At 39.3% G+C, this 288358-nt stretch overlaps 1 protein-coding gene across 2 annotated transcripts; it reads right to left on the minus strand.

Moving 5' to 3' along the window:
- Positions 1-36621: 36621 nt before the first annotated feature.
- Positions 36622-236542, minus strand: FSHR (follicle stimulating hormone receptor). 2 transcript variants are annotated; one of them, XM_003262368.2, is made up of 10 exons: positions 236293-236542; positions 143295-143366; positions 91756-91830; positions 89090-89164; positions 65754-65825; positions 64172-64249; positions 57604-57672; positions 57418-57492; positions 43192-43377; positions 36622-38436 (listed from the first exon to the last, which is right to left on the minus strand). In XM_003262368.2, exons 1-10 carry the CDS (start codon positions 236442-236444, stop codon positions 37203-37205), a joined length of 2088 nt encoding a protein of 695 aa, XP_003262416.1. In that variant the 5' UTR covers positions 236445-236542; the 3' UTR covers positions 36622-37202. The 2 variants fall into 2 exon arrangements, with proteins under 2 accessions (XP_003262416.1, XP_003262417.1); XM_003262369.2 differs by lacking the exon at positions 64172-64249.
- Between the last annotated feature and the right edge of the window lie 51816 nt (positions 236543-288358).

A 288358-nucleotide genomic window follows, 5' to 3' on the forward strand; every position in this document is an offset into this window, starting at 1 on the left:
ATCTAGCCTGATAAGAACAATGAAGAGATGAAGAGACAGATGAAAGTAATCTCTGGTATGTGATTTTTGAGAGGCTCTTGAAAACCCCCCGGTCAAAAATGTGTCCTATGTGGGCTTTTCTTCCTGCCTGACTTTGCAAGGACAGTAATGAATTCCTTTGAGCCTTCTCCTGCAGTCCTTTTTCAAAATGCAGATTTTCACAGGTGAGGCAATGCACCAAGGACATGTTTTTAACCAGCAGTGAGCTGATTATAAGCCTGTCTTCTCATCTGATTCACACAACTGTTTTTTGAGCAAGATTTCTCTGAGAATTTTTTGGCTCTTCCCTCAACGGTGACAGCCACATTTTGTGACTGATATTGGATTAGCCTGTCAATCCAGTGGATTAAGCTATAATGCCAAGTTTGTCAACAAAGATGGGGTTGAATAGTTGTACCTCTCTCTCCTTGTCGGGTTTGAGGTTTCATCTCCCTTCTGCTCAGGTGATTAGTCAAAGCCTGAGACTTTGATTAGTTTCAAAGGGAGGGGTAGAGTGGGGTTAATTATGTCTAAAAAAGATCAGAACCCAATCTTCTTACCTTTTTTAATGGTCTCAGCTGTTTCTCTCATTAGCAGTTGATATTCATGAGTATCTTTGTTGTAATATTTAGAAAAGGGAGAGAGTAAATAGGGGTCCTTTCTTTGGCCTTGAACATTGATCCAACTCAGCCTTTAATTAGAGCTATGCACAGGCATAGAGCATTCTTATGCAGCTGGGACTAAAATGGTACCCTGATTTCCATTCTGCATTTGTTTTCTGTGAATACCTTCCTAGAACTTTTTGGGAGAGACTAGGGGTAATTAGCTGGGCAAGATGAGGTCATTCTCTGGTTCCTGACCAAAATATTGTTATATGTAATAATAGCAGCTGATACTCTCATCTTACCTTCTAAAGTAACCTCACTGAGAAATAAAGACCAAGGGCAGGAAATACTCTGTAGAAAGCGGGGAAAGCCCACCAGCGGAGAGAGAAAGGAGTCCTGGAACATGGGACGGTGAACTAGGAGAACCTCTGGGGCAGGTGATTGTGTGTGAGGATGTGGGTGGTAGGGTTGATGGCAGCAGAGGATGAACTTTTTAAATCAGTGAATCATCTTGTGAAAATATATGGCTGATAGTATATAACTATCTTGTTTACAACTCTACAGTGCCTCCCCTTTGCTTGCTCTGAGGATGAAGTCCAAACTTTTTAGCAAGAAGCCTCAGGCTGTGTGCAATGGCTCATGCCTGTAGTCCCAACACTTTTGGGACGCCAAGGTGGGCGGATCATCTGAGGTCAGGAGTTAAAGGATAAGCTTGGACTACATGGTGAAACCCCATCTGTACTTAAAAAAAAAATTAGCTGGGCATGGTGGCATGTGCCTGTAATCCCAGCTACCTAGGAGGCTGAGGAAGGAGAATCTCTTGAACCCGGGAGGAGGAGACTGCAGTGAGCTGAGATTGCACCACTGCATTCTAGCCTGGGCAATAGAGGAAGACCCCATCTCAAAACAAAACAAAACAAAACAAAAAAAACAACCTCTGCCTGATGTGGACCCTGTCTCATGCTGTGTCACACCTCACACTGTTCCAGACACACTGACCATTAATTCTTAGGCTAAGCAAATCCTGTATTGATTAAGGGCCTCAGCATCGTTTGTGCTGTTCCCACTCAGAAATCGATTCCCCTGCAAACAGCTACTTTTCTAGTACATCCCTGTTTAATGTCCCACTTCAGAAAAGTGTAGTAGGTGTCTTCTGTTTAACCCACATAACTCAGGTGTGCAACAGATAGGCACTACTGTATATTCTGTTTCTCAGCTATCTTACTTTTAAGCCTTGTTTTGTCTAATGGTTGGGAAAACCTCCACAATCTTGCTAATCCATTAAATCCAATCATTTCCAGGATTTTCGCTGTAATTCCAGAATTAAATTTAGTCATTTGGGATGCTTTTTCTCACCTTTGGGTCTCCATGGGAATACGTCTAATTCGTGGGGTGCTTGCAAATTGTCAAGGCATTTGGGAGGATATCAAGTCGTTGGTCTCTAGCCACATAGTGTTTATTTCTGTGACTGCTTTTAGGTTTATCTCTAGTCATGGTGTGTGTCCTTCTGGCTTCTATCAAGGTGTGCCATCTTGTCTGACCGTGGAGGGGTGATCATTGTCAAGAGAGACTTAAGAACGTTCTCATATCCTCTGTAGCAGGGCAGTCCACCACCCAGTCTCTGTTAACATGCTCCTTTTCCTGGTCATAAGACTTCCACAAAATGTGCTGACTTTCCCTCTTATAGCTAACCCCTGGGACCATGTAAATATGTACGTTCATTCTTCAATTATTCTCCGTTTGAAGCATTATCATGGAACAATCTGATACTCTGATTCCTTCAACGTTTTCTGATTGATCCTCAAGTATAGGCTTTGAGAACTCAGAAGGCTCTTATTTCTCCAGAAACCCAGCTCTTGCCAATGAAAGTTTTGGTTTCCAAGTCAGTTTGCTCTTATAGCGGATTTAAAAGTGTATTTTGGAATTCAAAATCTGTGAATGGACTATTTCTTTGTCTTTGTATTCTTATAAAAATTCTGTTCCTCTTTTAGAGTATAGAATTCCTCTACTGTATAGGGGAGAGTCACTCTAAGAAATTGTGGGATATGGGGAGAAATACTTTGTTGAGGAAATTAATCCATCATGGAAGCCTGTTTCAATGTCAGGACTGGATCAGGCTTCACTGTCTTAGTCTGAAATTATGTACTGAAGTGACTTGGGTCTCTGTCTGTGTAACATTTGTGCGTCCCAACAAACTCTGAGCTTCATGAGAGATCTAAGACTGTGTCTGTCTTGCTTACCACCAAAGCCTGAGCTCTAGGTACCGGACTTGGCAGAGAACAGGTGTTCCAAAAATTCCCAGTAAATAGTTGAATAATCTGGGGAGAGAGAAGAGATCAGCGTGGTAGCAGGAGGGTTCTGGTACTCAGGGGCAGAGTTGGGAGCTGAATGAACAGAAGTGGGAAATGGCTGCAAGCTAGTTTCTCTTGATGAGTGTGGTGGTGCTTGTAGTACAGTGAGGGCTTAAATACTGCTGTAGAGCCCATTGGTTCAGAATCTTTGTGCCCTACTTAGATTTCAAATAGGCACTGGAGGTCAACTGGGAACAAATTCTGGGATAGTAACCATGTTCATGTAATAAAGGACAATAGTGGAAAACACCTCATCGGCATGTAGGTAGCACTATTTGCGTCCAAACGTGGAAGCCTCCTTAGAGGATCCTCCCCACCCCATCCCTCCCCTTAAACATGGACCTAGTGCAGTTGTGGCTCACTACAGAGGGGCTGTAGGTTGCCATGGTGAGGAGAGGGCTTTGTAAATTTCTGTGCTCTTCTGTGTAGCCCTGAGGTCAGAGGTTCCCTGCAGAACAAGCAGGCTTGCTTGAAGAAAACAAATACGTTAAAAATGAATGGGCAATTCACTTTCTCCTTATATCAGGTTGTCAGGAAATTTGTGAGTGTTGTGTGTGTTTTCATAATTTGAAAAGCATATCTGACTTTTTCTTGTCAGAATTGATTATTTTGGGATTTAAAAGGCAATACACTCCATCAGGGAACAAAACTGTGGAAACTCCTGACGTGAAAGCAGATGGTGCAATTTCTTACTCATTCGGTTCTCAGGGAATCCTGGCACATTGCTGGTACTCCAGACAGAGGGATAATGTCATTAGAGTCACTGTGTCAACTTATTTTTCCCAGAGAAGGACACAGAGGAAAATGTAAGCACGGCTCAGCTAAATCTCTGCGTGACTGAAGCTCCAGAGGTAGGTGGCATGACATTGGCCTTGGAGCTTGACATCAGAGAGAGATGTTTTAGAAAATGGATTCAGAGACCAGGAGGGGATCTTCAAGCCCAGGGATCCAGCCTTCTTATTTTACAGTGAGGAAACTGAGGCCCATGAAGTGAATTGACTTGATCAAGATGGCACAGTTACTTGATTAGTGGGAGTGCTGTGATATTTTAATTAAACCACGGCTTCTCAAACACATATTTTCATACAAATTGCATGGAAATCATATGAAAAATGCAGATTCTAATTCAGGACATTAGAGCCATGGCCTAGAATCTGCATTTTTAACATTCTCCCAGGTGATATTGATGTTTCTCTTCCCTGGGCAACACTATGATTTTTAAAAAATTACGTTACAGGGACCTAATCGCAAGCCATTCCTGAGCACCTCCTTCAGAAAGGATTGTGTTAAGAAATGGGAAGAAGGCTCAGGAGCCCAAGACTACTGACCTGGTGTGGATTCTCACCACAGCATGCCCACTAAAGAGAGGATGTCCTGTAAAATCAGAGAAGCCAGTTTGGCTTATAAGGCTCTGACTGTTCGACTCAATTTCTTCTCTTTCATTGTTGACTTTGTCACTGTTTTCCTGCTTCTCCCATGGAATACAATCTGAGAAAGATAGGATATGTGTTAATTGTATAAAAGACTTTGCAATAACCACCCCCTCCCCTGCCCCACCAAAAGAAACAGAATAACAGAGATTACTGGGTATTCTGTGGGATTCTAGGTATTGTCTAGCATACCCATCTGGATTATCTGATGCTATAGTGGTCTATTCCTCTCATTGTTTATGAGCTGTTTTTAAATCTCTTTAAGTTGTATAATAGAACCTAAGCATCATGCCAGTGATTCTTGTCCCATGAAATGCAATGCATTATTGCCATGTGGATATTGACCACATCTATTTTAAAATTTATTTTATCATTTCTGATTGGCTATATATTCTTTGAATTATTTGCATTGAGTGTAACATTTTACTGTTCTGTCATCAATAGGTTATATAAAATATTTGACACAGGTTCCTTTTATGTTTTATATTTGTGCAAGGGTTACACTTTTAGCCTTAAAAAATTGTCCTTTAAAATGAACTTTGATTATTTGGCTGAATCCCTTCTCCAAAAGAGGTAAAATTGAATTTGCTCTTTAATGTGAAAATTTAGGGTCTTAATTTTCTACACTTATGTAACACTTAAAGTCACACCAGCTTGTGGAGTCTCAAAGGATCTTAAGTTACTGATGAGACAGCTGAATCTCAGAAAAATGAAGAGATTTACCCAGGGACACATGGCTGGGATGGGGTAGAGAAAGGAGTCTCCTTTTTTCTCATATTACCCTTTAGTTATTGTGTATTTGAATGACCCAAGTCTTTATTTACCATTGTCCCAATCGGTGAGTTGACCAAAGGCAGGAGGAGCATAGACATGTGGGAAAGGGCCCAAAGAACTGGTGCTCTTTGCTTGTTTTATGGACCCTTCTGGAGAAGAGATCAAGGAAAATGTGGAACCCTTGTGCCTTGCTGTGGATAGATTTGTATCTGTAGTTGTTTACCTGAGGCCTGTGGCCTGCAAAGACACAGAGAGTGGCCATGAAAAATCTCTCTACAGCTAAATGGCTCAGCGCTATTGCAGGTGACCATGATGACAGTGACAGCAATCATAAAAATTCTTGGAATGAGCCTATGCTCTGGAGTCAGATTGACTTGAGTTTAAATTGTGCTTACAAATTGTATACCCTTGGCAGAGTTGCTTAACCTCCTCAGAACTTTGTGCTACCCCATTTTACAGATTAAAAAATAATCTCATAGAATTATTGTGAAAAATTTTTGACAACATGAAAAGCATAATGTAGTTCCTTGTCAGTATTCATCGAATGTTCTTTTCTCTTTTTTATCTTCACTTTTGCCAAGAAATATATTCATTTACATTCAACTCTCTTTACCCAGAAGAAAGTTAACTGCTCAATGGCGTTTATTGAACACTTGTTATGAATCCAGCCTGTGGCAGGGACTACGGGGTATACAGAAATGTAAACGTTCCTTCCCCTGCTTTCAATGAACAAACAGTCTAATTAAGGAAGGGTAGTAACTGACCTGGAACAAATAAAGACATCATTGCATTGAGAATTTGGAGACAAGAGGCATCAGTGAAGGTTGGAAAAGGTGGTTGTGGACACAGCATGGACAAAGGGGAGGTGGTGGGAGGGAGCATGATGTGGGGAAGGAATTGGCTTAGTCCTCAGAGAGGGTATTGGTGGGGAGCAGCGGGAGCCTAGGTGAGGAAAGCAGGCCTGTGCAGGTTTGGAGAGAACCTTGGATGCCAAGCTGAGTAGCTAGGCCTTGCTACAATAGATGGCAGCTACCCCTGGCGGGTTCTGAGCAGAGGAATAAGTAACATGCTTTGCAAGCCCAGATGTTGCCCTCTGCAGTTTCTTTTATGGGACTCTATTTGTTGTTGTTGAGCTCCCTGAATTTCTCCTGGAGGTCAGAGATGTCACTTGCTGCTCTGACACTGATTCAAAGGTTGATTCTAAGGAGTGCTGAGGAGGCTGATGTTTGTGGGAAGAGATGACAATTTAAATGCCCCATAGAGGCAGCTCCCCCAGATTCCTCTACATCAGTTTTTTTTCTCTGAGTGTCTACACTTCTGGTTACTTTGAACAGGAATATGTTATCTGTAATTTTTCATTATAAGTCTGATTAATGATCTTTTTTTTTTTTTGCTTTGCAGCCTCAATTTAATGAAAAAATACAATCTTGACTGCTAAAAAATTGAGCTTTGATACTTTAGTCCATATTTTCATTACCATTGTCATTTCCAGACAAGCCTCTTGATAATAGAATTTCATATGAGCACTTTATGAAGATTTAGACAAACGTCCATTCAAAACCAAGGCAATTTCAATGACTTAGGGAGCAGATGCTGTGGGCCTTGGGGGGAAAAAGGATAAGGGCGACCTCCTTTTTTTTTTTTTGAGACAGAGTCTTGCTCTGTCACCCAGGCTGGAGGGCAGTGGCACATTCTTGGCTCACTGCAACCTCTGCCTCCTGGGTTCAAGCAGTTCTCCTGCCTCAGCCTCCCGAGTAGCTGTGATTACAGGCACCCACCACCATGCCCGGCTAATTTTTGTATTTTTATAGAGATGAGATTTCACTATGTTGGCCAGGCTGGTCTCGAACTCCTGACCTCAGGTGATCCGCCTGCCTCAGCCTCCCAAAGTGTTGGGATTACAGGTGTGAGCCACCGTGCCCGGCCCTATGACTTCCTTTTTATGGAGAGTTAGTGTCAGTGCCGAGGGTTAGTGTCAGTGAAGGTATAGCAGGCGGATCATCATGACCATGCACACATATTTATCAGTGATTGAAGTGAGAGAGACACTGAGCCCTGGAGCAAGGGGAGATAGAAAACATATACATGAGCCACTTGGGAGGGGAGATGAGGGGCCATTTATGGAGATGAGATGCAGAATGCAACTGATAAATGATACTGATGGGAGCAAAGCCAGTGTAGCTGCCAGCCCCTAGAATGAACAAGATGATAATGAAAAATAAAAATAACAGATATCCTTGCCGAGTGTTTTACACCTACTATTTCATTTTTATCCTCACAACTCTGAAAGGTCAATATTATTAATCTGATTTTATAGAAAATGACAGATCTGCATTAAAACCCTGGTCTTTGTGAGGCTGACAGCTGACCTCTTCATGGCATTGCACTACCTCCCTAGAGAGACATCTTCTAAGTAGAAGGGATCTTGGCTTGAGATTAAACTCTTACTCTAGGGTGCGGATGAGTCCTAAGGAAAGGTGGGTTGTGCTTGCTAATAATCTATTTGCATGGGAGACTGGAGAGTGTCTGGAAATGAACACCTTCTCAGTGAAAGAGAGAGAGCTAAGTCCTATTAGCCAGATCAGAGTCTCCAGCTGAAGTGGGGGACTGATTTTGAGTGTAGAGACAGACCTCAGGCCATCTCTGGTTCAGTCTCCGTGGAATGATACCTGGATATTAGGAATCGCAGGACGATTGGACATGATGATACCAAGATGTTAGGGCTAAAAAATAAAGACTGGGTTAAATGAATCATCAAGGCCCCCATAAAGTGATGAGAGAAATAAGATTCTGTGACAGAGGTGGGAAGAGTTTTTTGAAAGGTTTGGATTAGAGAGGAGCTCTGTGAACTGCCCATGAAAGGAAAGTGGATGGGGAGGGAAAGGGAATTTCATGAACCGTGTCCCCATTCAGTGTTTCATAAACGCAAGCAAAATTATTTTGAAAATATGTTTTGGTTTCCTAGGCTATATCTCTTTAACTGTGACTTCTCTCTGAGGTGTCTGCTAGGTTGGTCATGGTTTTGTAGCTTTTATGCCAACAAACTTGGTATTAGCCACGATAACTCATGTCCCCAGGGCACTTTTGTATAAGTAGGCATTTTTAACCAGGAAAATGGGCCTGGTTCTTAGTTCAAAGTGTTATTAAATGTGAAGTATCAGCAAAATCGAGAAAACAGAACGCTGTTATTTTTCCTTTTAGTTTTCTATTTTTTTATTTACCATTTTAATCTCTCTCTCTTTTTATTTTTCTGAGGTAGGATCTTGCACTGTCACACAGGCTGGAGTGCAGCGGCATGATCATGGCTCACTATAGCCTCGAACTCTTGGGGCCAAGTGATCCTTCCACCTGAGCCTCCTGAGTAGCTGCGACCACAGGCCTGTGCCACCATGCCCAGCTATTTTTAATTTTTTTGTGTTGATATGGGGTCTCCGTCTGTTGCCCAGTCTGATCTCAAACTCCTGGGCTAAAGTGATTCTCCTGTCTCAGCTTCTCAAAGTGCTGGGTTTATAGGCATGAGCCACTATGCTGGCTTTCCTCTCATTTCTCACAGTGATGTTAGTTCATGTTGCAGTGCAGCAGCAAATTACAAAAGTTTGCTATTGCTTGAATTTCATCGAATTATAATTTTACTGGCCATACCTTACCTGCCATGGATGCAAGAAAAAAATTTGTCTTTTTCTTGGACTCACGAAGAGGTGACCAGGGCCAGTTTCATGTCCCACCACCAATGTTCCATCCCTGTAGAAAATATAACCTTGATCCAAATAGAAAAAGTTCTAAGAGATTCTTGGATGAGTGACCCAATATTCATTAAGTCCCTTCTCTATTTGAATACCAGTCTCTGTGCCTCCCTTCTTGCCTGAATATTGGGGACCACATGTTAGTCCTTTGATAACTGTACATCAAAAGAGAGAAGAGACCTTCACAGTCATCAGAAGCATCAGAAGGTGGGACCTATCTCTGTCTTTTAGGTATGCCATTTCCCTTGTAACAAATATCCTTTTGCTATAATAAGATACACCATTTGGGTAATTCAATATCCCTAGACTCAGTTTATCTATAAAATGAACGGGCTGAACTAGATGACTTCCAAACTATATTTTAAAGCTTTAATGTTCTAAGAGTCCATGGTTTCAGGCATAAACAGTAGGCAATGAAGGTCTCCCCCCTCATCTTCCATTATGCCACAGCCTATTGTAATTTTGGCACTGGTTTTGAATCTTCTGTTTCACAGAGAGTCCAACTTGATTCTTGATTCAGAGAGAACTGGATTCCCTAGAGAACTGGAGTGAACAGTTCTCTCTCCTTGAATATTTTTGCTAATTCAGATTTCTCTGTAAGGACACCCAGCTATCCAAATCTCTCCTGGGTCCTAATGGTAATATGAGAGCTCACATAGGCAGAACAGGTCAAAATTAGTAGAATTTAGTTGAATAATGACAACTGGTGGGACCAGCCATTGATGTTGGTTGACACTGGTCACTTTCTCAGTGATTGTGGCAGTAACTTGGGAACTCCACAGAACCAAGATCATAGAACATACGGGCACTAGGAACCTGGGATGGGAGAGGTGATGCCACAGAATGTTCAGCGGGAAAGCAAACAAAGGTGCTAAAGGTAAGAGTCTCTGGCTTCCTGTCTTGTGACCCAGGACAAACCTGGGTAGCTCAAGCGTCCTATCTCAGTCTCTTTAGGTCAGCTCTACCCACATGAAACCAGGGACAAGACCAGCTGTGAGTCACCTTGAGCAGTCTGACATAACTTCTCTTTTTCTAAGCCCTATGGTGGTCACTGAAAAATATCACCCAGGCATTGAGAAGTGTAAATGTTATTTGAAAACTAGCACTTATTTTCTGGTGATAAAAGAATTGTCTTTCTTTCATTATTGTTCCATCAACTCCAACTCACAGAGGGGCTCAAAGAGCACTCAGATAATTGCCTGCTGTAGTAATAAAGAGGTTATAGTCTCTTTCGTTGTGATGGCAACCGAACGTTTTAGGAATTTCAGCTCCCCTCTGGCTTCTCCACTTCTGATGTGTTTTGGGGGAGGGATTCTGGATCTGACTCTCGTTGTCTATTTTCTACAATTAAATTCCCCTGTAACTTTGTTCCAAATAATTTAGATGAAGGGTCAAAATCATGTGCTAACTGGTCGATAGCATGCAAGTTTCTCTCTGGTTTTGCCTGGAGGCACTTTTAAACCACTTTCTGGGAGAATCAGGGTGTTAGCTGTCGTACTTGGTTCTGGCTTTTCGAAATACTTGCCTCTCCCCAGTCTTTCTTTTCCTGTTTTTTTTTTCTCCATACTGGCAGGACCTATCCTTGATTCAGCTCACCACACTTCACACTGGCCCGTCTACCCTTCCAGCACACACACCGCACCATCACTGGGCCCTGGGGCCTCAGCATGGGTTCCTTTTGCTGTAGAAAACAGGTGGTCAGAGGAGGCGGTCACTCTTTGTCCCATTAGGTTCCCTTCCAAGTTCTGCCAGAGACCACATAGGGGATACTTGTTGAGACTGTCTATTGATAGTTAGGTATTGATAATTACACCTGGACTACAAGAACAAACCAGGACCATCCCAGGCAAACAGGGATGTATGGCCCCCACACCAATGGACTAGGCATTCTTTGGCCCTAGGCCTTTAAATATGCCATTCTGGCTATCTGGAATGATATTCCCATATCTTATCCTGGTTAGTTCCCGTTCCCTCATTCTTCAGGTTTTGCTCTAGATGATATTTCTTCAGGAAGACTTCCCTGATCCTCCCTTGGGCTGATAAGAGATCCTGCTCCCAAAATTTCCCCTTTCTCCCTCCTCGCCAAAAATAATTAGAATCAATAAGACTTAATATTTGCTAGCACAACAGGGTGACAGTAGTCAATAATAATTTGATTGTACATTTACGAATAACTGAAAGAGTATAATTGTATTGTTTGTAACACAAAGGATAAATGCTTGAGGGGATGGATACTCCAGTTTCCATGATGTGATTAATACACATTGCATACCTGTATCAAAACATCTCAGGAACCTTGTAAATACATACACCTACTATGTACCCACAAAAATCAAAATTAGAAATTAAAAAATCAACAAAATTTCCCCTCCCCTATCACACCATCACACTATCACACACGTGCACATGTTCTTTCTCTCATGAGTATGCACACAGGGCTCTGGGGCTGGGCACTATTTACCTTCTGTCTGCGGCACAGCAGCTAGCTTGTTGATTGCAGTTTAGTAAATATTTATTGAATGCTACACTGATTTCCCTCCTTCCTTCCCTCCGTCTCTCCTTCCTCTCTTCTGGTGCCTTGAGTCTTTAGTGTCCTCTACAATATTTGCCGGTATTTAGTTTTGTTTTGGCTTACTTCTGGTTCCGCTGTTCCTCAGTTTTCCTCCTCATCGTTTTTCCTTCCGCCAAGCTCATCCTTTTCTCTTCCCTGCTTTCACTGTGTCCTGTGCTATGTAGCTTAAATTCTCTTTTCACTGTTTTCCCATCTTAAAATAGTGCCTAAGCTGAGTGGCTGGCTCCTTTTGTGAAAGTGCACTCCAAGAATACAAGTGTCTAGGTTATATGACTTTGGAATAAGAAAAATAGGATCCCAGAATTGGCTAGCCTATAAGATCTCTGCTTCTATTTTGAGTCAGTGATGAATTCCCTTTAGCAGGTGTGCTTGTTTGTAAGTCTTTACCTCTGCTCTCTCCCTTTACAGTTTGGTCCTTTTCATGACTGTAGGTTTGAAGCAGGATGGCTGCTGGGATGACTTCTATTCCTAATGATAAATTTCATGTGAATCTTCAAGCGTTCCAGATTTGAGAAGAGGGTAACATTGTTCGTTGTTGGTCCTCTTGGGCACTGAAAATCTGAGATGTATGGAAAAATATCCTGCTTGGCATAGATATTCCTCAAAAAGATGAGGCTTATTTGGAAGGAGGCTATTCTGTAGAAATCGAGCTTTCTTGCCTGTGCTGCCCCTTTGGATTCCACTTTCTTCCTTAGTAGAACTCCCTTTTTGAGTAGTTTTGCTCTTTGTATTTGTTTTCTTTTCTTGCCTTTATTCAGAGCCACAAATGAATCTGATATCTATGCTCACTTCTGGCTTATCTGAGCTTTTTGCCACCTTGTATGTACCATGCATGGCTAAAAAGCCTGTATCCCCAAAACAGAAGGCTAGACATTGGTATGCTGCAGCCAGCTGGCACTGGCTCATGAGCACCAATCCTGTGTATCTCTCAACTCAGCATTTGGTGACATCACATCAGTGGTTTGAAATCTGTCATAGTGGGAGTATTTACACCATGGAAATCAGCAAACTTGGCAAACACTACAAATCAAGGGGAGTGTGTGTATGCATGTGCCTACCTTGTTATTAAACATTTACCAGTACACCACTCACTGGCTAAAGCATCAAAACTCTAGCTCTGTGCTGTCCAATATGGTAGTCACTAGCTGTATGTGGATATTTATGTTTAAATTAATTAAAATGGAATAAAATTTAAAATTCAGTTTCTCAGTCTCTGTAGCCACATTCAAAATGCTTAATATTATAATCACATGTGGCCAAGTGGCTACTGTATAGGTACAGATATGGAATGTTTCCATTATGACAAAGTATTGGACCCCCAGACTAGGTGTTTTGTCTACGTTCGACGTTTGGTATCGTGGTCCAGTCTGAGGTATTAGGATTAGAATTGGGTATGTGTTGTCTCCACAATTCACATATGCCAAAGACAGTTTATACTACAATCTATAGATTAGGGGGTCAGCAATTTTTTTCTGTAAAGGCACACAAGTATATTTTTGGCTACATGGGCCATATGGCCTTTATTGAATGGTCTGTAACTATTCAACTTTGGTATCATGGTACAAAAGCACCTACAGATGATACATAAAAACGTAAGCCTATCTGTGTTTCAAAAAAACTTTGTTTACAAAAACAGGTAGTAGACCAGATTTGGCCTATGGGCCATAATTTGCTAATCCCTGACCTATGCAGATATCTGGTTTTTCAATGGAACTTAGAAATATATTTGAAAAATCCAATTTGGGTGCATTTTAAATTGACCAAATTCATTCTATTTTAGAAACTAAGTATGCAAAATTTCCAATGGATACAAAAGTAAAGACAATAATATAGGGAATGCACATGTACCCAGTCACGCAGTTTGGACAATTATCAATACAAGGCAAATCTTACTTTGGCTACCCACCCTGTTACACTTTTTTATGTATGAGAACATTGTATATTCAAATATAATAAAAATTCAAAGATCATTTGATAAAGTAGGAGCCCTTTTAATCTACACAAATCAAACTTTGCATATTTTCAAAAGCAAGCTTATCTTATGCTATTTGATTATAATCAGTGACTCCTGGGAACCAGGCGTTCTGAACTCATGGTCTAAAAGCATCTCTGCCTCCCAAGACAGGAGGCTTTCTCCACCTTGGTAGTGTGAGGCAGAGTTGCACGTCATGGGTTTGCTTGCAGTATTAAAAATGAAATGGGCAGTGTGGAGCATGCAGCAAAATGCTTCCGCTTCTTTGTATTATCTCAGCCCCTGGGCTATTCTTTAAGCCCAGTCCTCCTCTAGGGAGCAACACAGGCATATTACAACACTGTTGTGAGCTTGGCAGCTGTTCAAATGCAGAAGCCTCCTCCTCTCCTTTCCCTTGCATACCCTCCCCTACTTTTGCTATGAAGAGGTCTCAAGGATGGGCTTTCTTTCAGTAGAGAGAATCATAGAATCACAGCAAGTGAGAATGGAAAAGCACGTTCATGAGCATGTAGTTCAACTCTCACAATTTACATGTGCTTCAGAAGGGGCTCAGAGAAGTGAATGATTTCCCCGAGGCCACACAGCCAGGTTGCAGCAGAGCAAGGTCTAGGATTGAGTCTCCTGATTCCTAGTTCAGCATTGGGAAGGAAAAGAATGTGGAAGAGGGAGTCTTGTACCACATCACCAGCTACTTCTTTACTCTGAGTTCCACTCGCTTGGGCCCTGCTAACCTATCTTGTTTTCAGCTGACTGTTAACTACCTAATCCCTGGCTGACGCATGTCACCAACTCAAATTGCAGCTGATGGTGTTACATGTCTCAAAGAAGATTTTGTTATAATAGCCGAGGCTTGGGCATAAGATAGATGCACTGATGCTAAGGAGGAAGTGAGGCCTTTTAGTTTGTCCTTCCTATTTGCAGTATCTTTCTCTCCTACTGGCTCAAATGAAGATCTTTGAATGAGAAAACCTACCTCTTCTCCATCACATACACACACAGATATCACCCCCACTGATAGTTTAGGAAGCTTCTTGTAACTCTAGGATAAGCTCTGTTTCCCAGTGAATGATCCACCCCCTCCCCGAATAGCTAGAGTCAGATTTAACTGACTCATGTCACGTTTAAACTTCAACCCAAGTGGCTTTTTCCTTCTCTGGACTTCCATTTCATTAGAGAATGGATCATTGACTGAATCAGCAAATTTGAGTGATTCCCAGTGTCCTATGCTGTTAAAACGTTAAGCTGATGATGACACTCCTCTGCTTAATGCTCCAAAAGCTTTCCATTTTCACTGGAATAAAAGGCAAATTCCTTCCCTTGGCCTCAAGGCCCTGCGTGCTGGGCCCTGCCCACCTCTCCATTTTCCCCTTAGGCCCGCTCCCCTTTGCAATGCATCTTCTCAGGAACTGAAAGCTGTTTCTCATCTCAGACTTTGCACACGCTCTTCCTCTGCCTAGAATACCACTCCCTGGCTTTTCAATGGACTAATGTCACGTCCTGAGAGAAGCCTACACCATATCCAAAATTAGCTTCATTAGGCTACACGACACATGCTCTTTTTGTGCCACTTATCACATATACTTGTTTGTGTTTTTGCTGATTTAACATTTTTCTCCCTACATAGACTTCTGCTCCATGAGGAGAAGGGCCACATGTTATTACTAAATACCTAAGCCTACCGTTATGCCTGGCCGATCAATATTAGATATATTTTTCTAATTGTCTCATCTCTGCCCCTTGCAATTTTTAATTTTTCCCAATCAGTTTGCAAACTCTTTGTGTTTAGGGACCAAGATTTCTACTTCTTATCTTTTTACCACAGTGCCTAGTACAGGGCTTATTCAATAATTGTGCCTACAGCTTGAAGAGAAATAGAGAAATACACATCCCCCTGCCCCCAACAAAAAAAGTAGACATTTCCTGACAGTTAGGTACAGAGATATGTGGGGCAAGTAAATTCATTCTCAGTAGAAATGAGTTCATAAGACCTATCTAATGTACTCCCAAAGCCAAGATTTGGTAATAACGTAGTCCCCAAATACCTGAAAGTTGTGTTTAAAAATGCAGGTAAGGCTGCAACTGAAAAAACAAAACCAAACCCCAATGAGCTCAGTGAGAAGATGTTCCTCTAATTTTGTAGTTATTCTTTTTTTTTGAGACGGAGTCTTGCTCTGTCACCCAGGCTGGACTGCAGTGGCGCAATCTCAGCTCACTGCAAGCTCCACCTCCCAGGTTCACGCCATTCTCCTGCCTCAGCCTCTCCGAGTAGCTGGGACTACAGGCACCCGCCACTACGCCCGGCTAATTTTTTGTATTTTTAGTAGAGACGGGGTTTGACCGTGGTCTCGATCTCCTGACCTCGTGATCCGCCTGTCTCGGCCTCCCAAAGTGCTGGGATTACGAGCGTGAGCCACCGCGCCTGGCATTTTGTAGTTATTCTATGTAGAATGTCATATAATTTTTTTTGAAAAACTTTATTTTTAGATCCATTTTAGATTCACAGCAAAATTAGGCAGAAAGCATAGGGCAGTATCGTATACCCTCTGCCCCACATACCCACAGCCTCCCCACTGCACCCACAGCTTCCCCCACCAGAGTGGCACATGTGTCACAATCGGTGGAGCTGCATCGACACATCATTATCACCCAAGCCCATAGTTTACATTAGGGTTCGCTCTTGACATTGTACATTTTATGGGTCTGGACAAATGGACGTGTCCACAATTATGGTATCATGCGGAGTAGTTTCGCCGTCCCTAGAATCCTCTTTGCTCTTCCCTTCATATCTCCTTCATCCCTAACCCCTGGCAACTGTTGATCTTTTTACTGTCTCCATAGATTTGCCTTTTCCAGAATGTCATATCGTTGAAATCATGTGATATGTAGCCTTTTAAGAAAAGTGTCTTTTGCTTAGTAATATGTATTTAAGTATCTTCTGTTGATACGATTTTTTAAAGCTATAAGATTATCTAACCCGGCATTTCTTAAATGTGTGTTTCATTGGAAGGTCACTGAGCCTCTAGGAGAAAAAGTGATTCATGGCCAATTAGGTTGGAAAACCTGACTACCCTTTCCTCCTTTGGGAGGGCCAAGTTCACGTTGGCATTATTAGCATCATTTAACCCACCATTTGCCTCAGAGACTGTTCCAGAAAGAACTATTGATCACTTGCTACAGGACATGGTCCACGAAGCCCTTATCTAAACCAGTGCCTTATTTTTTATCCCCTTTTCCGTTTTGATTCCTGCCCAGACAGTGGCTCCCTTACATTATCTTTGACTCTCCTGGTGGAAATAGTACCAGAAAGTACTTCATAAAGCAGTATTTTAGCAGTTCCACATGTTCTGTGCCAAATTTATCTGTCCAAATGTTGCTGTGGTAACAACACAAACAGCCAAATACTAGATAACACAAACTGGCAGGGAGAACAAAAATTCCTTTTAATAAATTCATGGTTGCCTTAGACAAACCAAGCACATTCACGATATGTTAATTTAAGGTTGTGGAGGAATTGTGAAATGGTTAAAGACAGACTCACAAGTCTGAAAGTTTACCACTGACTGATGCTACTGGAATAGATTCATGCATATGTCTATTCATATTGCATGGTTGTTGGTCATTTGAGTACGTGTCAAACAGGCTAACGCCGGAAACTGGCCAATATCTGCGGATTTTGTGCAAGTCTGATACCGTATTGATATTTCTGCTCAAGTCTGGTAGCTGGTCCATTCCTCCTCTGTCGTCTGAAGTAGGAACTCTTATCATGTCACCTATTAGCAGTTGCCCATGGGCTTGGCGTTAGATGGACAATGTTCTGCTGTTCCAAGCTCTGAGTACATCCTCTTCCTTCTGTCTGCAACATTCTTTCTCTTGACTGAAAAACATTCATCCTTCAAGGCCCAACCTAGGTGTCTCTTGCCGGTGAAGATTTGTGGGACTCCAACCTACCGTCTTCCACAGAACCTTCTGTGTAGAACCTTGTCTGATTTGTAATTACAGCTTTCATCTTTCTCACTGTTTCACAATTTCTTGTCATGCTAGAATGCAAATTTCTTAAGGATAATTACAACATCATATTTCTCTACCCCAGAAATCAGCCCCATCCCTGGTGCATAGTAGACATTTTATAAACATTTGTTCAGTGAATGAATGAAAGAATGGATAAATCAATCACTCAAGTATATAAGTCCTTAAAATCAGCAATTAATGTTGGGACTATGAAAAAACACAAGTCTTGTTGATTGCTTTTTAGGCTCAATAAGCATCAATTTGATGAGCTAATCTTTTCAAGTATAATACGCACAATTTAGATTTTTAGGTTTCCAACGAAATGATCAGAACAGGCACACACTACTAATTCTCCTCCTAGTAACAAAAGCTGGTTGTTTCACGGTCTTAGCTACAGCAAGGCATAAGTACACTTTTTTTTTTTTGCCTGATTAACTCCATTTTCCCTCAAATGTTTAGGAGTTTTTTAATGTATAAAAATGACTTTATAAAGTTAAGCAAGAGTTGAGGTTTAGGGAAACAATATAGGCATTTGCTCCTCCTCTTTTTTACCATTAGCTATGTAAAATGTCTCTCAAATTTTCTGGGTTTCATTACAGTTCACTTTAGTGCAGAATACGGCATGAGATGGTAATAGAGCATCTTGTTCTGTTGAATAAAAGAGATGAGGGTGAGAATGTTGAAGTTTTTCTTTATGCCTTTCTTTGCTCCTCCTTTGTTTTTTCTTTCCCTACAATAACACATAAGGCCCATCAGAGGAAGGCTGTTGTCTTGTTTCGTTCCTGCTATATTCCCAGTACCTAGTCAGTGTCTGGTATATGGTCATTTCTTCAAAAATACGCTTAGAACAAATATGTGCTGACAGATGTGGTCAGAGTAGGAGAGAATAAGAACATGAATCAGAGTAGTGACCCTGGAGAGAGATGGAAAACTGGGATGATGAGCAATCAGTGCAGATGTAGTGCTGACTGTCCTGGGAACTGATTAGATAGAGGGCATTGGGAAAACGAAAGAGTTAAAGTAACAGCGAAGTGTGGAGCCTGAAGGATTGAAATGATGAGCAAGGAGAAGTGAAGCTGGGAGCAAAACTGTGATCTCTGATTTGGGTATGTTGAGTATGTTGAAGTTCCAGTGGGAGATAGCCACAAGACAATTAAAAATGTGAAAGTAGACCGGGCACAGTGGCTCATGCCTGTAATCCCAGCACTTTGGGAGGCCGAGGCGGGCGGATCATGAGGTCAAGAGATCGAGACCATCCTGGCCAACATGGTGAAACCTTGTCTACTAAAAATACAAAAATTAGCTGGGCGTAGTGTTGCGCCTGTAGTCCCAGCTACTTGGGAGACAGAGGCAGGAGAATCGCTTGAACCCGAGAGGCAGAGGTTGCAGTGAGCCTAGATCCCACCATTGTACTCCAGCCTGGTGACAGAGCGAGACTCCGTCTCAAAAAAAAAAAAAAAAAAAAAAAAAAGTGAAACTAGAGCTTAGAGTAGAAGTCAGGAATGGATATACAGATACTATAGTCAAAATCATAAATGTGATAGATTGTGAAAATAAAGACAAAAAAGAGAGAGGGAGCCCCGGGTTATATCCTTGGGGGATGCATACATTGTTGGGAGGCATGGGGAGACTAAAAGCTAGAAGCATTATCAGAGGTGTGCAGGTCAAAGAATTAAAAATGGGAGAGGGTTTTAGGATGAGTACTTTGTCAACGGTGTTAAGGGCAACAGAGAAGCTCATGGTGTTTGTGTTAAAAATGATTATAGAATTTTGTGTTTAAAATACGTACATTTGTTTACTATGATGGTAGCAGGCTCCATAAAATAATGAGTAGTGGGCAGAATCTAGATTGCTAAAGGACTATTCAATGCTTATCTAAGATACTTCATATTATTTTTTGTAGCTTATAATAGATGTTCAAGAAATACTTGTTGTTTGAGAGTGAAATCAACATTCACATTCTTTTTAGAAGCAGCTATTTTTGTTTGGGGAGTACTTTCTGATACTGCCTCTGGAACAACTTTAACGAAAGTAGAGTCCAGCACTTACCTGAAGTTGTGATTATCTACGACCATCTGCAGTGTGGTTCATCTCTAGTTTTCACTTGGAGCTTCACTGGATGTTAAGCTCCAGGCTACTAAGAGCAATCAGCTGGGCAGGTAGAAAATTATGTATATGTGACTCTAAGTATATTTATATTGACTTAGTAGATGCCTAAATCTCAAAAGAATTTTAAAATTATGTCATGTTTTATGTAATGGAAAATTAACAATTTTGTTTGTAAATTATTTCTGGAAGTTTGCTGAAAATAACATAAGCAGTGGCTTAGCCCATAGGATTGGGGTTAGATGTGGGGAGGGGGCGGTGCAGAGAAGAATCTGATTTACTGTGTAGCCTGCAGTTACTAGATTTCACCACTAGATGGTGATCTTGTATTAGCCTGGCAAGCTGCCCACTAACAAAGGGTGGCATAAAGTCGACTACAGGTGGTTGAGACCTTAATTACATTGACATAGGTAAGCTTTTTTGATGTTGTGAAATGGTTGATATTTGAAGTAATAAAAATTAGAGAATGTTAGTGTCCTTCTGACTATACAGACTGTGATGAACTGAGAACACTTGGGTATCTGGTTAGAACCCTACAGTGGGGGAAATGGGGAGAATACTGTCTTAGAAAGAACAAAATCTGCGTTCTAGTTCACCTGTTGCTGCTTGTAGCATATTTGGGAAGTCATTTTCCTTCCAAGGGCTTCAGCTATGGGAGATGATGATATCTACCTTGTCAGGGGCTGTGCCAGTTTTCCCCAAGACCTTTTCCTGTTCTTTTAGTGGTGAGGAAAAAGAGGTGGAGGTTTAGTGTGTCTACAGTAGGAGAAGAAAGAAGACACTAAGGAATCTTGGTTGGTCTTGGTCTACTTTTTTTTCTAATTTTAACTTTCTTCCTTGGTCAGGTGGATGGAGTCTTAGTAAAAGATCTTTCTCTCACTGGGAGAACCGGGAGCGAGAGTCTTTGCTACAGACTGAGAGTAGAGAAAGGAATAGAGGAAAAAGCTGAAAGGGGAAATGTTCTATAAAGGCATTGTGGGGTGTGTGTGTATCTGCATGTGTGTCTAGAGCCACAGAAAGGTGGAGAAGTAGAAGATGTTCATTGTTGGGAATTCCATTGTTATTATTGATTAGTTGAGCCCCCTTAGTTGTCACTGAAGCCTCATAGAAAGCCATGATGATGGTCTTGTGTCCCAATTTTACAGTTGAGGGACATAAGGAGGGCTTGTGATACATCTTTATTCAATGTTAAGGCCTTATTTTCAATCTGAGAGTCAATATAATTAATAATGGCAGTGGGTTTTATTTCATGCTTAATCAAAGGGCCTTGTATGAGAGACATCTTAGCCATGTATGCAGAAATAAATTATTTGGCTTATAAATTGATACTATTTTACTAGGAGAAAATAATGTCTTTAGTGGGGTAAATTTCTTGGAGGCTCAAGTTACAACTGTTTTTCTCAGTTTTTCACAGGATGCTATTCAAATGATAAATTGCCTTTGGCACAGAAAAGGAATTTGATTCTGGCCTCTCTGATCCAGAAATTCCATAATGGAGCCACAGAAAGTGTCTTGCTCAATTTCAGAGTAATTAGTGATTACCCGGAATTACTTGAAGGAACTGGATTGTATCCTTTCTGATGGGAGAACCCGTGAAAGACTTTATCCTAACCATTGTCTATATCTTCTTATTAGAATAGAATAAAATCAAAATAGATGAAGATTTGATCTTTCCTGGAAGGAAAGGAACAGATAAAGAGAGATGGGAGTTTGAAAGCATATGCTGAGAGAAAAAAATGAATTAAATTAGGGCAGGAACTGTACCCTATAGAGGATATGGTTTTGTGACCGTCTATTCACTCCCCTCATGAGTTTCTGCTTTTGAGAAATTTTTGTTGTTTTGTTTGTTTTGAGATAGGGTCTCACTTTGTTGCTCAGGCTAGAAATAGACTACAGTGGCATGATCATAGCTCACTGTAACCTTGAACTCCTGAGCTCAGGTGATACTCCTCCTCTCTCAGTTTCCCAAGTAGCTAGGAATACAGGCATGTACCACCACAACCAGCTAATTAAACATTTTTTTTTAAAAAAGATGGCGTCTTCCTGGGTTGCCCAGGCTGGTCTTGAATTCCTGGCCTCAAGCAATCCTCTCGCCTCGGCCTCCCAAAGTGCTGGGATTATAGGCATGAACCACTGTGCCCGCCCTGAGAAATGGCTAAAAGTAGTCAAATATTCTCTCTAAAGTACACCTGGTGAACTTTGATCAAACTCAATTGATTCTGAAACTCTCTCTTTGGTTTGATGATGGTCAGGAAAGCTGTGTAGCCTGAGTTCAGCTAGAACATACTTAGCTCTGTACTTAGCCAAGATAAACTTTTTCAAATAAATTGTAAGATAGAGGGTATTAATGACAAAGTTTTTATTATGTAGCCTTACTATTTTTGGAGTCCCATGTGGCTCAAGTCTTTGCATATTGTTGGTTTTCTTTTCTGAACCCAACAATGGAGAACAGCAGCAGGGAAAACATGGGCAGATCTCAACCATTTTCATTAGCTAACATGAAAATGTGAGAACTCTTAGGAAGATGAATGTGTTTGGCTGCCAGGCTGGGAAAAACGACAGCCTGGAGAGGAGGAAAGCCAGAGACATCCGGGTGGCAGAAAGCTTTCTAGTGTTTCCTTTCTTTTCCCCACCGGTTGCCTAGATCTGTGGGCAGGAAAGCAACAGAATCAGGCAGAAGTGGCAGGGTAACATCAGGGCAGCTCTGGAGTCAAAATGTGAAGCTAGTAGTGACAACACCTGGATGCCTCCTGAGCATTCTTGCCTTCTCCTTCCAGCCAGTGGAGTAGGAAATTACACAGGCTTTCTGTTCTTAAGAACACGCCTGGTGAGGAGAGGCCAGAGAGTGTGTGGTGGAGTGGTGGTGGGGTTTGGGGAATGGCTGAATTCATATTGCAACCTTTGAGACTTTCTACCTTGAAGACCATCCTCCTCCAACTCACATAGAGAAAAGGGCAAGGCCTAAGTGTTTACCCCTCTCCCACATAGACATTATTTGCAAAAGCAGTCGATAGTCTAAAGAAATAAAAGATGAGCTTACGAGAAAAAATGGTAAGATGTGAGTAGTAAGAGTTCCGTGAAAGTAATTTAACAAAATAAATAAGCTAAACCAGAGGAAACAGAATGGCCAATAATTTAAAAAAAAGGTGTAATAATTATCCTTAGAAACATAAAGGAGACTTTTGAAACAAACAGGGAGAAGAAAATATGAAGAACAAATTGGAGATAGTGAGGGTCTAAACATAATGCTGAAATTACTCAATAGATGGGCCACATATCAGAATGCATACAGCAAAATAATATGTCAGTAGACTGAAACATTGAGACTGGGAACTTCCTCAGAAGACATTGGAAAAGGATAAAGAGATAGAAAGAATGAAAGTCAACAAATATGGAGGACTGAAGTTGAAGTGTAAATATCCTTCCAAGAGCATCATGTAGGAAGAAAAATAGACCTCAAATGGAAAGGACACAGAGTGCTGAATAGGAGAGGTGACCTCCTCTCATAGAGATGTTCTACAGTAACATTAAGGAATATTAAAAATAGAACATTCTAAAAGGCTTCAAGATAAAAAGCATATTACCCAAAAGGAACATGAAAATTAGATTACAATCATAGTTTTCAATAACTACGTTAGATGTGGGAAAGCAATGAGCTAATATCTTCAAAGTGTTGAAGAAGAAAAGAAGACAGTAAAACTAAAATTTCATGATGGGCAAAATTATTACTATAATGTGAAATTTAAATACAGATAATTGCTATCATTTTGAAAGAACTCTTGGAGTTAAGTGAACTTAGTGAATTTTGGATGAAGCAGTTAAATCCAATTAAATCCAAAAGGATGCAATGACTCCAGGATGAAAGGTGAATAAATAATGAACAAACACAGAATGCACGTTATTTTGAGTACACAAATATTTATTTTTGAAAATTTACCATGTAATTAGCCCACAAAGGATTTATCATTGAATCCAAAAAGTCAGCCTCAGACCAGTTTTTCAACTCTAAGGAAACAGTTCAACCATCAGAAATAATTAAAAGCAACTTATATATTTATTGACATTTCTTAAAGAATGGTGCAATGGTCATTCTTATATGTGTCTTCTTGTGCGTAAGACTAAGTCTTCCTTGGGGCATATTCCCAGAAGTGAATATTCTAAGTCTTCCTTGGGGCATATTTGGCCGGAGTGCAGCGGTGCGATCTCAGCTCACTGCAACCTTGTAACCTCCACCTCTTGGGTTCAAGCGATTCTCCTGCCTCAGCCTCCCGAGTAGCTGGGATTACAGGCACACACCACCACATCCAGGTAATTTTTGTATTTTTAGTAGAGATGGGGTTTCACCATGTTGGCCAGGATGGTCTTGATCTCTTGACCTCGTGATCTGCCCGCCTTGGCCTCCCAAAGTGCTGGGATTACAGGCATGAGCCACTGTGCCCAGCGGATGTGTACATTTTTACTGTAGCCAAATTGATCTCTAAAGTTGTATAAACCCCTACCCATGGACTAAAGTTTGGAATTTCATTGAATTGTATTGAATTTATACATTCATTTGGGAATGAACTGATACATTTGTAATATTGAAAATTCACATTGATGAACATAATTTATCTCCTCATTTACTTAGGCCTTATCTCAATAAGTTTTACGTTTTCTTGTGAAAGTCTTGTCCTTATTGTATGTACTCTTGTGTACCTTATAGTTATTGCTATTTGTGAGGATTTTTTCCCTTTTTCTACTATATTTTCTAATTGTTACTGAAGGAACACAGTTAGATTTCTTTTGTGGATTTAAAATAAGTTGAGATATAATTTACATACAACAAAATGCATATACATTAAGTGTTCGTTTGACCGGTTTGATAATTATTTACGTCATACAAAACATAGACTATTTCCATTATTATAGACAGTTCTCCTTTTCAGTCAACCCTCTATCCCTGAGATGACTGCTTTGGGACTTATATCATTGTGCATCAGTTTTTCCTGTTCTTGAACTTTATATATATGGAAAAATACAGTATTTACTCTTTGGCTCTGCCTTCATTCACTTAATATAGTGTTTCTGAGATTGATTCATCATTATGTGCTGTATATCAGTAATTTATTCATTTTTTATGGCTGAGCAGTATTTCATGGTACAAATATACCACAATTTATTTATCTATTCACCTTTTGATGGACATTTGGGTGCTTCGCCAGGTTTTGGTTTTTATGAGTAAGGGTGCTGTATACCTATCTTTTTGTTATGTATATTCAAAATTTCTCTTGTGTAAGTAACTAGAAGAGGAGCTGCTGGGTCCTAAAGTAGATGTGTTTGCCCTCCCTTATTTGTTGGGTTATCTTTCTATTGTTTATTTGCAGGAGTTCTTTATGTATTCTGGATATGAGTCCTGGGTTACAGGTGTCTTGAGTGTTTTTTCTCAGGCTTTGCCCCTGCCTTTTCATTTTCTTAATGTGTCTTTTGATGAACGGAAATGTTTAAACTTGATCAAGCCCAATTTATCAATTTTTTATATATTAATGCTTTTTGAGTCTTGGCTACGAAATCTTGGCTTGCTATAAACTTGTAAAGACAGTTTTACAGAAAAGTTTTATAGTTTTAGCTTTCAGAAGCTAAAAGATCTATTTCTATCTTTATTGTGTTTTCATTCAGTCATTGCCATTTCATTTTTAGCATATATTCCTAACTAAAATATTTTTTCTACATCTAAAGTTATTATATCTCTTTCCTTATCCAAAGCATCATAAGGCCTTATATCCTTATCTCTTATAGTCCCCATTTCCCTATGGCTTTACTTCTCTTCGCAGGCCTTGGGTGGACAACTCTTGTAGTCATTGCCTTCTGGAAAACCATCTCTGTCCTTGCATTTGAACAATGTTGGCGGAAAGGGGTCACAGTTGCACCCTCTGGGGTTACAGCTGCATTTTGCTAGGCTGATTTCTGTTGATAATCATGCCTTGCTGCTGGGTCCTCTGTGACTGACTGTTAGACAGGGGCTCACACTGGGCTCTGGCACAGGAAGAGTGTGAGTCATGTGACGTGGCTGGGTTGCTGTTTAATGCTCCTTCATTTCCTTTTGGTTGTTTCCTCTCCTTAAGCACCCATGTCCCCAAAGCTTTAATGCTGCCCATCTGGCTGCCCAATAAGCACTGATTCCACACGGGTTCACTCTGGCTCCCCACTGCCCTGACTCTTCCACCTGCATCACACAAGCCCTGTGTGTACCCATTCCCTAAGGGTAAGGTGATGTGGTGGGAGGCACTCAGCTAATTAAATCCCATTAGTTAGATACTGTTCCCAGCAACATTTGTATTCCAGCGGGACCCATATTCATGATGTTTGGGCAGTTTCTGACATTCTTTCACCTACTCCAACTCACACATTCTTTCCAAAACAGGGTGAAGGGTAGAGTTCAAACTTCAAGCTAGTTCAAACTAGGTCTTTGGACATGTTTCATGCTCTTTCCACCATCAAGCATCTGACTGATAGGATGGGGATTTCAGGTGTTGTAAGGTACTGATATGAAGGTGATATGAAGGAGAGTTTTTTTTTTTTTTTTTTTTTTTTTTTTTTTTTTTTTTTTTTTTTTTAAATGGAGTCTTGCTGTCGTTGCCCAGGCTGGAGTGCGATGGTATGATCTCAACTCACTACAAACTCTGCCTCCTGGGTTCCAGCAATTCCCCTGCCTCAGCCTCCTGAGTAGCTGAGATTATAGGCACCCACCACCATGCCTGGCTAATTTTTGTATTTTTAGTAGAGATAGGGTTTCATCATGTTGGCCAGGGCTGGTCTCGAACTCCTGACCTTAGGTGATCCACCCGGTTCAGCCTCCCAAAGTGCTGGGATTACAGGCATGAGCCACCGTGCCCGGGCCATGGAGGAGATTCTGAATCAGTGTGAGGAAGCAGGTAAGGGAAAGAAGAGAACGGGGCTGGGGCGGGAGAGAGGGGGGTGATGAGGGGCGGGTGGTGGTGAGTAGTGAGCTTCAACCTCCTTGGAATCTCAAGTAGAGGACACTGCTGAACAGACATCTAACCCGTAGATCACAGTGACCTAACTAATTCATCCACAGTTGGCAAAGTGCACTTTAATTGTAAATTTCCTTCCTCTTTGGTCATTAAGTGATATAAGCACAGACCTCCTTTTCATTCTGTTGAGGCTGAGAAACATTATAAGGATTCTGCAGCATCTTGGGGAAATAATCTGAGAGTCGTAGGCAATGGTAAGCTTTGCAAATATTTACTAGACTTGGAGTAAGTGGTAGAATACATGAAACCAGAATTGGTTGCCATATATACTGCAGAGACACACTGGAGGGTAGAAGGGGTTGTGGAAAGTCTGGTGTTTTGCAACTAGACAGATCCTTGACCATCCTGTCTCAGGTAGCATCCACTCCTTCCCAGATTCTTCTGATGACGTCCCTCCTTCATTTACTTATATTAATAGCACTGCCCCAATCTGTTATATTGCTTCTTTCTTGTTATTTATTATCTGTCTTCTCCACCAGAATGCAAGCTCCATTTGGGCAGTGGCCACCTTGTTTGTTGTGTACCTGTCTGTATCCATGAAGTCTGACATAATGCCTGGCATATATTATGAGCTCAATAACTATTGAGTGAATGAAATAATGAGAAAATCCTGTTTGATCACTTGCCAGCCATATAATGCTAGTCAATTTTTTCCACTTCAGTTTCTGCATCTGTGAAATTGGATAACACAAATACTCACGTTGTAGCATTGTTGGAATAATTACCTGAAATCATGATGTAAATTCATAGCATAATATTGAAAGTGTTAGGGCTCAGAACGTGATACCCCACAGTATGGTGTTTTGGTATGATGAGTGCTTTGAACTGAAGGAAATTGAAAGAGCTTCAGAAACAAAGTCTTTCTGGCCTTCTCCCACCATTCTTTCTCCTGCTCTCCTTTCTTCCCCAAGGCAGACCAGAGAAACTAGAATTCCTCTTCCCCAAGGTGGGTCATAGAAACTAGAACTCCTCTTCCCTAAAGACAGTCATAAAACCTAGACATATTACTCTAACCTTCCCCTGCCTTTCTGTGTAGGGGCTGGCCATAAAGAAATTATCTGACCTAACTTGTCTGGTACATGATCATGAGACCCTCATTCCAGAACGAGTCCTGCCCTAAACCCAGGAGAAAGTGCTGCCACACAGAGAGGCAAAGAAGAATGTGAACAGACAGATCTTGCGGGGTTTCCTCCCTCTGCCTGCTACCATTAGACCATACCCTTTTTGTCCAATCAAATTTGACACAGCTGTCCATTCTTCACTGAATCTGAGCATTCAAATGGGCAATTTTCCTTGATATCTGGGTCTTCATTTCTGAAAGCTCCTGTGATGTGTACAACTTTGATCAAATAAATTCGTATGTTTTCTCCTATTAATCTTTCTCTGCCAACCCTAGGCGGGTTGAGGAAACTTTCTCTTTGACAGGCACATCATAAGAGCTGAACTAATATTAGCTCCTTTATTTCCTAAGATGAACCTCTGTCTGAGTGCATGCCAGTCAGTAGAAGAAATCAGGTGGGCTATTCCCATTTTGCCTCCAATGAATATATTGCTTTGAAGAAGGTAAATGAATGTGTAAAACTCCAGGCAAGGCATCTTTCTCTCTCACTGGGCACAGTGCCCTGCCTGGTAAAACTGAATTTGGTAAAACCCTCTGTGCTCTCATAGTAACTTGTTCAAATGACCACACAGATGGAATTATGTTTACTTGTCTATTTCCAGAGTTGGTCTGTGTGGGGGAAGGAAGATATTTTACTACTTTTGTAATCCTGCTGCCTAGCACGGTGCCTGCTTCCTAGTGCCTAGTCAATGGACATTCAATGAAAAGCGATATTTGAGCTGAGTTTTATAGATAAAGAAGGCGTATCCAGCAGACAAATGCAGGGAGGGCCTAGGCAGGGCGCATGGCATGAGCAAAGTCATGGCAGCCTAAAAGGCAAGGCATGCTCCAGGAGGAAAGTTGAGGAGGTTGGTAGAATAGCAAGGGAGGAGGGAGTCGGCTTCTGAAGGTGAAGACTTCCAAGGTGAGGGGGTGATTTCTGGATATTTCAGGATTGGGATTGTTGCTACAAGTTACCCAGGTCTATTGAAGTGTAAAGTACTGGGAATGGGTAAGTCAAAGCATCGTGAGGCTGAGGTCCAGACTGGGTGATCCATGAGGTTGCTGAAGTCATCAGGAAGGTGCAGAAGTAGGGAAGGAGATGGCAACTGAGTTAAGTGCCAAGGGCTCTAATAAATATGGAATGATCTGAATGGCAGAGCCATGGCCAAAGTGCATGTGTCCCAAGTGAAGGTGACAACACTGGCCTGCAAGCTGTGCTTTGAATGGTTTTCTCAGCAGTTGGGGAGGGAGAACACTGACTCACCTCTACTTCTTCACGAAGACCACCACTCACATCTGCAGGACTCAAGCAAGGGTGCAAGTGGAAGTCCTGCCCTGCAGAGCTCCTTTTCTCTGTGTACCCTGGTTGCACTGAGCATGCATTATGCCACTCCAGGCTGCACCTCTGAGTTCCATTTACACACTGCAAACAGCCATCCTTAGGCCTGTGGTGTGCACACTGTGGGCGTAATCCACCCTCAGGTGGAGAGGGTCAAGGCAGACCTTGAGTATTCAGGTAGGAGATTTTGGGGCCTTAAGTATCAGAGCATGTTCAGTGCAAATTTGTGTGCTCATGTCCCGTTGGCCTCATGGGCTCCCAGATTCCTTGCCTGTGGGTGAGGCATGGCCAGAGGAGGACAAGAAAGAGCAGGGTCCTCTAAAGCATGGTGTCCAGGAAGGGGACCCCATATCTGCCCTCAACTTGCTTCATTACAAACCGGCACCTAAATGTGAAATGCCTGATTGCAGCAGAGGAAATAGCGACGGCCAGGCAATGGTCTTATTCTCTCCCAGCAAATGGTCTCCTTTAGGGATGAACAAAGACACGCTTAAATTAAAGGTTATTCTCCTCTGGAGGAAACATCTTAGAGCTGTCAAATTCCTTCTTAACTACACTGGCTCACAGTCAAGTTTGCCCATGAGTTAGGGCTCTCCTGAGCCACAGTACATTTCATTGACTTTTATTTTTCTCTCTTCCTGGTTTCTGCTGAGCTCAACTGCATGCCAGTCAGGGGATGCCCTGTGCTTGGAATCAAGAGGAGAAAAGGTATTACAGGGAATTAGAAAAAGCTCTGCTCACTGGAGCACTGGGCTTTGCTTTGTGACTCTATTTTCCTTGTTCATCTGACTAAATTCACATCATCAAGGCTTCGGTATGGACGGTGAGCATCAGCTGTGTGAGAATACAGTCCCTGGTCAGCTGCTGGCCTAGTCTTGCTGCCAGAAGTGTCTGAACTAGGTTGCTGCCCTTATTCATGTTAAGGCTGGTATTTCCACTACCTCTACTTCTATGTAACCCTGGGAAGTGAACACATTCAGTTGTGACAGTCGTTAAAGAGACAGTCCAGACTGGAACCAAGGGATTTGAATTCTGCACTTATTCTGCCATTGTTTAGCTGCACAGCCTAGATAGGTCGCTTAACCTTTGAATGGTAATTTCTTCGTTTACAGCAAGGAAACCCTATCCTCCTTTCTACCTCACAGGAATGTTTTGAGGATCTAATGAGCCAATGCAAGCCAATGTCTTCTGGAATGTGTAAAAAAACCCACTGAAATATAGGAGATTATTATCACCGTGGTGTGAACCATTTATCATATTCTTTAGAAAGTGACAGCCCCACAGGAGAGCAGCTTTGCTGTGGGGTGGGTGGAGAGATGATGGCAGGAGAGAATTAGAGTGAGGGCTGGGAAACCAGGAGAGAGTGGAAAAGGGGGAGGATGAGGTGCAGCAAGCTGTTAAAAGAAATGAAAAGTGACTGAAATTCAAAATTTCCTAGTGTTAAATACTAGGCTGGGCAATCTACATACACAAGCTCAATTAATACTTATTACAACTTTCAGGTGTCTTTTTTTTTTTTATTCTTAATGACCCTGCTTCTACCCTTTTAGAAATAGAGAAATTAAAATGATCTAGCTTCCTGTACTTTTTTTGTCTTCATTTCTTGCTACTTTCCCTCACCCCTTTTTCTCTGCTCCAGCCACACTGATCTTGTTTTTCTGGAGCAAACCAAGTTTACCGTCCCTGGGCTTTTGCACTTGCTGTTCCCTTTGCCTGGAACACTCTTCCCTCAATATCCACATGTCTGACTTTCCATTCCCTCCAGGTCTACTCAAATCACGTTCTCAGGGAGGCCCCCAATGTTGCACATCTTATCCCTCTTCCCTGATTTATTTTTTGTCACCAGCACTTGTCACTGTCTAGCACCAATGCATTTTACTTAGTTTGTATGTCATTGGTCACCTCTACTAGAATATAGAGTCCCCAAGGACAGAAATTTTTTATTTACTACTTTATATCCAGTGACTGGAATAGTGCTTGGTTTAAAGTAGGCACTCAATAAATATTTATTGAATGAGGAAATGTGTAAGTGGAAAATAGAATTGTGTGGGCTTGTTCAGAGTTAGTTTTTGATTTCTCTAGGTGGCTCCCAGTGATATAATTTACCCCAACACCAAATATTTTTATAGTTCCAAATACTGACCCTTATGTCTTTGGTTAGACTCCATCTCACAAATAAGTTTCTTTAATGTTGATCTAAAGCTATTCACTGAAATACACAGACAACTGCTTTACCTATTCCAGACTTCCTAGGAAGGAGGGCTTGGCACAAACAGCCTGATTGATCCGTAGTCAATGCTCCAACCGTGCAAGGTGGATGGAGGGCTTCCTGGGTCATTTCCTAAAGAAGCCTTGGCTTGTGGCACTGGGAAGCCTAGGCTGGCTGCAGCGCACGCTGCACGGGGGAATAGATGGAGATGAGAATTTTTATATTATATATTACCTTGGACAAGTCATTTCTCCTCTTTATTCCCCTGATTTCCCATCTTTGAATGAGGGCCTTGGATAAATAAGTCACTGGTTTCCTTCAGTCCTGAAATTCCATGACTGTGCATTAGAGAGTTAAGCCAGACTGTCCTAGGTAGTGGATGGTGCTGGGCACAGTTTTCACTCTTACTAGGCTCATCCTCCAACCCAACTTGCAAGGACAGATAAGAATAATTCTTCCAACTCCTGAGCCGCCATGCCTTCTAACTTGTTCAGGTGCAGGAGGCAGGTAGTTATTTGGGTGTCCAACTCTCACTAGGTGCCCTGGATATCCTTCACCTTCACACTCTGCAGGCTGCCTCATTTCCAGAATAGGAACACAAAGCTGTTTGGTAGCTCCATTCTTTGGAGATGGGAATCTTGTGGTACAGGTTTTGCTGCCTGTGAAACAATAACTTTTAAATATTCACTGGCCAAACTACATCTTTGAGCAACTCATTAATACCTGGCAGTTTAGATAATCCTTGCTAATGATAAATGGGGGGGTGGGGGGAAATTGCCTGAAAGTTCTCTAAGTGCAGAGCTGAAAATGTCCTTTGCATCTTATTATGTGGAGAACATAACTACACATAAGATAATTGTTTATATTCTTCTTTTGTGTGTGTTTAAAGAACGTCCCAGGATTCAAGGAATCCCATGATATAAAATAACAAAAGAAAAGGAAGCAAGAACACAACGAATCGATTGCTCTTACAAACTTTGGGGTTTAGTATATTTTTGAAGCTTATCTATTCCAGAACAAAATGATCAGGGGCTGTGACTAATGCTATTGGGAAGAATAGAATATGATGAAGACCTTGTGTTGTGAAAAGGATCCAGCTGTCTTTACATTTTTCTGATGTCTGACATGGGGAGGCTTTAAATATCTTCAGAAATAGTTTTCCATTACTCACTTTTTGAACTAGATCTGGGGACCCCAGACCATCGTATGTGGAGCCCTGGGAAACCTAGACCATCATGGTATGTCCACTGGGCTTTTCTACTGGGATCTAAAACTGAGCTCATTCAGTGTTTTTGAATTGAACTCTTTGCAACAAGTTGAAGAGGTTTTCTTAAGACAAAGATAAACAAGTACCTGTACAAAGAGACGTGGTCAGGGCCTGGCTTTCTTTTACATTGCCCCTTTCCTTGATATTTGTCTTGCCATTCTCTCTTTTCCTCACGTGTCCTCCTTCCTATCCTAGTGCATTTCTTTTATTTGTTACTTCTTTTTTCTCTTGTCTCTTTTCTTTCTTTTTTTCCTTTTCCATTCCTGTTCCCAAACAGGATTTCACGGACAATGTATGACTCTAGTGGTTGCCTTTAGATCTAGGTAGTCTCTAGGGTTTGTTTCAGGGAGGGATGGAACAGACTACATGGAGAGGAGGAGCTGCACTGCAGGTTATAATGGAGGGAGGGTGACAGAGGAATGAAGACAGGAATGTGAGGTGCAAAGGTGCCATATGTATCCTGACCTTGAATCCCACTGGCTTCATCCCATGAGAGAGGATTTGGGTTGACTCAGGTTGGAGGATGAGGTTGCCTGCCCGTTCATTCCCCCTCTTCTAATACCTGCTTCCACCTTCCTGACTGACAGAACTTGCCTTACACTATAGAGGCTGAATGTGGCAGAGGCTTATTTTGTGACCTGTCTTGCAACCAGGGCAGCAATCTTAGATAATGAATAGAAAGGAAGGCTTTCTTATGGCCTTTAATGAGACATTTTATTCCCTTTGAAAAGAGAGATGCACAGAAGAAAAGATATCTCTTCTTTGTTTCTGGATTTGGTCATGTCTGCTTGGGGCATCTGGAACTGCTATAGCAACCTACCATCATGAGGGAAGATGTGGCTGAAGACTCCAAAGATGGCAGAGCGAAAAGATGGAAAGGTCCTGGGTCTTTGAGATCATTGAGCTGCCAATCCAAGCCTAGAACATTTTCTATAACTGGCCTTACTGTTTAAGGCTTTTTTAAAGTAAGAGTTCTGCTTCTTGCCACTGAAAGCACTTTGATGAGGGCCAGCAAACACCACCTTATAGTTGAGCTTTATTTTGTGTGGACGTTTATTTAGTCTCTTTCATGGATTCTGTTATATTTCAAACAAACAACACATCCTATATATTTGTCTTCTTTCTTCAATGTCCCTTAGTATGCTGTAGCTGCAAGTTTATTCTCTGCTTGTGCCTTTACAAACTTTCCTAATGAAATACTTTATGAACCTGAAGGTTGTGGCCATCAGTTTCAATGATCTTTTTCTGATTTTTCTAATGCCATGTGATACTGACCTAAATAAGGCGTAGTGCTGCCTGTGGTAAGAGTTGCAGTATCTTGGTGATGCAAGTGCAGGGGGTTTTCCTCTTATCCTCTTCCTCCCTCCATTTACCTTTTCAGAAACAAGGTATGAAGGGTTCCCCATGATTAGCACATGGAGCCTTGCAGTGAAATAGTACTCTCCAGTGCCCCCCATTCCATCCCCTTCACCAAAACTAGTGCATCTGTATGTGACAAGATAAAAATTTTTGTTCAACTTGTGTACCTAGTTCATCTCTTCACTCTGTCCCATTCACTCTGGATTTACCCACTTAGTCACCTTGCTCCAAATCCACCAAAGAGGATCCTACCTTGTCAGATTTTCTTGGGATTTAGTCAAAGGAGTATATGGAGGAAAGTTGGGGGAGAAGGGAAGACAAAATTAGAGCCTTTCCAGGATGGGGCTGAAGAAATTTATGATGAGTGAAAATCTGAGGAAATAGACATGGGAGCAGGTCCAGTGTGTGGTCGGGGATAGGAGGCAAAGATTTCATTTTGCGCCAGGATGGCCAAAGCCAATATCCATCATGAGAGATCAGTATTTGTTACTGATATTTTCAGTATTACCCATGGAGATATGGGTACTTTAAGGAATCTCTGGGAGCTATTGTCCTTTTCATGGTTTTTGAGATTTGCAATACAAACTTAAAAAACAGACAAAACAAACTTGTATTAATCTGAAACTTCGTGCATGGGCGTGTGTGTGTGTGTGTGTGTGTGTGTGTGTTTTCCCTCTGGGTCACCACTGTGGGACTGAACTGCCACTCCAGGACGTACAACTTTAGGGGTGTTACCTGTATAATCACCTTTAGGGGGAAGAGTGATTTCAATAGTTTTTATTATAATACAGGAAGTGTAGGATGTTTTTCTTTCCCTTCAGATTTGTCTAAAGGGTTTAGAAGCACTGAATTTAGCTACACATAAATATGTTTGCTTATTTGAGAAAAGTCTCATCTCTTACCAGAAAGTATTATAGCGATGGAAAAAATGTCTTCTGAGTGTCTCTTGCTGTATATGTGTCTCTGAGCACATTCTTGCCTCTCAGAGCCATGATTTCTTAAACTGATGTGTCATCAGCAGCTATGTTGTGGAATAATTAATACTCTATCGTATTTTTAATTTAGCTGCAACTTGCTTTTGAGTCCAAATTCAGAAATACATTGCCTCTGGTCAAAAATAAGGAAGATGAATGACTGCAGATGGAGCTAGGACAGCCCAGCAGTGCAGCAAATGAGTGCATGGGGGCTGGGGAGAAAATGCTAGCTGAAAGCCCTGTATTTTTGTATAGTTCTAGATCAGTGCCCTCCAACTGAAACATACTGCAAACCATAAATGCAAGCCACATAAGTAATTTAAAATTTTCTTGTAGCTACATTAAAAAATGTAAAATAAGTGAAACTAATTTTTAAAATGTATTTGTCCTGATACCTCCGAAACAATATTGTCCTAGTATGTAATCAATGAAATAATTATTGAGCTATTTTACAATTTTTTATATGAAGTATTTGGAATCCCATGTGTATTTTACACTTACAGCGCATCTAAATTCAGGCTAGCCATGGTCCAAGTGCCCAACAGCCACATGTGGCTAGCAGCCACTGTGCTAGACAGTAAAGCTCTAGACTATTTACAAGGACAATTATTTTATTTTGCAGTTGATGCTCACAGCATATCAAAATATTGCCAGGTCAGATGGGAAGAGACGATTGCTTTTTCTTCTGGCTCTCTAAGGACTTCCTCATTAATGCTTTTGGGATCAACTTTTAAAATGTTTGCCAAAGAGTAAGAGGAGGAAGGACTGGCTTCTGACATTGAAAGAGCAGACTCAGAGCTTTGTGTGCTAGCCAAGGCACAGAGCTTGGTGGAATTTATAGTTGATATTTATGACCAAAATTATCCAGATGGGGTCATTTATAAAATAGATGTGGGTAGTATGGTTATTTATCGAGAGCAATATGCTATAATGGAATGAGTTCTAGACTGAGGGTCAGGAGAGGGCACTAGACCAGGCACAGGTCTGGGAGGAGAGAAGTGAACTAATGTTTACCATGCCAGTTACAGCACTAGGCTCTTCACAACCATTTTCTTACCTACTTCTTACAATAAGCTCAAAAGTTAGCTATATAACCATCTCTAGTTTACAGAAATGGCAGCTGAGCCTAGTGAGGTCAGGTCCTGGCTTATTGTGGAGTCCTAATAAAATCTCAGTGCTGTCTGATTCCAAACTGCTGTGTTCTTAACATTACAATCCATATGCATGTCATATAATAGGTGTTAGGGTTCAAGCAGAGAAGCAGAACCAGTGATATATTTGCATGCATGTAAATATATATAGGTGGTAAATATTTGTTACAGGCTTACACAGTTGTGGGGAGCTGGTTAACCTGTCTTTGTAAGGATGTCTCCACAGCTGATGCCAGAACTAGAAGTCCTCAGGGTGGGCAATCATAAAGGGAAGATCACAGCATGCTGGAAGCAGCAGCACAGGTAGAACTCCACAAGCACACCCTGAGCCCTGATTGTATTCTTGTTGCCTCTGACCTTGGTGATGAAAGTGCCCTATAGAAGTTGGACCCTTTATCATGGAGCTTAACAAATATACCTGGCCCAGGACGAGTCTGAGAACCTGAAGGAGGATCCAGGGAAGGCTGGAGCAATTGGAGACCCAGCTGCTGCTTCACAGCAGTGAGCTGAGTCAGCATCAGCAACAAAGTGTGCTGAGCTACAGAATGGCTGCCATTTTCCTCTGCCCTCCTATTTTCCTAGAGTCTTCACTATGGCCCACTCTAACTGGAAACACATGAGGAAGGGAATTCTGGGAAATGTATCTCAGCCTATGCACATTGACGCATCACAAAGGCTTCACATGGGTGTTCAATTAATATTTGTTGAATGAATGAATGAATGAATGAGTGAATACCATGGTGCTTCTCTTGGAAATTCTCTGGGAGTTGGAATACCTAATCCTGGCTCTGCCTCTTACAAACCAAACACTTTTGAACAAGTCACTTAACTCTTTGAGTCTTGGTGTCCTCATTTGTAAAACTCCAAGAATAATCCCTGTCCTGCTTATTTAACAGGGATCACTTGAGATATCTGAACAAAAGCACTTTGAACATAATGTTCAAAAATAACATATATAAGGATAAAATATGTAATATAGTATTGCATTCTTTAATTATTGTTGTTACTAATAATTCAGCTTCCCAATGTATCACATGGAATTAATAGTTCCTGACCAATTTACCTTAAAGGTCTGCCAGGAATATTAAATTAGATGAAATATGTAGAAGCACTGTCAGCTATTTGTGACATACCCTTCAAAGGCAAGACTGAATTATCATTCAACACTCAGACACATTTTCACATTGTGTTTTACTTTTGGGCTGAATGACTTAGAGGGACAAGTATGTAAGTGGAACCATTAGTGACTCTGGGAGCTGAAGAGCAGTGGCCATTCCTTGGATGGGAGTTGTGGGCAGTGGATGAGGTTTCTGTCCTATAAATTTGGGCTTGCATTTCGTAGCAGCCACACTTGCTCAGCAGAATGAAGAAATCTCTGCGAAAATTTTTGGTAAAGATGGCATAGAGGAAGGGGTTGGCACAGGAGTTGATGGGGTAAAACAGAACCAGCAGAATCTTTGCTTTGGACACAGTGATGAGGGGCACCTTGAGGGAGGCAGAAATGGCAAAGAAAGAAATGGGTGCCATGCAGAGGAAGTCAGTGAAGATGAGCATGGCCATGCGCTTGGCGATCCTGGTGTCACTAGAGGAGGACACGATGTTGGGGTTCCGCACTGTGAGGTAGATGTGGGTATAGCAGCCACAGATGACCACAAAGGCCAGGACATTGAGCACAAGGAGGGACATGACATACAGCTGTGACAAAGGGCTGTCAATATCCATTGGCAGGCAGATGCTCACCTTCATGTAGCTGCTGATGCCAAAGATGGGAAAGAGAGCAGCTGCAAAAGCAAAAATCCAGCCCATCACCATGACACTGGCAGCATGGCGGAGCTGCACCTTGCAGTCCAGCTGCATGGCATGGGTGATGGTATGCCATCTTTCCAAGGTGATAGCTGTCAGAGTGTAGACCGACAGCTCACTGGCAAAGACAGTGAAAAAGCCAGCAGCATCACAGCCTGCCCCAGTTTGCCAGTCAATGGCATAGTTGTGATATTGGTTCTTGGTGTGGATATCAACTGATGCAATGAGCAGCAGGTAGATTCCAATGCAGAGATCAGCAAAGGCCAGGTTGCACATAAGGAACCTGGGGACAGTGAGTTTATATTGGCTGGTAGTTAGGATCACCAGCACTATGATGTTCCCAGTGATGGCCAGGATGCTGATAAACCATATCAGGACTCTGAGGATGTTGTACCCCATGATATCTTCACATGGGTTGAATGCATCTGGCTTAGGGGAGCAGGTCACGTCAACCACTTCATTGCATAAGTCATAGTCAAACTCAGTGTACGTCATGTCAAATCCTCTGCTGTAGCTGGATTCATTGTCTTCTGCCAGAGAGGCTCTCTGACCCCTAGCCTGAGTCATATAATCAACTTCTTGCCTTAAAATAGATTTGTTGCAAATTGGATGAAGCTCAGAGCTAGAAAAATAGAAAAAGAAATAGAATCAACATCTCAGATCCAGAATAGCAAATACATCACTGTCTTTGTGCAGGGTAGAAATGATGGGTTTCTTCCTGAGATTTTTTTTTTTTTTCTTCTCACATCATACCTGCCCTTGAGGCTAAGCTCAAGGGTTAATGCTGCTTACTGTAAATGAATATAACAACTTGTATATATATTACTAGAGTTGGATGGCTCTCTGGGGAAACCATCTTGCCACAACCTGAATGTGGGGAGGAAGGCGCCTGAGACTAAGCCTTGCTGTTAAGTGAAAATAATTTAAAGAACTAGTATCAACTCTACCCTTTTCCTTCTCCCATCTTGATCCAGCTATCTCTTAATACACCTGAGTAGGACATATTCCTATTCGTCTACACTCAAATCGCTGGGAGATCCAGACTGTTCTCTGACTCAAATGAGAACTTATTTGCTTCTCTTGTCTACATAAATTAGGGGATCAAAATCTGTAGTTAGTTCCCAGCCAGCCCCTATTCCCTGGCTCTTTGGTACTCAGGCTATTAGGAGGCCAGCTAATTTGCCTGAAATGTTACCAGGGTCTTTCCTGTTCTTTATTATCTCACTTTCTGGGGGCCACAATAGGCCTCAGGCATGTGTTTGTCTGCAAGGTAAGCCTGGCTCTCTCATATTGAACAGTTTCCTAGTGAGTGCCCCAAAGAACAATGCAAGTTGCAAAAGGACCTAATCTATTCTAAGAATGGAACTCATCCTCTGGGCAGCCTAGCTCTCCTTGGGCTCACTTTAATGTCTTGGTTTTGCCTTTAAACCCAAATGTACAAGGGGCCTTGTCAACAGGATAGAGGTACTTACAGAGGGATTTGAATGAAATCCAGGTGATAAATATTCAATCCATGGGTATACCCATAAATATTCTACCCCAGAGTAGTCTATCAATACTCTGGATGTAGAGACATGGAAGGTAATACTTCTGTTTGGAAGTAAAGGCTTATGGAATGGGAATAAGCCTTACGTTGGGACCTTTTTGGATGCAAAAAAAAAAAAAAAATCACACATACACATGCGTACCTTTCCCTCCTTCCCCAAGGGGCAAGTTCACAGCAATATTAAGTTGACTGTATTTTTTTTAAACCTTGACATAACCTCAGATATAAGTGGCGAAGTAAGTATCAAAACCCTCATAAGAAGCAAAGAGGTGGCTGGGGGAGTGGAGGAGGTGAAGACTCCATTTGATGCTAAAGGATGAGTCTTGCCAGGTGTTCCAACCTATTATACAGGGACTGAACCTTGCCCCATCAACCTGGATGAGAAGGGGCTGTTAGGAAGTGTGCCGTCCTCTCTTCTCTCACCCCTGGGAAGTGAATTGAATTGCCAGGAAGTCATTTTCCCTTGGCCTAAGGGATTCTTTTTGTTTGTTTGTTTTTTTAAGGCTAAATGATTAACATACACAGAATTGAAAGTGAAGGGAAACGGAGCCCAGAAAATGTTTTGGTTTAGTCAGTGGTCTTCCAAGAAAGGTGAGGCAAGCTCCATAATGGGTATAGAGGGGAGAAGAGGGGTATCCTGTGGTCCTTAGTCTAACTCTAGACTCTTAAACCCTGTTATTGAATTAGCTGCAGCCTGATTCCAGGAAGAGAAAGTAAGTAACCTGGTACTTGCTGGCTGCAGTTTGGTTCATTGGACTGAGATCTGACTTAACTCTCCAGAAACAGCCTTCACTTCCTGCGGCTTATGGTCGCTGTCTGTGAAGATTCTTATTGTTGACACTGCTGTCCATATATTTTAAATATTGTGCTTCTCTTTTTCTGAAACAGAAGTGACCCACTGACATGAAGTGAGGAGAAAAGTAAATAACTTACGTCTCTGAGATAAGAACAGAAACAAAAGTGGAAACCAAGGGACATCAAATCTTGCCTCCGCAGTACTTTGGAAAATCCTGACTATCATAAGGAGTTGAGAACTCAGTTTAGGGTCAGTTTAAAAAGTGGCACTCTTGGACTCTGATCAGTCAGTGAACAGATGCTTGGGGGTGGCATAGCAATGTCGCAGAGCCTAAGCTCTGGAGGCAGGCAGACCAGATTTGGATCTGTTTGGTCAGTGTAGGTCAAGTTATTTAGTATCTCTGAGCCTTAGTTTCTGTCTCTGTGAGAAAGGAATAATAATGATATTACCATTGTGGGAATTAAATGAGATAAAGATACAGAATATTACAGTGCTTGGCAGTGAATACTCAGCAAATGTCAGCAGTACAAAGACAAATGATGGTGATTACTTATGGAATTCTTGTTGAGGTCTAGGCCCTGTGTGGGTACTTAGAAGCATATGCCACAGCATGTCAATTTAATATTGAATTGTGAAGAAATGACCTTCACAACATTGAGTTGTGAAGAAACACAATTTTTATTGTATTTAACAATAAAAATTGAAGAATAAAATGAGAGCAAAGTAATGCAAAATGAATACAGAATTATAACAAGGAAATATCTGGTTCAATGACAAATGAAGAGTGTAGTTGATATGAACTTTTGGGAAGAGCCCAGGAAAAGTCCAGGAACAGTCCAGGAGGACCACTAGCCAAAGTTTGAGTCACAGGGCACTCATGTTTACACTCTGGGCATAATTTCCAAATGAGGATCAGGAGAATAATTTCACCATACAAGTTAAAACTTGAATCCCACTACCAAACCACACCTACTATGATATACAATGAAATGACACTATTGAAGGAATAAATCTGAAATTATCTTCTGAATAACATAATTATTTTGTGGTGTTTGTGTGTGTGAATTTGATAAACATGAAAATCAAATACCCATTGCTAAAAATAAAAAATGAAAACCACCTATCGCAATTTTTGTTACTCCATTTTGGCACGTTGTGGAAGAACCATGTTCCTCTCCCTTGCTGTACCCCAACAGGCCTGGATGGTAAATTACAGCAGCAACCTAGAGGGATGACAGCCGAGCGATCTAGAGAGATCAGAGAAGACCTCATGTCCTGTGACAATATAAGGCAGATGTGGAGATTCTGGTTGGAAGAGCCTTGAGGCTATGTCTAGAGGAGTCTGAGTAACACGATGAGACAACAAATTCTTGGGGTGTGTTGGAACTGGGCTAAATAGCACACTGCAAGCTTCTCTCACAGTGATCTTAACATTTTCTTCTTTTTTTTTAAAGTCAGGGTCTCACTCTGCTGCCTAGGCTGAAGTACAGTGGCATGATTATAGCTCACTGAAGCCTCCAACTCCTGGGCTCAAGTAATCCTCCCACTTTAGCCTCCCGAGTAGCTGGGACTACAGGCATGCACCACCACATATGGCTAATTTTGTTCATTTTTTTTGTAGAAATGAGGTCCCACCATGTACCCAGGCTGGTCTCAAACTCCTGGGCTCAAGGAGTTATTCTTCCTTGGCCTCCCAAAGTGCTGGGATTATGGGTGTGAGCCACCTTGCCTAGCCAATCTTAATGTTCTTTATTTTTCCTTCGGGGTATTCAGTTCCAGGGACTTGGTGCAAAATTGGTATCTTTCTCACTCTGGATAGAATAATTCTTATCTGGAATATAAAAGAGGCAAGCCACTGCTTCAGCCCAGCACCTTAAGAATTCTGGTTGTCAGGAAGAAATTTCCTAGCTCTTGAGCTAATCTATGAAGAGTGCCCATTCTGGATAATATCTCAATGATGCATGCGGATTCTGAAAAACAGCTATTTTTCTACAAATCCTCCAAAAGAGTCTGAGTAGAAACTTCCAGCTACTTTGAAAACATTTTAGGGTGTGCACTGTTTTGTTGCTCTTTTTGTTTTGCTTTTGAGCAATGAATATGTCCACATGGACTGGTCAATATATGTTAAAGGTTGAATAATAGAGGAGACTGTGTTAAACAGTGAAATAATATCATAGGAAAGCTGTATTAGTTCTAGGCTAGTATATAAGAGTAATGAAAAGACATCATTTGATGAGTGCAACTACATGGTGTGGCTTATGTAGGCGAGCTCAGAGGAGAGTGAGAGCTTTGAGAACTCTGATACTCAGTAAGTTCTTACCTCCAATGGATCATTTAAATGTCTGGAACATATGTACAATCTCCAAGGGACTTTCTGTTTACTCTCTCCAGATCCTGTCTATGATTACCTCACTTTTTTAATCAGTTAGCTACTAGGACTTGTCTCTGTTTAGATCACCCTCTTTAAGTCTGGGCTTCCTTGAACCCGGCTTTCTTTGAAAGCCAAAGTAACGAGATGTCTTAATCTTTATCCTCCCTGTGAGGTAGTAAGATCCCAAGGTAGATTAGAGAGGCTTAGAGTGATTGGGATGTGCTGCAGATATGTACATCAGTCTCTGGCATGACATTTATGCATCTCCCCGCCAAAGATGACATGGATGGGGCATTTATCAGGTGCAGAGTTTGGGACTTGAAGGATTAAATCTATAATGGTACAAAGGAAAGAGGAAACAGATATTATGCACCAACTCTGAGGCACTATGCTTAGTATTTTTCATGTTTTCTCATTTAGTACTTGGTATATGTTCTGCCCCTCTCCTGTGAGCCCACTCCTGTGAGCCCACTTTTGAAGAAATGAAAGAATTCAACTATTCCTCACTCTCCACAAACTGAATTTTTGACCCAGAATGTGCCAAAGGGCTTGAGACAGGGAACTCTCTGCAAGTAGATTATCTTCATGTCACAGATAGGTGGAAATTGTGGACTAAGTTCTACACTGGGGAAATGCCTGAGCAGGGCTCAAAGGATGGACTCACATTTGCCGTCTCCAGTTTGCAAAGGCACAGCAATGGCTGGGATAGGTGAGGCTGGCTTCCATGAGGGCGACAAGCTTTTCCAGACTAGGAAGCTTTTTGAAGTTGTAAGTCGACCTGGCCCTCAGCTTCTTAAGATTTTCTAAGCCATAGCTAGGCAGGGAATGGATCCTTGTTCTTGAAATATCTCTATAAAGAGAAAAGGTAAATATAACAGGATTACTATGGACCTAAAACTTTTTGCTCTTGGTTAGCAGGCGAAATAGCAGACACACTAGTGATATTCTTACATGGATCAGGAGAGAGACTCCGGTTCCTCCAACACACCTTGGCCAGATCAATATTTGGCTAATAGGACATTTGGTTCTGTAGGAGTCCTGGTCCTTCTGTTCCTGGTGGGAGGAGTTAGATAACAGGCCACTCTGATTCCTGGATATACTTACATCCTGGCTAATTTGGGGCATAAGTGTTGCTGGTGAGTAGAATTAGCCACCTTCCCTTCTACAGTCTATTTGTACCTGCTAATTTGCATGGGACTAAGGGATTGAAACCATTTGTCTGTACCATAAAACTAGCTATAAAAATATTTCTGATGAGCTGGAGTAGAATCTGTGGCCAAATTTCAGAAAAAGGGACAAGAAGGAAATATACTACAAGAGGAAGAAGAGTCTGGCAGGCGGTAGGGGCAGTGTTAGCACAAAGTCCAAGTGGCAGTATAGAGCGGTGGTTATGAACTTGGCATCTACAGCAGACCTGCCTGCCTATGTACCTTGCCCCTCTCCCTATTAGATTTATGACCTTGGTCAAGTATGTCACTTCTCCATGTTTCAGTTTTCAGCTGTAAAATGGGAAGACAAAAATCCTATCTACCTCAGAGGGTTGTTGTTAAAATTAGATGAGTTAAAGTACAGAAAAAACTTCCTGACCAACACACAACACTTAGTGTCTGGCAACTATTCTTAGTAAACATAACACAGAGTGTGAGAGAGAGACAGTTGTTCTTGTTGGGTAGGAAAGTCTCTGCCTGTCCATTAGACCTCAGCACAAATGACCAGTTTAAGCAGGTCCCTGCCCCTGATGGGCTGCAAGTTCCATCCTTTCTGGCAGCAGCACCAGTGATGTGGGTGCTTTTCTGGCAGTACCACTGGTAGTTGCAACCTTCAAAACCAAGACCGGCTGGTGAGAACAAGGAGATTTAAATGGCACCAGCTTGGACCTGTTGGGGCCAACAGCTTGGCCATGGGTGGTACTTCTGATGGGGGTGGTAGCAAGTGATGACCAGGATGAGTTCATTTCAGCATCCTTGGGGACCCTTGGATATACTTGAGGAAGAAGAGTCTTTTAATGTTGGCATTCCCTGTAAATCAAAGCAGTAGGCACTCAGAGTAATGAAACTTGGGGGTGTGAATATATATTTGCTACCCCATATGTTCTCACAATCTGGTGAAAATTACATTTTCAAAGTCTTGCTTTCATTGTATAATTATCCTGCTCAAAAATTTATAATGGCTTCCTATTGTCCAGTGAAACCCACCCCTAAGTACTGCCTTGTCACTTCCATTTCCCAAGCAAATTTATACTAGTTATTCATGCTTTTATTTCCTCATCTCACAATTCAATTGAATTTCTCTTTGGCCTCTGGGGAAATAATACTCATTAAGGCCATGTTTTAGTTCTGATCTCCTTGAGTTTGTAATTACATTTCCCAGGTAGAATGCTCCTTCTTTCTGAGATACTTTCTTTCTTTGCATCATATTCTGCTCGACATATTTTCCTCTGACATCTCCGTTGACTTCTTTCTGATGCTTTTGTTTTACTTCTCTTTTATCTGTTCTTTAAATATTAGCATTTCTCTATACCTATACCCCTTCTGACTATACCCAATCTTTTCAGGTGATCTCATTCATTCCCTTAGTTTCAGATACCAGGCATGTGCTGATGGCTTCTAAAATGTGTATCCCCATTCAGATCCTACTCCTGAACTCCAGGCCCAGATAATCAGTTGTTCTTTGAACTCCACCATTTTGATGACTTGCATCAAAACTGAAGTTACCATCTTTCTTGTAAATATGTTCCTCCTTGTTTTTTCCATCTCAGCGAATGACTCTTCCAATTTCCTATGTTTTTCATAATGGAAACCTGGGTGCCATCCTTGACTCCCTCATGGGACATCAGTGTCTTGTTCTCTCAAGCCTAACTTTTAAATGTGTTTCAAATCAGCCTACTTCCATCCTCTCCTGTGACTTTGGTCTAAGTCACCACAATCTCTGCCTAGACAAATGCAAAGGTCTTATAACTGTCCTCATGACCATCTGTTGCAATCTTAGTACTGCAGATGTAAAAAATGCCTATGAGATTGTGACTTCCTGCTTAAGACCCTTTAATGACTCCCCATTGCTCTTACGATGAAGGACAAGTCACTGTATACAGTGTGTTGATCATTTGTCTGTTTTCTCTCACATTCATGTCATGCCCTTCTCTACGCTCTTCTCTGTGTTGCAGGAGGGATGATCCCTGCAGTTCTATTTCCCAGGTACCACCTTATCAATCAGCTTTCAATTGGGTTTAGCAAATGGCACTGGTGGGATATTGGAGAATAGGTAAAAGAGCATATCTCATCCCTCCTCTGTCTCAGGCAGCAGCTGAGTCTTCTCTGTGACTCCAGCTCTCGTTGAACAGATCCTTGGAGGATCCAGCTTCTACCAGTTGCCCCAGTTCCTGGACATCAGTAAGATGACTTCCTCATTTGTTCCTCAAGTCCTAGGGTTAGTAGTGGTTACTGTTGCCAGTCTCTGGACTACTGATCCCCTGTTTGATATTCAGGAAGATTTACATTTTCAGAACAATTACCTTTGTTACGTGTGTGTGCATTTGTGTGTGTGTGTATTTTATACATAGTCCCCTCCTTGTTAGCTGTCAGTTAGATCAAATCTCCTATATACTTACTTATTTTCTTTTGCTTCTTTGTTCTGTCACTACTGAGAAAATTATATTAAAATCTCCAACTATGATTTTGGATTTGTATACTTCTAGTTTTGTCAATTTTTGCCTTATATACGTTTGATAACTTTTTAAGGCTCATACAAATTTATAAATTTTATGCCTTCCTGGTAACTTTCTGTATCTCTAGTAATACTTGTCTCCTAGCTCGCTGGAAGTTTCTTCTTATTTGCTGGTTCCTCCATGACCTCCAACTTTAGGAGAGCCAATGAACTCAGTGCCTAGACTTCTTTTCTCAATCTTCACTTACTCTGCAGTTGAGCTTATCCTGTCTTATGACATAAACACAATTTATATGCTGATGGTGCTGAAATTTGTATTTCTAGGTTGCTTCTTTTTCTTGAAATCCAGACTCATATTCATTTGCCTCCTTATAATCTCCACTTAGTTGTCTAATATGCAGGTCAGACTTTGGATAATAAAAATGGCCTTCCTGATCTTTTCTGAAAATCTATTCCACCTTTCCAGTTGTTCATGCAAAAACGTTGATGCCTACCTGGACTCCTCTCTTTCTCTCATACCCCATATCAAAACTCTCAGAAAAACTTCTTGACTTTATATACCACATACATCTGGAATCTAATTACTTCTCACAACACTCATTGCTATCACCACAAGGTAAACGTTCTGGTGGTCCAGGGCATCTTGTCTAGCTCCCTCCCTATTATGCTTCTTCAGATTTGGGGTCCCTGGAGATCAGAGTCTGGTCCATGAACCCTTGTCTCTGTGATGAATCTTTGATCTCTGCTGCTGTCTCTGCCTTCTGTCCATTTATACTTCCCATTGTTTTAGAGATTTCCAACTTTTTTCTTTGCTACAGGAGATCTTTCTGGTTTCTCTCTTTTGGCAACCCCTCTTCTAGCCAGTTCTGTTAGTGACACTTGCCCTGTTTTCTGTGACCAAGTTCTTATCTGTCATTTGGGTTCCTCTTTTTTTCTCAAATGTGGAAAGAACAAAGGCTGAGACCCAACTCCCTGTTTTGTCTATAACAATTCAGGACTCCCTCCAAGAAATGAGATAAAAAACACATTTTAGAAGTCCTTTAGGAACAATTTAGACCAAGGCCATCATTGCCTCTCATGAACATTTTTCACATTTTTCAAAACGAGCAATACAAAGCAGGTTATTTTTCTTAATTATGTCTCCCCCTTGAGTTTACAGTATAAAAATTGGATTAATTGAAGATTCTAAAGAGAAACAAATTTTTATACTCCATGGAATATCATCCCATTATCTCATATACTCTGTGGTAGATTAAAGATGACTGCAAATTCTTTTACACTCTTTCCCATCGAGGGTCTATTTGTTCTCCCCTTGAATCTGGGCAGAACTGTGATGTCTTCAGATAAAAGAATATGATAGAAATGTTGCTATTCATCATGGATCTAGCCTTTAAGAGCACTGACATCTTCTACATTGGTCTTAACAGAGTCTTCAGCTGCCATGAAAGATCTCTGAATACCTTAAGGCTGCCATATTGGTAAAAGCCTAAACCATGCAGAGAGGTCCTGGAGAATGAGACGCTGTATGGACAGAGTTAGAGAAGACACCACACACACACAAACACACATGCACATGCACACGCACACACACACCCAATAAGCACAGATGTGTGAGGCACATAAGTGATGGGGACAACTTGGAAGTGGACCCCCCCCGCCCCACTGTCAGCCGCCTGAGCTGACATTGCATGGATCAGGGCCAGCCATCCAAATGTCTGACACAAAACTGTGAGCAAAATGGAACGGTTGTTTTAAGCCATTATATTTTCATGAGGCAATAGAGAACCAAAACAAACTCCACTGAGGTCTCCATAATGTTTAACAGTTGAAGAAGTATTTTTTCCTTGAAAACCAATAAGAGTGCGATAGCATTATAGTCTGTATACTTTCTGCCTCTCTTACCACTGACTGTCTTTTGCTTTATGTACTAGCTATTTGTATTTTATCTCTCCTTGAAGGTAGAAGGCTCTAGCATTCTCAGCAGTGCCTTTCATGTAGTGAGTACCCAGAAACTTATTGCTTTGTTTGAAGATACACTGGGGAGTGACATTGGAGAAGGATTAGGAAAGGAAATAGATAGATCACCCCAGCCAACTGTGATGTTCTCCGACTTCCAGAAGTTGCAGAATCTTGCACCTTGTTTTATGCCTTCTATTGTTTCCTGTGGTTGTCTTTTCATGTATGTTTGTTTGTCTCCAAAGCCAGATTTCAAGTGCCCTGAGAGCAGGCATTATTAAGAGGCTTTTGTGTTCTGTATCACTTCTGGCATAGATTTGGGTTCATGAAATCTATTCAGTAAGTAGTTGTCTGATAAGCAGACATGACTCAGCATTGTAATAAAAATGAGAGGCTGGACAAAATTTTACAAAAGAGCTAATTCTAAGGGGAGATGAATGAAAGGCAGACCGAGAAATCCAGAAATCTAGACTTAAAGTGAGCTCAGGAAAATGGTGCTTCTGCAGCAGGTAAGTATATGTAGTTGAGAATATCAAAGTTACCAAGAAAGGGAGCAACCTTGTGCAATGTCAACAAGGAGACAGACATGCCTTGGGGAGTAAGCAGAATGATACACTGGGTAGATTGACTTGAATGCAATCCAGTGTTTAGGTGTTAGATTGGGAAGCCTCCTTGGTAAACTTCATTGCCTTTCCGTTGCTCAGTGTTCTGGAACTAGCTTGTGATTTTGGATTCCTTCTTATCACAGCTACAAGACACATGTGCTGCTGCCATTTGCACATGGTGGCTTTGATGCCGTGAGACGAAGGCATCTTGTCAGTGTCCTGGGATTGAGATCTTTCATTGGTGGATGTTGAAGGAGGGAGCTCTTGGTAGGAAAGAGGCAAAGTCACTTAAAGTTCAGTAAAGCAAATTTTTAAGCAAAAGTGGTTCCTGGATGACAGGGAAATAAAAGTCTTTGTGGAGGTGTTTACTTAAAGCTTACTGTCTGAAGTGATCAAACATGGAACCTGTCAAGACTTCCAAATTTTGAACTGACAGAAAATTCAACATATCTCTAGTATCTCCGTGGATTAAGAAAATTCCATAGAAATTTATATTAGCAGGGACAGAGATGAGATAAGTAGATCTTGTTCAGATCTTGGCTAGAGACTTAACTCTAGTATATTCCCTTTTTTGCTCTGTTCTCCTAAAACATACACACACACTCATACACACACAGATCTGTCTATTTGTTGGCTACAGTTCTTCTGCATGGCCTAAAAATCGGATGTTTGATTTTAATTCCTTTATGAAAACACTCTCCATTTTTATGATGCAAATATACATGGGCATGGGCGGGGGGGAGTAACAAAAAAAGATATCAGTTATTCACATCTTCATGGGAGTACATTATTGTGACCACGATAGCTAATTTTAGGTGTCAACTTCAGTGGATTAAAGAATATTCAGATAGTTGGTAAAGCACTATTTCTGGGTGTCTGAGGGTATGTCCAGAAGAGATTGGCATGTGAATCCATGGACTGAGTAAGGAAGATATGCCCTCACCCAGAAGCTGGGTCCCCTTTCTTCCCCTACTTTTAGACATCAGAACTCCAGGTTCTCAGGCTTTTGGACTCAGGGATTTGTACCAGTTTCTCTCCCCAACCCCCTTGGATTCTCAAGACTTTGACTTCAGACTCAGAGTTATACGGTCAATTTCCCTGGTTCTCAGGCCTCTTCCCAATCTAACACCTAAACACTGGATGGCATTCAAGTCAATCCACCCAATGTATCATTCTGCTTACTCCCCAACGCACGTCTGTCTCCTTGTTGTCACGGGCACGTCAGGCCTCTTGCTTGGACTGAGAATTAGATGGCCTCCCCGATTCTGAAGCTTTCAAGTTTGGACCAAGCCATGCTATAGCTTCCCTGGTTCTCCAGCTTGCAGATAGCCTATCATGGACTCCTCAGCCTCCATAGCCATGTGAGCCAATGTCTCTAAGAAATCCCGTCTTCTTTTATTTCCTTGAGCAGTGGTTCATAGTTCTCCTTGAGGAGGTCCTTCACATCCCTTGTAAGTTGTATTCCTAGGTATTTTTATTCTCTCTGTAGCAATTGTGAATGGGAGTTTGCTCATGATTTGGACCTCTGTTTGTCTATTATTGGTGTATAGGAATGCTTGTGATTTTTGCACATTGATTTTGTATCCTGAGACTTTGCTGAAGTTGCCTATCAGCTTAAAGAGATTTTGGGCTGAGACGATGGGGTTTTCGAAATATACAATCATGTCATCTACAAACAGACAATTTGACTTCCTCTCTTCCTATTTGAATACCTTTTATTTCTTTCTCTTGCCTGATTGTCCTGGCCAGAACTTCCAACACTATGTTGAATAGGAGTGGTGAGAGAGGGCATCTTTGTCTTGTGCCAGTTTTCAAAGGAAATGCTTCCAGTTTTTGCCCATTAAGTATGATATTGGCTTGGGTTTGTCATAAATAGCTCTTATTATTTTGGGATATGGTCCATCAATACCTATATTATTGAGAGTTTTTAGCATAAAGTGGTGTTGAATTTTGTTGAAGGCCTTTTGTGCGTCTTATTGAGATAATCGTGTGGTTTTTGTCATTGGTTCTGTTTATGTGATGGATTTGTTTATTGATTTGTGTATTTTGAACCAGCCTTGCATCCCAGGGATGAAGCCAACTTGATCGTGGTGGATAAGCTTGCATCCCAGGGATAAGCCGACTTGATGTGCTGCTGGATTTAGTTTGCCAGTATTTTATTGAGGATTTTCGCATTGATGTTCATCAGGGATATTGGCCTGAAATTTTTTTTTTTGTCTCTGCCAGATTTTGGTATCAGGATGATGCTGCCTCACAAAATGAGTTAGAGAGGAGTCCCTCTTTTTCTGTTGTTTGGAATAGTTTCAGAAGGAATGGTACCAGCTCCTTTTTGTACCTCTAGTAGAATTTGGCTGTGGATCTGTCTGATCCTGGGCTTTTTTTGGTTGGTAGGCTGTTAGTTACTGCCTCAATTTCAGAACTTGTTATTGGTCTATTCAAGGATTCAACTTCTTCCTGGATTAGTCCTGGGATAGTGTATGTGTCCAGGAATTTATCCATTTCTTTTATATTTTCTAGTTTATTTGCATAGAGGTGTTTATAGTATTCTCTGATGGTAGTTTGTATTTCTGTGGGATCGGTGATGATATCTCCTTTATCATTTTTTATTGTGTTTATTTGATTCTTCTCTCTTTTATTCTTCATTAGTCTGGCTAGCAGTCTATCTATTTTGTTATTGTCTCCAAAAACCAGCTCCTGGATTCACTGATGTTTTTGAGGGGTTTTTTGTGTCTCTATCTCCTTCAGTTATACCTAATGTAGATGATGGGTTGATGGGTGCAGCAAACCACCATGGCACGTGTATACCTATGTAACAAACCTGCATGTTCTGCACATGTATCCCAGAACTTAAAATATAATAATAATAATAATAATAATAATAATAATAATAATAATAAAATCCCCTCTCCTCTCTCTGTCTCTCTCGTTTCTGTCTTTGAAGAACCTTGACTAATACAATGACTATTTGCTAAAGATAGGCTTAGAGAGAGAGGCCCAGAACATAAATCATGGCACAGTGAGGGAGGGGTATTTAGAATAGTTATTCTGGGCAATCATACTTCGAGGAGTAAAGGGAACCATGGGATGGGATTAGGTCTCTGAGCCTTGATAGTCATGCAGAAGAGTTTAGGATTTATATGAGTAGAAGAATGGTTTATTCAAAGCTGGATTTTTGTAAGATTAGTCTTGAGAACCTTGATACCAGCATATGGTGGGTGTTCAATAAGTAGTTGGTAAACTAATAGAAGGGGAAAGGATTGAGGGTAGGAAGGGGACAAAGTGGCTTTTGCAGAAATTCAGGCCTAGGATGACAGAGGTCGTCTCCTCCCACACTATCGCTTCACGTGTTAAAAGTCATTGTGTGACATGATGACAAGGATTTATTAGGCATCTGCTGTATATTACTATAGCCATTTGTGAAAATTTCTGCAGTGCTTATTGTACTGGGAAGTAACATTCATCCCTTGGCCAGATGCATTACCGTAGGTACGCTTTTTGTTTTTACATATATTTCTTACCCCTTGCCAGACACACAGTAGGTGTTTAATCAACATCCACTAAATGTATGTCATGTAAGACTTGATGCCCTCAATGAGTACTTGAGAATGTTTACTTTATTCTTGCCCTTGTGCCTGGAACTGATGGGCTGGACAAGCGGGGAGGGGTAGTTGTGGGCTGGTGTTTTTAAACTTTATATTTCAGGCTGGTCTGTTCTAATGATTTTGGTCTTTCTTTTAAAAATATCACTTTTAACACTGCAACACATGCTATATTCAGGCAGTGAGTAGTTTTGAGAATTTAAATCCTGAGAAGACCAATGGAGACCCCATGGGATTATGACTTGCACAGAAGAGATTTAGTAATTTAAAATTGTTTCAACGTCGTTAGGATTCTTCATTTTGAGATACAGAAGGTAGCAAGAGAGACTGCATGGGTAGGGAGGTATTAAGAGGCTGAGGCAGGAGAGGCAGGAGTTAAAAAGCACTCTGTGCCCCATTTAATAAAGTGTGTTATAGCCAGTGCCACAAATTGGATTTGAACAAAACAATTTCTATTTTTCCCAGCAAAGATGTTATTACAGGTCAATCATTTCCATAAGTGAGAGCACATTTCTGGTGTATACTACACTGACAGATGGCTAGAAGACCTCTCTTTCATGATCCCAGGCTGGATAAAAAGGCAATTTACTATCTATAGGACTGTGGGTACACTGGTAATGGAAGAGAATCATTCTTATACAAATAACTCAGCATTTGAATCTGAACTATCAAATGAATCTGAGCTATAGCCAAATCAATTTGATAAACCATCAGAATATGATTGTACTGGCTCCAGCCTGCAAAGGCAATGCATTAAATTTTCCCCACAGGAAACTGTTTCGCAAAGAAACTGCAATTGCTCGATTGCTTAAAAAAAAACAACCTTGAGTGAGTTCAGAATATCAGGTAAAAACTCAGATGGCTGCTGATGTTCAAGGTCAAGACTCATAAGGGGGAAATGAGGATGCTGAGCTGCTCCTCTGAAACTCGATGAAACTTGTTTGTATGCCCCTGGCTTTCTCTGCATCTATCTTTCTTTGCGTGGAACAGTGCACCCTTGCACCCTCAGGTGTTCAGAGGCTCCCTATTTTTCCCTCAACTAGAAATTTTGCCTTCAGGAAAGGAGCTATCATCAGTTTGAGTGTGTGCCCCTTAATTTTCTTAGAATTCCTTGCATATATCCACTGGAGAAAAAGGACTGAGCCAGTGAGGGAGGAAGATTCACCACATTTGGCTTGTGGAGGAGATATTTTGGAGACTGAGCAAGGCTTCCCAATTCCCAACATTGGTCCTAGGGCAGTAATTCTCAGAGAGCACTCTGGACAAGCAGCATCAGTTTCACTAGGAAGATGTTAGAGATACAAGTTATCAGGCCTCAACCCTGACCTACTGAATCAAAAATTCTAAAGGTAGGGGCTGGGTGTTATGACTCACGCCTGTAATTCCAGTGCTTTGGGAGTCCAAGGCAGGAGAATCACTTGAGGCCAGGAGTTGGAGATCAGCCTTGGCAACATAGTGAGACCCTGTCTCTGCAACAACAACAAAAATGGCCAGGTGTGGTGGTGCACGCTTGTAGTCCCAGCTACTCAGAAGGCTGAGGCAGGAGGATCGCTGGAGCTCGGGAGTTTAAGGCTGCTGTCAGCTGTGATGGCACCACTGCACTCCAGCATGGGTGATTAAAAAAAAAACACAAAAATACCACCCCAAAACCTACTCAACTCTGAACATGCTGCTCTAGGACAGCTGAGAACCACTGACAGCTGAGGTGGCTCACAGCTGAGTCTACTCTGGGAATTGCCCTCAGCTGACTTACTCCTCCCCAGGTGTTTGGCTCCTCCCCAGGGACAGCCTGCACCCAGTGATTCTTGATATGGAGGACTTGCCCCTTACCTTAATTCAGTACAACTTTGAAGGACCATCTTAACTCCAGATCTCCCCATGGGATCAGCTGAGCCTTTTGGTGCAAATGCATTACCCTGATTCTGCTTCCATCAAGGGTTCCCTGTACATTCTGAGAGCACCCTCCGGTAAAACTCCTGCATGCAGATATATCACAGTCTTTTTGTGTGTGTGTAGGAGCGGGGACAGCAATGTGACCCAAGGCACAGTCAAGATCAGCATGATTTGCGCCTACTGTGGTCTGAATAGCCTATGCATACTCCTACTCTTACCTCTTAACTCATCACCTGAGGTGGGCTGGTCTACTGCACACCTACACAAGCACCTCTCAGGCCAGGGTTTAGATGGTTTAGTGTATCTGGTTGCAGAAGTGGGATGTGGAATAGGCTATTGTCTTCTTGCATCTCAAGTCAGCAAGGGGAGAGGCTTGAAGAACATCTATGGACTAATCTGAAAGCCCCAGAAAGGGTGGCTTGATGTTAAGGTGAACAATTCTTTTGGCCCCAGGGGGAGAAGAGGAAATTAGCAATTATAGGCCGGGCTTCCAGCCAGGATCCTGCACTGAGATGAAAATATGTGGGAATGCATTATCACTCTCTACCTTTTTAAGTCATGGAGAGTGCTTCCTAATTCCATGGATTTTCCATAAATTTTATTCCCTTAATTCTAGACAGATGTGTTCCTGTGGTAAGAAGGATAAACTTGAGGACCTTGCAGAATTGCTTCCGATGCTTTCACAGAGGCTCTCTTCCTGCCTGCATTCACAGTGGGGCTAGATGGGGGATTCAAGTTTTGTGTTCTCTGTTAAACATTCTTATGAGATACATTGTGCATTATCTTGGCCTGGAATCCGCTTGTGCAACCTCAGGAGATGTTCTGTGCCACATTTATCTAACATAGACTGGTGTTCTTAGGCTGGGAGGCTGGTGTTAATAGTTATTTTCCTCTCTATTTTAGCTCACAGCCAGTTTCAGGGGGCCTCACCGAATAACTTTTAGCTGTTCAATTAAACGTATTTATGGCAACATGGTATGGTGGGAATACATGGAATGTGAGGCAGAAGACCTAGTTTCTGGTCCAGACTCTGCCCCTTCTAGTTGCAGTGTGATCTTTAACAGATCACTCTCCTCTGGGTTCTGATCTCTTCAGCTGGATAATGAAGGAGTTGGGGGATCTCGTCCAACATCATTATACTCAGGAGCAGATAGTAGGTTAAGATGCTATAGATTCAATATTGTATCTGGTACAGGTCACATATATAAACACACCCATCACTGACATATTCTGTCATGAACAGATAGAGATGCCCTCTTAGGAACATTCAAAACTTTCAGAGCTTTTTGCTAAGTGAAACTGACATTCTGCTGTTGTGGGGATCAAAGACATCAAAAGTACTTGTCAAAATTCATTTGTCTCCCAAGTACTCTAAGAACAGGGAACATGAACTAAGCAGTACAAATTTTGAGTACTTTGTATTCTTGAGTACATGGACTGTATGCCCAACACTCTCCATTTGTTAGCCCTGAGTCCTTCCTTGTACTTCATAGATAGATCATGACTTGATATATTAAGTTGTATATTTAATGTATTGACTGACTCCTCTCTATTTCCACCCCCCAATGAGAATATAAGCTTTCTGTGAGGAAGAACTTTCCTTTGTTCCCTGCATGGCACAAGACTGATGCTTAAAAATTTATCTGATGAGTGAAAAAATATTTATGTATGTGTGTTTTATGCTTCAAATAATATTAGGAAATAGGTATTTTTTTGGCCATTTTTTAGGTGAGGAAACCGAGGCTTAGAGAGGTAAAAGAATTGGTCTAAACCAAGGCAGTCTGCTCTGTATCTCTGCTTTAATCACACTGATACTCCACTTGTATAGGTTGCCTATCTGAAGCCAGGCATTCTCGAATAATCTTTGAACATGGTCAGGATGATAAATCTACCCTAAAGTGTATATTTCTTCTTCAAAGCAGCAGAATCTCATATATGGATCACAACACACCCTTTATCATTAATAATAAATATTTATAATTCTGACTCTCCATACCAGGTCTAATTCTAGAGGTACACAGGTTCCAGCCTGAAGGAGAATATTAGCTATTTGGTGTAGACAAAAGTGATGCAGATAGATGGTTAGTCGGTAGGTGGGTAGATAACCACACATGGTAGCCTATGCTAACTGCCAAATAAGAGGTTCAGGTAGGTGACTTCTAAACGCCTGACTTGACTTAAGGCAGGCTACATAAGGATCATTTAGTAAAACTGTAGATTTATTAACATGCTTATCTATTGCTCTGCTCACCATTCCTTCTTGTACCTCATTCTCTCCTTTTGGGTTCCTTTCTTTATCTTGAAGTACTTTCTTCAGTAAGTGTAGTAGGTCTTGCTTAGAGCCCAGGAACACATTTTTAAAAAGCCTTTTTGTGACTGTGATGCAGATTGTCCCCCCACCAAAGAAGCCTTAAAGGCCATGAGAGCCACGGGAAGAAGTCACTGATGGTGAGGTTGTCAGAGAGATTTGAGGAGGTAGAACTTTGGAATGATCCTTGATGGAAGGGGCAGTGTAAGTAAGAAGAGAAGATGGGAAAGTCACTTTTGGAGGGAAAGATGGAATTAAGGAAATGACAAGAGGAGAGGTGCTGATGCAGGGCTATGAGGCATGGAATGCATCCCAAGGGATTTGGAAAGAGGATCCAAAAATAATGTGTATATAGGTCTCATTGGATTGAAGGAACCTCCTGAGTGTTGAGGATGATGGAGAATTGTGCTTTCCTTTCCAGGGAAGAGACACATAGTCGAGTGGTTGTGGGTCTGTACCATGAGTTAGATCAGTTTAAATCCCTGCTGTAACTCTTGTGTAACCTTGAGTGAGTGAATTAACCTCTCCAGGGAAGCCAGTTTTTCCTTCTGTAAAATGGGAATAATAGCTCCTACCACAGGGGGTGATTATAAGGATTAAACAAGAAAATGCATCTTAACTTCTTAGAACACCATCTGACACTCTGTACATGCTCATTACATGTTATTATTAGTGTTGCTTTTTAATGGAGAGTTAGACTGTGGATAAGCCTTAAATTGTCTCTATAAATCTTTGCAGATGACATGAATAAAAATTGAACTTGATGGCCAGCCCTGCCTTGGAAGCTTCTCCGCTAGCTGCAGAGAGTTGACTTCTAACTTACACAAACTGAGCTCTTACATACAGAAATGGGGAAAGCTACTCACAGAATGACTGGTCCAGAGGCTCCGTGGAAAACATCATTAGGCAATTCTTCTAAATTTTTATTATCGCTTAGATTCCTGGGGATGGGGTTGAGGAAAGAAGAAGGAAAACACAAAGCCACATAAATATTGCTGTTGTAAGAGCCATTTCCCTTTAAATGGCCTGGAAGAATAGTCAGGGCTACTTACAGCTCATCTAGTTGGGTTCCATTGAATGCACGGTTGTGTATTTCTTGAATCCCATTCTTATTCAGCCATCTGAAATAAAAGGCCTATTAAAAAACCAATAATGTCAGATGCAAACAATACAGTGGTTTCATAATTAGAGGCACTGAGCAAGGGCAGACAGCACAGATTAGTGTCATAAAGAAAATGCCACCTTTAAAGCTTGGGGACATGGGTGGGAGGAAGACTGATTTATTGCTGTATAATCTTTTGTAACTTTTGAAGTTTGTATTATGTGCATGTATTACCTATTCAAAGGAATAAATGAAATTTAAGTTTGAAAAGGCACACTTAGGCAGAGCAGCCTGGATTCTATAGCTATAAGGTCTTTACACACATCATTTGTGTGTAGAGAAGCAATGGGGGGAGCGACAGATCTTTCTCATCCTGAAGGACAGGAATCGTACAATTATTGAACAAGTGTTTATAAGACAGAGAAAGAACATTTTGTGTCACCTTTCTCTAAGGCCTTAAGCCTTTCACCCACGATCACCCACAGCAGCAGGCCTGGCTGTCATCAAAAGTGGTCTAATTAAGTTATCAGACAACCTGAACATCTCCTGTGACCCATAGGGACCTGGTTATTGGAGGCTTGTGGAGGTGGCTCTGGGTTAAGCCAGAAAGGAAGAGAAATCAATTACAGAGAATGTGGGCTGTGGCAGGGTGAGGTGATCTGAATGAGCAGGGGAGGAGGTTCTGGGGGAGGTGGAGATGGGTGTAGAACAGCCGTCCTGATTGCACTAAGAAGGTCAGTGAGCAGGGTTCCCTGGACAGGGGAGCCCAAGGACACCTTGGGCTACAGCTCTGCCTTGCTCTGCTCCTGAGTGGATCTGAAAACAAAAACAGATACCAAGGTCAGGAGAGCTTAGCCCAAAGATCCTCTGACCACGTGCTCTTGTTTTGCTGTCAGGTGCTTTTCCCTGTCCAGCTTAGTGGGTTGGCAAATAACACTGTACAGAAAGCTGACCCAGAGAAGCTCCTGTGCGTCCGGGACTGTATTTCCTGGGCTGCCGTGGGTAGCCAGAAAACACTTAAAATCACAGGAGAACAACTGTATGTCTTTTTCCTCCTCTTGAAAACTAATTAGCTAAAAAAATCCAGAAAGGGGCAAGGTAAATCTTTTAAAACATTCACAACCAATTGGTGGGTTCTGATGGCAAAGAAGTGGCTATGCACCCCCATACCATTTGAGAAAGCCTCTCCCAGGCACATCTGGGCTCCTGACTGTTGCAGGATAATGGGAGTTGCTGAGGCAGATGTGGCATGTGGATCCCTGGGGATTTGAATCAAATACAGGATTCAGCAAACTTTTTCTGTGAAGGGCCTGATAGTAAAGTTTAGGTTTTATGGGCCAAAAGGCAAAAATAAAAATATTATATAAGTACTTTATGTACTTATAAAACAATTTCCACAATTTTTTATTGACCAAATTCAAAGTGTAATAATTGAGTATTTTTTTTTGTAATATAGGTCTAATACTGAGAAGAGAATTTTTAGTGGGGGACAACATTTTGCTTTACTTAGATCTAATGTTAGTGTTTCCTGTCTTAGCTCATGAGCTGGATTCGGCCTCTGGGTTAATAGGTAGTTTGCTGACCCTTAATCCATACAGGATCCACCTATTTGCCTATTGACTAGATAATTGACATTTCTTGCATATTGCTGTCCTGTAAATTGATGTTGCTATAATCAAATAAAACAAACTAATTTTAAAGAATTATTGTATTCAAATATCCCTTTGTCTTTATGGATTATCTCAATCAACAGATACCATCATATGGGGAGGAGTGGTATTTTTTTTTTTTTTTAAAGAAAGAGAGCAGTTTTATTATTAAATAATCCTTCAACCAGAATGTGTTGCCCATAACAGATAATCGCTAAGAGATTGCAAAAACAGAAAGAAATCTCATCCTTTTACATAAATAAGCAGATAAAACCCATCACATACTTCATGTCAAGATAAACTATTATTAGTCTTTAAGGAGGAGGAATTGAACACGCCATTGGTCCTACGTCATTTATCCTAGATTCACCTGGTAATTTGGATGTTCATCTGTGTTAGATAATTGGCTTTATACAGAGGAAAAACTAACTTGTTATATCTTGATAAAAGGAAGTAATTTTGCAACTTAGAGCAAGGCTCCCCTTAAAGTTAGGCTCCTGTCCTGCCACAGAGACTGGGAGATAAGTGTGCTGTCTTCCCTGATATTTACATTTCTGTTTCTGAGTCCTTGTAGTTTTCAAATGGAATTATGCGTGTTTCAGCGAGAGAAAAATGTACTTAATAATTAGAAGTTTTCTAAGGTGAATGCTCTCAGAAAAATGGAGGGAAAAAAGTGTCTTTTGTTATTTTCAAAAGAGAGAAGTAAGCCTCTTATTTTAAGTCTTGATTTGTCCTTACAATCTGTAGTCTGTGGTCCTAAATCTTTTGTCCTCCAAATTTTTGTGAATTTTCTAATATACAGGGAGGATGGTATTTATTGATATCAGCAGTGGATCATCACACAAAAAACAAATTATGTTCAGAACTGCTGCCCTTGGATTTACGTTAGTCTGTGGGAATCTCAAGCTAGTAACAAAGGGAAACCCACATTTATTACACGCACCCCTGGTCTCTTAAGAGAGGAAGTACCTATTTGAAAACCAGATGATGACGATGAGACTACAACAACCTGGGCAGAACATCAACCAAGGAATAACTGCATCACAGGCTTACGTTAACCCTTTTGTGTCCTTGGGGACGAGGCCAGCGTGCTCACTCAGCAGAGGCTCAGGAAGCTACAGAAGTGAACTCTGCTCTCATCCTAAAGAGTGGAGGTACTGGGGACTTGGCCCTTTAAAACTCATTGAGGGGCAGGCAAGGGAGATGGGCTGACTGAGGAACAGAGGAAACACGCACGAAGCAGGCCTCTCCTGAGGCCAGAGTGTGCTGGGCGCTGTCACGCATATCACCTCATTTTATTTCTTCTGAATTAGGACGTTCTCCTGGCTGGCCATAGCTAGGTGCTTTCCCCATTCAGGCACTCTGCTTACCAGGGCACAGTGCAGGTGGGGAAGGGCTCAGAAGCCTCCTACACAGTGGGTTTTTGTTGCTCACTTCTCTGATTCACTAGACTAGTGTCTGATAATCCTTCATTGGTGGTTGCTTTAGAAATATATTTACTTTTAGAACAGGGCCTCAGAATCTTTTTCAACTTTCAGTTTCAGGGGAGCATGTACAGATTTTTATGTAGGTAGTCTGCATGTCATGGGGTTTGGTGTACAAATAATTCCATCATCTGGGTAATAAGCATAGCACCCAATAGATATTTTTTCTGATCCTCTCTCTCCTCCCTCAGGTAGGCCCCAGTGTCTGTTGTTCCCTTCCTAGAATCCATGTGTTCTCATTGTTTAGCTCTTACTTATAAGAGAGAACATGTGGTATTTGGTTTTCTGTTCCTGTGTTAGTTTGCTTAGAATATTGGCCTCCAGCTCTATCCATGTTGCTGCAACGGGCATGATCTTGTTCTTTTTTATAGCTGTGTAGTATTCCCAGAATTTTGAAAATTGCCATCCATAGAATACTTTGACAGTCATCAGTGCCATTTGCCATGCTTTTTTTGTTTCCTGAGTGTGCTCAAATGTCTCCATGGGAAGAAAGCACCCCTGCGTTGAAGCTGCCAAACTAGAAATGATTGGAGACTTAAGTTGTGTTAAGTATGAATTACATGATTTTATTGTCTGTGGATTAAGGGACAGCCGAAATAAGAAAAATAGATACTGTTTCCACAAAAGTGAATTTATCCTTTAGAGACATGTCTGAGAAACATTAACTCTTAAAAGAAAACTCCTTTCCTGAAAAGTGTGTTCCTAAATTCTGAGAAATCAGTGTCCATGAACAGGAGTTAGGAAAGAGCAGACAGGATCTATATGTTTCTTTTGCAGCTTTGGGTTTGCAAAGCTGTGTCAGAAGTTCTTACTTCCTCAGGTTCTTTGCCTCTAGTTGGGGAGAATTGAGACCAGGTCACTTAAAGTGCTTTGCCTTCTGTCTTACGGTCTGTTCAAAAAAAATACTGTGAGAACAATACAAGCACACTATGCAAAACTACGAGAATGATATGAGCACAGTCCCACTAAATTATATATTTTCTACAAAAAATTGAATAAGTTTACCACATTCTAACATTTATTTTAAGTCTGTATTTAAAATGAACATATATTTCAAGAAAGATCCAAATAAACATAAACATCCAGCTATAACTGATTACATTTAACACTAATCTCCCTCTGTGAAGTAGCCCAGGAATCCTTTTAGTGTTGTGTTTCTTTCACAATCCAGCAGGCCAAATACGGCTCATGTATTCACTGTTGTCCACAAGCTCTTTGTATTATTATTTTTTATTTTTATTTATTTTATTTTATTATTATTATTTTTTGAAACAGAGTCTCACTCTGTTGCCCAGGCTGGAGTGCAGTGGTGCAATCTCAGCTCACTGCAAACTCTGCCTCCCAGGTTCAAGCGATTCCCCTGCCTCAGCCTCCTGAGTAGAGGGGATTACAGGTGCCTGCCACCACGCCCAGCTAATTTTTTCTTTTTTGTATTTTTAGTAGAGACGGGGTTTCACTGTATTAGACGGGATGGTCTCAATCTCCTGACCTGATGGTCCACCCGCCTCGGTCTCCCAAAGTGCGTGAATTACAGGCATGAGCCACTGCGCCAGGCTGATTATTTTTATTTTTATAAAAGGCAAGTGGTCTTCATGGTCTTGATTATTCTGTTCCCTCTGCATGCCCTTTGCCAACTGCCTAGCTAGCCACCCCTTGTCTTTAAAAGCCCATTTTAAAAACCACCTCTTTTTCTGAGCTTGCTTTCTCTTATTTAACTCTTCCTTTAACCCTCGCATCACAGACTAGTCAGATTAAATCATTCCTTCTTTACTCTTAAGAATAATTGCTTTTTTCTTTGTATATCATTCATTCTGCTTGCATTTTAATTTATTCCTTTTGCTTTCTCTTTCTCACCCTTTCTGCACCCCCATCACCTCATCTCAACACACACACACCCCTTCACTTGAAATATCATGAGCTTTCCAGTTTCATCCATGTCCCCTACAGAGGACATGAACTCATCATTTTTTGTGGCTGCATAGTATTCCATGGTGTATCATCATTCTCAGTAAACTATCGCAAGGACAAAAAAACAAACACCGCATGTTCTCACTCATAGGTGGGGATTGAACAATGAGAACTCATGGACACAGGAAGGGGAACATCACACTCTGGGGACTGTTGTGGGTTAGGGGAAGGGGAGAGGGACAGCACTAGGAGATATACCTAATGCTAAATGACGAGTTAATGGGTGCAGCAAACCAACACGGCACATGGATACATATGTAACAAACCTGCACATTGTGCACATGTACCCTAAAACCTAAAGTATAATAACAAAATAAAAAAAAAGAAATATCATGAGCTTACGTGAAATGATTCAGTATCACTCACCTATAGCTTTTGTCCTAATATCTATGTATTTTGAATACATTCCTTTGATTTAATTTTATTGTTCCCTCCATACATTCAATTTCTATGCTAATCTGTTTTCAAACATTTTGCATTGTTCTCTGTAATTAATTTACATCAAATATAGTGCTTAGCTTTACTCATCAAAGTGTTGTAATCTGTCTACTATTTCTTTTTTCTTTTAACAGCTGGGTCTCTGAATCATATAACTGAAGAGGGCTAAAATTCTTTATGGACTGGAACTTACTTTTGTACATATAGGCATATTTTAAAAACTCATACGGGTATATTTTTTAAAAAACACGACAGTTTGTAAAATAGATAAAATAGTTTTCTTGTCTTACAGGTGTAACTGCAATTGCTGAGTCCCCAAATGTCATTCTGTGCACCTAACTTTCATGGATCCCAGGCATACTTAGGTAGCCCATAGTGTCCTATTTCTTGGCCATCCTGGTGAGTGGATAAACTGCTACAGGGGCTACTGGCATAAAAGATTAGAAGGTCTTTCATTAACAACACAGAGTGCATTTAAAAGATTTCTCCAAAGTCAGAGAGAGTAACTCAAGCTCACTAAAAAATGTGATCGTTTCAAGAAAATGAGAAGTCATCTTATGCTCAGCATGGGCCTGAACAGGAGCTACTTGGCATGGTTATGAGGGAATCGCCGTATCTTCCTGATTGGGCCTCCTTCCTGATCTTTTTCTTTGGGCAACAAAAGCCTTGCCAGGCAATAACTAGCTTTATTGATGCATAAGTTATTCTGTCCTTTGGAACAGATGTTGTATCACAGGAGACCATCATTCAAACAGCAATTTTAAATACTTGAATCACACCACAGAATCATAAATTATTAACATGACTCCACATTGTGATTCTGAAATGTAAAGACGAGAGAAAAACGCAGAACCGGAGAGTGATTTAAGTGGAGAAATGCCAAGGTTATTCAAACAAAAAAGGAGCATCCAATTATGAGAAAGAGATCACTAAATGAAAAATCAAACGTTACTCTCTTGGATTTTTCCGCCTTACTTACAGAATCACACTTTCAAAACTCAGCCCCACGAAAGAATTTCTTTCAATTGTGTGGATGTTTATGTTATCTTGAATGTCACTAGAAGAAAATACAGACAAATAAGATATTTACATCAGCTCTACTCGTGTAACCTTCCAACATTTAGTTTAACTGGCATGATGTGGTCTTTAGCTGAGGTAATGTATTAATATAATTAGTTATTTAGAAGATGATCAGCTCAAAGTTTGGAGAAAAAATTGTCTCTAATTTATCTTTAGTATGTTCTTACAAATGGAATTGCAGACATTCAGTATCTTTTTTTTTTTTTTTTTTTTAAGACAGGGTCTCTTGCTCTGTCACCCAGGCTGGAGTGCAGTGGTGCCATCACAATTCACTGTAGCCTCAACCTCCCAGGCTCCAGTGATCCTGCCACCTCAGCCTCTGGAATAGCTGGGACTGCAGGTGTGCACCACCATGCCCAGCTAATTTTTGTATTTTTTGTAAAGTCAGGGTTTCACCATGTTTCCCAGGCTGGTCTCAAACCCTTGTGCTTAAGTGATCTGTCTGCCTTGGCTTCCCAAAGTGCTGGATTAGAGCCATTGGCCACTGTGTGTGGCCCACCTTTTTCTTCAGAAGATTTTCTTAAATAATTTCACCCTAATGTAACAAACGCTTAAGCTGACCTTTCACCTCCTGTCTAACTTCTCTGTTCATCTTAGTTGGGCCTTCTCCTCATGTCAGTCCCCTTCTTACAGTTAGTTTCCTTCTGCCTATTCTCCTTTGGTCTCAGAACGGTTTTATCGTTGATCTTTCCTTTCCTGAATGAAAGGATGAGGAAAGTCTCATTTTCTGTTTGTGTTCCTCATTTCCCCTATCAACCTTCCTTGTTAGGTCTGATCTAATATGGAGAAGTAAATATGGAAGTAACAGCTGTAGAAGTAGTGTAGTAAACAGCTTGGAACAATTTGAGAAATTCTGAAAGATTTTCATATTTTCCTCTTTCTCTCCTCCCTCCCTGCTTAGCTCCTTCCTCTCTCCTTAGCTCCTTACACCCCTTCCCCATCTCCTCCTTTTGGATCTGTCCGTATTCTTACAATTTCACTATTGGAAATAATTGCCATTATCTGCTACCTTTTCTCTTCCTTTTTCAAAATACAAATACCTTGGGAAAAGGCAAACACAGCCTGTTATTAACTCTTTAATATGAATGTGTTTGTTAGATAGTTTCTTTGTGCCCAGGGCAGCACAGCAATTCTAGAAAGAAGAGGAGAGGATGCTGGAATACAGGGGGTGTTGTGTATGTTTGTGGGGGGCAGTAATTAAAGCACTAAATAGTGAAAAAATGAGCAACTTTTTGATTTTGCTACGTGCTGCTTTTGTGAACAATACTCTTATTGAGGGGTCTTTCAATTTCCTCCAAACTGATATTGACTGGCCTGCAGGTAAAATCAAGGACTTCACTTCTGGCCTCCCTATCTTTGCTAACCCAGAGCAATACATTTGGAGGATGTAGACTGCACAATGCATATTAAAGGCCCAGATGGCCGTTGGGCAAGACAGATACTGAGTAAAGAGTTGGTAGTCACTCAAGGAAAAAACTTACAGTAAAACTTTTTGGAGAGAATGAATCTTGTGAACATCTGGAAGGTGCTTAATACCTGTGTTGGATATTAACCTAGAGAGAAACAAAATGAGAGTGAGTGAAAATGAAGCTGGCTGTTTAAACAGTTGTTAGAGCATGAACTTTCCAGAATAAAAATATCAATTTTGAACCATCAGAGAAATCTATGAGAAAAGCCCATATATACCTGAATTAGGCTCATGTTTTCTATTTTAAGGTTCGTTCCAGGGTCTTAAATCCAGTGATTCCTCACAGAAAAGAAACTTACACTTCAGTCACAAAGGGATTAGGATGCCACAGTATACATTAAAAAAAATAAAGATTGATAAGTTAATCTGACCCTAAAGCAACTTCCAACTAGTAACAAAATTTTCTTAAAATTTCCCCTATTTCCAACCTCATCATACTTGTTGGAAAACTCCTTTCTCCACTCCAAGAAATTCTCTTGGGATTAGAGCATGAGATTCCATGCCCTATGACCCTAGAGTATGTATGTGACCTAAGCTGGGCCAATCAGACTCTCTCCCGGGAACTGGTTAGAGGTTGGTGAGAGCTTCTGCTGTCATTACCATTAAGAGATGGTTATAAATTTCTATAGCTGAACATTTCAGACCTACTGTGGATCCTTCCCAAGGTCTGGTTGTATTGGCCTGGCTTTCCCAGGAAGCAGAGCCTGAGAAGAAGGCTAGCTGTGGGTAATATAGTTGATAGCATGATTTCAGAGCATTCAGGACAGGGAGTGAAACTGGGAAGGAGGTGAAGCTAAGCAATACTACCACTACTGGTGATTAGTTCCTAATCCCAAGGACTTGAGTTGGGATATTTAAAAAATTGGTCCTCAGAACTGTTGATATGAGTGAGGGAGAGTAGTGAGGGAAGGATGTGTCCATAGACTCCTATTTCCTATTGGTAAAAGGTGACCCTATGGTGTTAATTCCCTACTTATGGCTTGCATATTTGTGAGCACCCAGTGAGTTCCTGATGGGCATCTCTCACAGTGGTGCCCAAGAAACCCCAGAATAGGAAGTGAGAGGTGTGCAAGGCTAGGCTGGGTGTCGTCCAGTTGCAGTTGAATGAAGCTGGATGAAATTTGGGTGGAACTGGCTGCCACAACAATGGTGAGGGTTTTTAGAGGCACATACGAATTACTGGACACATTGTTCTTTGTCATTTCTCTCACACCTGTGAGTTATTTGAAATCCTTCTGCTACCATTTCCCTTTTCTGTATGTGACTTACTTAAGCTGGAGGTGGTGATAGTTGCATGCAACCTAAAGAATCCTCACTGATATATTCATCATTGTGAAGGACCACATGTCCTTTTGAGGTTATGACTCAAGAGTTTATGACTCAAGAAGATTTGGTGCCTTGTTCTCTGCTTCTGTATTTAGAGAGGAAGCGAATGCAGTCCATGGGTTCTCAGTGATGGTTCTCAGATTTTTTTTTCTTTTTTCCTCTCTTGATTCCCTAATGTCCACATAGAAGCTGTCTTGGGCAATTCTTCTTTTAATTACTTCAACAGCCCTTTAGTTGGTCTCCCTTTGCTTTTTATCCAGGAAAAGAGGTTCTTTTTTGAAGGATTGTTGTGTTGTTAATGCGCTTAAAAATTATACACAGAAAAATAAACTCTTTTCAGTGTAGAGGTCTATGGGGTAAGACAAATACATATAGCACGTAACCATGAGCACAATATAGACATAGAACAGTGCCATCACTTTCTAAATTCCCTTGTGTTTTCCCTTTGCAGTTCATCTCTTCACTGCTTCATATCCCTAGCAACCACTGATCAGTTTTCTGTTTCTATAATTTTGCCTTTTCCAAAATGTTATATCAGTGGAATCATTTATGATGTCCCCCACTAGAGCCCAAAGATGCTCTCCACACCACACAGCCACTGCCAGGGCAGTGGGGAGGGGTGGTGTCAGTGATTCAGGACTGTCTTTTCTATCTCTTCAGTGCCTCTTTCAGCGATACGAAGTTAAAACCAGGTACTGTGAGTGCTCACCTGATTTTTGGTTCTCATGATGGTGTTTTTTTTCTGTGTAGAGAGCTGTTAATTTGGTATCTTTGCATGGCAGGCAATTGGTGGAGCTTTCTATTCCACCTGTTGCTCTGCTGTATCATCTAGAATGCAACTTTTGGGTCTGGCTTCTTTCACTTAGCCTAACTCCCTATTTCTCTTTCTTCTTTCACAGCAAAGCTTCTAGAAAGAGTTGTCTGTACATGCTTTCTTCATTTTCTCATATCCCATTGATCTTCAACCTGCTCCAATCTATTTCATCCTATAACTCATAATTGAAACTGTGATTGTCATGCCAAAGTCTACAAACTCACTAACTACCAAATGTAACAAACACTTTAAACAGTCACTTTATTAGGCCTCTCTGGGTCATTTAGTATTATTTTCCAGACTCTCTTGTCTATTGGTTTCTGTCATTTTGCACTCTTTTGTTTTTGCTCCTTCTCCTGCTACTCCTTTGTAGCATTCTTTGTTGATTCCTTTTCCTCTATTTGTACTCTGGGTCTTTTGTTTCTCTTTTCTATAGTCTCACTACATAGATCTTGCTTCCTGTGATTTTAAATAGTATCAATATTGTGACTCCTAGATTCATACTTGCTTTCTGACTTCACTAGTCTACTGCTAATTAAAGCTTACTTTGCATATCCTCCTGAATGTGTCATTGACATAGACAGCTGAACTTGTTGCCCCCATTATCATCTCCACCCAATGGCTTCTTCTCAATTATTCTCCATAGATAGAATTGCCATCCATCAATTTTAATTTGACAGTTAAAGTTGGCTTGGCTTCTTCTTTCTCAAGTTCCGATATCCAGCCCATCTCAAAGTCCTCTTAGATTCCATTTCCAAAATGTGTCTTGACTCTGTGCAATTTTGCCTATCTCCACTGACGCCATTCCCAAAAGACCCTCTGAATGTCTGCAATATTATCATCCTTTTCTTTTCCAATCCATTCTCCGCACAGCACTCTGGGCATTCTTTTCAAAAATGTAAATCAGATTGTTTTACTCCTTTGCTGCTAAGGCTTTAGTTCTTTCCCATAAAACTTAGAGTAAAATTTATACTTCTTACTGCCTACTCTTGCACCTTTATCTTATGCTATTTCCCCAGTGTGTTTTAGCCCCTGTGGCTTTCTCTCAGTTCCTCAGCTATATTAAGTTCTTTCCTTTCTCCAGATACTTGCATGTACTTTCTCTAGAAGGCTAACCATCCATTCTTCACCTGTCCAACTTCAGCTCACCCTTCAGAGTTTAGTTACACATGTCGTTTCTTCAGAAAGGAGCTCCATATATGCTAATCTAAATTAGGGCCCCTGATTTATTCTCAATATAACTGCATCCGTTTTAGCACTCCTCAAAACTCTGAGCCATACATTATTTTGTGTTATTTATCCAATTGACCAGATTGTGAATCATATGAGGGCAAGATTCATGTTTTTCCTGAAAAGCCAATGTTGTCACAGTAGTTGACGCATATAATGTGCCCAATGTTTGCCAAGCTCTTTATGTCAGGTAATATGCTATGTGTTGTCAAGAGATGAACTCACAAGGAATTATTCACTGCCTATGTTTATTACAGCTTACTCATTCAACATTATATGGGTAGCAACTTCCTCATCTCTCTTAGTGAATGAATAAGTTTTATATAATTGAAAGAATGAAGAATTCATGATTGCTCAATAATAAAGTTACAAGTGCATCATTTAACATCAATTGCACGAGCTTCCATAGCCACTGTACTTATGGAATATCTATAGATATCTGCAGATGCACATTGAGATCTTTGGTCTTTATAGGAAAGAAAACACACTGCCAATAATAGCTAAAATTATTCCAGTAGTGCTGAGTTTAAGGCACTAAAAGAGATCTAGTGACCATCTAGTGAGATGGATTATTGGTGATAATTTTGTAGCTGAGACTCTCTATAACCCCAAGATAATACAGGAAATGGAGTTCGGATGAACATTCAGTTTTCAATTCATTTTTCCCCTCTGATCAATAAATTCATGTCTGATGGAGGCTGGAAGTGGGTAATCAGCTAGGAACTGTATGTCTCAATGGGTTTGCTTTTGTCAAATGACTGTTTGCTGCAAAATTATTTTGATTCACTCAACCGTGGTTTATCTTCAAAAAACAGTTGAAGGCCTGAGGGTAAAATGTCAGTGAATTTAAGTTCTGCAAATGGGTCTTTTAAAGAAAGGTAACTGATGCAGAGTTTTCCCTCTCTACAGCCAGTTTTACATTCTAAGCTGGGGTTAGCATCTTTCATGCCTGATTGTCCTTAATCTTTAGGTTGTAATAATGAAAGTGAGCTTCTCTCCCATCAGGATAAACTTAGTGGGGTCCTGTAATTGCTGGGAACCATTCTCACATATTCTGCCATAGGATAATATGCTTGCCTTTCATAAACAGGTGAGCCTGAGGCTCTGAGTCTCATTGTCCTAAACACCATTAATGCTTTTATTAAGCTTCAGTAGTGTTGATGGGTTCTTATTTGTTCCCGAGTTAACAGGGTCTGTGTTTGCTTGTGTTGCACTGGACTATGTGCCATCCTTCCAATAAAATCTCTATTTTATCCAATGAGGAAGCCAGAGACAGTGTGCTGGTTTCAGGGAGTCTGTGAGTGAGTTAAGACTAGCACAGGTGAAGCACTCAGAATGGTCTAGTGGCAAACTGTATGCTACTGATTGTGAATGCCTTATGAGTTCAGAGAAGGGGCTGGAGGAACAATATGGGCTGGAGTACCCAAGAAGAACTGCTTATAGGAAGAGGAAAAAGTCAGATATTTTAGAAAGTATAGAGCCTTCTGGCCTAAACTAAGAGTAGCAAGTGTGCATATCTGGACCACAAGAGGTGGATGAAAGGATGGGAAGCAGAGAAAAATAAAATTAATAGGCAGGGAGGAGGCAGGATTCCAGAGACTTTAAAGCTAGGCAAAGAAGCATGGTAAAGAAGCGTGGGCTTGGTGGGCAAGCATTAGAAGCCACTTTATGGGGCTGCAAGGGGAAGCAAGAAGACTTGAGGGTTCCCTGAGCAGAGCTGGCCCATGTTTTCACCAGCCCATCACCTCAGGACTTCACAGCAGTAATCAGAGCAAACTGATGGTGGTTGAGAACCAACTGTGGAAGTGAATACTTAACCTACTGGAGTAAGAAAACTAAGCCAGGAAAAAAGACAATACATCCCTTCTTATCACAGGTCAACCAAGAATACATTTTTTTTTTTTACCTCTATTCCACACCAAATCTACCGTGGCATGGAATGATCAATTCTGAGACTGTGTGAAACAGCTCTTTCTTAGTCTAGGACTTAAGGCAGCCACAGAGTTCATGCTATGGCTTGAGTAGATCATTGAGATGCTTTAGGCAAATTGATTAAGCGAGAGGATGCTACCAGTTGTGTGTCCAGTTTATCCTTTTTGCCAAAGCTCATTTCCTAGTAACCAAGGCTGAGGGTTTGAAGTTGAACTCTTTTCTCTACCTACTAATTGGTTTCCTATGATATAGGATTTGTGTGCTTTTAAGCCATTTGATTCTTTTATTCTTTTACATTTTTAATTACATTTTTAAAGTCTCTTGCATAAAGTTGAAGTTGACTCCTTCCTCCTGACCATTTTGAGAGAAGTTAGGGCAATGATGGATAAGACTAGGAAGAGTGGGCTGAGCTTAATTATATACAGTTGATTCTCATTATCCACAGCAGTATGTTCTAAAAGTCACCTCAAACACGGAATTAGTGAATCACTGGCCCCATGGGAAATTCAGGGTTAGATTCCTATAAGCCTTTGGTGGCAACATTTTTGTCATGGCTTGATCAATATACAACCTTGTTTTATATATGTTTCTATTTAAAGACACCTTATTTAATATTTCTTGTTGATTCATTAACACAACTCATGTTCTGGAGTATATAACTCATGTCTGAAGGAAGCTTATCTAACACATATATTTTCGGCCATTTTAAACAATGACATCACCAAGTAAAAGCACAAACATGGGGATAAAAGGCCCTAGATAGACCATGCAAAGGACACTTGCTTTTCAGCATGACAACTGAAACAAGGTGACAGAATGCAGTCATTCAACTTCAGTTGGGAACCCATGTCAAGACACTCAAATTTTTGTCTTTCTGCACAAGCACATGTCCAAGAATAATGCAAAAGTGTTTCACGTATTGATGTTGGGTTGCAAATACATTTTAGCAAGTAGATTAATTAGCAAATACAGAATCTGCAAATAATGAGGATCAACGGTATATGAAAAGACTCCCTACTTTATGAGGCTTGCTAATATTGATATTTCTATTAATTACAAATCCTTCTTAACTGGGAGTTTGTGTATCTATATACAACATGATAAAAGATGCTAACATATGCTTTCTGAATCATTAAATAAACATTGGGCTAGGTATAGTATCACAGAATTGTGGAGTTAGATGGCAGAGCATGTAACAAGGTGTATGAAAAAGGTCTTCAACTTAAGGTTTAGAGACCCTGGGTTCCAGTGGTCTCTCTAGCTACTGGATTACACCAAACAGTTCACTCATCTTTTCAGAGTCTCAGTTTCTCTCTGTAAAATGATTTTGTGTAAGAAATTATGTGAGACAGTAGGAAAGCATGGTGTCTTGCCTTTTCAATCTCATATTTTCAAAACCAGAACTATTTAACTCTCATATTTAACTGGAACTCTTTGTCTCAGTCTCCATGGAAACCAAACTCCTTAGTAATCAGGGGAAATTTGAGGAGCTCGAGGGTAACATTTCCTAGAGGAGAGGTCAGTCCTATCGGCTTGGCTGCAGATTCTGTTCAGGCCTGGCATCCTAGATTTGCAATCAGCCTCTGTTTTTGAGCAGGGCATGTAGCATAGCTTCAAAGGTAATAGCTCTGGTGCCAGATGGTCCAGTTTCAAGTCCTCCTGGCCTTATCATTTTTTAAGATGTGTAGCCTTAGGGGTTAGTTGAAGTCCCCAGGGCTCGGATATCTTACATTTTACACAGGGAAATAAGATTTACCTTTTAGGAAAACTTAGCCCCATGTCCAGGAATTGTTACTGCTGTGGTCATGCTCCAGCCTTATATTCCAGTTGCCATATCTGAGACTCTGATTTCCTCGATCCACTAGGACCTGGGTCATGTCTTACATCTTCCTAGTTCTCTTGGGTGCTGAAATGCTGTTTACTTGTCTGAGTCCCTGTGGGACTTACATGACACTTCAGTAGGCTGGTCTGTTACCTTCTACCTGAGGCTCCTTGAGCTTTGCTAAGAATATTGGAAGTCACAGTGGACTCTCCCAGATTCCTCCTGCCCTCATTCTCTAATTGCCTTCTGCTTCCTTCTGATAAACCTGCCTGGATCAACCTTTTTACCTTTTTACCTGTCGGACTCTGTTTAGCCTCTGGCTCCTGGCTTTTCTGATCAGGATCATACTATCACTTAGAGGTTCGTTGAAGTCAAGGAAAACTACTACCTAGAGTCGATAAATTAAAGATGACTTACACATTTTTTTTTTTTTTTTTACAAAAAGACAAGTGATCCAAATTTGTTGAGTTTTTCTATGATGAATGGCTGTCAGAAATAATGGTACAAAGCAGATATTTTCTAATTAGACACACTTGATTTGTCTTTTTAAGTGAAAGGTGATATATTAATGAGGAGGAAGGCAACAGGAATTGAAAAAAAAAATCTGTGCTATGGGTAAAGCACTGGGAAAAATGTATGGAAATTGTTAATTTATTGCTGAAAGTGATGTATGTCATTATGTATGAAAGCTCTCATAGTATATATTTTAAACATAAGGAAATGTAATTTTCTAACCAGTTTGTTTTTCATGGAGTTTTGAATGCTTTCATTAAAAATATAAAAAAATACAATATTTTCCAGGTAGTTTCCAGGTACTAGTAAAATTCAACTTGTGTATTTTTTTCCCTAACGTCAGCCAGAACATCTGACTGGTGTTAGGGAAAAAATATACTAGCTGAATTTTACAACAATATTTGCATAAAAGGGGTATAAACACTAAGTATGATGACTCAGCGAGTATATGTATGGAGCTGTTCTTCCATTGCATCTACCTATTTCAGTGAAGTTTTGTTCTCAGCTTTGACAGCCATTAAAATCTAATTACAATGACCTCTTAAGCTAAGGATTAAAAAAAAGAAGCGTCTTCCATGAAAATGCTTTCTCAAAATATAGTTATTATATTTAGTGAGAGCAAAACAGGATTTTGTGCTATGTGAAATGGTATATAATAAGAGAAGATGAAAATGTTGGAGCATATTATTCATCTTGATTTCATTCTTTAAAATATTATTTTTGTGTATGTGTGGTAATACACACAAGACTGCAGTCATATGTGTATCTACTGTATCAATAAACTTATTTGGAAACACATGCTTTGTTTTGTTTGTGTGTTTGTTTGCTGATGGGGTGAGGAATCAAGATCATACCATCCAGTGCATAGTATACTTTTTTTGGGAAAAGAAGCCTGTGATTCTGAAGAGCTGCCAGGTGGAAATGGTAATATGTGCTGTTCTGTTCTGGAAAGTTGATACAGGATTCATAATAATAATGGTCAACATTTATTGAACACTTCCTATGTACCAGGTACCGCACCAAGCACTTACTATCGATTATTTAATGTATTCCTCTCCACTACCTTAGGAGACAGGTACCTTACCATCCTCGTATTAGAGTTGAGGATGCTCAGCTGAGAGAAGTCCAGTAGCTTTCTCAAAGCCACATAAGGAGAAGCAGAGCTAGAGGTTGAATTTAGATCTTTCTTAATGTAAAGTGTGGGTGCTTATTGTTGTCTTATCTTAAAGACAGATTCTAATTCATTATGAGAGTTGCCCAAGAAGAAATGGATTGTGCTGCTAAGCATGTGGTTCCTTATCTCTGCAACCATAGAGTTACTATGTCCAAGTAACTGCATGGAAAGGTTTAATCCTGAGGAGGGCCTTGGACTCCGCAACCTCTAAGATGCCTTCCAACTTAGAAACTGAGCATTTCTGTAGAAACAGTATTTCCAGAAATACAAACACTTTGTTTATGAATGAAATGCTACAATGGCCAAATATGTTTAGGGAATGCTGGGTTAATAAGGTTAATTAAGTAGCTTCTTTCCTGCAGGATTCTCAGAGCCTTTACCATGATATTATTCATTATAAATTTCCAAGAGAAGGAAATTGTATGCTGGCTTTCTCCAAACATACTGACTTTGGACTCCCACTTCATTGTGTAGTATATCCTGAGTTTGGTGTTTCCTAGTTCAACCTTGGAAGCTCTGCTAAAAGCTAAAGCATTTATGCCAACTTCTTTTACTGTAGACTAATTCTTCAAAAAGGCTATTACTATTAGGACATGGTTGGTAAACTCTCTCTTAGGAAGAGTATTCCATCAGCCAGCACACTCCATTCTTCTACCATGATGTACATCAGAAAGTTCACAATACACAAAATCAGAACTGTATTGGTGAAAGGGCAGACTATGTCCAGTGAACTTTGGTTTACTCTCCACCACAAAGTTTGCATATTTTCGGATGGACCTCTTAGATTATAACTAGGGGAGGTAAAGCAAGGGACTCTGTGTAACTACACTAGGGTTGTAAATGATATCAGTCACAAGGTCACTTTCCTACTCCTAGTCCAACAATTAACTTCTACATATAACCAGATTAGGGTAAAAAGAATCATGGCAAACTAAGTCAAAAGGGAACTAAGGAGAAATCTTTGAGAAAATAGGCCTGACTTGAATGTAAAAAAATAAATAAGTTTGTGATGGGCTACTGTGTAGCTGTCACTATTGATGTTGTTTGTGCTTTTAACTTGGAGCCAGCTATAGGATACCTTCGTGGCTAAGGCAGAGCTCAGTGTAGCCAGTGTCATAGTTGGAGTTTTCCCTGAGACCCGGTGGTAGAAGAAATGTCACATTCCAGGTTTCTGAGAACCAGTTACACAATTCTTAACCTCTCATGCACATTGGGCATGAAAATAGTGTGGAGAGTTAAATTCGGGGAGAGACTTTGTGAGAAGGGTTTCTGGAGAAAGCTGTAGATTTCTCCCTTCCTGTACCATAGGAAGGGTGGGGGCTGCTGGCTGCTTCACTTAGGTTGAAAGAGGGACTTTAAAAAGACCATGTGGAAAGTTTCATAGCTGCCCCCTCTAGCTTGGGGAACACAATGACCAGTGTCTGAATTTGGGCTGAGTGAGAGGCTGGCTAAAGTGGCAATAGACCAGAACACTGCTAACTGAAAAGGAACCGCACTCCTAGGAACTGGTTACAGAGGTCACAAGTCTGACCCAGATTTTTCTTCTAAGAAAAAAAGACTTGAAAATAAACTAGCCTTATTATTTGTGTAGCACATACCTGACAAAGGTATTTCATATGATCTCATTTGACTTTACAATAGGCTTCTAAGGTGAGCATAATTATGATTACCATTTTACTGATAAGAGAGGCAAGGCTTACAGAGAGTGACTGACCTGCTCAAAATTTCTAGATCTGAGCCAGAAATAATAATGGTTAATACTCACCTATTTCATTGCCATAAGCGAGACACCATTGTAAATGCCTTACCTGTATTAAAGTCATTTAATCCTGCCCATAACCCTATGATGAAGGTACTATTATAAACTCTATTTTATAGATAAGATAAGAAAACTGAGGCTTAGAGAGTTCAAATTATTAGATCTTGTCTGATAGAAAGTAGAACCGATGGAACCTGAACCCAGGCACTCTGGCTCCCCTGCCTCTTGGTGATGTTGCTTCCATCATACTGCATTGGCTGTATAAGAACTTTTAAAACCTAAAGATATCTCTAGGTGAGATTCGAAGCTAACAGAGTTGCCAAGCAGCAAACTTTTGAGACCTTCTTGGTTGCTGGTGTTAGAATAACTTTAATCAAACTACCAATTTGTGGCAAGCAATTACTTTTAAATTACATAAGGGAGTTGCAAAGGAGTTAATATTTTAAACAGTTTGCACACCCTTCCCACAACTCATTTCTAACATTAATTATTTAGGAAGCGATTTCTTAGGTACACTTCAACTTAGCCCAAGAAGATGGTCACACATTCCAAGTGGCAAACATATTAATAAGGTGTCAATATTGTGCTCTGAGCACTGGGCACATTGACGTTGGCTTCATCCACATTCTACATCTCTCTAGCTGTGCTGTGTTGGAATGCAGGATGAACTGGGTTGGAGTCTGACATTCCTGGCTTCAGTTCTTGATTCTATCAACTATGTAATCTCTGAGCTTCAAAGACCTCATCTGTAGATTGGGAAAAATGCATACCTCACTGTTTTAGAAGATTGGAAGGTAACTTGTGTGAACGGAATGCTTAGTTCAGAGTCTGCCATCTAGCAGATGCTCAGTAAGCTCAGTGTCCCTGGGCCTTCTTCCCCAGTATAATTTCTTAATCCCATTTTGTAAGTTTGGGGAATTCAGTTAGCATTTCTGAACCTCAAGCTTCTTATCTGTGAAATGGAGCCACCAGTAAATATTTCACAGGTCTTTTGTAAGACTAGTTAATTAATACAAAGTAAAAGTGCTTTCTGCATTGCGATTTCTGTTACTCATGCCCGTATCATCCAGCAATGCCTTAATACAACTAGCAGTGCTTGCATTTCTTCATTGCTTTTAACTTTCAAAATGTTCCCACACCCAGTTTCATCTTGCCCCTTCCTTCCTCTTCTCTCTTTACAATAACCTTTTGTTAAGAAATGAGGCAGTTATGTTTTTCTCCATTTTCCTTGAGGCCCAGTGTATTAGTCCCTTCTCATGCTGCTATGAAGAAATGCCTGAGATTGGGTAACTTATAAAAGAGAGAGGTTTAATTGACACACAGTTCCTCAGGGCTGGGGAGGCCTCAGGAAATTTATAGTCATGGAGAAAGGCGGAGCAAACACACCTTCTTCACATGGTGGCAGCAAGAAGAAGTGCTGAGTGAGGGGGAAAAGCCCGTTATAATACAATCAGATCTTGTGAGAACTCGCTCACTATCACAAGAACAGCATGGGGGTAGCAGCCCCCATGATTCAACTACCACCCATGAAGTCCCTCCCCAGTATGTGGGGATTACAGTTTGGATTACAAATCAAGATGATATTTGGGTGGGAACACAGAGCCAGGCCATATCACCCCAGGAGGCCCTGTTACTTGCTTACAAGTTCTCACAGGCAGGGCCAGGGCTGGAACCTGGGTCTTTGGCTCTCCTGTAAAGAAAAGAGCTTATCCCTGATGTCTTGGTGAATGAATCTGTGTCTATGTGGCTCCCGTGGTTTGGTCATTGTCCAGAGAGACCATGATGGATGATCATTGTGAGGGAGGTTGCCTAGCTGCTTCCCTTGCAAGTCCTTCAGGCATGCTAGGCTTTCTCTTCTTAGCACTGCTATCTTTGAATTCCAAATGGGTGAGGGAAAAGCTCACTGCCTCTTGAACTAGATGTTATTTGTGGATTGTTTGCTGTGGGTGAGCTCGTGATTAAACCACAGCAGAACATTTTTATGATGTCTGTTGAAGATGAAAATATTCTTTTGTGGAGCATTTGTCACTTCAGTGTTCACACTCTGTGACGCCCCAAGATATTTCTCTAAAAACAGCAGCTGCTCCCCTCTCTACCCAAACAAAAAGGTTCCAACCACTCCAGCCCACATTCTCATGAAGGGCCACTGTGTGCAGACCCTGTATTCTGTGGGGACCTAGGGATAAATTGGACACAGCCCTTGCTCTGGATTGGATGTCAGTGGAATCTACTGGGGAAATCTCTAGCTACTTTGTGGTTTCCCGGTCCTGATCTGGCTGACTTGTGAGTCCCTGGATGCATTCCTCCTGCAGACTTGCCCTTGGGGAAGACAACATCCTTCCCAGAAGGATAAATCAAGAGTTTGGGGGCAACTGGGACAATTCAGCTAGAACATTCCTGTACCAGGATCTTATTGCCTAAGAACACATGTTATGAAAGATAAAGTAGAAGAGATGAACAAATAGATGGAAGCAAGGAAAAAGTGGGTCTCTCTCAGCAAGTATTTCAGAGTGGGGCGAGAACCAGGTGCAAGCATCTGGATCACAGCCAGGTTTCTATAAAAGAAAAAATGAGTAATCCTCCCTCCCTGCACTGGGGATATAGTGATGGAGAAAACCTGGTCCCCCACCCCCACCCCCACCCCCTGGAGTAGTACAGAATCTGTCACTTGAGTGACACTCTCCCTTCTCTCCATGTCCTGACTACCCTTGCTGCCCACTTTCCTGCCCTGCCTCCTCTGGCCCATCCCTATGTAGATGGGTAGCTCTTAATGTGTGGCCTTTCCCAGGGATAATTGCAAATCTAAAAGGGTCTGTAAGGACAAAGATACCTTATAACCTCCCAATGTGAGGCTTTAGTAGTGGAATAAGAGGCAACAGTTTATTTTCCATGGGGGTGGGGTATTTGCCTAATGTCTCTTCAGTTTCCACTGTCCACACTGTCATTCTGTCTGTGCCCCAGGCAGGCCCTGCCAAGGATTTCTCCTTCCCAGGCCAGCTCTAATGGCTGCTGGGTGCTTTCTGCCTCTTAAATATCATTTCCACATCCAGTGCCTCTCAGGCTTTGCTGAGATGGTTGTTCTCATTTGTCAGGGACTGGGGTGGCAGGGATACATCTATGACTGTCCTTTAGCTCTAGGAGCTGCACTTTAGCTGTACTTAATTTATGAGTAATTTACAGCTGATTTAAGCTTCTCACTGCTTCTGCAAGATCTCCGCATTTGAATCCTGGGGAAGAGGATCTGGGAAGTGAAGTGGTATGCAAGATGCCAAATGTTCTTATCTTGCAGAATCACTTCCTCTTTCCATGCAGGACCCCTCGTGTGGGGCCTGAATATGATGAACTCAGGACAGGCAGTGACACTGGGAGCCCCAGATTCATGAAGATCACAGTTCAGAAATCAAGCACTTGAGGGCTAGAGTAGATCTTAGAGGATTTTCCATTTTCCTCATTTGGCTAGCCTCTTGAAGCATATTTTGTTATTTTCAGTTTGCAGATGAAGAAACTGAGACCTGAAGAGATTAGTACATCACTGGCTGATGGGGGTGTCTGATGAGGATGATATAGCAATAAGAAAAAAATCAGAGCTAAGCTTTACTAGGCTAATCTGAGACTTGCTTTTCATCTAATCGTCTCTAGATGTGTCCTTATATCTGATTTCTGGTGATGAAAGAGAGACAGGTCTTCTTTCAAAATTAATGAGGTAAGGATACAACTACCTTGTAAGAAGGCATATCCTATGAAAATAAAATCGCACCGAATCTGCAAATGGGTAGAGTAAATGGTCACCTATGTGCTATTTGAGTGGGTCCTGTAGAAATTTTTTCTCCCTCTTGGAAATCCCCCTGTCATGGAGTCCATCACTACCAACTCTTGGGTTTAGCATTACCTTTTTCAGGTTCCTCTTTCAAAAATGCAAATTGTCCTCGGAAGGAGAATATCAGAATTTGAATATGTTGATATAAATTGATGGATCAAGTGATCCCTTCGCTGATGGAAAGGACTGGGGCTTCTTTCAGGAGAATGCATACTGAACAGGTTAGAGGAGAACAGGGAGGAAAGGTAAGCAGCATGAAAATGTCACCACCTTTACAATCAAGAGATGGCCCTTGCCTTCCTGGAGATGACAGGCTTTGGCTGAAATCTCACCTTCAACATCAGTGTTCTGGAAGGAAAAGCTGGCCACATTTTCCTAGAGTTGATGATGGTAGGCAAAGTTGGCTCTGCCAGACAGATTACTGATAAAAAAAGCAATTGTAAATCTCGATTGTGCCCAAACATCCTTGTAGTCATGGCAACATCCTTAGATACTTGCAACACTGACAGCCGGGGAGATGGCTAATAATTTCTTCACTGTAATCACTGTCCTATATAAGAAGACTGGATTTTCGATGAGTGATATCTGCAGGATGACTCTGTGTGGGAAGTGCTTAGGAGGAGGTACTGGGGGAAGAGAGGCTTTTAGGGGTTACTGAAAGTGAGTGTGCAAAAAAAAAAACAAAAACAAAACAAATCACTGCAACCACTTAGATGCATGTCTGACCCAGAGGTAAAACATATTCCAGTGATTCTGTTTTAGAAATAGGTCCCCATTGAACCATGCCTTTCTATCCCTCTAGGTGCCACCATTACTTTATCCCTGGATTATGGCAACTGCCCTGTGATGGTTAATATTGAGTGCCAACTTGAATGGATTGAAGGATGCAAAATATTGATCTTGGGTGTGTTTGTAATGGTGTTACCAAAGGAGATGAACATTTGAGTCAGTGGTCTGGGAAAGTCAGACCCACCCTTAATCTGAGTGGGTACCATCTAATCAGCTGCCAGCATGGCCAGACTATAAAGCGGGCAGAAAAACATGAAAAGGTTAGACTGGCTTAGCCTCCCAGCCTACATCTTTCTCCTGTGCTGGATACTTCCTGCCCTCGAACGTTAGACTCCAAGTTCTTCAGCTTTGGGACTCAGACTGGCTTCCTTGCTCCTCAGCTTGCAGATGGCCTGTTGTGGGACCTTGTGATTGTGTGAGTTAATACTACTTAATAAACTCCCCTTTACATATACATCTAACCTATTAGTTCTGTCCCTCTAGAAAACCCTGACTAATACATGACCCTTAACAGCTCTCCCTATTGTATAGTCTGTATCCTGCTACTGGTCAACTTACAGTCCAAATCATTCTCATTATGTCACTCTGCTGCTCAAGAATATGTTATAACTTATTTTTTCCTACTGCATTAGGCCTAAACTTCTGTGCCTTAATTTTTCTCCCAATATTACCCAACCCAATCTATCCAAATCTAGTCATACTCCTTCTCAGTACACACCTTCCTTTTGGTTGGGGCTCAGTTTCTTTCCATCCTTTATCATTTCCATGGTTCTTTCATTCTATGCATTTACAGTACTCACTTCTTTCTTTCCCAGGAAATTTATTCTTCTTTTATGTCTTTCCAAATCATATTTATCGCTCAAGTTCCAGCTATGTTACCTCCAAGAAGCCCACAACAAGCTTTCCCTGACTAGTCTGGCCTAAGGCACAGGGTCAGTCTTCTCACTCAGGATCAGTGCCACACAGCTCTACAGAGGTATTGCTATTTCCAGGGGTTAACGTTTGATAGTCTTTTCTCTCCAAAGGACTGATCTCCGTGAAGTAAGAGCTGTTCATTGATATCTCCTATATCTCACACAAGACATCCTTTCCATCCTTTCTCAACCATGCTTTCTAAAGCATGACTCTACTTTTCTTGCTTTATTTTTCTTCATAGCACCATCACCACCTGACATTATCCAACATTGTTTGACAGGACAAATGGAGCCTCTGCCCTTATAGAACTTACATTTTAGTTGGAGAGACTAATAGCTACAACAAAGCCTGGAGTGTAGTATGACCTCAGTGATTGATTGTTGAATGATTGGCTGAGTGAATGAGTTCTTACTGATTGGCCAATTCACTTCAAAAAGGATGGAGGAGAAACGGGGAGCCACCAGGCCTTTCCACCATGCACATGGCTACCATAACTTCTAAAAATGAGCCCAAGTATGGGTCTTTTTCCACCATCATAGAGAAGTAAACATAGCTAAGCACCAAAAGTATAAGAATGATTCATTCTGTAGGGACATTGCATCCTCCTGTCAGAAGAGCCCTATAACCAAGTACTATAGACAAGTCAGCTTACGTCTCCTGTAAAATGGCTGTGTGTCCTCCTACCCTGTGGATTGTTGAGGTTCAAATGCAACAAAGGATGATAAGGGTTAAATTATAAATAAACATAAAAATGGGAAGCATTATTCAACCAGCTGTTTGTGTAAAAAACTGGAATTATTTTGAATGGGGATGGCAAGGGAGCTTGTGGACCACCAGTGTGAAAATAAACATAAAAGGCAGGGTTAAGAACTTTTAGAATTGTGCAGGATAATGTAGTTTTGCTTGTTGGAAGGACCTTTTTGGATATGTCAGGGGTTCTGTAAGAAGGCTCCTTTTGTCTTTTGAGAAACATGAATGATGTATTTCCATGATAGAATGCTGAGTGGTAGATGTCCTAAAGAAGCAGTTAAAGAGGACTTCAAAACCTTAGGAATAATGGAAAGGAAAAGGGACATCATCCCTACCATCAGCACCATCATCATGATCATCATCAAATCAGAAACATTTATTGTGACTGGATAATATACCAGAAGCGTTACAATCAGTATCTTATTTAATCCTACAATGGTCTTAAAAGGTAGGAATTATTACAATTTTATCTTTTCCTTTTTTTTTTAAGCAGAGGAGAGAGCTGAGATACAAAGAGATGAAATCTCTTGCATGGGCACCCTTAACTAGTAAATGGCAGGGTCAGGAATTTAATAAGAATGGATAACATTTGTTGTGAATTTTCTAAATGTCAATCATTTGTCTAAACATTTGTTTGAACTCAATGAACACAACTCGGTGATGCAGGCAATGTTAAGATTCCTACTTTTCAGAAAGCAAAGTTATGCCAATTATACAAGCTTATGCAGCTAATACGGGAAGGAGCTGAGGCCTGTGCCCAGACAGGTGGCACTGGATTCTTTGTGCTTCCTTGCTACTCTGAGCTGCCTCTTGACTCCCTGCCCTCTGTCCCTTTGCCGTGCTACTTCCAAAAGCAGTTCAGCTTTTATAACCAGAGAAGCTACTTTTAATACTCCTACTAAATTAAATTTAAGGGACAAACAGAAAAGAGAGAGAGGGACTTAGCTGAGGCTGGGAAAGAAACAGCCTGGCTTGCTGAGGGGAGTCCCAGTGAAGAATCTCCTGGAATTCTTTCCACCTGAAGAAAGCAGATGTCATGAAGCCATTAACAGGCATCGTAAGGAGGTCTAACAGGCCCACATCTGAGTGGAAGATGGTTGTCAGTGGGGCATGGGGGTGGGGCTTACAGCACTATGTGAAAGGTTTGCTAAAATGGAATTATGGTTTATTGAGCGGCAAAGAGAAATATCCAGCTGCCTGAGAATTACTTTGACAGGATGCAAAGGCAAGAAAATATTGTGTAAACCTTATTTGAAGATCAATAGATAATCTTTCACACACAAAAGGTCAGCTCCAGGAAGGCGGGGCAGTAAAGAAAGAAATATTGCCTGTAAATACAATATTGACTTAAAAAAATCCACCCAGATGAATCCTTTGATGCATATTCTTCAAGTTAAGAACATTTCTTTATGCATGAGTTTTTTTCCTAACCACTTAAGGTTCCTCAGTGAAGCATGAAGGCATTGATGAAGAGCACTGATTTCTAGTTGTCTTGAATTCTGTGGCATCAAATGAGCAGCATGAAATGGCATCAACAGGGAGAACTTCAGAACAACATTTTTAAGTACGCGTGTGCAGCAATTAGGACATTCAAGTCAAATAGCAACTCACCCCTACCCCTTGTAATCTCCTGCTTCAGTGGCTGTGATGATTAACATTTATCCTGGCTTAAGAAAAAAACAAAATGAAACAAAACCAACAACTCAATCCTACTGGTCCCCACTGAATTCCTTCATCCATTTTGTGTTTTTTCTTTGTCTTGAAGCAAGTAGTTCATCATCCCAAAGAATATCTGAAATCGTTGCCATCTACCTCTACATGGCTGCTGGATCATGAAGCTGTTAGGATTCCTGCTCAGATGAAAATAAACATGGAAGATATGCTATGGAATGAACTGTGTCCTCTCAAAACTCAATTGTTAAAACTCTAATCCCCACTGTAACTGTATTTGGAAATAGAACTTCTGGTAGGTAATTAAGGTTAAATGAGCTCGTAAGTGTAGGGCCCTAAACCTGTTAGGATTATTGTCATTATATAAGATAAGATACCAGAAACTCACTTTTGCTCACTCAAGTCTCTCTTTCTCCTTTCTCTCCACCTCTCTCTCCCTCTCTCTCTCTCTATCTTCCCCCCCCCACCCCCACTTTCTCAGTCTCACTCTTGGTACTATTTGAGGACACAGGGAGAAGGCAGCTGTCTGCAAGCCAGGAACCAAATTGGCCAGTACCTCTTGGACTTCCCAGCCTCTAGAACTGTCAGAAATAAATTTCTGTTGTTTCATTTATTCAGCGTATGGTATTTTGTTATGGTAGCCCAAGCTAACTAGTGTGAGGTGGAAGCTTAATTGGGTTTTGTTTCCCTGACAAAATCTTTCAGATTTAGAGGACCACCTATGAGTTTAGGTGATCCCTCTTAGCAGTTTGGAAAATATTTCAAAGAGCTAGAGTCTTAGCCCTGAATATATATATATGTGTGTGGGTGTGTGTGTGTGTATATATATGTGTGTGTGTGTGTGTATATATATATACACACATATATATATACACATATATATACACATATATATACATATATACACACACATATATATATATACACACATATATATATAATGTATTTATTTATTGTAGGTAGAAGTGCCTTTGGAGGGCAGAGTTGCCATACACTGAGGAGGAGTACACAGCTGGGAAAGGTCCACCCTGGGCAATAAGTCAAAGCCTTAAGATAGACAACTCTTAGTCTCAACTCCCTAATGGGAGATCTACATAGCAGTGGATGTGCAAACATTTTGTACAGTGTAGAATTATATAACTGCAATGAATTGAACGTTTGTGTTCTCCCCAGATTTATATGTTGGAACCTAACCCTCAATGTGATGATATTTAAGGGTGGAGCCTCTGGAAGGTAATTAGAGATAGATAAGATCACCAGGGCAAGACCCTCAAGATAGGATGAATGCCCTTACAAAAAGAGGAAGAGACATGGGATCTCTCTTTCTCTCTGTGTATATGCACCAAGGTAAGGCCATGTGAGGATACAATGGGAAGATGGCTCTCTGTAAACCAGGAAGAGGGCCCTTACCAAGAACTGGCCAGCTGGCATCCTGATCTTGGGCTTCCAGCCTCCAGGACCATGAGAAACAAATGTTTATTGTTTAAGCTACACAAGCTACAGTAGTCTGTTAGAGCAGCCCAATCTGGCTAAGAAAACGATATGTTATTTTTCAGAGCAATCAAGGAGAATCCCTCGACAGTGACATAATCCCTTCCAAATCCTTTCTTGTGCTTTTCTTTCCTTTGAGAGCAGGTTTAAAATGCCCTGAGAACAATAATCTTCTCTCAGAAAAAGATGTGGCTGGAATTGTTCACCTCCAGCTTTGTGTGAACTTGATACAGAACTGAGGACTACTCAACACCCCAAAGTGAGACAAAAAGACACAAAGAGGAGGAAGGACTTAGTGGCAGATGGCACAGATTTCAGCCTTTTTCAGAGGCAAAGGCATAGCTCTGTTTCCTCTGTTCTCCCTGTCTGGAGCTTTGCTTTCCATGCCCACATCCTTACAAGTTCAAGTATCTCCCCTGCCCTCATCTCCTAAGGGAAGGGCCAAGGGGGTCCTCATTAATAAGAACAAATGGTGCTGCCTGCAAGATGTGGGCCAATAATGAGGTCAAATTCTGAATCCTTTGGTTTCAAATTTTGCAATGATTCCTCATTTCTCATTTACCTGTTTCCAATCCACCATTCTCAGATATGCTATTATTATCATGGGCTAGGGATATCTATGTGAAAGGCTGGTTTTCTTCTTGGGTTTGTCCTTGGTAGGAGTGCTTTGCATTAGCCATGTGTGATAGTTTATGAATGAAAGTAAAGTGTCTCTGGGGATGCCTCTCCATGTTCTAGAGAACATTTGTTCTGTCACTGAAGGCTCTATGATCCCCATATTCCAGTTTGGCATTTTCCAAAACAAAGGAAGAGAAGGATCTGGATTGGAGAGATGGAGTTGGGAGAAAGGAAGAAAGAATGAAGGAAACTAACTGGGTAACAGGCACTAATAATTTTATATTTCTATAGTTCTTTACAGTTTTTATATAAAAACAATTTGCAAAGTGTTTTTTTATTAAAGGCATAATCTTATTTGGTTTTTACAGCCACTCTATAGATAAGCAAACTGAGGTTTAGAGAAAGTAATTAACCAGCTAGCTAATAAATATCAATGTTCTATTTGGATTCCAGTCCTTCTGAATTCATAGTTTTTCATATATAGTTTCTTTTCCATTCTGTTCGTTTAAATGCAAAGGCATGCTCCAATTTCCTCTTTTTGAACCCATGCCAAGCATTTGTAGGTAAAAGCTGAAGGTCTTCATCGGCAGTATAATTATTCAACAACTTACTAGAATTTTCCTGAGGATGGGCTGGGAGACTTTGAGTATTTGACCAGAAATAATTATCCTACAAATACATTTATTAATGTTTCTGAGCACTTCATATTTGACAAAACATTTTCATATCTAAATCTTGTTTGAGGCTTACATAAGCCATGTGCGTCTCTCAGAAGTCCAGTGATTGGCCCAAGATTTCTCAACTATTGAATGATGGAGTCAGGATGAAGCCCTAGATTTTCTGATTCTGAGGTTCATGCTTTTTCTGTTATCACATATTTCCTCTACTGCTATGTGCCTAGGCATGTTAGCCTCTGCAGAGAGCATAGCAAAGATTCTGTCCCTAAGGAACATGATCAACTTAGAGATCAAGACTCCCAAGCCTGAAAGTAGAAGAGCTCATAACCCTAACCTTTAAGCAGGACTGGCTACATAATTTGTGGGATGCAGTGTAAATGAAAATGCAGAGCCTCTTGTTTAAGCATTTCAAGATGGTAACAGCAGAGAATGAAACCCAGCAGTCCTCTGAGTGTGGGGGCCCTCCTGAGCACAAAGCCCTATACAACTGCACTTGTGTGCCCATGAAGCCAGCCTACCTCTGACAGTAACTTAGAAGCAGATGACCTTGTTTCTTTTTCATACCCTTTCTGGGGTACCTGTCAGAGAGCAGAAGTTCCAGATCATATGGACTGTCTTCTATTAAGTCTTTTATTCCCTCAGTTCTCATTCAGAGAGCTAAGGCACATGATAGCCCAGTGTTTCTTATTATACCTGTTAAGTCCAGTTCTTGTGAATGAAAATTTAGGCACAGAATCATAATATCATTAATAGCCAATATTTACTGAGCATCTACTCTCAGAGGCGCAGTACAAAAATGTTTAAATACTTTAAACTGATTGCAAAAGTGGCTTCAATTCTGTGTCCTTCCCAATCCCTTATGTTGTGACTTTGCAGCTTTTCCCATCAAGAAGTAGCATCTTCACCTTTAGAATCTGGATGATTCAGTGAATTATTTTGGTTAATAGAATGTGTCAGAAGAGATAGTGTGCTAGTTCAGGATCTTGGCCTTAAGATGCTTGTAATCTTCAGCTGTCTGTCTTAAAACCCTGGGATTACCATGAAAACAAGCCTACTATGCTACCCTGCTAGAAATGAGTGCCTCTTGGAGGAGGGCTGAGTCATCCCAATTGAGGCCATCCAGAGTGGCCAACCTCCAGTTGACCTGCCAATTAACAATAGATGTATGAATGAACTTAGCTGAGGTCGGGCAGACCTAGTCCAGATCGGCAGAACCATTCCACTGATCAACTCACAGACAGATAAAAAATGACAAATAGTTGTTGCTTTAAGCCTCTATCTTTGGGTAATGGTTGGTTATGTATGATTATGATGCTAATAGATAACAGATATGCAAGGATTATTATTTCCATTCTCTTGATGAGGAAACAATATGCGAGGTTAAGTCCATACCTATGATCAGTAGCTGGTAAATGAACCCAGAAAGTTTAACTCCAGAGACCAAATTCTTATCTGTTATTTTGTGGGGTCCCATTATAACACTCATGGCTCTGTCAAGCCCTCAGCTAATCTGAAAGCCATTTGAGTGGAGGATGCAGTGCTTTTGCTGATAGGGGCAGGCCCAAAGAATAGAGCTGAAACACTAGGAATCTCTGCTGATAAAATACCATGTGTGTTATTAACCAAAACATACAAAATAAACAAAATAAAATGCTGTAATTTATCAAGGGAAAAATGCATATATGCAGAACAAGAGAGACAATGGCTTTGAAGTCAAGGTCACAAGCTAAATGCTAGCAGACATTTTGGCTGCATCTCATTAACACTAAATTATGACCGAGTTCTGTAAGAGGTCCATGTGACAGTCCCATTAATGCAAATGGCATTTCTTATGTCTGTTTTTGCAAATGAAAACAAGATACAATTATGTTAGTAGAATTTGCTCATTAAACTAAAATCCATCACCAAGTATCTCTCCACCTCCACTTCTGCCCCCCACCACCATCCTTGATCAAAAGTAATTGCTCCCCAGAGTATCAAGTGGGCCTTTTAGTAAAATAGGCTTGCAGTATTTAATCATAGTGGGGGTACCAAACTACATGAGTTCTTACAGATATTGAAGGTTGGGAAGGTTCTGGAAGGCCTCAGGGTTGATGTAAAGCAGGTTGTTGGCCTTTTCAATTCTACTGTAAAAGAAGAAAAAACATGCTAGTGATCTTGATGGTAAGGAATGCTTTTGTATTTTTCACATTTTACAGAGTACATAATAAATCATTCATCCCATCCACTCATCCACCTATCTATTCATCCATCCATCCATCTATCCATCCATCCATCTATCCATCATTTCAATAAATATTGAGGGAGCATGCAGTGCCTTTTACTACACTAAGCTGTGAAAACTAAATATTAACCCTGTCTCCCTGCTGTTTCATTCTCATTACCTGGGCCCTGTCCACTGGAGGCAAACAGAGCATTGGCTGGGTGAGTTCTCATCACCCTGAGCAGAGCTGCATCTTTAACCAGTAAGAATATCCCAGGGTTGGAAGAGGCTAAGAGGTTAGGAATGAGACTAATATGGTGAAATGAGGGTTTGTCTGGTCGGGAGGCAAGAGAAAAAGGAATGAAAGTAATGAAAAAGAGCAATGAAAAATGGAAAAGAGGTGAAAAGAAGGAAGGGAAAAGTGAGGGGCAAAAAGATATTAGAGGAAAAGAGAGTGAAATGGCAAAGAAAAAGAAAGTTGGGAGAAAAACAATCGATACCTTTTTGCTTTTAAGCATGAAATCCAAGCATACAGTAGCTGGGAATGGCCATTGATTCCCTTTGTGCAGTAGACTGAGGCTGCTCACTCAGAGCTCATGGAAAGGGGTGACTTCTGCCCTATGTTGGCTTGTGCTGTATCTTGATCAACAGTCTGGAAGTGAGCATGTTCACATTTGGATTCCAACACAGAGAGCCTGCCCTTTCCTTGTCTTGCTGCATCAATGTGTATTTGTAGAGATGCTCTCTGTTAATTAGTTCTTCCCTGTTTCATTAGCTTTTATGTTGCTGTAACCTGTAGCTACCCGGATCTAAGTACCAGGCAATTAATCATTTTAAGTACAGTCAGTGCTACATGGAGGTGAGCACCTCTTCATGCAAGGAAGAGATGAAAGACCCAAACCACTACCTTCACTGTCCATTGAAATGTATCAAGGGATGCCTGCTTGACCTTGCCCAGAGGGCTGGATGCCCTTTGGTTCATTTCTCTGATAATGTCTGTGGGTTCTTCCCAACTAGACCAAGCAGAAAGAGAAGAAAGGAAGAAGCATGAAAGTAATGGGGAGAGGGAGGGTGAACATCAGTTGCAGAGTGCAGAAGCAATGAGGAAAAATGAAGGTAGGAGGCAGAGTGGGTAGAAGGAAGTAAAAGGGAGAGGGGGATTGCCAAATGAACAGACTGAGTGTCATTCCTAAAGAAATTCACACACACGAGAGGGGGATTGCCAAATGAACAGACTGAGTGTCATTCCTAAAGAAATTCACACACACGCACGCGTGTGTGTGTGTGTGTATTTGTTCCCTACTGATACTTGGCAAATGCTGAAAACAAAATTTGTCCTTGTTAAAAAGATACAAAAGAGTCAAAAGATTAATGTTCAAGTTCTTATTTGCGTGTGGATTTGGACAGATGACCTTAGATAAGCCTTACAACTTCTCTGTGCCTTTCCTTCTTCATCTGTAAAATTAGGAGGTAGTTCATTGGCTTTCTTAAATGTGTTCCATGGGAATTTTGTGAGATGGTAATCAACAATCTCTAAAGAAAACTTTCCAATGACGTTAGTTGACAAACACACAATATCCTTCTTGGAGATTCTAAATGCATATTAGCGTATTATAGACTCTGGAAAGTTTTCCTATAATAAGAAAACCTATCTAATTTTATTTACCTAATATTTCCTAATCTTATTTGACCATAAATCTTTTCCTTTTTTAAAAATACCTGATAATTCCCTGAGTTTTTAGTGATGCACAGAATGTACTTTGAAAAATTGTTGACCAGTCTCTAAAGTCTCTTCTGGCTTTGACATTCTATGATTCTGTGAAATAATTTATAGTAATAATAAACTGGTATGAAACAGAAGTGGATCTGTGTGAGCAGCACTATTATGTAAAACTGGAACATCAACAAGAGAAAGTAAATTTGGCCTCAGTAGTAGAGGAACCAAGGATAATTATAACATACACACTCTAGGCCAGTCAATATGCTAGATTTAATTGACATTTATCTCCTTTATTCATCACGGTAATCTTTTGGCATATGTAATTTTATTATTCCAGTTTTACAGATGAGAAAACTAAGTCTCAGATAGTTATCTATCTTGGCCAAGATATATTCATATATTCATGGTGAATATATGGCATAGGCCAGTAGTCAGACCAGGACTAATCAACTTCAACTACATCGTGTGGGACTTATTTTGGGGTTTGACTGGAACAACTCTGAATGGAAGGATGACACAGAGGTGCTTGCACATAGTCACTGGGCAAAGTTCTTGGGTCTATGATGCAAAAAATGATGACAGGCAGGCAACAGAATGAGACTAGGCTCTGAGCTGGTGCCTGGATCACCAGATAGAGACATATTACAGTGCCTTTTAGGGTGATTTTGACATCTTATAATGACAATTTAGGGATCTGAGGCCATGGCAGAGCCAGGGCCTCCCAGGAATATAGAAGAACTTTAAGGGTTTTTTCAAGAATGGCCATGAGCAAATCCCCCAAGCTTCTTGCTTACATTTCATGTAATTTGGGAAGGTTGGAGAACACATCTGCCTCTATTACCTCCAAGACGTCATTCTGAGAGATTTCTCTGTGGAGAAAAAAATATATAAGTCAAGCCAGTTCAGTTACACTTCTTGAACATTTTTAGGGCTCAGCATAGAGCCTTGTGTCCAGGAGGATTCACAAGACACACAAAACTCCTTTCCTGCCGTCAAAGAAGTCAGCTGTAGTAATGAGACAAAACTAACATACTAGAGGCTAACACTTACAGAACAAGAGGAGAATAAGTCAAAGACTGTGGCTCACCTTGGAGATTATCCAGTCTATAGATGTAGAAAGTGAGGTCCAGGAAGGAAGAGATTTGCTTAAAGATATTTAGGGAATATACAGGATGAGAACGAAATTTAAGTTCCCTAGACCATGGGTCAGTAAACTTTTTTTTTTTAACAGGGCTAGATAGTAAATATTTTTTTGCTCTTGCTGTGGTATTTGGTCTCTATCACAACTGCCCAGTTGACATTGTAGCCCAAATGTAACCAAAGGTAACACATGAGTGAATTAGCTTGACTGTGTTCCAATAAAACTTTATTCATAAAAACAGGTGTCAGGCTGGATTTGACCCATTGGCTGTAGTTCAGTGACACTTCCCTAGATCCTGGAGTTGTTTTCTCTCTGCTAATCTGGCTTTGGGAGATGAGAACCTCAATCCAGTCTCTTTTAAAAAAACATGTTTGTTGGCCCCATTAATGTCTAACGTAGGAACAGAAAGCCAAACACCACATATTCTCACTTATAAGTGGGAGCTGAACAATGAGAACACATGAACACAGGGAGGGGAACAACACGCACTGGGGCCTGTCGGGGGTAGGATTGAGGGAGGGAGAGCATTAGGAAAAATAGCTAATGCATGCTGGGCTTAAGACCTAGGTGATGGGTTGATAGGTGCAACAAACTACCATGACACACATTTACCTAGGTAACAAACCTGCACATCCTGCACATGCACCATGGAACTTAAAAATTAAGAAAAATAACAAAATAAACATAGATTTAAATCCCTTTCCACTCCATGCCATTACCTAGAGGTGGAGGTTGTTGCAAGGCCATTGCCATTAATGATGTCTTGGCCTAGAATACACAGAAAAGATTCCTCAGGTCTCAGTGTTTTTTTTCTCTCAGAGTAATTTGAGGGCAGAAGAGAACGAAGTCCACTAGGCAGAAGCCCAGAGGTTGTGAGGAGAGAGGGCAGCTTAATCAGTTAATATTTATAGAGTGTCTCACGGATGAAACGTGCTATTATTAGGCCTCTGAGGAAGACTCTTATGAAGCTTTAATGCGGCAGCTGAGAGTGTCTCAGGAAATCTCACAGGCAGCATGCATTCAAATTGGCTGAGGTAGAAGTGCTGTCTGCTGGCCTAGGATTTAGTGGAAGAGTTCTAGAAAGGCTCTTGATCAAGAGAAAGGCCTGGAGGGGAGGAAAAAAGAAGGCCCATGGGGGAGGGGAAGTGTGACTGTGAGCAGCAGCAGTCTGCTGGTGCATCTGTGACCGGGGGCTGGTGACATCTGTGGCTTGTTAACCCAGTGGTGGCAGGGCCATTTCTCAGAAGCCCCCGTGAATGAGGAGACATTTTGTGAGAAGAGCTCCTCTTATTCCATAATAACATCTTTCATGATTTATTTGGTAAATTAAAGTCCTCATCATTTGCACAGTTGAACATTAATAAGGGTGGGGTATGTGTTTTTCTAAGTATATATATAGAGACAGAGAGAAAGAGAGAGACAGAAAGAAAGAGAGATAGAGAGAATGAACATCATGCTGGCTATTGGCCATTTATTATTTCACTCTTTATCCTGTAAGTACAGGGAGTTCTGAGAGGTACAGAATTGAGAAGGAGGGGAAAGGGATGGAAGAAGAAGACCTTCATCTGAATGCAGTAGAGTGAAAGAATGGCACAGGTAGAGAATAAGGCATGCAGGAAAAGGCTAGCTAACAGGAAGGACTCAAATGCAAATAAGGCCATCTCCTCCAAAAGCTATTTCCAGGTTCACTAGCAGTTAGCAGTACATTTGTTCACCACTCGTAGAGACATATGTCCTTGCCGAAATTCACATATTGAGAATTTCCTTATCTGGATTTGTTTTTCAAAAAGAAATTAGAAATTATTAGAACGAACAAAGTAAAGAAACACTTATAAATTAGTGATTTCAGAAAGTAGTCCATATTTGACGGTCTCAACTTCAAAGACAGTACCAGGTGTTAGGGTTGGGTAGGGGGATGCCTTTGGCCAGACGAGGGTTGGGGGCAGGTGAACAGGGTACAGTCAAGGAAAAGTCCTTCACTGAGAAATTTAGACATCTTATTCCGATCTAACCCAATTCTGTCTCTAGTTATTACTATTATAATTTATTGGGTGTTTACTGTTTATCAGCCGCTTTACCTACATACTCTGTAATCCTTTTGACATGCGTGTGAGGTTGGTATTTTGGTCTCCACATTAATAAATGGGCCCACCTGTATGAGGGACCAACTGTGGCTGACAGAAGGGCTCACACACTTTCTTCTACCCTCCCTGCCTCCCGTGCCACATTGAGCACCCCTCTGGGCCTTGGATTCTTTGTTGTAAAATAAGGGGATACAATGAGATCATTTGTCAAGTCTTTTCCAGAACAGTGCAAGGAGCCTTCATCCTCAAGCACAGAAGCTCTGTGGAAGACAATTTTCAGAGATGAGTCTGTCCTTTCCTCATCTTCTAGGACAGCGCTTCCCAAATGTTAACACACATGAGAATCACCTGGAGATCTTTTTAGAATGCAGATTCCCATTGGGAAGTTCTTTAGTGGGGCCTGAGTTCCTGCATTTCTAATAGCTTAGGTGCTGGTCATACTTTGTATTGCAAGGTTCTTTAGGGAAATAGTAATAATATGCTACCAGAGTTTTTGCCCCAATGTACATATTCATAGGTGGATATGCAGAGTGTGATAGAGGAGCTCCAGGAGAATGAAGTAGTTGGTTTAGAAAAATCTGCATTCCCTCTGAAAAGCCCTTCTTTACTCTACCAGCATTTAAGTTTTCCTATTGTCTAGCTTCTCACAAGATCTTTTTCATTTCTCAGTTAAAGCAATCACCACCATGTTTTGTCATTGCTTTTTTTGGTCATTGTCTAATTCATCTGTTTTTGTATCTCTAGCATCTAGTGATAAGTTGATATGTAGTTAGTGCTCAATAAATGATTACTGGATGAATGAATGGATCAAAGGGTAGACTAAGGAAAAGAAATCTTCAGGCCTATGAATATCATCTGCTAAACTGAAGGGGAGGAAGTTTGTGGCATTCTTTCACCCCCTTTTCTGTAGGCAACATGTCCAAGTCCAGCAGGTGACAGCCCAGCCTAGCTTGTCTACGACAGGATTTTGTTCCAGGGAATTTTACTAATACAGAGTATAACATGTAAGTGACACACACAAATATTTGGTCTGCTGACCAAATAGTATCTGGGTACCTTTTTCTGTGCCTCTCTGGGTCACAGCTCTCTCCCTAGGCCTTCTCTGGCTATCAGATGAGGTCCTTGAATTGACAAAACACCCATAGAAAATAAAACAGGAGAGAGGACTGGTGACTGTAGGGGTTCACTGAGTATCTGACTAGGGATTAGGGAAGATGACTTTTAAGGCCCCTTCTGTACATGAGATTCCATGTTTGTATGAAGAATAGGGACATGTGCTTGCATGAGGTACTGGGGGTTATCAAGGCATTCTCTCTGGTGTGGGTTTTGGAGCCATTATCAAATTCCTTTCCTTCAAATATACAAGTACATTTGATGGACAGTTGGGGTAGGGTGTTTTCCAATATTGGGGACTTTAGGGAGCGAATGAGCATATAGAATTTGGTCTGCTCCATCATAAAGTTTCAACCTCTTACAGAGTCATATTAATTTGTTCACCATTGCAACTGATACTCATTTGACAAGTGCTCAACTGTTTTATTCCGAGTAGAGTTGTTACTGGTTTATTGGATACAAAGAACTGAAGAGCTGTGACCGGTAGTTAAAAGGCCTCACTAGGATTTTGATGACATGAATTGGAGAACAGGATGGCACATGTATACCTATGTAATAAACCTGCACGTTCTGCACATCATGTATCCCAGAATTTAAAGTAAAATTAAAAAAGAAAGAAAACAAGGGCCGGCTGCAGTGGCTTATGCCTGTAATCCCAGTACTTTGGGAGGCTGAGATGGGTGGATCACCTGAGGTCAGGAGTTTGAGACCAGCCTGACCAACATGGTGAAACCCCATCTCTACTAAAAATACAAAATTAGTCAGGTGTGCTAGTTCATGCCTGTGATCCCAGCTACTCAGGAGGTTGAGGCAGGAGAATCACTTGAACCTGGGAGGAGGAGTTTGCAGTGAGCCCAGACTGTGCCTAAACTCCAGATTTTGGTGAGTAAATAATATATCCCTGAAATGAATAAAATAAAAAATAAAAATAAAAGAATAAGAAATCAAAAACTCACAGAAACTTCTTTTTCACTTTCTGACAGAGGAGATATAGTCCCCCTCTGGGTCTTTCCCATTTTTTCCCTCTTCCCCTGCCTCTCTCTTCACAGAGCATTTTTCTCCAATATATCCAAAATATTTCTCCCTAACTCAGTAAATTAAGAGATTCAACTGCATTAAAATATTTGTAAGAGTCACTGAATCAAATTTTTTTTTTTTTAATAAGCTCACACTAAATTCAGTTGACTGTTTTCCTTCCCTGAGTCCCCAATGGTTAAGGATTTCCATAGACCCTCTATTACTGCCCCTTGCATATTGCATTGGGTTTGCATTCTGCTTTGTTTCCCTCACTAGACTAAGAACTGCTGGAGGACAGTGACATTGCCCTTTATCTTAATATTCCTGCTCCCAGTCAAATGTTTGCTGAATGAATGAATTACCTTTGAAAGATTATAAAAGATTTTCCACCTTTGCTTTTGTACAATAAAGCCGTGTTCCTGAAAACTTGCAGTAAACAGAGTATTTGCAAATCAAATTGTGTATTCGCACAGGAGGGAAGCTTCTTAGCAGAAAACTTGGAGTGAATCTTTAAGAGAGTGGAGAACTAATTCAACAAATGTTCAACGAATTTTGATTAAGAAGCTTCTGTGTTTCAGGCACTGGGATCAGTGCTGGGAATCTAAAGATGAATAAAATGGATCCTGGGTTTCATCAATCATCCCTAACTCAGCGAGACTAGTATTCTAGGCTTTCCTTAACTGGTGCTATCTGTATTTGATGGGGTACATTTTAGTTACTAGAAAAAATAAAACTTTTGGTATATTGCTTTTCAATATAACAAGATAGAGTATGTGCATATAGTAATTCATATTGTATATGTAACATATGTTGTATACCTTGTGATATTGAAATGTAATATGCATATAATATAATATGTGTAATACATATATATCATGAGTAAGAAGGCAGGTGAAAATTCCCCTGAAAATATGTTCCAGAAAAGTTCATAAAGCTCTCAAAATATACACTTCTACCCTCCTTTAGAATTGCCTTAACGTTAGATCCAGAGACTTTAAAATAAAGTGGAGACCTGAGTTTGAGTCCTGCTTCCGTTTTCTCCTAGCTCAATAACTGTGGGCCACTGTGAGAGTCTCTCTGACCTTCAGGTCTTCATCTATAAGATGGGAATAATAACTACCTCAAAGTGTTGTCAAAGGGATTAAATAAGAAGGTATGTGTGAAAGTACAATGCTTGTCACCTGGTAAACTCTAATGTCAACATACCTGCTGATAGCCTGCCTTCCTCTCTTTGTGGAGTTTAGGACTAAATTCATCTGCAATTGGGAGATCTTGTGACAGTCAACTACTGTGCTGAGGGAAAACTCTACTTGCAAAGGTCCTACAGAAATTCAGGTTGTTCCCTTAACCTCACCTATAGAATCATTTAAATACTTAAACCAGGCTATGTTATTATTCCAAACCCCAGCCCCTTTCTAAATCCTATAGTGAGATTGGCTATCTGGTCTGCTGGCCGCATAAAGGAGATTAGGTAGAGCATGTATGTGCCTCAACGTGGATTGTCTCCACCACTGAAATCATAACCTGAAAAGCATGCTTTTCCTTTTAGGAGAAGGTCAATTCAAGGTGGGACATGTCAGGGTGTGGTGAGGATGTTTCCAAAAGGCTCCTTTCGCCTCCTCAGATGACAGCCGGTGGTGCTATCCTTTCCTGACATTCCTGAGACTGTCTTGTCTTCCCAGATCTGCTTCCTTCTCATTAAGATAAGTCTTCGCTAGAGTCATCCTACAGATATCCCCAAAATGAGACGGAGATAAAAGTACCTTCAGTGGCTCAGCCTAATTCAGAAATTTCAATTAAATGCACTTGGTTTCAAATACATCAACAAAAAACTATTGTGTTCATTTTTAGGTTTACCTTAATTTAAACCTTAAGTAATCTAAAATTTGATATATTTCCCTTGCTTGCCTCAGCAGATGAGGAAAGGGACTAAAAATCACAGTCATAATAGCTAACATTTATTAAGCACTTACATGTCAAGCAATTTTTCTGTGCTTCACATTTATTAAGTTGCTTAATCCTCACAACAACCTTGTGAGCTAAGTGCCATCCTTAGCCCCTTTTACAGAAGAGGATGGCACACAGAAGTTAAGTAATTTCCCCAATAGCACACATAAGTCAAAGTTCCAAGCAGCAACTCATATAATAAGCACCTTTTAGCACATTTTCTGTGCAAGTATAAAGCATATAAGATGGTAAATAGTACTGCCCTTATCTTGCAAACATCTGCAGGTTTGTCATATGCATGAAAAGTTGCAAGTGCAGAGTCAACAGAAGTGGAGGACAGTGTGGGAAGCATGCCCAGTGCCCAATACAGCCGAGTAAACAGTGGGGCTTCAATGCATTTTGTTATTTTTCCCTATACACCATATGTCCCCCAACACACTCTCTAAATGTCACCATTTCTTAACCCCTGTCTTGGTGTCCCTCAAGCTTTTCCTGTTGACCCTCTGAGGTCACCTCATTCCCTCAGTTAGGACCTTCTGCTGATGAATTATATATCATCAGAATGAGGTTCCCTCTGAGACCAGCATCCCTTGTCTGCAACAACCTGAGGGGTACATGTTTTGTGAACTCATCACAGACAATCAGTCTAGAGCAGCTTGATTCTTTTCCTCTCCCAACTCTCTTCCCCTCCCCAGTCACGACCCCAGCCAACGGCTCTGTCTGACATCCCTACTGGCCCACTGGACTAAACTAAGTTTTTAATTCTGCGGCCATCTCTGACTTCTCTCCACCATTTTTTGTCCAAACAGATCTTAAATTCTCTCAATTACTCTCTTCTGTATTTCTTGCAAACCTCCCTTTATTTCCCACCATCATTGTCAGCTTTGCAATTTCCACCAGACCAATAGTTCTTAACAGTCGTGTGGTGACTCAGGAGTGGTTTGATGTTGGTCATAGGTCATCTGTTTTCAAATGAATAAAGTGTACCAATTATTTACTTAATATTTGGGAGAGATTTAAGTTTATGTACATAATATGCAAGACTAAGAATGAAGGGATGAGTAGAGAAAATAGTGAAGTGGAAGCTGGTGGCCTATGAGTCTATCCCTACCTGGACACAGGGGTGAAGCTAGTCCTTGTGCTTGGGAGCCATGCATAGGATAATTAATTGGGAAAGCAAATGGAATTGAAAGAATATGATAAAATGTGAAGGAAGGGCTGGGCGCAGTGGCTCACGCCTGTAATCCCAGCACTTTGGGAGGCCGAGGTGGGCCGATCACTTGACGTCAGGAGTTTCAGACTAAACCTGGACAACATGGCGAAAACCCACCTCTACTAAAAATACAAAAACAAGCCAGGTTTGGTGGCACACGCCGATAGTCTGAGCTGCTCGAGAGGCTGAGGCATGAGAATCACTTGAGCCCAGGAGGCGGAGGTTTCAGTGAGCTGAGATTGCGCCACTGCACTCCAGCCTGGATGACAGAGCGAGACTCTTTCTCCAAAAAAAAAAAAAGTGAAGGAAGGACAAAGATTTTCTGGAGGAAGAGTCAGATTAGGGTTGGAAGCTAGAAAAGGTAGTCAATTCCTTTCTTAAACAGGAATTTACTGAGTTCCTAGTGATGAAAGACAAGGAGTTTGGTAGGTAGTAAGGGAGTGGATATGCTGTGTAGAGGAGAAAGGAAAGGCATGTTGATCAGGTCGTTTGGGTTTGACGTGACCTGACACCTTTGGCAGAGGCAAAAGAAAGTGCGGTGCGAGGTTGGAGTAGCCTTTGACACACAAGGGACAGGGACAGTAAAGTGGCCATAGCTTTGAGACACTTGTAAGTTTGAGTTGTGTAACTCAAGGTTGCAGGAATAATGATGACATTGATAATAATTAACCTTTATTAGATGTTTGCTGTGTAGCAGGCACAGTGCTAAATGCTCCGCATGGGTAATCTCACTAATGGCTTTGTCTCATCAGGGCCCTGCTGACTCAATATTTGTCTTGGTTGACACACATGTGTGAGTGGCAGCATGAACCTGGAAGCCAGACAGGCCCAGATTCAAATTCTAGCTTTATCATTGCCCAGTCATGTGACCTTGGACGAGTCAATTAATATGCATGACATTTATTTTAATGGGAATAATTATACCCACGTGTTAGGGTTTTTGTGAGAATTATGGAGATAATATGTGGCATGGAATAGATTGCTAACTGTCCTCCAAAATCAATTTCCCTCCTCTTATTCCTGGGAGCGCAGCTGGACTACATTTCTTGGCCAATCTTACTGTTAGTTGTAGCATTGTGAGAAGAAAGCTCTTGCTGTGGAAGGTGAACAAAATTGATGTATGCTATTTCAGGCCTGGTCCTTCACCCACCATTGTGCTTCTCCATACACTGTCTCCTTTTTAGCTGTTGGTTGGAGGTGCCCAGAACAACCTTGAAAGCCACAGTTGAAGATGGCAAAGCTGCTTTTGCCCTGGGGTCTTAAATAAAATGCTGAGAAATACCAACCCGGACCACTCGATGAGAAAGAAAGAAATTTGTTCTGAAAGTCCTTTGATATTTTGGAGTTTGTTGTCATCTACCCTACTCTAATACCTAACGTAAGAGTCTAGCACCCTGTGTGGTTGCTAGTACTTGTTCAGTAAATGCTCCTCACATCAGGGCAGGTAAGAGTTTTACATCTACCATCTGGTGAAAAGTGGGTACATACAGTAGGTGTTAAGTACATTTTTATTGATGGATTAATTAGTATTGCTTGGCCAATTTGAAGAAAAGAAATAACCAAAAAGTCTTCCTCAAAACGAAATCTATATTTGACCTAATTTAGCCAGAGACTACTCTTCTTCAGTGACACAGTATTTATTACCTGTGATTGAGTTGCCTTCCCTCTTGTGAGCACACATGGTGGCTGCTGTTCATTGAATTACGGGCCCTTGGCTGTTTTATTTCCTTTTTCAACTGTTTCGTGAAAAAAACAACAACAAAACTTGGCATGCTAGAAAGAACAACTGTTTAACAATGGGGACTACTAAATCCATTAGCACACACAGCCCGAGAGGGTGTTAAGGTTAAAAAATTGGAACCCTCAGCTCTCTAAGCTCCAGAAATGCAAAGCTGCATATGGAAAGGTCTCTTGAGTGGGCCAAAGGAAGCCCTTTATCACTTTGGCAAATCACTGGCGCTTTCTGAGATCCATTTTCCTCTGTAAGATGTGTGAAGGTCCTCTGTCCCTCAGTACATTTTATACTCAATCCTTTGTAGTTGGCTGGGCTGTTGAAGATCACATGAATAATGCATGTCATGCACTAGGATAAAAGCACATAGTGTTATGCAAAGGTCGTGCTGCTTATTATTATTTTTATTATTTCACTGGAATCAGGAGGCTTAGGTTCTAGTCCTGACTCTGCCACTAATTAACCATTCTCCTTGAGTCAAATCAGTTACCCTCTCTGGGCCTTTGTTCTTCATCTATAAAATAACACTCTTGATCCAAATGATCTCCAGGGTCCCTGCTAGCCCTGGAATTCTGTGATTTTAATTATTTCTGTGATTCTGTTATTAAAAGGCAGCCAGCCTCATCCTTGGCAGTCCTCTATGACAGCCAGCTTTCATTTTTAACAAGCTGGGGTGAGGTGGGGCTCCATGCCGCATCCTTCTTATGGCACTGCATCTTTGGGAGTGGCTCTGCAGCAGACCTATCAGGGAGTAGCAGCAGGGTAGCCAGCAAGGGCCATTTACCATTCGAAGCCCTGGACAAGTGTGAGAAAGGACCTCTGTCCTGAGCCATTATTCTCTTGAAGACAGCATACGTTTTATTGTCAGCTTAAAGAGGGCTCCATTGATACTCCCTACAAGCCAGTAAGCCAGTGTTGATTTCCTCCTTGACATATGTCTTGAGCCTCTTTGCTAAAGAAATAGCAAGTAAGTGTGTGTGTCTGTGTGTGTTATTGGAGGCTATCCTGTTCCACTGCTGCCACCACAAAGCACCCCAAAACCTTCCTTAATAATTCTCTCTGGGTTCGATTGTGCCTTTTTGATATGATACCTGTAACAAATGGCTTCCCCAAATGGCTTTTCTCCTGCTTCCAGCCTCTGTTTTCACTCTGTAATTTATAATTACTCTATTTTTTATGCCCCTCCATTTTATACCTCATTAACTCTTATCTTGGCATGAAAGAGCTTCCTTTATGAGTCACAGTGAAGGAGCAACAAGGAGCTCACATTTGGCTGCTTCTGTATTTGAGTCACATTGATGGTCTTATTTTCCCCCTTGGAAGCCTTGAATGTAGCACCCTTATGAGTGCCCTGCATGCAAAGCTGTTATCTATCCTGCCCTTTGCAACCATTCAGAAATTTAGGGGTCTGTACTCTCTGACTCCATATTTAACTGGTTTTATATCCATTTCTGAACAGTAGTTATCCCCCATTCTACCCCCAAATTATAGGCAAAAGCCCTACTCCTGCACCTCTTTTGTCTCCTATTGGTCCTGAGACTGTCTGTATTTTTACAGTGAAGGGACCTGCAAGGTCAGGAAAAAGGAATGGTTTTTAAATGATTCCTATTTTATGAGACTACCAATGCCTAGAGAAAAATGCCATCATTCTAGGGAGGAATAAGAAGACTGGATTATTTTTTAACATGAGTCTTTCATGTTAGTGATTCAGCCACTTAGGCCACCCAAGATGTTGGGGATCAACAACCTGGTTCAGTATATTTTCAGGCCTTTTCTGTACCTTTGGGACCCTTTGTTTAAATAAAAACTTAGACAGTAGCAACACAAATAGTGGAATGGCTCCTGTTGAGGATGGAGGGTGCTGGCTCTGTGCGGAGGGAGAAGAGAAACCAGATCTCATTCCTCATGTTAGCAGCTTCTGAAGGGGTCCTCTGTACCCCTATTGATGTGTATAAGTTAATTGTGAAGTACACATTTGTCCTTTACTAAAATGATTTCAGGTAATGGGGATCCTGTTAGAAAGACACCTTTCAGAAATTTTGTTTTGTTTTTCCAATGACCCTGAAATTAGAATTTCAGAGTAATCAGCAAAGGAAGAGATTTTATCAGCTATCTCCTAGATTTATTTTCCTACACATGCCCCCTTTCCCTTTTGTCAACACATAAAGTAACAAAGGTATAAGAAGCTATAATTACATGGCTAATTAATAATGGAACTGATCTAGGTTAAGATGTTCTTGATATATGATGATAGGAGTGCATTTTCATTAATCCACTCTAGTTCCAGGGGTCTTCTTGCTGGAGCTGTAGAACCAATGGGTTAAAGCTATTACTTCCAGGGAAGGGGGTATCTAGGTTATGAGCCAGGCAGCAGAGGTAGCATTGTAGATCCATATAAGCACTTACTAGCTGGGTGAATCTGGCAAAGTTATTTAGCCTCTCTGAGCCTCGGTTTTCTCATCTTTGAAATGGGGATAATGGTATTTACGTCTATAAAACTTTGTGAGAATTCTTTATGAAATAGTTACATGTTAAGTATCTGAAGCTTAGTAAGTGGTAAAGGAATGATATTTATAATTATTGTTATTATTTTCTACTAGAGTCTAGTCTAGTGACTATAAATCCCTTAGGGTCAAGGACTTTGTTATCTCCGTAACTTGTATCTGTGCACCCAGCAGGTACTCCATAAATGTGTGTTGAATGAACAAGTGACATCCTCAGGGCTTGAAGTCCTTTGCCTTATATTGAGTCAAGTGAACATATACTTTACCCTCCCACCTGAGCAGTGGAGTGGGAAAGAAACCCCATTCCAATTTTAAGGCCCAACCTTTAAAGTTTTCTCCAAGGAAGCCTTCCCTAATGCTCCAGAATTAAGACATTTTCCCTTCTCTGAGCTTGTCTATCACATTGCTTTTGCCTTTATCAGAGTATTTTATCACAGTCAGGCTGTCACACCAGCTGCACTTCTGTTTGTAGGCCCCTGAGTGCTGGAGCTGTGGCAACTGTCACATTCTCCATAATACCAGGCCCCTCAAATCACACTTGGCAGGCTCTCCATTTTTATTTAGTTGGAGGGAGCAGGAATTAACAATACTTTAGTATTTTTGGTGCCAAATCTCAAATTCCTTTGCAGGCCTCTTCTTCATACATATTCGAAAGAACATAGTTTCTGCCTTCAAGGAGCATCTAACTTAATAGAAATTGTACTCTCTTTGGAGTACATAGTGACAAGAGGGACTGACTTTCAATGTTTCCTGCTGATAGCTTGGAACATAGCAGGTGCCCAGTAAGTGATCACTGATGGGCAAAATAAATGAAAAGCGCAAAAGCTGTTATTTTGTTTGCTAGTGAAGAATAATAAGGCACAGAAAAGTTAGGTGATTTACCCAAGGCCACACAGCAAGTTAAAGATAGAAGGAGGAACAGGATCTGGGTCTGCCACCTCCTGCGCTGGTGTTCCTTCAAGCACGCAATGCAGCATCCTGGTGTTATGGATCCTATCCCCAATTTTCAGCTGTGAATAGCCACCCCCTTCCTGCTTGTCCATGATACATTGCCTTTATTTTTTCCTAAAAATGTAAGTATTTGGAGAAAAAGAATACCTTCTGACCAAATGTGCCTTTGGTAGAAATTCTGGGACCAATTTATTACATCAAATCCTTATTTAAATTTCAGAATTCATTTGAATACATTAGTTTTACAATTTGCATATCTAATTATGTTTTCCTCTGTCACCAACCACGAGTAATTTTCCCCCTTTTAGGATCATTGTGTCTTTAAATGTAAGAAGACACAGGAATTACCATAGCAACTTGCTTTCCAATTAGACTGCAGTTGCTGACAATCAATATGATTAGACAAGGTCAGTGACTGGGTAAGCCCAATAGTACTTAAAGAGAGCTAGAGATGGGCAGGGACAATGAGGAAATGTGCAAACTATTGGAAGTCTCTTCCCAGAGTTGAGTGTGATTTTTGTTCACTGCTTGCTGCTTGTATAACCTAAAGATATGTCTTATAGTAGAAACAGTTTATAACCTGCCAAGAAGAACCTGAGAATGGATTCTAAAGGATGTTCAGTTACGGTTGGTTTTTCTTTCTTCTAGCACCCAAACACTGTGCAAAAATAAGGGGGGAAATCGCCAATTTGAAAGTGAGAATAAGTAGTAGCTGAAAGGGGAGTTGATGAAGAGGCCAACGCAGGAAGGCTGTTTTCAGCTCAGTTAAGGAACGAGGGCATTTGAGAGGAAAACGGATGGTCCGCAACCAAGCTGCCTGCACTGGGGGCTGTGTGCAAGCTGAAGCTTGGCATACAGCATCATGGGAAGCATGGCGAGCCTTTCACCCTGCATCCCTGGGCCCCTTTGAGAGCCCTCCTCCCCACCCGTTTCCCTATACTAGTTTCTGCTGTAAGAAAAAAAAAAATCATTTACCCCCAAGTGCCAGTATCTGAGGACTAAAGTCTGATTGGAGCGGAGGGGATTACATTTTAATAGGGAGCAAAGCTTTAATAAGAGAATTGTCATGAATACAGGGCACAAAGGAGCAGGGACTGGAGGTATTTTTAGAGCTTTAAGTCCTTTCTGGAGCCCCTTATATCACATCTGTCATCTACTATGATTTTATAGCAGGCTGGATATAAATGAGCTTTAGGTCCTCAGCCACTGAAGGAAAAGATGAAGTGAGGTAATTGTTGTAGTGGCTGAATTGTAGATGCCTCTCAGGCACAGTGCAACACCGCAGAAAGTAAACACAAAGCCAGCTATCAGGGAGCATTTGTGTTGAGAAAACAAGATGCAGAGTCTGGAGGGCTCAAATGTTTAATATCTATAGGAGAACTTATAGTGATTGACTTTCTGCCTGCCCCTCCCTCCCTCTCCCCTTCCCCAGTTATTCTTAACCTGAGGACTGAGTAGGAGGAAGCCAGTTCTAACACAGGAGAGGATGAGAGCTAGAGCTTATGAAAGCTGGTGAGATGAGGCCTTGGATTTTCAGAGTATTGCCTAACCCCCCTTCCAAGGTCCCAAGGAGTTAAGGTCTGATCAGCAAAGCGTGTGGTTAACTTGCCCAAATCTCCTCTATTAAGGAGTCACTGTGGCCCTGTGGATGCCAGCTACTGACACCTGCATATACCACTTTGCTTTAGAGCAAAGTGGTATATGCAGGTGTCAGTAGCTGGCATCTAGTTTTAGTTTTCCACTTGCTTATTAGTGGTGTGGCCTGGAAAAGACCCTTTAGTTCTCCAAATCTCAAGTGTAAAGTGAGTAAAAAACTGTCTCTTATCTACTTCATATGATCAACATAAAGACTAAATTATTTCTGTGAAAGCATTTGGTAAACTGTAAAGCATTTAACACACAAACACCTTTTCGGAATGATTAGAATGATTATTATCTCTGGTGTTATTACAGTTACTTTTCTTTGATGATACTGCGATTCCCTGCCCCATTCTGTATTCCCTTTTCTCCTTTCCATTATGCTTTTCTTCCAGACACCCACTTTTGAGATGAAACTCATAATCGACTTGATACATGGACTCCCAGAGCTATTAGTCTAGACCTAGCATTTCTCACCCCTGGAGAAACAGATGGAAGGGTTAGAAGGAGGGTGGCATTTAACACAGAAGATGGTGTTTAAAGGTGGAATTTGGGCATTAGGGATAAGCCAGCGAAGGTGTTTTATTTTAACATTCTCTTTTGTGGCAACAAGCCCTCCCAGTGCCCCTCACGAAATGCTGCAGATGGGGCTGCTTCCTGTACTTACACAGGTGGCTACCCAGTGTCACATTCGACGTGTTTCAATGTCTTTAAGCATCAAGCCTGGTCTTTACAGGCTTTATACTTTATACAAAGCATTGCTTTTTTAGAACTTGGGATGACTGTATTAAACTATGTTCTTTATTGCTGCTGAAGGCAAATCACTGATAATTATAGGAGAGGGACGGGGACAGAAATGTTAACAATGTCCTAAAGCGGTCCTTGTATGCAACTTGCTCCAATGGGCATGGTTTTCTTACATGCCTTATTTGATTTCACATTGCCTTTCATTTTTGAAGAGTCTTTGCCAGTGACAGAAGAGACCAAGGACAATTGGCATTTTAGGTATGTATGAACATCATGCCCATCCAAGGGGCAAAGCCATGGAGTGTAATTCCTCAGTGGTATCCTCTTCTCTGCCTCCCACCAGGCAAGTGTTTTGGATCCAGAGGCTTTTGTGGCTATGCCTATCTTGGCTGTAACCACCCCTCCACTCCATTCCAGCTTCCCTAAGTGGCATTTAAGGCTCTTGATCCACCTTGACTCCTAATCCTCTATCAAAACATCAGCCTGTGAGATCATCATATTATAGAATTACAGAACTACAGAATAACGCTTAGTGAGAGAAGGGACCTAAGAGATAATTTATTTTACTCTCTCAGGAATCTAAGGCCTCAAGAAGGTGACTGGTCAAAACCACTCATGGGTGCTGGTGGTTTATATGTTACTATTTACAGGCAACAACTTTGCATTTAATAAAGGACTACTGTCCTTAAAGCATGAGGAAGATGAAAATTTCAAGCACTCTGCCAAGCCAGTAGGAGGAGAAATCTTTGAGTGAGTAGAGCTGTAGATAGGTATTTCTTAGATCATAAGATGTAGAACTTAGTAACTTTCATTTGAGGTCAACATCATTAGCAAGTTTAAGCATGTAGATTTCATTTGAAAAGTTCAGCAGCACTTCTTTTACTCTCTCTTTCTTCTCAAACCCATGATCGATACATGGATAGGTAGATACAGATATTTTATCTGTTAGATTCTAACAAAAAGAAAGGTAGATATATGTGCCATATATTTTAGATTCTGTATTATGAACACTAACCAACATCCATACCCATGATTATTTATACTTCAGGGACACTTCCATTGGAAACATGTATCCAAATTGTGATGAGAGGTACAGTGGCTGATTTTGTTCTCAAGGAAATTATTGTTCTTCCTCTTTTCGGGTCTGAAATTTATTACCACCAAAAAAAGATTAGACTTGTTATCTTTGATCTCTGTTTCGTCATCTCCAGTCATCCTTTTTTATGTTCATTTATTTTATTTACTCTCCACTTAAACGTTGTTATATATAAATACCTATATCCTTATTTATATGGATATATTTTATATATAAATTTAAAAATCATGTTATATATTGTTATATCTTACCTATCTCTCTATATTTGCATCTGTATATCTATATCTATATATAAATACATAGGGCACAGTCAGGGCTGCAGCTTTGGACAAATTGGCCTTTGGTGTGTGTTCTCAGCATCTTGTTTCTATAATGTCTTCCCTCTTTCTAGCATTTCTTCTTTGTGTAGATGCTCAGTACCATCAGGCAGCCCCAGTTTGTCCAGGTAGAACATAATCTAAACTATGTCTTTTACTAATTTGTTGGTTACCTCTCTCTGGCATTTTTGTATCTTTAAAGGAGAGGGTGATAAACTATCACAAAGACTAAACGGTGATGTTGCGAGTTCTGGCTGACATGGAAGTCTGAGACAAAAGCCTCTCCAGATCCAGACACAGAAATGCTGAATAAAATATGTCAAACATTTAAAAATTTTTAGAAAATTTAGAAATTATAAAAGTAACTCCATCTTCAACATGATCAGGATGCTGAGCATGCATTGAAGCAAAAAGCCAAGGAAAAATTTTAATCAGCATGATGGCTGGGTCTTGGAGCTTCAAAACCTACCTGGGAAGATGAGCCCAAGTTCCAAAGTTATTTGAGAAGAATTAGAGATGAACTACTTGCATAAAGCCTGGAGTAAGGAAAAGCTTCCCGTTAGAGAAACTGGGGACTCTAAACCAGGGAAAACATCAAAGCAGTATCCTGAGGCCCTTGGTGGAAATAGTCACCTGCAAATATTTATAACATCAGGCCAGTGACACATGATTATGTTGGGTGAGAATTCACAGCATCCACTAGGTACAGTGACCTCAAGAAACTAATTTAAGTGTTATAACAGAACTGGAGAAAATTAAAATGCTTGATAGCAGCAAATGTTAGGATATTTTCATAACTACAGCATGTGATCCCCATTGAACACACTTCATCCTTCCTGCTTCTCACCCACTTCAGGGGATGAGGGTAAATGTTACAAACCATAAAAGGAAATACCATATTAGAGAGAATATTTGCACTTCAGTAACCGGGGATTTTTAAGAAGCTGCAGCAGATTTTAAAATGAGTACCTTTAACTGCTCAAAGAGATACAGGAAGATATAGAAATTATAAGAAAAACAAGAAAATTTGAAAAAGAACAGATTTGAAAAAAATGGAAAATACTAATACAAGAATATAAAGTTAAGGTAATTAAACACTCAATAAATGGATTGAATAATAGAATAGCTATAAACAATGAAATTAATGAATTGGGAAATGGATGAGGCAATCACTCATATGGCTCACAAATAAAAAGATGTTAAATGGGAAAGACAAGTAAAGAGACGTGGAGGATAGTATAAGAAATTCCAACATAGTCCTAACAGGAAATCCAGAAAGAGAAAATGACAGAAGAGGAAGAGGATAAAAATAACAATAAGAACATTTCTAGAATTGAGGAAAGGCTGCCTCAGTTTAAGGAAATCATTAAACCACAAGCATTAAAAAAATCCACACTCAATAGTGAAACTACAAAGATAAAAGTCTGAAAACCCACCAGAGAGGAAAGACAAATTACTAAAAATTAGACTGACAGCTGACTTCACATAAGCAATAAGAGATATCAAAAGATAATAGAGTTATGTGCTGAATAGAAATTACAGTCAGCTCAGATTTATGAGTTCATTAATAGTTCAGGAGGAATAAAGAAGATATTTTCAGACATGCAATAACTGAAGACAGCTTACCACTCATAAATTTTAATTAAAAGGATAATTAAACAATTTTCTTCAACAAGAAGAAAATTAGAACCAGAAGAAACAAATAGAGTTTAAGAAGCGAAGTCTCTGGCAAGTAATAGTAATATTAAATACTTACGCGGTTAAAAATAATACTAGTTTTTGGCTGGGCACGGTGGCTCACGCCTGTAATCCCAGTAATTTGGGAGGCTGAGGCAGGCAGATCAGGAGGTCAGGAGATTGAGACCATCCTGTCTAACACAGTGAAACCCTGTCTCTACTAAAAATACAAAAAAAATTAGCCGGGCGTGGTGGCGGGCACCTGTGGTCCCAGCTACTCGGGAGGCTGAGGCAAGAGAATGGCGTGAACCCGGGAGGCGGAGCTTGCAGTGAGCAGAGATCGCGCCACTGCACTCCAGCCTGGGTGACAGAGCAAAACTCGGTCTCAAAAAGAAAAAAAAAAAAAAAAAAAAAAAATAATAATACTGGTTTTAGGGAATTTAAAAACAAGATACAACTAAAATACTGAACAAAAACGATGTAGAAAATTCCAAGAGGGAGACTAGAATTAAAGCATTCTGAGGCGCTCATGTTGTTCAAATAGAACAGTGACACTGATTAATTTTGAGACTTTACAAATATATTTTTAAGAATTATAAAGTAACTATAACATAATATGAATAGAACATGTAACTTCAATTGTAATGATAACATTTCAAACCCTAACAGGAAAGATTTTATTGTACGTGTGTTTGTGAACATGTGTGCATATGTGCTGGATGAGTATGTCTTCTGAGACTTCAAAAAATATTTCTACTTCCATGAGGCCCTGTACATGTCCTAACCAAACCTAAAGTACAGTTTTCACACATCCATAGACTCAGAGTGACATTTTTTTTTACAGGTTATTTTGTTGAAGCAAGTACAATTATACATGATTGCTGCACTCAATAGATTCTTTTTTCTCTGGGAAAACCAGGCTGCAGGTGCCTCTAGGGACCCTTTTACATCTTTGTTTTCTGGTCAGTTTTGGAAGAAGCCCAGGGTCTTTCTTTTTCTTGTGTTACCAAGCTTGTATTCTGAAAATGTGATGTCTCTTACACTGATTTCTCTCTAATGATATTCAACATCCATTGACTATAATGACAACATATCACAGAGTCCCTTTCAGAGAAGTCTCCATCTGCAGCACTGTCTAGACTCAGCCTTCGTGGAGGAGGGCACGGAGCAGCATACAAAGGTCAACAGTGCTCCACTTTCTTGTTATCTTTCCAAAAAGATTAACAAAAATTTACTTTTCTCATCAAAGTGTGATTTTTGACTTTTATTGGTGATTTTAAAATTTTTATTTGGCAAGGCTTTCGGCTCAGACTAAAGGTGACATGTTCCTTGCAGGCTTCTACTTTTTTCCAAACTGGTAGCTGAATCCTTTCCACTTGTCACAGTCATGTGTGAGTTCTGCTTTCCTTGATCTCTGAATTCTTCCTTGTCTCTTTTAATATTTTAATGGCCATCAGTTTCCTCTAAAATATTTTGTAGGTCTATAGTTAAGTGAAAAAAGTTGGTTATAAAAGAGCATGTGTAATATAATTTTGTTTTATGTGTAAGAGAAAAAGTTTTGGAAAGCTGTTCATCAAAATATTAACCATGGATATCTTATGGTAGAATTATGTAAAATTTTTATTCTTTATAACTTTCTACATTGGTGGTTTTCTATAGCAGGCATGCATTACTTTCATAATCATAAAAAAGTCCTATCTTAATTGTGAAAAATAAAATCTGAAGCATTTCCAAAAGAGGCAGCATTCCTGGATCCACAGCTTGGAGAGTCTATAGGTTATCAAAGGAAGGCATACAGTCAATACACAGGGGTGTTCTGTGAAACAGTGTATATACTGGAGTTTGCTGCGCTACTTGAAACTCAAATTGGATGTCTACTTTGTCTTTCCTATTCAATTGCAATCAGGTTTATTTTAGAAAAAGGCCTCATAAAGTGTTTCAGAAGTGGCCATGGAGATATTGTGAGATGGTTAGACCAGCATGGACTTCTATCTTGTAGACTGTGTAACTCAGACCCAGGGAGTGGGCTTTCTTAGAAGAGTACCTCCTTATCGTTCTAACCCTGCTCTAATTTTTCTCCCTGACCACCTCCAGAACTTACCATCTTACTTTCTATATAAGTGACTCAATTTTTAAAAAAGGTCTATTGTTCATTTATCTGTCTCCTGTTCCAAGAATCTAAACCATATGAAGGCAAGGGACTCTGTTTTGTCAGTGTTATCTGAAGCTTCTAGTACACAGTAGGTGCTCAGTAAATATGTGTTGAAAGTTGGAAGGAATAAATGTGAAATGGTTGTCTATATGGAGAGAGGTATGGTACGGTGCAGGCAAGGGAATGGCATGAGTAGAGGTAAGATAAGAAAAAGAATAGCATGGGTGTGGGGCCATGGGGAGTCTGACCTGGCAGCAGGGAGGGTCCTTGAAGATGAATAATAGCAAACGAAGTTTAATGATTGGACTGGGAAAAGATGATAAAAGGGGCTGGAAAATAAAACAGAAGAGAATCAAAATAAGGAGTGAGCATACTCAAGAGGATGTGCTGAGAGCAGTGCAGGATTTCCTGACATGGCCTTAAATCAGCGCTCCAGCACTGATTGACACAGAAGCATTGATTGATTTACTGGAAAGGAAAAGCGGACGCTGGTATGAGATTTGGAATACGAATGGGATAGATGGTTTCTTTCATTGTCAGTCTATGATAATATTACTTGAGCTAAACATTCAGAGTTTAAAGGCTTTGCATTTGGAATTATTTTCTCTTCAAACTACCTGACAATGCAAGACAGCTATACACATGCAGAAACAGAACACTTAAGGAGACACAGACCTTTTTCTTTAGGCCTCTTTGAAACTCTAATTAAATGAAATGGATCTGTGCCTTGTGCTTAGCTCTGATTTTTTTCATGCAGTGCATTTGGGAGGCATACCGTGAATATGTATTTGAGTATTTTGGTGGTGCTCATTTGTGATGAGTATGGATAGAAATGGAACTCACTCAGTATAAAATGTTTACATGCTACAATGAACACGCCTTTGCTGTTTCTGAAAAGAGACAGCAAGCCTTTTTGCTTAGCCTAGCTTCTGAGGGTGACATGTCAGGGAGCTCCTCCTGCCATACAGAAATCATGAATTATACTAGAAAATGGAAACTGTAATTAGGATGGGCAGGACTGAGACCTTGTCTTCTTTCCAGATATGTGCATATCTATTATAAGATTTCCAAGCTGCATGAAGAATTATTTTAGTCTTCATGTTATTTGATTGATGGTCCTAGAGGATTTTATTTTACTATTTCTAGATTCTTCTGAGGAAGGCCCAAGATAGGTCTTGGGTCTTTCAATTCTAGAACTGGAAGGGAATCCAAGGAGATCTATACCAGGCAATGCACTATTTCCTTGAGATTATCCCCTTGACATCCTTACCTGAAAGGAAGAAGACAGACTCTCTCAGCCTTAGGGAACTTCCTTCCTTTCTCAGCATCAGACATTTAAAGAAGTGGAAAAAAAAAAAAAAAAAAAAAAAGGAAACACACTGAAGAAATGGTGCAATGATAGTAGCCTAAAGTACCTTAACCAGGCTGGGCATGATGGCTCATGCCTTTTATCCTAGCATGTTGGGAGGCCAAGGCAGGTGGATTGCTTGAGCCTAGGAGTTTGAGACCAGCCTGGCCACATGGTGGGACCCTGTCTATAAGAAATACAAAAACTAGTTGTGTGTGGTGGTGTGTGCCTGTAGTCCCAGGTACTTGGAAGGCTGAGGTGGGTGGATCACCTGAGCCCAGGGAGGTTGGGGCTACAGTGAGCCATGATTACAACCTGCCCACTAGGTACACAGCCATTCATTTTAGAAATATTTCTAGGGGCATAGACAAGGAAAGTACACATTCTTCGATATCATATTGCATACTATAGAGTCCAGAGTAAAACTTACCTTCCAATTTTTTTCCCCCAAGTGACTTAGTTTTGGGACGTTAAACCTGTGGCTGGTCTACCACCCCAATCATTAAGGATTATTTGAAATGAGAACCAAACCAGACTAGATAACAATGGGGGAAGGAGAAGATTTTTGCATGATAAAGAAGGAATGATAGAACAAGAGCAGAGAAACACAACATCCTAAAAACAGGATCATTGGAGCAATGGGATAAGTCTCACAAGGGGCAAGGAAAATAACTTGACAAAGGTGGGAGTCAAAATTCAATTCCCTTAATAAAGAGTTGAAGAATTCATTGCCATTAACATTTGCTCCTCTATATAGGATGATCACAGAATGTCCACATGGGTTTATATATTTCTAAATCTTTTGAATTCTTCCACAGGACATAGTTTTGCTTTTAATCACTCATTAGTGAACCCTGGAGCAGCAATTTCCTTTTTTCATGACTTCAAATGGTGCATAGTAAGCTCTAAAGAGCCAAATGTATCTATGAGGTTTGTCATTCCTAGACTCCAGGGACAGGAGGAGGTTAGTGCCAGAGAGACAGAGGTTAATGAGGAAGGCCTGAAAATGTGGCATATTTGGTTCAGTCAAACCTTTCCTTTTCATATAAATAGAGGATTACTAAGAGGCAGAGACTAGCTATAGTGTATGTCACCCGTAAACTTACTGACCAGGCACTGTCTATTTTTTTATGCCTAACATTGACAACAGTTTGTGAAAAAAAGAAGAATATAGCAGATCCTATAGCATTGGAAGAAGCACACCAGGACCATCCAAGATTTCTACAAATGAGAAAACCAAGCTTGAGAATAGCCATCATTCACTTGACTTCCTCTAGGGGACATCAGGAAAACACTGTTGTTTTTTCAACAGGGGCAGACTCTTTCCCTTTATGGCTTCATTCCTTTCCAAGTTTAAGGAAGGACTGAGAAATTTTACTGTATCCTCTGCAAGGAGAAGCACTTCTTAGAGCTAAGAGCTCTGGTTGCACTAAACTATCCCAGGTATGGTTTGCCGCTTCTCCTATGTGTGCTTCTGACTGGGGTGGGCAGGGTAGGGGGTGGGGTAGTGGTGTGTACATTTATTATTTAGTCAGCGAATGCAACCCATAAAAACATAGAAACTGAACAATTAATAATAGCCCTAAAGTGAATTTTACATGTACCCTGATTTGACTGTGTAATTAGGCTGAGATAAATGGGCACATATAAATCTCTCATTTCTCTGGTTCCCATGAGCCAAACCTAAGTTATGTCTATTCTTTGGAGACCTCACTTGACAATGGCTCTCCTAAGTCAATGACATTAAGCAGTTTTAGATGTAATTTGAATCTGTCTATTCTACACTGACTACTGCACTATCAGGACATTGATGGACACATTCCTAGCATCTTGCCTAGAGAATCATGGGTGGGGCATAAAAAAAACAAATGTTCTGATGAATTCAGATACAGTTATCCCAGTGCATGAAGCAGCTTCTTTTCTTCTATTCCTGTTTGAACGTTCAGAGCTCAGTGGGAGCCCACTGTGCATAATGGGATCAAAATGACAAAGATTGTGGGAGCCTGCAACCTCTTTAAGAAGACCTCGGGTTCCCATTATGACTTTGAATCTGTTTCATTAGTATCTGCCACTCAGAACACTTTCCCCTCTCTTCTTTGATAATGGAAATCATACTGTCTCCATAAAACCTTCTCTTGCTTCTCTGCCTGACATAGATCTAACTCCCACCTCTTTCAACTGCTTTGGCACCAAAGATCTGAACAGCAACATTTAGGGGTTGCTTATATTCTGGTTTATACTCTGTTTCACATGAATTCCAATTTCTATAACTACATTATAAATTTCTTGGGGGTTAGAGCCAAATCCTATTTGTTCTTTTAGCTCCTAATATGGAAGACTGGCAGCGATGAATGGATAAGCTAGATTGATAAAAACAGCTTAGGAGCTACTAATAAGAATGAATATGAGAATATAAGTGATGTGCTGTTTTTTCTGATTATATAAAGTCATGAACAGCTGGGGGAAACTCACATTTTTAGTTGGTGAGGAGCACCTATTTTGTTTATTACTGTTTCCTCCAGGAACCCTCTCGCCCTCCCACCTTCCCTCATTCCTTTTATACACCACACTTAAAATTGGTGGCATAGCCTGGTTCAAGAATGTGCAAAACGGGAACATGGTAATGAACTCTTGTTGCTGCTATAAACTTGATGAATGACTTGTGGAGGAAGGGCATTAAATGGCAATCTCAGTCCAGTGATTAGCTCTGAGGCATTCCTCCTTTGGAACTCACGCAGACCAGCGTAGATTTCATTCTGCTCTAGGTTTCCTGTGGGCTCCATCAGGTGTGCAGAAATGCTACTGGGCCTTGGCTGGAGGGGAAGGGAGCAAAGAAAGTCTTTGTTTTTTTTTTTCCCCAGCACTCTTACTGCCTGCTTTCATCTCACCTCCCCCAACCCACTTCACTCACAATTTTAGCTGTGTTTGATCTAGAAGAAACCTTATGTGCTACCTTGCGCTGAACTTTCCCTCTGACTTTTGCCCACTTCAGACTGCCAGGACGTAATGGCTATATTTAAACTTGTGCTTCTTGCCTGAGATACAGTTTTTCTGTCACAAGAGGGAGTGCTCAGGCTCAATTAGCCCATATGAACCGTACAATGGGCTCCTGAAACAGTTGTATGTGAATTGCATTTTTCAGTGTCCACCTGTGTTTCCAGAGCACCAAGAGAGGGGCTTTCAAAAACTGCAACAGTACTTTTATAAGTGACTAATTGTACTAAAAACTGAGGACCATTTTAACAATTAAAAGTGATCTGACAATGACAAAGGGAATATGAAAATTTTTTTTTCCCATAATCTATCATTTGGCTAATAGCAATGAATTATGTGTTTGTTCTGTGCTTTTCTCTAATTGTTTCCTGTGTATTTTATCAACAACTACACTGAAGCAGAGGCTGTGTGCCATTTCTCTTGTATCCGCTACCACACAGGTCCCAACACAGGAATTGTATTTCATAGACCAGGAGCATTGGCTTCACCTGAGAGCTGGTTTAGGCAGTAGAATCTTAGGTCCACCCAGACCGACTCAATCAGACTCTCCACAGTAGTTAGATCCCCAGTGATCTGCATGCATGTTAAATTTTGAAATGCTTTGTGTAGGAGACATTGAACAGGAACTCATGAAATGCTCATTGAATTTAACTAAAAGAAAAATCCTCTCTTGCAAAGATGAAATCTTGGCTAAGAGGTTCTGGTTGAATCTACATGTCACTAGAATGTTAATTTCAAGGGAAGGCACAGAGGTAGGCAAAAACAAGAACAAAGAAAGCCAGTAAGTCTAGTTGACTTAGGAAATTTTCTTTAAAAAAAAGTTTTGCTGGGACAGCTTGGGTCAATTTTTATTAATGGATACACCTTATTGGAGCATTTTCTCTTTGGCGTGGAAAAGGCCAGCTTTGCACTTGGATTTTTACTGCTTGGATTAGACATCCATCCACTTCTAAAACATCCTTTTTTTCCCCAGTGCCAAGTGCTCAAGGCTGAGTGGGAAGTATGAGAAATGTTGAGCAAAAACATGTGCATATGAAGGTTACATACTCGGCAGAAATTTAAGGGTTATTGTTTTCTTCAGACTTGGACACACTTACTATTTTGTACTGACATGACTATAAGACTCTCAAGATCTAATTTCTTTTAATAGATGACAGGCAACATGGCACAAAACAAAACATTATATGGAGAAAGTGTACAGGATGTGGTGTCAGAGAAAACTCACCTACGTGACTTCCTAGATGTTGATCTCAGGCCAGTTACCAAATTTCTCTGAGCTTCATTTCCTCACCTGTGAGATAGGCACAAATACTTGTCCCAGCTGCTGCTTAAAGTTTGGTGTGGGAGATTAATGAGCTAACCGGTATATGAGGCATTTTGAAATTATAAAATAGGATAGCCACATGAAGATATTCATACTACTACTACAAATTAAATGGATGATAACTCTGAATTTGTGTTTATGTATGTCCTACTTCTCTCCATTAGGGAGCAAGGTTATCATTGTCCTACATCCTATATTATCTGGGCTACACTTTTGCATTCATTAATATCTCAGAATAGTAGATTAATGCATGAACTTTGGAGTAAGAATGCCTGGGTTTAAATCTTGGCTTCATCACTTATCAACTGTGGGCTGATGGGCAAGTCACATAACCACTTTGGCTTCAACCTTCTCACTGTAAAATTAGAATGATAATAAGATTCTTATGATCAGATAAGACAATGCATATAAAGTGGCTTAGCTCAGTTTCTGGCAAAATAATCACAGAACAAATGGCAGCTGTGATTATTGTTGTTGTTAAGCAATATGAGAACTCCTTGAGTGCAGGGACTATGTATCTTCATCTTTATTGCACAGCATCTATCAGTGACTACCATGTAAGTTTTAACAAATCATGTCCTCATCTAATTAGCACACATTTTGTAGCTCAAGAAGAATTTATTGAATCATTGATTGGTGGATGGATTATGCTTCTCTTAGTTGGCTTGGTCTCTCTTATAGTTGCTAACAAGTAGAACAGAACAAACACAACAGCATATTTGTGAGTCAGAAGGAGGTGTACTCAGCCGGAGGAAGCTCCACAAGCTTCATCCCACAGATACACAGGGACTGATGGAAGTCATAATTTGTTACTCTGTGAACCTTGATAAATCACTTGCTGAGTTAGCTGGTGTCATTCATCAGCCTGCACTTGTCTTGAGTTGACTGAAGTCTATAAATCTCTTCCTTTTAAAAAGCCTCAACCAGTGATCTCAGATTTGGCCTCACATCCTTAAAGTTAGCATGGAACTTACTCTCTATGTGGGATTTTTTGTTGTTGTTTTGGGACTTGGTGCTGCAGTAAACCACCACCCTTTTTCTCCCAAATCAAATGTCTGCTTTACTAAATGAAAAGTTACATCTCTACTGTCTTAACTTGGTTGGACTGAGAGGTTATATGTATATGTGGAGAGAAGCAAAAAAGGAAATTTAAGGGAAGGTAAAAAAAGGAGTACATTTTAAACAAATATGTGATGACTGACACCTCAATTTTCAACATTCAGTAAAGAAAAAAAAATAACCTGAGTTTTCTACCTGGTCAGAGAGTGAGGAGCCCATCCTCAAGAGATGGGATCTCTAAAGCACTAACGTCAGTGTGCTTACAGCACGATCATACTGCTCTCAAATTTAAGTGTATGTACACACAGACTTTGTGGTCCAAACAAGTAAGTCAGCCAGGATATGGTCTTTCATGTATTAAAGCAGATGTCCTTAAGCATATGTTCCACACTGACTAAAATCCCACCATTAGCAATTCAATCCTTTGGATTGGGCATTACCCACTTTATGATTTTTACAAAAGGCAAATTGGGTTGGAGGAGCCATTTCACAAATTCCTTAGACTTTTGGTGTCAATAAGTTCTTCAGAGGCTGTTATCCTTACTGGGAAAGAAGAATTACGAACAAGATTTAAAAACCTGAGAGCTTGACTTAAGAAACATGAGGTGATGGGCATTTTATTAGCTTGATTGTACTATCATTTCACAAATATGTACATACGTCAAAACTTCAGGTTGTACAGCTTATTTATTATTATTTTTTGAGATGGAGTCTTGCTTTGTTGTCCAGGCTGGAGTGCAATGGCACAATCTCAGCTCACTGCAAACTCCGCCTCCCAGGTTCAAGTGAGTCTCCTGCCTCAGCCTCCCAAGTGGCTGGGTTTACAGGTGCTCACCACCATACACAGCTATTTTATTTTTTCTGAATTTTTAGTAGAGACAGGCTTTCATCATGTTGGCCAGGCTGCTCTGGAACTCCTGACCTCAAGTGATCTGCCAGTCTCAGCCTCCCAAAGTGCTGGGATTACAGGTGTGAGCCGTCGTGGCCAGCCTGTACAGCTTAAATAGATACAATTTTTATATGCCAATCATACCTCAAGAAGACTGGAAAGAAAAAGTTGAGGATGATTTAAAAAAAGTAAAAAAAATAAAAGTGGTTTTCTTTTAGGAAAAAAAGTGGGGCTCTGAAGAGTTGAGAAAGGAATCAGGAGGTAGAGACTACAAATTAATAAACTTCACCTTCCGTTATCATTCCAGTGTGTCTAACCCTGTGCTACGTGCTTTGGAGGAATATGAGAAGAGGGAAAGGGCAGGATTAGTAGTCAGTGTGTAGTCAAGCTGAGATACTATGGGAAACAGAGCAAACATGCTATCCTTATTATTCATACCTTGCATTTGCACTCACTTTTAACTTTTCAAAGCATGCTCACATCCAAGTGCAAATTACATGTTTATAAAACATTTGGCATAAACAATTGCTATCTCTCTGCCCAGACTCTCTCAGAACCTCAGACCCACTGGGATGGCTAACTTCTGCTTCATTCATTTAGGCTCCTCTGGCATTTACCCCTAACTCCTGTACTTTTCCTCTCTGCCTGCTTAACTTCTGGAATGGTTATATATAAAAACACATCTTTGGTCATTTGATTGCTGTGTAGGCTGGCCAGGGTGAATCTGAGCACTGCAGGGGAGGTTTATGAAGTGTAAGATTCAGGTAAGTTATTTGTTGGAAGGTGGACAGGCAAGTGGGTCCATATTCTATTTGAATCTTTTACTGTTTAAAGCATCTTATTAAGTCATAAACAGCCCAGATGGATGTGGTTGTGATGGGCATGGGCTAAATGAGGAAATAAAAATAAATACTTTGTGCATTGATTGCAGCTTACCTTTAGATTGCTTCTTTTTATTTTAACACCATCTATTAAAAAAAAAAAGCTAGAAAAATCCCCAGAGCAGAGCCAAAAGGATATTTTTAACTCGAGTATTATGCTGCCTTAATTGTATCTTCACTGGATAGACAAAAACATTGAGTTACTGGTAAGGAGGAAAAAAAAATGCCAGTTCATTTTCTGGTATATCTCTGAGCACTGACAACTATAATTCACTGGAAGGTCTCACACACAGCTTGCTTTGTCAAGGAGAGTCCAAAGGGAAAGTGTGGCTGAAGCAGAAGTTGTAGAAGATAGATAAGATGACCTCACTTGGCTATTGATTAGAAAATGGAAGAAGATTGTGTTTGATAGCAAGTCAGAAATGCCTTGAGTAACCTCTGTCATATCTTAGCACCTGGAAGTCTTAGTTGCTGAATGAGAGGTACCAAGCAGAAGTCACCAGGACCATGAATGCTTGGAGTATCAAATGGCCAAGAGAATGGGGGATATTAGAGATGAAAGATGTAAGTGAGGGCATATCTGTGCTCTCCCAAGCAAGGGAGCATCTATGACATACATCTTTATTACTATAAGCTTATTAGCTCACAGTGGGCCTCTTGCCTGTATTCTTCCTGTATTTTCTTCCTTGTAATCCTTTTCAGCCAAGGAAATCCCACTCTAACCCCATGGATAAAGCATAAGTGACTGAGGTGTGAAGAGTTATTATGAGTATAGGGTTGGGGACATCTATAAAATTACAGATCTCAAGAACTCTGCTTTCTTTCTCAGACTCATATAGCCCCTATTCTATATATAAAATAAAAACTAAACCCAAATAAAAGAAAGAAGCAAACAATCCAAACATATAAATACAAAGCTAATAAATTATTCCCTTTCTGATCTGGGCAGTTCTTAGATATTGTAGAGTTTATTTTAAGGACACACCTAGCAAGTTAAAAATAGGGAGACTTAATGGAAACACTAAAACCACATCAACCCAAAAAGTGACAAGAAAATAGCTTCTTGTGTTCTTGGTTGAAGCAATAAATATAACAAAAATAGTTATTTTCAGAATATTTATGGAGAACAGGAAATGACATAAGGACTTTCACCTTGCAGGCACTAATTCATGTTTGACCTGGGTCAATAATAACAACTTAATTGGCACAAATCTTACATTTCCCAACTGATGGCTAAGTTAATTTGCAACTTAACAGCCAGCTCAGTTTGCAAGCCCTTGTACTAAAGCTACTCTTAGCAGGAGCTTTACCCAGAAATGAGTTTGCAAGCTGAAACTTGAAAGCAAAACAGCTCCAAGAAGAGGTTTCCTTTACTTTGTGACTATCAGAGTAGAGAATGACTCTAGGTTCTGGTTTGTGGCAGTTCCAAGGGCTTAGGCACAGGCATCCTCTCCTCTAATAAATAATGTCACCAAAGGCAGCTAATAGCTTTAATTTTCCCATCAATCCCTCTGTTACTTTAGTAGGAACATGTGGGAAAATGGTAGATTCCAACTAAAAGAAGCCTTGTGTAGCAGAAAGGACCAGACTTCCTTGGGTTTAAATCCTAGCTCCACTACATAAGGATCTTCTGATGTTGCTTGGTTTCTTACCTTTTGTGAATGTCAGTATCCCTGTCTATAAAGTGTGGATTAACTGAGATGTAGTATTTAAAACACCTGTCCCAGAATAGGTGTGGAATAATTGCTGATTTTCAAAGTCAACTTTGTTGAAGTATAATTTGACAAATAATAAAATGCATTCATTTTAACTCTTCCATCTGTTACTACTACCACAAACAAGATATAAAATATCTTTACCACGTTAAAAAAGTTTCCTTGTCTGTCTTCCCAGACAATCCCTATCACCACCCTGGGAACCAGGCAACTAATCTTTCTGTTACCATAGATTAGATTTTCTTCTTTTTTGAGTTTCATATAAATAGAATCATATGGTATACCTTCTGTGTCTGGCTTCTTTGCTTACTATAATGATTTTGAGAGATTTATCCATGTTGTTTTACATATTAGCAGTGTATTCTTTTTTATTACTGTTTAGTATTAAATTGTGTGTATATCATAACATTTGTTTACCCATTGGCCTGCTGATGGACATTTGAGTGATTTTCTGTTTGGGGCTATTATGAATAAATCTGTTATGAACATTCTTGCAGTCTGTGTGTAGAAATATATCTATTTATTTCTCTTGAGTCAATATAAGAAACTGACAAACTGTTTACCAAAGAGGTTGTACAATTTTAAATTCTCACCAAAGATGCAGGAGAGTTCCACTTGCTCCGCAGCCTCACCAGCAGCCTAGTATTATCAGCTTTTAATTTTGGCCATTTTAGTGGCTATGTAATAGTATTTCATTACGGTTTTAAATTGCGTTTTGCTAATGACTAATGATGAGCATATTTTCGTATGCTTATTGCCTATTTGTGTATCTTTTTTTGTGAAGTATCTGTTCAGATATTTTGCCCATTTTAAATTAGATTGTGTGTCTACTTATTTTTTACTTCTTTATATAGAAAGATACATTCTTGATACAAGTCCTTTTTCAGATATGTGTATTGCAAATATTTTCTCCCATTATGTGGTTTGGTCATCATTTTCTTGATGGCGTCCCTTTTTTACTTTGTTTTTTGTCTTTTGAAAAGCAGAAGTTTTTTCTTTTAATGAAGTCCAAAATAACACTTTTATTTTATGCTTAATGTGTTCTATTTAAGGAATCTTTGCCTATCCTGTGATTGTAAAATATTTTCTCCTAACAGTTTTAAAATTTTAGTTTTTGCATTTAAGTCAATTATCCACTTAAAGTTAAATTTTGTGTATAACATGAGGTAAGGGTTGGGATTTATTGTTTTTCCAATATGGATACAAAGTTGATTCAGCATCATTTGTGGAAAAAAACTATTCTTTCCCTATTAAATTCTATAAAACAAACTCTTTCAGGATATAGATGATGAGAGAACATTTCCCAACTCATTTTATAGTACAGGTAGAACAAAAACAAAGAAACAACAAGAAAATAAATACACAGACTAATATTGCTACAAATATAGATAAAACATTTTAAACAAAATATTAGCAAATCAAAATTTGTGTGTATGGACAATTTTTAACAAATACAGATCGGATTATGTCACTTTGTTGCTCAAAACACCACATTTAATCCCAATCACACTAAATATGACACCCAAATATGTCCCCATGTTCTTTTTTTTTTACATTATTTACATGTATTTATTTAATAAAATTTAAATATTCAAAATAAGGTTAAATTTGCAGAGAAGCATTTAAGTTTAGAATATAGAAGAAAAGAAGTGTGAAAGAGGGACAAGAGGAGAGGCAGAATGCAAAGGAAATACAGCAGCACTTAGAAAATTTTAAATTAGATAATTTAAGTTTTCTGAAATCCAGTATTAGTGCAAAATTCTGAAAGTCAATTACAAAATTCATTTTATGTCAACATTACCGACTCCATGCACAAATGTTTATTCTAGTTTTAAAAACTACTATTCTGTACCTTTTAATAGCCAATGTAATTTGTTGACAAATATTTAAATTTATTTATTTATTTTTGTTGGCCTGTTTTTTTTTTCTTTTTTTTTTATTATTATACTTTAGGTTTTAGGGTACATGTGCACAATGTGCAGGTTTGTTACATATGTATCCATGTGCCATGTTGTTTTGCTGCACCCATTAACTCGTCATTTAGCATTAGGTATATCTCCTAATGCTATCCCTCCCCCCTCCCACCACCCCACAACAGTCCCTGGAGTGTGATGTTCCCCTTCCTGTGTCCATGAGTTCTCATTGTTCAATTCCCACCTATGAGTGAGAACATGCAGTGTTTGGTTTTTTGTCCTTGCGATAGTTTACTGAGAATGATGTTTTCCAGTTTCATCCATGTCCCTACAAAGGACATAAACTCATCATTTTGTATGGCTGCATAGTGTTCCATGGTGTATATGTGCCACATTTTCTTAATTCAGTCTATCGTTGTTGGACATTTGGGTTGGTTCCAAGTCTTTGCTATGGTGAATAGTGCTGCAATAAACACACGTGTGCATGTGTCTTTATAGCAGCATGATTTATAGTCCTTTGGGTATATACTCAGTAATGGGATGGCTGGGTCAAATGGTATTTCTAGTTCTAGATCCCTGAGGAATCGCCACATGGGCTTCCCCAATGGTTGAACTAGTTTAAAGTCCCACCAACAGTGTAAAAGTGTTCCTATTTTTCCACATCGTCTCCAGCACCTGTTGTTTCCTGACTTTTTAATGATGGCCATTCTAACTGGTGTGAGATGGTATCTCACCGTGGTTTTGATTTGCATTTCTCTGATGGCCAGTGATGATGAGCATTTTTTCATGTGTTTTTTGGCTGCATAAATGTCTTCTTTTGAGAAGTGTCTGTTCATGTCCTTTGCCCACTTTTTGATGGGGTTGTTCAGTTTCCATGTAGTTGAGCAGTTTTGAGTGAGTTTCTTAATCCTGAGTTCTAGTTTGTTTGCACTGTGGTCTGAGAGACAGTTTGTTATAATTTCTGTTCTTTTACATTTGCTGAGGAGAGCTTTACTTCCAACTATGTGGTCAATTTTGGAATAGGTGTGGTGTGGTGCTGAAAAAAATGTATATTCTGTTGATTTGGGGTGGAGAGTTCTGTAGATGTCTATTAGGTCCACTTTGTGCAGAGCTGAGTTCAATTCCTGGATGTCCTTGTTAACTTTCTGTCTCGTTGATCTGTCTAATGTTGACAGTGGGGTGTTAAACTCTCCCATTATTATTGTGTGGGAGTTTAAGTCCCTTTGTAGGTCACTCAGGACTTGCTTTATGAATCTGGGTGCTCCTGTGTTGGGTGCATATATATTTAGGATAGTTAGCTCTTCTTGTTGAATTGATCCCTTTACCATTATGTAATGGTCTTCTTTGTCTCTTTTGATCTTTGTTGGTTTAAAGTATATTTTATCAGAGACTAGGATTGCAACCCCTGCCTTTTTTTGTTTTCCATTTGCTTGATAGATCTTCCTCCATCCCTTTATTTTGAGTCTATGTGTGTCTCTGCACGTGAGATGGGTTTCCTGAATACAGCACACTGATGGGTCTTGACTCCTTATCCAGTTTGCCAGTCTGTGTCTTTTAATTGGAGCATTTAGCCCATTTACATTTAAAGGTAATATTGTTATGTGTGAATTTGATCCTGTCATTATGATGTTAGTTGGTTATTTTGCTCGTTAGTTGATGCAGTTTCTTCCTAGCCTCAATGGTCTTAGAATTTGGCATGCTTTTGCAGGGGCTGGTACTGGTTGTTCCTTTCCATGTTTAGTGCTTCCTTCAGGAGCTCTTTTAGGGCAGGCCTGGTGGTGAGAAAATCACTCAGCATTTGCTTGTCTATAAAGTATTTTATTTCTCCTTCACTTATGAAGCTTAGTTTGGCTGGATATGAAATTCTGGGTTGAAAATTCTTTTCTTTAAGAATGTTGAATATCGGCCCCACTCTCTTCTGGCTTGTAGAGTTTCTGCCAAGAGATCAGTTGTTAGTCTGATGGGCTTCCCTTTGTGGGTAACCCAACCTTTCTCTCTGGCTGCCCTTAACATTTTTTCCTTCATTTCAACTTTGGTGAATCTGACAATTATGTGTCTTGGAGTTGCTCTTCTCCAGGAGTACCTTTGTGGCATTCTCTGTATTTCTTGAATCTGAATGTTGGCCTGCCTTGCTAGATTGGGGAAGTTCTCCTGGATAATATCTTGCAGAGTGTTTTCCAACTTGGTTCCATTCTCCCCATCATTTTCAGGTACACCAATCAGACGTAGGTTTGGTCTTTTCACATAGTCCAAAATTTCTTGGAGGCTTTGTTCATTTCTTTTTATTCTTTTTTCTCTAAACTTCCCTTCTCTCTTCATTTCATTCATTTCATCTTCCATCAGCGATACCCTTTCTTCCAGTTGATCGCGTCGGCTACTGAGGCTTCTGCAATCTTCGCGTAGTTCTCGATACTTGGCTTTCAGCTCCATCAGCTCCTTGAAGCCCTTCTCTCCATTGGTTATTCTAGTTATCCATTCGTCTAATTTTTTTTCAAAGTTTTTAACTTCTTTGCTATTGTTTTGAATTTCCTCCCGTAGCTCTAAGTAGTTTGATTGTCTGAAGCCTTCCTCTCTCAACTCGTCAAAGTCATTCTCCATCCAGCTTTGTTCCATTGCTGGTGAGGAACTGCGTTCCTTTGGAGGAGGAGAGGTGCTCTGCTTTTTAAGAGTTTCCAGTTTTTCTGCTGTTTTTTCCCCATCTTTGTGGTTTTATCTACTTTTGGTCTTTAATCATGGTGATGTACAGATGGGTTTTTGGTGTGGATGTCCTTTCTGTTTGTTAGTTTTCCTTCTACCAGACAGGACCCTCAGCTGCAGGTCTGTTGGAGTTTGCTAGAGGTCCACTCCAGACCCTGTTTGGCTAGGTGTCAGCAGCGGTGGCTGCAGAACAGCGGATTTTCGTGAGACCACAAACTCAGCTGTCTGAGAGTTCCTCTGGAAGTTTTGTCTCAGAGGAGTACCCAGCCGAGTGAGGTGTCAGTCTGTCCCTACTGGGGGATGCCTCCCAGTTAGGCTGCTCAGGCATCAGGGACCCACTTTAGGAGGCAGTCTGTCTGTTCTCAGATCTCCAGCTGCATGCTGAGAGAACCACTACTCTCTTCAAAGCTCCAATGGAAATGCAGAAATCACCCATCTTCTGTGTCACTCAGGCTGGGAGCTGTAGACCGGAGCTGTTCCTATTCGGCCATCTTGGCTCCACCTCTATGTCCCCATGTTCTATCAGGTACTATATGTCCTCACTCCCAGCTTCCCCCTTGATCTTATGTCCTGCCAACCTCCTCTTTGTTTTATTCTTCTCTAGCTGCAACATGTAGGTATACTTTACATGCTCATGAATGTTATTTGTACAAATTGGATTCTGATTAACCTATCATCTATCTCAGTGGCTTTCAACTCTAGATGTACATTAGAATCATCAAGGGAGCTTTAAAAAATGATTAATGCTTAGACCTCGCCCTGGACAAATGGAATAAAAATCTCGGGAAGTGATATTCGGGTGTGTACATTATTTTTAAAGTTCTCCAGGGGATTCTAAAGTGCAATCTAAGAAGAGAACCACTCAACGTCATTTCCTTGTTATTCCCAGGAACTCAAATCTCCTCTTCCCATTCAGAGATCTAACCAGTCTAACACTGGCCATTCATTTTTCACCAGGAGTCAATAGAATCATCAGCCTCTCCTTTTTGCTTTGAGTGAATGGGACTCAAGGCTGCTTTGACCATTAACTCTGAGAATCACAGAGGGTTGGGTTGGGAAGGAACTTAAGTCATGTAACAAGGAAGTGCTCTGAAGGGCAAAGCTGAGTGGAACCCAAATTTTCTAGCACTGTTGTAGTTACAGTTTTAGTTACCTGATTTACTTCCTTTCCTTTTATCTGTGCTGAGTGAGCCTGAAGAACTGAGAATTGGGAGGATCCTCAACTTTTTTAATGTGCTTGCAACAATTCTCATTCGATAAATCTCTTTCTCTAAAAGTCCCTCTGTTAACTTTTTTTCCTCAGTGATCTGGGGGTGGAGGCTGGAGTGTCAGACTAGTGTTCTCATTTCTATATGCAAATAAATCACTTGATTATATTTTTTGTCCTTATGTTATCATGAATATTTCAAATGAATTTTATGTGGTTCATATTTATGGTTTGGGAGCTATTTCACATTTTGGCTTATTGCCGCCTCATCTGCATATACCATATCTCAGCTGATGTTGATTGGTCTCATTTACATATTCATCATGCTCCTATTTCCAAAGATATTTTGTTATAAAATAGCTTTCCCCCCACCTCCAGTGTTATAATAACACATAGATGTGTTTTTAAATTGAACTCATTTCCATACATAATTTTTCTGGTTACCATAAATCACCACATTGTCACCTACTCCCCCCACCCTATTCAATGTAATCTTCACACTTTATACCAAGCTGACATATGGCTCCACAGTAATTAAAGACAATGTAAACAGTTTACAGTGCACTTTGCAAAGCCACTTCACGTTGCAGAGAGTTTAATGATTTCTTTTCTCCCCCGCAAAGTCTCAAAGCAATGAAGAATAGGGAGGTTGGAGATAGCGATGCAGATAAAAGCTAAGGCGTGAACAGTGGCCATTTCATTTCTAATGGAGAAACTTCTATTCCTGGTTCTTAAAAAACAAACAAACAAAAAACAGTCCTTTCCCTGTTGACTTCTGATAGAAGTAGAGGAGGCTGGGTTAAACTGGGCTAATAAATGAGGAAGAATCATTAGCAAGGGTTGGGGAATTTTTTCCCAATCATTTTAACAAGAGGATGGGAGTAAGAAATAAACTCATCAAATGCCCATGTTGTGCCAGATACTGAGATTGAGAATTGAGGGCCTTGACAACTCTATGACATAGACCTTAGTATTAACATTTTCCAGATTAGGGAGATGAGGATTAGAGAAGTTGAAACACTTGTACAACATAGAGACAGATGTAAAGAGAGAAGAAAATAAAGATGTGTGAACTCAGCATCTCCACGGACTAGTCTAGTTCCATGTAAGTGAGGTACATTCGATTCTGCAATATCTTTTTCTATTGCTTACCCATTGTGTTACCTTGGACAGAGAATTTGATATATTTAAGCCTGTTTTCTTATCTATAACATAGCACTAATGATGTTACCTATCTCCTGTGTGACTGGGAGGATGAAAAAGGTGATGAATGTAGCTCTGTGGGTGGATCCCAGCAGGTATGCCCCCAGGCCAACCTACTAGCTGTGTGCCCATGTCTTGGCCTAAGAAATAGCCCACAGGTTGCTGCTGGCAGACATGCCTGCAAGCTGGCTAAGCAGCCTTGCACCCACTTCCTGAATCTAAGAAACAGCCCCAGCATCCAACCAAAGAAGACACATGAACCCACATCAGCCAGTAGGCCATCCAACCATGTTCAAGGCCTGCAAAACATCCCTGTGGGCCACCCCAAGCAGACATACCCCCAGGCCAGCCAAGTAGCTATGTACCTACATCTGGGCCTGAGAGATAGCCCCAGGTAGACATGCTTTCAAGCCAGTGGAGCAACCATGCACCCATGCCTCTGATCAGAGTAACAGCCACATGGCCCCAACTCCAGTGAGCCAGACCCTGAGTTGGCCAACCCACTATGTGCACACATGTACCTGTGACCTGACAAACAGTCTAGCAAGCCCACCCCTAGTAAAGCCACAGCACAACAACTGCAGACTCTCTCAGCTTTGGCTGCTGAGACACTCGCAAACATTACTAACATGGATTACAGAAAAAGAAATGACACAGATACTACACTATTGTATCCACCTAGAACCAAAGTCAAAGCACCTCACCAAAGCAACACCCCAAGACTCATCCAAATGAATGTCTTTTCTTATAAAACCTACTTCATAAAATTGGAACAGGTGACTGTTTGACCAGATGCATAAAAATCAATGTAGGGATACATCAAAGATGAAAAAGCAAGGAAACATCACACCTTAAAGGAACACAGTGACTCTCCAGTCACAGACCCTAATTATAAAGAAATATATAAAATGTCAGAAAAAGAATTGAAAATAATAATTAAGGAAACTCAGTGAGATACAAGAGAACACAGATAGACAATTTAATCAAATCAGGAAAACAACTCATAACTTGAATGAGAAATGTGGCAGAGAGATATCACAAAAAAAGAGCCAAACAGAAATCCTACAGCTTAAAAAGTCAATTAATAAAATATAAAAGGAACCAGCTGAGAGCTTCAACAACAGATTGACCAAACAGAAGAAAAAACACCTGAACTTGAAGGCAGGTCTTTTGAAAGAACACAGGCACAATAAATAAATGATAAGAAATGATGAAGAAAGTCTACAGAATTTATGAGGCATAGTTAACCAAATAAATATTTATATTATAGGAATTTCAGGAGGAGAAGAGAAAGGAAAAGGCATGGAAAGCATATTTAATAAAATAATAGCTGAAAATTTCCCAAGTCTTGGGAGAGAGATGAACATCCAGATCCAGGAAGCTCAAAAAAAAAAAAAAAAAAAAACCCAAATAGAATCAACCCCAAAAGTTATTTCCAAGGCACATTACAGTCAAATAGTCAAACGTCAAAGAAAAAGACAAACTTCTAAAAACAGGAAGAGAAAAGCCTGAAGTCACATATTAAAAAATCCACATTGGATGAAGAGTAGATTTCTTAGCACAAACATTACAGGCCAGGGAGAATAGGATGATATACTGAAAGTACTAAAAGAAAAAAGCTGCAAGACAAGAATACTATACCCAGCAAAGCTACATTTCAGAAATGAAGGAGAAATAAAATGTTTCATGGACAAGAAAAAAATAAGGGAATTGATCACAACTAGACCTGCCAAACAAGAAATGCTCAAAGAAGTATTACATCTGGAAGTAAGAAGACTGAAACCAACATCATGACAACATGCAAAACTCTAAAACTCACTGTTAGACTTGATACACAAAGGACAAAGAGAAAGGAATCAAGTCTATCACTACAGAAAACCACCTAATTGCAATAATTAAAAATAAGAGAGGAAGTAAGAAACAAAGGACATACAAAACAAGCAGAAAACAAGTAATTGCAAGAGTAAGTCCTCACCTATTAATAATAATCTTGAATGTAAATAGATTAAATTTCCCATTTGAAACATATAGACTGGTGAAATAGATTTTTTAAAAGACCCAAATATATGCTGCCTACAAGAAACTTACTTTACCTGTAAAGACACAGACTGAAAGTGAAGGGATTGAAAAAAGATAATCCTTATAAACAAAACCCTAAAGTGATCAGGAATAGCTATACTCACATCAGAAAAACAGACTTAAGTTAAAAAATGTAAAAAGAGACACAAATTAACATTATAAAATAATAAAGGGATCAATTCAGCAAGAAATTATTACAATTGGAATATATATATATATATATATATATATATATATATATCTCCAACATCAGAACACACAGATATAAAAAGCAAATATTATTAGGCCTAAAGGGAGAGATAGACCACAATACATTAGTAGTTGGAGATTTCAACACCCTACTCTCAGCATTAGACAGATTGTTTAGAGTGAAAATCAACAAAGAAACATTGGATTTAAACTGCTCCACAGACCAGACACCTACAGAACATTTCGTCCACCAGCTGCAGGATACAAATTGTCATCATCAGGAAATGAAATACTTTTCAGAATTGGCCATATTGTTTCTGTTAGGACAATAAACAAGTCTCAAAAAATTTTAAAAAATATCAAAATTATATCGAGTACCTTATAATACCACAATGGAATAAACTTAGAAATCAATAACAAGAGAAACATTTGAAAGCATTCACTGCATGGAAATTAAACAGCACATTTCTGAATAATCAATGGGTAAAGAGGAAATTAAGAATAAAATTTAAATCTTTCTTAAATGAAAATGAAAACACAAAATACCAAAACCTATGGGACAGAGCAAAAGCAGAATTAAGAGGCAAGTTTATATCAGTAAACCCCTATATGAAAAAACAAGAAAGATTTCCCGGCCTCAAATAAACCAATTAACAGTGCATGCAGCTCAAGGAACTAAAAAAGGAAAAACAAACCAAACCAAAAATTAGTAAAAGAGAAAAATAATAAATATCAGAGCAGAAATAAATGAAATTAACACTAAAATAATAACACAAGAGATCAATGAAATAAAAAGTTGCCTTTCTGAAATGATAAGCCAAATGAACAAACCATTAGCTAGACTAAGAAAAGAAGGGAGAATACCCAAATAAATAAAATCAGAAATGAAAAACATACACAATGACAGTAGCAGTAGTAGTAACATTACAATGGTTACTAAAAAAATACAAAGGATCATTAAAGATTGCTATGAACAAGTATACACCAATAAATATGAAAACCTCGATAAAGTCCTAGACAAATACAACCCACCAAGACTGAACCAAGAATAAATAGAAAATCTGAATAGACCAATAATAAGTGACAAGTTTGAACAGGTAATTGAAAATCTCCCAACAAAGAAAAGCCCAGGACCAGATGGCTTCACTGCTGAATTCTACAGAACCTTTGAAAAATAATTAAATACCAATTCTTCTCAAACTATTCTAAAAATAGAAGCAGAAGGAACTCTTTCGAACTCATTCTCATAGGCCAGCATTGCTCAGATACCAGACAAGGACATAGCAAAAAAAAGAAAACATAGGCCAATATCCCTGATGAAGATGGATGCAGAAATCCACAACAAAATACTAGCAATCCAAAACCAATAAGACATCAAAGAGATAATACATGAGAATTAAGTGGGACTTATCTGAGAAAAGCAAGAATGTTTTAACATATGCAAATTAGTAAACATGATACATTAAAGCAACAGAATGAAGGACAAAATTCATATGACCATGTCAATAAATATAGAAAAAACATTTGGTAAAATTCAACATGCCTTCATGATAAAAACTCTCAATAAATTAGGTATAGAAGGAAAGTACCTCAACGCAATAAAGGCCATATATGACAAACCTTCAGCTAATATCTGGATTGAGGAAAAGCTGAAAGCTTTTTCGCAAGAACTGGAATGTTACAATAATTCCCACCATCACCACTATTACATAACATAGTATTGAAAGTTCAAACCAGAGCAATGAGGCAAGAGGAGGAAATGAAGGGCGTCCAAATTTGAAAAGAGGAAGTCAAACTGTCCATGTTTTTAAATGACATATTATATATAGAAAAACTGGCCAGGTGCAGTGGCTCGTGCCTATAATCCCAGCACATTGGGAGGCTGAGGCAGGTGGATCATGAGGTCAGGATATTGAGAACATCTTGGCCAACATGGTGAAACCCTGTCTCTACTAAAATGCAAAAAATTAGCCAGGCATGGTGGTGCATGCCTGTAGTCCCAGCTACTCGAGAGGCTGAGGCAGGGGAATTGCTGGAACCGGGAGGCAGAGCTTGCAGTGAGCAGAGATCACACCACTGCACTCCAGCTTGGTGACAGAGCAAGACTCTGTCTCCACACCCTCCCCCCGACCTAAAAAACAACTTTAAGAACTGTTAAACAAATTCAGTAAAGTTGAAAGATACAAAATCAACCAACAAAAATCAGTAGCATTTCTATCCACTAGCAATAAACTACCGGAAACAAAAAATCAAGAAGGCCATTCCATTTACAAAAACTACAAAACAAAACAAAACCCTAGGAATAAATTTAACTGAGGTGGCAAAAGGCCTCTACAGGGAAAACCACAAAACACTAATGAGATAAACTGAAAAGGATACAAACCAATGGAAAAACATCCCAAGCTCATGGATGTGAATAATCAATATTGTTAAAATGACCTTACTAACTAAAGCAATCTAAAGATTCAATGCAATTGCTATCGAAATACGAATGCAGTTCTAGGCACAGTGGCCCATATTTGCAACTCCGGCACTTTGGGTGAGTGGGGCAGAATGATAACTTGAGTCCAGGAATTCAAGAGCATCCTGGGCAACATAATGCCCATCTATGCAAGAAAATAAAAAAATAGCTGAGTATGGTGGCACATGCCTGTAGTACTAGCTACTTGGGAGGCTAAGGTAGGAAGATTGCTTGAGCCCAGGAGTTTGAGGCTATAGTGAGCCATAACTGAGCCATGATCACACTTCTGCCTGACTAAGACCTTGTCTCTAAAAATTGAAAAAAAAAAATAACACAGCCAACAACAATGCTGTCATTCACAGAAATAGAAAAAAAATTTTAATTTGTATGGAACCACAAAACATCCTGCATAGCCAAAGTAAGCCTAATCAAAAAAGAACAAAGCTGGCAGCATCAAACTACCAGACTTCAAAATATAATACAAAGTTATAGTAACCAAAACAGCATGGTACTGGGGGAAAAAACAGACAAATAGACCAATGGAACAGAATAGAGAACCTGTAAATTAGTGCACGTATCTATAGCCAACTGATTTTTGACAAAGATGCCAAGAACATTCACTGGAGAAAGGACAGTTTCTTAAATGATGCTGGGAAAACTGGATATCCACATGTAGAAGACTGATGCTATTAGGCTGGTGCAAAGGTAACTGTGGTTTTTGCTATTTGAAAGTAATGGCAAAAACTGCAGTTACTTTTGTATCAACCTAATAGATGCCCCCTTTCACCTCTCATTCTATACAAAAATCAACTCAACATGGATTAAATTCCTAAATGTAAGTCCAAAAATGATAAAACTGCAAGAAGTAAACATGGAGGAAGTGCTTGAGGACATTGGTTTGGGAAAAGATTTTATGAATAAGACATCAAAAGCACAGGAAACAAAATCAAAAATAAAGGGGATTATATCAAACCAAAAAGCTGCAGAGCCAATGAAACAATCTATACAGTGAAAAGACAACCACAAAATGGGAGAATATGTTTGCCAAGTACTCATTTGACAGGGCATTAACATCCAGAATATATAAGAAACACAAACAAAAAAATACCAAAAAAATTTGATTAAAATATAAGCAAGTGATAAAACAGATATTTCTGAAAAGAAGACATATAAATGGCCAACACATAGATGGAAAAATGCTCCACATCACTAATCATCAGAGAAATGCAACTCAAACCATAATGAGGTATCATCTCACACCAGTTGGGATGGTTATTAAATGAAAATAAATTACTGGTGAGGATGCAGAGAAAAAGGTACACTTACACATTGTTCATGGGACTATAAACAGTAAAGCCACTATGGAGAACAGTATAAAAAGGTTATTCAAAACACAGCAAATACAACTACAATATGATCCCACTAGGTATTATTGAAAGGAAAGAAAAACAAAAGCTCAGTATCCTGGGAAAACATTACCTTGACCACTCAGAGAAGCCATGCCTCTCCAGTGCCTAAGTTGAAACTGCCCTACATCCCAGGAAATGATGCCTTGACCAGCCAGGTTGGTCACACACCCCAGTACCTAAGCTGATATGACACTCTGCATTCCAGGGAAATGGGGCCTGGGCTGCCTAGAACAGTCACGTCCCACAGGCCTGAGCTGAAGTGGCACATTGCCCCTGGGAAGTCAATGCCCTGGCCAAGCTGAACAGCTGCATATTCCAAGGCTGAGCTGATAGAGTATCCTGCTGCCCAGGCAAGAGAGAAGTGGCTGAACTGAAATACTCCACCCTATATGCCACATACCTCTAGTACCTTCCTTCCCTGGAGCCAGACTAGTTCCCTATTCTGGGCTTCTGAGATACCTCTCTCCCTGGGGAGTACAGTCATTGATGTACCCACTCCCCCTGGCCCAAACTAGAGCTGTGCTTTGCCATTCTGGGATACTTGCTGTTGCTACACATGGCTGCAAAGAGTCTAGAATGCTGCTAAGCCCCACCATTCCAGGGTCTATGGTCACTACTGCAAAGTGCCTCATCTCCTGGGAGATGCCACTGGGTCTATTTGGCTCAGTTTCTCAAATTGCATCCATACCCTTCTCCCCCATGCCCATACCTCCAGATTACCCCTTCTTCTGAGGGGCCAGGGTAGTACTGTACCCTGCTCCTCAGGGGCATAATCACCACTACAACGTGGCACCTTGAACCCAAGCTGCTAGGGGGTGCCTCAGAGTCACACATCTTGGCTTCATGGGAAACCTACATCTAATCCTGCCAAGGAGAGCAAACTTGCACCTCAAGACCCAGGTGCCATAATAGGTATGCAAGACCATAAGTCTGGGACCCTGCCCCCATAGCTGCTGTGAACATCTAAGTATATGCTGCTGATATGAAGCACACCTCACCTGCAAAGACAAATATAAACTGAAAGTGAAGGGTTGGATAAAAGTGATTCTGAGCAAAAGGAAATCAAAAGTGACCAGGAGTAGCTACTATAATTATATCAGATAAAGGAGACTATGGGTCAAAAACTGTAAAAAGAGACAAAAAGGGACATTATATAATGATAAAGGGATCAATTCAGCAAGAGGATATGGTTCTAAATATATATATATTTAGATATAACTATAAATAAATACATATATCTATAATATATATAAATATATATACATAAATATATATTTATATATAACTACATATATATATATATATCTCCAAACCTGGAGCACTCAGATGTATAAAGCAAATGTTATTAATCCTAAAGGAAGAGATAGCTTCTAATACAGTAATAGTTGGGGACTTCAATGCCCCACTGTCAGCACTGGAGAGATCATCTGGACAGAAAATCAACACTATGAACATTAAATTTAAATTGCAATTCAGACCAAATGGACTTAACAGACATTTACAGAACATTTCATCCAACAGCTGCAGAATATACATCTTCAGCAACCCTGAGCAAAAAGAATAAAGCTGAAGGCATCACACTACAGGACTTAAAAATATACTACAAAGCTATAGTAATACAAACAACGTGCTATGGGCATAAAAACCAACCATATGCTGGTGGTACAGAAAAGAAATAAACCCACATATTTATGGTGAACTGATTTTCAACAAAGACATTATGAACATTCATTGGGGAAAGGAAAATCTCTTCAATGAGTTGTGCTGGGACAACTGGATATTCACATGCAGAAAATGAAACTGGATATCTATATTTCACCATATACAAAAGTCAACTCAAAATGGATTAAAGACTAAAATGTAATATCTGAAACTATATAAAACTTCTGGAAGAAAACATTGGGAAATTCTTCAGAAAACTGATCTGTGTGAAGATTTTTTATGGAGAAGACCTCAAAAGCACAGGAAATAAAAGGAAAAACAGACAAATGGCATTATGTTAAACTAAAAAGCATCTGTAGAGCAAAGGAAACAACAGAGTGAAGAGCTAACCTTCAGAATGGGAGAAAATATTTGGAAACTACTCATCAAACAAAGGATTAATATCCAGAATACACAAGGAATTCAAACAACTCAACAGCAAAATTAATAATCAAATTTAAAAATGATCATATGGGTCAAATAGACATCTCCCAAAAGAAGACATACAAATGGTCAATAGGCATATGAAAAAAATGTTCAACATCACTAATTATCAGAAAAATGCAAATCAAAGTCACGATAAGGTCTCATCTCACCCCAGTGAGGATGGCGATTGTAAAAAAAACAACAGAAACCCACCAAAAACCAAAAACATAAACAAATACTGGCAAGGATGTAGAGATAGGGGAACTCCTCTACACTGTTGGTGGGAATAGAAGTTAGTACAGCCATTATGTAAAATAGTATGAGTATGAGATTCCTCTAAAAACTAAATGTAGAGCTTCCATATGATCTAGCAATTTTACTAATGGGTATGTATTCAAATGCAAGGAGAGGCCCTAAATGCCCAGGAGGGTGGTACCAAGAGCTTTCAAAGGGAGGGAGGATTAATTTAAGTGTGGGAGGATTTGCTCTGTCTTCTGCCACTGTACCCTGGCTTGAGAAAATCATATTTTGGAAAAACCCTAAATTAAACCATCTTAATATGAACTGAGTTTTTGCAATAACAAAGGATTCTTCTCTTTTCAAAGGAAATCTTCATCAGTGCTGTAAATATGTCAAAGACCTATTTGCACTCTGATGTTTATTGTAGCACTATAAATAGCCAAGGTATGGAATCAACTTACATGTTCACAAAGAAATGAATAAAGAAAATGCTATATATATTATATATAATATATATATGTATGTGACACACGCTCACAATGGAATACTATTTAGTGATGAAAGGGAGCAAAATTCTATCATTCACAGCAACATAGATAATCTTGGAGGATATTATGTTAAGTGAAATGTTAGGCGCAGAAAGGGAAATACTGCATGTTCTCACTCATATGTGGAAGCTAAAAAAGTCTGACCTCAAAGAAGCAGAGAGTAGAATAGTGGTTATTGGAGGCAGGGAAGTCTATGTGGGAGAGGGGATATCAAAAGATTGGTTAATAGATATAAAAGTACAGCAAAATAGGAGGAATAAGTTCTAGTGTTCTATAGCACTATAGGGCAACTATAATTAACAACAATTTGCTGTGTATTTTCAAATATGTAAAAGAGCAGATTTTGAATGTTTCCAAAACAAAGAAATGATAAATATATGTGGTGTGAGATATGTTAATTACCCTGATTTGATCATTACCCAATGTATATATGTATCAAAATAGTACACTATACTCAATTATTTTACAATTATTATGTGTTACAATTATAAATATGCACAATTATGTGTCAATTAAAAATAATAAAGAAAAAACTGTGGAACAAGAACAAAAAGAAAAAATGGTAAGGCATGAAGAGTTTGTGTGTGTGTGTGTGTGTGTTCACACGTGCATGGTGGGGCAAATATGGAAGATGAATAATCAGTTATGAATTTAGAAAATATTACTCTATGTTGAAAATGGATGAGGGAGAGGGAAGAGCATGCTGGTAAATGGGGACAGCACAAGTTGAAGGCTGTTGCAGTTACACAAGTGCTCTGGTTTAAATGTTTTTTTCCTCCCCAAATTTCCTGTTAAAACTCAATCTCCACTCCAACATTGGGAAATGTGGCCTTTTGAGAGTGGTTTAGGGTTCACACCACAAGGGCCCCATCCTCATGAATAGATTAGTGTTGCCATTAAAAAGGGCTTTTGGGAGTGGGTTCTCTCTCTTCTGCTCTTCTGCCATGTAGGGACATGTTTGTCCCCTTTTGCCCTTCCACCTTCCACCATGTGAGGACTCAGCAAGAAAGCCCTCACCGGATGCTGGAAGCTTGATTTTGGAGTTTCAAGTCTCCATAACTGTAAGAAAATAAATTTCTGTTCCTTGTAAATTATCTAGTCTGCAGTATTTTGTTATAGCAGCACAAATGGACTATACCAAGGAAAGATTGTGGTAGCTGGAGAAAGAGATGGGTGGATAGGTTAGACGTGTAACAAGGAGGTAAAAACAACAGGACTTGGTGGTGTACTTTAGTACAAAGTTTCTACATTCTGATCTTGGCTTTAAAGAATAATCAAGGGATCAGAGAAACTGTAAATTCTGAGTATAATCTGATAAATGTGCTGTTAATGTTATGAATACAGGGTTATGGTTTGGAAGAACTTGGAAAGTTCTGGAAAAGCTCTGTAGAAAAGTAAGCATTTCATCTGGTCCCTGAATGACAAGCAGGACTTTATGAAGTGAAATTTTAGACAGAGGGACAACATCTACATAAGAGCAGTGTGAAAGCATATTTTGTTCATTTGTTTATTTGTTGATTAATTCCCCTGCTATTATTTTTGATCCCTTTATGTGCCAGACATTGCCCAAAGAACAAGCCGTCACATTCTAAATGTGCAATATGATGTCTGGTAATAATATGCTTGGGGAATAGAAAATTTTTCCACCTGGTGAGAGTGTAAGGTACACAGTGCATATGGTGGGAGATAAAGGGTTTTGATTTCTGTGCCAGGAACTTATGACTTAAGTCTGTAGCGAGGAGGATCCCTAGAAGTTCTTCTGCAAGAGAATTTAAACCGGGCAAGTCTGGCAGCAGAGTGGCAGGAAGATTGGAGCTGGGATAGGCATGGAAGCTTCATACAGTAGGTTATGTAAGTGATGATGAGGCTTTGGGTCTAATAGCAACAGGAATGAGAAGAGGACTGGATATCAGAGTACATCTGAGAGGCAGTCAGTAGGACTGGAAGAGCACCTTGGCATAATGGATAGAGAATGCACCTGAGTCAAGGGAGACTGGATTATCCTGGTTTGGGAACCTGGGCAGATGGTGACATGATTCACTGGGCAATATGGGAAGATGAGAAATTTAAAAATAAAGATAAGCTAGTTCTGAATATGTTGAATTCCAGGTATTTGCAGTTCACTCAGATGTAGATGTTTAGGCATCTTTCCAATTCAAAACAAGAATTATGGCCGCAGAAGAGAGGTGGAGGTTGCAGATGAAAGTTTAGGAACCCTGGTAATAAGACATTATCTGACAACTGGTCATTCAAGGGTGGAGCTAGAAGAAAAGAAAATGGCCAAAAAATAGAGCCCTAGAATACCTAAATTTTTGAAGGGCAGTTGAAGAACAAGAGAGATGAAGAGAACTGGATATGGAGCAATCTGGGAGGTTAATAGGGAGGCAGGAGAGTGTGGTATCCCAGAAGTTAAGTGGGGAAAGGGCATTGAGAAGAATGACATTAATGGTTAATGGAATTTAAAGACTGTAGATAAGGTAAATAGAAGAGGATAAAGTAGAATTCATTGGATCTTGTAGCTATGGTATTTTTGGGATCTTTGACAGAATAATTTAATAGTGTTGAAGAATTTTTGGCCAAATAGCGAGTGGGCAGGCTAAGAAGTGATTGAAAAGAAAGGATAGAGAGGCAGTGAATGTAGGCAACTCTTTCAACACAATGGTCTTGATGGGAGGAGAGAAAAATGTAGCAGAATAGGAAGGTGGAATTTATACAGAACACCTTTCTTTTATTCTTTCCAATATGGATAGGTGAAAGTTGGTCACATGTGCAGAATGAATGAAAAGGACTTTGTGATTTGTGGAGAGGGAGATACTGAAGAAAAGACCAATATTTATTAAGTTCAGGAAACTGATTAACAACTGGAAGAACACAAGTGAAGGAGATAGGTCTGGAAAGGAGATGAGAACTTCTTGGTGACCAAGAGTGTAAGGTGAGACAATGGACAAAGGTGAGCATGGAGACTGAGGAATACCCAAGTCTCCTCACGTTGAGTTCAGTGCTGGGCCCTCTGCTAGAAAATGCTTTGAAGCCTTATGGTATAAAAAGGGTGAAAAAAATAAGATCAATTTTATTTTGGCATATCACTATGTCAGTTCAGGCTGATTAATGAAGACATGAGGTAAAAATGTACAAGCTGTGCCTGGGCAAGTTGAGTTACTGAGCCAGCTGCTGTGTCTCTTGGATTGTTGCTATGTCAGCTCAGCTCAACCATTCGTATTGCCACAGGAAGGTCTTGCCTGATGCTGAATACCCAGTGAGGGGTCATTCACACTTGCTGGATTAAACTTGATTAAAGTAGCTTATTTGTGACATCTGAAATGCCTGTCTTTAGAATTCTATTTAATTATAGTGATATTTAGGGACACAGAGATATCCAATAGTCATTTAGTCTATGTTAGCTCCAGGCAAGGGAATGGTGAATTCATCCAGGAATATATCTTGAGCACAAAGCTCTCCAACTCTACTGTTTCCCTGGTTTCCTTGGTGAACTCTGTTCAGGGTAGTGTCCCCATCTTCTAATCTCTGTGATAGTTGAATGTCCTCAATGAGGTAAACCCAGAAGATTACCGGTCTTAAATTGGGCTCTCCTCCAACATGGGGATAGAAATTGGAAATCACGTAAGCCCCTTTTTAAAACTCCTCTCTTAATACACAGATGAGGAAACCAGGGCCCTGAAAGATAAAATGCTTTAATCAAGGTTATTCAGTAATTTTATATTAAAACTAACACTGATTCTGACCACCCTCCTTTAAGCAGGTGGCTTAATTGCTGGAACATAATGACATCTTCTATACTTTGTGATTCTTTTGTTAATGGATTCCTTTCTTGCTTCTTCAAACTTCAGGAAGTACTATTCTTAAAGGGATATAAAAGAACCAAAAAGATAAAGTTATTGGCTTCAAGAAAGAAACACATGAACTAAGGTTTTCTTTCTTGCCTTGCTTTCATTCCCTTCTGTATATACTCTGTTCATTGCTATACTTACTGGCATTAAAGTCCTGAATCCTGGCTGTCTCACTGCAAAGAAGAACATATTTCCCTGGCCCTGAATGCCCAGGAGGTGGTACCAAGAGCTTTCAAAGGGAGGGAGGATTACTTTAAGTGGGGGAAGATTTGCTCTTTTACTACTGCACCCCACTTTGAGAAAACCATGTCTTGGAAAAACTCTAAATTAAACTAGCCCAATGTGAACTGAATGTTTGCAGTAACAAAAAAGGCTTCTCTTTTCAAAGGAAATCTTAATCAGTAAACTTTCCTAGTACTTTGAATTGTTTATATATCAATTACTACTTGCCTGCATGCATACTTTGGAAACAAGAAGTCTAGGGAATCTCTAAGCATAGATGTTAAGTCCTGATGTCAAATAAAAATTAATCATAAATAGTAGAAAGTATCTCTGAAAGAGAGTGGATGTCTGCAGAAAAAAAGAGGCTTTGTTTTACGAAAATTCCATTCACAGGTACTCTGGGAGCAGCCCCTTATTTGAGAAATGATGAAAATTGCTTGGATTGCTCTTTTGCTCATTTCAGTGGCCTCACTGAAAGACTCCACACTATCATTTAGGAACCATGGTAACACAGTAAAATGTGAGAAGATGCAGAAAGTTTGGCTGGCCATGTCAGTTCGGCTGCTAAGTGCAGATAATCATACTAGATGTGGTCTGAGGTTACTCCCTACAGCCCCCTTGAGGCATTCACTCACAGCAGTGAATACATACATTTTCTCCAGGTCCACAAATCCTGAAAATGCACCTTTTTGGATGACTCGAAGCTTGGTGAGGACAAACCTCCTGCAAAGAGAGTAGAAATAAAATATCACAACCTATCCATTAATGAGTAATTGAGTTGCTAATGTATTCATATCAGCAAACAGCTAACATATACTAAGTGCTTGCCATAAAGTAATGTTGAAATTGCTTTTACATTCTCTGTTTTCATCCTGTCTACAAGTAGTGATACTGACACTGTTAGTCTTTCCGTTTTGCATAAGGAAACTAGAGTTTAGGGAGAACAAAAAACTTACCCAGGGTCACATGGCTGATACACGACAGAGATGGCATATGAACCTTGCTTGTTCCCACTACCCTATGTTGCCTTCTGTAGCCCTGTGTGAGACCTGTTCTCTTTCTCTACTCCAACCCCCATTACCTCTTCCTTTATTGTCATTCTTAGCTGCCTTTGCCTCCTATTCCAAGATGAAAATAAAACCAATAGAAGAAAATGTCCGTATGCTCTCACAGGGCTCACTGCCTGATCAACCTGCCTGCACCTGTGCTTTATACACATTGTCTTCTCTCCTGGTACTGTGAGTGAACTGTCCAGGGTCCTAAGAATAGCTTCTCCAATATACACTAGGTCTCGTTCCCTCTCTGCTAGTCCCAGTAACCACTATGACAATTTTCCACTTTCTTAGACGCATTTCAGTCACCTTTTTCCTCTTCTTTCCTGAATTCTGCTTACTGATATAAAAACATGCCATAATGTACCTCCTCTAAAACAACTCTTCTCTTAACCTCAGCTGCCTTCAGCTTTTGCCATTTTCTTCTGCTCGAAATATTTGTCTCACGCTTGCCTCACAGTTCCTTCCAATGGCTCCTCATCTCACTAGGGGAAAAATCAAAGTTGTTTACAAAGGCCTTCAGTGCCCTACAAGAGCTTTCTGCTCTTTATTTCCATAGACCCTGTATTCTCAATTTTGACAACTACCCTTTGATCATCCTGGTCTTGTCACAGTATCCTCTAGCAATTCCTTGGACAAGCCAGGTTTCTTCTGGCTTAATGTTTCCACATTTGAGGTTCTCTCTGTTTGGAACATTTCTCTCCCAGATATCCTCATGGCTTGTTATCTCAGACCCCCATTTGCTCAAATGTTACCATCTTAGTGAAGCTTTCCCTAACCACCTATTTAAAATGATAATCTCCCAAACTTGGCCCAGACGCTCTTTCCTGCTGCTTAAATTTTTCTTCACAGCAATTCTGACATGTTATATCTTCATTTATCTATTTGTGTATCCATTTATTTGTTTCTTCCTCATAACTAGAATTCAAGCTCCATGAGGGCAAAAATGTTTGCCTGATTTGTTATGATTGTATACCAAATGCCTAGGACAGTGTTTAACATGATAGGTAGTCAATAAATATTTGAATGACTGAATTAAATGGCTATTGAGCACTCTGAAACTGCTAGGTTTGAGGTTGAAGTTACAAGTGACCCTATGAAAATCTTTGCAATAAGAATATTATTTTTTCCCCAGCCTTCTTCTCTCTGGCTTTTTCTTGCTTTGTAACTGATTAATAGGGATTTGGTTTTCTTTCTTCTTTAACACGTCCTTTTACAAGGCAGTCTGTGAGCAGGAATTGTAATCAAACACCATGGACTTGGATAGTTTCATAAATATTTTATTGCTTTAACCTTCTATTATTTATTGGTGTTAGTGAAATTTCTGTTTCAGATAGAGCTGCTACTCAGGCAATCAGGTCTTTTCTTTCACCTTGTTTGTGCTTGGCTGCTAGGTGTACCAAACCTATGGTGAAGACTCATGAGAGAGAACCCTGTGTGCTGTTGCTGCCCTAGAGAAGTTTATATACTTGCTGGGAAGGCAATACCAGAAACCTTGAAATTGCCAGAGAACAGTTGAAGGCTATAGTTGATATAATAGCAATAAATGCTTTACAAGGATTAAGATGGGAAAGATTCCAAAGTACACAAATATATAACAGAAATATTGTCAAGAGTAGATGAATTTTGAACCCAAGCTTCAAAAATATTAGATCATACTAAATGCATTGTCTTTATTAAGCTATTTAAATGAATGGTGATTTAATTTAAGATCACAGATTATCTACTTCTAGAATATCCATCTAAAATTAATAAAAGTTAGCTCAACACCCTACCTTAATTGTACTCACTTAACCTTAGTTAATACATACAAGTTCCTTTTGTTCCTATTTAACACAAGACAGAAGAATGATGAAAATAAACCAATAAATGAAGATAATAAAATTGTTTTAAACTACTCAACACTCTAAAAGTTTCAAGAAAATCGAAACATTAAAGTAAAATATTAACGAGATGCATGGAGAGTGAGGTCTTGAATAACGAACTCTTCTATTTAATAACATCAACTAGAAAGCATTTTTTGATTCAGCCCCAGTAGTGTGCAAGTTTTTCTAAAATTTTGAAGGACTATGTCTGTATTAAGTGGTTCAAACTTATTAACATAATTAAATATTTTTGACGCTTAAAATCTTCATTGACCTCTATTTCCTCAAATGTTATAAACAAGATAATCTGAAGACATTTTCATGAAAAATTACCCAGAAGACTTCTATAAAACATTGCAAATATTATTTTAAATGCATAGTAGAGCTTGCAAGGATATGAGAAATCCTCAGGGGCTCAAAGTAAAGCAGCTGAATGCCAGAAGGAACCCTGAGCAGTGGTGAATGCAAACCAGAATTCTAAGAGAGTAAACTAAAAGCAAGGCATCACGTGGCAACGGATGAAGGATGAGGAAGGGAAGGGAGATGCTAGGCTCTTTTCAACAATCAACTCTTGTGAAAACTAATAGAGTGGGAATTCACTCATTACCACAAGGATGGCACCAAGCCGCTCATGAGGGGTCTGCCCCCATGACACAGTCACTTCCCACTAGGTCACATCTCCAACACTGGATATTAAATTTCAACATGAGATTTGCAGGAAACAAATATAAGTGGGTTGTCATAATGGCTGAAAATCCCACCAAGTCAATAAAAAACACCAAAAACATATTGACCAAGAACTAGGTTACAAAGAAAATTAGTAATGAAAAATTACTTTCTTTGATGATGATGCAATTAAATTACTTAGAAATCAGTAATAAATATAATTAACTCTCCTCCCCCAATACACATACACCCATGTGGAAAAACCAAAACCAAAAGCAAAGCAAACCACCCACCCACCCAACCAACCAGCCAAACAAGCACCCTTTGAAGTCATACATGGGTCAAAGAAGAAATCACAATTATAATTAGCAATTATTTGGATTGACCTATAATGAAAATGCAACATATCAAACTCATTGGATATAGGTAAATTGCTACCTATAGCAGAAATTTATAGACTTAAGTTATTGTACCAGAAAAGGAAACAAAAATTAGATTAAAAATTAATGAGCTAAGCTTCCAATACAATAAACTACTAAAAGAAGAATAGAATTGTAGAAACAGAAAATTATGAAACTAATAATTTTTATTCCATTTTTTGCTAGAACTTAAAGTGAAACTTGAAAGTTGTTTGATAAGAAGCATCGGTAAAATGAAAGACTGTTAATAGAGATGTTTGAGAAGGTAAACACTAAGGTAGACATTATAATTTCTTATTAGATAAAGCTTAAGTTTAATCTACACTAATCTATTTTGCAATTATAAGGTTAAGTTTCTCTTTGAGTTTATTGTTAACATGGGTAAGGAGCTTTCTACTAGTAGCAAAAGGTTTACTAAAATGGTTTCATGGACTCTTAATTTATAATTTTAACATTGAAAATGACTGTTACAGAGAACTACACCTATTTGAATGTTTACTGAAGAAAACTGGATTTACCACTTAACATTGTAAACTTTGCTTATTATAGAAGGCTTATTTTAACCAGCAACCATTTGACAATTCATTATGACCTTGTTGATCCAGTTCTAATTAACAAATTCGAAAGGTATGTGCACATTTCCTTTAAATCAGAAGCACAGGTAAAGGCATTATATTTGATAAATTTTCATTTTAGAAATAAAGTGAGAGTATAATAAAGTTTAGAATATTTTGCACCACAATTAACATCTTATTGATGCTTTCACATTTCCCTCTCAGAAGTAGAACAAGACAAGGATGCCCACTCATCACTTTTGTTCGTAATTGTACTGGAAGTTCTAGCCAGAGCAATTAGGCAAGAGAAAGAAATAAAGATCATCCAAATTGGAAAAGAGGAAGGCAAATTGACCATGCTTGCAGATTACATGATCTTATATGCAGAAAAACCTAAATACTCTACCAACAAACTCTTAGAACTGATAAATGAATTAAGTAAAGTTGTGGGATAAATTAATATACAAAACCAGTAGCATTTCAATACGTAAACAACATGCTGGCTGAAAGAGAAATCACGAAGGCAATCTCTTTTACAGTAGCTACAAAAAATACCCAGGAATAAATCTAACCAAGGACGTGAAAGATCTCCACAAGCGAAACTACAGAACACTAATTAAAGATATTAAAGAAGATACAAATGTAAAGACATCCCATACTCATGGATCACAATAATTAATATTGTTAAAATGACTATACTACCTAAAGCAATCTACGGATTCAATGCAATCCCTATCAAAATGGCAATGACATTCTTTGTAGAAATAAAAAAACTGTGAGACATGCAGATGCCCACACTTCAGATAGCTGCTATGTGTTCAAAATAGTATTTCTCTGGCAGTTTCCTCCACAGTCATTTCTATTCACCACATTCTTTATTATTATTATTATTATTATGATACTTTAAGTTTTAGGGTACATGTGCACAATGTGCAGGTTTGTTACATATGTATCCACGTGCCATGTTGGTGTGCTGCACCCATTAACTCGTCATTTAGCATTAGATATATCTCCTAATGCTGTCCCTCCCCCCTCCCCCCATCCCATACAGTGCATCACATAAAGTGGAGCTATTATGATGCCCCAATCCCCCCCAAAAACAGTAACTTATGGTAAAATGTGATTAACGAAGGAAAGTATGTAATATAGTCTAGAAAATTTTCCATTAAAATTGTTATGAAATCCAGCAAAAAAAAGAAGATTAACTCAAACATCTCAACAGCAAAAATCAACAAATCACAACCAACAAAAAAGTTGATTAAGAAAATAAGCAAATGATCTGAATAGACATTTCCCAAAAGAAAACATATAAATGATCAACAAATATATAAAAACGTGTTCCCTAATCATCAGGAAAACGCAAATTAAAACCACAATGAGATATTGTCTCACCTGTTAGGATGGCTATCCTCAAAAGGACAACAAAATAACATGTTGGTGAGGATGAAGAGAAAAGGGAACACATAAATACTGTTGTTGGGAAAATAAACTAGTACAGACACTATAAAAAACAGTATGAAGGTTCATAAAAAATGCAAATAGAGCTACCATATGATCCAGCAATCCTACTACTTGGAATTTGTCCCAGAGGAAAGGAAATTACTATATCAAAGAGACATCTACACTTCCATGTTTATTGCAGCACTACTCCAATAGCCAAGGTATGGAATCAACCTAGTTGTCCAACAACAGATGAATGGATAAAGCAAATTTGGTATATATACATAATGGAATACTGTTTAGCCATAGAATAAAATCCTTAGACAAAGAATAAAATCCTGTCATTTGCAGCAACATGGGTGGAATCGGAGGACATTATGTTAAATGAAAAAAGCCAGGAACAGAAAGTTGAACACTGTATATTCTCACTAATATATGGAAGCTAGAAAAAGTTGATCTCATAGAAGTAAGAAGTATAACAGAGGATACTAGAGGCTGGGAAGGGTATGGGGAAGAGAAGGATAAGGAGAGATTTGTTAAAGGATACAAAATTATAACTAGATAGGAAGAATAATCTCTAGTGTTCTAAATCACTGTAGGATGACTATAATTAACAATAATATATAGTTTCAAATCAAAAAGAAGGATATTGACGTTCTCAACACAAATAAATGGAAAATGTTTGAGATGATGGGTATGCTAATCACTCTGTTCTGATGCACTGAAACATCACTATGTTCCCCATAAATATGTACAATTATTATTTGTAAATTATAAAAAATTAAAAAGTCACATTGCAAGATATAAATTTGCCTTGAGAGAGGAAACCTAAAAGAGTGGAAAGAAAGAATAAAGAGAAGAATAAAAATTAATTAAAAATAACAATAAAGAGGATCAACAATACCAAAAGCTAATTCTTTGGAAAGATTAAGACTAGAAAGAATCTTTGTTCATAATCAACAAAGAATAAAAACTGAGAGAAAAAAAAAGCCCCCAAACAATTAGAGGCGTGAAAGATGGCACTTAACTACAGATATGACATATTTAAATTAGAGAACTCTAAGAACAATTTTATAACTTTCCTTCATTTTTTTTTCTTTTGAGACAGTCTTGCTCTGTCATCCACGCTGGAGTGCGGTGGCATAATCATGGCTTATTGCAGCCTTGACTTCCTGGGCTTAATTGATCCTGCCCCCTCAACCTCTCAAGTAGCTGAGACTACAGGCATGCATCACCACACCCGGCTGACTTTTGTTTTGTTTGGGTTTTTTTGGTAGAGGCAGGGTTTTGCCATGTTGCCCAGGCTGGTCTTCAACTCCTTGGCTAGAGTGATCCACCTGTATCAACCTCCCAAAGTGCTGGGATTACAGGCATGAGACACCACACCTAGACTAACAGTAGATTTGAAAAATCAGAAAACATGGGTAATTTTTACAGAAATATATTCTTACAAAAATTGATTCATGAAGATATAGAAAAGTGAATAGACCTATAATTATTAACAAATTGGGTTGGTAATTTAACAGCTGTCCACTAAAAAGTAAGGTCAGTACCATATGATGTTAGAAGTAAATTCCACCCCTTCAAAGGAACAAAAAAATCCCAATCTTATATAAACTATACCACAGACTAGTGTATTAGTCCATTTTCACACTGCTGATAAAGACATACCCAAGACTGGGCAATTTACAAAAGAAAGAGGTTTAATGGACTTAAATTTCCATATGGCGGGGGAGGCCTCACAATCATGGCAGAAGGCAAGGAGGAGCAAGTCATGTTCTACATGGATGGCAGCAGGCAAAGAAAGAGAGCTTGTGCAGGGGAACTCCTCTTTTTAAAATCATCAGATCTCATGAGACTTAGTCACTATCATGAGAACAGCATGGGAAAAACCTGCCCCCATGATTCAATTACCTCCCACTGGGTCCTTCCCATAACACATGGGAATTCAAGATAAGAGTTGGGTGGGGACACAGAGCCAAACCATATCATTCTGCTCCTGGCCCCTCCCAAATCTCATGTCCTTACATTTCAAAACCAATTATGCCTTCCCTGCAGTCTACCAAAAGTCTTAACTCATTTCAACATTAACCCAAAAGTCCACAGTCCAGAGTCTCATCTGAGACAAGGCCAGCCCCTTCTGCCTACGAGCCTGTAGAATCAAAAACAAGTTAGTTACTTCCTAGATACAATGGGGTAGAGGTATTGGGTAAAATACAGCCATTCCAAGTGAGAGAAATTGGCCAAAACAAATTTGGCCAATTTTGGGCAATCCATGCAAGGTTGAAATCCAGTGGGACAGTCAAATCTTTAAAGCTCCAAAATGATCTCCTTTGACTCCATGTCTCACATCCAGGTCACAGTAATGCAAGAGGTGGGTTCCCGTGATCTTGGGCAGCTCCGCCCCTGTGGCTTTGCAGGGTACAGCCTCCCTCCCAGCTGTCTTCATGGGCTGGTGTTGAGTGTCTGGGCTTTTCCAGGTGCATGGTGCAAACTGTCGGTGGATCTACCATTCTGGGGTATGGAGGTTGGTGGCCTTCTTCTCACAGCTCCCCTGGGCAGTGCTCCAGAAAGGAGTCTGTGTCAGGGTCCCACCACACATTTTGCTTCCATACTGCCCTAGCAGATGTTCTCCATGAGGGCCTCTCCCCTGCAGCAGACTTCTGCCTGAGCATCCAGGTGTTTCCATACACCTTCTGAAATCTAGGTGGAGGTTTCCAAACCTCACTTCTTGACTTTTGTGTACCTGCAGGCTCAACACCACGTGGAAGCTGCCAAGGCTTGGGGCTTGCACCCTCTGAAGCTATGGCCCGAGCTCTATGTTGGCCCCTTTCAGCCACAGCTGGAGCAGCTGGAACACAGGGCACTAAGTCCCTAGGCTGCACACAGTATGGGGACTTTGGTCCTGGCTCATGAAACCACTTTTTCCTTCTAGGCCTCTGGGCGTGTGATGAGAGCAGCTGCTGTGAAGATCTCTAACATGCCCTGGAGACATTTCCCCCTGTTGTCTTGGGTATTAACATTCAGCTCCTTGTTACTTATGCAAATTTATGCAGCCAGCTTGACTATCTCCTCAGAAATTGGGATTTTCTTTTCTATCACATTGTCAGGATGCAAACTTTCTGAACTTTTGGCTCTGATTATTTTACAAAACCGAATGTCTTTAACAGCACCCAAATCAAGTCTTGAGTGCTTTGCTGCTTAGAAATTTCTTCCACTAGATACCCTAAATCATCTCTCAAGTTCAAAGTTCCACAAATCTCTAGGGCAGGGGCAAAATGCCACCAGTCTTTTTGCTAAAACATAACAATAGTCACCTTTGTTCCAGTTCCCAACAAGTTCCTCATCTCCATCTGAGACCACCTCAGTCTAGACCTTATTGTTCATATCACTATCAGCATTTTTGTCAAAGCCATTCAACAAGTCTTTAGGAAGTTCCAAACTTTCCCACATTTTCCTGTCTTCTGCCTGTTTCCAACCTTTGCCTGTTACACAGTTCCAAAGTCATTTCCACATTTTCAGGTGTCTTTTCAGCAATGCCCCACTCTACTGGTACCAATTTACTGTTGTAGTCCATTTTCATGCTGCTGATAAAGACATTTCTGAGACTGGGCAATTTACAAAAGAAAGAGATTTAATGGACTTACAGTTCCATGTGGCTGAGGGGGCCTCACAATCATGGCGGAAAGCAAGGAGGAGCAAGTCACATCTTATATGGATGGCAGCAGGCAAAGAGAGAGCTTGTGCAGGGTAACTCCTCTTTTTAAAACCATCAGATCTCGTGAGACTTATTCACTATCATGAGAACAGCATGGGAAAGACCTGCCCCCATGATTCAATTACCTCCCACCAAGTCCGTCCCATACTAGCCAAATCATATCAGCTAGTGAAAGAAGTAATGCTCCCCAACCCTTTTTATGTGGTTGGTGTAACACTGGTAACAAAACTAGACAGGGACAATAAAAGAAAGGAAATAACATAGAGACAATGTGCATTTAGTAGAGTCTAAATAAGTAATACATTATTATCAGCTTGAATGTGTCACAGAATTCAAGAGTTGCTAAATATTAGACAACTCTTTCAAAGAAAATTTTCATATAAATAAAAGAGAAAAAGCCACATGATTTTCTTAATAGACATAGAAAATGTATTTGATAAAAATGGAAATCCATCATGATAAAAGTTTATGAGAAAAAAATTCTTAATCTGATAAGGGGTGATTCTATTACACACTAAAATAAATACACTGAATGGAGAAATTTTAGACACATTCCACTGAAAATTGGAATGAGACAACGATGCTGTTACCTCCTCTATTTGATATTGTGCTGGATACCCTGGCCTACACAATAAGAATAGAGAAAGAAAAAGATACATCATTGGCCGGGCATGGTGGCTCACGCTTGTAATCCCAGCACTTTGGGAGGCCGAGGTGGGCGGATCACGAGGTCAGGAGATCGAGACCATGGTGAAACCCCGTCTCTACTAAAAATACAAAAAAAATTAGCCAGGCGTGGTGGCAAGCGCCTGTAGTCCCAGCTACTCGGAGAGGCTGAGGCAGGAGAATGGCGTGAACCCGGGAGGCGGAGCTTGCAGTGAGCCGAGATTGAGCCACTGCACTCCAGCCCGGGCGACAGAGCGAGACTCTGTCTCAAAAAAAAAAAAAAAAAAAAGAAAAAGATACATCATAATTACTACACAATAAGAATAGTAAATGAAAAAGATATGTCAGAATTACTGATGAAAAACTATCATTACCCACAGAAAACATCACTGTTTACACACACACAGAAAACCTACTCTGTAACCAATCTAAGACATCACTATGACAACTAATAAGAAAGTCTAGTCAGATATCTGGGTATATGATTAGTGGACAAAAATAATCCCCCCATATTATTTTAAACTATATCAATTACAGTGACCACAAAAGTTATACTATATCAAGAAATTAGTCTAAGAAAAAAACAGGCTCAGGATTTAGGAGAAGTAATCAAATACTTAATTGAAAAAAATTAAAAACCCCAAACAAACAGAAATAAACATATTTATAAATGGGAAATTTCAATATTGTGAAGATAATCAGTTTAATCCACATCAATATAAAAATTTAATGCAAAACCCATCTAAAGCACAGTTGTTTTTTGTTTGTTTTTGTATGGGTATGTGGAAATTAACTGGCTGATTAACAGTTATATGGAAGAGCAAATTTTAACGAAAAGCCAAAGCAATTTTAAAGAAATAGAACAAGATTGAGGGGATTGGCCTACCAGGAAATGTGATTTTTCTAAAGGTAGAGTGATTAAAATATTGTGATATCGACGGGGATTTAAAAAAATAGACCAGTGGAAGAAAATAAAGAGCACGGAAATAAACCACAAACAAAAGAATATGGTAAATGACAGTGTATCATCAAAAATCAGTGGTGGAAGATATGGACTAATCAATAAAAGATGCTAAGACTATTGATTTTCCTTGTGGAGTAACCTAAGACCTTTGCTTATTACCACATAAATCTCAATTCCAATTTTACTAAAGATATAAATGGGAAAAATTAAGACTTTAAAACTTCTAAATAAAACATCTGTTCAGAAGACTTTTTTAAAAAAAGACACAAATTCTGCACTAAAATTGAAAAATTAATAAATTTAAGTACACTAAACTTAAAATTTCTGTAAAACAAAGATACATAAACTGAACTGTAGTTTACGTGTAAGCTTTAGACTGGAGAAAGATATTTGCAACACATGCAAGTAAAGTATATAAAGAAATTTGCTAAATAATAAGAGAAATACAAATAACCCAGTAGAAAAATTGGCAAAAGATATGAACAGGCAATTTATAGAAGAGAAAATGCAAACGATCAATAAACATGTACAAAAAAAAAAGATGTTCATCTTCAATAGTAATCAAGAAGTGTAAACAATACTTTGACACCATTATTCACCATTATATTGGCGAACATTGAAAGGAAAATCTCACAGTATCCATGCTGGTGAGGCTGTGAATAGTAGGATATTTTCTACACAGTATTGATGGAAGGGTAATTTGCTACAACTGCTTTCAAGAGTCATTTGTCAATATGTATTAAAGTAGAAGATACAAAATGCCCTTGGACCCAGTTATTCCATGTCCTTCTCTCTGCCACATGTACACCTGGGGACAGACAAAATGTTAATTACGGAAGCATCATTACTATACCAAAAAACTGGTAACACCTTAAGTACTCTCAAATATGAACATAAATCCAATTAATACACTGTGGTATATTGACACAATGCCAAATTTTAAAATGAAAAAGGAGTAAACTGAGCTGCATGCGACCAGCTGGAAAAATTTCCAAAATACAATATTGAGAGCAAAAACCAAAAAGTTGATAAGATGTATGTACAACATGAACAGAATGATATAATTTTTATAAAGGTTAACAACATGCAAAATAATATAGTATGTTGTTTTGTATTAAGCATGTCTTTTTATTCCATATTTTTGATGCTTTGACATCTTCTGGCTTTGCTGACCCTGAAGAAACTAACCCCTCCCAGTGGTGGTGGCTAATTCCCAGAGACAGCAAACAAGGAGTCTGTGAATGTACCTTTCATATGCAAACCAACTAATCCAAAGTCTATAATCCCAGCCACCTCCTTTACAGGGTTCTTAACACTCTGGGCCATTATTCCCCTACCCTAATTACCTAGGTCCAGGTATCTGACAACTAGGGACATCCCCTACACTGCAGAGTTTGCCGAGAAGTTATTCAAACTAGCCAATCTTAACCTGTTTACCTGGTCTCTGGCTGCCTGTTCCTATGGAAAGAAAATAAGAGTTTTACCCACATTTCTCCCTTACTTTCTCTGCCTTCTGATTGACCCTGCTGCTTCTTTGTGTTCCTCCTCCTGCCCCAGGGTGTGATTCCTTTCTCTTGGGATCTGTGAGTATAACAAATGATCTTTTCAATGGTAGTTGTCTCTTGATCTGTTGGCCTCACCATTATACAGGAATAGTAATAAAGACTAAATTTTAAAACAGGTTTAAAGATGCATATATATCTGTTAAAAAATTCTGGAGATGATCAACTCCAATATCAGTATAGTCACTTCTTTGACAAGAAGAGAAGTACATAATTGTATCTAAAGTATCTTATATTAAAAAAAAAAAACTAAGCAGTTATGACCAAGTGTTAAGATTTGGCAAAGCTAAGTGATGTCTTATGGGTGTTTATTATAATATTCTCTATACTTCATGATTGAAATATTTCGTAATTAATTTTCAAGATTGAAGTTCTCACCAGGGCATATCCCAAGCATCATTTATTAATTCATTTGTTTTTAAACAGCTATTTAAAAGTATCATCACACCATTCTTGTCAGATAGTACCTTTACCCCCCCTCTGTAAGGGGTATAAACTGCCTGAATGATTTCTGTAAAGATTAAATCACCACGATGACATTAAAAAAAATTTTGTCACTATACTGCAGGTTACCTAATGTTTCTTACATGATAAATGGGGTGGGTGGAATTTACATTTTCTTCCCTGAAATTGGGAAGCCTTATGATTCCCTTAAACTCTGTCTCTGTTAGAAATATTTCATACTTTGCGCAGTCCATTCACCCTTGGCCAAATTTAATTTCCCTTTCTGGCTTAAAGGAGAATGGTTTAAAAGATTCCATAGAAAGTTTTCTGGCAGTCTGGAAGACAGCCAATATTCTTTCTGAGAAAGCTGCCTTTTTATGATGGCCCAAGTGTAAATGACACTGGGTTCTGCATTCTTTGAATTTCACACAAGTTTAAAAGTTAAAGTGGGAAGAGCTTTGCAAAGGATATACAGAAAAACAATTGATTATCTTCCTGGCCTCAAAATGCTAAGAGTTTTTGTGCTTCACACTCTTTAGGTCAAGCTCTTACTCTTATTAACTTTCTGGGAATATCCTTAGGAAAATGACCCAAAGAGGTAGATTGAACTAAATTAGGAAATAATCCAGATAAAAATAGAATCTAAATAACTAGAATTGGCTATTTATTATGACCCAGAAGATGATTACCCACTTTTAAAATCATTTGGACATCAAATTGGTTGCATTTCTCATGTTGTTACAAATGGATTTTGAAACCAGGTGGGGCAGGGAAGAGCAGTTGATAGGTAGGAAGAGGGGCTTCCATATAATTTGACCTTAAATTAAACATCAGCATTAGCTGTCATCCACCTTCAGGTATGCAAGTAAATGCAAAAGATTCACCAGGGATCCTTCTATGGTTCAGATATTTGTTCTCTCCAAACCTCATTTCGGAATTTGATCCCCAAAGTTGGAGGTAGGGTCCAATGGGAAGGGTTTGGGTCACGGGGGTGGATTCCTCATGAATAGAGTAATGCTTTCCTTTGGAGAGGGTGAGTGAGTTCTTTGCTTGTTCCCCCAAGCTGGTAGCTATAAAGAGGCTGGCACCTGCCCCTACTGCCTTGCTTCTTCTCTTGCCATGGGATCTCTGCACATGCCAGCTCACCTTCACCTTTTGCCATGAGTGTAAGCAGTCCGAGGCCCTCAGCAGAGACAGATGCCCTGAAATTTCCAACCGTCAGAATCATGAACCAAATAAACCCTTCTTTCTCTATCTATTCCCCAGCCTCAGGTATTCCTTTATAGCAACACAAAATGGACTAAGACAGGTGGCAGAGTCTCCCAGTGAGGATTCTTGAAAGAGAAGTGTCATTGTTCTCTGCATCCCTCTTCCATGATATAGAAGGGGTGGTTGTCATTCACCTTAAGCCAAATGTGGGAAGTATTAGGAGAACTAATTAAAGAGGGTGACAGGCATTTCCTGCAATTTGGGGTGATGTACTAGAACATGACTCAGGTCTGACCTCTAAAGATGATAAGTGGCCAGTTGCTTTGAGGGGGAGAGTATCAGGTCTACAGACAATTGAGAGAAGATGTGAATTTTCCCATGAGCCAGACCTGGACTCAGTAGAAGGGATCTGGACTGCTCATCCTAAGAAAAGTGGATTTGTCTGTAGAGTGAATTGACACCAAATTAGTGTCACACAATTCCTGTGTGGAGTGAACTGCTGGAAACCAGTGGGAGGAGGCATTACTGTTCTCAGGAATTGCAGATGGAGGGAGGTCTCCAGTGAGGAATCCAGAAAATCTCACAGGAGCTCCCATGGGAATACAAATTAGATTTTGGGTATCTGCCACACCGAGAGGGCTCCAAAGCCAGATGACCACTGTTGCATTAGTGTTAAATCCATCTCCTTTTCCCCTCTAATCTTTCTCCCTCTTGGGTCCAACCTAGGTGGGGCCAGAAGAAACAGCAACTGGAGGAGGATGTAGGATAGGGAAGAAAGAAACTCCTTCTTCCCCACCATTTATGGGCCTCCAAACCTGAAGCAGGCCCATGTAGTAGAATACAGAAATTCAAAGTAGGATAAAAGAATAGGGCTTTAATATTAGATGGCACTGGCTTTTACTGCATTTATGAAAATGGAACAGCTACGGTGCTTGCCCATAGGTTCTTCTGAGAAGAAATTAGTCAACAGAGTGGATTTGCCTCCATCTTGGTTGACATATTATGATTTTTGAGTTGGTAAAAAATCTTCTCCAAGCCATCCTTTGTAATGCTTTATCTGTGGGAGAAAAAGTATTATGGACTTGAATGGGAGAGGGGATGGAAAGACATGAAAAACATTCTTACTTCTATTTTTCTCTCTCTTAGCTATTACATGGGCTGTTGAGCAATTCAGAAGAGGGATGGAAATTGGACTTTACCTCTAGGCAGGATTTAAGTTATCCAAGAAACATTTGCAAGTCAGGGCCCCAGCCACAGGGATTTTCCACATAATACCGGAATGGCCGTCCAAAGGAGGGGAGATCCAATCATCTAGATATTCAGTCTCCATCAGATCATTTATTCAGCTAAACATTCGGATAATTTATCTCATATAGATACATCCACAGGCCACTGTGTCACTTATTATAGGATGTTTTGTTTTGGGGATAAAGTTTATGTTTACATGATAGAAACACATGAGGCAGGCACCACTCCAAGCCCAGCTCTAATCACACCCCATTGTCCCCTGAGTCTCCCTCCATGATTTCCTCTCAGAAACCTTTTCAGAGTGGTGATTCTTCACTTTTATTGTCTCCCAGTGAACAAATGCTTTCTAATAGCTGTTTTGAATCTGCTTTCCTTTTATTTCCATTTATGTCCCCTTATCTCAACATCTGTGGTAGGCTGATGAAAGGGATGTAGGCACTACTGCTTGCTGTATATCGCTCCTGACTTTATCTCCTCCTTCATACAACCTTTACATAGTGGTTGTGGAGACTCTTCTTCCTGACTCCCCCCTCCCTTGTTTGCATTGGCTGGTTATGGAATTGCTCTCTTCATCACAGTTTATCATCTGATCACTTTCATCGTTCTTGAATCTGAAACCTGATTTCTAAGCCATTTATTTTTAAATGGCTTTTGGATGAAGAAGCCACATGGTGAAGGGAAAAGATCGGAAGGGTTAAAAATTAGAAGTCTGAGCTCCATTCTGGCTCTGCTACAAGGTACATATGTGACTTGGAAAAGTCAAGTCCCATTTGTAAACTGTGGATGTTGGACCAGATGCTCTCTAAGGACTGTAGGTTAAATTTTACAATGTGGTTATATAGTGGAATCCTCTTCAAGTGCTCTCCCATTTCAGCCTTACTCTGTTTAAAGTAATAGAGATAATTTTGTGTCAAGTGCTCAACACAAAATGAAGCCCATCTTAGGGGATTACTGCATAGTAGCCAGTCCTTTCCCTCTTGTCAAAGTCAACACCTCCTGAGCCTGCACCTTCTCTCTCATTTATCTGTTACCACCCAGGACTGACCTTCATGCCCTCATGTCTGCAGACTTGGCTGTGCCTACTAACAGGTCTTCCTCTTCTGGTTTGTAGTGTCCAATCTGTCTCATATACCATGATTAGTGTGCTCCTCCTAAGCACTTCCTGCCACAACACTCTCCTACTCAGCAGCAAGACAAAGCAAAAGCCAACAAAAATGAAAAACATTCGAAGCCCCTTCAGTTGCTCATGACTGCCTCTAAAAATCTTAACTCATTTGTCATTTACTTTAAACACTCCACAGTCTATCTCCACTTTCAACTGAAGGTTCTACTACATCCTGCTTAAAAACTCAAGTCTAGCCAGATTCTCCCCATTTATTGGCTTGTGTTTCTTTTGTACTAACATCCCATGGGTCTAGATTCTCTGTCCCTAAGTATATGGGATGGTTCCATAGAACAGGAATTTGTCTGGATTCCCCAGGGCCTAGTCAGTGCTTTGCATATTTCAGGTATTAATAAATATTAGAGAATGGGGATATTAATTAATAAATTAATAAATATTGGAAAATGGTTCTGTAGAACAGGAATTTGTCTGGATTCCCCAGGGCCTAGTCAGTGCTTTGCATATTCCAGGTATTAATAAATATTAGAAAATGGGGGATGATGTTTATACTGGCAATTGCTCTAAGCTTAAGGCATTTTAGCATCTCATTCTTCAAACCATAGAAATTTTTAGGCCCTTTAAAATTATCTAACCATACAAATCAGTTTTGTTTGAAACAGCACCTAGAGCATATATGAATAATGAAAAAGGAATCTAACTTTCTAAGAATTTAATACAGATTTGGTGAAAAATATAGAAAGGTTTTCTTAGGATATGGGAGAGCAGTTGTTATAAAGTAAAAACTACAAATGATTGGCCCATGAATGTAATCCAGCCCAAGATATGCTTTTATTTCAGCCCATACTACATTATAGAGAAATTTGAATAGGTGCCAGCACTTTACATGTGAGAGTTCATCTAAAATTGCAGATTTATGGCTTCTCTTGAAGACAGAAAAGATCTAGCAACACTGAGCTGCATTCTCACATAATCACAATTGGCTATAGTTGAGTGATGGGTGACACCTTATACATGGCATAAGTTGTCAGTTAGTCAGAGTCCTTGCTGATCTGTTCTTCTGTCTTGGAACTTAAGACTTTGAGTTTGAGATTTCTGGTACCTGAAAAGCTACAGTTGGAATGGGCTTCAGAATTCAGTGATTGTCAACTCTGGCTTCATTTTATAATCACCTGGGGAAGATTTTTCATACTATAAATGCTTGAGCCTGTTTCCTGGAGGTGGGTGTGCTATCAGGCATCCTTATTTTGTATCTTATTTTTTAATTTGTTTTTTTGAGATGAAGTCTTGCTCTGTTGCCCAGGCTGGAATGCAGTGGTACAATCTTGGCTCACTGCATACTCCACATCCTAGGTTCAAGTGATTCTCTCACCTCAGCCTCCCAGGTAGCTGGGATTACAGGTGCCCGCCACCATGTCCGGCTAATTTTCGTATTTTTAGTAGAGACAGGGTTTCACCATGTTGGCCATGGTTGGCCAGGCTGGTCTCAAACTCCTGATCTCAGGTGATCTGCCTGCCTTGGCCTCCCAAAGTGGTGGGATTACAGGTGTGAGGCAGTGCGCCTGGCCCAGGCATCCTTATTTTAATAGATCCTCAGGTGATTTTCATGTGTGGTCAATACTGAGAACACCTGCTTTAGTAGAATAGCATAAAGAGCCAGCAGCAAGTTGCTCTGATCAGTAGTTGAGGGACCCTGTGGGCATGATGGAAAAGGTTTTTTATTTATTTATTTATTTATTTATTTATTATTTATTTATTTATTTATTTATTTATTTATTTATTTATTTAACAAAGCTACTTCTATCCCAAATCTCTCTCCTTTCAGTCACAGGTCAAGGCATTGGAATAACCACACAAATAAATAGGATATATACACATTCCATTGGAGATCCTCTTCTTTGTTCCATGGAGGTTAGGCTTTTTGGTAACTGGGGCCAGATCAGGTGGAAAGGACTCTTCTACCTCAGGTGTATATAGTACATAAATGAGGGTAGTATATATAACAGTAAAGAAGAAGATCATTGGATGGAAGTGAGACAAGAAAGCCAGAGAGGGGAGTCCAAGATGAAGAATCAGAAGCAGATATTGAAAGAGCCAGAGAGCATTCACTTGTTCTTTTGACAAATATTCACTGTGTTCCTATTCATATGTCTGACACTGCTCTAGGCCCTGAGGACATAATGATAAAAAAAGACAAACTATCTGCCCTAATTAGCTTATATTCTAGCCAGAGAAATATGCAATCAAAAATAGTTTGAAAAAATAAAAGCATGTATAGTCATGAGGCAATTACTTGGAATGAAAACAGGATCAATCATGCATAAAGTAATAGAGGTAAAAAAGAAACAGTCCTTTAAAAATTACATTCATATGCATAGATGGGTGGTAGACGGATGGAGGGAGACAGAAGGAGGGAGCAAGGGAAGGAGAAAGATGTGGGAGAGGACTAATATATCATGTTATTCATTTACAAATTATTTATTGAACATCTACGTGACACACATTATCTAAGTTTCTTAGAAATAAACAGTGATAAGACAGACACATTTCCTTCTCCACCAATTTTAATTATATTGAGAGAGAGATATGTGTAGTCTAATAACTATAGTATAGAGTGTGTGGTGATGATGACAGTGGTGGCATTTAGCACTAGCTGTATCAGGCACTGTGCTAAATATTTCACTTGCAGTATCTAATATAATCCTCAAAATCATCTTGTGAAGTAGGTAACTATCCATACTTGTGTCCGCTTATAGATGAGGGCACAGAGCTAAGCATGGTTTATTTACTTGATCAAGGACACAGTTAGAAAGTGGCAGATGTAGTTCTGAAGCCTGTCTGGTCCCAAAGCCCATGCACACAAGTCTGCATGTGTATGTGGTGCAGAGGGATAAGAGAATGGGACCCAGGGCTGGTAAAGTTTTAATGAGGGCAAGCAGAATGAGTGATAACAAAACAGTTCTGGAGCTTAGATGTTTCTTTAAAAAGTAGGAACAGGTAAGAAAATTACAAAAAAAAAAGACAGCAGTCATGCGAGGTTGTGCTGGGACTTTGAGGAAACACAAAGATGCCCCAAGAAGGGGAAAGAAGAAATTTTACCAGAAATTCTTCAGAAAGACAGTCTGGTATAAAATTAATTCAGAATTGAATTTTTGTTACTCTAGATTCTGCACCTTGGGTGGGATAATTCAGGGATGCCCTTATTTTTGGTCTGTCAGCGTGGGTAAACAGAATTCAACTTTAATGATTCACTGTAATTTCCGGCAGAATGACAAACGCATTGTGCCTCTAAAGCAGTTCTTTAGGTGCCCTCAGTTAATATCCACCTGATTTAACTGTGAATTTTATTGACAATATTTAGCTCAAGATGCAATAGTGCAAGGTGACTGTCACATAAAGGTCGGTTTGGGGCTACTTCTGCTTAGATATAGGAGGATTCACTAGGGGTAAACTTCCTTTTAGAGTCCATGAACTCTGGCTAACTGACAGTCACTGAGAATGAAGCCAAAAGGAAAGCTGATCACTGCTCCATGAACCAAAGATAAATTTAGGTCTTTCATAATGCACTTAAAACTAATTTCCGTATTCTATTTAAAAGTTTCACACATTTAATCAGAAAACATATGCATTAAGTAATTATCTTTTACTGACTGTGTAAAATGCAAATGTCGAACGTTCAAATGAACTGTTAGAAATAAGAACCTATGCATAAAACTATAATAGATTCAGAGAAAAGTGAACAAGACTTAGTGCTCAGAATGCAATCATGTATCCAAATTCATTTCTAAGATAATATAATATTTATTTATATGAGTTTGAGGAGTGATTTATTTAATTATTTAATCTTTGTGGTGATAACCTGATTATATCTACACCTATTCCTTAAGAACAACATGTATTTTGACAGAGAGAAAGATTCCCTGAAAAATTTAATTTCCTCTGTAGGGATGGAATGAAAGCATTTTTTTTCAGCATTGTTTCTTTCAAATATGAACCGGAGATTTTTACCAGAAATCAAGATAAATAACTGTTTTGCATCAGAAGAACATAAAATAATATCAAGGATACATTCTGCTTCTTTAGATACTATTAGAACAGAGCAAGTCCTGAATAAATAGCATACATGTTGAAATAGAGGAAAAGCAGTTTGGCTTTTATAATACTTAATTGGTAAAAATAAATAGCAATGGCCAACAGAAACACAGAGACTCTTTATTAAACAATACTGAAATCTATAAATGCTCATCTCTAGAGTAACCACGTGTAACAGAACAACAGCTCATCCAGGCTGCAATGCAACAATGATATAATAGGATCAAAACCTTGCATTTAACAAAGAAAGTATGTCTCCAATTTCTATAAAACAGTGATATATTTCGTATTACTGTAAGAATGAGATATGTGTCTTGATTTTTGACAGTTCCTAATTTGACAGCAGCTATTGATCTAAGAAATAAATATTCCTGTTAAAAGGGGTCTTTGCACTAATGTAAGTCTGAAAAGTGATAGTGGAGAGCTGAGTCACTGCTGGTGATGATGCAGATTTACGTAGTCTGCACCAGGCTTTTCTAATCCTGAACTGTGTGTGCAAAGCTTGTACATTCTAGCTAGCAGGGACACTGACCACTTGAAAAAGACTCACCTGTGGCTAAAAGGCAAAAAGACCAGGGGAAATGAACTAACATTTATTGAAGACCTATCATGTACAGCCATTTTCCAGGGTTGTTTATCACATGATCTTGCTTTTAGTTCTCACTACGGTGAAACAAAGCAGGTTTTTTTTTTTTTTAACAGTAAAATCGAGTGTGTGTGTGTGTGTGTGTGTGTAAAATTCTGTGAGTTTGAACATGTGCACAGATTCATGTAACCACCGCAATCAAGATATGGAACAGCTCCATCACCACAAAACTCCCTTGGACTGACATTTTGAGAAAACACTGTCCCTCCACTTTTAACTGCTAGTAATGACCAATCTGTTCTCTGTTACTATACCTTTGTCTTTTCTAAAATGTCATATAAATGGTATCATACAGTATATAACATTTGAGACTGGCTTCTTTCAGTTCACTTGAGATTCATTTGTTTAGTTGTATAGCTCAATAAATAGTTTGTTCCTTTTTGTTGCTGAGTAGTATTCCATTGCATGAATATACCAAAGTTTGTTTACCCATTCACCTGTTGAAGTACCTTTGGGTTGTTCTTGTTTTGGGATGATTATGAATAAAGCTGCTGTAAACACTTACGTGGAGGTTTCTTATGAATAGAACTTTTCATTTTTCATGATAAATATATAGGAGTGAAATTACTGGGTCACATGATAAATATGTTTAACTACATGTGAAAGTTGCTAAATTGTTTTCCAGAGCAGCTGTACCACATTGGGTTCTCACGAGGTATTCATGAGAGTTACAGGTGCTCTACATCCTTGTCAGCATGCAGTAGTCAGTTTTGTTTTGAGCTGTTGTGATAGCTATGAAGTTTCATCACATTGTGGTTTTAATTAATTGCATAATGGCTACATTTTTTCCTTAGTGCTGAGCATCTTTTGTTGTGCTTATTTGTCATTCTTATTATTTTTTTTTTTTTGGTGAAGTGACTGATTCTTTCCCATGATTAAAAAATTTTTTTTCTTGTTTTCTTTCTGGAGTTTTGTGAATTCTCTATCTATACTAGATACAAGTCCTTTTTTAGACATAGGGTTTACAAATATTGTCTCCCTATCTGTAGTTTTTCTTTCATTCTCTTGGTAGTAGCTTACAAAGAACAAAAGTTTTACATTTTGATGAAGTCTAACTTACCATTTTTTTAATGGATTGTGTTTTTGATGTCGTGTTTTAAAACTCTTTGCCTAAAATCATGGAGATTTTCTCTAATGTTTTCTTCTAAATGTTTTATAGCTTTTATGTTTCACATTTAGATTTATGTTACAATTTGGGTGAATTTTTGTGTGTGGTATGAGGTTTAGAACATTAAAAAAATTTTTTTGAGACATGGTCTTGTTCTGTCACTCAGGCTGGAGTGCAGTAGCATGATCACAGCTCTCTGCAGTCTTGACCTCCCAAGCTCAAGTGATCCTTTCCCCTCAGCCTCCTTAGTAGCTGGGACTACAGTTGTGTGCCACCATGCCTGGGCAATTTTTGTATTTTTTGTAGAGATGGGGTCTCACCATGTTGCCCAGTCTGGTCTTGAACTCCTGACCTCAAGTGATCCGCCCAACTTGGCCTCCCAAAGTGCTGGGATTACAGGCATGAGCCACCATGCCCAGCCAGTAATTTTTTTAAAAGCATATGCTCCAATGCTGTTTGTTTAAAAATACTATCCTTTTGCTGATGAATTACATTAGATTTCTGTCAAAAATTAATTAGTTATAATGTGGGTTTATTCTGTTAAATGGATAGATCTATGAGTCTTTTTGCCAATGTTATATTTGCTTGATTATTGCAGTTTTATAGTAAGTCTTCGAATTGGTTAATGTGAGTTCTCTGATTTGGTTCTTCTTTGTTAAAATTATTTTGACTGTTTTAATCCCTTTACCTTTTCATATAAATTTTAAAATCAGCTAATATGTATCTACAAAAAATCCTTCAGGGATTTTGTTTGGAATTATGTTAACCTACAGATCAGTTTGGGGAGAATTAACTATAGTGAATTTTCTGATTATGAACACAACACAGTATGGCTTTTCATTAATTAGGTCTTCTTTGATTTCTTTCATCAGCATTTTGTAGCTTTCAGGATACAGATCCTGTATCTATTTTATTAGGTTTACAACCAAGTATTTCAATTTTTTGAGCAACTGTAAGTGATGTTAGATTTTATTTTTGGTTTCTAATTGTTCACTGCTAAATTACAAATAAAAAGAATTTTTACATTTTGACTTTGCATCCTACGAATTTGTTAAACTCACTTTGTAGTTATAAGAGCATTGTTTTGGAGACCCATTGCATGGTTTTTCTATGTAGACAATCAGGTAATTTATGAACGGAGACAATTTTATTCTTGTGTTTCCAATCTGAATGCCTTTTATTTTTCTTTCTTGCCTTATTACACTAGCAAGGGCTTCTAGTCCTATGTTAATCGAAGTTGTGAAAGTGGACATTCTTGCTTTTTATGTTTCACAATTAAGTATGGTCTTTGTTGTAGATGCCCTTTATCAAGCTAATAAAGTTTCCTTCTATCCCTAGTTTGCTGAATGTTTAACCATGAATAGATATTGGATTATTTTCAAATGTTTTGTTCTACTTTAATTGATTTAATCTTGTTTTTTTCTTTAGTCTTTTAATTACATTGCATAAATTATAGTGTTTGCTTTTGAATTTCTTTATTTTTTTATTTATATTTTCATTTTTGAGACGGAGTCTCCTTCTGTCACCCAGGCTGGAGTGCAGTGGGTGATCTCGGCTCACTGCAACCTCCACCTCCCAGGTTCAAGTGATTCTCTTGCCTCAGCCTCCCAAGTAGCTGGGATTACAGATGCGCGCCACCATGCCCAGCTAATTTTTCTATTTTTAGTAGAGATGTGGTTTCATCATGTTGGCCAGGCTGGTCTCACATTCCTGACCTCAAATAATCCACCTGCCTCAGCCTCCCAAAGTGCTGGGATTACAGGAATGAGCCACCACACCCAGCCTTGCTTTTGAATTTCAACACAGTCTTGCATTCTTGGAATAAACCCCTTTTGACCATTGTGAATAATTCTTAGTTTATGTTGCTGGATTGCCTTCAATCTTGCTAATATGACTTCAGTGATTTTTCATCCATATTCATGAAGGAATATTTGTCCATAGTTTTCCTCTGTTTTATTATTTCTGTCTAATTTTGATATCAGAGTAATGCCAGCTTTATAACATGAACTGGGAAATGTCAATTAGATTTAGTTTGCTGGTAATGTGGTTCATTATTCTGTATCCTTACTGACTTTGTCTACTTGTTCATTTGATTGCTAAGAAAGGAGTGTTAAAACCTCCAAATAGAGGTGTACATGTGTCTATTCCTCATTTCAGTTGTATCAGTTTGTGATTCATGTATATTGAAGAGATGTTGTTAGGTGCATACACATTTAAATCATTGTCTTCTTGATCCTTTTGTCATTCTGCAATGTCCCTCTTTTTTCATGATAATTTTTCCTTGCTCCGAAGTCTGTTATCTGATATTAATATAGCTACTACAGCTATCTTTTGGTTTGTGTTTACATGGCGTGGCATAGTCTCTCTTTTTTCATCCTTTTATTCCAACCTTTCTAAAACATTATATTTACCTTTTTTTTTTTTTTTTTTTTTGAGATGGAGTCTCTCTCTGTCACCCAGGCTGGAGTTCAGTGGCAGGATCTCAGCTCACTGCAACCTCTGCCTCCCAGGTTCAAGTGATCTTCCTGCCTCAGCCACCCAAGCAGCTAGGATTACAGGTGTGCACCACCACGCCTGGCTAATTTTTAAATATTGTTAGTAGAGACTGAGTTTCACTATGTTGGCCAGGCTGGTCTCGAACTCCTGACCTCAGATGATCCACCCACCTTGGCCTCCAAATTGCTAGGATTATAGGCATAAGCCACTGCACCTGCCTTAACCTTTCTAAAACATTATATTTAAAGTGGATTTATTTTACATAGCACATAGTTGAATATCTTTGTTGTAATTGGTGTCTTCAGATCATTTACACAGTTATTAATATCTTTAGATTTAGGTCTATCGCTTTCTAATTTGTTTCCTCTTTGTTTCCTCTGTATTTCATTAGTTTCCTCCTTTCTTCCTTCTTTTGGATTATTTAAATATATTTCTTTCAAATTGTATTTGACTACATATTTTCAAATAAATTTTTAAGTAGTTGCTCTAGGGATTAAACTTCTAAAATCCACTTAGAATTAATATTTTATTATTTCAATGGTAATACAGAAACCTTGCCACCACCATTAAGCTCCTCCCTCCATGTTGTAATTGTCATAGGCATTTAATTTGTAAACATTAAAAATCGCATCAGGTAAGGTTATCCTTTTTGCTTTCAACTGCCAAATACATATTTAAATAATTTAAGAGGGGAGAAGAATTGTTTATGGTCTTTGCCCAGATATTTTAGACATTTTGCCATTTCTATTGCATTTCCTTTATTATTTATGTTCTGTTTCCTTTTTGTATAATTTTTCTTCAGGATTTCCCAGGTAACAAATTATTAGTTTTTATTATTTTGAGAAAGCCTTATTTTACCTCTGTTTTTGAAGTCTATTCTCACAGGACATGTAATTTGGAGTCGAAATATCTTTTCATTTAAAACTTTAATATGTTGTTCCATGAATGGAAACAAAAACACAACATCCTGACTTATGGGATGCTTTGAGGAAAATGTATAGCTACAAATGCCTATGTTAAAAAAGAAGAAAAATCTCCAGTCAGTAACTTAAACTTTAAGAAATTAGAGAAACTGAAGAAATAACAATAAACAATAAATATTAGAAGAGAAATAAAATATAGAAAAACAATATAAAAAAATAATAAAACCAAAAGGTGGTTCTTTAAAAAAATCATTATAATTAGACAGTTTGACAAAACTAGCTAGAATGACTAAGAAATGAAGACAGAAGACTCAAATTACTAAAATCAGGAATAAAAGATGGGACATTATCCCTTATAGAACAAAAAGGATTATGTGAATACTATTAGTATTGTGTGCCAACAAACTAGATAACCCAGATGAAATGGACAAATTCCCAGAAAGAATTTGTCCATTTAATCTAGGAAACAGAAGATAATACCTAAATAGACTTATAATAAATAAAGGAACTGAATTAGTAATCAAAAAACTTCTCACAAAAAAAGTTCAGAACTGGATGACTTCACTGATAATTCTACCAAATGTTTAAAGAAGAATTAACAAAAATCCTTCACAAAAATCTTCTAAAATATGGAAAAGAATTGAATAGTTTTCAATTCATTCTATGACTATTACTCTGATACCAAAATCTGACAGACATCCCAAGAAGCCTATGCACCAATAACCCTTATGAATAAAGATGTAAAAATCATCAGTAAAATAATAGAAAACCAAATTCAGCAACATCAAAAAAAAAAAAAAAAGACTATACACTGTGATTCATGGAATTTATCCCACCAATGCAAGGTTGGCTTAACCAGTGAATATCAATCTTTTTTTTTTTTTTTTTTTTTTGAGACAGAGTCTCGCTCTGTCGCCCAGGCTGGAGTGCAGTGGCGCGATCTCAGCTCACTGCAAGCTCCGCCTCCTGGGTTCACGCCATTCTCCTGCCTCAGCCTCTCCGAGTAGCTGGGACTACAGGCGCCCGCCACCACGCCCGGCTAATTTTTTGTATTTTTAGTAGAGACGGGGTTTCACCGTGGTCTCGATCTCCTGACCTTGTGATCCGCCCGCCTCGGCCTCCCAAAGTGCTGGGATTACAATATTTACACTATGTTAATAAAATAAAGCACTAAAATGATACTTTCTCAATAGATGCTGAGAAGGCATTTGAAGCAATACAACACTGTTCCATGATTTAAAAAGTACTCAACAAAGTAGAAATAAAAATGTACTTCCTCAAACTGAAAAAGGGCATCTACAAAAACCCTAAAGCTAACAGCATACTTAACTGTGTAAGACTGAAATCTTTCTATATACGATCAAGAACAACATAAAGACATCTACTCTTACCATTTTAATTCAATACTGTTCTGGAGGCTCTAGACAGAACAACTGAAAAAAAAGATGAAATAAAAGACATTCAGATTTAAAAAAAGAAGTAAAATGATATCTATAACAGGAATACAGAAAATTCTAAAGAACACACACACACACACACACACACACACACTGCTAGAGCTAATAAAGGAGTCCAGAAAGGTTGTAGAATTCAAGAGCAATATGCAAAAATCAATGTATTTCTATACACTTGCAATAAGCAATTCAAAATAAAATCAAAAAGTAGTTCCATTTACAGTAGAATGAAAAAGAATGAAAATAGAATGAAAAGAATAAATTTAATAAAATTGGTATTAAACTTCTACTCTAAAAACTACAAAGCATTGTTGAAAGAAATTAAAGAAGGCCTAAAGAAATGGTAAGATATCACTTTTGTTGGAGTGGAAGACAATTATTGTTAAGATGGCAATACTCTCCAAATTAATCTACAGTTTTAATACAATTTCTATCAAAACGCTGGCTGCTTTTATTTTTCTTTGCAGAAATTGAGAAGTTGATTCTAAAATTTACAAAAATATGCAAGAAACCCATAATGGTCAAAATAATTTTGAAAAATAGCAAAGTCGAAGGACTCACACATCATGATTTCAAAATTCACTACAGAGCTACGGTAATAAGATGTGGTAGTAGTGGCACAAAGACAAACATATAAGTCAATGGAATAGAATTGAGAGGCTGGAAATAAGCTCATCCACTTATGGGCAGCTGATTTTTGACAAGGGTGACAAGACATTTTAATAGGGGAAAGAAGAGTCTTTTCAATAAATGGTGCTGGGACAACTAAATAGGCACATTGAAAAGAAGGAAATTGAATCCCTCCCTCACATCTTTTGTAAAAATTAACTCAAAATTGATCAAATATCAAATTGTAAGAGCTAAAACTATACAACTTATTGAAGAAAATATAAAAGTAAATATCTGTGACCTTGGATTAGTCAATTGTTTCTTAAATATGATGCTCAAAGCATAAACGAAGGAAAAAGTAGATAAATTAGAATTAATGAAAATTAAAAATATTTGTGCATCAAAAGACACTATCAAGAAAGCAAAAAGAAAATCCACAAAATAAAATATTTGCAAATCACGTATCTGATAAAGGTCTTTTATCAAGAATATATGAAGAACTGGTACAACTCAACAACAAGGGGACACCCCAGTTTTAAAATGGGTGAAGATTTGAAAATATATTTCTCCAGTAAAGATATACAAATAGCCAATAGACATATGAAAAGATGCTCAATATCATCAGTCATTAGGGAAATGCAGATAAAAAAATCACAGTGAAATGCCACTTTACATTCACTAGGATGACTGTAATTAAAAAGACAGACAATGATAAGTGTTGATGAGTATGAAGATAAATTAGAATGCTCTCACATTGGTAGTAGAAATGTAAATTAATGTAGCTGCATTAGCAAACAGTTTGACAGTTCCTCAAGAAGTTAAACATTGAGTTCCCATATAATCCAGATATACTACTCATATGTATTTATTCAAGAGTATTAAAAACATACATACATACAAAAATGGATATTCATAGAAGCATCATTCACAATAGTCAAAAGTGGAAAACACCCAAATGTTCATCAATGAATGAATGAATAAACACAATGTAGTATGGTCATACAATGGAATACCACTTGGCCATTAAAAGGAATGAAGTCCTGATAAATGATATAACATAGATGAAACTTGAAGACATTGTGCTAAGTGAAAAACAGAGATAATAGGTCATATTGTATATGATTATATTTACATGAAATGCCCAGAATGGTTAAATATATAGAAACAAAAATTAAATTACAGGTTGCTAGTGGCTAGGGGAAGAAGGAAATAGGGATTGATTGCCAACGATATGGGGTTTCTTCTCAGGGTGATGAAAATATACTAGGATTAGATAATAGAGATGGTTGCAAAACCTAGCAAATGCACTAAAAATCACTTAATTGTTCACTTAAAAAGAGTGAATTTTATGGTATATGAATATCTCCAATAAAATATTACAACTACTACTAATACTAAAATGTTCAATTTCTTTCTGGCATCCATGGTGATATCATTTATATATTTTTCCCTACCAAAATCTCATGTTGAATTGTAATCCCCAGTATTGGAGGTGGGGCCTGGTGGGAGGTACCTGGATCATTGGTGAATTTCTTATGAATGGTTTAGCACTATCCCCTCAGTGCTGTCCTTGTGATAGTAAGTTCTTATGAGATCTGACTGTTTAAAAGTGGGTGGCACCACTTTCTTGCTCCTGCTCTGGCCATGTGACATGCCTACTCTCACTTCACCTGCCTCATATGATTATGAGTTTCCCAAGGCCTCCCCAGAAGCCAAGCAATAGCCAGCACTGTGCTTCTTGTAAAGCCTGCAGAACTATGAGCCAATTAAATCTCTTTCCTTTATAAATTATCCAGTCTCAGTTATTGCCTTATAGCAATGCAAGAATGACCTAATTCACAGGATTTCTGATGAGGAATCCATGGTCATTTGCTTTATTGTTTTCTTATATAAAATGTTCTGTTTTTCTGCATTCAGTAAATTCTTTTTTTCTGTTTAGTTTCCATCACTTTGATTGTGTTACACTGGGCATAGATTTCTTTGAATTTTTCTCATTTGGGATTTTCTAACCTGTAGGTTTGAATCTGTGGGTCTATGTCTTTCATCAGATATGAGAATTGTAGAATTTCTATTGATCTATCTTCAAGCTCACTGACCTTTTTTCTGTCATATTTATTATTCTGTTGAGCCCACTAGAGAACTTTAAAATTTTGGCTTTTGTATTTTTCAGTGCAAGGCCAAGATGAAAGGTTTCCACAGCAGAGAACAAGAAATGAATTATCTCATTCAAGGATGAGAGGAGAACATAGTTTATCTTGGATGAACTACTGTGCTAGAGAGCTAAGAAGGAATGAAGTGAAGATTTTCAAACCTTCTGCCCCCTGAGGGAGGGCTGTGCCCTGCCTGAATGAAGAACCAACTTGGAAAATGTATCTCTAAGCAAGGGCTGGAATAGAATACAGTTAGGACAGAGAAAAAAGTTCTGCGGCAGATCACCACTGCACTGTGAGAGGTACTGATTTCTGAAGTTTAACATCGGTCCTGGAAGGGAAAGGAAAGAAGGAAACTAGAAAAGTAAGTTTTAAACTCAATTTTAAATTTTAATTGATAAACTGCTAGATTGATCTAAGTTAGTGTTTTGTTGCAAGATTCAATTTATAATAGAGAAGAAATTTAGTTTTAAGAAAAATATGAAGTCTTTATTTGCACACATGGATTTTTATCTTATTAATTTATACTCTGCCCAAATTTTTATTAAGTTTTAAAAATATTTGGTATCTACCATTATATATCTATATTATCATTCATTCGTCCAATAAACATTTTAGAAATGCAAGCTTTTTGACAAGTATATTGCTAGTAGATTTACTAAATAAAATACAGATTACCCCAAATAATTTATTTTAGTTTAAGTATGCACAGATATTTAATGGGGCGTAATTACATTCAAAATGATTCCTGATTTGTTTGAAATTTAAATTTGTAATTGGGTGTACTGTTTTTATTTGTTAAATCTGGCAAGTACTAAAATACAAAGAAAAACAAGCCATATTCTCTGTCCTTAATGTCTTCACAGGCTAGTGGAGTAAACATGCATAAAAATAATTATAAAGGAACATGATAAATTTAGTGATAGAGATAAGTAAAGATATAGAAAAACTGAAGTCTGGACACTTGATTCAATCTTGGAGGACAGAATGGGGTGATACAGAGATAGTTTCCTAGAAGAAGTGATGCTTGGATTAAATCATAAAGGGTAAATAGAATTTGACCATGTGAAAGGGAGGAATGAATAAAGACATTTAAAGTTAAGGGAACTATCTGTGGGAGGTGGGAGCCACTATATTGTCATCAGTGAAAGATAGGTACCAGATTTTGGAGAATCTCTATGCCAGGTTACAGAGATTTGATCTTGCTACTTGAATGGAGAGGAATGCGTGAGGTAAAACAGAGCAGAGAAAGAACATATTAAGAAAAGGGAATAATGTGTGTGTGTGTGTGTGTGTGTCAGTGTGTGTATGTGTACATATATCTATATATATAATATATATATTATACTTATATAGGTATATGTATGTATACATATATATCTACAACACACACACACACACACACACACACACATCCCACACATACACACATTAGAACTAGCAGGACTTGGCAATTCATTTGAATATGGTAAGTGTGGAAGAAAGAAGAATCACACATCTCCAGTATCATATGACAGGTACCTCGATGAGATCTGTGATGGGTGTCTGTGGTAGGGTGAATTGTATTTCTCCCCCAAAATATGTTGAAGTCCTTGATATGGTTTAAATGTGTTCCTACCCAAATCTCATCTTGAATTGTAGCTCCCATAATTCCCACATGTTGTGGGAGAGACCCGGTGGAAGATAATCGAATCATAGGGGTGGTTTCCCCATACTGTTCTCATGGTATTGAATAGGTCTCACGAGATCTGATGGTTTTATAAAGCGCTTCCTCTTTTGCTTGGCTCTCATTCTCTCTCCTGCTGCTGCCATGTAAGACATGCCTTTTGCCTTCCTCCATGATCGTGATACCTCTCCAGCCATGTGGAACTGTAAGTCCATTAAACCTCTTTTTCTTTATAAATTACCTAGTCTCAGGTATGTCTTTATTAGCAGTGTGAGACAGATCAATACAGTTCTAAGCTCCCATACCTGTGAACATGACCTTATTTGAAAATAGGGTGTTTGCAAATATTATAAAGTTAAGATTATGTCATACTGGATTAGGGCCTAATCCAAGATGACTGATGTCTATATAAAAATAGAAAATAGACATACAGGGAAAAGAATGCCATGTGAAGACACAGAAACACACAGAAAGACAGCCATATGGAAATGGAAGAGATTGGAATGATGCGTCTGTAAGCCATGGAATGCCAAAGATTGCTGGCCATCACCAGAAGCTAAGAAAGAGGCATGGAACTGTTGTTCCCTTAGAACCCTCAGGAGGAATCTATGCTAATCCTACCCTAATTTTAGCATTCTAACCTCCAGAACTGTGAGAGAATACATTTCTGTTGTTTTAATCCACCCAGTTTGTGATACTTTATTATGGCATCTCTAGGCCATTAATATAATGTCTAATGAGCAGTTGGCTGCATAAATCCAAAGCTAAGGGAGGGAAACGAGCGATAAATGCATATTTGTGAGCACTAATAATAATAATGGTAATAGCTCACATTCATAGAGCTTACTCCATTGCAGGCTCTTTTACATATATTAACTCAAGTAATCTTCACAACAAACCTATTACATAGGTACTATGATCATTCCAAGTTTCTAGATGAGGAGGCCTAAGCACAGAGCACTGAAATGACTTGTGTAAAGTTGCATAGCTATACAGAAGGTGGTAGTGCCATAATTCAGTTCTAGGAACATGCTTGCTCTAGCATCCATGCTCTTGGCATTTTGTTTTCCTACTTGTAAGTGTTAATTGGTACCAAAAAGAAGGTGGGATTATACCCAGAGGCAGATAATGAGTATTAGCTAGTCAAACTCCAGAAATTCACAGTACTTTCTCCTTTAATTTCTTCAATTTAAATAAAGTAAAATACTGAACTGTTCAGTCATCCTTGCAGCTCAGATGGCCATGTAAGACATTTCTTATGGAAGGCCTTAGAAAAGAATTTTCATTCTTAAAAAAAGGAAAGTCTCAAGACGAGAAAGTCTTTGTGTTTCTCCCAAAACCCTTACCCAATCTTCCTACCTGGATGAGATGCATGCATGCAGCACCCATCCTGTGGTCCTGAAGATGGAAGACAAATACTAAGTAAAAGTGGAGCAGAGAGGGATAGATCCCAGATCCCTGATCAGATCCTTAAATAGTTAGCTCTGGCTGTCTGTAGCCGGGCCTTTTGTTATGTAAGAAAAATGTAGCACTATCAATCTAAACCATTATTATTCTGGGTTTCTATCACTTGTACCTGAAGGCAATTCCAACTGATATATTGAGAGAGTATTTTCTAGTGAAAGAAGCACTGAGGAAAGCTGACCCAAAGGAAGGGACCAGGGAAGAAAACCAGGGAAGGAGACTGAGAAAGAATGATCAGGGAGCTTCAAGGAAAACTGGAAAGTGTTGTGTTAAGAAATCAAAGGAAGTAGAGAATTTTTAAAAGACTAGTGATAAAAATGGCAAGTGCATCAAAGAGATGTAATAAGATAAAACCTGAAATGTATGCAATGGGTATAATCATTGAGAGGTCATTGGTGACTTTATTAGAAAAAATTTCTGTGCACTGTTGGGGAAAACATTTGATTGCACTGTATTGAGGAAAGATGTGGAAAAGTTAAGGAAATAAAGACATCAAATGTAAAATAACCTTCCAAAAATTTTGGATGAACCAGGGAAGAGATGTTGGAGGATAGCTAGAGGGAGAGAAAGTCAAAGAAAACCTTTTTTTCCTGCCCAGTTGTGAGAGACTCAAACATGTTTACAGGCTGGGAAAGAAAGAGCAAGTTAGGAGAGCAGGGAAGTATAATAGTGTGGAGTCCCTCCAGAACTGGGAGTAGATGGGGTTAAGGAGATTAGAAGAGAAGCTGATCTTGAACAGGACTGAAAGACTCTTGTCCACTGAGACTAGAGAAAATTAAATAGAGAAGGGTACGATTATAGCTAATTCTAATGATAAGAAAGCAGAAAATGCAGAGAGAAAGAGATTATGTCAAAGGGCACAATTTTCTAAATTACAAAGAAGGCAAGAACATTTACTTCAAGTGTGGGGTTATGGTTCAGAATAACATATGAGGAGAGTGGTAGAGATTTAGCTCCTGGTTGAAGGGGGTCTTTGTCCCTTGTCTGTTGCTTATAACAGAATATCTGAACCAAATATCTGAAACTTTTCTTTATAGATTTCAGGAATCTGAAAAATCCATAAAGAATCTGAGGGACTCCAAAATCTATAAAGAAAAGACATTTACTTCTTACATTTATGGAGTCTGAGAAGTCCAAGGTCAAGGGGCCACATCTGATGAGGGCCTTCTTGCTGGTGGGGACTCTGTAGAGTCCAAAGGTGGCACAGGGTATTATATGGCAATAGGACTGAGTGTGCTAGCTCAGGTGTCCCTTCCTCTTCTTCTAAAGTCATCAGTCCCACTGAAGCTGCCATCAGAGCCCTCATGACCTAATCACCTTTCAAAGGCCCTACTTCTCAATACTACCACACTGGGGATTAAATTTCAGCATGAGTTTTGGAGGGGACAAATATTCAAACATAGCAAAGGGAATCAACAAAGAAGCGAATCAAGGGAAGCTAAGCATGATGGGCAGTGCAGAGGGCCACCTATATTCCAGGATTATACATACATTTTTATATTTCTGGCTATTTGCCCAGGTGTGTGCATTTCTACCAGCAGTGAATAGTGACCTGGGCATGAGGAGAAGAAGTTGAGCTGTGGCAATGATCTATAGTCATCCTCCTTTGGGACTTTGCTGGGAAGGTGTGGGAGCAGCATAGAAGTACAAAAAATTTGATAATGCTGATGAGACAAAGCAGAAGTTCATCAAGGGAGTCTAAATCTATAAAAAGGGAGGAAGGCCAAGAGGCATGTGACAGCCTGGAAGGCAAGTAAGACACTATGGGGTTGGAGTTTGGCCAGGAGGTCAAAATCAAGACTTATGGTGTTAACAAAAATGTGAGACTTGGTAAGTTAGGAAGTGTGGATCATAGAATAGATAAGTGCAGTCAAGTGCTCACTAGGGTGGACCAGTACTGGGCAATAAATAGAATGATGTGCTCTGAAAGTGAGTGCTGAAGTTCAGTGAAGTGAAAGTCTTTAATAGAGTTAACATAGTCTAGTAAATAGAAAGTCAATTGTTGAGTGGATTAGCTTCATGGACATTGATATCTAGGATGATGTATAATCTGGGATAGTACATAATCTATTATTATTATTTTATTTTTTTTTTTGAGACGGAGTTTCGCTCTGTCACCCAGGCTGGAGTGCAGTGGCGCAATCTCGGCTCACTGCAAGCTCCGCCTCCCGGGTTCACGCTATTCTCCTGCCTCAGCCTCTCCGAGTAGCTGGGACAACAGGCGCCTGCCACCACGCCTGGCTAATTTTTTGTATTTTTAGTAGAGACGGGGTTTCACCGTGGTCTCGATCTCCTGACCTCGTGATCCACCTGCCTCGGCCTCCCAAAGTGCTGGGATTACAAGCGTGAGCCACGGCGCCCGGCCATAATCTATTATTGAGTTGTATCCGAAGTAATAAAATACTATAGATTCATTTCTTTAATTCCAACATGTAAATATTTCTACCAAAATCTCCATGATTTTCAGGATTTCTGCCACCTAAACGGTTTGTTATTCTTTGGCATAAAGGTAGAGTGAGATCAAGGATGGAAAGGCACCCTTGAAATCAGATTGTAAAAGCTTTTATTCTATCTCAGTGTTTCTTGACTTTTTCTCCCATTATTGCTTCCCTAAGGCACTTTTTAGATAGACATTTTTTTCTCTAATCTTCCCTGCCTTCCCCCATGAAAATTTAATACCACAGTTATATTGTATATCTGTTTATGTACTGTATGTATATCTGTTCTTTATAATAAAAGGAGTAAGAACTGTCTTATCTCTCCTCCCCTCCCCAAAACAGTTTTTGCCTCCTTGGGAGCAATATTGCTCTATTGAAAAGAAATGTCCTAGGTTTGGACATTACGTGGAAGGAAATAGGAGCCTCTGAGGATATCTAGGAAGGGATTGATACAGAAATGCTTGTGTGGCTCCTCTTATAATTTGAAAGATCCTCTCTTCTGTAGAAGTTAAAGGATTGTAAGTAAACTCAGGCTCACATCAAAAAGTAGCATTGGCAAATCTCTCACAACACAGTCAGTCATAAGACAAGATTTAGAAACAAAGGTAAGGCCCATTTCAGGTAGAACTACAGAGTCCTCCTCTGCTTGTCTTCTTCCAAGCCAAGAACTCAGAATTTGCCTTGCAGAACCCCTTGTGGATAGATGTGATCCTCAGCATGGATCTGGGGACAGGGGGGCAGCCAATAAGTGACATCCAAGGATGTCAAAGGGCACATTCTGAGATGGCATCCCTACAGAACCGATGGCCTGCCTCTAATGGCTGGCTCATTGGTACAGTGAGGACCTATCCCTATCTTTTAAATTGAGGGCAAAAATGGCAGGAAAGAGAGGGAAAAATTCTTTAAAGAATGTATCTGATTCTCTTGGCCTTACTGGAATAACCTACATAAGGGTCAGAGTTTTCCTCTCATGATGATCAGGGATAAGAAAGACTACAGACATGACTCTATATATGCCCTGGCTGAAATTTGGAATACAGGCAGATCATTTTATTGCATTGTGAATAGAGGACAACAGGTGCTTTGTTTGGTTTTCTTTTAGTGTGCCTTGCTGCCCATTGGTTTTCCCCAAAGCTCAAATGCCATGGATTATTGTGACTAGGTGGGCTATGTTTTTTTTTTTTTAATCCTCTAAAAAGACATTGAAAGAATTCACTATTATCATTGCAATTTCAGTTTGTAAAGGCTTGGGGGAGATGATAGTATCAGTAATCATGCCAGTAAGAGTATAGGAAAGGTCATTATCTACAGACTCTTACCTGGAGGAAGATTAGAGTAGATTTAATCTTTGCAAAATGCTGACCCCAGGCCCAATGGCCGTGGGAAGAAAAAGGGTAATCCTTGAAGCTGGCAAGTTGCTTTTCTTCAGCCGCTCAGCAGGCTGATTAGATTAAAAGGCTTGACTTTCTGGTCAGCCATCGCCACTTCCTCAGCACAGGTAGAGGATTGCTATGTGTTGGGTAGAAATAAGTGGTGCCACAGAGAGGCCCCCTGGACCAGAGCTCTTTGTGAAGGGGGAAGAGTTTCCTTTGTTTGGTCAGAGTTCAAAACAATTCACCATGGAAAGTTGTTCTGAGAGCCATTCTAGATTCTCAGTTTCCTTTCTGTCTTATGTCCATCAAAGCTTTTCTTTTAGATAGAAAGAAAAGCTTAAGAAAAAGAAAATGTTCTTGTTCAGTCCTTTCTTTGCATTCTAGTCGAGCTGTAATCTTGACAGAATCAGGTTGACTTGCGAAATTAAGTGAAAAATGGTTTGCAGAAAGATTTCGTGTTCCAAAGGGCATGTGGAGTGGCATGAGAAAGAGGCTGGAAGATGACAAGAATGTAAAGAGGACCGAAGTTGCTTCAGCTGGGTGTTTTTTTTGGTTCTTCTCTATCTCTGATTGCCATCCTCAATACAGCAGGGTAGAGAGAGAAGGGAGTAGTCAGCCCCATCCCAGCCCAGTATTTCCACCAGTTCTGCTTAGCCCCAAGTGCCCCCTCTTGGTATGGGGTGGGAAAGAGATGGGGGGAAGGGGGGCAGGCACAGAACTCACCTGTGACAGACAGGAGACCACCCTTCTAAAAACTTCCAAGGGCATGTAGAGAATGAGAAGGGCTTGGCAATGGAGACTTGTGAATTAAAGGGAAGAATATCCAGGCAACGAAAATACCTGTTTTGAGTTGAGAAATACACAGATATCAAAACTTTGGAGGAAGGGGCTCATACCGTCAATTCTGGACAGGGTGAGGGCAGGGAGTGAGTACTGAGACCAATCACACTTTGTACTTTTCAAACAAACACAAACACAAAGCACAAAGTTTGAGGGTGTTTTCACCAGTGTAATCTAGGTTATGTGAATATTAGGAACAGCCTTGAAAAGTGAGAAAGGGAGCCTGTATTGAAAACAAGGGGCAGTTTTCTCCCCTTTGCCTTGGTGTGCTTGGGGAGTGCTGCTTGCATTGGCATATCTCAATCATGTTGCATTGACAAACTCCCCTCCTTAGTTTTCTCCACCACCTGCTGCCTCCCCAGTTACTCCTGAGCCTGGATGTCTGTTTCTTCAGTTCAAGGGCAAGGTGAGGGTTCCAAGGAAGTTCACTTTAAGTTTCTTAATGTCTTAGAAAGTCAGGCCCCTCCCTTTTTGTGCTTAAAAAACAAAGGTTGACAATTAAATTTCAAGAGTCACAAGGCTGGGCAAAAATAAATGGAAAAGATTTAAATGAGAAAAACAACTAAGTTTCTGCTTTCTCAGAAAGATCAGGCTCTGCAAGCTGATTCTCATCAATGTGCCCTCTTGGCTCTCATTTCCCAGAGGCCCATCCCAGTCTCCACATTGATACATTCAGTCTTTCAGGGCAAAGCATACTGTCTTTGTGAGCCGTGCTCTACTGCCAGCCGCCTGGGAGCTGCTGCACTCAAGGCCACTGAGCAGATGAACAAAGCTTTGGGAAGAGGTGCATCTGGATGTTTTGACCTCTCTCCACCATGTGAGTCTGGCTGTATGTTCCAAGTTGATGGAAGTTGAAGAACACTGACTCAGACCAGAGTTTCACGGTAAGGTGAGGGTTCTCCCTTCCCTCCCAATCATCAAGCTAGACCTTATTCCCAAAAGCAAATTGGGCAGTCATGAGAAAATCACTCAATCCCTCTGGATCTCAGTTTTCTCCTCTGTAAAATGGGCATATGACTATCTGCTCTGCCTTCTGAGCAGCTTATTAGGAAGGCCAAAGGAGGTATTTAAGAGGTATTAGAGACAACTTTCAAGTGCAATGTCAGGAGTATGAAGAGAAGACTCTCTACCTGCCTATCTCTCCTTCCTGAGACCTCAGGCCTGAAATACACTTAAAAGGAGGCAAGCCTTAATGCTTAACAACAAGATGACATTTGAACTGCAAACACTCCAGGGAGAAGATATGCGAGGGCAAACTTATACCACTTATACCCAGGAGTGAGTGACTATATGAGCGATGTCTCTGGGAGCCAAGTTTGGTGGAGGAAGGAGAGACAGAGAAAGAAAGAAAAAGAGAGAGGGAAAGAGAGAGAGAAAGAGAGCTCCTGCAGTTGGCCAACAGATAGGGGATATGAGTGCGTGAGTGAGGGCAATGATAGGGAAAAGCTAAAATTCCACAATAACCTTCAGTAATTTTACAGTTTGGCTGGAGATGGTTCCTGCCATTCAGGGATTTTCTTCAGAGGTACAGATTGAAATCAAATTAAGAGAGAAGAAAGACATATTTTACCCTATTCTGCTCTTTACTTTTATACCATGTAAAGAGACAGCTTATTAAATTCAACCAAACAGCAAGCTCATGAGCATGGAGCAACGTTCTTGACACTGAATCTACGTTACTGGCCGTTAACTACATTTTGCTCTTTAGGACTCATCCAGACAAAAAAATTCAGTGTGGTTAATTCTTCAAAGCATTGCTTGCCTGATAGTTATGGTTCCCTCTAATCCAGAGCTTCCTAACCCCTGTACCGCTTCACCACGGTGGTCTGCAAGAAGGCTACATATGTGCAAGATGGCAAGTCCCTCAGCTCTCTGCGGCTCTGTGGGGTCTGGAGCAGCCTCTCGCCTTAAGCATCCTATTACTGACCGTAATGAGCCATACCTTTATTATACTAATTTACTTGTACCATTGTGTGAAAAAAAGTTGGAAAGCATTATTGTAATCTGTTTTCTACAATATCTAAAGACAACTTTCTAAATGAAAATCGCATTTCATCATTACCTTTCAATGACTCCTTATCACTTGTAGAATAAAGTTCAAATTCCTTGCCATTTATAAACAATTCCTGTATGATCTGGCTCCTGCTTTAGCCCCTAGTCCTGTCTTCTGATCACCTTAAGCTACTTGCTGTTTCTTGATTGCACTATTTTATTCTTAGCTCCACTTTTTTTTTTTTACATGCTATTCCCTCTCCTTGAAATGGCCTTCTTTCCTATTTCTCATGGGGATTTCTTCTCTTCTTTTAAAATTTGTCTTCCGTATTATCTCCTCTGGGCAAGTGCCTCGGACCTGCTTAGGCTCTGCTAAGATCACCATGCTGTCTTGCACACACCTATCTTATAGCACTTATCTTACTGCTGTGACTCTTGGCTGACCTGGCTGTTTCACTCTGTTATAATTAGCCCCAGGAAAGCAGGGTCTATATTTCACTCATTTTGTGTCTTAAAAATTACAGGTCTTTAATGAGTACTTATTGGAAAATAATCCATCTATGATGGTAAAGAGAAACAATTTGGTTATAGAATGAAAGCTGATTGACAATGGTTAATCACAAAATTATTATTAATAGTCATTACCTTTTATTGGGAATCTACCCCACGGCAAAAACTATGGTTTTTGGTAGGCTTTATATTCTTATGTTGTAGTCCTTTTGTTAACACTACAAAGTAAGAACTACTATTCCCAATTTTATAGGTGAGGAAAATGAGGTTGAAAGAGACCAGGTGACTTTCACAAATTCACAGTTTCTTAACAGCAGAGATGAAGTTTGGACAAAGTATTCCTGACTCTAATGCTAGATCTCTTTCTCCTCCCAACTCATGGCTTTCAAATGAATATCGAAATATATTTTGAGTACACATTCCTTACCTGGAAACATCAATAGTATGATCATGAATGTTTTCTGTCAACCAAGAGATGCCCAGTGCAAACATTGTTTCTGGGCGTGTCTGTGAGGATGCTTCTAGATAAGATTAACATTGGAATCAGTGGGCTCAGTAGATTGCCTTCTCTAATGTGAATGGGCATTATTCAATCTGTCGAGGGCCTGAATAGAACAAAAATGTTGAGGAGGATAAATTCATCCCTTTTGCTTCCTGCCTACCTGCTTGAGCTAGGACATTGGTCTTCTCTTAACTTTTAACTGAGATTTATACCGTCGATTCCCCTGCTTCTCAGGTCTTCAGGTTCAAACTGGAACTGCACTACTGGCTTTCCTGGGTCACCAGCCGGCAGATTGTAGATTGTGAGACTTCTCAGCCTCCATGATCATGTGAGCTAATTTCTTATAATACATCTCTTCCTATATGTATATTCTATTGCTTTGGTTTCTCTGGAGAACCCTGACCTAATACAAGTACGTATCCATACCTGGGTGTATTTGCCCTCTGTCTCTTACATGTCTTTTGCCCCTCTCCTTATTTTTCCCTGCTCTGTCCAACCAAGCTCAGCTTAGAGTTCTGGTACCTTTGGATCTGGCTATAAACTAGGCAGAAGGCTAGGGGCCCACTGAGTTTCAACTTTTTCACCTGTAATTCTCCTGCCAAAAGCCTCTCAAGGAAAAACTGAGCATGGGAGTTTTCAAAAATGGAAGCAAAGCAGAACAAAGCATGTTTGTAAAGGGAGAAAGAGACTTGCATTAGTGCAGGGTGGCTTCTGAGAACATTTAGACTGAGCAGGAGTGGAGGGGTGAATTGCGACCTGGAGGCAACAAAAATGAATGGGGTTAAGAGGATATGTTCAAAGGATAGTTAAAAATGAGTCAAAAGTTTTAGATATCTAATTAGATATGAGGATTTAAAAAGTCCTTTACATATTCATTCTCTAAACATATATAACCTAATATGTGTCATGAGGGGAACAAAGGGACAGTTAGGCCCAAATTCCTGCCTTTGTGGTGCTCATAGTCCAGAAAAGCAGATGGCATTAAGTACACCTGCTGGGCTTAAAATGTCAGAGGAGATGTCTTCACCAAGGGAGGGGAGAGCAGAGAAAGCAAATCTGCCTGGGATTCCGGGAATGAGATGGGAAAAGGTATGCAGGGAATATCTTGGAGATCTCCATAGATAAATGTGAGTATATTTGGCTGTGCATAAAAGGATGAGCAGAAATTCCCTATCCAGAAAGATGGGCAGTGTGTTCTAGGCCAAGGGCAAAGCTGAGAACTTTGATGAGACTGCGAAGAGTGAGCGGCTTGGTGTTGCAGGGGCAGAGTGGGTGGGGGACAGATGAAAGAGACACTTGAGAGGGGAGTTGGTGTGAAGAGCTGCCTTTTATGGCCATCGAAAAATGTAGAGAAATGCCATGAAAGATGAAGTCTCATTTAAGTGTTTTATCTGGGTCGGGGAGAGAGGAGGTGCCATGGCCAGATTTATGCTCTTTCATACAGATAATTCTGACTACAGTGTAGAGACAGACTGTAGTGGGCAAAGCTGAATGGTGAGAGAGCCTCCCCTGAGGTCAAGTGCGTGGAGGACATAGTGGTTCTTCTGTTCATAGAAAGGGTAGTGGACTGGGGGGAGAGTGTGGTGAAACAGGGCATATCCAGTTTTAGCTATGTGGACCAGGCATACTGAGAGCTGGTCAAATAAAGAGACAGCCACCTGCCATGGAACTTTTCCTGCACCTACCACAATCCTGCATAGTTCAATATCACATCTTCTAAAAACTTTCTCCAATATCTCAGAAATTGCTTTTTCCTTTATGCCATTATGATAGGGAGATGGGAAGCAACTCTGCTAAATTAGGAACATGAAAATAAAATTTTATGTGTTTTTTGGCTGCATAAATGTCTTCTTTTGAGAAGTGTCTGTTCATGTCCTTTGCCCACTTTTTGATGGGGTTGTTTGTTTTTTTCTTGTAAATTTGTTTGAGTTCATTGTAGATTCTGGATATTAGCCCTTTGTCAGATGAGTAGGTTGCAAAAATTTTCTCCCATTGTGTAGGTTGCCTGTTCACTCTGATGGTAGTTTCTTTTGCTGTGCAGAAGCTCTTTAGTTTAATTAGATCCCATTTGTCAATTTTGGCTTTTGTTGCCATTGCTTTTGGTGTTTTAGACATGAAGTCCTTGCCCACGCCTATGTCCTGAATGGTATTGCCTAGGTTTTCTTGTAGGATTTTAATGGTTTTAGATCTAACATTTAAGTCTTTAATCCATCTTGAATTAATTTTTGTATAAGGCATAAGGAAGGGATCCAGTTTCAGCTTTCTACATATGGCTAGGCAGTTTTCCCAGCACCATTTATTAAATAGGGAATCCTTTCCCCCATTTCTTGTTTTTGTCAGGTTTGTCAAAGATCTGATAGTTGTAGATATGTGGCATCATTTCTGAGGGCTCTGTTCTGTTCCATTGATCTATGTCTCTGTTGTGGTACCAGTACCATGCTGTTTTGGTTACTGTAGCCTTGTTAGTATAGTTTGAAGTCAGGTAGCGTGATGCCTCCAGCTTTGTTCTTTTGGCTTAGGATTGACTTGGCGATGCGGGCTCTTTTTTTGTTCCATATGAACTTTAAAGTAGTTTTTTCCAATTCTGTGAAGAAAGTCATTGGTAGCTTGATGGGGATGGCATTGAATCTTTAAATTACCTTGGGCAGTATGGCCATTTTCACGATATTGATTCTTCCAAACCAAGAGCATGGAATGTTCTTCCATTTGTTTGTATCCTCTTTTATTTCATTGAGCAGTGGTTTGTAGTTCTCCTTGAAGAGGTCCTTCACATCCCTTGTAAGTTGGATACCTAGGTATTTTATTCTCTTTGAAGCAATTGTGAATGGGAGTTCACTCGTGATTTGGCTCTCTGTTTGTTGGTGATTGGTGTACAAGAATGCTTGTGATTTTTGTACATTGATTTTGTATCCTGAGACTTTGCTGAAGTTGCTAATCAGCTTAAGGAGATTTTGGGCTGAGACGATGGGGTTTTCTAGATATACAATCATGTCATCTGCAAACAGGGATAATTTGACTCATCACTGGCCATCAGAGAAATGCAAATCAAAACCACAGTGAGATACTATCTCACACCAGTTAGAATGGCCATCATTAAAAAGTCAGGAAACAACAGGTGCTGGAGAGGATGTGGAGAAATAGGAACACTTTTACACTGTTGGTGGGACTGTAAACTAGTTCAACCATTGGGGAAGTCAGTGTGGCAATTCCTCAGGGATCTAGAACTAGAAATACCATTTGACCCAGCCATCCCATTACTGGGTATATACCCAAAGGACTATAAATCATGCTGCTATAAAGACACATGCACACGTATGTTTATTGCAGAACTATTCACAATAGCAAAGACTTGGAACCAACCCAAATGTCCAACAATGATAGACTGGATTAAGAAAATGTGGCACATATGCAACATGGAATACTATGCAGCCATGAAAAATGATGGGTTCATGTCCTTTGTAGGGACTTGGATGAAACTGGAAAACATCATTTTCAGTAAACTATCACAGGGACAAAAAACCAAACACCGCATGTTTTCACTCATAGGTGGGAATTGATCAATGAGAACTCATGGACACAGGACGGGGAACATCACACCCAGGGGACTGTTGTGGGGTGGGGGGAGGGGGGAGGGTCAGCATTAGGAGATATACCTAATGCTAAATGAGGAGTTAATGGGTGCAGCAAAACAACATGGCACATGGATACATATGTAACAAACCTGCACATTGTGCACATGTACCCTAAAACCTAAAGTATAATAATAAAAAAAAAGAAAATAAAATTTTAAATTAGGAAAAGATAAGATATCCTTCTGTAAAAAAGAGTAAATTATTTCCACTTCTAAGAAATCAAGACAAATCTGTTTTGATGGGACTAGAGATAAAGAGTAAGAAAAAAGCCATCCAGAATGAGAGTTTGGGCTATGCAGGTGTCAGATAATGTTGAGAGCACCTGAGAGGCAGGGTCAGGAGAGTTGCATGAGGAGGCCAAGAAGAGTGCGTTTGGGAGCAGGGTTTGCATGTTGATATTTTGTAAACTGGGTCATGCAGGAATTCTCATGTTTTTATGTTGCTTATGCCCTTCATATTTAATATGTCATTATCCAGTGACAACAGCCAACATTAACATGGTGCTTCCTACATGCCAAGCATGGTACTAAGTGTTTTTACCTTTATTAGCTTATTTAATCCTCTCAGTATCCCATGAAGTAGGAACAATCTCCATCCACATGTTATAAGTACAAAAACTGAGGCCCATAGCAGATAAATCCTAGGAAGTGGTGGTCTCAAGAGTTAAACATGGGCTGTCTGGCCCTAATGCTGACTCTCTTAACTACTTAATATACTGTCTCTGCATACTAAAGTTCAGTAAGACTTTATGTGAAGAACACTTGAATTGTAAATCATTTATTTCTAGGTGAGGATACTATATCCATCGATACTCCATAAAAGTAAATCAACTGGCACAGTTCAGGGAAAAGGAAGGGATGGAATTTCAACATCTGGTTAGTTGTTAGTTGACTGCATATTTGTCACCCTCATTGTTTTCAGCCTCTTGAGAATCAAGGATCCTATTTCCTCTGTTTCCCTGTGACAGCTGATAAAGGATTTTGCAAAAAATAGGTGCTTATAAATGCCTATTAGTCAATTTTTCACGATTTCCCACTCTTGTCAGACTCAGCAAGCTGCAATTCTTCCCAAGGTGTGGAGTTGCTGCTGGGGAATAGCTGTCCAGCCAAGGACAACATTTCTAGCCCCCTTGTATCCAGCTGGGTCTGTTCAGAATTCTGGCAATGGAATTGGGTCAAAGAGTCACCCAGACAAATGGAGATTTTGTTGGAAGGAAAATTAATTTTTGTTACATGAAGCTACTGTAATTTAAGGGGGCTGCTTGTTACAGCAGCTAGCCTACCCTTATTAACACACAGTGGTTAATAAGATTCTTCAAATGGAACCTTATTAATGGAATCAGTTCTTTAAATGGAAAACTGGAGTCCTGCTTTATGTGTATGGCCTGTGGCTATGTGGCTTGACTGGAGGCAGAAACCCCTCTGGGGACTTGTCTTTGTCTGGATTAGTTCAGTTGTCACTATCTTGTCCTTATCAAGCCATTAGGACACATGAGAGCCATGTTCTATATGTTGGAGAGAATGGCAGCTCCAGAGCCCTTCTTTGACGGACAAAGGGCCATTGTATAACCAGGCATTACTTTATTCCTTCCCAGTAGCTGTTCTGCCTCCTGAGTTCTTTTTTGGCCTGCCCTGTGAGGGAAACAGGTGAGGGAAATTTTTGTTTTAATCCACTGTCCATTCTTCTCCCCAGGTGTTTTCGCCTTTAAAATGCTTTTGGTCTTTGAATTCAGACCGATTATAGTTTTTGCCAAAAGAATAATCATCTACTTGCAGCTCAGCTGGTCACTTCATTTCTCCAGCCGGCTGAGGAAAAGTATTATTATTAGACAATTTTTCTTCTCTCTAAGGGGAAAGAGCAGTGATTTGTTCCTCTGTTCAGGTCTCAAAAGAAGGTGAAAAATATACTTTCCCTGGTGGCTTTTGTCTGAACAGCCCGCACAGTGGTGGAAGGAGCCGTTGTTGCCTGGATGGAGGGTTTATTGATTGAGATCATATATGACGGGGCCTTTCTTGACACAGCTCTGCAGCTAGTGCTCCCCACAGCTCCTCAGCAAGTGTCCATTATGAGTTTTCACAGAAGGCTCTGGGAACCATAATGGCTTAGTTAGCAGGGAAAATCTCCATATTCTTTATACTTTCCTACTGAGCTCTGCTTCTGCAATGTATCTTTATCCCCCCTCAGTAATTATTTCTTACTCTCAAACAGTACATTGTTTTTACGGAGTGATTCCATGTGGATCATCCCATGGGATTCTCACAAAATCTTGGTGAAGGAAGTAAGGCTGACAATATTGCCCGTAATTTATAGAAGAGGGAACTGAGGAAAAATAAAATAATTTACTCAAGGTAGCACAGCTTCCAAGCTGCAGAGTGGCAACTAGAATCTCTTACACATTTTTTTTCACCTCATGGTGTCACTTCTTATGGAATATGAAATTAATGCTTTGGTTATGTATGTGAACTTCCTTTAATTGGAATCCTAAAACTCAGCAAAGAGAAAAATCCCGGCCGGGCGCGGTGGCTCACGCTTGTAATCCCAGCACTTTGGGAGGCCGAGGCGGGCAGATCACGAGGTCAGGAGATCGAGACCACGGTGAAACCCCGTCTCTACTAAAAATACAAAAAATTAGCCGGGCGTGGTGGCAGGCGCCTGTAGTCCCAGCTACTCGGAGAGGCTGAGGCAGGAGAATGGCGTGAACCCGGGAGGCGGAGCTTGCAGTGAGCCGAGATCACGCCACTGCACTCCAGCCTGGGTGACAGAGCGAGACTCTTATCTCAAAAAAAAAAAAAAAAAAAAAAAGAGAAAAATCCCATCCTAACTGTTACATTTCCATTCACAAAACTGCAACTAGGTATGACCAAAGTGCTTCAGGGTAATGTATATGCATTATAATAAGACAGTGAAGTTGAGTAAGGGAAATGCCATTTTTTTTCCCTAATAGAATACACAAATAGAACACGCACGATAGAATACACACACAATAGAACACACAAATATTTATGATGAAACAATAAAGTCTAGAACTTGCTTTAAAATAATGCAGTAGAAGAGGATTTGGGGAAAGTTGGTAAACATAGATGAAACATGATTAACCATTTACTGGTAATTATTGAAGCTGGGTCTTAGGTACATTGGGGTTGTGATGTTACTTTCTGTACATTTTTTAATATGTTAAAAACTTCAAAACAAAATGCTAAACCTATAAAGATGCATTGATAGGTAGAGAAACCCATGTCTTTGAAGTCTTTAAGCAGAAGTAGCAGATCACTTTGTGAGTATATTAAAGAGAGTGTTAGATGAGAGGGTCCCTGCAACCACTAGAACCATTGCTGACTGCTATTTAATTTTTATTTTGGAGAGAAAAACTTCCTAATAATTAACTAAGTAACAAGGACAGTAAGACCATCTTGCCCCTATGAACTTTTGTGAACAATGCTTTATTAAGTTTTTAAGTTGCACCAATATATTTTTATGAGCTGGCCATGCTGCATATTTGAAAGATACATTAGTGCAAAATGGGCCATTAAGAGATCCAGTCCTGAGAACTTCTATTCCTGACACAAGTCGCAAATGCCCAGGTGGGAGGAATCAATTGGAGGGAAAAGAAAAGCCTCCATGAATGTGGAAAGGAAAGAAAATGGGCCAGTCAATAGACCATGTTTGAGGAACAGGCAGGATGGGAGCCAGGGCAGTGCTCTAGAGGTTGTGACTAAAGAGGTGAAGATGGAGACACTGTGGTAAGGATACTCTTCACTACCAGGCTTGACTACCAGTGACCTTGAGCAGATGGCACAGCACCTCCAGACATGTGGGGCACCAAGTCCCCAGAGCTAGTTCTGCCAGACAGGGCTAAGCCATTTTAACACATTGCTTATCTCACTGCCAAAACACAGATTGGAAATCTCTGGCAGATTGCTGTATGCAGCTCTGTGCAAGTGTGGTAGGCACCAGGGGTGAGAGGCTGAGCCCTAAAAAAGCTAAATTCTGAGCTCCTATGAGTTCTTATATCCTTGGTGCTGGAATTTAAAAGGATGATTATTTATGAAAATTGTTAATCCAGCCACATACTCACCTTATGTTCTAGGAAGCTGTGCATTTGCACAGACAAGAAGAGAGCTAAGGTTACCTCAGCAGCTAAGTGAACAAGATTTAAATAAAAAACCATTGAAATCTTTTTTGTTTTTGTTTTTTTCTTTTGCCCAAATGCATTTTTCCCTTTTACTTTAACCCGTGAGAACAAGATTTTCTTCATTTTTTATTTTCCCCCTAAACAATTAGTTTTAATTGAATTGAATAATCCCACTAGAGACGTAGCTTCTGGTTTTCTATTTTGACAGTAACATTTTGTAGACAGTGGTTTCTGAATTTAAACGGTGCCAAAAAAGGCCTCAGGACACTTTGGGGGAAGTCTTGGCACCCAGGTACATAGATCCCCACAGATGCCAGTTATGTTGGCAGTAAACTCTGTCCCTCTATTGATTATAAGAAAAGCTCCTTAAATGTTTTCATGCCCATTGCCTCCTGTCATCCTCATGTGACTTCAGAGTTGTCTCAAGTGAGCCTTGTCACCCCCATTAAGAACATGGAATAATTAAGGCTTAGAGAAGTGGAAGTTTGTCAAGAGCTCACTTTTCCAGCTTCCAGGTCACACCAGCAAAGCATGCTGCTTCTCCACCTGGAAGGATGGTTATACTCCCAGCCTCTCTCACTGAAGACTTGCTTCCCAGAAAATCCATCTTCTTACTCCCATCCTTGGTTACCACAGGATGACACAGAGACAACTGTGCAAACACACAACTTTGGCACCGCAGCATCACCACTTCGCCAGTACAATCACCTGCACTTAGGGAGCCTTTGCTGGCTTTCACACCACAGGGCTGAGCATTATCCAAATGCTGAACATGGTGATTGGGGGGCTGATCAAGTCTACATCCTAGGGAGCTTCTGTGGACTCACACATTCATTCTAGACCAAAGCAATATTCTCCTAATGCATTGCTTTTACATAACATGTCAGAACCAGCTTGCTATGATTTCCTTTATTTATAAACCACAGTCTTGGCCATTGTGGAAGTGCTTCAGAGAAATAAAGAATGAATGATAAGGTTTTCACATTAACTGGAAGTTCCGCCTTTAGACTGGCTGTAATACTAAACAGCCATATAACCTTGAGTAAGTGAACTACTGTTTCTGAATCTTAGTTGCCCCAACTATGAAAAATAAACAGAGTAAGAACACTCATAGCATTACTGTGGTACTCAAAAGGGACAATATGTGTGAAAATACCTTGGAGAGTGTAATAAAGACAATAGCAACAATCACAGTACTTTTATAGTGTTGAAGAAGCCAGAAGTTGGGATGATTTTTCTCTCCCTCTGCCTTAGGGAAACTAAGGCACCCAGAATTCAAGTAAAAGCAGAAATTGTTGGGGGAGGGGACAATAAAAGCTTACTAGGCTCAGAGATGAATATTGTTACAATGATCATACAACCTTTGATTGTGGTAGAATCAATGTGGTATGCGGAAATGGGGATCTTTTGAAAGGTAAGAAGATATACAGAAAAAGCGATCATTGCCCAGTGCTAAAACCAAAGGGCTAGAATTTGGTTTAACCCATTTGGTTGAAAAGTTTGTTTGGCCCCATTCCTGCCCTTAGAACATGATCCAATGAAAGCCCAGTTCTGGTGGACAAGATGTGCATGGAAAGGAGCTGGCTCACTTAAACCTGAGAGTGGTATGTGGAGAAAACCTGGCATACAGGGTGAAGGGGAGAAAGAAGGACTTGGCCACTGTATGACCCTTTACAGGATCCAACCAGGCCACCTGGAGGCACCAGAGCAGAGAGAGATGGTTGCATCTGGAAATGTTTTGAACACCAACTCTGAACACAGCATTTTTTAGATGTGAAACATGTCCCTGTGATGCTTACTGTTGTCTCACACCAAGATCAAGGTCATTCAACACATGTTTATTGAACACCTTCTATGGACCAGACACTATTATTCTTGCTTTGTGGAAAGATGGAAAAATGGCCAGTGTGGTCATGATTTTATATAGACTGTGTAATCTGGTAAAGCAATACTTGTAATTTGGAATAAGTACTAGGGTGAAAACAAAAATGGGGCTGTTTTTGAGAAGAGGAGGAAACTGTAAGTAAAAGTCTCTCTTGGATGTGGCTTATTTTAGGTAATGTTTTTAGTGATGGAGCTGGGATTTGAACCTATGTGCCACAAGCTGCTAGAGACAGTCTTCTTAAATCATGCTCTGCTATATCATGAAAAGGGTAACAAAATCGTGCTGTCGTGATCTACTGGCCCTGTTGCATCATTAGTAAGAATCAGTTGTAGTGCCAAGGTGTCTTCATTCATTTTGCTGACTGATGGAGGTCCAGTTATGGTGCAAAGTGCTGGAGCTAAAACGATGAATATGATATAAATGTTACTCTCAAGGAACTCAATCTAGGGGCAAGAGGGAAAACTGCAATTTGGTGTGATATGTGCAGGACATAAGTGAAGGGTGGGTTATTGAAACCCAGCAAAAGGGCAGCTAACTGAGCCTTGTGGGGACTTGAGGCTTTCTGAGAGGAGGTGGCTCTATGCGGAATCCTAATCCTGCATTTGATTCAGAATGAAACATGTCATCAGGGCAGAGGAGAGAGTGAGGAGACTATTTTGGGTAAGGGGAGCATCTCATCCCAAAACCTGCAAGTAAGTGAGATCTTGGCATTTTTTTTTTTTTTTTTTTTTTAGGTAATTGTAGCAGAGTCATCATGGGTAGAGCAGAGGGGTGAGGAGTTTGTGAGAACTGAGTCTGATAGGTGAGCAGGAGTCAAATCAGGATGGCTTTATTAAGCCATATTGGGAAATTTGGACTTTGTCCTGGAGGAAAATAGGGAACCCTGAGAGGTTTTAAGCAAGGGACCGAAGTAATCAAACTTAAGTGTCTGAAGTTTTCTCCACTGCCATATGGTGGGGATGAGATAACGGCTGACCTAGGAGTTTGAAGGCTCTGACACTTATGTTACTTAGAGGCAAGGTGGTAAGGTGGAGGATGTGGGCTTTAGCCTTAGGCAGATGAGAGTTTTAGTCTTTGTTAGGCTACTTATAAGCTGTGTGTTCTCTGAAACTTAGTTTTCTCCTCTGTAAAATGAGAATAAAAATAGGACTTCCTAATAAAGCTGTTGTGAGGATTAAATGAGGTAATGTAAATGCACATACAGTTCTCAGCACTGTGCCTAACACATTGCTAAGTACTTGATAAATGATAGTTGAAAATGTCAGCTAGAATGTTTCTTAAACTCCAAGTATGTAACCAATAGCTTTTGATGTACCTACATTTTGCTACCATTATTCTTTAAATTTTTTTAGATTTAAATTTTATTTTTAATTGACAAATAATGGGGTATAATATGATAGTTTGATGCACGTATACATCGTAGAATGGTCAAATCAGAGTTCTTAGTGTAACTCTGTTATTTCAAGATTCTGGCCTCTTTTCCCAACATCTGCTTTGTTGGCTCAATTAGAAGCCAAAACAAAAATAAAGGAGCATTCACTCCCTACCCCATTCTATTTCTGTTTGAGACTTTGATGAGTGGAAACGTTTTCAATCCAGCTAGCTCCAAGAGGAAAAAGAGAGCTTGGGAGAGGGAAGCATTCTTCCCCTTCTTGGCCTACCATTGTACAAAACATGGCCCTGGCACTTTGTGAACCCAGTCAGTGTTAGCTAGAATTGTTATAGGCCTGGTTAGAGTTTGGCCATCTCAAGAGCAGATCAAGAAAAAAGGTTCACAGGAGAAATCTACTTCTGTTTTAGATTAAAAAAGAAATCAATGAGGGCAACTACGGAATATCTAGCTTCTGTGTTTAATATTCACCCTTCCAGACTTCTCAGCTGCACTTTCCAAATCAAAGCAATCCTTTCCCTGACCACCACACACATCTTTGCATATCTGGTGTGTCATCAGCATCACTAGGGGGAACCTCTCTGGTGAATGGGACATTTCATACATATTTAATGTGATAGAGGTTGCTTTGGCTCTACTATCAGGATAACAATAGTGCACTGATGAAAAGTTGGACACAAAGAAAAGCTAGTTTCTAAGTGGATAGTCATTTTATCTTTTGCTTTTCTGGAATTCAATCTGACTCATAAAAATTAGCAGCTGCTCCTTTTTATGCTGAGGAGGTATAAGAGTTCTGAAGACTGGGGTTTTATTCCAGATAAATGGAGTGTCCTTTTTGGAAGCACTGTGCAATGAAGCTGAAGGAGAATAAAATAGGGTCAATGATATCAAAAGCCCAGTAATTGTGTACCAGCGAGTTAGATTAGTATAGCAGCACCAAGGAGAAATATTTTAACCTCCTCACTCCTGCCTCGCTTTCTGTTTTTCAAATTTATTTTCTATGTGCTCTTTGCTGTTTAATTTGCTTGACCATTCTTGAAAGGGAATTATTTCAATTGTTTCACTGAGATCATGTTATCATTTGTATGTACCTCCGTAAGCTCGATTTTGTGTGACAGTGATGCTCACCCATTGTAGCAAAGGGATAGAAAACCCAACACAAAGGAGAATTATAGAATGATTTTAGGGAAATATAAAGGAACTCCACAGTTTACTCACTTAGCAAATATTGCTGAGCCCTGAACTACAAACTGGTGTATGGGATTCAGATGATTTAAAGGTGTCTGGGCCTACCTGATGAGTAGGTGTAGCCAATGGCCCTGAGGCATCTCTTTGAAAATGTTAATTTGATGGATGGTTGAGGGGAAAGAGTAAAAGCTAAAAAGGTGTCTATCTACTGCAAGGTGGTGGACTTGTGCCTGAGCATTCTGCAAGAGGGACTCCCAGCAGGAGCTGAGAGATGTATTCCCAAGGAGGAAAGGAGGAAGGAGGCGGAGGGAGCACAGAGGTTTCAGAGACACAGCCAAGGCAAGAGGCTTCTGTGAGTGGATGGCTGAATGGGGCCAAAGGGGAGAAAAGATGCTTTCTCCCCCTCCTCGACTCAACTAGTGAGCTCATTCACAAAGGGGTGACGGCACTAGTTGCACCTTGAGAAACAGTGGCTTTTGGACCCCTGTGGCTCTCACATGACAGCAGTGGGACTGGAGAGGTGTCATGTGAAGTGGCTTCATGTGAGACAGGAATAATACAGGGTGGTCATGGGAGAATAGAAAATTCCAGGCAGCAGTTTCACATGACCAGCAAAAAGGAAACTGCTGAAATAGCTGCATAAGCTAGAGGCTGATAAGACCCTGAAAACCAGGATGTGGGCCACGTTGGCCAAGACCAACTAGACCCAATGTGGCACTAGATTTGACTTGGGTTTCACCTAGGACCTCATTATATGCTTATTAACATACTTGATCACACACCCACCAGCACCATGTCAGTTCCAGGAACACCCATATTTGGTGTAAAAGTGGGTGGCACCACAGTTCCAAGAAATCTTCACCTTTTTCCAGAAATCGTCATAAATATTCCACCCCTTGGTTTTAAAGAAACCCATAAAGATAGGAGCCAAACCCCTTTGCATGAGATTCTCTCTTGAGTACACCTGCACTTACCTTTCTTGACTATGTACCTTTTGCTTTGCAATAACTCTCTGTACTTTCACTATTTTCCCACTTGTCCTTGAATTCCTTCTTGTGATGGTGTCAAGAGCCTAGACACCAACAGGATCCAGGTCCCACCAGCGTTTGGGGACCTCCATGTTACGTGGTCAGTGGACATCAGTGAGTAGGATAAGACTACTTATGGACACATGACCTGGACCCCGGAAATTCCCAGTGTAATTCAGAGATCCTTTAAGAATGAAGACTGATATTATTGGGGAATGTGATAATGGGGCAATATCCCCAAAGGCAAGAAGCTAGTGCCTTTGTATTTCACTGTTACTTCAAAGTGATTTTTTGTTACTGTGCTTGTGAGTGTGGGCAAATTTAGGTTACATATATTGGTAAGCAGTGTTCGATAGGCAAACAATACATACTTTGGCCAAATGCTGAGACAAGAAGGATCATGTTTGTTTTTTTTTTTTCATCCTAGTCATTTTTTCTTCTTTAGAAAGTTACATGCTGCAAACCTAAAATATTTTCTTAATTTCCCTTTTAAGCCCATCAATTCAATTTATCCAGCACCTGAAAAATTTTTTTCTTTCCTTTTTTGCAATGGCACATTTTAGATCCTTGGTTTGTTTCGCTTTCTTTGACAAAATCTGTTATCACTGAATTATCTTGCAGGATTTTTGTGCCAATATTATACAAACACTTAGAACAGGTTACCACTGAAATCCCAGGTAACATATATCACCCTTGGACATGCTCCCTTTGCAGTTGTTATGATTGCAATTTTCAACATAAAACAAGTGGACAGAAGTACAAAAATGAAGAAAGGAATCCAGACTCAGAGTGTGTGTCTGATTTCACACTTACAGCTGTGTGAGTCAGCATGTTGCACAACCTAGCTGAGCCTCAGTTTGCCCACCTGCAAACTGAGACTAATAATAGTCTCTACATTGTAGGGTTACTGTGAGAAAGTAATGAGAGAATGTGAGTACAGCAAGTGGCAGTGGCAGGCACATAGTGGGCTCTGTGATGGCTCTTTAAAGTGGGAGGAGGCTGGGCATGGTGGCTCACACCTATAATCCCAGCACTTTGGGAGGCCAGGGCAGGTGGATCACTTGAGGTTAGGAGTTCCAGACCCACCTGGCCAACATGGTGAAGCCCCATCTCTACTAAAAATACAAAAAATTATCTGGGCATGGTGGTGCATGCCTGAAATCTCAGCTACTCAGGAGGCTGAGGCAGGAGAATCGCTGGGACTGGAGAGGCGAAGGTTGCAGAGAGCCGAGATCATGCCACTGCACTCCAGCCTGGGCAAGAGAGTGAGACTCCATCTCAGACAAAAAAAAAAAAAAAAAAGTAAGGAAACTGTTGCAACCCTATGCTTTAGGTATAGAATTTCATCTCCTAAGTCAGGATGGTAGTGAAATTCATTATAAATCAAAATTTGAGGAAAATGTATTATGTTTCCCTGTGGATAATACTGATGAATTCTGCTTTCTGTTGCTGGACAGGATGGTCTTTTGTAGTTGGCTGACACTTTAAAATAAGTCAGGGAAGAATCTAGCACTTTGAATTGTATTGATACAGTGATATAATATTATGTCCTTGAAAGAGCTAGAATTTGTTGGTGTAAGTTGCACTCCATAGCACTCTAGCAATCTCTAGAATCGAGAGATATTGTGCTCTAGTTGACATAGGGCAGACCTGGAGCTAGACACACTTTCTGGGTTCAAATCCTTGCTCATTGTCATACCAATTATACTTTGGACATTGAGTGGACCTCTCTGGCCTCACTCTCTTCCATGAAAAGAGGCTACAAGGCCAGCTCTTTGAAAAGTTGTTTTAAAAGAGCTTACCACATTTGCTGACCTATAGTAGATGCTGAGTATATCTCTGTTTCTTTTCCACTTTGCTTTCATATTTTTAGGTCTAAACCAATATTATATCCATACAGGTTGAACAAATATTAGAATATGAGAGTAAGACGCGTTGTGATATACTAGGAGCACACTTGTGATTTGGGGTTTTTCTTCATAGCTTAATAAATTATCAGGAATTAGAAGTCCCGTAGAGACTTTCAGACAGCAAGTGATAATAAACCAAATTATTGACCTAATATGGTCATCCTTTGAAAGAAAAATTGCTAAAGCATGTGACAAGCTGTTTTGGATAATATGTGGTCAGTGAAGTTATTGTGTGTTAGGGAATAATGTACTGCCACTTACTGAGCAGCTTCTATGTGCCAGACACTGCCGAGTGATTTCCATAACCTACCTCTGGGCTTCAAAGTTTGACACCTTTGGATCAGAGTCTATTTCATTATTTATAATGTATATACCTTTGGGCAAGTCATTTAACCTCCCTGACCTTCAGTGTTCTCTTCAGTACAAAATAATAACCTCTATTTTCCTTTGTGGCAACCAAATAAGATAATGCCAAAGTGTTTTGTAAACTGTAAAGTACCCTGTGAATTGTAGCTATTATGAATTAAAAGAGCTCCCAGGAACAGAAATCTGGCCTGTATTGATGTCTGTAAAAGTCCTTAGTCCTGTGCATCTCTAGAGTTGAAAGCAGTGTGGGAAGTGGGTTAATTGTTTATTAGGTGTCTACTAGATTCCAGGTATTCTTTAGGGGCTTTCCCATACCTAGCTGAGGTTCTGGGTGTCAGTGACAGACTTCTACATGACTTAATTACTTCCTTTGCCCTGCAGTTGTCATTCTGGATACCTTGGTGCTTATATAGACAGCAGCTCAAGGAAGAGCTATGTGCATAGCAACCTTAACTCCAACATCGGAGTTTGTCACCCAAAAACTGGTTGCCACCGCATCAAAGTCCCTAAGTCTTTCATTTTTAATAGCAAAGACTTTTTTTTTTCCTTAAGAAAAATATCCATAAGGTAGTGTTTCTTCTCTGCCTCATCCTGTCGTGATCTGTATCTTCAGGACAAAAATAAACAAACACCCTTTCTTTTGAACAGGATGTTTTTCCAGTTATTTATTTATTTGAGAAAATTGTCATCCAAAGCACTTCAATAAAATCTCCTTTTGTATTTACCTCCTGATAACCGCTCAGTCAGGCAACATGCATGCCACTACGAATTGCTCATAACTAAAGAATCAGAGCCCTTGCTGTAGCTTATTTTCTTTCATCCACTTTTTGGTGCTTTCCAAATCCTGGCATTGATGGTGAGAGAGGTGAACTTTTCCTTTCTCGGCTTTAGGATAAAATACGCTTTGCCTAAAGCATGTTCTGAGCATTTTCCTTTGTACCTTCATGATGGAAAGAAAGAGCTGAAAACAGACTGACAGACCTACACGGGCATACTCTTGGCTTACACGGAAATGAGCTGGAGCCTTACTGACTTTGCTGACAGAACTGTCATCTTCCTAATGCATAGAGGGGGGATGGCTCTAGCCTTCTCTAAGAATGGATTCACAGAGTGACAACAAGCTTATGAAACAGTGAATCAGCTTCCATGGTTACTACGGTCGGGGTCTTCTTTCATTTGTCTCTTGCTCTCAATTCTCATTACCCAAAAGTCTGATCACTTCTTCCTTGAAATTTTGTCTTGGATACACTCTTTCTTCTTCATTTCTATTTTTATCCTGGCTGAGAGTCTTGGATACCTCATGACTAAATAACCATAATGGCTTGCATTCTGTCTCCTCCATGTTACAAGTCTGTCCGTTTTCCAATTTGTCTTGGACACTTACCTTCAAGAGAACACTCCAAAAACATGATTTCCAACTCCTGCTCCAGGGTGTGCAATAGCTTTCCATTGTCTATTATATGGAAGCTATTATTCTCTGCCTCACTTTTAAAGTCCCTCTTGGTGAAGAGGGCTGGCTTACTTCTGCAAAGATTAACACCCAGGATCTTGGGTTCCATTCTTGGCCTTGCCAAATCTTGACTCTGTCTTTGGGAAGGTCGTGTCACCCTTCTAAATCTCAACTTCCACATTTATTAAATGAAGGGTGTCTTGTGGTTATGAAGATATGCTGGAGTATATCTGCCTAGCCCTCTATCATCTTCTTCTCCAAGAACTGTGGTGTTCCTCTTCCCTTGCTTTCCTCCCTCCCTCCTTTCCTTTATCCTTCCTCACCTGCTTCCTTCCTTTCCTCCACATTTTGGTTTGAGATGAGAAAGAATTTCAAGGCATAAAGAATTTAAGAGACTTATATACCTGAGTCATATAGAGTCTATTTTCCCTATCAGGTCTATAAACTCTGTTTTAAAAGGAGTCATGATTTCATGTCTCAAAATAGCTAAAAGTGAGAATTTAAAATGTTTTCAGCCAGGCGCGGTGGTTCACACCTATAATCCTAGCACTTTGGGAGGCTGAGGCGGGCAGATTGCTTGAGACCAGTCTGGGTAACATGGCAAACCCTGTCTTTACAAGAAATGCAATAATTAGCCAGGCATGGTGGTTCACGCTGGTAGTCTCAGCTGCTAGGGAGGCTGAGGTAGGAGTATCGCTTGAGCCCAGGAGGTTCAGGTTGCAGTGAGCCGTGATCGCATCACTGCACTCCAGCCTGGATGACAGGGTAAGACCCCGTCTCAAATTAAAAAAAAATAATAAAATGTACTCATCACAAAGAAATTGCAAATATTTGAGGTGATGAATATGTGAATTAGCTTGATTTGATAATTCCACAGTGTATACATGTATTGAAGCATCACGTTGTTCCCTATACATTTATATAATGATTGTTTGTCAATTAAAAATAAAATACAACTTTATAATAAAAGGAATCATGCCCTTCAAGCGAGATTCAGATAACAGAGACTTCCATTCAGTGTTACTCCCCAGGGGAGAGAGAGAGAAGGGATTCAGTAGAAGCACTGGGAGAGGACAAAGCAAGGAAGAACAATGCAGAATGTTGACAATAAAATGAGTAGTTATCAGGGGAGGGAGGGTTCCCTCTGCATCTTCACTAGATGTACTAGGGTATGTGGCTTAAGTCTGTAGCTGTAGCGATCTTGCTTAGCTATTAGGAGGGCTTTTTTAAGCTATTACTGAGGTATAATGTAACTCTTCAAGAGCTCTTGAGTCTTCTTTTCTTTTCTTTTTTTTTTTTTTTTTTTTTGAGACGGAGTTTCTCTCTGTGGCCCAGGCTGGAGTGCAGTGGCATGACCTTGGCTCACTGCATCCTCCACCTCCTGGGTTTAGGCAATTCTCTGTCTCAGCCTCCCAAGTATCTGGGATTACAGGCACCCACCACCATGTCTGGCTAATTTTTTTGTTTTTTTTTTGAGATGGAGTCTCGCTCTGTCGCCCAGGCTGGAGTGCAGTGGCATGATCTCGGCTCACTGCAAGCTCCGCCTCCCGGGTTTACGCCATTCTCCTGCCTCAGCCTCTCCGAGTAGCTGGGACTACAGGCGCCCGCCACCACGCCTGGCTGAGTTTTTTGTATTTTTAGTAGAGACGGGGTTTCACCGTGGTCTTGATCTCCTGACCTCGTGATCCGCCCGCCTCGGCCTCCCAAAGTGCTGGGATTACAAGCGTGAGCCACCGAGCCCGGCCTTTTTTTTTTTTTTTTTTTTTTTTTTTTAGTAGAGACGGGGTTTCACTATCTTGGCCAGGCTGATCTTGAACTCCTGACCTCGTGATCCACACGCCTCGGCCTCTCAGAGTGCTGGGATTACAGCCATGAGCCACCGCACCAGGCCGAGTTTTCTTTAAGTGTAAGTTTTTAGTGTAATATTCTAAGGGCAAGGGATGGGCAAAAGTTTATCCTGGGTGGTATCAGAAAACAAAAATATAATTAATATTACATTCATATCCAAATCACAATCTCTAGGCTATAGAATTATTTTTAAAAGTATAAAGACCTGTCTTTCCTAGTTTTACGCCTATCTCATGATCTTCATCCTCCCTGCTTTGTTTCTCCTGTGTTCTTTCTCAACCTGGGAAACTGTAGCTCCATTTTTTTTAATTGTTCAGGTTTATAACCCTATAACAATTTTGACACTATTTTCTCTCACATCCCCAATTAGATTTGTCAGTAGTCATATTGTCACTACCTTCAAACTATGCCCAGAATCCGACCCCTTCTCATCACCTTCTCTGTTATCACATTTATGTGATCCATCATCTCCTCTCAAATGGATTATTTTATTTATTTATTTATTTTTTTGAGACGGAGTCTTGCTCTGTCGCCCAGGCTGGAGTGCAGTGGCGCAATCTGGGCTCACTGCAAGCTCCGCCTCCCGGGTTCACGCCATTCTCCTGCCTCAGCCTCTCAGAGTAGCTGGGACTACAGGCGCCCGCCACCACAGCTGGCTGAGTTTTTTGTATTTTTAATAGAGACGGGGTTTCACCATGGTCTCGATCTCCTGACCTCGTGATCCGCCCGCCTCGGCCTCCCAAAGTGCTGGGATTACAAGCGTGAGCCACTGTGCCTGGCCTCAAATGGATTATTTTAATAGTCTCCTAAATGATCTTCCTCCTTCTCCTTTGACCTCCTTTAGTCAACAGTAATTTTCTTAAAGCTTTAATCGATCATATCCTTTCAATAGCTTCTTGCCTCACCCTGAAAGAAAACTGGTGTCCTTACAGGGGTCCACCCGCCCCTTATTACATGCAACCTTCTCCGTAACTCTTTGACCTTATCTTACACTAATCCCTGTCCACTCATCCATTCCCGTCACCTGTCACTAACTTGTTTGTTGTTCCTTGTACAAACAGATGTGTTCCTGTCCCAGAGTCACTGCTCTTGCTTGTCTGTCATCCCTCGGATACCCACATGGTTCAGTCCTTCAACATATATAGTCTTTACTCAATTGGATCTTTTTCTGATGGGCTTCCTGGACAGCGTATCTACCATGTCTGATCCTCCCTATTCTCTTTCTTTGTTTCATTACTTTTTTAGTAGCGTACATCATCATCTAGCATAGGGATGCTCAATCTTTTGGCTTCCTTGGATCGCGTTGGAACAAGAGGAATTGTCTTGGGCCACACGTAAGCTACACTAACACTAACAATAGCTGGTGAGCTAAAAAAAAAATCACAAAAAAAATCTCGTAATGTTTTAAGAAAGTTTACAAGTTTGTGTTGGGCTGCATTCAAAGCCATCCTGGGCCTCATGCAGCCTGTGAGCTGCAGGTTGAACACTTGATCTAGCATATTATATATCTTATTACCTATTTTTCATGTTCATTATCAGTCATATGCTATAGAGTATAAAGCCCATGAGAGCTGATCATCTCTTCCTGTAGTCAGTTCTGTTCTCTGCTGCATCTCCAGCATATAGAGCACTGTCTTGCACACAGTAGGCAATCAATAAGTATTTGCTGAATTCATGAATGAATTGATGATATACAATCTCTGCTTTCTTCTTTCCTTAGGAAATAACATCCAATTACCTGAGGAATCTAAAATCCATCACTGCCTCGAATTTGCAGGACTGTTGTTGTTTGTAAATATTGGACTTAGATAAGGAAAGCCAGGACCAGGTATACACTTAAATTTGAGGTGTTCCTAACTCCACAGTCTTGCCACTAGCTGTCGTGGTACAGATGAAATGTCAGTTGCTAACAGACCTAAAGACTAGGAAACTGTGGATGGCTGATGAGTTCAGTGAACCTCTGCTATTTCTCCTCCTGGAGCAGGGTCTAGAGGGCAAACTGTCCATAAATAGACACTGGGTCTTCTAGCTTATTCCTGCTGCCACTTAATCATAACAAGCCAGAAGAAAGAGTCTGGTAAGAGAAGCAGAATTTCCACTACCCATGTGGGATTCCTAGAATCACAAATGACAAAGCAGTAAAGAATCTTTGGAATGGTAAGTTGGGAAGGTGTCTTAGTCTCTTTTGTGGTGTTATAACAGAATATCTGAGACTGGGTAATTTAAAAAGAACAGAGGTTTATTTGTTACAGTTTTGGAAGCTGAAAAGTCCAAGAGTGAGGGTCCCATGTCTGGCAAGGGCTTTTGTGCTTCCTTATCCCATGGGGGAGGGTGGAAAGGCAAGAGAGCACATGCAAGTGCACAAACGAAGAGAAGAGAAGAGAGAGAAAGGGGGCAAGAAGGGATTGAACTCACTTTGATAACAAACCCTTTTCCTGCAATAATGCCTAATATAACAATATTAATCCATTTATGAGGGTTCTCTGCCCTCATGACCTAAATGCTTCCCATTAGACCCCACTTTATACCATTGTTGCACTGGGGATTAAGTTTCAACACATAAACTTTGGGGGACATATTCAAGTAACAGCAAAAGAAGAGTAAAGTAGACATGAAGCTGATGGTAATATCAAATGGTTGAATTACTTCAGTTATAGTTATTTCCAGGGCTCAAGTTTTCCTTCTGTTTAGTGGGATTGGAAGGGACTGGGGATCACTATGTTCAATTCTGTCACTATATAGAGGAATAAACTGAGGCCCAGAAAAGTTAGATGCTTTTCTTAGGTTATATAATGATGTGCTCTTCATACTGCAACCACAGCCCAGGTCTTCTGAATTCTAATCTTGGGCTCACTCCTCGTCCTAGGACACACCTCTCAAGATAGAATGTGAAGGTTACAGAGATGGTTTGCAGGTCCCTCTCACAAGGAACCATCCATGCAATATCTCTCCTTCCTAAATTCATCAGACAGAAAGAGTATTCACTTCTGTAAGCTGGTAGAGAAAGAGTGGGCAACGAAGGACAGATTTGGGAAAACTCAGTGGAAAGAAAGGGAGGCACGTGGGAAAGATAGAATAATAATCTTGGATGAAGGACTCAGGTGCAGTGGCTCATGCCTGAAATCCCAGCCATTTGGGAGGCCGAGGCTGGTGGATCACCTGAGGTCAGGAGTTTGAGATCAGCCTGGCCAACATGGCGAAATGCCATCTCTACTAAAAATACAAAAATTAGCTGGGCATGGTGGTGTGTGCCTGTAATCCCAGCTACTTTGGAGGCTGAGGCAGGAGAATCGCTTGAACCTGGGAGGCAGAGATTTTGCAGTGAGCCGAGATTGTACCACTGCACTCCACCCTGGACAACAGAGCGAGACTTCGTCTAAAAAAAAAAGAAAAACAGAAAAAGATCCTTCCAGTAGCAAAATAACTGAAATATCTGAGCATATAAAAGAGTAGATGAGAAGTAGCAAGAATATTGCATCATGGAGAAAAAGGAAAAATAAATTGAATGTGTCCTTTCTTTCCTCCTTCTGAAATACCCTGTTTCTTTCTCAATGACCACTACAACACACACACACACACACACCCACCCCATGTACACACAAATACATCTTTTCATCTTCCCTTATGTAAATCATCCAAGGCACAGGTCTACTGACATCCACATGATGAAGCTTTCCTTCTCTGATACACACTCTCATCTTGCCAATCCTGCCTCTGCTACCTGTCTTCTCTGAATTCCCCTAAGACTTGTGTATCTCTTGTGGCACATTGATTTGCGCATGATTTCTTTCTTCTTCTTCTTTCTTCTTCTTCTTTCTTCCTCTTCTTCTTCTTCTTCTTCTTCTTCTTCTTCTTCTTCTTCTTCTTCTTCTTCTTCTTCCTCTTCCTCTCCTTCTTCTTCTTCTTCTTCTTCTTCTTCTTTCTTCTTCTTCTTCTTCTTCTCTTCTTCCTCTTCCCCTTCTTCTTCCTCCTCTTCTTCCTCTTCCTCCTCTTCCCCTTCTCCCTCTTCTCCTCCTCCTCCTTCTTCTTCTTCTTCCTCTTCTTCTTCTTCTTCTTCTTCTTCTTCTTCTTCTTCTTCTTCTTCTTCTTCTTCTTCTTCTTCTTCTTTCTTCTTCTTCTTTCTTCTTCTTCTTTCTTCTTCTTCTTTCTTCTTCTTTCTTCTTCTTTCTTCTTGTTCCTCTGTTCCCTAGCCTGAAATGCAGTGGCACAATCTCCACTCACCGCAATCTCTGCTTCCCAGGTTCAAGAAATTCTCAGGCCTCAGCATCCCAAGTAGCTGGGATTACATGATACCTGGCTAATTTTTGTATTTTTAGTGGAGACGGAGTTTCACCATTTTGGCCAGGCTGGTCTGGAACTCCTGATCTGAAGTGATCCACCCGCCTCAGCCTCCCAAGTGCTGGGATTACAGGCATGGTCCACCGTGCCCAGCCAATTTATGCTTGAACTCAGATCTGTGTCTAGTTTTTCTGTGCTTCACAGTGACTACCTCAGTGCATGCTGAAAAGACACTTGTTGAATAAATGAGCGAATGAATGGGAGGAGTTTCTTAAACTAATAAAGTAAAATTATAAGCATTTATAACTGATACCACACACACAACTGGAGCAATACTGAGAAAAAAGCTTGAAAAAGATTTTACTAAGAAAGCTATACCATGCACAAAATAAAGGAACATAATATTAAGAGTAAAGACAAAAGAGTAACAGGAATCTAAACCTTAGAGTGAGCTGTGGCCTGGAAAAAAACATGCTAACACCTACAAAGCTGAGTTTTCATCTTTATTCAGGTCAAGAAGAAAAGCAAGGGATGATCAGCCTGCTGCTACTGTAACACTACAGATAACAACACTAAAGTACCTGTCTTCTCTTTGACTTCTACCTTCTTAATCAGGGAGAATTGTCCAGGAAGGTGTCGAGTAGTCTTTTTTTTTTTTTTCCTATAAAAGTGAAGTTCAATATGTGGGAGGAGAGAGGGCAGAAACAGCTAGCTGCTTTAAATGAGTCTGTTATTCGGACACGGATGAGTGGCATCTCAAAGCTCTGGAAAAACTTGGACATGTGGATAGGAAACTCCTTAATCTTTGAAGAATGATGAAAAATAGAAATGATATCAGAAGACTGGAGAATAACATGTGATGGTTCAATTTTTCAGAATGTAGAAAACAGATTTTAGAAATTTTAGACCAGAAAATGTAACATCACTCTGTTATTTTTTCACAATCCTAATTTCACATCCTCATCTTTGAGGGTCGTTAAAGCATGTGAATCATCCAGATTGTTTATCTGTTTTCTTGTTTTTTTTTTCGAGTTATCTGTTTCAAATGCATTTAAAATTTGTGTCCCAAATGGTACTTTTGTTTTCACTATCTCTTTCCCCTGCCTGCCTTGCTCCTCACACAGCCCAGTAAATACCACTGCCTTCCACTGAATTGCTCATGTCAGAGATGGGTGTTTTTCTTGAAGCTGGCCTCTTCCTCACACCTTAGGTCACCCATCAACACCTAGTGATTTTGAGTCATCCCTTGCCTCCCTGCCCTCACAGCCAGGCCAGATAGCCTGATTTCTATTTAGTTTCTAGTTAGTAGGGGTTGCTAATTAACCTATCCACAGGATGACTTCCATGTGCTCAGAACTCTATGGAATGCAGATCTTCAGTACTAGAATAGCCAATAATTAGAATCACTTGTGTATTTCTGATTCTGATAGGATGATAAGTGCTTCTCTGTGTGCAAGGCTCGTTGGAAGCACTCAGTCAGTCCTCACTGATGCGAGCAGCAGATCCAGAGACAGATAGGTCTTTTTGTATACAAGGCAGGGAAATAACACAATGTTAGGATTCCTGGTCATTCTGGAGCTGAAGATGGAGCATGGTGTCCATCACTGACTGGGGGCTCCAAATCCCAAGATACTAACTGAACATCTTCAACATTATAGAGTTGTGTTTTCAAATACAAACTATACATAAATATAAATATGAGATGATGTGTTATCTCAAAAGCCTTTAGTTTATATAGTATTCTCAGAAATTAGAATCGTGACGCACCTTCAAAATTCTGTACAATATGGTCTGGCAGACCATACTGAGGTTGAACTTAGAGTTGTAAAACTTCATTATTTTAAAATGTTTGAGTTCAGGAAATGAGGACAATTTAGAATTTCAGGTTTTTCAGAGGGAGAAAATTTTTCTATTTCTCCATTTCCTTAACATGTTTTGTTTTGTTTTGTTTTAAATCTTATTTGTGCTATGTTATAAACTCTTTCTCAAAGGACTGTGATGTCTTTAAATGGAAATGATAAATGTCTTGAGATCTTACTTCCTGGGTTTGAATCCTGGATATACCACTTAGGCAAGTTACTTAATTACGTTGTGCCTCAGTAGCTTTTTCTGAGAAAGAGGATAATAGAGCAGTCTGCCCTGATGTCTTGCTAGTAGGAATAAATAAGGTGGTAAAAGAAAGCGCTTAGAGATGTGCCTGACACACAGTACATACTTAATATGTGTGAGCTCAATTATTTGCCTATATTGTTATTATGTGTGGAGTCTCTGCTCTGCTCCCATTTTGCTATCTGTACTTGGGTAAATCGCTTAATCTCAATGTCCTCAATGGCCAGGAGGGCCTGGACTCCCTGATCATTCCAAGTTCCGGTCTTGATTATCTGGTGAATGGAACACTCTGGCCTTCCTTCTGCTCTCATGATAGCCATTCTATCAGCCTAGAGAAGTAAATTTAATTTAGTTCAATACAATCCAATTCAGTTCAACTCATCAATTCAATTTAGTGCAAGTCATTAATTTCATTTATTAAAAAATATCTCTTGAGGTTTAAGATATGCATAACCGCTTCAGACCTATGTTCCTACAAATCTGAATGACTTTTGTAGCTTTACATCTTTCTTAGTGGAGAGAAAATAAGAGACTTTATCCCTCAGGGGCTTAAGGGTCTTCTCCTTTAAACAATCTTTAGGAAAATGACATTTACCCAGTTGCTCTGAAACGTGCTTCTGATTTCTAAATGGTTCTAATTATTCCCTACTGGCGAGGGACATTCCTCGAGGCTGGCCAACCTTCCCTGGAGGGTGTAGGAGACAAGCTACTCAGCTTGGGTGAAAACAAGAAGGGGGCTGTTACAGAGTTCAAACTACAGCAAAATAAACAAAGCCCCAATTATGATTCTGGGGAGGTAAATGGGCTTTTCTGTTTAGTACAAAAAAATTGATTTCTCCTGGAGTGTTACTTATACCATAATGATTATTGGAAGGAAGACAGCTTAACAGAGTGATGCAAAAATAAAATTAGATGAGCCACATATCAGTAGCTGGTGGACTGCTCACCTTAAATGAGAGTTAGAAAAACACAATGAATGGGGAGACAGGTTATTTAAAACATTTTGGTAATTATTATTATACTCAGTCCTTTATTCATTATTTTCTTTCTTTAAAAGAAAGAGGAGTTGAAGACCAACAAACAAGATGATAAATTCAAGTTAATTCTAGGAAAAGTTATTTATGTGTAATTGGAGCCTATTTGCTTTTAAGCCTAAAAGATTAAATTAACACCATGTTTAAGTAAGTCAGAAACATAGGATGTTGAATCCAAAGACCCTCTAAGCATAGTGTGATCTGAGCCAGGCAATAAATTTTACTCCAGGCAATAAAAACAAACAAATAAATAAATAAATAATCAATTATTTGCTGAAATACAGTATTTCTCAATTGCAAACTAAGGCAGAGTCTACATTCAGTTACAGAGATTTGAGAAGCCGTTTATTTCACCTCACTAAGTTTCTCTGCACCACATTTTGGTTCTTTCTACCTAAACCTCCACAAATTTTTAAAAGAACTGCATTATTTCTTGCTGTATTATCTTGAATGTAAAGATCTTACATGGAAATGCTTCAACTACCCTCTCCCCAACTCAAGCACTGTACTTGGCACATTTCTAGAAATAAAATAGATAATTCAGAGAAAATATTATTTCCTTCAGGAACAAGAACAATTTCTTTGATTTGCTCCTGTTTGACTAGTTCTCCAGAAGTTCTTTCTACCAACTATGCCTTCTCTCTTACTATCATATATTTAAATCCTTTTTTATACCCAGCACATGTCTCACCCTTTAAAGGAAGTGCTCCATGCTTTGTTTATTCTGGTGTAGTTACCTCTTCTTTTAAAGAACTTCTGCAAGACTCAAATATTGCTCTGCCTATCCTATCCTTATGTTATCATGTGACAGCTTGAAAAGCCTTTTTCTATTTTTCTGTGTTTGTGCATGTGTGTGTGCCTATTCTCTTTAGCTGCATTAAAAGAGTCTATGTGTCAGGGCTGCATCCTTGGCTCTTAAATCCCAGCAAATGACTGTATACACTGTAAGTGTTTAATAAAGATGTGTTGCCTGTAGTTACATGTCCTGGATGATGTACTGCTTTGCTTAGAGTCTCAGTGATTTGCTGTAAAGACACTGAACTCAGGACTTTGATATAACTTTTGGCTTGTTTTCCATTTGGTACAACTGCATGCCCTCCGTTGGTGAAATTACTTCAGTCAATGTTCAGGACTGTAAATACTCAGGGAAACGGCCATTTTTGTTTCTATCCTGCTCAGAAGAAAATAAATCTGTTCTTTCCCTTTAATAAACAAAAGCAGCACTGGAAAGCATCCTTTCAGTTGTAATTCTATTTTGATGTTTTGCTCACCATATCACACTGTTTAAGAAACTGTTATGTCTGCCCAAAAGAAGAGTTATTGGCTTTATTTTGCAGGTGATAGAGTCATTACCATTCACCAGACCAGTATTTAGGACATGCACACTGAATTATTTAACACTAATAATGCACATGGGACATATTAAAGTAAAAAATGGGATAAGTAACTTCATTGCAATAACATTTATTTCCTCTTGGCTTGCCCAACTGTTCTCTTTTGTTCAAGGGCACACCAAGAACTTCAAAGATGATATTCCTGGGTACCTAACTGCTTTGCTTCTTTCAGCCACAACCCACTTACTCTCTGCTTTGCTTGGTCAAAAACATAGTTGTGGAATTGACTTCCAGCAGGACAGTTTAAGGAGCTCTGCTGTCCTGTTCCACGGTGAAACTGATAAAAATTACAAAAACCAAACAAAAACTATTCAGTTTCTTGAAATGGTCCCAAGGGCAAAAGAGCAAATGAGAACACGTTTATTCAAGAACATTTATTAAAACTCAGTTAAAAAAAAAAAGGCAAGTTTGTGGTATTTGAACCAAGACCACTTGCTCCCTCTCTCCTCTCACCTCAGAGGAGGTGGAGACCCCACTCCAGAGTGCTGCAGTAAAGAACACAGCGTTCCCTCTTCCCTAGCTCCTAACTATAGGACTTTCTTCCCAAGATATGAAAGGCTTCAGCATTTCTCATCCTTACCCCAGCTGCCAGTTACTGAGGCTAAGTCCTGTGCAACGCAGTTAACAGGTTGGGGTTCCCTTCTTCTGACCAAGCCACACTTGTGCAAGCAAGGCTCTACCTTGACCATGACCTGCTAGAATATGGGTCTCTGATAGCTCTTGTCCCAGTTCATGAGGCAGTGAATCCATGTCAGGAGAGTCAAGTTATAAGATCTGAAGCTAAAAACCACTTAACTACAAACCACTGCTGAACGAAATAAAAGAGGACACAAACAACTGGAAGAACATTCCATGCTCATATATAGGAAGAATCAATATCGTGAAAATGGCCACACTGCCCAAGGTAATTTATAGGTTCAATGCCATCCCCATCAAGCTACCGATGACTTTCTTCACAGAATTGGAAAAAACTACTTTAAAGTTCATATGGAACCAAAAAAGAGCCCGCATTGCTGAGACAATCCTAAGCAAAAAGAACAAAGCTGGAGGCATCACACTACCTGACTTCAAACTATACTACAAGGCTGCAATAACCAAAACAGCATGGTACTGGTACCAAAACAGAGATATAGACCAATGGAACATAACAGAACCCTCAGAAATAATACCATACATCTACAACCATCTGATCTTTGACAAACCTGACAAAAACAAGCAATGGGGAAAGGATTCCCTATTTAATAAATGGTACTGGGAAAATTGGCTAGCCATATGTAGAAAGCTGAAACTGGATTCCTTCCTTACACCTTATGCAAAAATTAATTCAAGATGGATTAAAGACTTAAATGCTAGACATGAAACCTAAAAACCCTAGAAAAATCCTAGGCAATACCATTCGGACCACAGGCATGGGCAAGGACTTCATGACTAACACACCAAAAGCAATGGCAACAAAAGCCAAAATTGACAAATGGGATCTCATTAAACTAAAGAGCTTCTGCACAGCAAAAGAAACTACCATCAGAGTAAACAGGCAACCTACAGAATGGGAGAAAATTTTTACAATCTACCCATCTGACAAAGGGCTAATATCCAGAATCTACAAAGAACTTAAACAAATTTACAAGAAAAAATCAACCCCATCAAAAAGTGGGCAAAGGATATGAACAGACACTTCTCAAAAGAAGACATTTATGCAGTCAAAAGACACATGAAGAAATGCTCATCATCACTGGCCATCAGAGAATTGCAAATCAAAACCACAATGAGATACCATCTCACACCAGTTAGAATGGCTATCATTAAAAAGTCAGGCAACAACAGGTGCTGGAGAGGATGTGGAGAAATAGGAAAACTTTTACACTGTTGGTGGGACTGTAAACTACTTCAACCATTGTGGAAGACAGTGTGGCAATTCCTCAGGGATCTAGAACTAGAAATACCATTTGACCCAGCCACCCCAATACTGGGTATATACCGAAAGGATTATAAATCATGCTGCTATAAAGACACATGCACATGTATGTTTATTGTGGCACTATTCACAATAGCAAAGACTTGGAACCAACCCAAATGTCCATCAATGATAGACTGGATTAAGAAAATGTGACACATATTCACTATGGAATACTATGCAGCCATAAAAAAGGATGAGTTCATGTCCTTTGTAGGGACATGGATGAAGCTGGAAACCATCATTCTCAGCAAGCAATCGCAAGGACAGAACACCAAACACCGCATGTTCTCAGTCATAGGTGGGAACTGAACAATGAGAACACTTGGACACAGGGTAGGGAACATCACACACTGGGGCCTGTTGGGGGGGTGGGAGGAGGGCGGAGGGATAGCGTTAGAAGATATACCTAATGTGAATGACGAGTTAATGGGTGCAGCACACCAACATGGCACATGTATACATATGTAACAAACCTGCACGTTGTGCACATGTACCCTAGAATTTAAAGTATAATAGTAACAAAAAAAGAAGATTTCAAGCTAATAACCCCTTCCACTGACTGCTTAGCTCTTAGAGTGGTGGTCTCTGAGAGAAGCTTGCCATTTCTGAGCCCAGCTAAGAGATTCTGACTTGGAGGAGAAGCAGGCTATAAAACAGATTACTGGTCATTTTTTCCCCCAAAGGAACTGACTTTGTTTGCAACAGAATGTGGAGAAGTTTAAGCCTAAGAGCATGCTTGATAACAATAGAGGTTATGGTGAAAGGCAATTGGGAAATTCATTGAGTTGAAGAAGCTCTAATTTAGGCCAGCTAGATAGAACTGAATAAACCATACAGCTGGAAGGAGCCATCTGGGAGTCAGAACAAATATCAAGCACTAGCCTCAGAATGATTTCTTTGAAGAAGCCATGATCTGATTAGATTAATTTGCAGAGGAATTTATGCCCCAGGGAATTGTTGAGAACAGTAGCACTGTCTGATTGCAGTTGGTGAAGTCGAACAACTGGGTGTGGTCAGGGAAACTGGAAGAGAGCCCTATCTGTACTACCATTGTCCTAGGTGACTGAGCAATCCAAGGCTATACCTCCTTGAAGAGTAACATTAGAGGCTTTCACTAAAGTAACCCACAAAGTCACTAAATAAATAAACAAATAAAAATAACAAGCCATGTAAGTGGGAACCAATATGCAGAATGCTACAATATATTATTTAAAATGTGAAGTGTTCAGCAAAAAACTTACAGGGCATGAAAGAAACAAAGTATGACCCATGCACTGAAAAGAAAGGCAACAGAAACTGCCAATGGAGTGATCAGGTGTCATATTTAGCAAAAAAAAGATTTCAAAGTAGCCATAATAAATATATGAGTAAAGGAAAACATGATTAAGGAAATAAAGGTATAATAGTATGGCATCAAATAATGACTATCAATGAAGAAATTAAAAATATTTAAAAATCAAATAAAATTCTGGAGTTGAACAGTAAAATAAGTAAAATTTTAAAAAATCACTAGAGGAGCTGCCTAGTAGATGTGAACTTGGAGAAGACATATTTAGCCAACTTGAAGATAGATCAATAGATATTATTCAAGCCAAAGAACAGAGAGAAAAAAGAATGAAGGAAAATGAAGGAGCCTTAGAGAAATGTAGGGCAAAATTAAGTACACCAATATAAGCATAATGGAAACTGTAGAAGGAGATGAGAGAAATAAATAAAAAAAGAAATAATGGCTGAAAACTCAAAAATATTAAAAAAAAAATGCCCCACACATCCAGGAAGCTTGATAAACTGCTGTAGGAGATAACTTCAGGAGACCCATAGACAGACACATCATAGTAAAAATGCTGAAAATCAAAGGCAAAAAGAAAACCTTGAGAAGAGTAAGAGAAAAATGACATTACTTGTAAGGAAATCCTTACTTCTCTTTAAAAATGTTGGAGGACAGAAGCTGCGGGATCACATATTTAAAGTGTTCAAAGGAAAAAAAATGTCAACCAAGAATACTATATTAATATAAGCTATCTTTCAAAAATTAAGGCAAAATATTTTCCAAGATAAATACAAACTTGGAAAATTTGTTGGTACCAGATGTGCTTTATAATAAATACTAAAGGAAATTCTTCAGACTAAAGCTAATGACCCCTAATGGCAATTTGGATCTATACCAAAAATGATATTTAAGTAATCTAAAAAGACTCTATAAATACATATTTTTCTCCTTTCCTCTCTTATCTGATAGGAAACAGAGTTACATAGGCATAGCAATCTCTCTCACCCTGTCTCTTTCTCTCTCTCTCACACACACACACAAACACACACACAATGGAATTAATCTATCAAAAATCTGAAACTTATCCTCATGAGATAATATGTATATGGTAAGTCTTAGAGCAACCATCTAAATAACGACATTTTAAAACATAGTAAAATATCATTAAAGAAATTAAAGAGCAACATTAGAAAATATTCACTTAATGAGAAAGAAAATAGTGAAGAACGAATAGAGAAAAAAAAAGATGAGACATAAAAACCAAATGGTGAATGTAAATCCAACTATATCAGTAATCACATAAAACATGAATAGATTAAACAATCTAATTATAAGACAGAGATTTTTTAAACTAAATTAAATACAATCCAACTATGGTTTTGAAGGGACACACATATTAGATTCTATAACACAAATAAAGAGGTATGTCATGGAAATAGCAACCACAGGAAACTAGAGTTGCTTAAATAGCATCCAACAGCAAAAAATGTTACTGGAGATAGAGAGGAATATTTTATAATATTAAAAAGGTTAATCCATCAAGAAGATATAGCAATGATAAACATATATGTACCTAATAACAGAACACCAAAATAACTGGGGCAAAAATCAACAGGAATTAAGGGAGAAATAGATGTCAAAATAATACTTGAACATGTCAATACTTATTTTCAATAATGGATACAACAACTAGACAGAATATCAAGTATATGAAAGACTTGAGCAATGTTATAAATCAACTAGACCTAACAGACATGTATATAGAATAGTTAATTCAACAATAGGAGATACACATTCTTCTTAAATTCACATGGAACATTCTCCAGAATAGACCATATGCTAAACCATTTAAAAAAGACTTCAATATTTTTGATTGAATAGAAATAATACAAAGTATGTGTTCCAACTACAATGCAATGGAATGAAAAATAAATATTAGGAAAAAATTTGGGAAGTCACTAATATGTCAAAATTAACCAGCACAGTACTCAATAACAAATGGATAATACATTTTTTTAAAAAGGCAAACAGAAAACACTTTGAGATGAATGAAAATTAAGGCATAACATACTAAACTTATGGAATCCAGCTAAGGTAATGCTTATAGAAAAGTTTGTAGCTATAAATACCTATATTTGAAAAAAAATCTCAAATTAATAACCCGACCTTCATCATAAGATCCTGGGAAAAGAAGAGCAAATTAAATCTAAAGCAAGCTGAAGGAAGGAAATAATGAAGATTGTAGTTGACCCTTGAACGATGTGGAGGTTAGGTTTACCAACCCCCATGCAATAAAAAAATTCACATGTAACTTTGAATCCTCTAAAACTTAACTACTAATAGCCTACTGTTGACCAAAAGCCTTACTAATAACATAAACAATTAACATATTTTATACGTGTATTATATACTGTATTCTTACAATAAAGTAAGCTAGAGAAAATAAAATATTATTGAGAAACTTTTAAGAAAGATGGGATATATTTACTATTTATTAATTGAAACAGATCATCATAAAGGTCTTTATCCTTGTCATCTTCACACTGAATAGGCTGAGGGGAGGAGGAAGACAAGGGGTTGGTCTTGTTGTCTTAGGGGGCTGGCAGAGGTGGAAGAAAATCTACATGAAAGTGGCCCCACATAGTTTAATCCAAATTGTTCTATGGTCAAGTGTCAACAGAAATTAATAAAATAAAGAATAAAAAAAGACCCCCGAAGCTAGTTCTTTGAAAAGATTAAAAAAAGATGACAAACTTTAGATAGAATGACCAAGAAGAAAAGATAGGATACTCAAATTAGTAGAATCAGAAATGCAAGATATGGTATTACTACTCACCTTAAAGAAAGAAAAATAATTTAAAGGAATATTTTTACAAATACACACCAACAAGTTAGATAATTTATAACTTAGATAAATTGGGAAAATCACTGGAAAGACACAAACTACTGAAACTGACTCAAGAAGAAATATATAATATAAATAGATTGTGTCAACTGAAGAGATTAGAATTAGCAGTCAAAAAACTACTTGCAAAGAAAATGCCAGATCCAGATGGCTTCACTGGTGAATTTTACCAACTATTTAATGAAGAATAAATACCAATTATTCACAAACTCTTCCCAAAAGTAAACAGAAAACACTTTTGTACTCATTCTATGAGGCCAGTGTTACTCTGATACCAAAACCAGACAAAACATCACAAGTAAAACTACAAACTAGTATCTCTTGTGAACGTAAATTCAAAAATCCTCAATAAAATACTTGAAAACTGAATCCAGCAACATATAAAAATAATTATATATCATGTTTAATTAATTGAGTTTTATTCCAGGGGTGGCAAAGTTGGTTTAATATCCAAAAATCAATTAACATAATACATCAATATAAATAAAAACAAAAATTGCATAATTGTCTCAATTGAAACATGTAAAGTCTCTGACAAAATCTAACACCTTTTCTTGGTAAGAATACTTAGCAAATATAGAAGGAAACTTCCTCAATCTGATAAAAAGGCATCAATGAAAAAACCACCACTAGCATCACCTGCAATGGTGAGAGACTGGATGATTTTCCTTAAGATCAGGACTGAGAAAACGGTGTGCACTCCCACTACTTCCATTCAACACTGTACTGAAGGGTCTGGCTAAAGTAATTAGACAAGAAAAAGTAATAAAATGCATACAGACTGGAAAGAAGTTAAACTAATTCTATTCACAGACGATAAATTCCTGTATATGGAAAGTCCTATGGAATCTACTAAAAAATTATTAGAACTAATAAATGAGTTCAGCAAGTTTCCAGGATACAAAATCAATATACCAAAATCAATTGTAGTTCTCTGTACTTGTAATGAACAAATTAAAAATAAGAGAAAAATTTCATTCATGATAGTATTATAAAAAATGAACTTAGGAATAGATTTAACAAAAGAAGTGCAAAACTTATATCTTGAAAACTATAAAATAATCATTGAAAGAAAATTAAAATAGAAGGGAAAATATTACATATGCATAGGTCAGAAGACTTAATATTGTTAAGATGGCAATACTCACTAAACTAGTCTATAGGTTCAATGCAATCCCTGTTAGTATCCCAGCTGATTTCTTTGAAGAAATTGACAGGCTGATTCTAAAATGCATATGGAATTGCGAGAGATTCTAAATAGCTACCATCCTGAAGGAGAACAAAGTTGGAGGAGTGTACTTCCTGACTTCAAAACTTATTAGAAAGAAATAGTAATGAAGAAAGTGTGATACTGACACAGGATAGATATATAAGTAAATGGAACAGAAATAATGAGAGTCCAGAAATAAACCTATATATCTATCTTCAACTGATTTTCAATATGGTCCCCGATAGTTTGGTAAGGGACAATTAAATATTCACATGCAAGATTGAAGTTGGATACTTATCAAGCATCATATACAAAAATTAACTAAAAATGGATAAAAGACCCACATGTAAGAGCTAAAATCATAAAACTCCCAGAAGAATGTATAAAGATATAAATCTTCTTAATCTTGGATTTGGCAAAGGATTATTGGATATGACACCAAAAGCACAAAAAATAGAATAAAAAAATACGTTGAATGTTATCAAAATTTAAAACCTTTATGCTTCAAAAGATGCCTTCAAAAAAGTGAAAAGGCTCACATAATGGGACAAAAATATTTGTAATTTATACATGTGATAAGGGATTTATATCTAATAGAAATTTAGGGAACAGATATAAATGTCCAATAAGCACATGAAAGATGCTTGGCATCATTAGCCATCAGGGAAAGTTAAATAAAAACCACAATTAGCACTTTATACTCAAGAGGATTGCTGGAATCAAGAAGTCAGATTTTTTTTTTATTATACTTTAAGCTTTAGGGTACACGTGCACAACGTGCAGGTTTGTTACATATGTATACATGTGCCATGTTGGTGTGTTGCACCCATTAACTCGTCATTTAACATTAGGTATATCTCCTAACGCTATCCCTTCCCCCTCCCCCCACCCCACAACAGGCCCCGGTGTGTGATGTTCCCCTTCCTGTGTCCATGTGTTCTCATTGTTCAATTCCCACCTATGAGTGAGAACATGCGGTGTTTGGTTTTTTTGTCCTTGTGATAGTTTACTGAGAATGATGTTTTCCAGTTTCATCCATGTCCCTACAAAGGACATGAACTCATCCCTTTTTATGGCTGCATAGTATTCCATGGTGTATATGTGCCACATTTTCTTAATCCAGTCTATCATTGTTGGACATTTGGGTTGGTTCCAAGTCTTTGCTATTGTGAATAGTGCCACAATAAACATATGTGTGCATGTGTCTTTATAGCAGCAAAGCATGATTTATAATCCTTTGGGTATATACCCAGTAATGGGATTGCTGGGTCAAATGGTATTTCTAGTTCTAGATCCCTGAGGAATTGCCACACTGACTTCCACAATGGTTGAAGTAGTTTACAGTCCCACCAACAGTGTAAAAGTGTTCCTATTTCTCTACATTCTCTCCAGCACCTGTCGTTTCCTGAAGAAGTCAGATATTAAGCAATTATAATGATGTGAAAAAATAGTAAACCTCATACACTGTTTGTGGGAATGTAAAATGGCTCAGCCACTTTGGAAAAATAGTCTGGTGATACCCTAAAGATTAAACATGACTCAGCTATTGCACTCCTAGGTATATACCAAGAAAACTGAAAGCATATGTCAACACTAAAACTTGTACACAAATGTTTAAAACAGCATCATTCATAATAGCCCAAAAGTGAAAACAATGCAAATGTCCATCAACAGATGAATGGATAAACGAAATGTGGCATATCCATACAATTAAATATTTTTCGACCCTTAAAATAATAGAGTACTGATACATTATAACTTGAATTAACCTTGAAAATATTATACTAAGTGAAAGAAGACAGTAACAAAAGACTTCATATTGTGTGATCCCACTCATAGGAAAGTCCAGAATAGAGAAATCTATAGAGACAGAAAGTAGATTAGTGCTTGCTCAGGGATGAATGGAGGATGGGTAGGAAGGAGGATGATAGCTAACAAGTATGAGTTTTTCTTTTCAGATGATAAAATATTTTAAAATTGACAGTGGTGATGGTTGCACTGTGAATATACTAAAAGCCATTGAAATGCACACTTTAAATGAGAAGATTGTATTGTATGTGAATTATAGCTCAAAGCTGTTTTTTTTTAAATAATGCAAAAGTAAAACAAAATACCAGTGGAATTCTAATGCTCATAATATCTGGAAGGTGTTCCCTTGGGTGTGTGGGGTATGAGATAAAGGTGGTAGTGGGAGGTCGTCTGTGCAATAGCAAGCTTAAAATTGTAGGCTTTGGCAATAATGGACAAACAATACATTTAACTACCCACATGATCCTAAACGAATCATTTCATTTCACTGGGCTCCATTTTTCATTTCTAAAACAAGGGGAAGGAGGTAGTATATACTGTCTCAAGCTCATCTGGCAAAGTTTTCTAATTTGAAGAACAATGCAGATTTTCACAGGAGACTTGGCCCACATAGAACTTTAAAAAGGGATTTTGGTGTCTACCATCTATTTTGGGTTGTACATAGTACCTTTCTCAACCCTTCAGTTCCTTTGGGTGTATATGGAGACCCATTTGCTAAAGCCTATTTTCAGTTAGTTACATTTTACTAAATTAGAGTTTCCTGAAGTGTGGAAGGTAGAATACTTATGAGTTATACAAAATTGGACTGCCTCTGAGAGCCTTTATTATGTATGTGCATGTGAATCTCTGGAATGAGGGTGTAGCATGCAGCATTTTCCAAACCGAGCTGACCATGGAAGACCTTTTAAAAATTTACTTTTTATGGAGTGTCATGAAATTAGGGTTGTGAGGCATATACTTGGAGAAATGCTAAAGTGCCAGCCTTTAAAAGCTAAATATTTTTAACTTCCAACAATTTTTTTTTCTTTTTTTTTTTTTTTTGAGATGGAGTCTCACTCTGTCACCCAGGCTGGAGTGTAGTGGTGTGATCTTGGCTCACTGCAAGCTCCATCTCCCGGGTTCACGCCGTTCTCCTGCCTCAGCCTCCTGAGTAGCTGGGACTACAGGCACCCCTCACCATGCCTGGCTAATTTTTTGTTTCTTTTAGTAGAGACAGGTTTTCACCATGTTAGCCAGGATGGTCTCGATCTCCTGACCTCGGGATCAGCCTGCCTCAGCCTCCCAAAGTGCTGGGATTACAGGCGTGAGCCACCGCACCCAGCCCCAAGAAATTTTATGTTTCAAATGCAGAGTATTTGAAATTAGGGCAATCTTTAAGGCTCCAAGTATTGATTTATTAATGGTGGTATTGTGACAAGTAGCAGAGGATATATCTGGGGGCAACTGAGCCAGCTTAGTGCTTCTCAGATTGTATTACATAGGGAGCTATGGATTTGTTAGGGCAGCTTTGGCCTAAATAGGACATCACATCTGACATAGTTTGGACATTTGTCTGCATCCAACTCTCATGTTAAAAAGTAATCCCCAATTTTGGAGCTAGGGCCTGGTTGGGGGTGTTTGTGTCATGGGGGTGGATCCCTCATGAATGGCTTGGGTCATCCCCTTGGTGATAAGTGAGCTATTGGCTTGAGTTCACACAAATCTGGTCGTTTGAAAGTGTGTGGCATTGCCCCCACACCACCCCCATACCCATTCTCTCTCTTGCTCCTGCTTTTGCCATGTGATGTACAAGCTCCCACTTTGTTTTCTGTCATGAGTAAAAGCTCCCTGAAGTCTCCCCAGAAACTGGGTGTTATCAGCTCTATGCTTTCTGCACAGCCTGCTGAACTATGAGCCAATTAAACCTCTTTTCATCATAAATTACCCAGTCTCAGGTATTTACTTATAGTACTGCAAGAATGGCCTAACACTCCAAAAATTAGCCAGGCATGGTGGTGCGTGCCTGTAATTCCAGCTACTCAAGAGGCTGAGGCAGGAGAATCGCCTGAACCCAGGAGGTGGAGGTTGCAGTGAGCTGAGATCGCACCATTGCACTCCATCCAGCCTGGGTGACAGAGCAAGACTCCATCTCAAAAAAAAAAAAAAAAGGTACAGTTCCCTGTATCTAGAAATAAATCTTAGAAAAGGCTATGAGGTCATGATAGATCAATAATTTTTTTTTCCTGAACTCTATGGGATTTTAAAAATACCATCATCAAGGTTCATCTAATTTAGCGAGGAGCATTTAGGGAGCATTTCCAGTGATTCCTGAGCCTCCATTAAGTACTCCATTTTCACATGGCATTCACTTCTGCTAAGCCTCTACATCTGCAGAGGATCAGCTACTCAACCTGCTGAGAGTCATTTACTTCTGGGCACCATCTTCATAAGAAATGTGTAAAAGGCAAAATAAAGTTGGGGCCAGCCCTGATACCGCCCACTCTATAGATAGGCATACATATTGCTCAAATGGCTTCCTGACATTAGCCAGCTTCTGATTACTTTGTAATTTATTTCTGGAAATTGTCATCACATTTGCTTTTTAGTCCTTCTATTTATTCACAACCCCACTGATTCAATCTCTCTCTCTCCTCTTCATGGAGTAGTTGCTTGTACCCATCTGTGTTAGGCTGTTCTTGCATTGCTATTAAAAAATACCTAAGACTGGGTAATTTATAAGGAAAAGAGGTTTAATTGGCTCATGGTTCTGCAGGCTATACAGGAAGTGTGTGGTGCTGGCATCTGCTTGGCTTCTGCGGAGGCCTCAGGGAGCTTTTACTCATAATGAAAGTTGAAGGAGGAACAGGAATCCCACATGGCAGAGCAGGAGCAAGGTAGTGGGGAGATACCACACTTTACAACAACACGAGTTCGCGAGAAGTAACTGACTATCAAGAGAACAGCACCAAGCCATGAAGGATCCACCCCCATGACCCAAATACCTCGCACCAGGCCCAACCTCCAACAATAGGGATTACGTTTCGATGTGAAATTTAGAGGGGACACACATCCAAACTCTGTCGCCAACCCTGACTGGGTGCAGGAGAAGAGTGCAGTGCTAATCTTCAGCTTACTATATATGGGAGACAAAATAATACATAAGTTCTGTATTAAAGATGAGTCCAGCATTTTACATATGTAAGTGCTCAGATGAAGAGTTTAGACTTTTACTTTAGTAGTTCAGAGTAAAAAGAGGCCCAGCGTGTCTTTTTTTCCTGGTTCATACAAAGAATGGGCATGTTAAATACAACATGTCAATTTCAATTCTGATACTGAGAAGCTGAGTGACTTTGGGCTAATTCTTAAATTTTATTTTCCTTATTTCCAAAATAGGGACAGTAAGAGCTACAGTGCAAACTTGTTGGGCAAGATGCTATAGGTGGCATGCAGCATAGTGACACAGTACGACTTAGTAGACGTTTGTTACATTCAGTCTTTCCTTCTAGTTATTATTTGCTTGAGAAGCCCTTTCATTTATTCTTTCAACTCATATATGTATTGAGTGTTTACTCTGTGCCGGGGACTATTCAACATGTTGAAATCTTTGCCATCATTCAACTTTAGTTCTAGTTTCTAGTGATGGGGAGGAAAGTAAAGAAATGAAAACATTCGAGTTGTAGTAAGTTTATGTGCTATTATAGTGGAGTGGTCAAAAAGACCCTTCTAAGGAGATGGCATTTGGGTAGAGACTGAAAAGATGAAAAGTCATCTCGTGTCATCTCATCATGCTGAAAGATGTGAAGAGGAAAGAGAAAAATAGATCTAAGGTAGGAAAGAGCCTCGTGTTTCTAAAGAGTAGAAAGGGTTCCAGGGTGACAGGAAGAGGTCAAATCATGGGGTGCCTTGTAGTCATGGCAAAGCACATTAGCTCCACAAGGAAAGATATTTTGTCTGTTTTGCTCACTCCTGACTCTCTGGCACCTCAAACAGTGCCTGTCATAGTAGGCAGTCATAAAACATGAGTGTAATAAATTTTATTCTAAATAAAGTTCTATGTAACTAGATGTCATATGCTTTTGAAATGTCTCTCTAGCTTCTGCATAGGGGATAGACTGTTAATTCAAGTGAAACAAGGAAATGGAAAAGGTAGGGGACATTGCAGTAGCCCAGGTGAGGGATGATGGTGAATTAAGCTAGAGTGGTAGTAGGGGAGATATGGATAAATGAAGACTTTGGAGCTATATTTTATGTGTCAAATCCCCAGCACCTGTTGATGGATTGGATTTGGGAGTGACAGTTCAGTGACGTGCGCATTTATACAGATGATGAAGGCTGGGAGAAGAGATTCTGTGGGGCTTAAAGGAAGGCAATTAAGTGTTACTATTTTCTATTTGTTGGTTTTGAGATGCTTGTAAAAGAGTCAAGTGGAGAAGTCAAGGTTTCAGTTGAATATTATATGTCTTGGGCTCCATAAGGCAGTCAGAAATGGCACACATATTCTGAATGTAGGTGATATTTAAAGCTGTCTGGATGAGCTCACCATACAGAGAGAACAGATGCACAACAGAAGAAGGTTCAGGAGGAAGCCTGGGAACTCCAACATTTAGAGGCTGAGAAGCAATAGAGAACTCAGCAGAGGAGATCAAAGTTTCGCCTGAGCTATAGGAGGAAAACTAGTGTGGTATCACGGACACTGAAAGTCAAAAAAGGAACTTGTGTCAAGTACTCGAATGGTCACTGCGTGGAGTGTTCCTGAGAGGCATTTAATGTGAACAGAGAAGTGACCACAGAATCTGCCATATGAATTGAGCACATTCCTCTTATATTCAAAGTTGTAAAATGTAATATAACCACCATACAAAACATACGGAAGATAAAGAGAAATTTTTTGGTACCTGTGACAAGAATTTTCAGCTCAGTGGAACCATGGAGACAGAGCCAGATTGAGTGGGTGAATAACGAATGGGAATTCCTGGGTAGAAATGGCATATTAAACAAACAACTATTTGTTTCCTCCTGAAACTCCACTGAGAAGACAATAAGGGAATTTGTTTTTTAAATGAATAAAGCAACAAGGACTGAAGAACAAGAGCAAGAAAATTTTAGGATTGCAAAGATGGAGAAATGTGGTTCTGGAACTAGTGCTGACAGCATCCCAGAAAGCTGAATTAAAATCTGCATTTCACAATATATTCATCTACTTTGCAAGCACATTAAAGTTTGAGAAATGCTACTTGGTAGACCCTAGAAAATGGAAGCCAAAGTGATTTATACTGCACCATCCCTAAAACACTCAGGGACTGGAGGCACTGGTATCTCTAGGAGTGGGGCAGGGGTGGAAATCGGGTAAAATGGACAGAATAAAGAGGATTGGTGGAAAGTATATTTAAGAGGCAGCCAGACTTTCCCCTCAGAACAGTCAGGGGAGTGCCCCTACCCACCCAAGAAAAACCCCAAAGAATTATTCTTTAGAGAGCATAAAATAGGGAGTTTCTGGACTTGAGGATGCCAGGTGCCACTTATGACTGCTGGATGCTGAGACCCTAGCTCTTTTCCCAGCTGCCAGAATGCTGGTAGTCAGGACTTCATCCTCTAGTAGGAGTTTGGAAGAATCTTCTCCAGGAAATTCAACCAGCCTGAGTCAAGACATAAAGATTCTGATGCAGCAATTCCCCAAAAAACAGCCTAGCTGTTTCTTTGGCTGACATTCTTACATCTTCTGCTGCTGCTGCTGTTGCTCTTCTTCCTCCAGAATCTTACCCCATACATCTGCTTCCAGAGCCACTTTGTAATTTTCCTATCTGACTAGCATAACTGTTTGCACTTCTTTCCCCTTATTTCTAGTATTTGTTTGGGGGAATGAGATGCCATTCCAAGACTGTGTGTTCTTATTAAAGGAGTTCAGCAGATTTTCACAATCAAGGGCATGATAAGCAATTTTGCTACTGTTTGCAGGATTCCAGATGACCTCTTTGCTGTTCATCATAATTGTCATATTTTCTTTCATTGCTTTTCCAGTTTGTTTTCTAACTTTAAACAATGTTTCTTGTTGCATTTTCTACTATCCTCTCCAATGTATTTACTTACAGAAATGCTACACTGCTTGCCCACAAAACAAACAGCAATTCAATGAAGGTTTCTTCCTTTCCTGCCCTGACGAGAAATTAGCTTTGATGGGTAGATGGTAGTGGCAAGAGTTTGGTGCTGGCTGTGGATACCTGCTCAGGCTGTGATTTGATGGTGGACAGTGATCATTCTTTTGCATTTAATTTGTTTTTCTACCCTAAAGCTAATATAACCATGCCAAATAGTTTGAAATTTAGAGGACAAGGAAATTACTTATAAGTTCAAGAGCATTCTGTTAATTCCTTATTACTGTCCCCCTCATGCCAAAGCAAAATTTCTTAAGGTGTGTCATTTTTGGTGGGCTATGGCCTTTGTTAAGATTAGCTCTGGTCTTTTACTAGATTCAGGATTATCCCAGCTGCTCTGGGGGAAGCTGGCAGACACAGCCCATTGACGGGTAAACTTTTACCCAACAGGCGTAAAATAGTATTTATGAATACAAGTAGTTTTGGAAAAACGGTGAAGTTGGCAAACAAAACAATGCAGCCTACGTTTCCTTTTGGTGCTCTTTTCAACCTTCTGTGTTAACCTCTTTTATCCAAACTGAAAAGATTGAGTCTCTTGTATTTTGACAATTTGTAAACTTCTAGTCAAACTTAAACATTTGGACATCTTTCCATTGAACCTATCATTAATTTGCTGATTGTTCATTATATTTTAGTTCAGGTCTGTGCCCTTCTTGTAAAATAAAGCAAGGATTTGCTAGCTTTAAAGCAATGGAGTATTTTGGAAGTGGCCCTATATTAGCCCCTGAAATCATCCCACAGTGGTAAAGAAGGCAAATCTAGATGGGAGAGGCCAATGGCTGTCTTCTCATCACCTCTGTTCTGGCATCAGGCAGGCAGGTATCCATTCCTTCTAGCTCTCACAATCTATGATTTCAGATTGCACAAAGCAACATGCAATTAGTTTTCGAATTAGTGATTTCGACAATGGCTATTCTGAGTTCTGAGAGAGATACTGATAGTTGTGAGTAAGAGAAAGGAAAAACATTGTCATTGCTTATTTGAGTTCTTTTTTGGCAACTTCATGAGGACAGGGATCTTGCCTTTCCTATTGATTTTTTTCTCTCCAGTGCCCAATATAGAACCTTGAACATATGTAATTAATAAATATTTGCTGTTCAAAGAAAACTTCATGAAAAATGAGCATCTTTTCTTTGGTATCAAAGGTGAGTAATACTGGAGTAGGAGAATATATTCAGGCTGGAGAAAATAGTAGTACTTGAGTAGGGGAATATAAAACATATTTGGAAGCTGGGGAGTAGAAAATAGCACATAGAGCATAGGGTTGTGAGGATGGAAGAGAAGAGATGAGATACAAGAGTTAATTTGAGGCCAAAATACAGAGGATCTTACTGCCAAACTTGTGACTTTGGATTTTTGTTCTGAATTTGGGCATTTGTACCTACAGAGGAATTAGACCAGGACAAGATCTCAGAGCAGGGATCTGGGAGGGAAGAAGATGGAAAGCTCAGAGACCAATTCAGAGGCTACTATTGTGAGAAGATGAGGAACCGCAAGAGGCAATGCCATCTTCTAGGGATGTAATCCTATCTTACGAACCAACATTTTGTAAACTTTCTTAAAGGGACAGAATATTTGAAACCGAAGCCACTTCAGAAAGTCTAGTGCTCAAGGATGTGGCTCTTTCATATAAGGGGCCTTTCTTTCTCATGTCCTTATTCCAAGAGAATTCAGGAGGGATGCAGTGCTCAGAGACCTGTCAGCCCCTGTTTAGTTATGAAATCATTGCTGGAGATAGGATCCCTCATAAATTCTTTGTTTAAAACCCCCCAACAAGTTGAAAATATCAAGAGGGAGATGTTTGTGTGGGGTTTTTCCATGCTGCATCTCAAAATAACAACTATTCAGCCCAAGGGAAACACGCTCACTCTCTAAATCCCACAAGTGAGATCAGAGGAGCATAAGGATTATACAGCTGCTGGAATCTGACGCCTAGAGAAAGCGTATTGGTTTGGGAAAGTTTGATGCCTGAAGATGCTTGTAAAATCAAAGCATTTGAGAATTGAAAACATCTCAGTGTCATTTTACATCAAACTTTCATCAATCTACTGATGAGTTTTCTCTCAATATCCTCAATTTGTTGATCTTTCTGTTTCATCGAAACAGTTAAACTTTTGAGGTCCCTATTTCTTAGAAGTTTTCATCAAGCTTGCCATTAGAAAGATACAAAAAATGGGCTCAGCTGTGCATTCTTCATGGTTTCTGACACAGGACTCTGATAACTTTATGTTGGCTCTTGCTGAAAAAGGTCTGAGAGATGAGATGCAAAAAAGGGCTCATGTCACTCTGAAGACTAAAAGTATAATTGAATTCAAGTGCATAGCACAGGTTTGGCTGCTTTATTCAAATATTATTTTACATATCTTTTGAAGATTTTCAGATCAGCCAGCCTATTTCATATGAAAGAACAAGGTAATGGCATGTTCAGGTCAGAGATACAAAACATGCTCTGAGATACTCCAGGGAGAGGTCAGATTAAGAACAAACATCCATATCTCATTATAATCAGATCCTAGGCAATTAAAAATAATTACTCTCTTTCCTAGCTGACCTTGTGGGCTATATAAGCTAAAATCTAGTCTAAACAAAGCTAAATTGGAGAGTCTAAATCTAAACGCCTAAAGAAAAAGTATAGTCCAATCAACCACAGTGGCTAGATAACCCAATTAGTGGCTTTGGAGAAAGATAATCAAAAGTTAAATGAATTTTCCATTTGCTGCTACAATGTCCTACTTCTGAAGCATAGGCTTCTTATAGTAGAGGACTTGGGTGAGGAAGGATAGCATGCACCTTTAGGTAAACAAGGGGGTTTTATCATCACCAAGCAAGTGCAGTTCTCTGCTATCAAACCCCTACTCTTCAATTGCTAATAATGACTCTGTAAATTATAGCTCTTAGCCAATTCTCAGGATAGAGTTCATCTTCTACTTTAAAGGATTCTTTCCCTGCAATGTAATTTCCACTTTTTCTCTTTCAAGGTACTGCATTCTATAGCTGTTCCTTTAGTCATTTTTTTGATTCTTCTGCAGGGAATATAAACCTCCCTTTCCCCCAGCCTAATTAAATTCCAAATGTTGGACATAGACATATCATTTCTCACATAAGTAGGTGCAGGATTTTATGCCAAGGGAAAGGATTATGTATATATTAGTGTGAACGCTGTGCTGTTTGTTTCTGTCAAAGAGGTATCTAAACAAGGCTATAGGAGACTCCAAACATGGGCACTCGGCAATTTGCACAGTGGGGTGTTCAGTTTTGATAATCAGAAAGAACTACAACAATCAAAGTACATCTGAGGAATATAGAAAACTTAAAATTCAGGGTCTAGAATCTGACCTTAATTGGCAAAAATTACATTTTTTGAACACTTCTGTCTGGTTTAAAGTGATTTGGTTTGGGCAAATTAACTTTCCTCTTTTCAATATTTTTGTTAGGTATAGAGAGGCAAGTATTATTACATAAGTCAAGAGAATTGAATGATGTGCCTAGAGTATAGAATATTCAACTTTTAACTTAGTAGACCTTGTTTCTAATCAACGTCTCTTTCTTTCTGTATAAATTAATGGATTCTGGAATGACACACAGGAATTTTCTTAAAACAAACACATAAAAAAGCAAGGAAAATAAGAAAGCTATCAAATCCTATACTAGTTCACTGCAGGAGAAAGTAATAATCATCTTTTATAAGAATCCTTTATTCAATACTGAGGAGCAGAGCAAATAAACCGATGTAATTCCTCCTGATTTATCGAATCATTTGTTCTACCTGTAATTGAGCGTCCAGAATACACATCGTATTGAACCAGACACACTAAGTTGTACAAAGGAAATTTTCACTACAGTTGAGGAAATAAGACATACATGAAAAATTAAATGCAAGGCAAGATTAAGTGTGAAATGAACTGCACCAGTGTTTGAATGAAAGCAAGTTTAAATAAAGATGGAGTGGTAAGGGAAGACTTCGTGAAAGAGGCAACCTTTGAGCAAGATTATAAGAAGTAGGCTGAATTTCAAGAGACAAAGAATAAACTGAGAATAGTACAAACAAGAGGCATAACGTAAAGACACAAAGAGGTAGAAATTCACAAACTATGCTTGGGCCTTGTGGAATAGGCTCCTGTTGGAGAATAGAGAGAGGTAAAGTCAGAAAGATGAGCTATTGAATGATTTCGAACTGGGAAATCACAACATGGTGGCAGTGGTGTTTTATGGAGAAAATAGAATGACGGTGTGCAGGCTAGTTTGGAGAAAAGAGGGATTGATAAGAAAGACATAAATTAGGAAGTAATTATATAATCCAGGATTTAGATTGCCAGGTCCCAAGCAAAGATGATGGTAATTTTTTTTAAAACGAGTATTATTATTAGTAGCAGAAATATGAAAGGAGCTTGTAAACTGATTAGATGGGTAACCAGAAAAGTTTGAAACCTATATGATGAGGAGAAGTAAACTGTCAACATTCAACAAATGAGAAAGTCAGGAATGGTTTTTATAGTTTTGTAATCCATTGTTTTATCTTCTTTCTTCACCTCAGAACAGGTAATACCTAGTTACTTCATGGTTACCTGTAGTCTATACTTCAGAACCATCTCCTTCATGAGAACACAGCACACTTTAAAATACCTACTTGTCAGGCACAAAGCAATAACAACCCCTCCAAGTGTCCTTTTCTAGCTGTTATATGGAGCACTGAATTCGAGAGTCAAGAGGCCTGGGTTGTGGTTCAGACTTTAGAAGGAATTCATCCTGATGGCTGGGGTTGGACAGACCAGCCTTTCCCAAAGTGAGCTCTGTGGAATGTTAATCCTCAGAATGCTTTTAGAAAAGTGGCTCAGTTTGCAAAGATCAAAAACTCTGTTTCACTCTTAGACATCACAGAATGCCTTGGTATAGCAAAGGCTACCCTTTTTGTACAAGATTGATGCATCCCTCTGAACTAAGGACCTATTAAACAAAGCCTAACCTAGACACACTTTAAAATTCCTAATAATAATCTGTGGTTATGGAATATGGAGATCTAAACCAGGATGAGAAAATAAGGAATGTAAGGCAAAGAAAGAAAATAAAAAGAAGAAAAGATAATTTGATAATTAGAAGGAAATGCTAGTGAAATGAGATTGCAGTGAGATATGAGAACTTGCTATGAGGACAAGGTTTAACACAGGCAGCCTATAATATAATCCCAGGACAGGTTTCCTTAAGACAAGAATGACCATCAGTAGACCCTTTTCTTCTTTAGTATTATAATCATCTGACCTTGCTGAAGAAAAACATCATTGCGTCCATACTGTTGCCTAGAGTTCACATTTCAGATGTAGAATGGGTGTTTCCATTCTCCTTAGGAATTCTAACTGCAGGAAGAATAAAGTAAGATCAAAGGCACTTTTCTAGATCCACGGACTAACTCTAGGTGAATCTGAGTTTCTAAGATAAGTCAGAAACCAAAATTCCTTTGATTATGGTCAGAATGAACCCGCTCCCTGAGTTCTTGACAAATATGGACAGCGTTAAGGGACACATTTTCTTACCCAGAAAGTAAGTCCATGGAGATTAAGTGCTAGATACACTGGGAGGAGATTATTCTTAAACAAATGGGAGGTTGTAAACAACCTCACAGTTATAAAGATCTTTATATCCATTTTCCAAAATCAGTCTCATATCTCTTGACTGACTTGGTCTTCACGAAAGCCCTCTGTGGTAGATAATTTTTGCCTAATATTTTACAGTTGAGAGTAACATTATTATCATCAACAACAACATGAGAGACATTGTGCAAAGTGTTTTACCCACATTGTCTCTTGTAATCCTCATAGCAGCTCTGCCAGTTAGGCACACATGGTGATTTCCATTATACAGCCAAAGGTCCAGATAACAGAGCTAAAATGTAATGGAACATCCTGGGTTTAAACTCAGGTCTTTCAGATTCTAAACACTATACCATCTCTGACTCATCAGAACCAGCTAAAGGCTGCCTGTGAGTGACCCTGCTCCCCTAGATTAGTACTTTCTCCATGGTGCCATGGTGCCTCAGGCTGCCTAAACCCCACTCAAACCAGTAATACTTAACCCACTCTCTCAGCTATAGTCTAAATCAGAAGTGGGCAATACACAGTCTATGGGCCAAATTTGGCTTGCCCCATGTTTTTCTATGGCCAACAAGCTAAAAATCTTTCTCACCTTTTTGCATGGTTGAAAAAAATCAAAATAATGCTTTTTTTATGACATGACAATTATATGAAATTCAAATTTCTGTGTTCATAAATAAAGTTTTCTTGGAACATGTCCATGTTCATTAATTTACATGTTGTTTATGGCTGCTTTTCTGCTACTGTGATAGAGGTGAGTAGTTGCAAGAGATGGTATAGTCCATAAAGCTGACTTCTGGTTTAAAATGTAAAGGACTACTCTTTTTTTTTTTTTCAGAATAAGAAAGGTACAGGTCAGATGATGTTCATTTCACATGGCATGCAGAGGAGCTATAAAGGATTCAAATTTGGATCCCAGCTCTGCCATCCAGGAGCTGCAGGGATAATTGCCCAAGCTACTCAACTGTTTTGTGCTTTGGTTTGTCTTATTTGAAAAACAGAGCAATAATTCCAAACTTGCAGTTTTTGGTGAAGTTTTAATGAAGTAGTATGTACAAACCATAGTGCATAAAGCAAATAGTAGGAGCCCCTTAGTAAATGAAATCTACTTGCCTGTTGATGGTGCTTCTGTTCTTTTAGCATTAATATCAGCATGTGCAGATCATAGGAAATTAGCAAATTTTCCTGATAGCTGGCAGATGTATCAAATGAAATGAAACTGCTGCAAGGTGAATGGAATGATAGGATAAAAATGTACATAGTAAAATGTAGGAATTGTTTTCCACCCGGTGAGCCTGAGTAACAGTGAAGCTTTGACATGTTGATGGATTAAGCAATTGCAGTCAGTGAAGTCCAATAACCCATCCACCTACACCTCATGTAATCATTAAAGTTAATATGCAAACTTGGAAGATTGTAAGGTGAATTAGAGATACTTAGTTGAACAGGCCATTTCATCCCTCTTCTACCGTTTACTTAGATAACCTTGATTCAGTCTCTTTAAGGAAGCAAAAATAAAGGTAATTGCTCTTTCATTCTAGCAGTATGTCTGAGTTGTAATTCACTTGACATTTTATCTGCTCTTCAGTGATTAACACACTGACCTCAAATAATTTTCCTTTTTTAAAATCTAATAGACAAAGCAACATTTCTCTTCTTACCTCAGTACACCTTTCCAAGAAGATTGCAAAGCCAAACTCTAAGGTGGTCCAACTCAAGCCCTACCAATGAGTGTGCAGAAGACAGAATCTTCTTAGAATTGGGTATTTGAGAGAGCTTCTAAAGCTCTTAACTATACTCATTCCTTAGATGGAGGAAAATCCTAACAGCTAGCAAGAACTTTCTTTCCCTTTCTTAGTTTTGTGCAACTTTGTCCTCTATTACGTACACTGAAGTAAGGAATTGACCTAGAGCTAGCCTTTGTCAAGAATGTGAAATTTATTTCTGGTGCTCTGTTCATCACACTCTCTTCCACAATCTCTTTCCATACTATCTCAACATCTCATGCTCTCCTTCCTTAGTTGCAAAATGCTCTTGGCCAGAGATGTGTTTTGGTCATTTATACCTTAGCATTACTTTTTTTCAAAAATTCATATCCTCTCATAGTAATGCATACAAATATACTCTCTGAAGCTTTAGGGTGTGGGGGTGGATTTTCTTTCTTTTCTTTCTCTTTTTCCCTTTTTCCCTCCATCTTTTCTTTTTTTTTTTTTTGCCTATGTTTTCTTTGCAGAATGAAAAAAGAAAATCTCTCTTCTGATAATGAGATTTCAGAAAGCAGACAGGCTAGTGTGGAATCACCCTAAAATTAAAACTTGTTTGGGTCTCCGTGCTTTATCAACTGGATGGCACTGCTTGACCCACATGGAAGCACTGGAAAAAGTGGAGTAGGTCCAGGAGAAGTGGAAATTAGGGTGTAGGGGGCATCTATATCTTTTGGTGTTCACAACAATTCAACCAAGCAGGTTGTACTAAAATGGCTTCAGAAATGAGGAACTTGAGGCTCAGAAGGGGTTAAGTAATCATTGAAAGTCACTTAGGAGCAAATGACTTATAGGAGCTCAGGTACATTGGCCTTCTCCTGTGCTTATATTTACCCAATAAACCAGACTGTCTTTGTGCATGAGCACATTCTTCAGCATAATCAGGAGTAGCTGTCTAATCTGAGACAGTGTAGCCAAAACACAGAGCTGGCCAGTTATTTTCCCTGCCTCTGCAGCTGCTTCTGGATAAGGACTGAAGACTTGAGATATTCAGGGGAAATGTGGCAAACAGAATCAATCTGGTCTGCAAGTCTGCAACTCATTGTCCCTGAGTGAAAATCTGAAATGCAACACCAACAGGTTTCATTGTTAATATGGCAATTGGTGAACTAAAGAGATGACCACCTTCTTCAATTAAATGCAACTCATCCATAGCCTTAAGTGACAAAGGTTGAAACAGACTTCTGTTTAAAATCCTTGCAATAAAAACACAGAGGGTATCTAAAATCCCTGAGTCCCAACTTGCCAGTTCTCAGGGGAAGCAGTAACTGGACAATTAAACAGGCTTGCCTCACTGTTGCTCTAATGGAGTGAGACCCAGGGGGTTGGGAAAACAAAACAAAACAAAACAAAACAAAACAAAACAAAACAGTAGACTGTGAGTCAAAAGGCCTGATTTCTACTTTTGGCTCCATCTCAACTCATCACGAGAGTTTGGAAAATCCTCTTTACTCTTCAGATACCAGATTCCTAATTTGCAAAAGAAAGAGAGAGTGAGATGGTGTCTAAATTCTTGGCCAACTCTAGGAGTCTACTTCCTGTTAAAATAGTTAAGTAAATTTCTAAATTATTAATCACATTTTTTCCAGTTGTGTAAAAGATTATCCTGTATTTCTCCCTCTCTCTGCGTCTTTCCCATCTTTCTTTCTTTCTTCACACCCTTTCTCTTCTCTCACACCTCCTTTTTACCCCCAAAAGCAGAATCTCAGTTCAGGAATTATTTGCCGGTGCCTTCAAAACCACAAAGACTATGGCCTTTTAGATTCAGTGTCCTCGGGAGACATACCTTGTGTATTCTGTTTAGATCAAAGCCGCCTTTCTGCCTCCAATTCTGGGTCTCCTAAGTTTCTGCTTTGCCTTTATTTTCCTTTTCTGGTTCCACTAAAGAGAGTATGAAACCCAAGAGCAAATGCATTGAAAAGACTAAACACTTTTCCCTTTGCCTTTGGATTTGGGTTTTCACACTGCCGTTCTCTGACAAATGATGATACAAACTCTCATCTGAGATTCTTGGAAAGCCACAGACACGAGGGTTGGGCTGGGGAGTTTGTTGTTTTATTCAGGACTTCGGTCAAGGGGCAGAAATATTTCAGCCTAACAGATATCAGCCTAATGTAAAAATAATAATAGTACTCAGCGCACAAATGCCAGCCATGCAGTTGTTCCCGCTCCCCCTGATACTCACAGTTCAACCGCATTCCTCGGGAGGTCAGAAGGAATCTCTGTCACCTTGCTCTCTTGACAGAGAAAAACCCTGTTAGAGCAGTGACAGAGCCGATGATGACATCCTGAGCCCAAGCTCAGGAATGCCAGCAAAGAGACCAGGAGCAGGGCCATAATTATGCATCCATCCACCTGCTTTCTTCCTGCATTTGCAGAGAAAAACCTCCACAGATCTCAGAAGCTCCACACAGTGCCCTTATGAGAAGATATCTGACTTGAGAACTGGTAGGGTCACATGACCCACCATGGGATGCTTTTTTTTTTTTTTTTTTTGTTACTTGCGGGCAAGATAAGCTACTTTGTTTTCCTTCAAGACTGGGTTTCTTACACCCTGACCTAAGGAACACAGTAGATAGAACCGTTAGGCATGTCTGGAATAGTTTGCATTATTTCATTGCAAAAGTCTCCTTGCTGTTCACCATTCTCTTCTCAACAGAGTAACATGATTGACTTTCTCCAAAAGAGATACAACCCACAAGATGACGCATCACTAAGAGGGGTACTAATAAGTGAAGGGCTGGGACCTTCAGTCTTCAGCATCAATTTCTTCCACCAGCCCATCTGAGAGAAAACCAGCCCTTTTGGGTTGCATTCAATGATCCTCTTTTTTTGCTGTAATTATGCCAAAAATGGCAATATTCAGAAACAGGCAGGTGGGTTAGCAAACCTTAGCAGATTTCCGTAGGTGGGAGGTACTTCTGATAGGGTTATCTGTAGGGATAATTGACTGAACTGAGCGATCTAAGAAATGGGCTATGTTTCCAGTGGGGATTTAGTAAATGCCAGCACATCCACCCCCTCATGCATATCCTGCCTGCCTTCTCGCATTTCCAGGCTCTGAAGATTGCCCTTGCCTTTTGGCAGTTGGCATAAATGAATTTATTTAATCTATGCTTTTAACTTCGTTTTAAATGTTCCCTGAGGTGACAGCCCAGCACTTTTGTTAGCATTCCCCTCCTCGATGGTGAGGGATCTGAGGAACGCTTGGCAACACTTTTAGAAAAGTGGCTTTATACTTTCAATTCTAGAATCTATGAAGATTAAAAGGCAGAATATTCTCTAAGATCCTGCCCACAACTTATTACCTGCTAAAAATAGTTTCAATACTATCTTTAGATAATTAGTTGCATAAAATTGGGCTTCATGAAAATGTTAAAAATATATACCTATCCCACCCCTCCTTCCCTCTCCCCTGCCTTACCAAGGAAAACCATGTAATGAGTGATTAAATTATTAAGAAAAAAAGAGAAGCAAGTGATTTGGGGGGTAAAGTTGATCCCTAGATTTTTCTGGGAGCAACTGGTTTATTCTAATTCTGGAATTGGCAGACAAAGGCATTATCTATATGGACTTCATATTTTTAACAAATTGGCTAACATGAACAGTTAAATTAGTTTGTTCAATAACTGATCCAAGGAATTATAGTCTTTCAGATGTAGAAGGAAGTTAATTCAATCAACCAACCAATGCTTAAGTTTAAGTATTCATATTAATTTAAAAGGGTTTTCTCATCTGTACTTGAATAACTCCAGTGACAAGAAACTCACTACCAATTAAACCTTTTACCCAATTCCTCTGCCCCGTAAGTCCCCTCCTAGCTTTTGGAGAGCTCCGTAATTAGTCTTTGTGTAATAAGCAGAAATCTTTTTAAAATTGAGATTTTTATTTTAAATGCTATGTCGTCTTCACAACTTATAGGTAACATAAATGTAATTTATTAAGCATAATAATGCAACAAACAATTGCAGGCTAGAGAATAAAGGACATAGCCAGTCCTGTTGCATCTACTTAGTTGATTTTCCTTTATTACCTTCTTGTGTTCCTATGCCCAAGGTGACCACTAATCTGAATTTTGTGGTTATTATTTCATTTGTTTTGTAAAATTATTCTTGTCACGAAATGTATCTCCAAAGAATATATTATTTAATTTCTTGCCTGTTTTTACATTTTATACGAAGTCTATCACTCTTTTAGTAATATTTTGCTACTTACTATTTTACACTAACTAGACATTTTAAAGAAATAACCATGTTGTTATGTGTACCTGTATTTTATTAATTTTGTACCTGTTATGTGTACCTGTAGTTTATTAATATTACATTACTGTATGATATTCCATTGCATAAATATACCATAATTTATGTTTTCATTCTCCTGTAATTTTTAAAATCCTGAGGTTGTGAAAATATTATTTTATATTTTCTCTAAAATTTTTTAGTTTTGCTCTGTACATTTTAGCCTTTGATCTATTTGGCATTGATATTTATGGTGTGAGTAAAGGACTCAATTTGTTTTTTATCTGATGGCATAGTGGTTTTATCCACATGGATAAACATTTATCCCAAAACCATTTATTGAATGGTCCCTCTTTTCTTCTCTCACTTGTAAAACTACCTTTCTTATATCTCAAGTAACTATTTTGCATGCGTTTGTGTCTAAGCTTTTTTATATTCCACTGTTCTTTTTTCTACATTACACCAATGTTATACTGTCTTAATTACTACAACTTTAAAGTAAGTCTTGATATACAGTAAGAAAATACTTCTATCTTCTTATAGGAGTATCTTGCCTATTTTGGACCTATGACTAAATTTTAGAATCAGATTATTAAACTCCTTGAAAACACCCTGGTATAATTTTGTTTGGAATTATATTGATTATATAGATTAATTTGGGCAGAAATTATCACGTTTAAGATAACAAGTCTTCTTATCCATGAATATGGTATAGCACCATGTTATTTAAGCCCTTCTTTGATGTCTTTAAATAAAGCTTTATACTTTCTTCCATATATGTCCTAATATCTTAAATGTGTTTCCAGATAACATTCTGTTTTATGCTGTTATAAATGAAACCAATATTTAAAGTCACATTTTATGTTTGTTGTCATACTGTAAAAATGCAATTAATTTTGGAATATTTATCTTATATCTAAATTACCTTATTACATTTTCTTTTCTTTTTTTTTTTTTTTTTTTTTGAGATGGAGTCTTGCTCTGTCACCCAGGCTGGAGTGCAGTGCCTCAATCTTGGCTCACTGCAAGCTCTGCCTCCCAGGTTCACGCCATTCTCCTGCCTCAGCCTCCTGAGTAGCTGGAACTACAGGTGCCCGCCACCACACCTGGCTAAGTTTTTGTATTTTTTAGTAGAGACGGGGCTTCACCATGTTAGCCAGGATGGTCTCGATCTCTTGACCTCGTGATCCGCCTGCCTTGGCCTCCCAAAGTGCTGGGATTACAGGCATGAGCCACCGTGCCCGGACCCTTATTACATTTTCTATGCAAACAATTATCCATATCTAAACAATTCTCTGTGTGTGTGTGTGTGTGTGTGTGTGTGTATGTGTAGAGTTTCTTTCTTTTCAATTCCTTCCTCCCTTCCTCCTTTTCTTCCCCGACTCCAACTTCCTTTTCTTCTCTCTCTCCTTCTTCCTCTCTTTCTACTCTTTCTTTACAATAATAATTTTTTTTTTTGACATGGAGTTTCATTCTTGTCACCCAAGCTGGAGTGCAGTGATATGACCTTGGCTCACCGCAACCTCTGCCTCCTGGGTTCAAGCAATTCTCCTGCCTCAGTGTCCTGAGTAGCTGGGATTACAGGCACCCACCACCATGCCCAGCTAATGTTTGTATTTTTAGTAGAGACGGGTTTTACCATATTGGCTGGGCTGGTCTCGAACTCCTGACCTCAGGTGATCCGCCCACCTTGGCCTCCCAAAGTTCTGGGATTACGGGTGTGAGCCACCGCCCCCAGCCTACAATAATAATTTTATACTATTAAACTAATCATTTCCTAATATTTTATTTAGAAATTTTGCATCTGTGTTCATAAGTTATTTGTAACTTAATTATGAGTAATATTTAGTGCATGACTAATTTCTAAGTTTTCTTTCTCATGTTGTCCTGTACAGTTTGGTGTCATGATTACATTTACCTTATAGTCTGAACTGGGGTATAATCCCCCTCATTTTATTCTTAGGGAAAAAAGAACTGTTTCAGATTAAAGTAATCTATTCCTTTAAAGTATGCCTGTATTTGCCTAAAAAACCATTTGAGCCTTGGTTTATATTTGTATGTACATGTGTGTGTCTGTGTGCATGTTTGTGTGTGTTAGTGTACGTATGAAAATTTAAACATACTGATTCAACTTCTTTAATTGTTATTAGATGATTCAGGTTTTCTATTTTTTCTTAAATTTATTAAATTATATTTTTTCTAGGAATTTTTCATTTTACTTAAGTTTTAAAATTTACGGTCACAAAGGTTTTTAGTATTCTCTTTTTAAATCTATTCTAAACAATTTCTAGTCTTGTTTATTTCTGTCTAGTTTCTTTACATTAATCAACCCTTCCAAAATTCTCTTTATTTTTCTTGTTCTTTCAAAGAACCAACTTTTGCCTTTACCCTTTGCTGATCCAATTCCATCTTTATGTTTTGTTTCCATGATTTTAGCTCTTATTTTTTCCTTTTTTGTTGATCCTCTCTAAAACCTTTTATTTATATGTCAGATTATTAGTTTTCAGCCTTTCTTCCTTTCTAATAATATACTAAAGCTGTACATTTTTCTATAATTTCTGCCTCGGCCCTCTTCTACAAGTATTGATAGGTAGATCTTTCATTACAATTTATTTTTAAATAGTTCTCAATTTCCTATTACAATTTCTTCCTTGGCACATAGATAATTGAGAGGTGTGTTTTTGAAATTTACAAACTTCAGAAATATTTAAATTTAACTTTTTTGTTATTGACCTCTAACTTAATTGCATAATGGTCGGAGAATGTTGTCTGTATTGATTCTATTTTTCTCCTAAACATGTTGAGGTGTGTTTTATGGCTTAGGACACAAGTTAATTTTTACAAATACTTAATGTGAATTTGAGAAGAATCAACATTCTCTGTTTATTTGTTTCCAGGTTCTATTTTTGCCCCATAAATTCAGCTTGTTTTCCTAAAACCTATATATTTACTAACATGTTAAGTTTTACTTAAACTAATTGAAGTATTTCTGTTGAAATTTCACATGATCCGGGTGATACAAGTCTCTATAGTTCTGCTGGTTTTAGTTTTTCTTTATATATTTCAAGGCTATTTTCTTTGGGCCATGAACATTTAGAATGGTATACCTGGTGAATTAAACCTTCTATCTTTTGTCACATCTTACTTTACTCATAATACTGCCTTTTATCTTGAAGTCTATTTTATGTGATATTAATATAGATATACCAGCTTTTTTTACCTTTGTACTTTCAACCTTTCTGGGTCTTTATGTTCTAGGCATGTCTTTCATAATCACTTAACTGAATTTTGTGTTTTAATCCATTTCTACAATCTCGTTCTATTAACAGATGAGCTTAGTCATTTACATTGTATTGCTGTATATAATATTGGTCTATATAAATGCTTGTTTTTCTACTATGCAACATGTTTCTATTTGTTCTGGTTTTACATGCTTTTTTTTTCCTTTTATGCTTTTTGTTTTATTTGTTGAGTTTTTGTGTGCTGTTTTTTAATTGATTTTTGTTTTCTTGTTTTGTTTCATTTACTGTTTTGCAAGTTTTATGCTTTCTTTATAAATGTTTATGGTTACTCTCAAATTCTTATCTTTGACTTTATGCTTTCACTGTATACTTATACCTTTTACTTAATACAGTTTAATTTTATCAGTATTCTAACTCCCCTTCTAATAAATACATAAACTTTACATTGTTAAGGCTATTTGCTGGTTAGGTAACATGCATTTATTGTTGTCTAGGATCTTAGTTTTACATTATTATATACCCTCATTATTTTATACGTTCAATATTTGCTTAGATTCCTTGCCACTCTGCACCATGTCACTGGAGCTCCTAGGGGTTTATTTTCATTTGCCTTTGCAGATACTGTATTGCAAAGCCTTGAGAAGCATTGTGTATAACCACATATAATCTCATTCCAAAAAAAGGCCCCAAATAATTGAAGACAGCTAACTTCACAGATATGCTAGTAAATGCTCAACAACCAGCTCTCCAGAAAAAAAAACTCATCTGTAGCATTTGTTAATTTCCATGGTGTAACCTCTTCCTCTGCAGCTTATATCAAGCTACCCACATGATGCCAACCAGCCTGCAAAATTCCCATTTAGCAATCTGTTCTTGTGAGCTGGTAGGAGCTGGTTCCAGCACATCACCAGCTATTTTATACTTTTTGAATCATCTTTTTTACTTGTTGAGGCAATCTCCAATTCCTTCAGCCATTCCTTATCTGACATGGTTTTAAATGTGCTGCATTTTGTCTGGATTTTCGTTCTAGAATAACCTCCAACCTCAGTTGCTTTACCTCAGGGGCTAGAACTTACAATGTTGTTCTGGGTTGTTTAACTCCATCTTAAGTTATATGAGCTTTATGAGAGTCTGGCCAGACAGAAAGTGTTTTAGGGCATGAATATATATGGCCTGCTCTCTGAAGCAGCTATCTGGAGGTGCGTTCTTCTTCCAGAGTGAGGAGAAAGGCTACTCATACTAGAATTAGAGAATTGGGCATAGCAGTTGTGGCAACAACGTTTGGCTGCAGTATTAGATGCAAAAGGGGGAAAAAACTCCTCTGATATAAAAGGGAATCATGTATAGAAAATGAGGCTTTAGCATCTTGGCAGGAGATTAGTGGTGATAAATTGGAATTAAATGCTTTATTACTAAGTGTTCAACCCTTAAAAATTATGTGGAGTACAGATCTTTTTTCTACCTCTGTAAATCTCCCACCTGACCACCTTTATTCTTTTAAACTTATCACTAGCACTCCTTGGGTGTCCTCACAGTTTTTCTACTTTATGAAGAACTTTCTTTTGAGGTTATTTTCTAGTTATTCCTTATTTCAGAGGACCCTTTGCATTTGGCGCTGCATTCAGGTTGCTCAGACTTCCATAGGGATTAAGAACTATGCACACATTAGGTAGTGATGATTATGATGGTTATGATTATGATTTACATCTTAGTAATCTATCTGTTAGGAATTGTATTGGAAAGTCAAGGTCCATTTTAGCTTCGTGATTTTATAACTTAAAGTTTCCTAAATCTCAAAGATCGCAAATCTCAACAATGAGGCAGTAGCACATTTTTACACCACAGGGCTAGAGGACTAAACAGATCTTTCAGGCAGATTTTATTTCTTGGACTTTCATGGTTTCATAGAACTGTATATAATTCTTAATCAGGGAAGATTTGTCACCAGTTAGATAATTGAACTGGTTTATAAACAAACCTGTGAAATTAATTTCCGGGTCAATTTTTTTTTTTTTCCTTTTTAGGGTAGTCATGTGAAGATAAGGTCTCTGGGGTCAATGGGAAAACACCTGTGTATCTATTTGGTTGGAAAGAAAGCCATCCTAACAGTGGTGAAAGTTGCTATATAAAAAATAAAATCCTACAAGTAGGAGTGTAGAATGAGTTGAGGTAAGAACATTTGTACTGAGGACTTTTCTGTCAAAAGGAAACTTAATCTAAAGAATATAAGATGATGTCACGCCTGTAATCCCAGCACTTTGGGAGGCCAAGGTGGGCGGATCACAAGGTCAGGAGATCGAGACTATCCTGGCTAACATGGTGAAACCCCGTCTCTACTAAAAATACGAAAAAATTAGCCGGGCATGGTGGCGGGCGCCTGTAGTCCCAGGTACTCAGGAAGCTGAGGCAGGAGAATGGCGTGAACCTGGGAGGCAGAGCTTGCAGTGAGCCGAGATTGCATCACTGCACTCCAGCCTGGGGGACAGAGCAACACTCCATCTCAAAAAAAAAAAAAAAAAAAAAAGAATATAAGATGATGTTGTTTTCTTTCTTATGTATTGAAACAGTTAGATTTTGATATTTAACAAACAACACCAAATCATCATGTCTGAAATCAACCAGTATTCATTTCATTTGTGATTCTGAGGGCCAGCAGTTTGGTCTGGGTTCAGCTGAGCAGTTTTAGACTTGACTGTGGTCAGCTATTGAGTCAGCTGGGATCTGGCTGGTGCCAGATGACTTCGCCCAGGATAACTTTGCTGTGCTTCACATTCCCCAGCAGACTGCCTTGGTGGTATGCATCTGATGGCATTCCAAGAGGCTCAGAACTGCCATACCATACATAACTTTTGCTGTGGTCTATTGGTCATACCAAGTCACAAGGCCCAGCCCAGATTCAAGGAGTCAACCAGATTCTGTTGACCCCACCTCTTAAGGGAAGAAACACAATGTCACATTGCAAAGTGGTGTGGAAACAAAGGTAGAAATAAAGACAGCCACTTCTGCCAACAATTTACCACAGGTACCCAAGCACTTAAAGGACATCCTTGTCCATGCTTGGTAAAATTTGCTTTTTTTATTATTGTTTTTCAAAGTACAAGTTAGGCCCACCAATAGAGAGACTGACAACAATAATGCTGAAGACTCATTTTTAGCCTTTAGAAATTTGTTCAATTACTAACTAAGCATGTTGCTGTCCCAAGAGGGAAAATAATGTAGGTTGGTCTTTTTAAAATTATGTCATTATGAAGGGACCAAAGACATTTATTCACCATTCAGAAATTCTTATTTGGTAGGTTTATATTTATTTTAAAAAACAAATTCTTTTTCTATTTAACACATTTTCCTTTATTTTTTATTGTTTCTGTTAATCTAATGTAGGCGTACTATAATATTGTAGGCTTTAAAATGTATACTATGAGATTTATGGCAGGAATAAAAATTCCTGGTAATATGGTGAGACCATAAAGATGTAGCTTGTGAATTTTCAGTACAACATGATCATCTTTGAACACTAAATATTTCCAGTTAGCATCCTTAAATTCACATTATTATTAATATTAGAACCTTGCTCTTTTACACATTAAACTTTCATATTTTATTGCTTTATCATATAATTTATATATTGTACCATATAAATTATACCACATAATATAAATTATTATATTATGCTGTATAATACAAATTAAGGATAGAGCATATAGATAGAATTAGATGGGATTATGTAAATGTACCAGGATATTATATAGGAGGCTAGCATACCAGCTCTACAACCAGCCACACCTGGCCTGTTGGGGCATGGCACACCTTTAGCTTACTGAAACAGGACAGTCATGTAAGCCATAATGTTAATGAACCCTCTTGGGCTGAGCAGTGCACGACCTACACAATTGCACCTGGCTGTCCGCTGGTGATGAGTGCTGGACCTGTGGAGGGTAAGCTCGTTGGATACTGGCAGTCGAGGCTGAGGAGAGGCACTTGACAGAGTACTCAGAGTGTTGGGAGGAGGTCAACAACCAGGAAAGGAAGGAACAGTATGCTGGAGTTGGAGATCCGGGCTCCAGTCCTAGCTTTGTCGTTATTGTAGAATCTCAGGACATTGCAATTATCTGGAAGTGTGTCTCTTCTTCTCCAAAATGGGGGTGTGAACACTTACAGGGTTCTCATGAAGACAAAATGAGAGAAGCATTTGGAAATACTGTAAGAGACACTGGTGTGAATGTATGATATTATTCTCCTCACAGCTGTTGTCATGAAAGGGAGAAGTAGACTGCTCATCACTGCAAAAGTGGGCCTTTTTCATGGCAATTTTTCAGTTTGCTTACGTGGTGAAGGGGTGTACAGACAACTCTGACCATATGGATATTTGGACCTCCACGCCACTGACCATGCCTGAGCTGGCTGCCACAATTCTGCCATTGGCAACACATACCTTCACTCACCTGCATTTCCCCTTTTGAACCCATTCTCCCACTCAGGACTTGAGGAGGTCAGGGCTGACCTATTGCCGGCAGAGTGAAGATTCGCCTTCTTTGACTTGTCCTTGACCACTTTGGATAACAAGTGAAGTGTATGGGCCAATTTACACAACAAAAATGTTACTGTGAAAACTTATCACAGGTGGGGGAAAAATGTAATTGTAAGCTTGTTGGGGAATTTAGTGCTGCTTTTAGATGAACAAAGTGGATTCTGAAATTCCCGTATTAGTTTAATTTCTTGTAGAGAGAAGTCTTGGTCTCTTTTAAAAATAAAATGGAGTAAATCTGCATCACATCTTAGTTGTAGCAAATAATCTATAGGTCACTGTTTTTATTCCCACATGTCTAGATTTCAGAGTAAGCAGAAATTGAAGGGGGGCATGTTTGGGAATTGGGGTACACTAATAAGGAAGTCATATGTCTTATGTTTTGACATAAGGAGCCAGTGGGAAGATGGGGAGCAGTAGTTCCAGATTTGACCAGGGAAAGTTTTCTAAAAATCTCAGGGCAGATAAATGTTCTCAGGAATACTTGTAGTAAGACCAGTATTGATATAAATCTATACCCAATAGCTTCAAAAGAAGTCTGGCCCTAGGAGTTGATTTGTGTCGGTCTAGGATAGTGCCCCTTCCCTTGGAAAAATCAAACATTTAGCCATGATAACATGACTGAATCATATAACATTCTTTATTTGACAGGCATATAATCAAATTAAAGTGTAGCACCATACTTAGTCGCTAACTATGTATGCTGTAATGCTTGAGGAAACACTGATTTTAAGCTGAGCTGGCAGTGAAGATAAATAGATTTGGCAATTTTCTAGCTGATCTGGTTCTTACACTCACTTAAACCTCTCAATCAAACTCCTAGTTAAACAAAATATTTTAAATATGTATATATATGCAGCATATACACATATTCAACACATAACAACATCTCAGGGTAGGGTCATTGTTTATGAAAGCCGGAGTGTCAGTTGTCAGCAACACAGCACTGCAAGCTGAAAATCCAAGGCCTATTTTCTATTTTTATACTTTGGAATGAAGAAAAATAATACTGTGTTTACATTATTTATGAACATAGCTAAAAAAAGAAGCAGTGAAATTTCACTGCTTTCAAAGAATAATTTATTTTGATTCCACACGGGGCCTTTAGCCTTTCCTCATAATCTCCCCTTCCCTGTGGGTACCTCAGGCAACCCTGGTGGTGTGAAATCTTGGCTCCTGCTGGGGAAGGGGAAAGAGAGCTAGTGGGCTCTGGCTGGGAGTGTTCACTGAGCTTGGGAGGCAACCGATTAATTGATCAGAAATGTATTGAAGGGTTGCAGGCAAAACTGAGGTATAAAATGGAGACTTTGTCCTCAAGGAATTTACTGACTCACAGGAGAGTTGAGAGCAATGTGTATAAAAAGAGGAGCCCATTTATAAGATATGGAGAGTCACATACCTAAATTCTTCAGAATTCAGATTTAGGCTATGAAACAGCTTCTACTTATTTTGTGCTAATTTTGTGCTAGACATCAGGCTAAATATCTTACATAATCTCTGATCCTCATACCAACCCTGCAACGCAGCTCTGATTATTCTCTTTTTATGGACGGAAAGGGTGAGGCTTAGAGAGGTGAAGTGGATGTGCCGTAGGTCACACAGCTGGTAAGTGAGAAGCCCAGGCTTCAAACACAGGTGTGATGGTTTTCAAGCCAGCATCCACTCCTTGGGGGCAGCTCTGTCCTAGAAAGCCAGGGCAGAAGGGAGACAGACTGAGGGACCAGGAAGCAGCAGGCTGAGGCTGGTTGACTCTCAGGCTGACACTGACTTCTGCAGGACTGCACAGCCACCCTTCCTGGGGAGAAGAGTCCCTCCCTCGGTTGCCTTGGTGACCCAGGAAGACTATGGTCCCTCTTTTGTTTCTGCCAGATGGTCCTGCTGAATCATTCCCACCTCATTGTGGCTAAATTACCTGCCTTAGTTCTATATTTTTATTTCTGTGGCTCTGACATAACAGAAAATAGCTCAGTTTTAATGCTAGTTTTGAGTGAGGTTTCTAAAGAAATGATTTAACTTACCTTGTAAACCAGAACAATTTTGAGAGTGAAAAGAGACTCTGTTAATAATTACTGCCAGGACTATCTCAGGCGTCCAGGACTTAAAATCATTCTACTAATATGGGATCAAAGGATATAGTTAACATGGAAATGAGACCCACATTATTCAGACAAAGAACATCTTTAGGGCATCAAGCAGCCAAATGGAAGTGAACTCCATTGACAGCAGTAGTGGTTATCTGCTGCCTGATGTTAGAGCACAAATTTGGGCAGCTTAGTCCTCAAACTTCACCCACCCCTTACTAAGCCAAGGCAGCCCTGATTTACTGTGTCAGGGTGACATTGTTTTGTGGAAACCTCTTGCCTACTGCCAAAGTTAGTGAATTTGCACTGTTCTAACTTAGAGGATTTAAATAACTTCTAATCCTTGAAGGCCTTTTACCTCTTTTCTGCTTAAAGTTTACAAATTGGACTGCAACCACAAGTACTGAGGTTTACCCACATAGAAATTCTGGCAAGAATCTGAAAGAAATCACATACTGACAAGCTGGGCTCCAAAAGAAAGAAAGGAGGTGAGGCAGGGGGAGGGAAGAATGGGAGGATGGGAGGAGGAAGGGAGGGAGAGAGGACAGTCTAGGTGATTTTAAACCAACATGATCCAGGAACATCTTCCAATGTGACAGTGGCCTTCTAACACAAGGCTTCTCTTTTCAATCCCTGACCCTCTTGTCATTTGTTCTTTTCAGGTTGATAAATGGGTGTTGGTTTATGACAGCATCATTGATCAAATGACACGTTGTCTTGTATTATGTCTAGTAATAAAAAAAAGACATAAAAATTCTTTTTAGAATAACTCGACAGTGTCAATTTAGATAGTAACTTCCAGTCCTAAATCTCTCTGGGAATGAAAACAAATTCCATTTATCTAAAACCAAGATGTTTTTCATTACTAATGCTGAAAATAATGCTTACTCTGAGATGAGAGGGTCGTCAACAATTTTCATCAAACTACCCCAATGAGGGTGGAGTTTTCCAAACAGAGCCTCAATAAGGTCAACATTTCTTTGCTGTCTCTTATTTTATATTATAAATATATGCAAATTTTACATTCTGTTTTACAATAGAGTCATGTTTATTTTACTATCAAATTTCTCAAAATATTTTTAGTAAGAGGTATGTGCAGAGATGAAAAGATGAGCCATTTTTATTCTGCAGCTTCATGTTTCCCTTTGGCATCATTCCAGGCCCTTCATTCTCAGAATGTGGGGATGAAATTGCCCCAGAGCAGCTGACAGAAGGGAAGAGTTAATTATTTTAAAAGTTATAGACATAGATTTTTGATGATAAAAGTCAACTGTGAATCTGGAAATATTAATTTATTTCAAAGCTTTAAAAATAGTTTATTAAACTAGAAGCACAGTATTGAATAAAGAAGTTACTCTGATGATGTTATTACACATATTAGCTGACAAAGAAGACAGGGAGAGGATACACAGAGAAAAATAGTGTACTAAAGTCTTTGTACGGACCAAATAAAACCTATAGTGACTCTTTTCTCCCAAAATATTCCATTATCTATAAGTATTCCCTTGGTTTTTATCAGAAAGATAATTTATAATTTTGAACTTCAGGATAAGTAGAAGTAAAATGAAGTCACAAAACTGTATGTGAAGATCTTTTTTTTTTTGAGATGAAGTCTCACTCTATTGCCCAGGCTGGTGGGCTGAAGTACAGTGCTGCTCACTGCAGCCTCCACCTCACAGGCTTAAGTGATCCTCCTGCCTCAGCCTCCCAAGTAGCTAGGACTGCAGGCGTGTGCCACCAGACCCAGCTAGTTTTTAAATGTTTAGTAGAGATGAGGTCTTCCTGTGTTGCCCAGGCTGGTCTTGAACTCCTGGCCTCAAATGATTCTCTCACCTTGGCCTCCCAAAGTGCTAGGATTACAGGTTTGAGCCACCACACCCAGCTGAGGACTCTTAATAACTCTGAATTTACCCTTCTCTTTGCTGGAGGCTTGCTTTTATTTCTGAGGTAGAGGCAGATGAGTATGAACTTTGGCATTCATGGAGTAGACTTAAAACAGAAAACAGATGTACTTTCAAACATATTGATTTTCTGATAAGAACAATTAACCTCAGTATAAATCTGTTGACATAATATGGTTCTTCATTATACATTACTGTCAGCATCCTAAAAACAACAGCAGCAACAAACAGAAAACCAAAAACAAATGACCACCTTAAAGCCAAAACAAAACACAACAAAACTGAAGATGTTGATAACATTAAAGGAAAAAGGCAAACTTGATTTTATTTAACATTGTCTTACTTTTTGAAATTTCAAGTAAGTGTGTTGATGTATGTAACTACATTTATTTCACAGTGAAATTCTTTTACAATCATTTAGTCACTGGAGTTCAGTCTTGCTTGACACGTGAAAGATTTTGGTCCCAAGAATGCATAGCACTGTTTCCACCATATGCTTTGAGAATGATTGAAAACACGAAGGCCATATCTGCCTTTTTAATGTTCTTCATTCATTGTCCAGATCTCTATTGGGTCTCCGCTATGTCTTAGGCACTGTGCTTGATGCTGAATAATTTAAAATGGATGGAACGTACTGCCTGTCTTCTTATCTCACAGTCTAGAGTACGGACAGTGAAGGTGTGCTGGATTCTGTTAGGTGAACTTGGCCAAAGCTGGAAATTTTATTTCCCAGGACAATAACCTTCTCTGACTGGTTTTTTGAAAGAACTTGCTTGCGATTTGCTTACAGAAATGAAGTAGAATTCATTACTCTCAGAAGGTTGTCACCATCGACTATGGTGATAGACGCAGAGGTGCCCGATGCGCTCCTCCTCTTCCCCTCCAACTTGTCTTCACTCAGTGGCCCCAGGCCTACCACCAGGTTCTTGGCTGGGGACACACCAAAACTGCATCTCTGCACAGGCAACTCTTCCCGGGAAAAACAATTTTTGTAGACTTCATGAGCTCTCCTTTTGTGGTTTCACTTTGGTGGCTTTTTCAATTTCATTTCAAGCTCCTGCTGGTTGACCTACACCTTTGCTTCAGGGCACCTGGCTAGTGACTAATTTTTTTTTACCATCCAACTCTCCCTTCCAAATTTTCTCTTCCTCAGCTCCTCCCATATTTGTACAAGGGCTAACACCTACAATAAATTTTTTAATCCCATAATAATTATGGTAAATCTAATTTTCTGTCTGAATCCTATACAAACCCTTACAAGAGGGTGTTATAATGAAGACAAGTAGTGGGCATTAAGGAAGATCAGAAAGGAATAACATCTCAGCCATACTGGGTGGTGCCACGAACCTGATCAGGGAAGGCTTCTAGGACTAGGTGAGGCAGGCCTGGCAAAGCTGCTAAGGGCATTCCAGAGAGATGTTATGGGATATGATTTGGCTCTGTGTCCCCACCCAAATCTCATCGTGTAGCTCCAATAATTCCCATGTGTTGTGGAAGGGACCTGGTATGAGATGGTTGAATTATGGGGGTGAGTCTTTCCCATGCTGTTCTTGTGATAGCAAATGGGTCTCACGAGATCTGCTAGTTTTAAAAAATGGGAGTTGCCCTGTACAAGCTCTCTCTCTGCCTTCTGCCATCCATGTTAAATGGCACTTGCTCCTCCTTGCCTTCCACTATGATTGTGAGGCCTCCCCAGCTATGTGGAACTATAAGTCCAATTAAACCTCTTTCTTTTGTAAATTTCCCAGTCTCTGGTATGTCTTTATTAGCAGTGTGAAAATGGACTAATACAGTAAATTGGTACCAGTAGAGTGGGGCATGCTGAAAAGATATCTGAAAATGTGGAAGTGACTTTGGAACTGGGTAACAGGCAGAGGGTGGAACAGTTTGGAGGGTTTGGAAGAAGACAGGAAAATGTGGGAAAGTTTGGAACTTCCTAGAGACTTGTTGAATGGCTTTGACAAAAATGCTGATAGTGATATAAACCAGAAGGTCTAGGCTGAGGTGGCGTCAGATGGAGATGAGGAACTTTTTGGGAAATGGAGCAAAGGTGACTCTTGTTATGTCTTAGCAAAGAGACTGGCAGCATTTTGCCCCTTTCCTAGAGATTTGTGGAACTTTGAACTTGAGACAGATGGTTTCAGGTATCTGGTGGAAGAAATTTCTAAGCAGCAAAGCATTCAAGAGGTGACTTGGGTACCGTTAAAGGCATTCAGTTTTAAAAGGGAAACGGAGCATAAATGTTTGGAAAATTTGTAGCCTGACAATGCAGTAGAAAAAATCCCATTTTCTGAGGAGAAATTTAAACTGGCTGCAAAAATTTGCATAAGTAACAAGCAGCTGAATATTAATCACCAAGACAATGGGGAAAATGTCTCCAGGGCGTGTCAGAGACCTTTGTGGCAGCCCCTCCCATCATAGCCTCAGAGGTTTAAGAAGAAAAAGTAGTTTTAAGGGCTGGCCCAGAGTCCCTGTGATGTGTGCAGCCTAGGGACTTGGTGCCCTGCATCTCAGTCACTCCAGCCATGACTGAAAGGGACCAAGGTAGAGCTCAGGCTGTGACTTTAGAGGGTGCAAGCCTCAAGCCTTGGCAGCTTCCACGTCATGTTAAGCCTGTGAGTACACAGAAGTCAAGAATTGAGGTTTTGGAACTTCTGCTTAGATTTCAGAAGAAATGTGGGGTCGGAGTCTCCACACAGAGTACTTACTGGGGCACCACCTAGTGGAGCTGTGAGAAAAGGGCCGCTATCCTCCAGACCCCAGAATGGTAGATCCATTGACAGCTTGCACTGTGCACCTGGAAAAGCCACAGACACTCAAAACCAGCCTGTGAAGGCAGCTGGGAGGGAGGCTGTACCCTGTAAAGCCACAGAGGTGGAGCTGCCCAAAACTATGGGAACCTACTTTTTGCATCAGTGTGACCTGAATGTGAGACATGGAGTCAAAGGAGATAATTTTGGAGCTTTAAGATTTGACTGCCATGCTGGATTTGGGACTTGCATGGGGCCTGTAGCCCCTTTGTTTTGGCCAATTTCTCCCATTTGGAATGGCTGTATTTACCCAATAGCTGTACCCCCGTTATATCTAGGAAGTAACTAACTTGCTTTTGATTTGATAGGCTCCTAGGCAGAAAGAACTTGCATTGTCTTGGATGAGACTTTGGACTGTGGACTTTTGAGTTAATGACTTTGGGGGACAGTTGGGGAGGCATGATTGGTTTTGAAATGTGAAGACATGAGATTTTGGAGGGGCCGGGGCAGAATGATATGGTTTGGCTCTGTGTTCCCACCCAAAATCTCATCTTGCAGCTCCTATAATTCCCACGTCTTGTGGGAGGTACCCGGTGGGAGATGATTGAATTATGGGGTGGGTCTTTCCTATGCTATTCTCATGATAGTGAATGGGTCTCATGAGATCTGATGGTTTTAAGGAACGGGACTTGCCCTGCATAAGCTCTCTCTTTGCCTGCCACTATCCATGTAAGACGGGACTTGTTCCTCCTTGCCTTCCACCATGATTGTGAGGCCTCTTCAGCCATGTGGAACTGTAAGTCCAATTAAACTTCTTTCTTTTGTAAATTGCCCAGTCCTGGGTATGTCTTTATCAGCAGCATGAAAATGGATTAATACAGTAATCCAACCTTGTGGAGCTGCAAATAATTCTGTACAACCAGATCACCAGACACATGTGGACAGGTGTGGTGAGAGTTAAGTTTGGAGAGGTTAGACAGGAGGCAGATCATAAAATTATTTTATACCTGACCAAGGAGTCTGTGTTTTATGGACAATGGGGGATCTTGAAGTGGTTTGAAGTAAGTAAGAGATTGATGAAGTTTACTTTGGAAAATTTCCCTGGCAGCTATATAGAGGCTGAATGGTAGATAATCAAAATTAAAATCAGGGAGGCCAAGAAGAAGCCTGTTACATCAGTCCAAATTAAAACAAAATGCAAACATCACTGACAGAGAGGAAGAGGGACAGAAGAGAAAGGGAATGTTACCCTATGATGGGCTGAAGCATGAAATTTGTGCAAGATGTTGAGAAGGAGAGGTCAGAGAAGTTGAAGGAGAATCAGAAAAGAGTGGGAACAAAGGGAGGGGAGAACTTTAACAGAGGGAAGCGGTCAATAGTGTAAGGAAATTAGGAGGATAGAGAACTGCCCATTCTTTTTCAACCATGTAGATATCATTGGTGATCATAGGTGAAGTAGTTCCTGTTGTATTTGTTTTATTATTCTTTCACTAGCCTTCTGGACATGGAAATGCTTGAGAAAATTGCACTGTAAATACAGCGAATCTCTGCAGTTAAGGGAACACAACACCGTTAGCTCCGGCAACCAGCTAACATTTCTCAATCACAAGTCCAGAGAGGCTGATCAAGGTCTTAGAAGCCTCCTTTTCCTCTGACCTATTGCCCCCAAAAGAACTCAATTCTGACTTGTGTATGTGGCCAGCCATTTAAAACCTTTTCATAGCTTGTCAGTAAATTGAATGATGATGGAGAGAGGTGGGAAAAGAGATGGATTTTCCTAAATCTGAAGCTTGCTTTGTCTCGACCTCTTTAGTTAGAAATAGTGTTTTTTGATTCTCTGAGTGAGTCATCATCATCTTTCATGAGGCCATGCATGGGGGTGATTCTCCATGGCTCTCTCTGCTGTAGGACTCATAGGCACCTGCCCTCAACCCAGGTGACCCTGAAGAAGAAACTTCACCATGTTAATGAGAAAGACCACAGAGGCTTAAACGAGAGGATAAACATCCTCTTCTTTACTAGTAGATGAAGTTAATGATTGAGTTCACAGAAATTCACTTTATGATTTGCGTTCTCCTGATATTTTTAACAAATGTTAAATTAACGAATGTTAATTTGGTCTTTTTCCTTTCTAAAAATCTATCTATTTAGTTTGTAAAGAGTGGGATAAGCTACAGTTTCCATGGAGCAATCTCTTCCTCCCACAGAGCCTGTGACTGAGGAGTGGCTTTTGCTATGTCCTTGTTTGTTAACCCAGTTGCTCTAGGTTAACCGCTAGCTTGTTCCAGAGAAGGAGCAATTTGAGGCACCAAAAACTTGCCTCTTATACAGACAGATTGTGAACCTGGAAATGACTACTCATATTTTGACATCCTGCTGTTAAAATGCAACCCTCCCAACCTGCCTAGCACCTCCCCTACACACTCACAACATTCACCCACAAATGGCCGCCAAGTAGATTTTAACTGCTTTGAGAGAAGGGGCCGTGTTTTATTTACCTTTGTATCTCTAATTCCAAGCATGTATCTGGCACATTTATAACATAAATCGTAAATGTAACTGGAAAGGCCCCCTTTTTTTCTTCCTAAAATGGGTACTAAATGTTTCATGAGTAACTTTTTTTGAAAGTCCATCTTTCTCCTAGTTTTCTCTTCCAGAGGGGCTCCCCAAGGAAGGCTTAGAGGTTCTTCAACCTAATCTTGGTAGTCACTTATTATCCTGTCCACCAACTCAGCTCTAAGCCATTGTTTTCCCCCAATGCCACATTATCACATTATCTTATAATTCATTTCTCCTGGCTGCTGGTGAGCACAGTCTCCTTTTCAAAAGTACAGCTAAGGCCAGATTCATTTATGGATTGCTGATGAAGTAATAGAAGCACGACCCCAAGTATAATGTGCATTGTCACAGCAGTGGCCACTTCTGCAACCCGCAGACAGTAATCCATGAGTCTGAGAGGGTTTTATTTCCTCTTCAATATGAACTTCCATTTGTTTCAAGGGAACTCTAGAAAAGTCAGTGGCAATAGTTAACAATATATTTTCCCAAGTCTACAGTATTCTTATTTAAATAATGCCATATAAGGAGCATTAATTATTAAACTTGCTTTTTAGAACAGTTATCAAAATCTTTAAGGGCACATCTTGGCTTACCACGGATGGATCTAATTTACCCAACTAATAAACGCAAACCTCAGCCTACACCATCTGCATTCACATTTGTGGGGGAATCACAGTTTTCTCTGAGAACAATCATTGGTATTTACTTGATTTCTTTGTAATCCTGTTGATTTCTCCAGAACTGAGGAAGTTGGTGTCAAAAGTTTCAGATTCCCAAATAGCAGTGTTGTCATAAAGTACAATTACAACATTTAAAGTTTGTCTTGATTGGTACCCCATTATGTAAGTATTTATTGAATTAAATGGATTTTAGAATCTTGTGATTAAAAGAAACTTACTCCTAATAATTGCTTCTCAAACAATGGCAAATAAAGCAAATGGTAAAAGCTAGAGAAATTCCTCTAAAATTCTGCATCATCAGCATGTTATTGTTGCTGTTGTCATTTGAAAACAGGAAGTGGCAGTATTTCATCTTAATAGAGAAGAAAAATGGCTCTTGATTCTTCCCTGTTCTTGTGTACCCTCTTCCCTTTCTAATCATATGTATAATGTGAGAATCCCCTGCTTCTACATATCTTACTCAGATGAAGCAGAGTGTTTTAATGAGAAAAGCATAAATTGGGAGATCCATAACTTCTCCCCATGATTTTGGACAAAAATATTTGGGCTACACTTTCCTTATCTATTCAGAGGGGGTGATGAGGTTTGTCTTCTCACAGGGTAAAACAAAACAATTCAATGTAGGACTCAGAGCCATTACTTTACTTACTGGTGAACCTCTCTTGGGGAAATCTGGGTGCTGAGAAATAGATGGTTCTATATCTGTGGATAGGTTACAAAGAAACAGGAGTGTGGGCCTATGTTTAGGTTCCAGTGGAAAGGTGCTGAGAATGGAGCCTCGGCATGTATTTGAGAGATGACTCCAGGACCAAGGTTTTCAACAGTGGCGAGTCCTTGAAAGAGCTGTGCCACTCCCTGCATACTGGATGCTAGGAAATGAGCATACATGGTCTGTGATTCTCAGACTGGAGCTCATGGACAAAAGCTTTCAATAGTCCAAATGTTTAATAAAAGAATGTTTTAAAAATTATGTTGCATTTCATTTATAATGCATTGCATGACTGGCATATTTAGGCATTTTAAAGTTCACTCATTCCAAGAATGGAGCACAGTTTCCATGTGGACATTTACATTTGTTTTTATAAATGTTATTTTCACGAAATGAAAGTCAAATGATGTGTCAGGGAGTGATGCATTAATGAAAGTATCACAGGAAGAAACGTGATAGGAGAGCTGAGCCATCAGAGGGCACAAGGACAGACATGCCCGTCAAATTCACAATATGTTCCTGCACAGGCGCTCCAAAATTGTACAGACACCCTCTACAGATCCCATCTTTGAACAAGCCAAACTGTCACCACTCATTCCTTGTAGGCATGGCCAGGCACATGAAATGAGACCTGCTTCTGGCAATCAGGATTTATTTAATGAAAATTTCAATAATGCTGGAATCATAACCTTCTTTTCAGGCAAACAAGACAGCATTACAGAGTTATCAAATGACACTTAATTAAAATTGGCACTTGAAGATTGTTTGTTGGCAATGTTTTGGAAAAATATGAGGTCTATTTGTTGTGAACCAGCAAGCAAAGCTTTGAAATAATTAATAACATACTTATGCTAACAGGCATTATCTGAATTACTGAAGCCAAAATACCAACAAAAATTATTCAGTACAGAACATGACCTGAGGCTCATGTTTTTCCTATTAAAACCAATACTGAAGATCTAGTTTCAGCAGAACAACATGCTTTATCACAGTGAATTAATGTTTTTAATTTGAATTTTATTGGTCTTATAGCTTAGTTATTACATGTTTTTAATGTATACGTTTGTTTTGGTTTAATGATTTTAGGAGGAGTTTATAGCTAGTTTTAGTCAGCACTGGAGATCCACAGGAATGTTCTTCTCTTTTAAAGGGATCTGTGTATCATTCAAATTTGGGAGGCACTGGTACAGGGGTTAAGAGCACAGAGTTTAATATCAGACCTGGGTTCAAAACCCGAGCTCTCACACTTAAAAACTGTGTAAACTTGAATGTGTTATTTAATTGAATTGTGTTTCATTTTCCTGATCTGCTAAGATTGATATAATAAAAGCAATAATCATTATCATAATTATAATTACAATGACTTACATCATTGGAATAAATAAAATAATAGCTCCCCAGTATAAAGATCTCTGGCATATAGTAAGTGCTTAATAAAAGTGAGTCATTATCATCATCATCATTTTTTAAACTTTGGTCTGAGAGACCCAAGAGTTGACACAGCCAGATAAGGAGGTAAGACATGCAGGAGGAGCAGCTGCCAGGAGTCATTGCTTTCAACAGGAAATGTTTTTTAAGGGTCATTGGACTGCAGCAGCTGCAGGAACTACCATTATCTCTGGAAGCAACTGAGGATGTCTGTCTGTGGACACCTCATTGCCTGGAGGTCCCACCCCCTCTAACAGCACTATAGCATTAGTCACCTCTGGAGAGGAAAGCAGTTGTTTCAGTCCTTGTCTCCTAGACCGATGCCTCCAGAACTGTGTTGACCTCCTCAGCACAGCTCCCTGCTGTGTACTCTCACAGTCACCCCTTGCATCTATCCCTCTGTATGGATTTTCAGGTCTTGGCTCTTGATTTTCCTCATATTATGTCTGTCGTGGCCATTCAAGGGACATCCTAGCCTCATCCATTGTGTTTCCTGGGACCCTTGTGGCTACCATTCCCTCTGGGTTTCCCCAGATCCCAAAAAGGGAAAGCAGAGCCTTCCTATGGGAATGGAATGCTCTTTCACTGAATATTGGTGTCTGAGTACGTTATTCATTCATTGTGCAGCCTGGGTCTGCAGGTCAAACCCCGGCATACCCAGTTGCTTTTGTGATGATTAAAGAAGATATTGGATATAAAGTATTTAGTCCAGTTCTTGACACAGGATAAATGTATGCTTTTAAACTGTGACTTTTACACAGTATGGCTAGCCATTTTGTGTTTTCTCCACAGCTATAGAGAAATGTTGAAAATGTGTGAAGGGGAAAAAGGAAATGCCACAGGCAAAGTGATCTGGTGTTTTCCAGAACAACTTCTTCAGTTTTTTTCTCCTTTTATTATGAAGTATTTAATACATATAAAATAAGCAACATGTGAGCTATAAATCAGAAGAATAAACATATTACCTAGGAAAATACCTTTCAGGGTAGTTACTTAAATCCTTGAAACATCTGTAATTTTTCTTGATTTCATTTCCCTGCCTCACTCAGAGGTAACCACTATCTTTGACTGTTTGTTTTTATTCCCTTGCTTTTCTTCATAGAATTACCACATATGTATGTATCCATAAACAACATATTGTTTAGTTTTGTTCTTTTTGGGCTTTATGAAAATGGTGTTACACTGTATATATTCCCGTGAAATTTGCTTTTTTCAGAAAACATTTCTTTCTACGATTCAAATAAGAGTGTCTGTAGCTGCTGTTCTTTTATTTTACTGCTGCATAGTATTCCATCATATGGGTAATCTATAATTAACTATCCTCCTGTCAGTGTAGATCTAGAGTGTTTACAGGATTTTTTTGTTATGAATCACCAAAAATATAAACCTGCTGTACATGTTTCCTGTGATTCCTTAAGTTATGCTGTCCAATAGGATAATCACTGGATACATGGCTGTTGAGCACTTGCAATGTGGCAAGTAAGGATTGGTATGTATTCTACATATAAAATACACATCAGCCATTAAAGACAGTACAAAAAACATAAAATATCTAATTAATATTTTTCATATATTGAGTGCATGTTGAAATGATACTTTGGTTATATTGGATAAAATTAAGTACATTAAATTTATTATTGAGAGTAATTTCACATTTTTTACTATTTTGAATGTGTCTATGGAAATTTTTAAGTTTCTTGTGTGGCTTGTATTAAATTTCTATTGGACAGTGCTGCTTTAGGGTCTGCATAATGTATTCTTAGGAGTGGAACTTCTGAATCTGAGGGTAGTATACATCAGTTTTACAAGATGAGGTTAATTTTGCTTCCAAATGGTTGTTCTAATTTGAATTCTCATTATTAGTGTATAATCCTCATTGCTCCATATTCCTTTCATACTTGTTATTATCTAATTTTTAAATTTTTGTCATATTGGTGATTGCAAATTGAATTTCATTTGTCCTATTTTGAAGTTCTCTGATTTTCATTTCAGGTAAAATTTTTTCCCACATATTCCTTAGTTATTTGTTTTTCTTCTTCTGGAAAATGCTTGTTAATATATTTTGACCATTTTTATGTGGGGTTTTTGCCTTTTACTTGTTGAATTTTTGCAGGTATTTTAAAATGGAATATTTGTTCTAATATTCCTCACAGTTTATGGCTCATATTTTCATTTTCTTCCTGGAATATTTTGATGAGCAAAAGTTCTTTGTCATTTTTTTATTATACTTTAAGTACTGAGGTACATGTGCAGAATGTGTAGGTTTGTTACGTAGGTATACACATGCCATGGGGATTTGCTGCACCCATCAACCCATCATCTACATTAGGTATTTATCCTAATGCTATCCCTCCCCTAGGCCCCCACCTCCGACAAGCCCTGGTGTGTGATGTTCCTCTCCATGTGTCCATGTGTTCTCACTGTTAAACTCCCACTTATGAGTGAGAACACGTGGTGTTTAGTTTTCTGTTCTTGTGTTAGTGTGCTGAGAATGATGGTTTCTAGCTTCATCCATGTCCCTGTAAAGGACCTGAACTCATCCTTTTTTATGGCTGCATAGTATTTCATGGTATATATGTGCCACATTTTTTTATCAGGTCTCTCATGGATGGGTATTTGGGTTGGTTCCAAGTCTTTGCTATTGTGAATAGTGCTGCAGTAAACATGCGTGCGCATGTGTCTTTATAGTAGAATGATTTATAATCCTTTGGGTATATACCCAGTAATGGGATTGCTGGGTCAAATGGTATTTCTAGCTCTAGATCCTTGAGGAATTGCCACACTGTCGTCCACAATGGTTGAACTAATATACACTTCCATCAACAGTGTAAAAGCATTCTTATTTCTCCACATCCTCTCCAGCATCTGTTGTTTCCTGACTTTTTAAATGATTGCCATTCTGACTGGTGTGAGGTGGTATCTCATTGTGGTTTTGATTTGCGTTTCTCTAATGACCAGGGATGATGACCTTTTTTCATATGTTTACTGGCTTCTTTTGAGGAGTATCTGTTCATATCCTTTGCCCACTTTTTGACGGGGTTTTTTCTTGTAAATTTGTTTAAGTTCTGTGTAGATTCTGGATATTAGTCATTTGTCAGATGGATAGATTGCAAAAGTATTCTCCCAATCTGTAGGTTTCCTGTTTACTCTGATGATAGTTTCTTTTGCCATGTGGAAATTCTTTAGTTTAATCAGATCCCATTTGTCAATTTTGGCTTTTGTTGCCATTGCTTTTCGTGTTTTAGTCTGAGGTCTTTGCCCATGCATACGTCCTGAATGGTATTGCCTAGGTTTTCTTCTAGGGTTTTTATGGTTTTAGGTCTTACATTTAAGTCTTTAATCCATCTTGAGTTAATTTTTGTATAAGGTGTAAGGAAGGAATCCAGTTTCAGCTTTCTGCCTATGGCTGGCCAGTTTCCCCAACACTGTTTATTAAATAGGGAATCCTTTCCCATTGCTTGTTTTTGTCAGGTTTGTCAAAGATCAGATGGTTGTAGATGTGTGATGTTATTTCTGAGGCCTCTATTCTGTTCCATTGGTCTATATCTCTGTTTTGGTACCAGTCCCATGCTGTTTTGGTGACTGTAGCCTTGTAGTATAGTTTGAAGCCAGGTAGTGTGATGCCTCCAGCTTTGTTCCTTTTGCTTAGGACTGTCTTGGCTATGCGGGCTCTTTTTTGGTTCCATATGAAATTTAAAGTAGTTTTTTCCAATTCTGTGAAGAAAGTCAATGGTAGCTAGACTGGGATAGTATTGAATCTATAAATTACTTTGGACAGTATGACTATTTTGATGATATTGATTCTTCCTATCCATGAGCATGGAATGTTTTTCCATTTGTTTGTGTCCTCTCTTATTTCCTTGAGCAGTGGTTTGTAGTTCTCCTTGAAGAGGTCCTTCACATCCCTTGTAAGTTGGATTCCTAGGTATTTTATTCTCTTTGTAGCAATTGTGAATGGGAGTTCACTCATGATTTGGCTCTTTGTTTGTCTATTATTGGTGTATAGGAATGCTTGTGATTTTTGCACATTGATTTTATGTCCTGAGTCTTTGCTGAAGTTGCTTATCAGCTTAAGGTGGTTTGGGGATGAGACAATAGGGTTTTCTAAATATATGTCATTTGCAAACAGAGACCATTTGACTTCCTCTTTTCCTAAATGAATACCCTGTGTTTTTTTCACTTGCCTGATTGCCCTGGACAGAACTTCCAATACTACATTGAATAGGAGTGGTGAGAGAGGGCATCCTTGTCTTGTGCCAGTTTTCAAAGGGAATGCTTCCAGTATTTGCCCATTCAGTATGATATTGGCTGTGGGTTTGTCATAATAGCTCTTATTATTTTGACATATGTTCCATCAGTGCCTCATTTATTGAGAGTTTTTAGCATGAAGGGCTGTGGAGTATTGTTGAAGGGCTTTTCTGCATCTATTGAGATAATCATCTGGTTTTTTCATTGGTTCTGTTTATGTAATGGATTACGCTTATTAATTTGCATATGTTGAACCAGCCCTGCATCCCAGGGATAAAGCCGACTTGATCATGGTGGAAAAGCTTTTTGATGTGCTGCTGGATTTGATTTGCCAGTATTTTATTGAGATTTTTCGCATCGATGTTCATCAGGGATATTGGCCTGAAATATTTTTTATTGTTGTGTCTCTGCCAGGTTTTGGTATCAGGATGATGCTGGCCTCATAAAATGAGTTAGGGAGGATTCCCTCTTTCTCTATTGTTTGGAATAGTTTCAGAAAGAATGGTACCAGCTCCTCTTTGTACCTCTGGTAGAACTCAGCTGTGAATCATCTGGTCCTGAGCTTTTGTTGGTTGGTAGGCTATTAATTGCTGCCTCAATTTCAGAACTTGTTATTGTTCTATTCAGGGATTTGACTTCTTCCTGGTTTAGTCTTGGGAGGGTGTATGTGTCCATGAATTTATCAATTTTTTCTAGATTTTCTAGTTTATTTCCATAGAGGTGTTTATAGTATTCTCTGATGGTAGTTTGTATGTCTGTGAGAGTGGTGTTGATATCCCCTTTATCACTTCTTATTGCATCTATTTGATTCTTCTCTCTTTTCTTCTTTATTAGTCTGGCTAGTGGTCTATTTTGTTGATCTTTCCAAAAAGCAGCTCCTGCATTCATTAATTTTTTGGAGGGTTTTTTGTGTCTCTATCTCCTTCAGTTCTGCTCTGATCTTGGTTATTTCTTGTCTTCTGCTAGCTTTTGAATTTGTTTGCTCTTGATTCTCTAGTTCTTTTAATTGTGATGTTAGTGTGTCAATTTTAGATCTTTCCTGCTCTCTCTTGTGGGCATTTTAGTGCTATAAATTTCCCTCTACACACTGCTTTAAATGTGTCCCAGAGATTCTGGTATGTTGTGTCTTTGTTCTCACTGGTTTCAAAGAACATCTTTATTTCTGCCTTCATCTCGTTATTTACCCAGTAATCATTCAGGAGCAGGTTGTTCAGTTTCCATGTAGTTATGCGGTTTTGAGTGAGTTTCTTCATACTGAGTTCTAATTTGATTGCACTGTGGTCTGAGAGACCGTTATGATTTCTGTTCTTTTACATTTTCTGAGGAGTGTTTTACTTCCAATTATGTGGTCAGTTTTAGAAAAAGTGCGATGTTATGCTGAGAAGAATGCATATTCTGTTGATTTGGGGTGGAGAGTTCTATAGATGTTTATTAGATCTGCTTGGTCTATAGCTGAATTCAAGTCCTGGATATCCTTGGTAATTTTGTGTCTCGTTGATCTATTATTGAAAATGAGGTGTTAAAGTCTCCCACTATTATTGTGTGGGAGTCTAAGTCTCTTTGTAGGCCTCTAAGAACTTGCTTTATGAATCTGAGTGCTCCTGTATTGAGTGCATATATATTTAGGATAGTTAGCTCTTCTTGTTGCATTGATCCCTTTACTGTCACGTAATGCCCTTCTTTGTCTCTTTTGATCTTTGTTGGTTTAAAGTCTGTTTTATCAGAGACTAGCATTGCAACCCCTGCTTTTTTTTTTGCTTTCCATTTGCTTGGTAGATCTTCCTCCATCCCTTTATTTTGAGCCTCTGTATGTCTTTGCCAGTGAGATGGGTCTCCTGAATAGATCACACCAATGGGTCTTGACTCTTTATCCAATTTGTCAGTCTGTGTCTTTTAATTGAGGCATTTAGCCCATTTACATTTAAGGTTAATATTGTTATGTGTGAATTTGATCCTGCCATTATGATGCTAGCTGGTTATTTTGTCCTTTAGTTGATGCAGTTTCTTCATAGTGTTGACGGTCTTTACAATTTGGTATGCTTTTGCAGTAGCTGGTACTGGTTGTTCCTTTCCATGTTTAGTGCTTCCTTCAGGAGCTCTTGTAGGACAGGCTTGGTGGTGACAAAATCTCTTATCATTTCCTTATCTGTAAAGGATTTTATTTCTCCTTCACTTATGAAGCTTAGTTTGGCTGGATATGAAATTCTGGGTTGAAAATTGTTTAGTTTAAGAATGTTCAATATGGGCCCCCAGTCTCTTCTGGCTTGTAGGGTTTCTGCCGAGGGATCTGCTGTTAGTCTGAAGGGCTTCCCTTTGTGGGTAACCTGACCTTTCTCTCTGGCTGCCCTTAACATTTTTTTCTCCATTTCAACCTTGGTGAATCTGACGATTATGTCTTGGGGTTGCTCTTCTTGAGGAGTATCTTTATGGTGTTCTCTGTATTTCCTGAATTTGAATGTTGGCCTGCCTTGCTAGGTTGGGATAGTTCTCCTGGATAATATCTTGAAAAGTGTTTTCCAACTTGGTTCCATTCTCCCCGTCACTTTCAGGTACACCAGTCAAAAGTAGATTTGGTCTTTTCACATAGTCCCATATTTCTTGAAGGCTTTGTTCTTTTCACTCATTTTTTTCGAATCTTGTCTTCCCACTTTGTTTCATTGTGTTGATCTTCAATATCTGATATCCTTTCTTCCACTATCAATTCGGCTATTGCTACTTGTGTATGCTTCACGAAGTTCTCATGCTGTGTTTTTTAGCTCCATCAGGTCATTTATGTTCTTCTCTGAACTGGTCATTCTAGTTGGCAATTTTTCTAAACTGTTTCAAGGTTCTTAGCTTCCTTGCATTGGGTTAGAACATGCTCCTTAACTCAGAGGAATTTGTTATTACTCATCTTCTGAAGCTTACTTTTGCCAGTTCGTCAAACTCATTCTCCATGCAGTTTTGTTCCCTTGCTGGCAAGGAGTTGTGATCGTTTGTAGGAGAAGAGCCATTCTGGTTTTCGGAATTTTCATCCTTTTTGTGCTGGTTTCTCCCCATCTTCATGGATTTATCTACCTTTGGTCTTTGAAGTCGGTGCCCTTCAGATGGGGTCTCTGAGTGGACGTCCTTTTTGTTGATGTTGATACTATTCCTTTCTGTTTGCTAGTTTTCCTTTTAAAAGTCAGGACCCTCTGCTGCAGGTCTGCTGGAGTTTGCTGGAGGTCCACTCCAGACCCTCTTTGCCTGGGTATCACCAGTGGAGGCTGCAGAACAACAAAGACTGCTGCTTGTTCCTACCTCTGGAAGTTTCGTTCCAGAGGGACACCTACCAGATGCCAGCCAGAGCCCTCCTGTATGAGGTGTCTGTCAGCCCCTACTGGGAGGTATCTCCTAGTCAGGATACATAAGGGTCAGGGATCCACTTGAGGTGGCAATCTGTCCCTTATCAGAGCTCCAGTGATGTGCTGGTAGATCCGCTGCTCTTTTCGAGCTGCCAGGTAGGGACATTTAAGTCTGCTGAAGCTATGCCCACAACAACCCCTTGCCCCCAGGTGCTCTGTCCCAGGGATGTGGAGGTTTCATGTGTAAGTCCCTGACTGGGGCTGCTGCCTTTTTTTTCAGAGATGCCCTGCCCAGAGAAGCAGTCTGGCCACAGGGGCGTTGCTGAGTTGGGGTGGGATCCGCCCAGTTCGAACTTCCTGGCAGCTTTGTTTACATTGTGAGGGTGAAACCGCCTACTCAAGCCTTAGCAATGGCGGACATGCCTTCCTCCACCAAGCTTGAGTGTCCCAGGTCCATCTCAGACTGCTGCTGTGCTGGCAGCAAGAATTTCAAGCCTGTGCATCTTAGCTTGCTGGGCTCTGTGGGGGTGGGACATGTCTGGTTACTCCTCAGTCAGCATTACTACTTCTTCCTTAGCTTCCTACCCCTACTAGTGAGTTGGCCCCAAAATCAATCCTTGGATCTCTTTTCTTTTCTGTCTACACTCACTCTCTTGATGATGTCACCAAGTTGCACAGCTTTATAAACCAGCCATTTACTGATGACTGTCAAATATATAATTTCTAACTGTGCCACTCCTCTGAACTCCAGATTTGTATATCGGACTGCCTACATGATGTCTCTCCTGCATGTCTAATTGACATCCAAAGGTTGACCTGTCCAAAATGGAGCTTCTGTTCCTCCCACAGCCTCTCCTTTTAGGAAATAGCAATCCATCTTTCTGGCTGTTTGGACCGAAAAACCTTGGCATCTTGCTTGACTTTAACACTGTGCATCCAATCCGTCAGCAAATCCCACAGACTCTACTTCACAGTAAATCGAGGACCCAGCCATTTCTCATCACTTTGACTGATACCACCAAGTTCCAAGCCACTGTGATTTCTCACTTAGTTTTGTAATAGCTCCCTAACTTGTCTCCTGGCATTTGTTTTGCCTCTTCAGTCTATTGGCAGCATAAATGTCAGAGTGGTATTTTGAAAATACAAATCAGGCCAAATTCTCTTCCAATATAATCCTTTCTCACTCATAGCAAAAAACGAACATTTCTTATAATGTCTTTGGGGTCCACCTGATCTGGCATCCCATATCTCTCAGACCTTATTGCCCCCTATGCTCCTTCAGGGTCATTCTGCTTCAGCTACATCACCCACCTTGGTGAAACAATCTAGGCATCCATCAATCCCAGGCCCTTCTTATTTCCTGTTTCATCTGCCTGGAATGCTATCCCTCCAGGTATCACATGGCTCCCTCCATGACCTCTTCCAGGTCTTTGCTGAAATCTTTCTTTCTCCATGCCCTACCTATCTAAAATTCATACTCTTTCCTACTCTACTCCCTTTCCTCATTTATGGTTTTGTTTACTCTCCTTATTATTTATCATAATCTAATATACTATATGCTTTACTTATTTATTATCTGTCTTCTTCCAGCAGAATGTAAGGTCCATGAGGTAGTGGTCTCTGTTAACATTTGTAAAGATTCCATGTGTGCCTGAAAACAAAGCGTTAGCTACAACATGCTTCATATTCATATTCTTCATTCTTCATATTCATTAATTAAGCTTGCTAATATTTAAATCTTCGCTATGCTTACTAATTTTTGGTCTGTTTGATTTATACATCACTGAGGATGTTAATATCTCCCACAAATGGAAGAATTTGCCAATTTTTCCTCATAGTTCCTTTAGTTTTTGTGTTACATATTTTGGGATATCTTAGGGTAATACAAGTTTAGAATTACTACATCTCTCAGGAAAACGGAACCTTTTTTTTTCATTATGGTGTAATCTTTAACTCTGGTTTTACATGTATTTGTGGGAAGCCTAGTTTGACTGGTATGATATAGATATACCAGATAGATATCTAGGTTAATTTGCCTAGTATGTTTATTTCATCTTTTTATTTAAACATTTCTGCTTCTTTATTCTGAGGCTTGTTTCATCTAAAGTGTGTATATTCCTTGAATTTTTATAATCAAGTCTGACAGTTCATGCCATTTACCCGGAGTTCGGTCCATTTTCATCTACTGCAATTTTTAAAATATTTTGATTTATTTTTACCACCTCATTTTTAAGCTTTCTATTTGTGTCCCTCTCTCTGTCTCAGATTTTCCTCCTTTCTTTTTTTCTTTGAATCAATTTATTTCCCCCTGTTCCATTATCTACTCTTCCTCATGCATATTTGGAAGAGAGATACTCTCCTATTTTTAATTAAAAAAATTTGACATCCACACTTCTTATACTTAAGTCTAAATTAAGGGTTTTTCCTCACCTTCAAAAATATAAAAATTATAGAATATTCTATTTATTATAAGATAAATTTATAGAAAGAATGCATGGACTGTAAGAGGGATATGCAGGAATAAGAAGGTTCAGCACTCACTCTCTCTCCTACATCTCTTTCATATTTTTCTCCATAGAATTTATCATCACTTGACTTTGTCATTTGCTTATGGGCTGCCTTTGTCCTCTAACATGCAAATTTCACAGGGACAAAATTTTTTAACAGTTTGTTTACTCTTGTTTACTCAATGCATCAAATAGTTCCTGCTTATAATAAGTACTCAGCAAATATAGTTACTTTTATGAATGCTTCAATTGCAAACACACACTTCAAGCCTACATGATATTGTTGCTTAGCCTTTTAAACTCTTCTATTTATTCTTACCGTCACTAATTACATCCCTTAGAAGCTTTAGTATAGGTCTGTGGATAGCAAAGTCTCTGGAGGCACCTACTCAAGTGATGCAGGAACTTGAATATCTGGAAGGAGGGATGAGGAGCTGGACAGTAGTGCTATGGGGGTCACAAACAAAACAGGACAGTGGGAACCAAACTTCTGTGACAGTGCTAGTACTTTAACACCTCCTGGAGGAGGTGCCCATAGAAACCCCTGTTACAGCTGTATTTCTGACTGTATTTGTATTTGAATTTTTGACCCCACAGATCCTATGGCATTGCTCACTAAGCCTTTATTCTACTTGGCTGTCAGAATGCCATCAAATACCCATCAGTTGGCTCTGGCAAGAAAGCTTGTTTATTCAAATAGCAAAGAAGAAAAGAATCTCTTGCTGCCTCTCCCTCCCCCACTTGTTTTCTCCATGTCTACTTACTTGTTTCTCAAAGGTAGGGAGAGGGATAGGCTTGCCTTTCCCAGCGCCCCCTTAAGGTCCTGAAACCACTTCTAAAAGGGAAGTTCCAGTGGCTAAATATATTTGCATAGTTCACAGAGTTAGAATTTTGGAAATTGCCTGCTTTTTATTTTTATTTAAAAATTTTTATTCTTCCACTCTCTGCTTGTCAGCATGACTCCTGATGTTTCTTTCTGTGGCAGGGCTGCATTTGAACAAGGCAAAGAAACAAAGTAGTGTGGTCAATGAACCACATGTTTACAACCTTTTGCAGAAATGGCTGTATCTTTGGGTGTTTCTTTCCTTGGGGGCTACTACTGCTGCCTAATCCCCCCTGACAATTGAACTCTTAAGAATTATTTCCCAGGTCTTAGTTGTGAGAGTCAAGGAGGTAGCCAAAGTTGTCTAGGCAATCCCCACCTAGCTTTATAACTAAAAGATTGTTTCCATCTTCAGAGCTGCTTCTAAACTCAAGGAAGGAAAGCATTCATAACTTATCTGAGTGTTAAGAGTCGAAGTTCATTGAGTCATAGAGTATTTCAACATTCAGAATGATACCCTGGCAGTGGATATCCTACCTCCTGGGAAGTGGGAAACAGAAGAGAGAGTGCTTTCCTTCCCTGACCGCTTTGCCTTGCTTTTGTGTATGCATATGCAGTTCCTTCCCTAGTCATTTGGTTCCAGGATGTTCCAGAAGGAAGAAATATCAAAAGCCATTATGCATTTAATTTTTCTCTTTTGTTTAAGGAAATTCAATTTTGTTACACTCAGAATAAAAGAAACAAATACATGAGGTGGAGATGAGACTAATTATAAATAGTAAGTAAGCAAATAGCTGTGAGTCATAGAGGAAACTCAAAAATGTGTTGACCATGGATAGTAAGTTAGTAACTTGAGAGGCACAGTAGACCTAGCTAGAATTTGTAGAAATGTTTGTTGAATATAGATCAAAATGATGGAACAAAAAAGAGTGTGACTTGTTGATAGAAGATGGTGGAAAGCAAAGTGAATGTCAAAAATCCCTAAAGCACAAATTATGTCACCTCCAGATTGATAACTATGCCATATCTGAACTGTCATGTACCTCTATTCTGGCCCGTGTGTCCTCTGTCCAAGACTCACACTCTTAACTGCTTAGAGTGCTATTGGCCACTTACTGTGTAGCCAAATAAAAAATTGGCTGAGAGTTAGTTTTAGCAAGAAAAGGTCATCACTCTCCATTATCTCTTTTCTTTGTTTGTTAGCCCCCAAATGGTTATTATAACATTCAGTTTCATTGTGTTTCCTTCCCTATCTCATCAGTAAGGAGTTTGCAGAGGGAGTCTCTGGAGTCGAGATAAATAGGAGACTGGGAGTTCTATAAGGCTAAACATACATTATGTGAAAGTTGTGGATGTTAGATATGAGGTCCTCAAAAACAAATCTGTTAATGCCTGCTTTGTCTAGCTCAGCAAAGAGTTGTGGACCATTGATGAAGGGTTGGTCTACTCTGATGTCTTTTCTCTGGAAATTGTTCTTTCTCCGCTATATTCTGTGATCCTAATAGGACTTTCTATCATAGCACCCAGTCTCAATGGCCATTGGGATAGACATGTGACCCAGACCAGCAATTTCCTTATAGTATCCACAGTGCCTGGCTGAACTGCCTCTGCCTTTATGAATGGAAAACTGTGAACTGAGGTTTGGCTCGCCTGTCTTAGAAGGCATCACTGTCTATAGAAGGAGGGAATAAAATCAGAGAAAGTAGGTTTAAGAGCTGGATGTACAAGTAAATGATCATATCAGCATCAACTTCTTAGGCTAGTTCCCATTGGTCCCAGAGCGTCCCTTGTTCCCTTAGTGACACTTTTGTTTGTGTGAGCCCATCCAGTCTAATGGGACAATAAGGCCCTTTTAGTGTGAGCCACTTTCTGTTGAGTTTCTGTTACATAATATACATTCCTGAAAAAATAGAAATCACTCATTAGAAGTACGGTGTCATCAGGCCCTAGAATTTGGAATTGTTTAACTTTGGGTGGTGTATGATTGATAGGATTGCCTTCTTGTGGGTTGGGAAAATGGGATTATTGTTACATGATCCCATACCAGATGGTTGAATGCTTGCCTTTCATCTCTTGGTGTCATATACCAATTAAACATACCAAGACAGAGCCCTTAAGGACTTGGGAAACAATTGTAAGTTTGTTAGAGGGTGTTGGTTGTTTTCTTAGTTAATATGGGAGTCCAAGTAAAGAAAAAAGTCTTATTACTAGCTGACGTGACTAAAACTATAAAAGGAATAGCATTCAATATTGTTGGGATAAGCCCTTTCCACTTGTCACCAGCATCCTTCTTGGTCCTGTCCAAACTCCATCTCCTGCATGAAGTGTTTCCTAACTACTCTAGCCCACACGTTCATTTCTTTATGGGTTAATTCTTCAAATATTTACTTTGCACGTACTGTGCATCAGAAATTGGGCAAGGTGCCAGACATTTCTACTGACTCTATTGTTTCTAGGACATAAGTCTTTTAATAACACAGTTTATTTACTGACGTTTCCATTGAAGAACATAATGAAAGCTGAAATCAGTGGCAGCTGAATGAAGGAGCTCTGGCCTTGTGATAGCCTGTTAATACAGAAGAACCACAAAAAGCGAGATACACATTGGGCAACATTCACTGAGTTCCTACTATGCAAATTTGACATGACTTCTGCCCTTGGGGAGGGAGTTCTTAGATTCTGGGAGAATTGTTAGAGTCACACATAGGGGTCATTGTGAATTATCAGAAAAAGTGGCTTCTGGGTTTCTCTTCACAGGGATTATATATTCATTCTCTCCTAAAAGCAAATAAGGCCAAGGAACCGATGATATATTCTGAACATTTGGGCAAATGCCAAAGCTACAAAATCACCTTGTGAACAGGAAGAAACCTTTTCTGCTGCTGAATAAACTTTCTTTGTGGGGTTGGTATTCAAATCTCTCTCTATTACACATTTCCGAGTTCTCTGTGTTCTTAAAATAAGATTACCAAGAGTGAATTCCAATGGCCAAATAAATCTGTAAGTTTACTATGTTATTCATTCATTAGTTTGTTCATCAAGTATTTATTAACTCATGCTGTGTAGCAAGTTGTTTGCCAGGTGAACCATAGACAGCATAGAACTGAAAGTGAGGAAACTTAAATTACCAATCCTGTTTTGCAGCTGAGTGACTGTGTGACCCTGGTTGAATCATAAAAATGCTTTGAATCTCAATTTATTTATCTGCACTTCACAACTACATAATTAGGCAGGAACATGCAGGAAATAGATATCTGTGAGTTCAAAATGGTATCAATAAATGGTCAAATAAATAGGGAAAAGAAGCAGATTAGAGTAACTTCAAGTACATGTAGAAAGATTAAGATAAGATTATCATTAGATGATTGCTGCAGACAAGATCCACAAGTAAATGCTGAAACATTACACAGGATATTTGGATAGCATCAAAGTATCTCCCCCAAATATTTATTAAATAGATTGGTGGTTTTAACGTGTCTACAGATTCTTTCATGGTCCTCCTTTCAGGAGGTGGGCCTTAATCCCCCTTTTCTATAATGTTTACTGGGCTCAGACTTTTTCTAACAAAGGACATAGGAAAAGATACCACTTTTAGGTGGAGAAATCCAGCAGACACCACCGTAACCAAGTGATCACAGTTAACATCACCAGTACTGTCATAGTGACATTTTGTAGCCCCTGAAGAAGATGGCTTCATTAATGCAATGAATAAGATAAATTACTTTTGTGGTATTTTTCCCCAAAATCCATAACCCCAGTCTAATCACAAGAAAACATCAGACAAATCCAAATTGAGGGGCATTCTGCAAATACCCAACTAGTTCTTTTCAAAGGTGTCACCAGCATGAAAAATAAAAGCTAAGAAATTGCCACAGATTGGAGAAGATTAAAGAAAATGCAATGTAGAATTCTCTATTGACTCCTAGAACAGACAAAGGATTAGTGGAAGCTAGAAAATTTTGTGAAATCTGAATAAAGTCTATAGTTAAATAGTACAGCATCGGTATTAATTTCTTAGTTTTGATAAATGTTTCTTAGTTACATAAGATGTTAATATTGGGGGAAGCAGGGTGAAGGGTCGATGTGAATTCTCTGAACTATTTTTGCAACTTTTCTGGAAATTAAATCTGTATCAAAATAAAAAGTTTTAAAAATATTGTATCTTACAAAGTTGTTTAAGGAACAACTTCAATAATATGTGAAAATGCCTAGAAAAGATCTAGTATCATACTTACATATAAAAAAATTTTTTCTTTTTCTTATGGGGAAATGGAAAGAGTAGACAGTAGGGATGGTTGCTGGAAGGTGTAAGAGATGAAGGAAAATATTTTAAGTGACACTCTTAAAAGGTCCGAAATCATTTTCTAACTCCTGCTTATTAGAATGTCAGCTCCCTGAAAGGAGATGGTTTTATGTGTTTTGTTCAGGGCTGTATACATAGCAAGTACAGCAATCATCTAATGATAATCTTATTATTGGAACAGTGCCTGGCACATAGCAAGTGTTCCATACACATTGTTGAAGAATAAATGAATTAATTAATTAATGCTGGTCTATATCGGTCACCAGGTGAGGCAGTGTTGGAATGTGGTGATAGCAGTGAGGAGAGATTATAAACCCACCAAATCATGCTTAGGATGTGGGAGAATAATTTCAATCTTAGTCTGTTTGGGAGGGGTGAGGTTAAGATCAGAGCAAGATGAGGGTTATCAAAAGCAGGGAGTGTGGGTGAGTGAGATGTTTTGGGAGAACCCGGATTAAAAACACCCAGAAGAAAAAAGAACCATTAAAATGCAGGACTTGAGGTGACTCAGCATCTGGATCAGCTTTCAGGACCTTTGGCCTTTTTCAGAAGTCAGACTGCTCCTTACCAAAGTCTCAGTTCCTCTAGATGAGTTGAGTCTCAAGAGTATTCTCCCCTCCACAGAAGAGCCCACTGACTGGAGGTATGGAAAAACTGCTACCTGAATATAAAAAAAAACCCTCTCGTTACAATTAGACAGTGATATGCCCAAGTACACAATACCCTTTATCACAGTACGATTAGGAATATGGATTTCCACCCCAAAATGGGTTCCAGTTCCTCAAAGAAAGCATCTTCCACACTCATTTGGGGACAAGGTAGAGGGTATATTTCACCTGCCTTCAAGTAGTTGTCTAAATTGTAGAGATTGCCATGTTCTTTCAGAGTTGGGATATGGCGTTTAGTATAGCAAAACAAAGTGCAGGCAGGAGGAATAAAAGCAGAGACCTGAGTCTTAGGCAGGCAGTTTCTTAATTGCAGGGAACATTTCAACCGTGTTTTCTAGTTCGTGACTGTTTACCAGGACTGGGGAGCTCATTCTGCAGGCCAGCCATTTGTTGGGTCCTGGCTGTAGTGTTTCTTAGTGAGGGAGACTCCATCCCCCACAGAGACCATGGCAAGGCCATAGTGGCTTTGGTACCATTATCAGAGGCACCACAGAATGCTGTATCAGCATCTCTCTCTCCATTTATGTAACACAGAAGAATTAGTTCTTTCCTTGCCTTCTTCAGATTGATTTAATTTCCCAGGCTGAGCTCCATAATCTAAGCTAAGGTCTGCTTCCAGGCCTATGACCATTAATGTTGAGTTGCAGTTTCCAGCAGAAAGTTTTTCTGAGAGTTGGTAGCTCAGCTGTTTCATTTCATAATGGGTGGGAATGTGGCAGGCGGGCTGTCAAACCTGATGCAAATGATATTTTATAAAAAGTGGTTTAAATTGGCTGAAGCTGTTTTTAGACTGATCAGTTAAAAAATATGTAGGGCATCTTTCTGACTTGCAGGAACACAGCTCTGAAGAATTAGATTTTTCATCACATACTTTGAGAGAGGTTTGTAGGTGGGCACAGGCTCATCAGAAAAAGCAGATGAGGACTTGTTAATATGGGAACATGTAAATTGGGTTCAAGCTGCCCTCAGTTAATTGGAAGGGATATGTGAGCTAAGAAGGGAGAAAAGCAAAGCCATATTGGAAGGAATACACTTAATGCCCTAGAGGAATAAGCCTTGTTCTTGGTTCTCCCCAGGCTATTAGAACAGTTGCAGGAATTCTGCCCCAAGACACAGAGGCAGTGTTTTTTAGCTCCTGGGATTACAAGTGCTCTCATTTTCAGCGAGACCGGAAGAAGCAAGTGATATTTTGACCCCTGATAAACAGATTTCAGGAGTAGCAGCCAGCAACTGTGGAAGGTTAGCTTTCTGAGTTTTGCAAAGACTAGTGCTCTTGAGATTAGACAAGCAGAAATTCAAAATTCCAGAGAAACTTTGGAATTTATTTCATTTATTAATTATATTTTTTGAGACAGAGTCTCACTCTGTTGCCCAGGCTGGCGTGCAATGGTGCGATCTCAGCTCACTGTAACATCTGCCTCCCGGGTTCAAGTGATTCTCCTACCTCAGCCTCCCAAGTAGCTGGGATTACAGGCACCTGCCACCACGCCTGGCTAATTTTTGTATATTTTAGTAGAGATGGGGTTTCACCATGTTGTATAGGCTGGTCTCAAACTCCTGACCTCAGGTGATCCACCCACCTCGGCCTCCCAAAGTACTGGGATTATAGGCGTGAGCCACTGTGCCCAGCCTGGAATTTGTTTTATATTAATATCGGAGCTATCTAAACGCCTTTCTTCTCCTCCTTTCTACTCAAATCCTACTTTCAGCCATTTTCCTGGGTCTGGGCCAGTCTAGATGCAGCATGCATGCTTTCTTCTCTGGCGCTGTGCTGGGGTTTTGACCCTGCCAACTCAGGAAACATGCTCCTGAACAGAATGCATCTATTGCTTTGCCACTCTTGTCAAGTCTGTGGAATTAGGCTCTTAGGACCCCATCTCTTGTATATAAATACAAGATGCGATGCAAAATATTGAACATACATACATTTGGCTTCACATAAAGTAAATGTGGAAATGGTTAATATGTAAATGTCTACAAAATCTCCCTCCTCCTTCCTACTCTCAGAAATTCTGTGTTGTTTTATTCGGGATTGCTCTGCTTCTTTTTTGGATTCTTTTTAGGACTTAGGGGTTGAAGAATTTGGGAGGCAGGGGAAGAGAGGACCAGTGGGAGATAAAAATACAGTTTTAAGGGTGGCTTCAGGTGGTTTTGAGGAGAGGTGTGAGAGCAGGTGCAGTGTGTACAGCTTGCAGACTGGAGAGGAAGTTTTTAACTTAAAAATTTTAAGAAATGTTGCTATTGATTAAAATCTTTTGCAATGTTAGGTGTTAAAGAAAAATATAAGCATTAGAGCTGAACTACTTTTATATTATTTTGGTTGCACGGACCGTGTTTTTGTTTTTAACTGCAATCCCATTTTGATGCCAAGCCATGTGGATCACAGGATTATAAGCATGATATTTGTTTTAACTAGTTGGCTAATCCACATGTATCATGTCCATGTGTCTACTCTCTTCCTTCATCCTTCTACTCTCTTACTTCCTTCAACTTATGTTAGGCAGAATATAAGTTGTGGTTTGAGACCTAGAGAAAGGAGAAATTCATTTGGGAACATAAAAGATGGGAACAATTTATAGAAGTTTTGGTTGTGCACTATGATGGTAAACATGGGTGCAACAAGAATTGGAAGAAAGGCTAACTCAAACAAGAGCTTCAGCAGATCCTGTTTGCTGCCGTAGCTGATCTCATATCTGTTTAGCATTGCAGTGTATCCAAATGCTGGCCTCAGCCTTCCTGGCCTTTCTTCATGTTCTATTGCAATACTCTTACTTGCTTCCTTCAGGTTGTTCTCTCTCATCCTTGCACTTCTTCCTCAGTTCTGGTTACGTACCTGTCTGGGCTTATGCTTCACCATCACTTGGAAATATATTCTCAAGAATGTGAGCTCTAATGATCTATGAAACTTTTTCAGGTTCCGAAGTCCCAGGACCTTTCTTATATTCATTGTACTCCTTTAAAATACTCTTTATTTTGCACAGTTTAATAATTAGAATCATAAGATGTGAGAGTTGAAGGGGTCCTTACAGACCATATCTAGCCATCTCCTTTCATTTGTCAGATGAGACAACTGAGCTTTGGTGACAGGGTGTTACTCACGTTAGATCGTATGCTTGGAATATATGTTAACATGTTTATAAACTGAAAGTTGCTATAGAAATAGTAGTTAGTACTCTTTGAGTGGCAGAGCTACAACTAGAAGCCAAGTGCCCTGACTGCTTTCTGCCCTATCTGTTATATCAAGCTTCCTTTACTAAATTGCTGTCATTCTATGTAAGCCTTGTCTGCCCAGCTTGTAGTGAGAGAACATGTAGAAGGAAGCCTCATCTAGCACCTACCATGTAACAACCATATTTATTACCAATACTCTGTCAGATAATGTATCATTCTTATTTTTACAAATGAGGACACTAAACTTCAGAGAGGTTTAAACATTTTCCCAAGGAGACACAGAAATCTAAAGACTCAGCATTCAGCTCCAGACTTGTGTAATTCAAAAGCAGTGTGTCTCCTTTTTCTTTCGTCTTTATCATGCCTCTTGAGGTCAAGATGATTTTTTTCCTTTTGTTTCTCTCAACATTTATGCCATCTTAGACCACAACATATGATTAACCTCAATATTCTACTTCATCAGCGGCTGAGTCCTCCATAGGAAGTCTCTATGAACCTTTTCTTTTTTTTCAATGAACAATTTCCAAGGAGGATCCGTTTCACAAATTCTAACAGTCCATAATCATTTTAAAAATCATGATCAGATTAAAAGAACATGTGCTATGGCTCTTTGGAGAAAGAAAGATGTGAGAATTTGGCTCCTGCTTTGTACTCTTTAGTTGAAAGTTACTCTTGAAATATAAAGGACAATTCATCTTAGTTTATAAAGGGTGACTTCTGCATGATGATTGACAAGCACAAAAATGAGTTCAGGAGTTTTAACAGCTCAAACTGATTTGAAGATGAGTTGCTAGCTGCCCCATCACAAGAGTGTAGATGCTGGCAACCTCCCTTCTGGACAGTGCATAAATGGCAATGACCCAGGAATGGTGGACTTTGGTCAGCTCCAGGGGTTTCCTGCTTTCCAGTGTTTTCTTTCTTTTCTTTTCTTTTTTCGAGACAGAGTCTCACTCTGTTGCCCAGGCTGGAGTGCAGTGGCGCAATCTCAGCTTGGTGCAACCTCTGCCTCGTGGGTTTAAGCGATTCTCCTGCCTCAGCTTCCCGAGTAGCTGGGATTATATGCATGTGCCACCACACTCAGCTAACTTTTGTAATTTTAGTAAAGATGAGGTTTTGCCATGTTGGCCAGGCTGGTCTCAAACTCCTGACCTCAGGTGATCCGCCCTCCTCAGCCTCTCAAAGTGCTGGGATTACAGGCGTGAGCCACCACGTCTGGCTTCCGGTATAATTTTCCTCTTTTTCAGAGGACATTCTTACTCAGCCTGGGCCTTTTTTTCTCTGGATCCGCCCAGTTGGCTTCATGAGATGAGATGCCCCACATGACACCTTATGCTGAGGCAGCTCTAAGAAAGTATTATTGCTTCTGTTCTAGAAGAAACCTACACTTTAAGAGGGGTGTTAGAGATAATGCCTTTAACCCTAAAGTGTGAATTTAATTTCGGATTCTTGGTGGAATGAGAGGCTAGTGAGAAGGTTGTTTTTGGATGAGTATATAATTAAGTGGGGAAAGGGAAGGAATATATATTTTAGGCTATAGTAGCCATTGAGTACTGTACATTGAAAATGCAACCTAATTTGTTAGGAAGTAATAGTGGCTGCGAGCTGAGAGAGATAAGGGGAAAACGTCCATATTAAGGGGCATTTAACATTTGACCAGAGTCATTTTGAGTCATAGCTTGCTATCCTTTTTCCTACTTGCAGGCCTTACTCTATGTGGCTCTGGCCTCGCTTTGTCATTTGCCTAGGTAGGTAACACTGCCACTGATGAGTGGCAGCCACACATTCACCTGGCATCTTCCCTTCTTCCCACCTGGCCTCTTCCTTATTTTCTTTTCTTCTTTCTGTGGCAATGACTAGTGAGTGATTTAACCTCAAATGGTAATCTACACATTCAGAAATGATCCTCAGGCATTCAATATACATAACAGGGTACCCTTCATTCAATTTTACCTGTCACCTGTCTTTTCACCTAATGGTATGAGAGTCTATTTGCCAGACAATTGCAGTTTGGACTATGATTTTGAATAATACCTCTGGCAAATGGGTTTCTTCAGCCTCTGGGAATAGCATTTCCTTATAGCTCCCCTAATGCCCTAGTGTTTATTCTTTTCACTGCCAAAGTGCTCCCCCATTTATCTGAACCGTCAACTTTCCCAATAACCTGTCTTTTAAAATAGCAACCATTGTCCCTCTGTCCCCTGAGGACAGAAAGGTAAAAAGTAAATTTTCTGCTTCTATAGCATTCATCTGCTAGGACAAGAGTTCTTGACCAGGGAATTTCTCTATCTAAAGTGATACTGCAGAACCTTGGCTAATTAAAGAAAATTGGGTAGCATGATGGCCAATGCATTCTCTCCCTTTGGTTTGGAGGGTTTGTCCCTTGACATCTGTCATAAACCATTTATTTATGCCTATAGTGTTCTTTTCTCTATCTTGGGTGCTGAGGGGCTCTGGAGCAACTTAAAACGTATCCCTGCCCTTATGAAGTTTATGACTGAATTCATCTATTCAAGAATATGTGTGGGCTACCTATTACATATAACACATTGTGTCAGGGTATTAAGTGAGTAAGATGTGGGCTGTGCTCTTGAGGGATCACAGTGTAGTAAGATTAGTTATACATAAAACCTACCACAATACATTATTCAATAAATGACACAAGAGCATATTATGAATGTTGAGAGACAAGGATTACCTAGCTGTCTTGCATATATACCACATTTTTAATGAGCAACACCAAACATTTTGCCTTTGTTTTTCCTCTCCTACCCCAATTTGCTCCTCCTTTTGTCTTCTTCAAATAATGCCAATCAAACCAACAGGTCTAAAATACCAGTATTTTCCATCTTTCTCTTTTACCTTCCCTTTCTAACCAGATTTTGTCAATTTTATACTATACTTGTCTCACGAGATATTTCCCTCCTTCTCTTCATTACTTTCCCCTCCTCCAAGTGTGTTCTCTTCATCTGTAATTTGGGTTATTGGAATATTTTCTCAATGATTTATCTGTATATATGCTCGTGGTTTTGTGGGCCATACAGCCTCTGTCACAGCTACTCAACTTTGCCATAGTAGTGCAAAGCAGGCATACATAACACATAAATAGACATGGCTGTGTTCCAAAAAAATCTTATTTATAAACACATATCGTTTACAATTGTTCTTCTTTTGATTTTTTAAAGTTAAAAATGTAAAAACCATTATTAGCTCACAGGTCATATACAACAAATGGCAGGCCATATTTGGTCTACAGTATAACTCTGGGCGTACAGAGCCTTGAGCCCTTCTAACCTCCCTGATGACTCAGTACTTGTACTCCTTCATCTTTTCCCCAATGCTTTGTTTCTGCTGCAAAAGAGCATTAGCCTATTCCTGTACATGCCATATAGTTTTATCTTTCTATACCAGTGATTTTTAACCCTGGCTGCCACTTGGGCATGACTATCTAATACTGAACCACAGAGAATCTTCTCATATCCTTGAAACTGACCCATGAGACTCTTGTGTTTCCTCCTTTAGAAAGCCACGTCCCTGTGAACATCCCATTATTACCTCCCAAATTATCAAGAAGAGTGAAGGGTCTTAGATTTTATTTCATGTGCATTCACCCTCGATTAGGAGTTTGTAAAACTTTCTCCAGTTTAGACTTTATTCTTAAAATAACCTGCTGAGATTTCTAGTGAATATCCATGCATTATCTTGAAGCTTTTTTGAATTTAGATATACCAAGAGTTCCTTTTCCTTTCCTTTGTGTACTCCTGCACGGTTATGAATACATAGGTCCTATCATTAAGTAGTTTAAACTTGCTTGCTAGTACTTTGGAGTTCCTGGGGATATCATCTTGTCATCTCATTTTACAGCAGAAATTGTGGGTTCTTGGTTTTCTAGATGATCTGTCTGTTTTTATGGGGGAATTTGAGGAGATTCTACATCTATAATGCTGTTGTAGTTTTCTTCTCAGAGTCATGTCATTTTTTTCTTTCACTTTTAAAATCTACTGCCCTTCATTATTTTTCATTCTCTGAAGTTTACACTCAGCCTAAAGACCTTGCTTAGAACATATCTTATTTTCTTTTTTTTCCATTTTCTAGTTTCTAGCCCAGGCATCTTTCCCAGAATATGGACATTTTATAAGGTGCTATAATATAAAATGTCATAAATGAAAACATCTTAATTCACTAAAATTTAATACCACCTGCAGTTATTACTCATTTTATACTAAACTTTCTCTTTTAGGAATGAAGTAAGTAATTTTCTATAATGTGTTTCACTACCATTCACTGAAAGCTAAAAAGTAGCTTAATACCAATGACAGGAAAAAAAATTATCAAGTTATACTTTATGGGAAGTATTAGTGTCTTTAGCTATTTGTAAAGTTAATGAATGGCCAAATCACCTTGGAAAGGCAGTTGAAACTGAGAAATATCATGGGTTTTCTGGCTTTTTATCTAGCCATTGGAACCTAACTTATATGCAGAAGCATGTAGATTCTGTCAAGCCTCATTTATTTCTTGAAGATAGAAGTACTGACTATTTATATCATAAAAGTCCTCTTTTAAAATATAAGCTGCTATAATATTATGTTTTTGTGTTGTGTTGTAAAATCTCCAAAGATATGCTGAATCCAGTGAATTGGACTATCTATGTATTCTGAATCAGATGAGGCTTTATTAGAAGTATGACCTGTTTGAATATTATATTAGTGTTCTTTGCTGCCGTAATAATTTACCACAAATTTAGTAGATTAAGATAACACAAATTTATTGTACCAAAATTTCTGTTGGTCAGATGCCTGAGTGGGCATGACTGGATCTTTTGCTAAAGTTTAACAAAGCCTAACTAACTCCAGGTGTTGGCAGAGCAGCATTCCTTACTGGCACCTCTGAGGAGAAATCTGCTTCCAAGCTCATTCAGTTTAATTCTTGAATTCAAGCCGGGCGCGGTGGCTTACGCTTGTAATCCCAGCACTTTGGGAGGCCGAGGCGGGCGGATCACGAGGTCAGGAGATCGAGACCACGGTGAAACCCCGTCTCTACTAAAAAAAAAAATACAAAAAATTAGCCGGGCGTGGTGGCGGGCGCCTGTAGTCCCAGCTACTCGGAGAGGCTAAGGCAGGAGAATGGCGTGAACCTGGGAGCGGAGCTTGCAGTGAGCCGAGATTGCGCCACTGCACTCCAGCCTGGGCGACAGAGCAAGACTCCATCTCAAAAAAAAAAAAAAAAAAATTCTTGAATTCAGTTTCTTGCAGTTGTAGAACTCAGGTCTTTGTTACCTTACTGGTTGTCAGCCAAGGACTGGTATTTGCTCCTAGAAGCCACCTGCATTCTTTTCATGTTTTCCAACATGGCAGGCTGAGTCTTTCTCCTGATTCCAACCTCTGTGACTTCTTATTCCACCTTCCTCTTGCTTCCAGCTGGAGGGCGTTCTCTGCTTTTAAGGACTCCTGTGATTGATTAGATTTGGCCATCCAGATAATCCAGGAAAATCTCTCTATTTTAAGGTTGGTAACCTTAATTATATTTGTAAACTTACATATTCCAATTCCAGGAGTTGGCCATGGACTTCTTTGGAGTACCATTCTGGCTACCACAAATATTGCTACTATCTTTATTTCTTCATGGCTAGAAAACCTATTGGGACAAGAATAATTAACAACAAGAAAATAACTTTATTTATCATGAAACAGGAACCTTCACATCAGCTTCTCTTCGTCATCCTCATGAACATTCCATTCCAGACTATGTGTCTGATATACATTAGATAGTTAATAGGTACAACAATAGGTACCAAGGGTTTTATAGAAACCATTGGTTTGTCAGTGGTTTCTATAAAGGCCACAGACAACCCTACCCTACACATAGTTTCTTTTCAAAACCTCTTACATCTGTTATATCTGTTATCAAAAGAAAGGATGGAATGAGAAATTCCCCTGGCAAATGACAAAGAAATTTGTTTCTAGTTAACCTAGGGAATAAAAATAATGGCCAACATTTATTGTGCCCTTAGTATTTACCAGACTCTTTCTTTGATTAATTCTTTTTACATTTATTATCATATTTGATAGTCATAACAACTCTGTGAAGTAGATAGTATTTCCTCCAGTATAGAGACAAGGAGACATTAAAGAAGTTCAGAAATATTCTCAAAACTAGTAAGTAGCAGAGCTAAGATTTTAAAAGTCAGATGCAAATTCTATGCTGTTTAGAAAAACAGTATTTATTTTCATTAAAGTTATACATGAAAATATTTTAAAGAGTTATATAAGATTTGTTGCTAAAAACAGCATATATTAAATATAAAGAGCATATATTAAATACTACGCAGCCATAAAAACGATGAGTTTATGTCCTTTTCAGGGACATGGATGAAGCTGGAAACAATCATTCTCAGCAAATGAACACAGGAACAGAAAACCAAACACCACATGTTCTCACTCATAAGTGGGAGGTGAACAATGAGAATACATGAACAAAGTGAGGGGAATATCACACACCAGGGCCTGTTGTGGGGTGGGTGGTTAAGGGAGGGATAGCATTAGGGGAAATACCTAATGTAGATGACAGGTTGATGGGTGCAGCAAACTACCGTGGTACGTGTATACCTATGTAACAAACCTGCACGTTCTGTACACGTATCACAGAACTTAAAGTATAATAATAACAAAAAAAATAGCAGTCTTTTGCCCGCATGACCATCATGTTCAACTCCAAAACACAACTGCTTCCAATTTTATGTTTATGTCCATATCTCTATAAAATATGCTACACAACTTTTTCAGTTTTATTACTTGTCAATTGCCTCCTCATTTTTAAAAAAAAGCTCCCATTTTGCACACTTGTTGGAGAAATTCTCTCAACTTTTAAAAAACTTCTATTCTCTCTACTGAAATTTTAAATGCATTCAATCATAGTTTTAATATCCAAAAGTTTTTCTTTAAATGTTCCATTTGTATAGCATATTGTTCTCAGTTCTCTGAGGATATTAATATTTGTATATTATTTTCTTCTTTTTCCCAGATTGCTCTTATCTGTTTGTTTTGGTTTCTGTCTTTCAAGTAGAAATTTTTCTTAGTTTTCTGCTGATTCATGACTCTCTGTTCATATTTAAGAGAATAGAAGCTGAGTTTGCATGGACTGGTAATTGCATGGCATTATAATGGGACTTTTTATGGGCTTCGTTGAGTGGTGTTGTGTTATAATGGGGAATAACCCATGTTACAGATTTGGGCTTTTTCCCCAGAATTGGTCTGGTTTCCAACTACAATCTTTGATTCTTCTTTCTTGAAGGATAAGCCTTCCTAGTAGACCATTCTGAGCACTTGTTAAGGAAAGAGGACTGGTGGAGAAGTGGTAGTAGGGATATCTCAAGATTCTACCTACAGGCTTTCACATTTTCTCCCTTACCTTAGTATCACATTCTTACTCTTAACAGTGCTAACTAAGTCTCTGTTAGCAGATCAGAGACTCTCTGTTTTCCTCATTGGAGGATAAATCTCTAGTCTTCTGATAAGGTGGGACATTCACTAAGAAGTCAGAGAGATGATCTTGGGATCCAACCACTTTGTATATGGACTTTGAACTGATCCATTTGCAGTCTCACTTTACCCCCACTTCTAGGGAATAGAAGATAATTGATTGATAATAGATGATGCCCCTTTCTGAGCCTTTTGTGGTGTTCTGTAGTAAGCATCTGGTTGCTTTCAACATTCTCGTCTTCATTTAAAATTCAACTTTTTGGTTTTTGCTTCTATGCTTTCCAACTTCCACAGTGTTTTGCCATTGCCTCCTCTCCTTGTCTTTATGAGTTTATGTCTTTTGAAAATCCCATTTCTATCACTTCAGTAAGTGATAGACTAGGAGCAGAGGTGAACACTTGTGCTCACTCTGCCATCTGCCTACTTCCAATGGCATCTGAGCCAATTGCATTATTGACCCAGGCCTGTTACTCTTTCAGGCCCTCCTCAGTCAACATTGGCAGTTTGAATTGTTCATTCCGATGAACAAACAAGGTTAAAGGGTAAGGGTAAGAAGAAAGGCCCTTACTTACTCCAGGGCCTTGTAGAATACACTGGTGTTGAGCACAGATTTTCAGATGCAAATACCAACACTCACACTTTCCTCCCCAACAGCGGCCTTTAGAAGCAGCTGTCATGCTACCACTCCTCTAAGTTTAGGAAAGGCTGATACAAGGACTATGAAGATTGTGGTTGAGTGTTCTCTATGCTCTTTAAGGAAGAGGACCAGAGTCATGACTAATTGTGTCTCCTTGAGGAGAACGAAAGCTAATTACTTGTAACTTGTATAAACCTAAGCATTAAAGCAAGATATCCAGGTTTTTCTCTCCTCAGCAGAACATGCCATTGAAAAGTTACCAGGGATTCTAAAGGGAGATTGGAAATAAATGTGTTACAGTAGTCACTGGAAAAAGTTCAATGGAAAAGCTTTAGTTCCTTTGAATCTGTAGTTTTTCTTGAGCTAATCAATCAGTCATTTGATAACTGCTCGCTAAGCACAAGCATGTGAGGCTCATGGAAGAGATGCAGGGTAGCACCTACCAAAGTGCTTGGAACATCTTGGTCTTTGCTACTCATTTATTAAATTCAGAATATGGGCATTGTTCTCAAGTAGCATACTTTCTAAACAGTAGCAAAGGCCTTTTTTGTGAGTGCATAGATGAAACAAAGATTTAGACAGTTCTAAAAATTAGAGTAATAATCAGATAAAAGTTAATTGCTAACCTGACTCTTCCTATGCATGCCTAAAACACTTGGCGAAGTTGAGGGGAGAATAAATAATTGCCTGTGGGAATGTTGTGTAAAATATTCAAGGCCCTGAATATTGTCTGGTGTGGCTAGAGATGACAGGACTGCATACAACTGACCCTTGAACAACATGGATTTGAACTACATAATCCAATTATATGCAGATTATTTTCCAATAAATATATTGGAAGATTTTTTGGAGATTTGTGACAATGTGAAAACAGTAGCAGATGAACTTCATAGTCTAGATATCAAAAAAATAGGAAAAAATTAAGTATGTCATGATTATATAAAATATACATAGATACTGGTCATTTTATTATTTATTACCATAATAAATATGCAGGTCTATTATCAAAAGTTAAGTTTATGAAAACTTAGGCACACAAACACAGACTGTACACGGTGCCATTCACAGTCAAGAGAAATATGAACAAATGTAAATATGCATTATTAAATCATAACCACATAAAATTCACTGTAGTATATACTGTACTATTATAATAATTTTGTAGCCACCTTCTGTTTCTATTGTGGTGAGCTCATCTGCTTAAAATGTTGTGTGAGACTAATCATCTCCCTGTGAGCAACATCTCCAGTCAATTGTGCATCCCAGTAAAAAGTGATTGCTCACAGTTCTTGCATATTTTTCATCTTTGTGTTAGTGCGATACCATAAACCTTGAATAACAACACAGGACCCATACAAAGTGCCACTAGTGATGTTGGAAGTGTTCCCAAGAAACAGAGAAAAGTGCTTTACAAGGAAACATTGAATTGTTTGATATGCACCATAGATTGAGGTCTGCAGCTGTGGTTGGTCATCATTTCAAGATAAATGAATTCAATGTAAGGACCATTACAAATAAAACAAAAACAGGAAATTAATAAAGCTATTGCTGTAGCTACAGCAGCAGACACAAAAGCCTTGCAGTTTTTGCAAAATACCTTTTTATCTCATATTGAAAACATAGGTTTCATGTGGGTGCTGGAGTGCTATAAGAAAGGTATACCTATAGACTCTAATATGATTTGAGAAAATGTGAGTTAGTTAATTATATGACAACTAAAAGCAAAAGGAAAGTGAAGGATCTAAAGCTGGAAGGTTTAGTGACAGCCAAGGATGGTTTAATATGTTTGTTTAGAAAGAGAGTTGGCTTAGAAAACATGTCAAGATATCAGGAAAAGCAGATTCTGCTGACCAAGAGGCAGCGAAGTTCCTAGATGCCATTTAAGAAAATAACTGAGGAAAAAGAATATCTGCATGGTGAAAGGCTAAATGCTTTCTTTCTAAGATCATGAACAAGTCAAGTATTTCCACTCTTACTACCTCTATTTGACATTTCACTGAAAGTTTCAGCCAGTAATAAACAAAAGGCATACAGACTGAAAAATTATATATATATATATATATATATATATATATATCTGCCTGAACAAGCTTTTATCACAGACAAAAGTGCCAAATTTTGGAAAAAAGCAACGCAAAAGACATTTACTAGAAAAGAAGAGGCATAAGCACCAGGATTTAAGGCAGGAAGGGATTAGCTAACTCCACTGTTTGGTGCAAATGGAGTAGGATTCATGATGAGGACTGCCCTTATCTATAAAGCTGCTAATAACTCTGCCTTAAGAGAAAGACATAAACACCAGCTTCCAGTCATTTAGTTGTATAACAAGAAGGCCTGGACAAGAACCCTTTTTCTGGTTTAGTTCCACTGATGCTCTATTCCTGAAGTCAGGAAGCACCTTGCCATAAGAAACTGCCTTTTAAAGTTCATTTGTTATTAGACAATGCTCCTGGCCACTCAGAACTCCATGAGTTTAACACTAACGTGTCAAAAGGATCTACTTGTCCCCAGACTCAATGTCACTAGCTCAGCCTCCAAATATGGAGGTCATAAGGACCTTGAAGGCTTATTACATGTAGTATTCTATGGAAACGATTGCCAGCTCCATGGAAGAGAACTCTGATATAGATTATCATAAAAGTCTGGAAGGATTACACAATTGAAGATGCCATTGTTGTTATAGAAAGAGCCATGAAAGCCATCAAGCCTGAAACAAACAATAAATTCCTGCTGGAGAAAAACTGTGTCCAGATGTTATACATGACTTCACAGGATTTGCAACAGAGCCAATCAAGGAAATCACAAAAGATGTGGATATGACAAAAAGGTGGGGGAAGGGGTGGAACAAGATTTGTATCTTGGTAAAATTAGAGAGTTAATAGACACCAATCCAGAGGAATTAACAGAAGATGACTTGATGAAGATAACTGCTTCTGAACCAGTGACACAATATGAGGAAGAAGATATAGGAGAAGCAGTGCCC

Source organism: Nomascus leucogenys, chromosome 14 (assembly GCF_006542625.1).
Source record: "Nomascus leucogenys isolate Asia chromosome 14, Asia_NLE_v1, whole genome shotgun sequence".
Lineage (NCBI taxonomy): Eukaryota > Metazoa > Chordata > Mammalia > Primates > Hylobatidae > Nomascus > Nomascus leucogenys.

Bases quoted from the DNA above. Each gene is read 5' to 3' on its own strand.
- FSHR (XM_003262368.2), bottom strand. From the start codon at position 236,444: ATGGCCCTGCTCCTGGTCTCTTTGCTGGCATTCCTGAGCTTGGGCTCA. The intron at 57,673-64,171 runs GTAAGTAAGGCG...CTTTTATTTCAG, and splicing joins AGTTTTGAAAGTGTGATTCT to ATGGCTGAATAAGAATGGGA. The intron at 38,437-43,191 runs GTGAGTCCATCC...CTATTTTTCTAG, and splicing joins GCAAACTGGAGACGGCAAAT to CTCTGAGCTTCATCCAATTT.